Source organism: Taurulus bubalis, assembly GCF_910589615.1.
Source record: "Taurulus bubalis genome assembly, chromosome: 10".
Lineage (NCBI taxonomy): Eukaryota > Metazoa > Chordata > Actinopteri > Perciformes > Cottidae > Taurulus > Taurulus bubalis.
The window spans coordinates 5,926,736-6,159,812 of record NC_136598.1 but is presented as its reverse complement, the minus strand read 5'-3'; the positions used below and the strand labels follow the sequence as shown (position 1 = coordinate 6,159,812).

Here is a 233,077-nt window from a genome sequence, read left to right as displayed (position 1 = left end):
TTACATGAATACAACACTGCTTTCATATTCTCATAGACATGCCATATACAGGAGCGTAGACCATGTGCCAGGCCCATGTCTACGTCACGATGAGCCACCAGGAGTGAGCCTGTGCAGTTTTCCCTATAAAGGCTTTTGATGGCGACTGTCACGACATATCCAGGCCAGTTCATTACAGGCCAGAATGCTTTTACATTATAGTTCGTTCAGGTTTCTGTTTACTCAATAAAGCAACGAGATCCATGGCAGTTGAACATGAAGAGTGAGTAAGACATGATCTCAGACGATACAGAATTCACTGGACAGCAGTGGCAAACGAGAGAGAAAGTAATACAAATATTATACATAAGGCTTTGGTACAGCACCATACAGTATGAGTTAATTGCTTACAAAAAGTTAAGTGAAGTGTAACACCTGATGCAGTGATAGAACAGAATGACAAGTCTGAAAAATGACAGAAAAAAAAGAAACATCAGGTTATCACTTAAAAACAGAGTAAAAAGTAAAAAAATGTTTTTAAATATTTACATATGAACATTGTAGACAACTTAAAGAATACTATGGAGACAAATCATGTAGAAAAAACAACATATGGTACAGAATGTAAACATGTGATGTACAGCACAGAGTTCAGTGGATGAAAATGAAAGGAAATGTAGTAAATCTTCTTCCTTTTTAAGCACTACTTGGTTTGCTTGAGTATGAGCATTAGCTAAAAACAGTCAACGATGTAGTGCTTATTGTAGCCTACGATAATAATACATTCTAGTTTCTCAGTGCTGGTACACATGAAAAAACAGAGAACATAGAAAATACTACATATTTCTATTTTCCGTCCAATAACAACCAGCTCGGATGTCCATGAATGATTGCTAAATAGGCGTTTTTCTTTCTTTTTTTCGTATTTGTCACTACATGCAAGATTAATACAATAAAAAATCAAATCAGTACTAAGTATCATCCTACCAGCACCTACCGATGCATTAAAAGCTGTAATCAGAAAAATTGAAAAAAATAAAATAAAAATGTAACTAACAGTACGTCCAAAGCAGCCCTCTTAAACACTGTACATGTCTCTGTTGAATATGCAAAAAAGAGCCCGGAAGACGACATCCATTCGTTCAAACTCACGGAGAGGATGTATGAGCGTTCACGATACCTTTCTACCAGGAGAATCAGCAATAAATACAAATGTGGTCTGATGACTGCTCATGGCCAGACTGTACAGTACTAGAAGGAATTCTACCGTCAAAACGGTGGTGAGATGACGTGAAACGGTTGCGCCCATGCAATAGTGTGCTTGAAAAATAGTGCTGTTAACCAAAGATGGTAGACCTACAGGAAGTGTGTAGAAAAATTCCCCTCGTGACCTGACGATGCTCTTAGATTCCCTCCCACGTGTCTTGTGGTTGTAATGTGTACTAATCTAAACCAGGTTATGTTTCTCCTTTTAGGCTGGGCTAATATTCCTAATATCATCACAAATATGCTTTAGAGAGGGTACCTTGGAAGCACAGACAGACATTGCAAACACACTATAGAAAACAGGTCATCTCGAGTTCATTTGAAGGTCACAAGTCTCTATTATTTGAGGTTATACTATTTTTCCAGTATTTTCTATCACTGTCATCACACCATGATACTGTTATGATAAGGACCTCTAGTGTCTACCGGAAAGAGTTGCTCATGGAAACAGAAAACAAAAGAAAATCTTTAGACCTCTATTCTACAGCACCACAAAGTTAAACATAGCACCAAGTCGTAATGTTGAAAGCAACTATGCCCTAACACACTTTTATTTATCAAACTAATGTAAACACAACTTCCTCCACAGCACATATTGTATATTGACTATAGCATGTCTGTGACTCTTAGAAAAAGTTTCCTTCAGTGTATTTGCTTTGGACACCTGAAGGCGAACGATCTGAAGTGAATCTACATGTGTGCTCATGAACGGGCGAAATACAGTATTACTTTGTTCCAGGAATATTATTATAGAGGGCAACACACTTCTGCTTCTAAAGCTTTTTCCAATGGGCATTCACGTACTATACATCAGAGAAAATACTACTTAACTTGTGCAGCCAGCGGGCTATGGCAATAATACATTGTACGGTAACATTAAGGTTTCTTTTCTTCTCAGATAAAATAATGTCTGCTAAAGTATGACAAATGAGGCACCTTAAAATGTTTTAGAAACATTATCCACTTAAAACCGTACTGTAAGCAAATACTTTGATATATAATCTAATTTATTTTTGCTCGGGATCCTCACCCGTCTTTTTACACATCCTCATACAAGAACGTCTTCCTGTAAAACATGGTTTGATTTATCTTTACAAATACAATACATACCATGTACAGTACATAACAAATATAGATTATTTTTTTAACTCGTATTTTACATGAAACCAATTTTCTAAAGTAGAATATGCACTTTGACGCTCACTTTCAGGCAATCATCACTCTCTCACTTGTCAAAAGAGATTTCAGTAAGCAGACATTGAGTCGATTCATTCACGTGGATATTTGCCGGAAAAAACTTTTGATTTGTTAGAAGCAGATGGAAATGTATCTGATTTGTCTTTGAGTGATTGAACTAGCATTAGCAGAAAAGGGGAATCGGTTGTCTTAGGGGGCCGTCAGAAGAAAGGGAGCTTGGCTCAGAACCTGTGCGGGCTTCGTTATTACCGCATACAGGAATATCACAAGTTAAACAATTTGGACTTAATGTGCCAACTGGTCATCTCACCAATCGCAGCGGCACTATAAACAACGTAATGGGTCATTCAATGTACTGTGACATCGGGACATTCATTTCCTGTACAGCAAAACATACATTCATTATCGGTTAGTGTCGAAAAATTAACAAACATACAGATAAGTAGCTAGCAAGTAATATACAGTTGTTAAAGATAAACAGTCAGGGTGGCCATTGTTTGGATATGTCCCATTGCTTGTGAACAGCTTTATAAAGCAATCACATTCTCCTCGAACATCTGTTGTTAAACATTAACATCCTTACTACTGGTTTTGTCTTTCCGCATGAAGACTCATGCACAGTACTTCTGTACTTTTCCACTGAAGTTATATTCATTGGATTTATTTGCCTTTTTTAATCTAAACTTCTCTATTTTTTGTTTGTATGGGTATTCTGGTTCTGTCGTATTACTTGGATATACACAGTTGTCGCAAGTAGCCATTTCAAATATAAATGATAAGAAAAACAAGAGTTATGCATCCTCCATTTTCTCTCTTGTGTCCTTGGCAGAGAAAGTAAAAACACATAATATTGGAGTCCCCCAGCCAGAAGAGACAAATATGAGAAGGCGAAGGAAAAGGCAGTTTATGTTCGTAAAAACAAGAGAGAAAAGGCAAAAAAAGGCACCTCGAGACGTGCCACATTTCACAAATGATTCCTTAATAATGAAATACATACAACAGTAGACTTCACAATTCATCACCCTGTTCTTCTAACTCTACAAGCCCAACCTCTGGTGAGCGTGGAAGTCCCAAATTATTGTGGGAGCTCTCATGAAGGATCTTAATCTTGATTCAGTGCTATAATGAGAAGTGTAAACACACTCAGCCATCAAGCACTACAATTAAGACAGTTCTCTAATGGTTGGCATTGGATCGTAGGTGAAAATAAACACAAAATGCCAGCTACTACTGGGAGTAAAAAGCTTCTTAATCAGATAAAGGTAGGCCATATTATCCGTTTGAATGAGTGCGGAGTGATAAAAACCTTTTTGTTCATACGTTTTATATGTAAAAAGGTCAAGTACGTACAATATACCACAAGAATTACAGCAACTCTGCGTTTACTCTGAGGTATATTTTGTGGTAGAACCCTGTGTTTAATTACTGACACTATTTGTATTGTAGGAAAGGTAGACTGATGTCCATGTCCGAGGACGCACCAGGCTTCACAGTACACTGAAAAACCTAAAGATATGGACCCCTCAATGACCAGTGAGTGAAAAATCTTTAACGTGTTGTTACATACTCAACCAACACATTTTTATTACTTCAGGAGGAAGCTTAATTCCCTTGTTTTTACTATTTATATACATTATATATTTTCAGAGCATTTTCAAGTGAAGTTCTTCCGAGACAAGAAGGGGTGGACAACTCAGGAAAGCCATTGTTCTTGTCTTGAAATAAGATTTCCAACCCCCAGAGTATTCAGAAGGATGTTTCCCGCTCCCCAAACGACAATGAACTTTTGGAGATTATGAGAAATGCATTAGCTAGAGACCGCGGTAGAGAAGGGAGGGCTGAGGTGGGGTCAGTCTAGTCGAGTCCAATGGCTTGGTGTGCCCACGGGTCAGCGAAGAGTCCCATAATTTGGGCCCTCTGAGTCAGCACTGGCCAGTATGCCTGTCTGGTCCTCCTCAGACTGCCTGCGGTGCAGTAAGGAGGTCAAATAGATATAGGGGTTCTTCTTGTTTTGCCTTTTCCTCTTCCTGTTGAGATCCTGTCCTTCTTGGGGTGTCTGGGATTGCTGCTGGGTCTGAGAGGGACACGCACCTGAAAGGGAGGCAGAGAGTAGCACAGGAGTAACACACCGCCCACATATATTAAGATTGATCGCTTCTTCAACCGTCAGACGAACCTGTTCTCCTTCCGGAGGTTGTGTTGTTATTGTTGTTGGCAGCCACTCCCTTGGCTTTTGTAATACAGTGGTGTAGCAGTGCTGGTAAGCTCTCAGACCCGGCAGGATCACTAGACGCACCTAAAGGCTCCCTGAGAAGAAAAGAGACAGCACAGCATACGTTGTTCTGCATTAATCCGACCGTTGTGTTCGGTCCCGCCTCAGATGTGAAAAGACAGAATGGCAGTTTGCGTTGCTATTTCCAGTATTGTACTGTATGATGTGATGAGCTCATGTACTTCTACTGAGAGCCCTTTCACTAAGATGATGAATTTCCACTTTCTATCTGCAGTGATGGATGATACAAAAAAGGTTAGACTCAAAGGAAACAGGAAGTGAGAGAAATAAAGAATAGTTGACATAAGGTGGATTTGGTGAAATTATTTGGCTTTTTTAGTTTCTTCTGAAACAGTCATTACATTAAAGACCCAGTCCAGGGTTTATAGTAAACTATACGAAGGGTAAAGTGTTAGACAAAAGTACAATTGTAGGTCCCATGATTGTAATTCAAAATCAGGGGCATTTTGTAGTCTTAGCAAGAGTAAATATTTCAGGTTAACACAATTATGTAAATTCCTGTGCTCCTTTAAGTTTGGGTCTTTAAATAGTGACTGCTTCAGAAATGCTCTTTGCTGTATAAAACTCATAAAATGAAAATAATTTGTGGAACTTCCCGTAACAATAAAGTCTTGGATTATCCTTTAAATGTCTCCCAATACCATTATTTTTAGCAGACAGTAGAGCATTTCTCTAACAGTTAAATAAGTGTTTTACGATGAAGTGTGTGTTTTATAACTGAAGATAAACGTTTTATACCCTGAATAACTATTTTCATTTCATGAGTAATACATGCTAAATAAATGACAAAGAATCAATGTAGAATTAAAGGTTAAGTAGCTTCATTGTCATAGTATGCAGTTTTACCTCATACTGAATACTCGGTTTTGTTGTCCATCTCTTATAGAAAGATGCAATAAAATCAAATTAAATCAACCTCACAAACTCTGAACATTTAAGTTCTTGAGCCTCACTGTTGGCTCAACATCTCTGCCTTTTAAATAACTGAGTATAAACAGCTTAAAAACTTGACTTAATGTTGCATTAAGTCAAGTTGTCGTGCCAAACATGTAGTGTTTCAAAAGGCATAGGAACACAAAGCTTTAGAGACGCTTGTCCATCACTTGTCGCTGTGGAGAGAGAGATTGAGAGCCGTTAGCAGAGAGGGGGAGGCAAATGTGAGAAACAGTCCCGGACAGATAGAGCATATTTCCATCGTCACATGAACTGTGTGCAGATGCCACAGTGTGTTAAATAGAGTACGTTTCCATAGACATGAACACTGTACGGCACACTTTCATAAACATGAACACTGCGTACAGAGGCTTCACCATGCTGACGGGAGGAGATGGCAGGAAGAGGGAATGGCCGTTAAAGAACAAGTCACATGACAGGAAGAGGAAATGGCCATTAAAAAACAGTCACATGACAGAAAAACGAAAGCACTAAGGACAACAAATGTGACGAAGAATTTAGTTTGAGAATCGTTGTTATTTGTTTGGTCGTAGAAAGAAGTTTAGAGAATGCATGCATGGCATTTTGCACATGAAACAAAACTTTAAAGGGGAATACTCCAGTCTATCATTCATGTGCGTCCTCTATTGATTCAAGGCTTTATTGTTTTTATTAGCAGGGAAACATGTCTGTATTCAAAAGACAATCCAAAGACAAAAATGCTTCTCCATGGTCCAAAACGGCTCCTCGTGCTTACTCACAAGCCTAATTACTGCGGCCTACGCCGCAGCAGGCGTACTGTGCCTGGGAAGAGTATTGACAAATGTGTCCTGCAGTCATTATTACCATTAGTTATACTTCACTTGAATCCAGCACAGAGGCACAACCCAAAGCAATTCCCCTTTAAAGGAGAGAGTGATTAGAGCCCTCCCCCTGCTGACCCCTCCCCTCTCAGACATGGGTCCGACCCTTACCTATTGCGGCGTAGGGGACCGGGTCACAACGCTGCCCAGATAGCTGAGATCAATAAAAAACAAATCACGTAAGACCCTTACCCTCTATAAAGCAGCAGCCCTATAAGCTACCTTCCCTTTAAGGCCAGTGATGGTGCAGGAGCAAGTCTCTGCTGCTTCACGGCTTTAGCTACTGTATGATTGTAGCTCGTAGGGGTGTGAGGTGGGTGTGAGGGGGCGCAGGAATGTGTGCAGTAAAGAAATAACTGTGGGGGCATGAAAGTATATGAGTCTCAGTTTAGTTTTTACGTAGGTGTGAAAGCATGAAACTTCCAGCGTAATGTCTGACTGTCAATCTGTGTACGGGGGAACTGATCTATCAGATTATTGCGGGAAATTATCCCTTCTTTCTTCATGAGTTTTTATCCTTATACAGTTGGTACCAATTTCTAATAAGACACACTTTATGAAGGCTTTCTTAATGGTTAATAAATCACTTGCATGTTAAATTATAAGCCATAATTTTCTTTCATCCTCCTCCAGCATGACACTTGACTCAAAGTGTCCTCTGATCCTGTGCAGAGCATTCATAGTAAAATGTATTTATGAACAACATACAGTGCAGAGAAGTAACTAAATTATACTGGGTATTGATGACTTAGCATTTTGAATGCAGGACTTTTGAGTATTTCTACACTGTGGTACTGTTACTTCATCATTTACAACTGCAAACTTGAATTACTGCAAAACCCCTCTATTACTGATTTTTTTTTAAATGTTTTAATTCTGTGCAGATGACCTATCAACTATTTCTGTTTGCTCATTGCAAGGTGAGAAATTATTGGGACTTTATTAATTAATGATTAATCATGATTCAGCAGATCTGTTGGATTCTTACCTTTTATTAATTATGTATTAATTAATAAACATTCAATTAACTATTAATACATATCTTAGTTGCAGCATATACATGCTTAATAAAGAGTAGATTGTCAGAAAGTGGTACCTTTGTTTTGTATAAAATCGAGTGTAATAGCAATTATGTAAATGTTCATCAAATACACAGTTAATAGTTCATTTTGAGCATGAAAACAACTTTTGCTTGGGATGCACACTAAGTTATGTCACATAACTTAAACATTTTGTTTACTTTCATAGTTCTTTCAATAATTGATCTGATTAATTGATTGAAAAAAAAAAATCTGTTTCAATGTTCAAAATAGAGACAGAATTTCACATTTTTTAAAACAGTAAACTTGTGGGTTTCTTTAGCCTGAAGCTTAATGTTCTTGAAGTCATTATTTTAACTTCAATTTGTATTGTGATGAATATTTATTGGATAAAATATGAGCTATAATGTGATAAAGACAATAATACATTGGCTTAAAATCAAATTGAGTTTTCACATGCTGTCAATTTTAGTTAAATGTAATTTGTATGAACTGATACAATGTGTGCTAAATGCAATTACATGCCTTCTGCATATTAAAGTACAATATGCATCAGAATTTTTCCTAAATGGAAACATCAATGTAAAACTGTGGGTAAAATTTTAGGATATTTGGAATAGAGAGCAGACGAGGAGAAGAATCTCCGCTTTAAATAAATATGTGACGATTCTCTACTGGAATGGATCACCTACCCTGAGGCTGATATCTGGAGCTGAGAGGGCTCTGAGGGTAGCATCTCCTCCTCTGTCCTTCTCTGGGATGGCCTCTGCCCGAAAACATCCCTGCACTCCAGAGGGGGAGAGGGAGACTGGGAGGGGTAACTGGCTGCAGTGGAGGCATAGGACATGTGGGCGTGGTAACTGGGGCTGGGTTGCCTGCCGCCCTGGCTCTGAGTGGGAGAGGCGGACAGGGAGGACCGCCGGGAGAAACTGACCGAGGGCTGCAGGGTGATTTCATGCATCTCCAGAGACCGAGAGGTGCGGAGGATGCTGGGGCGCGGAGGGGGCCGCACTAGAATATCTGGGGAACCCGGCTGGGTGCTAAGGGGGCTTTGGGAGAGTGGAGAGAGGCGAGAGGGCTGGAGTACTAGCGGGGGTAGGCTGGGGTCCGCCCGGCGCCCCGCCCTCGGACTGAGCCAGGACTGAGGGCTACTACTGGGGGCTGTGCTTGGGCTCCCTGCACGGGCTGCCGGGTCAGGGTAAGGCAACACTGGTACACCCACACCGTGGGCCGTGTGTCTGAGCTGGCCGAGACTCTGGGCCTGTTGCATAGCTAAACGCCTAACCGGAGGCCCCATGGACCTGTCTCTGCCTGAGGGAGCCATAGGGACCTCCAGCTGCAGGAGTCCGGGGCATGTTGGATCCTTTAGGGAAGAGAGGTGCAGGCGACTGGGGTGGAGAGAGTGAGGAGGGTATGGGGGTGGATCAGGGAGATCCTGGGGAGGATGTAAGGGATGGTGAGGTGGGTATATGAACCGTGGACCCTCTAGACCCAGGAAGGGTAACTCATGAGGCTGCCAGCTTTCAGGAGAGCGAGGAGGGCTGTGTGAGTGAGACAGAGAATGGCCAGAGGCAGTGTACTGATGGTGCTCCATCTCTCCGCTCTCCTCGGGGATGGAGGGGTAACCAAAGGGCCCCTCGGCGGTGCCTGGTGGGGAGGACAGAGCAGAGCTACGCGGGCTGATGTCAGGCATGTAGAATGGTGGTGGAATCCCTGATTCAATGCGGCTGCCTAGATACCCATAGAATGGGCCCTGGGGAAAGCCCCTGTAGCGGGAGGCCGGGGCCTGCCCTGAGGCGTGAAGTGCACTGCCCTCTGCAAAGCTCATACCTTCCATGGCCCTGTGGAGTCGGGGGCTGTAGTTGGGGGGCTGCGTTGACTCCAGGCTGGAGGACGTTGGGGAGAGCTGGGGCCGCAGCGTGGGCATGATTGGCGGCAGGGGCCCGGGGTCAAAATCATTCTCCTCATCAGACTGCCGGAACTCGGGGTACATGTCAGACTCCTCTGCGAAGGGGAAGCCATGGATGCGGCGGGGCGGTGGGCTCTCCATGATGAAGCGGCCGTCGGGGCCGCGGCTTATCAGCTCAATGGGCGTGGTGACCTCTGCCTCATACTTGGACACACTGTACTTCTTGCTGGCTATGGCACGCTTGGTTTTCTTGTAGAAGGAGAGCTCTTTGTCCCGTTCTCTCAGAGGGCTCGGCAGCTTCCTGACATAGAGGCCCGGGCCGTGGGAACCATCTGAAGAAATAGAGCGGGGCCGAGATGGCGGAGAGCTCTCTGGACTTATCTTCCCCGATGACAACCTAATAAAAGAAACGCAGACACAAGGTACTCGCTTAGTTTAACATATACCAGATGAAACCCAAAAGGATCGTGGGTAACTTTAAAAAAAAAAAAAATCTCTGATGCTGTAAACCAAGAGGCATGATTGCTTTTTCATTCTTAAGCTAAACAGATGACACAACACAAAGCCAAAGCACTCCATCAAGGCAGCCATAATAAACTGCATTATGATAATGATGTTTATGGTGGCGGCAGCATTCTGATAGGACAGCAGCTAATGAACCAAGCCGGGATGACAGGATGAGAGGAGAACCAACAACGCAACCATGACAACCGTATCACAGATCTATTGAATCTACTACTTGCGCAGACATGAGACCAATTTCCATATGTTGCACCAAATGGTGATGTGAGGGAAGCAGATGACATCTAACCAGGCCTCATTTGCCCACACCAGGAGCAGCATAGTCAACACTTGCTGGGTCAGTGAATGCATCAGGTAGACATACATTATTACGAGTGCATATACACAGTACTTAACTGTACATGCAGCTGAGCTAATGCATTTTAATTATTGTATGGTGCATGGAAGTCTGTGCATGCAAATAGACCAGTGGTAGGCCTCACTACTACAAATTGTCATTGTCAGTTGATCATTTCTATGCAATGCATTAACCATGCAGCCGAGCCAGTGCAGTGCAGCACTCTCTGTATTTTAGTGCAGGCAGGCACTCACAGGGGGCTGGCGGGCGGGGGCAAGAAACTGCTCCTGGCAGGCTCGTCCCAGCAGGGCTCTACCCCTGGCAAGGGGGTGAGAGGAGGCCTGCGTTGAGAGACAAACGACATGGGCCTGGTTCATACTTGACTATGCCACTTGCAGGAAGGACTACGTGTGAACTCCCTGACCTGCCTGGACCATTTCATAAAGAATAAACAAAGGCATCTGATGCTGACGGTTTACCTAAAGTCTCAGGCAACAATAAACATTTATTCTGGAATGGGATTTACACAGATTATTGTCACAAATGAGCGTTTTTTGAGATTGGAATGCAGTCATACATGTACACAAGATTTACAGACAGACAGACAAATACACACATGTAGCGGATACTGTACATTAAATGTGCAGCTAAACAAAAGATCAGCATTATTACACACTTGGAATCATGCAGAAAGCAGACAGCGTTTGAGGTTAAAGAACACAGATGGATCAAAAATCAATACACACACTGCAGCTTGGGCACTCTGGGTAATGTGCTTAAAATGCTGAGTTGGCTGCTTTGAACTTTCTTTAATCTGCCCACGATCCGCTAGAGGCTGCTACTGTACATGTTCTTCCACACCCTTCAAGTAGCCTGAAAATAGAACTGATGCTGTTTTTAACCATCCACCTGCGCTTTGAACATCTTAACAAATATACCATCTCTTGCCTTATTACGTCTTATCCAAATGCACAGGAGGAAGCATGCTGTGTGTAACAATCAGCTCTACTAACAAGGCTTTACGAATAATCTGTATTTCCAGTTGCTTTACTGTTAAAATGAATGCCTTCTCACAGCATGCACGGGAAGGGCGATCATGTAAAGGGTGCATTAGAAGATGCACAGTAGTAGCCCCCTCTGGCAGACTGCAGACTGCTCTGGCATTGACTTTACTTACGGTGACTCAATGCTTTTCCTGAAGTGTGTCACCGACAAGGGAGGATCTGAGAGGACAAAGACATTTCAATTTAGCATTTCCTCTTGCTTCTGCTTGTAGTATTCAACAGACACGAGGGCGGATTGTGAGACAGCAGGACCCTGGGATGAATAAAAATCACCCCACCCATCGTGCATAGGAGCAAGACTCTTTTCATTGACTTTCTAAAAGGAAACATTCACCCCAGCAGGCCCATATAGTAATCAATCCATGGTCAGACATTTAATACTACAATTATTACATTTGACATGTAACACTGACCTGGTTTACGTTTGATTTTGCGACGGTGTTGCTTATTGACAAAGCAAGCTGCTAGAGTGCTGAACAGGATTGCCGCTGCCAGAAAGCAGATAGTCGCTACAACCCCCGCCACCACGGGCCGTGCCAGCCCCTCATCAGGCAACTCTGCAGGGGGGAAGGGATCTGATGGGGCAAACAAGTGGGTGAAGGGGAGAAGTTACACAACTTCACATATATATGTGTGTATATATACACATACATATATATATATATATATATATATATATATATATATATATATATATATATATATATATATATATATATATATATATATATATATATATATATATATATATCGCTCACAGGGACAAGCATCGCCCTGTGTGTAGTTTGTAATGTTTAAAAAAAAAAAAAAAACTGACCCGTGCTAGACACTCCCACTACGTTGCTGCTCTCACTGATCAGGTCATCCATGACAGCCATCACTCGAAATTCGTACCAGGACTCCTGGAGGAATGACACAACAGACACACTCTTCTTATGGCCGTCACTGAGTTTTGTTCTTAGCTCACAAGATCATGCTCAAAAAGCAAATTGTGACTGCGTTTTGGAAAATGCACCTATTTATTATAATGATATATATGACAATTTTGCTTTGTTATTACTTGCATCCAGATGCAGTTCTTATTTTAATTATTCAAGTAGCACAAACAAACTTTTGTAATTTCCACATATAATGGTTATTAAAATGCACTAAAATACAAAAAGGCACAAGACATATTGTGTACATTGATGTCCATTAAAACACATGTTTAGAAATGGAATATTTATTGAAAGTAATGTTTTTTTATTATTCTTGGCACCATGAAATGGGGAGATTGTTAACAAGTCGATGTAAATGTATCGACAACATGTGTCTGACCTGAACCAGGTCTCTGGCGATGAGCTCGGTCTCAGTGGATGGGATTAGATCATCCAGAACCTCCCACCTCTCCCCGAGGCGGAACTCCATGATATATCGGTCGATGGGCGAGGAGTGGTTGGCTGGAGGCAGCCATGTGAGGAGAACACCGTGCTGCGTGCGGTTGGCTGTGAGGCACCGTGGTGGAGTAAGAAGCACCAGTGGTTCTGGGGTACCCAGAGGAGAGCCTGCTGAGCAGGGAACATGGGTCTCAAAAAAAGTATTGTGATGTACCAGTTTGCAAATATTAGACTACGTATGTCGTGAAAACATATTGTACAAACAAAAAAAGCGTTTTGTCTGCTGCCATTCATCTGCAGTTTTAGCCTCTATCTGAGTGTGTGAACTAGGTCATAACTTTTCAAGCCTCATTTAGCCTGAATGAAGGTAAGCTTTCCAACACAACGAGGAGCAGAATCCGGGTTTACACTGTCAAGAACAAAGACAGTATTGTGATGACGTTACTGTCATCAAGTCTTTGAGGGGAAACAAACTGATGTTCAAACTAATACAGCTTGGAGTTCTTCACATTAAGGGTTGGATTGGTAAATAGAAAAGCCTGACTAAGCAGAGTTCAACTACGTGAGTTTGTAAAACGATGGTGTTTCTTTCTTAATAGTCTGATATGTGCATGTCTTCATTCAACGCCTCCACTTAAAATCCAGCACTGCATCTTCCTCCCATCATGTCTTTTCTCCTATTTTTTTTACTGCCATTGATTTTAAATAGCATTACACCTTTAATTCAGTTTCAGTTCAGGCGGAAGCACACAAAGACTGGTTATTGGCAGCATGCAATTGAGGCATGAGCTGGATTTCAAGACAGGATAGAAAAAAAAGATGTAAATCTCCTTAAAGATTTCATTCAAAACATGATTTTCTGAACAGCAGCTCCATCCACCGACCAACAACTCATCAATACATATTTTTTCACGGCAAACATGTTGACTTGTCAAGTAGGTGGAACGAATAACATTTATAATAACTCACACCGTCATTAGTTACACCTCTGACTTTACTGCTATGCAAATTCAAAATGTTTGCTCTGACAATTATCACTTTCATTACTCTCCGTACTCAGGGCATTAACTACTATTTAAGGAATTGCAGCCCGCCCCAGCTCCTTGCATGTGCACCATTTCTTTGTTTTCTTTTTAAGATCAGCATATTTTATTGGTTTTCCAAGTCATACATTCTTGTTTGTTTAATCATAGCATCATGAATATTGTTTCATGGTTATGATGTTAAATATTTGGGGGTTTCTTCTTTTAAAATCATGACAGGAGAAAACACCTGAGCTTAACAAAGAGGAATACAGTTATTGATTTATGAAGAGTTTAATCACCACCTGTGAATTATGGAGGTGGATGTATTCACAGCAGTGTGTAAACGTATTGCTTTCTTTGTAGATGATAAAGTGAATAACCAATTATATACATTCAAGGTTTAGGTTTGGTCTTGCATTTATAGACTAGATTAAATCAATCTACTTCCTCTGCATGTTTTTTGTTCAGTTGGTGTGAAAAATGATTATGAAAATGGTTATCACGCTTTGCGTAATAATAACATTTGCATTTTTACTACATGGAGCTCTGTGCTTTACTGTCTTACTTTTCACTGATGTTCTAATACTCATCTTTTTAGGAGAATTCTAAACATACCAAAGTAAAATGTAAATTAAATGATCTGTGTTTTATCTATTTTCATTAATGTAAACATCACTAGATGGCTGTGTGGTGACATTCTAAAATAGTATATTTTGAAGTCAAAAAGCAGCAAATAAGGAGGGCGAAACCTTTGAATAAGAACCCACCTGCAGTGTTGACTGTCACAACTTCGCTGAATGGGCCCGTGCCCAGTTTGTTTTGTGCCAGCACACTGAACTGGTACTCTGTCCCGGGTTCCAGCCCTGGCACCACCAGCCAGGTCTGAGCACCAGAAACTGGCATCGAATGCCAGTCATGAGGACCGAAGTCTGTTCTCTTTGACCTGAGAACAGAAATGAGACAGAAAAACATTTATTATAGATGATTTATTCCATAAATAATGTAATGTAGTAACTGTAATTTGTCACAAGACAGTGTTGGTCAGTTGGGGAAATTTTGCAATAAATTAAAGGGCCAAGCACCAAAAAGATTTCTGTGTCAGATCAATTATTTTACTTTTTTTACTTTAATCATGTCTTCATTTGTAGTCATCTTTTAAAATGCTTTACTGCCTATTATATATTTTATTTGGTATTGTCTTTTATTTAATAATAAAACAAATGTTGGTTTATGTGTGTATGTCTTATGTGCATTGCTTTACTGCTTACATTTGTTCTCTCTTATAATGAACTTTGAATTGCACTGATTGTTTAAGAAAATTAAGCAAACAGCAGGGTTAAGACATTTTATTCTTAAAGTTGGCTCAAACTGTCTGCCATAACCATATCCATAAATTAAATGTCTTTAATGCATACCAGTATTTATCTTTCAAGACTGATTATAAAGGTTTTTACTGACTAGTGTGTGTGTGTGAGCATGGACAGACCAACAAAGATAATGTAGATAAACACGTGCACAAAAATGTCTAATATCCATGTGAAATAGGTGAAATAGGTAGAATTGACCAAACAACTTTCAATGCAACCGGTCTTCCCATTGAAATGGAAGATATTGTTCTTTTTAATTTTGAGCAAATAATGAAGTACGATTTTTAAACATTGGTGACTGGCAAGACAACTTTAATGATCCACCGGGGAAATAAGGCCACTTTAGCAAGAAACTCTGAAGCAGATGTAATTCAAGTGAATTTAAGATCATTTTGAACAATTAAAACCTAGTTATTTGGTGCATTTGACCTCATTAGATTACATTTCAGTTCTTATCACTGTTATTGTATTGTGTTACATCAACAATACTTTACTCCTCTTGGCTACAATGTGTTTGAGTCAATTTGACAATGTAATTACAGGGCATTGAAATGCATGTACTGGAGTAAAAAGTTGAATATTTGCCTCAGTATAAAGTAGCAAAAAACAAACACACAGTACTCAAGTAAAGTACCTGGTACTCGAATACTATCAAGTGCATGTACCTCATGTACGTCATGTGAGTGAGATGTTACTTTCCCACTACGCACCATGAATAATGCACATGTACATCGACTGAATACTCTGAGAAACATGCTGTAGAAACAATTCTGACATATTTTATCATCACTAGTCAGACTAGGCTCTTAACCTCCAGGTAGTGTTTCCACATCTGCAGACGGCTGCCATTGATTTGAAGTTAAATAGGAGCACTCACACTGGACCATACCACACAGAGAACGTCTGTTCGTAGCCGCCGTCATATCCTGGTTCCCAGGACACATTAGCAGAGGTTATTGAGGGCAATACATGGATATTGCCAGGAGCGTGTGGGCTGGTGCCTGGGAGACCGAGACAGAGAGAGGGAATTCATTTATAAAGCACAAGTACAATGTACATATCAGATATATAACTGCTGACAATTAGCATGTAATATCACTTGCAGTAATGGAACTATGCATATCATTTTAACATGTGGGGTGTATTGCACTTTATTCACATAACTGGTCTTTTAAAGTGAGAGGAGAATTTTGTTGCCCCAAAAAAATGCTGTGCTGCATCGAGCAACAACTAGCAAAAACTCTTGCTGTAATAAAGTGATGCTGGCTGAGGTGGTGACCAGTCTAAGGTCAAGTTCAAGAGCAGCAGTGTTGTCTGCAGCTCTGCTCATTCCACCCACATAACAGCTGTGCCACGTGGCCTGAAGCCAGTTACTTCTCCCTGCGATGAAAGAAGACCTGAGCGTGGTCTGAGGGGCACAGCTGTCTGCAGCACCTGTCGGCTGAGAGCTGGTGGCACGTAAGTAGGCTGGAGCTGCCACCATAGCATCTGAAACCTATACTGAATATATCCATCTTTCTAGCCTGCAGGGGTCAAAGGTTTCATACTCAACATTTTGGTGTGAGTATTTCTTTAAAAAAAAGTCTGGACTAGCGTCTGAAAGAAAAAAGAAAAAAATATAATAAATATGTCCACAGGGAAAAGCAGTTGTGTGTATATTGAGTGCAAATAATGCAGCACTAACCATCCCCAGCACACACAGAAACTGTTGTGCCTCTCAAGTATATTCTACATGATTCATTCCCACCATGATTACTTATTAAAATCTGAACCCTGCAATTTGCATTATAGGTAATAGAGGAGACGTTCTACAGTGTTCAGTTTGAGGGTTTGCTGCACCAACACTTTTATACACACAGATAATTTTGAGTGAATAACAATGCGATCTTTATGCATCGGGACCTTCACAGCCCGGTTTGAACGTCATAACCCTGCCTGCCTTTGTCGACACTTCAGTCAATTTATCCAAGAGTGAAAAGATGTCCTTGGTCCATTGACTCAACAGACAAAGGCACTCACTCACTACAGTGAGGGTGTTTCAGCAGATACAGACACCACCCTGTGGTTACAGATTCAGGAGTTTTGAATTAACAGTATAAAGCTATTACAGATAAGATGGTGGTTTGAGGGATGAGGGTCTTATCGTGCAAAACACTCAATACACACACAGCAAAGTGTGATCACAATGAACTCAAAACAACTTTGACAGGTCAGTTGGTTGAGGAAATTGAGCAAACTCTGGTGAGCTGAGAGGACTGTGCAGATTGTTTGTACCGATGACTAGGATACGCGTGCTGGCAGTGATGCTTGTGACCACATTGGTGGCTACACACTCCCATTCTCCGTGGTCCTCCTTGCTGAGAGACAGAAACTGTAAGCTGCCACTGGGTAGGATGTTGTGCTTACTCTTGCTTGGCTTCCCCACCTTCAATGGACACGGAAATTACAGCGACATGGTTAAGAAGTGGAAACACACATTTCAGCACATAAAAACAAGTGCAGCAGATGATTTACTAGGCTGTTTGTTATAGTGTGTTTTACTACTGAACCTTTCTCCAGGTGATGGCTGGTATGTCAGGGTCTCCAGAAGCAGCACAGGGGATAACAAGCTCTCTCCCAGCCTCCTGACGGTATTCCCCCCCAGGTCTCACGTTAAAGTAAGGAGGATCCTAGAGGAAACACACAAACACCAGACCCATCACGAGGACTTCTTGGCACGTCAGTGTGTGCTTAAACTTGCAGCAGACATGAGCAAACATGAGCAGTGATGTACCTTTAGCACCAAATTGGCAGGGGAGGACATGCCCATGGTACCCAGGGCGTTGTAAGGCACACAGGTGTAGGTGCCCAGGGAGTCCTCTGTGGCCTCCGCCACCCGGATACTTCCGTCCGGCATCAGGCTCCAACCAGGGTACTACAACACAAGGTCCCATCTGAAATGCTTGATGTCAGGTTGGTTTATTTTTACTGAAGTTGATGCTCATGTAATGAAGGCCTGCCTTCAACAGCAGCGCAGCATAGTATGTGACCTCAGTGACAGTCAGTGGCGGGCCGTCAGGGCCTGCTCAGCCTTCTCTGCTGGCCTAAACAGAATCACAAAGTTATAGCTATTTTATCATTTCAATCTTTTTATTTTTTATAATTAAAAGTTATAGCTATTTTATAATTTAATTGTTTTTCACAAATACACTACATGTATTATAATATTTTTTCCCTATCAGCTTATTTTCTCATTGCACAGCTCCTGTCGTCCTCTGTTCCTCAGCTTCCAGCCTGCAGCTTGGCAGCTGGTTAAGGATCTGGTTAAGGATCTGGTTAAGGATCTGGTTAAGGATCTGGTTAAGACCGCTCCTCCAATCACATTTCACCTCTGTTTCTCTATGGAATAGAGAGCGGCTTAAACTACATGGAGAGGCCTGCTAGCATTATGGACGTGTGTTTCGCCACAGGGCCCAGCGTGACCATTAACGTGCGCTGTGATTGGTCAGTGGTGCAGCGGCAGTAGGTGGCGGTAATGCACCTGGTAAAGACCAGCTGTTAAACAGCTGATCGAGACTATGACTCAGACAGCACTGAATTCGCAGGTAGAAAAATCCACGGCCCGCCACTGGTGACAGTAGATTAGACCGTAGATATATAGAGTGACGAATAGAGAGCTCTGGGCACTTCAAAACAGTTTGAAAATGACACAAACCTGATAATAGTTACAAGTAATGGTATATAATGTAGTTGGTAGCAGATAGACGACTTTATTAACATATTTGTCAACAACTAGAACTCCTCCTGTGGCACCCATGACAATATAGTAATGCAGTTGTAATAATAACACATGTCTTCATAGAAGGAGTAAAACAATACTGTGCATTAACAAACTCCTATATTGTTATATAAACCATTTATTTAATGTTTTTACTGCTATAAATGCTAATTAGGGCGACTTAAAGGTTCATAATCCTACCAACGGAAACTTCTCCTGTGTCCCGAGGGTGTAGGAGAACTACAATAAAACATGAATCTCGAGCCAGTGTTCGGTCTGTCCGATCTGGGCTACTGAAACAACATAGCGGACTTCATGAAGAGGACCCGCTCTGTATTTAGATGTAAAAACAAAAGGAATCGTATTTTCAGGTGATTTATACGCTAACGAAAACACTTACTAATATTATATTCCATTTCAGACAATAGATTCCTCTAAATCCTACACACAGATGGCAACTTAAATGTAAAAGTGCAACAGTTAGTGTACAGCACTAAACGCAGGCCTGAGCACTGACCTTCTCCACTCTGAGGGGATAGCCGTCTTTCTCCCACTTCACTGATGTCACAGGTGGGTTGGCGTCCACCGGGCAGCGAATGATGCCTGGCAGTTTCCGGGGGACGTAGATGACCGGGGGCATGTTGATCACTCGGGCAGGATCTGGAGTAAAGGGAAGATCAGTGTTAGGGATGCTCGACAACATTACTAGATGTAATCCAAAAAAATGACATTTGGTGTATTGCTTGATGGAAAATACCGGGGCCTGGATTTACTAAGCCTCTCAGAGTACGAAAGCACTCAAACAAAAATGTAATATTAAGTCTTTTAATCTAGCTAGTTCTTATTTTGCATGAATTTATAATGATAGCAGGGCTATATTGTTTGAGAGATGTGTCCATATTGTTACAGTGCATTTCCCAAGATGTATACATGAGAGAAAAACTAATTAAAGGTTATCAAAGTGATTTTTCGAGAAACATAAAACATATTAAAAAGTGGTGCTATTTTTTCTGCATTTTCATTTGTACCATGGTTTAATATTTGATCACACTCCCTCTGAAAGTAGTCCTTCTCCTTGATGAAACTCCTACTCTGAGCATATTTAGTCCTAGGTTAACTTTCAAAGTAATTCCTGGGAGTGATTCTGAGCTGTTTGATAAATATAGACCCAGAGTATGTTTTGCATCCAGGAAACTGGTTAAATTATGATCTGCGGTTTTCGAGGCCAGTGATAAATCAGTGCCTGAAGTGCCTGTGAATCCCCGGGCTCTCTCTCGTACTGTAGCTCAGTAATCAATGACCAGCAGCAACTTGGGAGCAAATTAGCACAACACACAAGGGCTTGACGATGATACGTCAGATGGCCAGGAGCGGCGTGTCTCTCCTTCATCGGTCAGAGCTGCTGAACAGGAAGGTCACACTTTAAATTTTTTGAGGAGCTAGATTCAAAAGAGACGAGGAAAAATGGAGTCTGAGGACGAGCCCGTCTCCATCTTTGTGCACAGGAATGAGGCTGGAGTTGGAATAGATACAAACGGTGTCATTAAGATCCACTACGAATATGAAAATGGTCAAAGGGGCTCGGTCGAAACAAACTGTGTGACACTCTGTCACATCTGACCTTGAAATTCAAGAAGGTTACTTTGCGTTACTGTGGTCGAGCAGCGCTGCCAAATAACACAGCAGCCGCTGCTGCTGTTCCCTTCTCCTCCTCACACAGCTCGCCATACCGTATCCCCGCCCCTCCCCCATCCACTTTGTTGCTACGGTAACACTCACACTGAACAGTCAGGTAGGCCGATGCCGAGGGCGAGATACCGAGACTGTTGCTTGGGCTGCAGGTGTATTTCCCAGCATCCTCCGGCTTGACCCGGAAGATGATAAGCGTGCCGTCGATGAGAATGCGCACTCGAAGCTTCAGATCACTGCAAGAAGACACACACACACACACGCACACACACACACACAAACACGTTTTGGCATGCATTGTGTTACACACAGAGAAAGGCACACGTCTCATTGTCTTTGCTGAGTTACCCTGAGGTGCCATAAGAGGGCAGCAGAGAGTCAAACAGCATCCGGCTCTGAGAGGATGAACACAAGAGTACAGAGCAGGAGATTCAAATAAATCTGCTCATGGCCATAATCGCCAAATGAAACATGTACAGTCTTTTTGTGTTGCCCCCTTGACACCATCTGAAATTGAACATCGTAATGATGGAGCACATATTCTGTTTGTTTTTTTTAATGGAGCTGCTTACCTTTTCCACACAGGGAAACAATTTTATCATGCAACATAATTGGAGCTCAAACTGAATGTGTCATGAAATGAAAGTGTACCACTTTTAATAAGACCCCCTTTTATTAAGGGGTTAATTTTTACAGATCAGTTTTAGCGCATTAATCAAACCATTTTTATTACGCCTTTTGATTGTTTGGACCATATGAATGGATCACAATTCATTCATCAGCAACTTATTGACTTATTTATTAATGGTTTACTGCATTAATACCAAATAGATGTGTTACGACTTGGAAACCCAACTTCTGTTCGTATGAATGGCTTAATAATTGATGTGTAAAGTATTAGTTAATAATATATTATATAATATACAGAATATTTACCATTAACAAAGCCATCAGTCACAACATAAAATAAGAGCTACCTCCTGCCTTTAGCTGTTTTTTAGTTATCTAGGAGCTTATAAAAATGAATTATTATTATAAGATATAATTAGACTTAGATGTTATTCTATTATGTTTGTTTCCATTACTTTGGAAATGTTGTTTTCCTCTCGTTCAGCCGTCTCTCTTCTTGTCAACTTCTTAAACTACTACTCCCATAGTTATACCTTATAAACTTTCTTATTTTATCCATCCTGCAAAAAAATAAAAAAAATAAAGATTGACGCCTGAAAGCTGTTTAAAATGAGATGGGACACATCAGTGCACTTCCTCTGTGGAAGTCCTTTAGACACTTGTTTTCACTGCCACTCAAACTCCCATTCACTTGTTCCTCCTTCCCACTTGTTCTGTCTGTCACTCGCTTGCTGTAAAACCCTCTCAGACTCTAAAGACCCGTTCTGGGGAGCCGCGGAGGTCCAGGCTACGCTTCAGAGATCATGATGACATAAGGCCTGAGTCATGTGATATTGTCATCAGAGCGCACTAACTCGCCTGGCACTGTCCAGACAGACCCCCACTGCGGCCCCAGAGGACAGGACACCGGCCCACAGACACACACACACACACACACACACACACTCAAAATACAGCACAGGGACACACAATGTCACTTTCACATCTTCAAAGCTTTGGGATGAATGCAAATTGTGGTGGCGATTTAAATGTCCCGATGAGCACGAGTAAAAGTGGAATAAAGTCTTAACTTCACCCGAATGCTTCATTAGGATGCTTCCCTGCAGTTACAGTACAGAGCAGAACTTGATCATAACTTTACTTCTTGAAGTAGACGTTATCCTCTTCCCAGAACCAGGTGTAGGTCAGGTTGCCAGGATACGCCTCCGCTTGGCAGGTGAAGAGTGCATTCTGGGATATGTTTACTGTGACGTTTTCTGGTGGAGAGACGATGTATGGAGGACCTAGGAGAAGCAGAAACAAGTGTTTTAGTTGTTGTTGTTGTTGTCTATTGGTTTAATCATTGAAACCTGCAATAACAGATTATCTTTTATGGATTATGGTCCATATTTACGCATCCAGCAAACATGGAGTAACATTAGCATTCATTCAGATTCCTGTTTATGGTCACATACTGAATGAAAATCCAATATTCACTCTACTCTATGAACTCCTGAGGGAAATATCTGGCTGTTTAGCTTCTAAATGCTCTTCTATGTTCACCAGCTTGTTGCTAACTGCGTCTGTCTGCCGTTTGAGTGCTGAGCGGTTAGCGTACAGTTAAAGATTTTACCGTAAATAGATCCTCCAAAAAACATTGATGAGAGCTGTGACAGTGAAACAAAACAGTAAGGTTTTGGGACATAAAACTAAAACAATGGCTGAAATATGCTAAAAGAGACATGTCTGATCTATCTGAGTGATCAGATAGTTAAGATCAAACGTGGCACCAGCCTTTTTTAGTGAAACGATCGATATATCTGCTATTGTTCTGCAACTGAAGTATCACCCGGGATTTACCTCGTCACTGAGTGTACTTTCATTTAACTGCAATAATCATGTCAACAAATACTTGATGGAATAACATGCTATTGTATTGACGGTTGAATTTTAAAGATGACGGTAGAATAGACTTTTAGAGGTACTATTAAATCTTTTTAAAAAAATCACATTGAGTCATATGCAGCCCTACTCTGTTTACACTTTGAGATTGTGGACATTTTTTCCAGGAATGGATTGAGAAAGAGTATTATTTACAATATATCCCCAGAGTCTGATGTTAAATACAGTCAGCAAGCAGTTACTGTAACCCTAATAGTAGTCAGTGTTGGAGCTTATGCATGCCTCACATTGTAACCTTTTTATCCCCCGAGGTGCTCCAGGTTTGCTCATAACTCTCAATAAAACAGCAGAAGCCATGAAAGGTAAGCTGTCTTTTATGAGTGGGCCCAGATACAAGCCTCCTGGTTATTTTCCTCACCGTGTGCACAGCGTTAATGCATCAGGTGGGTGCGCTGACAACACTGTGCGGGTGTCTCACAGAACAATTAAAAACAGATCACGGCAGTGAGAATCATGACTCCTCAGATATCTGCTTGTTATTGCTTTGAGTTTTAATCATACCCCGCATTTTATCCCTCATTGCTTTTCAAACCAAATATTCAACTAAACTCAACTTCAGGGCGCACGTTTTATTTTTTGGATGCCATCTATATTTCTATAATGTTCCTCATGGGTTTCATACCCTGAAAAAGGTTTGATAAGGTGAAATATGACACTATTTATATATATTTTTATTTTTATATGCACATGCACAGTGAGTGGTGTAAATATGTTGTGTATAAGAGTCTTAGTTCTCTTTTATAACTTCTATTTTTATTCTATTGTTCAAAAAAAATCTTAGTTGTTGTATCTAATATTCCATATTAGATACTTAAAAAATATATATATATTCTTGAAATATTACTTCTTTTTTGTAACATCCCAACATAATTTCTGAATCATCCAATTTATTTTCAGGAATATTTAGACTTGGATTTAGAAATGTGTTCCCCATTGATCGTAATACTCATACGTCATATAACTTTCTCATAGATTTACAACATTGACTATAATGGTCCAATAAACCAATACGTAGGATGTCAAGACAGTTTATAAATATATCATATCATCTATTAGACAAGGTTTGACAACAAAATAAAGTTATGTTTTAGTTGCAGTGCTCTTATATGGTCTGCTTTATATTGTGAGGTTTTGATATGATGGAGGCCTCCAGTGTGTTGTGCTTGAAAGAACGGGTATCAGCTGCTCCACTGGAGGCCTGTAAACTTAATGTAGTTGCATCACATGCATCACTGGTTACACTATCCACCGGATTACAACACAATGATTTTTTAATGTGTGTTTGCAGTGAGTGTGCACATGCATTTACTATACCGGGAAGAAAGAGGAGAGTAATTCCTCTGCTCTGTTTTCCACCTACAGAAGTCAAGCATTAAAATAGACCTTATGCTAACTCAACCATAAAAGCAAGACGTTCAGCTGCTTCTTAAAGACACACTGTTAACTCCCAGCTGCATCAGGGGACTGCGAGAGAGTACTGGAGGCTGGTATCACCAGGCCCTATCCGATCTGTGTCTAGCAGAGAGCCTAGTTAATGGACCGGAGACAGACAGTGACGCTCTCACGGACAGATCCTGCTGTACACACATGGGGGTGCACAAGAGCACACACACATGGACACACAAGCCCCAGACTGAGTTATTGACTGACTGATACAGACTCAGAAGTTATGCTACATACATCAGTACACGAGAGAGTTGCATGCATGGCTTTCAAATGCTAGCACAGTAAATGCCTTCAAGTATAAATAATAAAACTACTTTAGTGATGCAAATGCAATATATTTGGCCTCTGGTAGAAACGAGGAAACATGTTTTCTCATTTACAATTCTAGCGATCCGGGCAAATACATTAGTCAACAATATGTTACTTATTAATCAAATCGAATGTAGGCCTCGCTAAGTGTGATTCATGCATGGGTACAGTACCTTGAACCAGCAGACGGGTAGTGTGGAGCACCTCTCCCTGGTCACTGTAGGCTCGGCATGTGTACGCCCCTCTGTCATCTCTAGTGATGCCGAGGATGGTTAGACTGCCATCATGTACCTGCGATTACATGGTGGTACAAAACATTAAAATAATGTGATAAACAGCAAGTATCAGGCTGTCAGACACAGGGATGGTGTACATATTCAGACTAGAGGTCCAACAATTGACAACAATTTTCGTCGTCAAAAAAACATTTAAGTTATTTTTTGGGCCAAAATGTTCAAACTTATCGAAACTGCAACACAAAGTACACTGAAAAGTAGTGGAGCAGAAGTTAAGTTGCATAAATGAGATACAAATACCTCAAATTTGTACTTCAGTAAATGTACTTAGTTACATTCCACTACTGAAGACATCCAACACCCACAACTCTTCAAATAAGTTTATGGTGAGAGTCTACATCAAACACTTTAAAGTCATGAATCTTTAATTTACTCCAGGACCGATTCCTGCATGTTGTAACCTTGGAAACGTCCAACTCCATGTTGCTGTGTGTCCCTGTGTGCAGCCACTGATGAGAAGCAATAATTGGTGAAGAAACACATTAACTAAACCTAATAGAAAAAACCTTATAAATTATGCAACAGGTTGCGAGAGGATCTGTCCATTCAAGTCACACACAGCTGTAGTCTATCCATTCATGCAGCTGAGGGGGAATCTGCTACGCCTGCAGAATCTTTCCTATTCATCTGTCTTTCAAATGTTTTATGGCCCAGAGATGCTGCGAGCGGATCAACGCGACAAACATTTAGTTTGTGTCAGTCTGTTGGCAAACCGTATCATCACCATCACAAGATAACACTTTGTTCATCACTGCCGTGTAACACGCAACACGTGTGGCATGCTGGGCGCTACGAGCGTTAACCAAACACTGATGTGTTGGGAAGCATCGGTTTAAGACTTGGAAAGCAGTTTGAACTGATTTTAAAAGTTGGAAGAGATTCAAATTGATTACAATTGTCTATATTTTAATTGCATGCTTTCAGTGACTACTGTCTGGCTGATTTGGCATGTTATACCATCATACCTGTAACTTTGACTGAGCTGCTCTCATTTGAGGCTTAGGTTCTGCCTTAAAATACATGCCTCTCGTTGAGTCATTGTGTGTTTCGTTTAGTTTGACTCAATTCATAAATGTGGGTTTGTAAAGGTAAAATGTAAAAGGTGTGTTCAATAAGAAAGCAAAGAGAAAGTTTGCCTCACGGTAAGGACCCACTGGAAAAGGAACAATTTATCTTGGTCGCAAGCAATGTTCCTTTTAATTTTTTTCAGCACTGAGCAAAAAATGTTTTTTCTGAGCGCACATTTCAGCACTGTGAGCAATTCGCAATCACGCAATCTGCCGAAAATGACCACAAGCCTGCGTTAGCCATAGGGCAAATGCATCAATATGTATACATGGTTGATATTTATTCAATATCCTTTATAATGGCTGGACTTTGGGAACATTTTAATGATGGTGTTTTACCAGTCAGTTTAGTTGAACTTAAAGGATCTTTGTTGAACTTCAATAAGGGGAGGTTATGACTGGTTCACTGGTTATGACTGATAATGATATATATAAAAAAAATAAAAGTCATTTCTCAGCAGGTACAACATTTAAGTGGAACTTCATTGAAAGAAAAATGCTAATGCATTGCTTAACAATAAGTATAGGCCTATTAAATTGACATGGTGTCATTTTTCCTAAAGGTAGCCTAAATAAACAATTTAATAACTTCATATTCTTCATATTTAAATATATCTGAAAGTTTCATCCTACCTGTGTCAGTTTGGACTATTTCATCTAGCCACTCATGTTTGAACGTTAGGCAGACCTTTTTCTGGGGCACCTGCTCTGCCTTTCTTTTCGCCATGGAGGCCTATAGCTGCTGGAGCAGGGCCCGCCAAGAGGAGCCTCAACAGCGCCGGCCCGAGCTCATGTGGCGCTCTGGGCGAGCTTCACTCCTGGCGCCCGGAGGAGGACAGCGGGGGTGGGGGTGCTAACGGAGGCAGAGCGCTAGCAGAGGTACAGAGAGCGCATGTCGAGAAACGGGACGCTGATTGGCCAAGAAGACTCGACGCGTCACATCAAAGATCTTATTATTGTGAAGACGGCTCACTCCTATCTCAGAAAAACTGGCGCAAAAAATATTTTTAACCCCTGAAAAGAAATCGTTTGTGCGGTCTGAAAAATGTGCGCGGTCTGAAAAATCTATTGCGCGGCCACTTCGACTGTCCTGCGCGGCCGCGCACGCGCGCAGCTTAGAGGGAACACTGGTCGCAAGATAAAAACAAGCAGTTTGCTTATTAGCAAACATTTTGTCAATAAGCAACCTGCACCTTTACCGACAATGTATGCAATATGCCATGTAGTACTTTTCTTTTATTTGTTTTGCATCTGATTGTCAGGCTAATTATTGAGGCCAAAGATCCCAAAAAGTACAATAATGATCTCCCTGCTGTTGAAGAAAAATAATTTCCAATTCTGTGGCTGGTGCAGGTGAGTTTTATTTACTGCTCAGTACAGACACAACAAAACTGGAGAATTCTCTCAACTCAGTGGGTCTTCACCATCCCATCTTTTGTGCAAATTTGACCACTGCAGCGTTTGTACAGTACATGTTGATTTGCCCCAAACATTGAATGTACCAAGTGTACGTACGTTAGCTGTAAGCCAGCTTGCAATTCTTTGTTATTCCCTCTCCTCTCTGTATGTTTATGAAGCAGATTGAGCGGCGCAAGTTTTGCCCTCCAGTCACACCTTCTCATCAGGCTGCGAGCCCCGGACAGGTTACATAAAATGGCACTTTCCTATTAACTTTGTGCAGTCACGCCTCCTTTAAAATTCCTCCGCGCCTTCTGTCTAAACCCACAGTTACACTTCTTTTTTTCATCCTGTGATTTTATCTTCGATCAAAATCAAATCATTACACTGCTACAGTACAGACAGCACATGCAGCAGTGCTTGCAGCAGACTTCCACAGACAGGACACTTGAGCTGATGATATGCAACGGCCATCAGTCCCCTCCAATACGCTCTCTGCCCCAGATGTACTCGATTCAAGGTGAAGGGGACAAGATTAAAGAAAAGGTGAGGCATGAGATGAAGGCAGGATCTCAATTTGTGTCACACTTCACCGACACATCCATAGAGACAGCAAGAGGGTTTCTGTGGTTTTCCTGCTTGCTTGTCATTTGAGTGCACTTTGGGGAAGACCCTTATAATCCACCCGAGGTCTCTATCCTCTCCTGCACTTCTGTTTTGTTTAGTGTCTTTGTTTTGGGGCTCTGTTTTTTTGCCTCTGCAAATAAATAAAGCAATAAAGTAAAAGGTGAAAGAGGATGAGGAGATGGAATCCTCCTCCTCCTCTCTGTCTGTTGCATTCCTGCCTTTCTCCATGACGTCTCCATGGATCTGATCATGTGGGTGAGCAAATTTACCCTGACAGGCATAAACACACACGCTTGTAAAGGAGAATTCCCGAGTTTGAGAACATAAACTCTGAGCAGCCAAATGTAGACGACAGCTGATGAGTGCTCTGCTTTGTATATTTTCTTAGTATATAATGGGGAAACTAGTGAAGTGTGGCATTAGGCTCTCACTAGCAATTTTAATTTTAAGGGTAACATTCATATTAGGACTAATGTAATATTGATGCAAGAGAGGGAGATTAATAATGCATCAATCAGGTTGTCTAATCATTTAGTGAGGGGATGGTGTTAAAAAGAGGCGACTGTTTTGGGAGAGCAAAAGGGAAAATGCTCGAGTAAGGAGGAAGAGGCCCTTAACAGACGCTCCTCTCTGCTCCTGGCACTTTCTGTATCACACAGGCAGCCGTGAAGAGGTGGACGCAGCAGACTGCAACATCAGTGTCATATGAGACAGTGAAGGCATGCAGAAAAAAGAAGGAGGCCTCCACCTTTCAAAAACTTTCCGAATACAATTCCAAGCCCTGTGACAAATGCCCTTCAATGCTCTTGTTCCTGTTATACATATTCAACAACATGTTTGTTGCACCTTTGCACCTTTTATTCAAGATGCGATGAATCATCGTCCTCTGACGCTTTTGGAGTTTGTGAGTCATCCGTAATGAAACGCTGTGTTAAGTGTCTTTGATTCTGTGTGACTTACGCCACAACGCACCACCTGCTGTTTTATTGTTGATGGTTTATGCAGCTTGAGACATTTTGCTTCCATCAAACCACATTGAGGCCGTGCCAGAAATATCTTGTCATGACATCAGAGTCTACTTTTGGGAGTTTTATCCACAGGAATAAAAAATAAAAAATCATGCATCACCAACCAACAAAGAGGTTCTCTGGAATGTGAGGTGCAGTCTTAACATTGTTGACATGATTCAAAGTGTAGTTATACAGCAGGGAGAGCCTGACTGACAGCCTTACTGCAATCGTTCACCTTCATCTGTCAAAGGTTCAAAACTCTTGGCTTGTTGTCAACAAAAATTATATAGATATCAGTATAAAACTGCTGTATGTAATTGAGAATGTCTGTGTCTCTTGACCTGCAACATATTATGAACTAAAGCCTCGGTATCGGAAATTTCAAACCCTGAGGCATTTATTGAGGTTTTATCACAAAGCAATGTGATTTTTTTGCAGCACATAAAACAGAACAAGCTGATTTTAGTGAATGAGACATAGTCCATAACATACTTCCAGTACAGATGGACACAGAGACTAACACCATCTGTGCACAAACCCTGCTTCTATATGTGTACTAATAATAATGCCCTTTATTCATCATCATTCTTACCGAATATTTTGCGTCGGTCGCAAGCTCCTCCCCCTCCCTCAGCCAGCTGATTGTTGGTTTTGGATTTCCCTGGGCAGAGCAGCTAAGCAGAGTGCTTCCCCCTTCTTTCGCCTCCACATACTGAGGCGGCGTCGCTGTAAATGAAGGTGGGGCTGTGGAGAAAGTGATAGCAGGAATCATTACAAAAGTAACAACAATACAACAATAATCCTTAACAATCCAGTGTCTTGTCTGGTGTTGTCATCAGAGATAGTTTTTCTGGATGTAGCTTTGCATCGATGTTATCCACACTAGCAGCTCCATGGATGGCACTCACTACACCGTGAGTGCCTGTTCAAAGTGTTATAGCGATAGGATGAATCCTAATGACTTTTGAGATTCATTAACTGACAGCTTCATCAGGTCAACGCTTTAATGTGCGATACTTTAGTTTCTGACCAAATGCCTCCAAACCAGTGACTTTCCCTAACAGCTGTTGTACATACTTCTTTTCTAATAGTGTGTCTATAAAGAACAGGCCTTTTGGGGCACAGGGGATTTTTTTTTACGTTGTAGTACCGTCATTGACCAGCAATATTCAACTCACGTATGACATGCATGACACAGATATTGCTCAGACAGCAGGGAAGGCCACAGTTTTCTGAAACAGCGAGACACCCGAGTGAACAGGCACCAGTGACGACGACATTCATCCCTCCTTGTTGCCATTTATTCATGAAAAGCTCAAGAAACCATTTAGCGGCATCAGTGCATTTCCACCTGATATTTCTTAGCATCGCTAACAGCCACAAGGGAGCTCTTCACCAGCGACCGCAGGCCAATGAAGTGTAGTTTTCTCCGCCAGCTGCTCTCAGTGTTTCAACACAATATTTTCATTAGAAATAGTGGCAGAGTATTTAGTTAAAGAGAAAAAAAAGCATCGCTATACAAGTGGGTCACCGCTTGCCGCTGGGAGTGCTGCCATGCTCCGAACTGCATACGAGCACCTGGCATGGAGCAAACAAATCGTCCAATTAGCACGTTTAGACATCTGCCCGTCCATACTGCCCTCTCACTCTCTAACACTCATTACATTAGATGGTGCAGTAGATTAATGGAGATAAAATGCATGACTGGTTTATGGATTGCTTGCTTGTGGAGTTGACGAGTCGACAACAACATTAAACGGATCATTTATGATGCATCATTACAGTTATCAACAGGCGACCTGGTTCACCACCAGTTTGTGCTTTTACCTGAAGACACTTCTAATTCTCATTGGTAGATTTGACCAATCCTTATTATGCAACTATTGTTCTTTTAGACACATTTATTAAACAACTTTAGCAAACAGTTACTTTCAATTTAAGATTTTATATAAAAACCTTTGATAAGCTTATAAAATACAATGCACGACAATTAAACAAGTGGTTCTCCACCTTTTTTGGCTCATGACCACTTGCTGAGTCGGGGATTCTTGTCACATGTCAGATGTCTTTGAAGTTGTTCGCAAGAAGAGATTTTCTACTCTAAACCCCTAATACTTTAGAGATTGAGTTTATTTCTTCAACGTTCAAGTTTGTTTTATTTGCAGTTAAGGTGGCAGTGTTTATCTTTGTGTAACCCCCCTTTTATTAAAAAAATAAATGTGTGTGTGTGTGTGTGTGTGTGTGTGTGTGTGTGTGTGTGTGTGTGTGTGTGTGTGTGTGTGTGTGTGTGTGTGTGTGTCCACGGCTAATCTCGCATTCTTCTGCAGCAAACTGTATAATATTTTGGGTGGCCAGTTATAGCTGCATGCTCAAGGACCTCTCATTGTTGCGGTGACTCACACATTCTCAAAAACCCTTTTTGAACTACCAGTACAGACTGTGCTGAGTACATCACTGCCACTCTGTCTCTGCTACGCAGGCTGGCGGCTCGGTGAGTTTAATTTTCTGAACTTTTGTTGCATATTTTGTAAATATTTTTTTTTTTCATTTTGAGTAAATTAAACCCTCCTTTTGAAAATCTACCTCTGACTCTTCATGCCTGTAGCTTGTTCCCTCACAGGGCTAAAGCGATAAAAGTATCCAATATTTCACAAATAAAGCATCAAAAATAAGTTTATGGAGCAAAACACATTAATCTCCTCCCATTAATCTTCACCTCATATTTATCTTGATGCTGAGGTTGGAAACTACCAAATTGTATACAAAGTTGTTAAAACTAGTTCTACTTGAGCAACGACAAGAATAAAATACATCAGTGTCATTAATGTAAAATATGATAATATATCAGACGCATGGGCTGAGGAATGAGTACTTTTACAGTTAATATTTTAGGTAAATTTACCTGATAATAAGTAGATTTAAAGGCAGAACATTTCATTGTTATGTTTTATTTTACATTGTGGTTCTGGTACTTTTACTTTAGCATCTGACTACTTCTTCCTCCACGAAGTGCTGGTATTCATTTTAATTCAGATTCAGATTTTTCTCAAGGGATTAAGCATCAGTTGGCAGGAAATAAGTGGCACACATGGCGGTGACAACAGCAGGTATGTTGGTCAACCTGGGAGTTGTTTCACACCATCAGCTACAGCGCGTCACAGAGGAAGTGTCACTGTAGCTCTGAAACCTGGGAGTTGCTCTACACAAAAAAGTATCACATTCTCGCCCTACTTACTGCAACTCTTCATCCTCTAAATACATTAAAAGATACTTAAACCTCCTGCTCTGCTCTTCTTTGTCGACTACACAGCACATCAGGTGGCCTGGGTGCTACAGCTAGGACACAGGGTCCGGACGGTTTTTGAAGGGTTACATTCCCACGTTAACTGTTCACAAACCTTTTCCCCCTTGCTTCGTCTTTCTTTTCATGCCTCGGCTTTTACGAGAATATGGCTACATAGAGTACACATGTTGTATTGACTTCATATCATAAGCCCCAAATGTGTTTCATTGTAAACAGCCAACAGAATCTTGATTATTATATCTTTGTAATTACCTTTCTCTCATTGTGGGATCAGGCTACACAATATCATTGCAGCCAGTATATATACTGGGTTGCTATTGTGAGCAATTCTGGGAAGAATGTGAAGAAAAAAAAGTCCACTTATTATTTAAGTCTGCATCTTTGGGTCCCACGTGACCTGAGGGTGATTGTTCATATGGGCTCCATTTGTAGCCACAATGGGCCCATTAGTGACTGACAAGGGCCGACACACATGAGGGATATATGGAGCTGCTGGGCAAATGAGGTCCAAATGGGTCCGAAATGCCAGCCCATCACTAACACAGTGACACAGTGGCAGGGGCTGTGTTTTCTTACGTTTTAGTGTAGATGGTTCACTTTAAATATTTTTCAAAGGCTGGTGTATTTCCCATTCCTGGAAAGCTTGTTGATGCTTGAAAGAGAAGGGAAGGACAGGCCGAGAGACAAGACTAGAGGGAGGAGAGGAGGAAAAGGAGGGAGTGCAGAGAATGGAGAGTGGCCGTAGTGTCTTTTTCGGGCACAAGGCCTTGCCATCTGACACCTGCCACTGAGTGGGCATGAATTCCCTGTCCGCTTGGCAGGAAGTTAAGGCCAGCAGACAGGAACTCAAAGGAGGAGTGTATGCAAATACCAACAGCCAAAGGAAATGAGTGCCCTTAGTGTCTGTGCGGAGGCCAGACAAAAATGGCACCTGCTTCCCTCACAGACGCCCTTTCAGAGGAAAACAGGAGCATAAAGTCTTCATATGATTTCCCTTATTTGTTTTCTACACTCTGGAACAACTGCTGCTTTTGGTGTTTCCACGAATGTCTGTGTTTGAGTTCGAATAGAAACCAGTGAAACACATCTTCCCCAAGACAGTATATACAGTATGTATGTGTGTCGTGCATCTTTACAGCTAGACACATTACATACGTAAGGTCATGTAAAATGCCATCACTTAATATGCCAAACATAATATAAGATGACGATCAGGGATATTATTAGTTCTGCTACAACCCAGAAAGCTCAGTTTCTGTTGAAAGGCCTGACAGGAGGAGAGAGCAGCAGAAGAGGGAGGGTGCAGTTGAAGTTAAGAGTGAATACTGATGAGGAAAGCTACAGAGATGCAGTATGCCTACACAACAAGACATTGACACACACACACACACACACACACACACACACACACACATTCCCAAACTCCAAACATCACCAGAGTGTGCAGGTAACAGCAGAGTACGACCTATAAACACTACTACAACCAGGAGACAGATATCTCATTCAGCAGCACAGAAACGCACACAATGAGAGGCTCTCTTGTCAACGTTGATATCATGCGCTACACACAGAACACAATTTACAGCGTATGTGCTGTGCGAACGCACAAACGTGCACAAAAGAAAACATTATGTTCTGCATTGATAATAACCATTTATATACATCAGCATTTTTCATTCCAAAGTGATTATGCAGTGCAACGGTCTTTATAAATGTCTCTTTACGCAGTATTTCACATACAGCACCTTGTAATTATTATTCAAATACCAGAATTGCATCCATTGTAAAACACATGCATGATCAAATCGAATATGCATGAGTTTCACACAGCGGCAAAAATATACATGTGAATGAGTTTGACAGTTTGCTCACAAAGTCTCTCTTAGGGAACGCAGAGGATTACAGCTGTTTGAAGTTAGAGACCTGTTCAGCTTTAACTCAAGAAAATCTCCACTTTTGGCTTGATCTATTCTGTTTAGGAAATATTCATATTAGCCAATTGCAGAAAAGCCAACTAGGGAATAATACAAGACGAGACATAGTAAATAATTTGCTGCTTTTACTTCACTGCACCTTTGCTGCATAATGCATTGACTTGGTTCCGGCTCCTGCAGAACATAGGAAGCAGCTTAATATAATATCTGTCTAAAAAGCATTCCTCACGTGAAACAGATACAGCTTAAAAAAATAAAACACAAAGGCGTCTCTGTAGTCTCTGGTGCTTTGCAACAATGTGGAGACACACCTCACATAGGATTCTCTGAGCCACTGGAGCATTCCTGGGAAATGCAAAGGTGCAGATTTTTTTTCCTGCCTGGTCATCAGTTTGATAGCTCTCAGACTATCACAGGCGATCCCTGCCGGAACCGCCTTAAACAGGCAGCAATCAATTCTCTTCTAACCAGCCTCTCATCCCTTTTTACACCAGGGCTTTTGAAAGGAGCTTCAGGAATCATCTTTAACAGTGTCTAATGGTCACTTGTTCAAATGTGACTGGCATGGAAAACCATGAACTGTGACCAGCAGAAAACTGGACCAGTGAGGCAAGAACCAGTGTGACTGAAGGGCAACCTGTAGGTCTGCAAATAATACATAGTTTATTTATTTTTCCTTATTTTATTTTACCAGAAAAATTGAAAAAGGCAAAGTAAAACACCAAAGACGAAGGGGGTGTATTAGGGTTCATGTCACCATAGTAAAGGTCCAGCAAGTAAACAAAAATAAACCTGAATGCACTTTTCAACTTGAATCTTTCTCTTTTGTATCTCTATTTCCAGCACAGGGGAGTATTATATCAAACATTTGTCAATTTCAAAATCTAAAGCAAAGGAGTCAAATAAAAAACTAAATACATTTTCATATGTATATAAAATGCCAGGAAAATACTGAAAATGCCCATCGTAATTGACATGAACCACATCACAGAATATGGGAGTTGCTAATGCTGCCTCGATCAGTTAGCTGTTTGCATTAATGTGTGATCTTGGTGTTATGAAGGGTTCATAATAACAAAAGAAAAAGATTTTGTCAAAGGAGTCTCGTGGTTTGGAAGAGAATATAAGTAATGGCTTCGGCAGATCCTCATCGTAAAAGGCTGCCTGACGAGAAGGTAAAGGGGTGAAAATATGTTTAATATAGCGTACACATACAATTTTCTCAGGAGAGCTTTTTTCCAGGTGGCTAAAATACATTTTGCTGCTGCCCCCATCCACAACAGTACATTGCTTAGCTTCTATGCCCATACGCCTGTCTGCTTCTCCGAGCTGTGGTGTGACAAAGGCAATCTGCTGTGGGTAATAAAAACCCACAGCAGACCAAAAACATGTTCTCAGGTCAGACGTTGTGAGCAGGTGACTCACCATTGACTGTGAGGTGCACCCAGCTGCCGTTGTGGAAGGTGTCGTACTGTTGCTCCAGCATCAGGACCCGGCACTCGTACCAGCCTTGGTCATCGGAGCGCACTGGGTCAATCTGTAGGGAAGCCTTCCCGTGCAGAGAGGCTCTACCTGGAGACAGAAGATGATTTTTTTTTTTTTTACTTAATTTGTCTTTTTCTGCTTTTGAAAGCACCTGCATGCTCTTTTCCAGCGATGGTCGGCTTCTTCATTTAAACTCCCACCTAGTAGCTTTGCTGGTCAACACGGAGATCCATCATAGCAGCTGGAGGTTAAGTGCTTCATGTCAACCTTTTTTTCTTCTTGTAGCATGAAGAAAAACAGATTCATGATGCACTGGCTTTGCATCAAAAGTATAGCTTCCAAGTTATGGTGTAAAATAATGCTATTGTTTGTCTTTTAAAGGGATTAAAAAGACAAATAAAATATAGTATGAGTATTGAGGATTGAATGTTATTAGGATTAGGTGCAACATTTTTTTTTTTTTTGCTTTTCCCGTTTCCATTTTCTTTACAGCGGCTCCATAAACCAAGACTTTAAACTAGTAGTTATTAAAATAAGCACATGCTCAAGCCTATTTGGATGCACAAAGTCCAAGTTGAGTGTGACAAACCAGTGTGTTCTTATTCCTATAAAGGGGGTTCAGTAGAGTGGAGCATTTCCAAGCACAGAGACAGACACCACAAACACGTACTGTACCGTGCTACCTACCTATTGGGAGAAATAGAGCCTACAATCAGCCGGATTTCAAGTCGTTGGACTGCACGAGGAAACACAAAACGGATGTGAAGACCATGCAGACTGTGCATGGCCTTCACATCCGTTACCACCTTCACATCCATACCACCACAACTTAAAGTATTGTTACCAAAATAATTCTGTTTGTAGATTTAAAATTACTTTGACATTTAGGGAAATGGCTTATTTGCCTTTTTGCTAAGAGTTAGAAAAGAAGATCCATACTACTCGCATGTCTACAGTAAGGATATAGCTACAACCGGGAGATGGTTAGCTTAGCATAAAGGTTGGAAACAAGGGGAAACAGAAAGCCTCTCTCTGTCCAAATAAAACGAAATATGACGTAAGCTTAGCAAAACCTGGAGGGGAAGCAGCTGGCCTGGATGAAATATCTAGTTTGTTGGTTTAATCTGTACTAAAACTAACCACTAAAATTTCAAGTTTTTGTTTTCCGGGGGGTTATGTGCAGGATTATTTCTCAATTTTTCTATAACAAGATAGAAATATTAATTAGCGAGCATGCTAGACATTTCCAGCCTGGAAGCAGGGGGAAATCTCCTGGCTGTAGCGTCATATCTAACGTGCAGACAGCAATATTGATCTTTTCATTTATTTCTCGGCAAGAAAGCGAATAAGCATATTCCTCAAAATGTTTGAACTGTAACAGATTAAACTTCACATTATTAAACCATAATTGTGTCTGGGAAAAAACACAGCTACCTTCCAGTATTTGAATTCATGCATGAAACTACCTAGGAGCCATACCTTCAGCGGAATAAAATAAAGTATTTGATGTCACTGTGGGAAAAGACCAGCCTCCCACCTCGAATAAATCATCTATTTCTTATAAAACTTCTCCATCCCCGCCGTTTTTTTTTTTTTTTTTTTTTTCCAAGGCTGAGGATAAATTGGAGTTCTAAAAAGGAGGAAATTACAAGGGATGACAGAAGTTGAGGAAACCAGGCATGGGGAAATCTTCAGCTGCTAAGCTGTCTGTCTTCAAGCCTCCAGCACGCTGCTCACATGGCTGCCTCTGACAGCCAACAGACTAAAACATTCGCTTCTGCTGTCTGACGAGTGTTCGGAGATGGATAATTTTTCCAAACTTTGATGTGTAGATGTTCTGTAAGCACTGTTACATCAAACTGTCAGCCAAATATATTGATGTTGAGGGTGAGCTGAATGGCTCTCCCATCAATAAATGCAATAGATAGATACCCCAACCCAGGGATTGCTGCTGTAGTTGGGGTAGCAAACCAACGTGCTTTTTTTCAGTTTGGAAGCAGAATATCGATGCAGCAAAGAGGGAAGAGAGAAGAGTCTACGGTCTCTAAAAAGGTAACCTGTCTTTAAAAAGTCAAAGTCTATTTTTGCCTGGGCATTGAAGTGCTGAGTGTGGTGGCGTGAAGGGTGGGGATCAACCTCAGGTCCCATTTGTCAAAGAGTGAGAGGGTGCTGCTGTAAACAGAGTTAACAGCACTGTATCCACGTGAGGCACGGCCCCCTGGGCATACACCACTTACACAGCGCAGGGTTCTGTCTGCTGTGAAAACAGATGAGCTTAAACCTTGTTTAGATCACATCACAAGCTTTGTCAGATAGAAAAGCTTTGAAGAGGAAACGCTAAAGATCCAAAGAGACAATGTTGGCAGTTTAAGTCCAAAAAAGCTCAGATTAAAAGGGGGAAGATATACAACTTGGAAAAGTTAATGTAGCACTTTCATGAATACAGTTAATTATGCACACCTGAAAGTAAAAACATTTCAAAATATGGTCTTATTTTTCATCCCTTGTTATTAAAGTGTTTACCACCCTAATATACCTTTTTTACAGAGCTGACATCTCGACAATTCCACAGTCCAAAACCACTCCCTGGTCACTCATTACTGTACATTACATTACAGTACTCTGATGTCACCCATGATAACATCACAAGAAAATGTCTCGTCATCCCAACTTGGGAACATTCACGCATCATTCCAAGATGCTAAATGCATAGCTAGCCTTGTAGTCACAACAAATAAATAGCCTATGTATTTCCTCTTGTTTAGTATCATTAGCAGTTTGTGGCTAAAGTATCTTTTTAATTAGCTAAATTGAGTGAATTACAATTAATATCAGATTTTATTTAGATAGTGATGTAGTGGTTGAGGTTTACTCAATATCTCTGACTTGGAATTAGAACTAATATATATATATATATATATATATATATATATATATATATATATATATATATATATATATAAATGTAGCATTTGCATCATTATCCTGTACAGTAGCATACTGGTGTCCGACATGCTCCTGAGAGGAGGATGCTGCCTACTTATCCACAGTATTACCCATGTGCAGAGTTGTGATTAAGATTTATTCCAAAGCGGGACATTCTGACTCTAAGATTCCACAACCTGCATATCTGAATTATTGATTGTGTCATTGCTTGAGTGGGAACACAAATAGTATATTTTGTAATTTTGTAATTTTTCTGGCTGAATAGATTTCAGTCTGCATGGAGATATCGAGTTAGACAAGGAAATTACACAATTATAATAAGGGATCTAGAATTACATGTCCAAATTAATATACTGTTGGTGTTTTCACAATTACAGTAACAAGAATGGAAAGTAAACAATGGTAGTGCTCAATGATCCAGACCAACTGATTGACCCATAGATGGATTTAATGTCACTACAAAGTATGTGATAATATTTGGATTTGTCCAAACTGTAAGTGCAGCATTCATGGATAATCTACTCTATTTTGGTAGCAGCTGTGCGATGGCATAATATCACATTTAGTCTATTCACCAGTTTGATTCAGTGATAACAATCCATGGGAATAGCCCAAATGAGCTCTGAGACTTCACAGACCCAGAGAGCGTCTCATCGCTATGGTTCAGCGTCATAATCACACTGTCCGAGGGATTGCATGTGCACAACGACAAACTTTAATCCATCCAATGAGACTGTCCATATTCATGTTGCATCTGTTCCCTGGTAATTCCTCAGCAGCGGACTTGACGCCACATGGCAGAGGCCCACTAGAGCATGAGTGAACAACTCTGAGTATGATGCTGTTTTAAAAGCCCTGCTGCCGGTCAGGAGGCTAAAGTAAGCAATGAAACGCTCCAGCGACTGCAGGTTCTACACGAAACAAAAAAATGAGGGTTCCCCTGACAGTGAGTCACTATCATTAGTCTTCTTTGCAGTGATGACCCTGCTTGAAAAGCCTACGGGGAGGAATTACAATGAAGTTTATACTATTCACACCCTTTTAACTGGAAAAACCCCTGAAAAATCTGTTGTGTCTACATTGAGGACACTTACTCTAGGGATGTGCATCCGCCAGCTTTTTGACAAGCCATGCGTTGCCTTTTAATTTATAGCTTATTACCAGGTCAGGCAGGGGTTTTGTACTTGCTAAAGAGGTGGTAACAGGAAGGGATAATTCTGACCCCATTCTGACAGCTCGCCATCTTGTCACAGATGCTGAAGCATCATTAGAGGAACCAATATCCTGCTGCAAGTAGTCTGAGAGAAGGCAAAGTTTATGTTATCCTTATTCTAAAGCTGCTATAATCATTATTTATAAACAATGCATCACATTTAAAAAGGGATTGATCATTGTGACAAATCTACAAAGAATTATCATGCAGTTCCCTTCAGCTCGGCAGAGCTTTGAAGCATCTTTCAGTTCATCGTTATGGTTTTATGGCCATAACTTTACTGTTTTGGTTCAGTCTCAAACGCTTTTGACAATAACAGTCAGCACTTTTCAACGTAAAAACTCACTGTAGAGAAACAATGTTGGTACCTAGCTGGTGATTTAATGGAGCATTTAGCAGCTAAAGAGTCTGTTATTTGCTGGTTGAGACCAAAGAGCTAAAAGGGAGTGAATATTGTAATATTGTTTTGTTGAAACAGAAATGGATCATTTTCATTTTGGATGAAGATTTTCATGCTTTATTATAAACCGCTATTCAATAAACAACTTCCTAACCCACTGTATAGATTCTACACTATATGCTCTGTGCTCCATTGTCATTTGGGTGTGTAGGTAAGAATATATCTACAATGCAGTTGTAAATTGCTGAGACAGTTATTTCTCACTATGCACTCAGAGGCAGCAGATGCCCCATGCACAGCCCAAAACGCCAAGGCCTCAGTGAACTGCACCATGCCTTACACTTAAGTCCAAACAGCTGAAATATCATTCTGAGGGAAAAACAGACTGGATCCCACTGAAATTGCAGGACAATCTTCTAAATGAAATAGGATTGGGAGGTGCATGTAAACAGCCCATTTACTCTGCAATATATTTAACTGGTTGTCAGAAATGTCTCTGCTCTCAGGCAGAAACTTATAATTAGGTCTGCGGCAGTGTAGGGAAATCTACATATATGATGTATAATCAAAGAAATGTTTGCATAATGACTATAGTTTAAAGCTAAAGTGTGTAATGTTTTTGAAGTAATATATACAGTCTGAGACTGGAGTTGTGAGACGACGTCTACGACCGGTTTGCTTCACAAGGAGCCAGTTTACAAGCGGATTTCAAACCAACAAAATCTAAATTATTGTATAGACTCTTTTGCTCACCACATAGAATGTACCTGCAAGCAACCACAGCCCGCTCAACAGTGAATGGTCAATACTACTAAGACAATAAATGGAAACCAGAACACTCCTAACACCAAAATCGTGTCTCATTGCCTACAGATACAAGTTTATAGATATAAGTAGACATATGAAGCTACAGCCAGAACACAGTATACCTAATAAGCATGTTTCCCAAAATGTGAAACTATTCATTTAAATCCATGAAGTTGTTTTTGTCTTTCACATTTGGTCAAATGCTGTCCTTCTATCTTTTATGGTCACTATTTATCAGAGCGTACTGCTAAACTCTTGTTCTCAACTTTGTATCTGCTGCATTGTCAACACGATACAATCCTGTGGATTTACTCTGCTGAGCAACTAGACGGACCTTTATCCTGATCATTCCAAGATGCATCCAAATGCTCATTAATTCAAAGGCTTTAAACTAGATCAGTTCGATAAAACTTCTCACAATGTCTCTGTTGATGTGGCGAAGATAAAGCAAAGAAATCCAGGTCTGAAAGAATACAGACATCTTACCAGTGTACTCTGGATCCACATGAGGAGGGTAGAAGCGGAAGTTGATAAAGAAGGGAATAGGCACACCAAACTTGAACCACTCCACCACATAGGGGGGCTGCTGGCCGTCCAGGGGAGGGGACACGTCACACCCCAGGATCACACTCTCACCGGCGCGCGACGTCACAAACCGGGGCTCCTCTCTCACTCCGTGGGCACCTGAGATGGTAGATGCAGAAGCGGCGTTTACCACAAACAACTTTTCACGTTTATCTCATCGGGGCTAGGGTCTGACATGCAAGACGAAAAAGGTGCAGCCATATTCTTTGAAACAGAATTATTGCAGACAAAGCAGAACAATCTCATTGCATCCAAGATTCATTTACAGCAATAATTGGGTGTCAATTAAAGCTGATCAACTAAAACAACATGCATCCGTGTCCTGCACAGATTTTCCGAATGGTCATCATGCACATGGGTAGATCCTATTGTCATCTGTCACCTGCATCTGTTGGTGAGTGTTCTGTGGCTGTGCCAGACTGTACCATAAATGAGCTGCCAAGGGGTTCCATTGATCATAGCTGGCTGCTGCTCAGATAAGCTTTACTATGAGCACCACCAGGCCTGGCGTTAAGCCACGAAAGTCCAGGCACGCTGCCGAGCGATGACCTATCAGATGACTGAAAGGTCGGCATACCTGCCTCAGCAGAGCGCTCACTCTGGGAATGGATTTTCTCCAGCTGCCACCCCCGCTTTCATTGAACCGGCTGTATCTCCACCGTCAGAGCAAGCATGGCTACCCGCCCTCGCCCAGGGGGAAAATCACTTTCAGGATCAAGAGACATGCTGACGTATCACTCCAGAGAAACACCAGCTGAATAACTTAACGCTCTCATTAGCAGCGTAATTTGCATTAGCAGGGCTAATTTTTACAAGGAGAGCAAATACGTTGAGACTCTGAGGTATTAGGGGCTCAGGCATCACTGGTGTTACTGTGATGTTTCCCTGCTCTGTGGTCTGTCACAGTCAGCGTTGTATGACATGGAAATGTTATGTGATCTGTGCCTTTTCAGCTGTGCATATTTTCATTTAGTTCTTTTGTCTGAAAACATAAAGCTTGGACTCCCCCCCTACAGGCCATATGCATCACTTAGTGATTGCACTATCCTGCATTATCCTGTGATAGCGTTAATCCACTTTATTTGTTTCAGCCAGCACATATTCTGGACTGAAACAGGGCAGATTTAACCAAAATTACACATTTCATTTTTTTTAAAGAGGAGATGTGATCTACTAGTTATTGGCTTATCTCATGGAATCTGTTACTATTGTGCCTCTCTGTTGATAAGGGAAACAACAGCTATGCTACGCTACCCTGAGCTCTAAAGAGCGGCACAAACCAAATGAAACGCATGTGCATGACTCAATGAACCTCAAGTGACCATTTAGATCTCTGTTAGACCAACACGAGGGTACAAAAATCAGCATGAGCCTTAAAACTAACCTAAAACAGATTGAATACTGAATAAAATACAATGTAAATGTCACAAGTAAGACATCCCATTGGGGAGCTGATTGACAACCAAAAGCCACAGAAACTGCGTATCACAAAAAGAGACAAATTTCATGTACTTTCATGTACTAAGTTGGAGCATCTAAATTATGCCGGTAATAAAGCAGCATGTTTCATGAAGATGAAGCTAAGGGGGAGTCGGTGTTTGATGAAGCACAGGGCAGCGTGTCAACATGCATGAAGTTTGCTGAGACTGAACGAGAGGAGAGTTGATTGTTGCAGAGAGCTTCTTTGGGATGACGCTCTGCCCTGCAACCCGAACAACACATGACCTTTTAATGCGCTTCAGAGGAAATCTGTCGCATCCAGTTATGTGCAAAACATAATCAGAAATTTGCTAAACTAATCCTTTCAGGCTTGCCAAAAGCCTGAAATTCACACCTGAGCACGCTCCATTGCAGCCACATTCATAACACCTTTAAAAACGATTCTAATAATCACTTTCAAAACCCCATGCAGGGCTACTGTTCAGGCATATGTTCCGAATTGTCTTGATGAATGCTCTTTAGTGATTTGAATTATAGGTCAGTGAGCCACAGCAATGCTTCATTACAGTCAGAAACAACTGTTTCAGGAGTTTTCAGGAAACAAAGATGTGAGGTCCTGCAATGTGTGGTCAATAACAAATGATATGGAGACTTTGAATGTCTTTTGTCTTTACTTATGGGCCCTGCTCCATGGCTTCCAGAAGAAAACAGAGATCGGCATCCCTTCCATAATGAAAAACACTGGACACATTGTTTGGTTTGAGTAAGTAGAGTCACTTGACATGAAGCACAGGCTCAAACCCATGTGGCACAACTGCGCATGCCGCTGCTGACGTGTCTATTTTTTTCTCAGCAGACTGCAGTTCAGGTTGCAGATTCAGAGGTTTCGAGACACGGCTCTCTGGCTGGCATTATTTTTGGATCCGGGTGGCGGTGCGGAGCACGTCTTGGACAGAGAACAGACTTTAAAGACTTGAGATAATATATTGGAGGTGCTAATAATTCTCCAATTCCTTTATGGGATCCTCATGAGGTGACAATCAGCAGAGGTTTGGTCACCGCTATTGCCTTTTTCATTTCCTTAATGGAGACACGGTGACCCAGTCGAGTTTATGAAGCTTATTCAGGGGAATATATTGATGCTCTCAACAACACATAAACGCGATACAAGCGCCCATGTTTAAGGACTTCCAAATAAACAGCACTGTAGATATGAAGGGATCAATACAGTTAAGAGACGATGGCAATTCATGATTGCTTTGGCTCTGTAAATGTCAACTGAAGCTGAAGCCCTCTGTATAAACACACACACACACACGCACACGCACACACACACACACACACACACACACACACACACACACAGGTAGAAATATGTTGAGTAAGATCTGCATAAATCAGTGAGCTAATAAATCCAGGAGACCAATATGTTTTATGTATCTATACTCGGCGTAGTGGATTTACTGCTATGATCAAATTCCTGAAGGCTAACAATTCAGCAGTCAGATGTGGCAGGAAGTGCACATAGCAACATGCATTCCTCAATTGTTTAATAGGTTAAACAGGCAGTATAACAGTTTGATTAATACGTTATTATTTTCTTGATTAATCATTTGGTCTAATTCTTGTCAATATATATAAATATGTATTGTTTTTATTGTGTTTTGCATATAACTATGCCAACCCTTATGGGCCATACAAGCAAGGAACAGAGTGCATTTCCAAACAACAGAGAAAGTCCAAAAATATTGAAGCAACTTGAGCATGTCTCTCAAAAAAAATCAGACATCAGAATAAATACTAATTGAATAATCCATCTCAACTTCTTTTTCAGGCTTTTGAGACAAGTTAACAAACTTGAGCGCTATATATTTGAGGCATTTCATGAAACCGTAACTCTCTTAAGTCATGGTACAGTGTGAAAGAAAAAAGGACTGAGTTTCCACTCAAATCGCGCAACTCACATCGATTCTCTTCCTGAATATTTCTGAATAGACCAACTTCAATGGCTCTCTAAAATTTGTGTTTTGCTTCGATTCTTTTGCAATAACGTCATAAACCAACCACATTCAACATATTCTGGTCAGGTGTAGGTCAGACTCTGCCAGTAAAATTATATTATTCAAAAATATTCAATTTAATATCATCCATACATAAATGACTTTTTTGTAGAGCTAGGTCATTCACATATATTGCAAAAGGGGCAGGAGAGAAGATATCCAAAAGGTGTATTGTATTTATACAAGTTCTGGATTGCTTTATAAAGATCTACCGTCCACCTCAGCTTTCATAAATGTAAAAGCAAACAACTCTTAATAATCCAGTAAAAAAAGTAAAAGTAAACCTGATACTGTACATATTCTTATTTGTCAATTACAGTTTTAATAATAGATCAATGACGACGTGTTTCTTTCTAAATCCAACAAGATAATGGACCGATTCTTAAAAATTGTGTAAGCCTGTTGATCAATAAAAGAGCAAGCTATAATTTGACCCTAAAACACTGATATTAGAGCAAAGAAAAGCAAATCCTCAATTAAGAGCCTGCATGATAAAGAATATTCTGTGTTTTGGCTTCAAAAATGACTATCAATCGGTAATCAAAGTATATTTTCTGTGGCTCCAGTAATTGATTGATCGACTAATCGCTGCAGATCTAGTGAGAGATTTTCTTTTACAACAGCAATTACAGCATTACAATAGTCAAGTCTGTAGAGCACTTATCCCAGAGGTGTTTTGCTTGATGAGATAAATAACACATATTAGCAAAGCACAAATGTGAACAAAAACATGAAGAGCTGAGATAAGCAGTCGGAGCTAAATGTTTAGTGATCCACACGATGTGATGTAACAAAATCAACTGTTGGAGGTCAATCAACAGCTGTGCGAACCGGCACATAAATCATCGCAGCAAAACAGCAAAGGGGCAAGCGGGGTTAAAGCCAAGCGATTTCATCTGGAGTGGTTTTCAAGTGGCAGTGCCGCCACACTGTAATTTCAGTGATGATCACAAATTTGTACAATAAACTGACAATTTGGGACAATAATCAGAGAGAGCAGATCCTGCAAAATGTTTTGACAATAATGACGTCAAATAACACACAATATTGTGGAAATATGAAAAGTGATGGAGTTCAATGAGACAAAAGCGCTTGAATTCTCTGGTCTACGGTCTTTTTCGTTTCGTTTTTTTTTCACTCTGGCCCACTGTTTCACCCAACTGCAATATTTACCTCGTGCTCTGATTCGATTCAATGTACGCACGAGAAAGACCGTCGCTCACTGCAGTTAGAGATTCTGTAAAGGACACATCAAGCTGCGTGTGTGCGAGTGCCTTCAGTGAGTGGCTGCACGCCGGACGGAGCTGCCGATGTGGAGGATGTAATGGAATATAGACTGGACGGAGGCTGGAGAGACTCTCAAGGACGTGCAGCCACTGGGCTGGATGGGCCACTGACAGGGCGGTAATTGAATGCCAGCCTGCATGTGCTGAAGGTCACATCAGAGAATGGCCTGTGTGTGTGTGTGTGTGTGTGTGTGTGTGTGTGTGTGTGTGTGTGTGTGTGAGTGTGTGTGTGTGTGTGATGGGTGATGGTGGTGCTATAGGGATATGCCTGTTTGCAGTATTGGAAGAACTCTTCAGATCCTTTACTTTACTTGTTTTTGTTTAAGTTTAATTAACATAATCAACACCCCACAGTGAAAATACTTTGAATAATTAAAAGTTCTGCATTAAAAACAGTCAACATTGACTTAAAGCATCCAATGTATTCTTTATTTAGGGAACTAATCCTTGTCAGTGTTTACTTTGACACATTATGAGTGCTGGAGATTTGACATATTTCGTTCGGATCGCACTGGTTCCCCCTTTTTCGATTGGATTTTGGATAATTGCAGAAAATAAGTTCTGTGGCAAAACCAACGTTTATGATACTGACACATTTTGTTCAGCAAGATAATCTTCACAAATCAACACCACTTTATTAATTGTTGTATGGTAAATGCAATCGCCAGAAGTAAAAAGCTAATGGTAGGTATGCTTTAAACACCCCGCATGACTTCATGTCCCCACCACCAAGGGACGTCGGCTTGATGACGTTTCGTAGTCTCATTTAGTCTCTTGTTACCAATTGCCTTTTTTTAATTCACGATAGGGTTTTACTAACTTACAACAAAACAAAACCATAACAAATATTCAGACATCTATGTAAAAAAAAAATTAAAAAACACCATTGACTTCGAGGGAAACGGAAGCACAAAACTGATAACTCATATCAGGGTTTTAGAACAAATTCCTGCAGAACCCCATTAACTTCCAAGCAAAATTAAATGAATGATTCAACTTTTCTTTTCTTTTTGTATTTTACATTACACTCTGGAGACCATAGGGTATTTTCCAGTGCGCATGGTAGTATTCAGAAAACAACCTCAGTATCTCTACTTTTGCTTTTGTACGGGGACAATCCGAGATGGATTTGCTCTATTCATTCTTTAGCTCTCCTTCGTGGCAAAGTTCCCCCTTCAGACAAGCAATGCTCTGTCAGGGATGCAATGGATGTGCTGACACCTGCTCAAACACACAGCGAGGAGAGGCGTGTGAAATGGGCTTGACTTGCCAGACACACAAAGGGCGAACCAACATTGCTGGGCACTGCACTGCCAGAGGTGCACATAATGGAGCATCTTTGGCAGCAGCTGTAAGTCCCAGAAACTCCTCAGTCACTAAAGGAGATATAATGGTTTAGCGAGGATCTTTTAAATGAATGACACATGGAGGCTGTAAACAGCTCGTATTAGTGCTTTTTGTGTCTAAGTACAGCTGGTTATGAGATTGCGTTTATTCAGCATCAATAAATCACGTGTGAAAGTGTGAATGAAAAGATTCAAAGCAACGCAGAGCTCCTATACTCTGTGTAAGCTGCTCAGACCTCCGCAGCCCCACATATCTTCCAATCAACGTATCCACTTCCATATAATTCCCATTTCGCTCCCTCCCTCTCTCTCACGCTCACTTCCTCTTTCTGTGACTCTCATACAAACACTCGAGCTGCAGTTCACAGCCACATGAGTGCGCTCAGTGGAAATTCAACACTTATCGCTGGGAATAAGTGCTTCTTGGGCAGATGCATGTATGTGTTTCCCCAAAATAGAGGAAAGACATGACATATTCAGGAGAGAAGCATTCCTTTCAGATGCATTAAATGTGTTCTTGATTGAAGATGGGATCTGTCGAGCAAGCGTAACGGCATTTTTAAGAAAGATAAAAGTAGTATGAACATTATAAATACTGTAATATATCAGTTTATTATGATTTGGAGATTTATTTTATTTTTTTTGCAACGTGAAGCATCTCTAACTTAACACATTGGTTTAAACAAGTGTATTGTTTGGTCTATTTCATTCTTAGGACATTTTATCTTTACATTATAAGCAATGTTTTGCTACTTTTTAAGCAGTTTGTAACATTTTTGAAAGAAACCCGCTTTCTAAAAATAATGACTAAAGATAAAAATCGAAATAACACAACAACAAAAAAGCTATCCCATTCGGTAATCAATAGACGCTGCTACACAATCCTTATTTAATGAACATAATATCATATAAATCTTGGTTTCACCGTTCCTCCTAGATATAAAACGTCATGTCCTTATAACTAAATGACAACATATGTCATAATTATAACCGTATGCATATCATATTATATAAATTATGATCAGGTAGGAAACTAAAACTAGTTGTTTATGGTTTGGGAAAGATTACGTTTAAAAAATGTATGTTTAAAATAAACTAATGTTGACTGTTTTTAGAAGACTGCAGATTATATATCCAACAAAACTCCACCCTCAGACGTTTTAGACTTGCACCTTTGCAGATAACCATCATGATATCAGACAGGCCAGACTTTGCTGTACAACACCAGACAGTGGTCTACTGAGATCTTCGGGAATGTGAGATGAATCATGGTTCATCTTCCTTACTGGGCATGATTACACTCTGGTATCTGGAGAATTTCTACCAAATTTGAACAGAATTTATAATTATTTCTAAAATATGCTCGTGTATTTAATAATTTTTCTTCCAGTATACAAATGAGTTGGTAACAGCATGAAAGTGTAATTATATGAGATACGTTGCAGACTTGTACCAACCAGACGTTCCATCATTCAGTGGGGGAAATGTGAATTATTGAATTACATTATGGTAAATCATTGACTATTGTATATTTCTCTCAGTTTAAATAATTGGCATTCCCTCTTAAGACATTAAGGTAATGTATTGGTTGACTGCCTGATTAATCACAGGTCTACATATTTAGTTGTTTCAGCTGCATGATAAGACAGATATGCTTAACTGTACAGATCATATAACTGGACCTGCAGTAACATCAACACACTTATCATATTTTACTTATAGTACATGCTCTCAGAGAGATGATTATGTAGCGGCAGTCCATCCCACCAGAACCACATGATCTGAAAAAACTGGCTTTCCCAGAATGCTGCAGGCTTTGTTTGAGACTCCGCTGGGACTGGACTGGCTGAGGGAGGAGGGGAGTGGGAGGGGGCACCACCAGAAAGAGCTGGCACATGCCCAGTACCGAGAGTCTGCCATCCAGAGCTTGAGCACAGGCCCTTTCCTAAGCACATTAAGCTTTACTCTTATGATTGTGAGCGAAATAGTACAGCAGTGGAAAAATATGAAGAAGAGATTTGTTGGGAAATGGTTGGATCAAATCAGGAGGAAATCATTTCAGAAGGGGAAATATGTTAACTACATACACATACTTATGGTTAAAAAAAACAGGATGTTGTTAAAAAAAATACTCTAACCGTTATCTTGGATCTTGACTATAAACATGACAATTTTTATATATATTTCTAGCAAAAATGCTGTATTATATACATTTATATAGTTTTTATCCATTGTACACACTTAAATAATAGAGAAAAAAGCATGTTATGGATTTTGAATGCAGCCCGCGACTCTTCAGAATCAACCAGGACTGAAATCTTAACTTCAAGTAAATGAATGCTTCCTTCAATACTGGCAATGTGTACTATAGCCTTGTTACTATAGCAACACATATAGTAATGTCAGCTGCAGGGTACTCAGCAGTGTATGTCTTTTGCTTGACATAAACAACTTGACATGAATTGGGAAATGTCATTTATTGACATCTATTGTTTTAAAAAAGAAAATATGACTTTAGATGGTTCTAGTTTAGTTTTTCTATTATATTGAGGCAGTTTCAGGAGATTTGTATTAGGGTTTTTAACAAGTATATAAAAGCAGTAACAACATGAAACATCCCTTAATTGCACTGAGACTGGCCAATTAAAACACTGCTGTCAAAACATTTCCTCAACCATCTCATGGAAAGCAGCCTCACACAACGTCCCAGACTGCTCCGACATCCAGACGAAAAGTGAAGACAGCCCATTCTATCTGAACCACAATCTGAAGCTGGCCTCCAGAGGCAGGAGGAGGGCTTTCAGACAGTGCTACTGTGCTACTGGGAGGCCTCGGATATGCCAATGGCAGTTCTGACACCTTCACAAATGCTGTCTGCGTCTATATAATGCTGTCTTTGAACAAGTGCGCCTCCAGAAGAAACCCAGCGACAAGAACAAGTGTGCCAAGCCACAGCTCACGAGGGAGCTCCTGTGAAACATCAAGGAGCGGGCTCACGAGAAGGGTATTACAGATGAATACCATATGGCCAAAAGCCAGTTCAACAAATGCTTAAAACGCACCAAGTCCCAGCACAGGACCTGAGAGGAGAACCAGTCTGCCATCAGTGACTCAGGCTGAAAATAGTTCTTCAAATATACCACTCCCCGACACTTGCCAATGACATTTAATTGCCTCTGCATTGCCATCAGCATCCCTCCTGCATCACTTTGATTGGTTGCCAAGTCATCGTGGACTTTGTTGAACTAACCTCGAGTCTCCCTGTCCATATGCTGCCTCCGCAATGGGAACTTGGTACAAAAGAAAACTTCTTTGACCGTCCCTTTACAGTGACTGACTGCTCATACTGTACCTGAGCTATTCTGTGTAAGTCACTGACTGATGATGCGGTTCACTGCTTGTAAAAAGATACTACCTAATTTATTTAAGAATATTTTCTGGTTTTTATAGTTACGTTTATTTTTCTTTATGTACAAAGGAGTTTGCAAGTATCATTTCATTAAGTTGTGGAGTACATACATTTCCTATTATTCATTTTTCAAAATTTGTAATAGTCAAATGTAGTATTCCCTTTTCAATGTTGAAACTTATTTTCCATTTCTTTTCAAGTTCAATTCATATTTTCATGAAACAGCAAATCCACAGGCTAATGCAACAGCTCACTGCAAAGCCCAAAACTTCCAACACTTGCCAAGAATAAGACAAACACCAAATTCATCAGATTGTTGACACGGTGAAGCTGGAGCTGATTGGGTGCAGGGAACAGGGCTGTTTACCACACGTAAAACAGGCCTCTACTTAAAAACCCCAACACGGTAGCGGTGAAATGATGACATGCAATCAAGAAAGGCCAACTTTAGTTATAGATCCATGAATTTGAAGGCTTATGAGAAACCAAAACAATGCACTGCCATTTATATGTGAGGAAAAGTTGTTTCTACCCTAGACAATGTTTTACTTTTTTAAATAATCTCCCAGGAATTGTGTGCCTGTTGGTATTTGATAGGCCGAGGCAACAACTAGCCACTGGGACTGCCTTTTATTATGAAGGGATGTTGTCTCTCAGACCATTGCCAAACAATGTTTTGCACACGGTAGCAATCACAGCCAAATATAGCGTTTCCTTCATTTGCAAATCTGCATTTTTGCCAAGAATGCACAAGCAGCAAAACAACAGAGAGCCCCATCCGTATGTCTGAATTTCAGCCACGTTTTATTTTTTTCAGTCGTCAGCCTCCCTTACGTCTGACAGAAAAGTCACACTTCAGTGATTGTGTGCTGTGCTCTGAATGCTGCCAAAACGCAAGTGACCTACACTGAACACTGTGCCCGAACGCATCCTGCGTAGACACAGACAGAGCACCGGAGCTGCTGCTGATCACACTATACGTCTCCTTCGTAGACACAGTAGCACACTGTCATCAGCATATCTTACTTTTCATACGACGTACCCACTGCTTGACCCCTGTTTCAGTTCCCTTTATCGGGCAAATTTGTCGATGAGGGACACAGTCAAAACAGATGACACCCTGTCTCTTAAAATCTTGACACTTGCTTTTATGTCAGGATTCTGACTTCACCTTCCACTTTCAACACCATCCTGCCAGCCATGAATAATCCCAGCTAAACTTGACCCATTTACACTTTCAGTTTCCCTTAAAGATGAAAACATTTCATGCATCTGGGACTCTACTTGTCAGACAGCCTCTTTACGAGCACAACTCAGTATATAGCTGTAAGTATGCAACTATGATCTTCACTGATTAAAAGAAAAGAAGAAGACAAAATGCTTGTGAATAATTCAATAAAATGCGCATCACAGTTTACAGTACCGAGCCAAAACCAATTCTGTTTTAGCCAGATACATATCTATTTAATTTACAATGACTAACTAGCAAAAAAGAGAAAAAGTAAGTAAATCCTCACATTTGACAATAGATGTACTCTTCTGATGGATTTCAATCTATTCCAGTGTGCATTCAATTGGCCGACATATTTTCAAAATACCTATGTTTGCAGATTTATGACCACCATGCCTTTGTGGGAAGAACACGACCTGCATTTCACGAGCAGATTCATGAAGATGTCAGCTTATTCAATTACCAATAATTCAAGTAATAGTAATAGGAGTAACAAAAAAATAAGCCTATTCCCTTTCTTGAGAGTTAGATGACATCATTGATACCACACTCGTGACCGTACTGTAAGTTACAGCCAGCAGCTGGCTAGCTTAGCTTCGCAAAAAGAGTAAAAACAGGAAACACAGTTGGTTTTGCTCTGTCTTAAAGTAACATAGACAATATATTTTACCAAAAATTGTTGGTTTTACATTCCGGTTTGTCTGTGCAAACAAAGTGAATGAAAGAGGTTCTGCACAGAGAATTTCAGTCCCGGGACAGAGCTACGCTGTTTCCTGTCTTTATGCTAAGATAACCTTCTGCTTGTTGTAGCTTCCTATTGAACTGAGAGCAGTATCAATCTTCTCACAAAAGAAAACTAATAGGCCTATTTTCCCCCAGAAATATCAAACTATTCCATTAAAAAATGCTCAATGGTGCAAAGCCATTCAATAGTGTATCTCAGTGCTTTAAAACACTTCTTTTCTAGCTTTACTCATTTTCTATCTTTCTCAAACAACCGCCTGCCAAAAGATTACGCTGCAATTAATGTATATAACTTTGCATTTGTGATATTAAAGCTGCATAATTATTGTCAAGCCTTCCATTGATGACAGGTTGGTTTATTGTCTTTATTTTCAGAAAAAGGTGATGAAAAATAAGTCACGTCGATGTTGACATGCAGTTCAGTGGTTCTGTGTAGCACCAGACTGCTCAGTCACTATATATACTATATACATAATATATACACTATATTACTACTGGTGGACTGCGTTGTGAGTTGTGACTCCCTGGTGCAGCCAGCTATACGCCTGCAGTGCAGTGCCCACAGCAGACAACATCTTTGAGTTGATATTATTAAGCCACATCGATGCCTTCATAAAATGGAGAGCCTGTGAGAGGTTCCCTTTTCCTAATTCAAATGTTCTATTAGAGGAAGTGTTCACATTGTGCCAGGCTTGGACCTCGCTGTCATCACAGGAGGAGCCAGACCTGTGAGCAGACCAGTTTTGACTGGGTATGTGGGGTCATTGGGATCAGTTACCAGGCGTCAGCTTGGAACATGTCTCCCTCATCTGGACACAAGTGGAAGAGCAAGGTTAAGTAAGTACATGGGTCAATACAGAGTGCTCAGGAAAAAATATGAACAAAAGGGATATTGTGCAGTTTGTTGCTCCGGGAATGACTAGTTTACGAGCCACTTTGATCAGCACTATGGGCGAGCCTTGCAGCCTGTATGTGCTCAGTGCATTAAACACATCACTGTGACCATGTCCATGTGCAGTGTGAAATTCAGCATGTGAGTCCCATGCATGCAGCAGTGGGCTCTATCAATTCAAGAGTGCATTTTATCTGACACTAATGCATTATTTAGTTACTTTCCCGTCTTGAAGGCTGAGACGGTCACACCCCTCTCTAGAGAGCTCAAATGGGACTGCTTGCTATGATACAATGCACACATCCCCCCCCCCCCCCCCCCCCCCCTTCAGATGCGGGGACGATACTTCCGATTCGCTCGTGGTTTTATCACACAAAATGAGCCTCGTGGATATCACAATACAGACCTAACCCCTCGTAGCCATGCTAATCAACCCATCGTTGTCAATCATTCTGGAGCATATGCATCACTGGCATGTGATCCCACCTCACATATCATGCACATGGGCCAAGCCATTTCCAGACAATTGTTGTTTTTTCCTGCTACGATTTAACCAGGGCTGAACTTTCACTTGACATATGATATGAGATATGCTATGCAGCCATTTGCTGGGATGGATTACCCCCACAGATCATATGACCTCACGTACAAAAAAAAAAATGTTAAAAAAATGTCAAGCGACTGCAAAAAAAAAAGCAGCACCAAGCACACACGGAGGCAGCAGAAATCATAAGTGCGGCACAATATATATTGCACTTCAACTCACCTTGAGCGGCCGTTCCTCTGGTGCTGAATACACTTGCTATCAGAGTGGCCACATACCAAATCATAGTACTATTGCCGACCAGCTATTACCACGCAAAGTGCCCCGTTCAACCAATCTCTCATATTCGACCTTGCACCTCACGGTCTCTTAGCAAAAGCCCCTTTTCATATCCTATTTTCTTTCCTCGTGGCGCTTCCCTTCATCCCTTCCCTCCCCCGTCCTTCCATCCGCATCCTCTCCCGAAGAGACAGAGCACCTGCACCGCCGCGTTTGTAGTAGACGGAGCCGTTTTACGAGCGCATAGTGAAACCAAGTGTGAGATTGCAGCCACAGGTCCGCCTCTTCTGTCATTGGATTGGCTGCTGATTGAGGCTTTGGGGCGTGTATTGGCTCTCCGTACGCCCCGCACCCGAATGACAGGAGAGCGGCCGTGCGCCGATTCAAGGTGAGTTGGAGCGTGCCATAGTAGTGGAACCGCAGTATCATGCGCATTGACAGAGAGACGTGTCCACATCTTTAAATACCTCTCCGAAACTGGCACCACGTGCACCATCACCACCCATCATCCACGCAGCCTTTTTTCTTTTCTTTTTTAAATTGTTTTTTGTTGCACTATTCGCCACATATGTTGGCACCATCGCGTTGTTCATGGCGCAGGTTTAATGCATCTGCAATGAGAAAGAGGGGACGCTGGTGGATGTGTGTGTGTCTGTGTGTGTGTCTGTGTGTGTGTGACTCATCTGTCGCTCACCCATAGCCCTCGGCTGTTGTCATGTCGCTGTCACCGACATGAAACGCTCTGTTTTGTCCCCTCGCTACCGCGCCGTGTGTGGCTTTATGTGATGGGTGTGGCGACAGATACAATACCGTTTGGCTGTTTTTTTCCTCAATGGCCGTGAGCGCGAGGATGCAGCTCCATCACGCTGCCCACTGCGCACACATGGTTAGCACTGATAAGGCTGCCTCCATTTCACTCCCCCCTCCCGTTTTCTACATGCACAGGGAGCATAACGCATGTGCGCCTCTGGCTGCTCGACATCGGCTCAGATCGCACCAAAATAACGCGGACACCGGCTGCTGTGTGTGTTACTGGAAAATAAGCATACACGTCTCTGTCGTATGAGAGGAATTCTTGCAAATCGATGGTCTTTCAGCCAAATTTGTCACAGTTTAGTCTCGGCATCTCGGTCTGTCTGACTCCCCCCTCCCTTCTGTTTTTTTTTGGAGACTGTCATATTGCTGTCTGAAATCAAAGAACATCTAAAAAAAGGTGCCGAAATATCAAAGACATACTCCATTTTGTTTGCAGACCTTGATAGTCCTGCAGTAAAATCCTGCCGAGTAATATTTCCACAACACATTTGCACATTTGTATCACTATGTATAACCAGATTTGACTGGAATTCATCAGCAGTACTTTCCCCTCTGAGATGACAGGTATACACGTTAAATACAGGTGTAATTAAACAGATAATCAGTCTTATTGGGCACCATGAGCTGCCAGATCAGCTCCAGTGCTCCTTGCCATATTATCTCCAAGTCTCTGAACTCTAAGCAGGGCTGAACATTGCTCTTTCCAAAGATACTCTCGCTCATTGGCTGCTCTCAGGGGACATGTCAGGTTGTGATCTGGTGACTGCGAAGGCGGTATTATGTGATTCACATCATTTTTATACTCATCAAACCACTCTGTGACCCCCGTCTTGTATACACTGTGTGGAAGCATTTGCATCTGTAATGTTTCTTTACTCATTTATTCAAGTGTGTTCCCTTTGCTTTGCGTTGCTATTTCTCTTAAACAGGTCAGACTCCCCCAAGGAGGTGCCGGTTCAATCTAATTGTTTGCCAGTTGATTAACAAGCTAGAAAATAAGAAAAACAAACATCAAAAAGAAAAAGCATGACTGTTTTCTGACTTTTTGTTAAACTCTGGATAGTTTCTGCTCAAATGAATACATCTAAGGGACCATCATTACTCTTTGGTTGAACTGCTCGCTGCTCATAGACGTGTTCAACCTGTAAAAAGGGGATGCATGTGTTTCAAGCCAAAAAAGGTTGGGAAAGACGACACTAAAACAGCACAGGCTTCTGTGCACAGAAGAGATTAATGATCAGATTTAGAGATGAGTAGCATCTGAGCGATGCTCTCTGAGCTCCTCCCTCTCAGCTGGGTCCACCGTGCCACATACATACAGCACTGCACATGTTTCAGTGTGAGCAGATGTGTTGGAAGCTGAAGAAAACTAGCCTCCTCTATAGCAAATGATGCGCCTGTAAGAAAACAGCACGACTACTGCTGGAGGGGAAGCTTTACTCAATGGCATGTACAACTGAAGCTGTGAGTCATAAGTTATGGATCCTAATTATCTACAGCTGTGGCAGGGAGTCCTTGTTTAACCGAAGCTGTGTGACTAAACGGGAGAAATCGAGGGTTTCAAATGAACTCCACCGAGAGGGCTGCACGGCGGAATTGTTACCGTCAATGACCAAGCCATTTGGAAGGTGGAGCATCCGTCAGATTCTCACAATTACTGTCAGGGGACGTGTGCAAGAGTGTGCTGTGACTGCTGCATGGCTAAACAAGGTCACATCATCTGCTCAGCCCCCTCCAACCCTCACCTAAAGTTACAGAAGTGCTGACACCACACCTGGACATACTAGGCCTATACCCTGAGAAGTATAATGCCTGTTTCCACAGTGACACACACATGACATAATAGCATTTGCTTCACAAGGCCATGGGAGAGATTGTTTATTTTTTTCTTTCTCTGCATGATATAATTTGATTGCCTGCAAGGCAGAGCAGAGAAAAAATAAGAGCAGCTAAAATACTCTCTTATGCAACAGAACTAGTAGTTTCCCAGCCCTGTTTTAAGGGAGACTGGATGGCTGTGTTACCAAAGGGCAGCAAGGGAATATGAAATGTTTCTACATTTTGAATGCAGCGGAGAACAGAAGCACTGCCCAGAAAAACAACTTTAGGATTATTTTCTGCAAAAGAAAAAAGAAAATGTTCATTTGCCATGCATGATTCATCAGATTCCTCTTTTATTGGGTTTCATGCAGATGTTTATGCATGTTTGCAGCCTAGGATCTGAAACTAAAGAAATAAGAAGTTCGGTGAATTGCTTCACCTTTTATTTATTCTTTACAGTTTAGTCTTCTTTTGAGCAGCAACCAATAAAGAAAACAATATAAGGTATATTTGTTGTAGTTTTCTCACAGATGCTGCAAGATAATATCTGAGTCTCTGTATCTGTCTGTCAGGTGCCCCGGCAAAAATAATGGAATGAAAAATGAATATCTGTCTTCAAGTTGAGCATGTTCAGTTTATTTTTAGGGTCATTGTCCAGTGGGATCTTCTCAGTCTGTCGCTACTGTGAACAAGCATGGCTTTGATGTCCACATTGGTGAATGCCATATTTTACGTCCACTAAAGCAGAATAATAGTTGTTCTTTAAAGAGTACAAATATGGCATTATCCATAATGTTCAAACCAAAGCAAATTCTGCTCCTTTATTCTCATGTATCTGTAAATCCGTAGACATGGAGGTGTGACTAAGCGTAGACCCAACAGCTTCCACAGATGCTTCAGTGACAGAGACATGTGGATGTGTACACTGAGGGCCCCATGCAGCATCAGTCAGTCAGCCTGCAGCGGACTAACCTGCCCAACAGATGTTCTGCTGCATGTCTGTTTATGGTGTTTTATAAGCTCGACATGTCCTTTTACTCTTTCTCTCTCTCTCTCTCTCTCTCTCTCTCTCTCTCTCTCTCTCTCTCTCTCTCTCTCTATCTCGCTCTCTCTCACACACTCTCTCTCTCTTTCTCTCACGCTCTCACACACACTCTCTCTTTCTCTCACACACACACACACAGAATAATTCATGCTTTTGTCCAGTAGTGGTCAGCAGTGTCTTGCACAAGATAACGACCTCACTTTTCATGGGTTTATTTTTATTTATTAAAGTATGCTTACTCAATGTAATTCAGGACTGGAATAATGTAACAACATTCCTTTTCACCTTGAAAATCTTCAAACAAACAAGTCTATTAATCCTTATAAGAATAACCAAGATGTTGTCAGATGTCAGAAAAATTACCTTCAGCATGCATAAACATATCAGCAATACAGTATAATTAATGAAATGCTTCTTTAGTTGTATTCAAGAATGTTTGGACATACTAATACATACGTAATACACTTCTGGATCATATTTGCAAATTATCTGCTGTAGGTATATTTTCTCTGGGTATATTTATTTTGTATGATAATTGTCGTCGATCGTTGACAACTATTGTATAAAATCAATTTACTGTTTCATTTTCTGGTGTACGCATTGTGTCCTTTTTCAAGCAAAAATAGCAAACTTTTGCTTGTTCTAGCTTCTCAAATGAAAATATTTGCTGCTTTTCGTTGTCATTTATGATATTAAACACAAACCATTAAGTTTACCAAGTGGTAAACTGTGTTTCTGTTAATTGTGAAATGTTTTGAGAATCTTTTGACTCTGATTTCCAAAACATATATTGCCTCGATTGTCCACTACTCCAATTTATTCGTGAGCCTCTGATATGAAAAGCAAATAATAAAATAATAAAAGCTAATTTACTGTTTTAGTTTCTTTCTGGCTACATATGATCCATCTGAAATGTCCATGCACAGTGCTGACAGAGACAATGCAGTGTCATGTTAGCATGAACATGTGATTTGAATTCAAATACCAGGACTGAAACAAGTCAACTTCACTATATTCACCGTTTCTTTGTGTCTCCATTTGCCTATGAAGCCGCTGGTTTGAATGACACATACGTTGCGTTGGCAGAAGGGCTTTAGGCCTCAATGTCACTTTCATTCTCCGCAGCGCTCCTCGGATGAGAATCACTTGTCATGTTCAGTGGTCATCAGTGGAGTCTGTGAACGGCCCACCTAAATGCTGGATCTGTGGGGGAAATATGGGAGTATAGTGAAGTGCCGCGCTCTGTTTGTTTAGCGTACTGAACTGCAGCAGTACACCTGGATGCTGTTTCACCTCAGAAAGTGAAATAATCTAATGGCCATGTCACTCTCTGACTATTCACACGCAACATGTGCACTCCAAACCCTAGTGTGGTGGTCGGGTCTGTGGGACCCGTTTTCATTTTTTATCAAAAGAAAAATGATACGATTCATTATTTTTTCAAACTCAGACTCATTGGCCTTGGCTCATTTCCTGTGAAGAACATAAATCAATGACCACACACTGTACACCTGCCCTACACATTTATATTGCATACAGGATGTTCAGGTCAACTGGACCCGGGGCTAATAAGGGTGGAAATTGTAGGTCCTGTGTACCTTCACTCTGTCCTCCTGTCTGGGCCTGCTTATACGTGTGTGTGTGTGTGTGTGTGTGTGTGTGTGTGTGTGTGTGTGTGTGAGAGAGAGAGTTTTGCTTTTATGCCCCTGCCGTTCCCACACAAGGTTGCAACATTGTTGATAAATTCAAGCACCAACACCTGTCTGCTCTCACATTTTATCAATTCTTGCAATTGATTTTGGAAGAGAGAGAAGCTTTTGATGATGATGTTGAGGAAGAGGCATTTATGAAAATTCAGAGTCCGACAGTGACTTTGAAGAAGAGGATGAGATTGCCAGATCCTATGTGGATTAACCACTGTACATGTTTATGGTTATCTACACTTCACACTTAACATATCATACTACATACATTAATTGCATTTTTGCACTCTCCTGTTGTTTGTTGTTGTTGTTATTTTAATTTTATTTACACCTCACACACTTAATATGCAAATACATACTTATTATTATTATTGCATATATCTTATATATCTTTCATCTTTCATCTTAGCTTATTTTCTGTGTAAATGGCTGCTACTCGACACAAAATGTCCCCTTGGGGATTAATAAAGTATATATTCATTCATTCATTCATTCATGATCAGCTAGTTCCAAAATGAAGACCAGCACCAGGACCAACCCGTCAGCAGCCAGCAAGTGAAGATATAGAACAATTGTGAAATTGAATGGTCTTCTTCCATAAAGATCTGGGCTGCCTGTGATGCCACTTCCTCATATGCGTGGTACTTACAGGAGCTCCCAAAGAGGAAGCTGACCGTGGTGGGAACGATACGAACAAACCAGTCTGAGCTCCACCTCAACTGCTGACTCCACAGAACAGGCCTGTCAACTCTTCCATGTTTGTGTATCCGATGTGCCAAAGAAAGGCAAGAATGTGGTACTCATGACTACACTACACAGAGATGGGAGAATCTGTGGCCAGGAGCATCACTCATATCTTGATTATAATTTATTTTCTTTTTTTATTACATTTTATAAAAAATAGTAGCACATTAATTCATAAATGTGATCTAACAAAGGTAAAGGGCAAATTCTAACCATATATGCTGTTTATATTGCTTGTAATTGGGATGAAGTAAACATCGTTTGAGTATTTTAACATAAAATTGTGTGAAAAAAATGCAGCGGGTCCACCAGACCCACGAACACTGGCTGAAAAACAAAAATATGAACACCACACAAGGGTTAAAAGCACTGACACTTAGCTTTCAGTGTCATCGTTAAACATATTAAATCATGTTGTTGTCATTACTGCCAGAAATAGAGCTCCTTGGTCAGGTGCATTTCAAATATAGCTTCTATGTGCACGTCACTTTAATTTTGTCACATAAAAAAAGTGACAGTTTCGTCGCAGGGTCGCAGGGTCGTCACAGCATCTTCCCACCCCCTTTGTTTTAGTCAACTAACTAACTCAATTTACACTTGCATGGAGCCTAAAATAAAAATACATAATAATAATGCACCCAGTTAAATAACATACCAATCAGTTAGTGTTGCTTTAGTGTTGAAATGAAGCAACACATCTTAATTTATAGATGCAAGCTCACTCTTATCACACTGAAATCATTAAGTCCCTGAAAACCTTGTCTTTCCCCTCCTGTGCATCATGCCGTCTTTCAGCTCACTTGTGAAAGCTATTAATACCACGGTGCTAATTGAGCTGTAGATGCAGTGCCTGCTAATTTCTGACTCTTGTTCTGTATGGCATCACAGCGACATTTAGCATCTGAATGTGATGAAATATACTGTGGGTGAAACTCTGCCAACATCATCTCTTTTGCAAGAAAGAACAAGGAGTTTAATTTCTGTGGCTGAGATGAGAATCTGTGTGTGCGCGTGTGCGTGTGTGTGTGTGTGTGTGTGTGTGTGCATGTGCGTGTGCGCGTGTGTGTGTGTGTGTGTGTGCATGTGCGTGTGCGCGCGTGTTTGTGTGTATGTGTGTGTGTGCATGTGCGTGTGCGCGCTTGTGTGTGTGCGTGTGTGTGTGCGTGTGCGCGTGTGTGTGTTCAACAGAACGACAAAGGGAGCATATTTAGTCAGTTATTGTTTTTCGACATGTGATAACTTTCGAAGAGTTAATCTCATTGCAACCAATATCAAAACTTTCTGCAGTGCAACCCAAACTATTTCAGCCAGCCAGCTGATCTGTAAAGGCTATTTCCAAATGATTAATACTTCTGTGAGGTCACACTGTTTCTTTCCTTCTTGAATTAAAACTATCACCAATTACCTGCTAAAATGTGTGCTCACTGATTACATTTACTAACTGATGACATTTACTAATTTCAATTTAGAGACGATACTAAATGGACAGAGTTAAAACAGAGAAAATGAGAGGAGTTATAGTATATTAGTATCAGTCCTAAATGATCCACAAAAAAAAAGACAAACAAACTCACTTTACACTACCCACGGTGTGCTGAAGCCTAATATCTGTCGGGTTGGTGATTGACCAAAGGGAAGCGAAACAGCTCATTAATAATACAATGAAGGTTCAGCTTACATGGGAAACGGGTCGTGAGCAAACGTGATGGACCTCCTACATGTGACAGGTCATTTTGGCCTTCAGGGTGTATTTTAGAGTGAGTGAAGCGTATCTAACCGCACCTGATGATTGGTTGCCTATTTAAATGGTGGTAACCAAGGAGATGATTGGTAGACCGGGCTGTTTGATCACATAAGTCAGCATCAGGTCTCCTCCCCATTAACTGAAAATAGCACCACAGCACACATTGCAAAGTTATCGAAATGTTGTATACATCAGGCAGATGTAAAGTCAAGACATTTACTCAAGTACTACTGAAGTACACATTTGAGGTACTTTTATTCAACTCAAGTATTTCCATTACACTTTACTTCTATTACACTACATTTCAGACGCATATATTGTACATATTACAGCAACTTTGCTTGTTATGTTTCAGATTTTGCCTATAAAATTATGAAACAATGCATTATTTTAGGTTAGATGTTGAGCATCTCATTTTTGAGGCGGGTCCTATAGACACTAATGTAAAATTGTAAAACTAATACAGACAAAAACAGCATTACGTAAGATACACTGCTCATACACAGATACAGTCAGCTTGCTCTTCTACACCCCTAGCTGCTGCAGAAAACAATGACCCGGTTTATGAAAACATTAAATCAACAACAAGAGCAATTGAAGCAGTTTGTCTTCAGTTTGATTGATAGTATGCACGAATGAAGTACAAACAGGTTGATTTAGGATGAGCGGAAAAAAGTAATAGATCTCAGAAAAACATAATATATAAGATAACACTGACAGGTTTCATTTCGCATAATGAGTACTTCTCCTTTGACACTTGAAGTACAAGTCGTTGGTAATACTTTTACTTCAGTAATATTTGGGATGCAGGACTGGTGTGGGGGTATTATTATGTTAGAGGAATACTTCTTTCACCACTGAGTGCTGGTCATGACATGTTACATAAACCAGCTCTCCTGTTCTTTGAGATCGGCCTATTGACACCAGCACTGCTTCACACTGCGCACAAACCCATACAGAGGCAAGTTGCATGCTGGCTGCAAATTACATGTAAATATAGAGTGGAAGAGACAGTTTTAGCAGATACACATTTACTGTGCATAGGAGCCTGCAAGCTTAGCTATTGCTTAAGCTTGATCAATTGATTCAAAAAGAAACATAACAGTGTTTACATTTCAGTTTATTGCAGGGGAAGTCTTTTCTTTGCAATGGATATGCCAAACAAAAGACAATAACCTCTAGAGATAACTTAATTTAAAAATAGCAGTGGTCGAAGAAGTATTCTGATCTTAAGGAAATGCAATACATTTTCTGACTAATGATGACAGAAAGAAATATGTGTACTATAAATCAGGTGAGTAAGATTGTATTAGGTGTGACGTGTATATGAAAGCTAAAGACGAATGTGTGTCAGCTGCAATCTTCAATATTTAAAATAAGACTCTAAAGAGCAAAGAGCAAAAATAGCATGCAGAGGAATCTCCACAGTTTCAGGTTGAAATGCAGACTACAGCTTAAAAAGTCATTTTTTATTTTTTAAGTGATTACAAAGTTAGTGGGCAAAGAACAAATAACAAATACAACTTTACATGATGCACATCAATATTACATATGAGAAGAGAGTTGGTGTCAAAGGGAACCTTCAAAGAGTTCAAAGGGTTTTTGACACAACTTACTTACTTAGAGCATATCAGTTGAATAACCTGACAGTTAGCACCAATATATATAATATAACCATATATAGTACAAACACTTAAGACCTGGAGTGTCATTATCAAGCCCACCCATGTATCATTAATCGAGAATCAGAGATCATGTGTGACGATAGCTCACATCAACATGCACCAATAGGAGCCACATGTATTGCTTTTGTATAATACTTTGCCCTGGACCAAATATTATAGATAATATTTTTTCAAAATTGTTGCATTTTTGGGAATTTGTGTCGACAGTCCCTGAATGGGTTTATAATAATGTATCTACGTTCAATGTAGCACGTTATCGCACGTCTGTAATGCCAGATAGCTTTAACATCTCCCCAAATGTTTGAAATTAGACACACAATAAATAATTATTGTGGGTGCAGTGCAGAACTCTGCAATAATAAAAACAAAAGTCCCCACTGTAAACTGCTTGTTTTGTGGTCTGCCATAATTTAAGAGATGGAAAGCCGCTGGAATATACTGCATGCTGATTGGGAAAGGAGCTACAGGTGAGCAGCATGACGCGGGAGTCAGGTGACTTGGATATGGAAAAGATATCAGGTGGAGAATGGCAATAAAGCTTAATCGAGATGCAAGGGGTTTGAGGAAGTGAGAATGCGGCTGAAAGGAGGCAAAGTAAGGCAGAATGGACAAAAATAAACACAACTGAGTTGTTTCCAATTAAATATGATATAAATGACAGCCAAAGCATTGGTATGTAAAATACAATATGATATTTATTAGTGAACCTAATAATGTTGAATACAACCACAGCTGTTTGTAAAGCCTTTGTCCACATGCTGCACAAATAAAGCCAAACAACTGCTGTTTTTTTTAATACTGCAGCACACTGGCAATCTCTGCATTCTGTCTTAATTTACGGTAAACTAGTGTAGATGTCAACACTTATTAGGAATATAAGGAATATATATCATAAACTTCTTTTACATATTCAACCTGCAGTGTTATAATCTTTTTTGTAAAAGAAAATTTGCAGTTTCATTTCACTGTAGATTTTGCATAATAATGCAGGCTGCTGTGCTTTCATATCCTGCACTTATTGCAACACAGTGCACACCTTAAATAGCTTGGTTGGTGTTAGATCTGTCTGTCAAGCTTACAGGAACAGGGCTCATGGGTTGGAGAGCAGAGAGACAAGTGGAAATTAAATCCTAAACCAACAGTGCTGCATTGTTTATATCTTGAAAGATGTACATTCACAGTGATAAATGATGAACAGAGGCACAAACAACAACATACCACAGGAAATGAAGGTGTCTATAAGCAACACTTACAGTGATGGTGCCATTAATCTGACTCAGAATGAACATCACTATTTCCTCCAAAGATGTTTTCCAGCTTTGATTCACACTGTCTAAGAATGAAATTGCAGTAGAAAACAAGGCCCTTGAGTCTGTTCTCACAGGGGAAAAAACAGTACAATCCAGAATCTTTACATCTGTGAAACAATGGAAATGTAAGGTTTGCTATAAGAAACAAAAGGCAGCCAGAAGGGGTCTTGCAACAGAGGAATGATTGCTTAGCAACATATATTATCCAACACTGCAACAGCGGAGGGTGAGCAGGATGGTCTGATGGTGCAGAAGGATTCAAGCTAGGCAGCAAATTCAATTGTTTTATTGCTTTTTTTATGTTCTAGTGGGTGAATCAGAGGAAAGGGCACACACTTTAGTTTAGTGTACTGTGACATAGTTTTAAATTCAACTTTTACATTTACATAAACACTTCCTATAACATAATAGGTTTTCTGAAGAATCACAAAATCGACTACATATAATATTACTGTTGTTATTAGCAACACATTTATGTAAAAAGATGCAGTGAGTTGGATATGTCTGGCAGCTGCAATGATGTCTGGTGTTACACTGCCACCTGCTGTTTATTGGTTGGAAACTTAGCAGCTGCTGCTTCCACAGTACGCAATGAAAAGAGATGCAGATAAATTACATGAATTGAATATTAGAAGGGTCAGCAGTATATACCTACTTAAAGAGGATTATGCTATTTTCCTGCAAAATGCAGGTATTACAAAATACTCTGCTTATCTTTTACTTCCATTTAGCATTTTGCAGCATTAGTAGGTTTGGAGAAGGATGGAAATGAGCGCTGGTCCAAAGGAGAAGGGTGTTTAGAATCAATGCCTGATGTACCGACTAATCCTCTCTGTGAACCGCCCATCTTCAGCCCTGATGCCTTCGTAGTGATTTATTATTCTGATGTTGCCCTCAATATGTCTTCCAGGCTATACAACCTTTTGCCAATGATAGATACTACATAGTGCAATTACTCAAGTACTGTTCTTAGTAAACCTAAAACATCTTTACAGTTAGTTCCTGTATTTGCTCAGCATTATGGGTGTAGTGCTGACATTATATGTATTAAGGTCCACCATGGGCTGTTTATATAGGCCGCATCTGAGAAGGCCATGACACCCCAGGTCCGGCGCTTGGTCCTGATGATCTAATAAACTATTTGGTCCTTAGGTGAAACAACAATATTACATTTTTCCCATATGGAAAATAAAATGAAGACAACTAGTCCAGTGCTCTTTGTTCCCAATATTTTTATATCTGGTTAGCAATTTTAGATCAGGCCTGTGCAAGATGATTTGTGTGTCATAAATTAACACAGATAACAGCCTTTTCTTTAATTCAGTGTGAGTTCATCATTGCTGATTCTATTGTTTTTTCTTGTCAACTAAATTGACCATGTTTTAAAACGGCCCAATTCAGGTTGACATTAACACAATGCCAAACAGGCCACTTCATGCCAATGCAGTCAGGACATTGGAAACCTTGACCACAAAAGTATTCCAGATGTCAGAGTTGATAAATTAGAGAAAGTCCACAGATCTTTAATTTCAAGATCCAGTATTGGACTGGATCGTTGGCAAAGCCCTATAAAAACACTTTGAAACTATGCATCATTATGAAATTGAAAGTGTTCCATAGCAGAGGCTGCTCTTTAAGTTTGACTTGTTTCCACTTCCATCGGATGCGCTTGAAAGAAGTTAGCTTAGAGGACACAGTCACCGCTTCAGGTGCAAGTTCAGGTTATTAAATGAGTTAAATAGTTATTTGGTGTGACTAACAGGCCTTTTTTAAATACGTACATTTGAAATTTGCTTCTGCATCTGAAATTTAGGCATTCCTTGATCCTATCAAAATGTACCATTTAAATGTAAGAGAGGCATCACGCTACCTGTGCAGGTCCGTGAAGTGCTACAGGGTTCAAACAAAGATGGCCGTACCCTATTTGGGTGTGGCAACAACATACTAGAAACATCATGGGCCGTATTCACAAAGCTTCTTAGTGAAAAGAGTTGCACGTAGTGATGAACACAAAGACGTTTTTTTTTAGAACTATGTGATTTTCTATTGTTTTCCCCTTACAGGTTAGACAAGATCCACAAGATTAAAGTAAAAAAAAAAAAATCTGAGGTGGAAAACCACCTCTTCCACCCAGCGCAGTAACGCTTTAACGTCAGAAATTAAAGAGATTACAACACTAAAATATTTGACAACTGGAGAAATGTAAGTGTTTGCAGGTTTATAGATGTATATGCCAACGCTGCTAATCATCAGCAATCACAGAAACTGTTGAGAGCTGAGCCATTTACCCTGTTGATATGAAAACAATTAGGCACTAAAATTACCAGTATGTTAAATACACATTTGTGAATTGACTACTGCACTGTGTTTTCAATTACTTTTAAAGTAGGCCTAGGGCTTACAATGTATTCAACTGAGATGTTCAGTTGTATTTATAATTGCAGTGTGTGAAAAGAGATTTTGGACTATCTGAGAAGTTACCATTCACGGAACCATTGAATATATTGTAATGGGGCTAAATATAGGAAAAATGTCTCCTGTTTGTCAACCCTTTATGGCAAAATGCTTTTATCCGGCTGGTTTTCCCCAAATTTTTGCGGGCCTATTGGTCGGATATTTCAAATGCCTCGGGGACCCAAGGGCTTAGCAGAAGCCTGGATCAAAATAATTCTTGAATAAAGTAGGTACACATTACCATATGATATCCATCCTACCACATGGCCCACATGTTGTCCAAAATACAATATCTTAAAGACACTTTCAGATTTTTAGACTTAAACATACTATATTAACAATAAAGAGGAAACTAATTCATGACAACACAACAAAAGAAAACAGACTGAACAATTATACTTAAAAGATAACTGTAAAACTGCAAACAAGGGGGAAAAAGCCAACTGCTTCATATTTAATTTTATCATCATTGTTGCCAGTATTGTAAAACAATAATAATTAATTCATCCCCTTAATTATGTCGGCTTTTCAGTCAAGGCCAAGAATAGTCCTCAAACGTTCTTAGAGACATCCTCTTTCCCTGATATTGTATAAGTCACTCTCTCATATGATGCCATTTTGAACAGATTTTCCACAAATTCATTGAAAGGTGTACCAGTGATTAATTCTGTACCCTATTATTGCTGCAAACTAAGCCATAGTCTGATGTTTAGTGAGTGTGTTGGTCTCGAGTGTTAAACCAAGTATACACAATGCTGTGGAGTATATCACCCACAATTCTCTGTTGCTAAGACGGGCGGATCCAAAGGGTGACCCAGGAGACTTCAAGTTTGACATCTGCCCATACAAAAGACTCCAAAGTATTCAAGGAGAGGTCAGCAGATTCTGGAAGAAGTGGCGCCAGTTGGCTGGTCCTAATCTGTTTGTAAGAAACAAGTGGCACACCAAGGAGGAAAATGTTGCAGTAGGAGATTTGGTATGGCTGGCTGACCAAAATGCCCTCAGAGTGGTCAGTGTCACCGCTGATAGGGAAGGCATCGTAAGTGATGTACATGTTAGAACCTTTCCCAGCTACCCCGTTCCGGTCACAAAGCCAAACAAAGGAGAGATCACAAAAACAAACAAGGAAGGAACCAAGAGGCTCTTAACAAAAATTCTGCATAGGGATGTCAGATGCCTTGTCATCCTACTACCCATTGAAGAACAACCAGAGGCTTGAAAGACTGGTATGACCTCCATGGGTTTAAAAAACCAGGAGCTCAAGTGGGAGGTGTTGAGACCAAACGGTGGAACTCTCCAATTTTGCCATTTTTCAAGTTAATTTTAGTTTCTCATCAGATCAGCTCACTTGACTTTGCTTAAAAAAAAATGCAAGTCCCATAATGCGCCACCAGCAGGCCAGTGCAGGCTGTTCATTACTTCAAGTTGCAACACCTGCGAATGGAAGGTCTTATAGTTAATAAGGCATATTAATCAGTTGTACTTTTAAGATCTCACTTTGAAAGATACATACCATACCTTTAGTTTTGTCACAACCAGATAACATATGCACAAGTACCTGTTTCTTCCCCATACCACCAGCAGGTGGGAAGGAAGCTGTGATGATTTATTTGGAGTCCAAAAGCTTTTATTCAGAAGTTCTAGTTGTTTTCCTAAGGACCACCATCAAATAAACAAGCTCCAATTAAACACATCAATGAATGGCGTACCTGGAAGCCACAAGCTACAGTGGCCAAGCAATTTGGCCTGGTGTGATCATCCCGTAGGCTACCCGGCTGCAAACTGCGGCTCCAAATACGCCAGAGATAACATTATTTTATAACATCTACGAGGGAGACGGGTACAGTGCTTCCCTTAGTCTGAAGTAGCACTCCCTTACCAGTGACAACAAGGTAGTCCACCTAGCATTGTTCAGATTCAGCCCCAATTTAAGGGCAGCCTAGCCCAGAAGTAAACAAGTTTCACCTTGTAGGGGGCTAAGCAATGAATTGGAAACAATTGTCATGGTAAGAGTGTTACATTTGTTCTCATGTCTTAAAGAATGTTCAAATTTATAATAAAGAGACAGTCCTATTGTATGTATTTACATGCTATTTGCTTGATTTGATCTAGAAAAATGTACTAATGTATTTGAACAACACATACTGAAATTATCAAGGCATTTTAAACTAGATTGAAGGGCCCCTCACCAAGATGCGATCTCAAGAGCTTTGGGGTCACAGGGCTGCACAAACAGGCACATGGCCCCATATGAATATATTATGTGTTATAATTCCCCCCTGCATTTTAACTACTTTTTACTATTTCAGGTCTTACATTACTTCTGTTTACATGGTTTTATTTTAATATATATATATGTGTGTGTGTGTGTTTAATGAGCATTGTTGCAGGGAGTCTTTTTTGATCCCTTGAAAAACAGTACATATTTGACCCCGCCCCCTGCCTGTCAGGCAGCGTTGAGGGCGGCGCTGTCCTCCACCGCTTGTAGCTATGGAAACTCGTCGATGGCAACATCCACCAGTCCGCTCTGCCCCCCATCCTCATACCTCTCAGAGGTGCTGAGTGTGTGCAACTGGGACCGAGAAACGAGACGCTGCAAGATGGCGATTCCGCGACTCATGGCTTGTTTTGTTCTGTCCGCCAGTTTCGGTAAGTAGTTGTGCCTTTTCAGACAATGCTGTTGTGAAAACGTCGCGGTGCTTTAACGAGGTGCGGCGACCTTAAATCACAGCTGTATCGGAGCTGCACGATGCTAACAGACGTTAGCTTGACAGAAACAGGTTGGGAGATGTCAAGGAAGCTTTATCGTCACGCCATATGTATTTGCACGGTAGTATTTGGGAGGTTTTCGTTATTGTCAATGTTATATTTCTTCCTTAATGGTAATGCCACGTTGCTGTTGTGAGAATTGAACCTGAAAAAAAAAAAAATGACGTAGTTTTAAGAGCGTCGTTCACGTTTAATTTATGTCAACGATACCGCCCGCTATCCGGAGCCGTTCACAGTGCCGCTGTATTTCTTCACTGTGGGTAAACTAACCAAGCCCCGAGATCAGTTTGTGTGTCTATTTGTCTCTGGCGGGTAATTCTGAGGACATTTCTGTCTTAAAAAAAAATAAAAAAGCAAAACCTTACTTTGGGTGAAAGAAAAAGCAACCACATGGTAACGTGACGGGACCTGTCATGTCAGCCATAAGACAAAGGGCACCAGAAAGCACAAGAGCATCTCACATAACATGCATGCACTGTGTGCATTAAGCATGCAGCACATAGACTGTGAATAAACAGCTAAATCACTGACCCATACATTGAGTTCATACGAGTTAAATCTGTCTAACCCACTGAATCCCATCCAAGAGAGTGTGTGAACTGACCTTTAGTGATCACTGATTGATGATGATGATGATGATGAGTGAGGGGTGTTATTAGTGTGTTACAAACGAAGAGCCAGACATGGTGTGTTGGAGATGACACGCCTCATCGTCATCCCTGCCCAACAACAACAGCTTGAGCGTTGGAGCTGATCAATGCAGCTGATGCTGGGTGTTGTATTCCACCCCCCACCCCCCCGGTGTGTGTGTGTGTGTGTGTGTGTGTGTGTGTGTGTGTCTGTGTGTGCACTTGGTGTGAGGTCACTCTGCTGTGGGATGAAAATTGGCAGTGGAGTGAGTTATTTCCAAATAGCAGATTACATTAGTAAGTGTTGAACTTTTGGCCCAGCTTCTCTGCAAGTGTGAATCACATGTCTAAGTGACTGCCGAAGCAACGTTTCATTTATCATGTTCGAGACAGTGGGTTTTGGTTCCGAAACTCAGTGTAAATGTAGCTCAAGGCCCCCGTAGCAGGAGAAATTATTCACATTTTTAGATTGATGTTAATATTCTGAAATTCTTCCCTCCAGTTTTAGTCTGCCTTTGGGTTTAGATCATTAATAGGAATCCGTTGTAATGTTGTTTAATTCATGCTTTGTATAACTTGCACATTTACATTTAAATATTTTAGCTCAAAGTAATACAAAATAAATCTTTTTGCATGAAGATTATCATGTTATTCCTACTTCATCATCTGGTTCCTGCTTTTAATGGAAGCTATATATACAATGTTACACTAAGGCTGCAATTAACAAATGTTTTCTTGATTGATAGATTAATAGTTATGTAGAACGCTTCATAACACGATTCATCGTTCTGTATAATGATTAATTTATCAAGGTAATGTATTCAGATTGCTTGTTTAATTTGTGATCAGTTCACAATCATAAGAGAAAAGCAGCAACCCTTTAAAATTGAGATGCTGGAATCAGAGAATTGTTGGTATTTCTGCGAAAACAATTGATTGTTTATTTAAATACTTGCTGAGTCGACGGAGCTCTGGATCATACATGTGTCTTAAAGTCAGCATTTGTCAGACAATTTTAGTATTTTGAAAAATGTCAATATCTCATTGTTTATTTACTCTGGGATCCTGCTTGTTTCCTCACCAGTGTCATTTTGGTCGGCTACGATGGCTTTCCTACATTTCCTGTAGTGTGACAACATGATTGTTTCATACTGATCCACTGGAGTGAGTTACACTACACATTCACTCCAGTATGCTGTGAGTGGCCCATAGCCCATACACCCCTCCATGTTGCTGCGAACTCTGCCTTCAGCATATTTGCAGCGACTGCACTGGAATGTTTGGGAAAACAGCTTTTTATAGATGCGCTGGTTTGACATTTATTTTGTTTGTTCCAGGGGTGGGAATGGGTATTTGATTTCATATGTAGTGCGTAAGAGGAATTGCGGAATCTGGCCATTTAAGAGCACATTTCTCTCAGAACAGACAATAGACCTACTTTGTCTTTGCATTACAAAAACAAAGGGATTAAGAATTAGCCTGTATTTGCTTTCCAGCATGCTCTGAGATTAATTTTGAAATTCAAAAATATTGTCTCCTTTTCAACCTATATTGTGTCACCAGGGGACCAACCATTGTTGTGTGAATGCTTTTATTCTAAGCTCGTATTAGTAGTTAGCTACACATTGTCATGTTAATTGACTGTGGTTATACTTTCCCACGGCCTACTTTAAAAAAAAAAAGCATGTCAAAAATGTGCCTGTTGGTACACTATATTATATATCTTTTTTTTCTTCATTAAAGTGTGCATGCACCATACTTATACTCTCAGTATGAGCTATTGCTGTGAATAATAAGGACGGAAAACTGTATTTATGAAACAGTTTCTTTTTTTGGTAATGTTTTTTCAAAGAGAGAAGGGGGGAGGATGACATATAACAAAGGTCACCCCCAAGGAGTATTTCTCAGAGGTCCAGAGTGCATCAGCAAAACTTAATTATTAAAGATAATTTCCTGTAAACTTAGAATAACACATTACACACTGCTATGTGGAAATCCATGAAATGACAGGAGGTTTTTTTTTTGGTAACGTGATACTTGTGCAGCATGGTTGTAGCCGATTCTATCAAATGTCTATATTTAAAAGCTGTAGTTTTTACTTTGTCCCCCTTTTTTCGTAAACTTGCAGTTTGACGGAAGCTTCCGCCTCGATTGTAGAGACAACTCTTCACTCTGTCTCATATGCCGAGTGAGCGTTTGTTGGACGAGCTCTCCTTGCGTCTCATGGGATGTCCAGTCACAGCTGGGCTATAAATAGCTTCTTGATGTACAGGGTGGGAAAGTCAGCAACAGAGACGGAAGCTGAGACCTGGAAGTCAGATCTCATCAGTGTCCGCAGCTGCGCTTATTCCTTGGCAGGACCCACATTTCCATCACTTTCAGGCCGAGCGTCGGCTATATGTTAGCGAGCTAAATGTCCTAACGAGGCTGCTTTGAATACACAGACAGTTAGTCAGCGTGCACGGTGCCTCTGGCAAACAGGAGGGGATGTCTTGCAGTATTCAAGGCCCGCTCAGATAATTATTGTTATCTAATTTCAGCCTTCATTTGAAACACCTCCCATGGGAGCCATTAAAGCCTTCATTACTCAGCATGGGTGCCGTTAGACGCATGTGTACCCAGCGATTATTGCATTTGGAAGTGGCACAGGCACAATAGGTTGAGTGTAGGGTACCAGTGGATGCTGGAAACATGCATATTCATCCTCAGCATTTTAAATCAGACACATTGTGGAATTATGTGTACATTTGACATTGTAATTATTACATTTTCTTAATTTGTTGTTGCACACCCCTCGCTCTTTGCTCACTTATTTTCCGCTTAAATTGGCAATCTGCTGGCCCGAGTTTGACAAAACTTGTGCATTATGCCCCTTGCCATTACAGTCTGACATTTGCAAAATAACACTGATTGCTTTAAGGAGTGCACTCAAGCGAGGAACTTAAAATAAGTATATCTCATGTGTTGTTTGTGCCGGGGGGGAACAAGACGGCTGATTAAATATGCTTCGAATTTAAGCACATTCCCACCGTCAAGTTATTTTTGTTTTGTTCAGGGATTTTGATACATTATTTATCCTATAAAACTCAGTGTTAATCAGTGTCACAATTTAGCGAAGAAGTGCTTTCACTTAACTTGAAAAAAATTGAATAAACCCGAGATCTTGTAATGTTTTAGGCTTTCTGCTCTATTTAGTGCCACATCATTGACCAATTCCAGCTATTCTTCAGAGGGACATTGTCACCCAAAAACTAGTGAAATCCAGTGAACCAGCAATGCAGCTGTTCATTTTCTCTTAGTTTTTTTATAGAAATGCATGTCCAATTTGTGTCTGAGAGCATTGTTTCTATTTTGTTTCAGTTTTTCTTTCTACTTTATGAGTGTCAGTGGTCAAACTAATTGATACCCGTGTGTATGTGCAGTATATCAAGTTATGCTAAGATACAAAAACACATAAACCCCAAATGATGTTCATGAATAATTTGAAACCTCTTATTTGTACATTGCTGGATACAACTATCTTGAGATTTGACTTGTTTCAGAAGCGTTCTGTCTTCAGTCTCTGTCTTCATTAATTGAAACAAATGCTCAGCTAGACTGGGGGCAGGGGATTTATTTTGTCGTTAAAAAAAACTCTGTGGTTGCCTTGCCTTGTATGCTTATGATGATTGTCTTGCTGCATTGTCCTAAAACTGAAAGGGACTATGTATAAAAGTGCTCCCACATTGGCTCTCCAGGGTGTGTCAAACAAAAAGCTGAAAGTCAGCACTTTAACTTCAGTCGGGGGTTTCATTTAAAATGCAGTACACAAGAGTAAAGCTGAAACAATAAACACATTTTCATTGCAGCAATTTAACATTTAAAACGTGTTCTCCCATTCAGTGTTTCATCACCACCCTAATTATTATAAAATGAACCATTGTAAAGCACCCAAATCAAATAATGTCTGAATATTTATTCTCAAGAGTCAGCTCTTTCCTAATGCCTCGTGTGCAGCACACACATTCATTAAAGATGCATGTGAAAACACGTTTTGGCCCCAGGTGTTAATCCTCTTAAAAAGAAATGTGAAGTGATTAATAAGAAATGTTGACTCTAAATCAGTTCCCAAAGCTGCCTCAGAGGTTCTATATTTATCATTTTAATCCACTGTTTATTAGGAAACATGCCCAGTTGATAATGTCTGCTAATGAAAATGCTTGTGTTTGGTGTGCCATCAGGGTTACTCAGCATTGAGTGTCTTGCTTCTTTTTTGTCAAAGGTCACATCCCATCATCACTCGGGGTAATCCTCCGAACCACAGACAAGATTGTGTGGGCAAATGAGTTTGAGCGTAAGTTGCTGCAAAATCACTCTATAACCTATTTAGCGAAAGTAGCTTTTCTTTTCCTGATGCATTCTGCTTCCCCCACAGCCATCGAACTGACCTGTTTAATAGAGTCCATCTCCACAAACAACCCAAGGATTGAATGGAAAAAGATTAAGAACGGTATCCCCAGTTATGTGTACTTTCAGCACAGGATAGCAGGTAAACCACTTGCAAACTCTCCCTTTTTTTTAAACCCCATCAACCAGTAGTTTCAAAGCAATGTCTCAGGACTCAAAGCTTAGCCAAATGAATGGTACTTTGAAAGAACTTGGCATTGCATTCCGTTCTTGTGGACTGTGAAGTCATGTTGTGTATGTGAATGAGCAATTGTAAAGTGTTTTTTTTTCTTTCCTCTCTTGAAAGGGGACTTGGAGCACAGAGCTCAGCTCAGAGAGCCGGCCAACATCATGATCTTCAACACCACTCGGTCTGACACTGCAGAGTACCGCTGCGAGGTGGCCGCCATCGACGATCAAAGGGACTTTGATGAGATACTTATCAGTCTTGCAGTAAGAGGTATGTTGAGCTGGTACCACATTGGTCCGGTGTTGAAGACTTACAGCACATCACCATTTGCATTCTTGAGGATGATGAAAAGTATATATTTAGTTTAAATTAAAGGATTATCAATTCATTTTAGTTTATGAACTAGTATATAGTTTGACAGATTTGGATGGACATGGAGGAGAAAATCAACACCAGTCTTACACCTGGGCCTTAAATATGAAACTACAGCCAGCAGTCGATTAGCTTAGCTTAGCATGAAGGCTGGAAGCGGGTGAAAACACACGATGAAGCCCCTAAGTACATTCCTGAATTTGTGTGTGCAGACAGTGACTTAAAGTCTCTCAGGTGAGGACAACCGGTGCCGACTGGATGTTCTCAGAGATCTACTTGAGATGAAGGGAGGCCGAACATTTGCTGTCTTTGCGCCTCAAATTTTGAATAGTTTCCCTCTATTATAATTTCTTAGTTTTCTTTTACTGGTGATTTTACATTTTAGTTCATGTTCTTTCTGTTTTGTAAATTCTTTGTGCTTCTCTTTAACGCTTCTTGATATTTTATGATTTTATTGTGACACAATATATATATATCATATGTAAGGGACAGGGGTCAATTTTCTTATGTTAAAATGTCTTACTATTCCTGTAAGTCATTACTTTTGGCTCTGCTAACCTATAATGATTATTTTCCATATTCAGACATTTTGTGCATCAAGTGATTGATAAAAATGATGTACGTGTATATATAGATAGATAGATAGATAGATAGATAGATAGATAGATAGATAGATAGATATCTTAAAAAAATCTTTAAAATTGATCATGAACAGTTAGAGGTTGCCATAGTTTGATGTGTGTCTATGTGCAGTGAAACCTGTTGTACCGCGGTGCAGCGTGCCAGAGGCGGTCACAGTTGGAACGTCAACCGAGCTGCGATGTCTTGAGAACGAGGGCTTCCCTGCTCCTCAGTACCGCTGGTTCCACAACACTGAGGAGCTTCCTCAGGACCCCAAAATCAGCCCGAAGTTGGTCAACTCTTCATACAGCATCAACGCTGACACTGGTGGCTTGGTAAGAAAGACACAGGGTGTGATATGTATATTATACTTATATTTATTTTCACGGCCTGCAATGAACTAGCACTAAAGAAATGGCCACAAATTGTATTTTCTATTGATGTTACTATATTATTAGAAATCAACTTATCAGAATCGCTCAGTCAAATGCGAAAGAAGTAGTTGACGTTATGTTCTGTGGCATGGGAAAAGTACAGCTTATCTATACTAATGTAAATGGGATTTAATAAATCCATGTGTGTAAAGATAGCCAAAGAGGAAGATAAACCTAAAACCAGCATATGAAAGAAGGATAATGTTACATTCAAAGCCAAGGTGATGTGTCTATGGTGTACATAATGACGACCATGTCACTAAACACATTTCCATATCATAAAATGCCACGACACGTTCTAAGGAAATGTCAAAAGAATTTATCCACAGCCAAGCATCTTTTACCATTTTGTTGACAACACAGCTGTCTGTCGTTGCACTGAAACATCTCTAAAAATGTCTACTCAGAAATTTCGAAGAGTGAGGAAGGAGGACGCAGGGGAGTACTACTGCCAGGCGAAGAATGATGCCGGACATGCACAGTGTCCTTCGCAAGTGATGGAAGTCTGTGAGTGTCTGACCGTCTGAGTCACTGTTTTCTATCCAAGATATAAGAGTTTTATCTCAAGCTGTTTTACTTGTGTTGTGTGATGGGGTATCTGCGTCGTAATGGCATGGCGCTTTCTAGATATCAAAAGGAAATGTCTGATTTGACGTTTACTTGAAAGATGGCTGATCAGCGGAACCATTAATCAAGTGATGATTTCAGCCCCATGTTAAATACATAGAATTAACATACACAAGTACGCAGATCATAATACTTGATATGTCTCAAGCCACCAAACTCTGTGAAGATAATCATCTCTGTGTCCTGTTGCAGATGACGTCGACATCCTCGGGATTTTCCTCAAGTCGTTTGGTGCGGTGGTCGTTTTCCTCTGTGTGGCTGGTTCCATTTGTCATTCCTTGAAACGTGGATGCTTCGACAAAAAAGGCCACAATGAAAATAAGTGAGTACAATCTCTGAGGAACACAAGAGGCAACATTTTGTAGGATTTTGTATTTTATTATGTTTCTTTAATTCATTTATTCCAGCTACAATTGGCCAGCACAGAATGAGGGTGTTGAATATGCCGATGCAGATGAGGTAAGCAGAGCATACACAGTATTTATTGCATGTCTGTGAAGACATTAAACTATTTTAAAGGATCAGTTGTGCATACTTATTTCATAATCCTGGTTTTTCACAGGGCCATTTTCGCCACAAGTCCTCGTTCATCATTTGACAGCAGAGACGGAGGACAAGACGAAACCAAGTCAAAAGCAAAAAACTGTTGAGGTTAAACTGCTACAATGATTCTCCAGATGGTAAAGTTTGAGGTGTAACATGGCACATAATTCTCTAATGCACATCAAAATCAAAACAACAAACTTGCCAAAGTCATTTTGATATCATTTTGTGGCACTGTTTCACGTTTTTTTATAGCGTGATAGCATTTTTTATTTTCTTCTCTGTTAGTATTAATTACCTTTTGAAACATTTTTTTACTCCATATTTTGTTTATTTTGAACTAATTTGCCACAATGTTTTTATTATACAAAAAAAAAAATTAAAAGCTGTGGAATTTGATATTTGGCCCCCGGTGTCATTGCAAAGGATGCCGGAAGCTATTTTTTGGACAAATCTTGTTTTATAATTCTTAAACTTTTTACTGAGTACACTGAAATTGTTTGACAAAACTAATTTACATTATATTTGTTCATAGGGTAAACAAGTTCTTATTTTGTTCCACATGGGGATAAGTTGCAACGTTATTTTGTATATACTGTAGTTATACAGGCAATAAGCAGCAGACTGTAAACGACTGATGAGCTCAGATTCATAAGGCACAATTTATCAGCCTTTCTTATATTCACAGATAATAACAAGTCTATACGAGTAAAGAGTAACTTGTGAGTTTGAACAACATATATCCCACTATGCTGCAAAGTCAATATGTACTATGAAGGTGGTGAAGTATGATTTCTAGAGTGCTGTTTCTGTGTATAAGTGACCTTCTATGCTTTACCAATTATTTTGTGAGTATTGGACATATTGTCCAGTTTTGACTCAGTATTTGATGTACATAAAGACATACATCTTTGATCTTTTCATTTGCAAATATTGCACTCCATACCTTATTGTAAATACTGCAATAAAAGTGTTTGTCGGAAATAAATTTACAGTATTTACTGTTCAGTGTGTATCTGCAGTGTTGAGCCTGTCATTTCAAACATTAGTGTCAATGATTTGTGTAACAACTCAGGAACTGTTGTAAAATGTCCACTGTTTATTTGATATTAATGCTATATGTTCATGTTATTTTGTTACTATTAAATACGTTTGAACTGTAAATGTTGTGGTCATGTGTACTATTGACAGATTGATTTTGAGAAAGCACGAGAAATATATCCAGCATTTCTAAACTTCTTTTGATAGTCTACTGCAAAAATAGTTAGTCAGCTATATGATCTTACAAATGAACATTTTTAAACACATTTATTCACACAGTAGTTGCAACTAAAAGCATTTTATTTGATCTTCCACTGTGGTGAAGGAAGTATTCAGATATTTTTCTCAAGAAAAAAAGTGGAGTATAATGTACACTATATCCCTCTGAGATGTACTGTGAAGTGTGGAAGAAAAGTATAATAGTAAAAGTAGAAGAAAAATGATTGAGGCACTTTATATCTATGCTTCTTTATATTTATATTCCACTATATTCTAGAGCGAACTGGAACTATATTACATTTTGAAATCAGCTTAACTTCAAGCAGCTACAACAAAAGCTGCTTAAAAAACATCAGGAAATATAATCCAATATTATAATATCAGAATGATAGGGTGCCATTCGCCTGTATAAAGAGTACTCCTTCGTTTGATACTTTAAGTACTTGGATGTTAATATTATTTTGCCTGTGTAATAAACTTGAATGTAGGACTGTTACCCGTAATGGAATATATTTTCTTTGTGGTGCTGCTACTTCCACTTGAGTAAATTACTTTCTAAATAAATATAGCCTAATTGCTACTTTTTATTCACCACTGCCATTTTTTGGGTTAGAAGCACAGAAAAAGCATCTACAAGCTCTCACTTCTGGTTTGGTAACGCAGACTGCAGTTTGGAACATGTGTTTTAAACTTCTGGGTTTTATTTTGAAAAGCTCCACCCGGAAGTAGTCAACCCAATGCAGGTGGCGTACATCCTGGTTATTTGACAACATACACCGTCTTTTCTTCCAGAAAACAAACATGTAATTTACATGCACATAGCGAGGGCTGTGACGGTTACGGAGCGTGCTCGTGTGTCCGCGGGGAGACTTGAGGCTGTTTGCAGGCGACACAAGGCCGTCAGAGGAACACCAGGAGCGGATAATTAGCCGATGGACGTGATGGACAAAAGCACGTTAATATTGTGCGTTTTCCTTGTGCCGTCGTTTTGCTATTTTGCTTCGTCGGTATGGACATGTAGTTAGCTAATGTGGAGTTGCCTCTAAAATATCTAAACTCGACTTTTTCCACGTGTGTTCGTGTATTTCTTGCTCCGAAAGGGAACTGAGGTCGCACAACCTGCAGGCCTTACTGTGTGTTTGTGTTTTACTTTGAAACATTAGCAGGTTTTTTTTTTTGTCGTGGGGGTGGGGGGGATTAGTTTGCTAACAAGTCAGTCACGATAAGAGTTGACTACAAGATGAGTTTCTTTAGTTTTGGACAAAGTGCAGACATTGATGTAGTCCTGAATGACGCCGAGACGAGGAAGAAGGCTGAACACAAGACTGAAGATGGAAAGAAAGATAAATACTTTCTTTTCTATGATGGCGAGACTGTCAGTGGGAAGGTGAACGTCACGCTGAAGAACCCTGGGAAGAGGCTGGAGCACCAGGGGATCAAAGTGGAATTTGTTGGCCAAATAGGTAGGTTGAAAAAAACACGTGACGCCCACAATTGAGACATTGTGTTCACCAATAAATGTTTATATATATATATATATATATATATATATATATATATATATATATATATATATATATATATATATATATATATATATATACACAGACCAGACCAGTCTGGCTTCTGTTTATACCCATGGTATGGGTACATGTAAATATAATCAATATTATATTAGGGACTGTATACATGAGTGCTGGGCTGAACATGATATTTCAGAGCAACAGGAGCACATAACCCATGAGTCTTTGTGCACCTTCAGTTCTTCATGGAAACATTATTTGTACCTGTCCAATCGGGTTATATTACTTTGAAATATTGTGCTGTTTGATTTAAGACTGTTCCCATTGTCAGGATGCAAAAATATTAGACTAACCAGCTTCTAAAGATGCAACCATATGTGCTAAACACACGCAGTTGCTTTGTAGGATGGTACAACATATTGGAGAAAACTAACTAACCGAGTCACCATTTCCGACTTGGGAAAAAGGTTAAAACGCTTTTGTTTTTGAGCACTCCTGTTAAACACAAATAGACAAAAAAAAAAAAAAACTTTTTAGGAAAGGGGCATGCTTAAAACTGAGACTTTAATTTAATGTTCATAGATGAGCGGCACCAACTGGGCCGAGGCACTCCCCAATGTTATCAATATTATCCTGGGACCCTCGCCTTGACTGACAAAAAAATAGCAACACCCACCACAACATATCTCATGTTTGATAGAACACTATCAAACAATGCAAAACATTTGTCTATTAACTCAAATTGTAACTAAAATTGAAGGTGATACTCCAATTTAAACTGTCATATGTTAGTAACACAATCTGATTCAAATATAAGTGGAATTAGCAATTACCAGAATCATGACAAACATAACAAATAATGGCCAAAATGCCCAGTTTCAATCGAAGTATATCTCTGTACATCTGTTATCTTATGGCAGAGGTAAATGTTATGCAGAATCTTAAAGTGGACGACTCTTACTTTGCTTTTGCTGAAAACGTCTTTTCCTCTAGAGCTGTATTACGACAGAGGAAACCACCATGAGTTTGTTTCCCTGGTGAAAGATCTTGCGAGGCCGGGTGAAATAACTCAGTCGCAGACCTTCGACTTTGAGTTCACTCATGTTGAAAAACCCTACGAATCATACACAGGCCAGAACGTCAAGCTAAGGTAAGTTTGATCCCTCTTCTTCATAGGCAGTGAAATGAGGGACTTTACGTGCCACTCTTTGACCTTTTAAACTGAGCATTTTGACGCTCAATGTTGCCCACGTTTACCTTGAAGTATGTATTTCATGGCTTCGATGTGATCATTTGGAAACCGGTTGTTTTCATTCTCTGTTTTTATTGCAGATATTTCCTTCGGGCCACGGTGATCAGACGACTAAATGACATCAGTAAAGAGACGGACATCGTGGTCCACACATTGAGCACTTACCCTGAACTCAACTCCTCCATTAAGATGGAGGTTGGAATAGAGGATTGTCTCCACATTGAGTTTGAGTACAACAAATCCAAGTAAGACTTATAGGGCTGCAACAAACCATTATTATCATGTATTTGTCAATAATTTAACTTTTTAATCCATATAAGGTTAGAAAATAGTAAAAAGAAATGTCCATCACAATGTCACAACGCTGATAATGAGGTCTCCGTTGCCTGATCAAAACACAAAAGTAATTGTCTTGATAATTATAATGATATAAAACAGAGAAAAGCAGCAAAAATCACTTGTGAGAAGCTGGAATCAGAGAACTTAAATTGTTATATTTTTTTATCAGTTTTACTTAATAAATTAGTTTAATAATTAATGGACCGAAATTGCTGTCAGTTAATTTTCTCTTGATTAATTAAATAATTGATAAACCAAACTGGACATGGCAACATTATCATTTGATCTACCGAAGTTGTTAAAATGAACCAACAAGTAATGAGCATTATTTGTATGGTACTTTTCAAAACTGAATTTACAAAGTGTCTTTTGAAGGAAGGAAATCCATAAACCTAAGGTTTTATAATGGTCACAAATTCAGTTACAAAAAATGAAGGACCCTATCCAGCCAGGAAATCATAATAAATAATAATACATCATCATCTGTAAGTGCCTTTTGGAAATATTAGCGTTGGTGTATTTGTGGGAGGGATCAAGCACATACAGCATCAGTCATGGAGTTTAAAGCTACAGTTAACAATTATCTACATAATTGATTCATTATTAAATAAACAAATCGCTTGATATCTAAAATAAGGGGAAAATTCCCAAAGCCCCAGCTGTTGTCTTAAAGTGTCTTGTCTAACCAACAGTCTAAAACCCAAAGAATACTCTCATCTACTATCATAGGAGACAACGAAAAAACTGCAAATATAATGTCATGCGCTGTCCAATATCCAAATAAAGCATCCAGATAATGTTACATTAAAAACATACTCGTGCTCGGTTACTAAACCACCTGTTCTTTACAGCCCTCGTTCTCATTTCCGCTCGTGTCGTCTTTCGTCCTCTGACAGGTACCATCTGAAAGATGTTATTGTGGGAAAAATCTATTTCCTGCTGGTGAGGATTAAAATTAAACACATGGAGATTGACATCATCAAACGTGAGACGACGGGCACCGGCCCGAGTGTATACCACGAAAACGACACGATCGCCAAGTACGAGATCATGGACGGGGCTCCGGTCAGAGGTAAACAACACCTGCTCGTGGTTTTAGTCATTTTAATCACAAAACATCTCCCAACTTAGTCAAGATTTACTGAATAAACACCCCAACCTGCCACAATGTACTCCATATTTCAGGAGAGTCCATTCCCATCCGGTTATTTCTGGCTGGTTATGATCTGACTCCCACCATGCGCGACATCAACAAGAAGTTCTCCGTGCGCTACTATCTGAACTTGGTTCTGATCGACGAGGAGGAGAGACGCTACTTCAAACAGCAGGTAGGCTGCTGCAGGACCCTAGAAACTAGGCCATGGATAACAATACTGGCTGGGATGTGTAAAGGGCTCCTGAGTGTTTGCAGGGAAAAGATAAGGAAGAGAAACATTAGGTGCAGTAAAACTGGTGTCTGGGTTTATAATATTATCCGAAGCCTCGGTGGATGTTACGCGAGGAAGTGTGTCTGAATGGCGGCCGCTTCCAGCGCTGCTAGAGGACCAGCAGCCAGTTTGATGCTTTATTAAAGTCTTTGAGCAGCGGCGTGTCGCGCATGTTGTCCTGTGTGTTGCGCAACAGCTGTGAGAGCAGCGGCGCTACGAGAGACAGGAAGTCAAGGCGGTTGATTTAAATGCGGACGGCGCATTTCTAATTTCTAAGTTCATTACATTTCTAAGTTTGTTAAATTATCATAATCATTAGAGGAAATTATGGGGACATGTTTTGCCCCTCTCCTCGTAGTATCAGGGGCAACATTATATTTCCTAGGGGCAGTTTTGCCCTTTGCCCTTCAGTATTTCCGACGCTGCTGGTACTGTCCATGCGGCCTTACTGGTACACTTGATGGATCCAATCCAATGACATGTAGCGATACATCTAAGGTTGCCAAAAGTTGTGATTTTATAAAGGAAAACAATATTTAGTGTGCATTTAGTTTCTATACATTTGCAAGCAACACGTGTTACTTAATCGCTCCAAGTAATCATGTGTTTTGTTGACAAAGTCCTAGTCAGTCACTCTTGTGATGTTACAGTATATAATCATATTGAGCTAAGAATAAGTACAGCAAATCATAAAGTTGCCAAATGAATCAATGAAATTGTTGTAAATGAACAATGGATGACAGTAATCCACTCCTTGCGCAGGAAATCACACTGTGGAGGAAAGGGGACGTGGTGAGGAAGAGCATGTCTCATCAGGCGGCCATCGCCTCCCAGAGGTTCGAGGGCTCGGCCGCTTCGGAGAGCGCTCTGGAACAGGCTGCGAAGGAGGAGAGCGGATAGAGGTCCGCAGCCCGCCAGTCTCCTCTCGCGAGGCACCCGTCAACTGTACAACATCTGGTGACGCGGCTGTTTTTATGTGTAGCCGCTGCAGGTGAAGGGAGACCGACATGCAGTAATACATGCAGTATGTGAACAATGCAACCGTTTGCATGAGGCATTCGAAGTGGCTTCAGGCTGTTGGTCTTATACTTCCTCATAACTGCAATGTTCTTTTCTGTATGGGAATCAAACTAATCATTTGCAATGTCCACTGCGTTAAAACCTTCCATGTGTGACATTCTTGAGTTCTTAAGCCTTCTGTTGGTTACTTTCATTCAGATTTTTCTTTTTTTTTTTAGGATAAATTAATTTCTGATCTGTTAATTAATGCAACTCAACTGTCATGGATTTTCAGAAATGTATCTTCAACATTCCACCTTTTAATGAATGCATTCCTAACATTGTTGTAAGGTCAAGACATCTGAGATAACTTTGCACTGCTTTATCTTGCTGAACACATTTTCTCTTTGTTTGTGTGTATGTGTGTGTACAAAACGATTATTAAAGCGGAAACTTACCATTTTGAGGGTTTAAGTATTATCGCACACAATTTGGGGGTTTTGATCTGTAAATAAGACCAGCTAAAACCTTTTATCCTGTTCCAGCTTGTGTACGTTGATTATACAGCACACGGTGCCACAAGATGACCTTTCATGTTCATATGCTTTGCCTTGGCATTCCAGTGGTGTTTGGAAAGGGTGTTTGTATTAAGGTCTGATAGTATGACGTCCACTGTATCCTCTTTATTAGAGACTTAAAAGTTGTGCCTAAGTGTATCAAGCAAATGAAATCCTCCTGCCTCTTTAACATGATTTTAGTCTTTTAACCAGAGAAAGAGTTACAGTAGAACTATCTTTTGCAAAATGCTAATTAATAATTTCTTGTCCCTGAAAGTCAAATAAATTGATGCCAAATGAAAAAAAAAAGAACTGACTTGGTTGTTTGACAGCAATGAGTGAAAGTGTTTTTGAGGAACATGATGGCCATTAACAAACGTACAGCACATTTAAGAGCAATTTAGCACCGACCGCTTTGAACAGGTAATGGAGTCTGCATCTTCAGATCTTTCAAATACAAATGCATCATCAAGAGCTTCGAAGAGGCGAAGTGATCGGTTCCTACATCGCTCTGCAGCAATTGCAAGCGTATCAAACTATTCATCAATTTGTCTTGACAAAACATCTGTCGCTATTTGACTGCACCGATTCCCCCCCTGCTTCACCATGAAAACATACAAGTGGGTCTTAAAGGGGGTTTCAATGAAAATAAATGAATAACTACAGCCTGTGGGTGTTCAGGTTCAGGAACTGTGTTTTTAGTATATTCACTCCAGCCAAGTTTCAGAACCTTCAAAAATAGAAAAGTAAAAGAGGTCAAAGAACCACGAGATCTGTTGAACTGAGGTTTTCATTTAGTCGAGGAAGAATCGGAATGCCCCAAATGCCCCTCCTATGAGTAAAGCAAACGACAGCGAAGAAGTTTCCAAAAAGCGTAACACATTTCTGGCAGAATTTGCTAAAATGAGGTCTGCAGTAAGTCGACGAAGGATCAGGATGACCTAAATGTGCGATTCCCTGCCTATCTTAAGCTGTGCAACAGGTGATCTGAATAACCCGCCAATCAACTCGGGGGAAGTAAGACGTTCAGCTGAAATGAAAAGGGAAATGACAGCCAGAACCAAAGAATGAGAACTGCTCCAGCTATTCATATTATTAGTCATTAAAGTACTTTTGTCAGCTAAAGACTTCTTGGATTGTTTGAAGATGTGTGTATTTGGAATCTATTTCTAATAAAAACAATAATCAGATTAACCAATAATAATATAGAAATGGTGTGTGTGATGTTACAAGGAATACAGAGCCGATAGTCCAGCGCAAACTAAAACAGACTCTCTCCAATTTTATAGCACCTACAGGAATTTGTCATTTATACATCAGGTGTCAAACAAGCTTGCTCTGTATGGTTCAGAGATGTAGGTAAAAAAAAAATGGATGCGACCCATTATTTAACAAAAGCACATTTTATATCTGTGAGCAAAAGAAAATAAACGCTGCAGTGCTGTGAACAAGGTCGCTGCTTCATGATTTCACCGTCAAAAAAAACATAATCTGGTCCAAATCCTCACAAAGGCTCTTCATCTTCCAAACTCAGGACAAAGTCAAACTCCTCTGCAGAGAAAAAGAAACAGAGCGAGAGTTCAGAATCAGTCCACCGCTACACACTGAAGTCCCAGAGGGAGACGGTTTTCACTTACCAGCGGTCAGGGGTTGCACAGAGAGCCGGGCCCTTGTGAAAAGTGACATTTCCTTCAGAGGCCCTCCTTTGGCGCGATGCTGCAGGTGGTACTTCTTCAGCTCCGACAGAGGAAGAAAACGCTTTGTCATTCTTTGATACTGGACATCGACCTGAGAGGGAGGAGAACCCAACATCAATGCTGCATTGTTATCATCCGGTATGTTACTTCTACTTCCTGAATGAGTTTACCATGCTCCATTTGGGGTTGTCTGCTTTACTGTTTGCATCAAAGTGGACATCTTTCTTGTCAAACTGAGTGTGGTCCACATAAGCTTCCTTCACAATCTAGAAAAGAAAAACAGCGGGAAATGATGCCTGTGGCTTCGTTTAGATCATCGGGAGATCAGAATATCCGCTGGGGAAAGAGAGCGACTCACTGTCATGATCCCCGCTATCCCCGGTTCCTTGCAGTTGCTGTGATAAAAGAAAGCCAACTGCCCGTCTTTCATCTGCCTCATAAAATTGCGAGCCTGCAGGTGAGGGATAATTCAGAGGAACAAAACAAGAAAAAGAGAGAAGGCTGGTGAGAACCATTTTTCTGAGTAGTGCCTTATTTGAGGGAAACATCTCGTCATTACAGGAGCCCGTTTTGTGGCTCTACCTGATAATTGCGGACGCCATCCCAGCAACCAGTCTGATCAGGCAGAGCCTTCAGATCCTCAATCCCAAACTGCAGAATGAGACCATGCGCATCAGAGAGTGCAGACCACTCATATTTATATATATATATAAAAATAAAAACACAGACTGTGATGAGGCTCTGTACCTTGAGGTCGATGCCGTTCTGAAAGCGGCTCTCTGGCTCAGACTTCATCAGCCAGCGTTGGTACTGTGGGGATTCTGAGCTCTCCTTTTCCCCCCCAGCAGGAGCTGCAGCTTTCCTCTTCCCGCCAGCCACTTCCCCGTCGTCGTCTTTGCCTGTTGTTGCAGCAATAAGTTAGAAAATACCAAACCAGACAAGAAGTTTTACTATGTGACTTTATTTGCTCACCTGAACTCGCAGTTCTTTTACTCACGCTGGCCCTCGTCTTTGGAGGCATCTCTCACGGTCGATGAAGACACCTGTTTAAAACATCCAATCCATAACAGGGTTGATGATGTCAAATTATCTACCAGTCATATTATTCATACCAAGATAGCTATCCTTAACATCTTTAAAGTACCATATCCCAATGAAGATGCATGAACACTGATAGAGAATGTGATCCATATCACCAACAAATAAACCATAAAATTACTCAAATGAAATGTTCAACAAATGTCACTAGGGCTGCTTCTCATAATGTGTTTTACTTGCTGCATTAATACATTTGATTGTTTTTTAAGATATCAATTGTATATTCTATTAAATGTCCCAAATCCTGTTTTCAAACGTGTTTTTTTTCTTAAATGACCAACACTCCAAGGCCTAAATATTTTAAGTTTAAAAACCTAGAGTAATAATAATAATAATAATAATAATAATAATAGGACAATATTCACATTGAAGCTGGAAACGGAGGACGATAGCATTAGGCTCGTTCGTTAGAGCTGCGCCTCGCCTGGAATCCAGACGAGAGCAGCGGCCGCAGCAGGAGGCGTTGACAAAAAACTGCAATCAAGTCGGACAGTTGTCAGCTGCCTTCAAAGTAAACACAGGAAGTCACAGAAAAAAGTACTTCCTGTTAGTTCCGAACTTTTGTTTACAGATCACGTTTGGATTTATTATATGTGTTTATAAATATATATATATTTATGTAGAAATGACTGTGTAGCTGCATCCTTTGGTATTTTTATGTCTGCCTGTGAAATACATTACTACTGGTTTAGATATGAGTTATGAAAATACGATTTTGTATTATCAACCACACAAGATGTGTTTTTAAATTAAACATGAGACGAATAGTCAATAATCGAGGGTTAAGTATTACAACTACACATAAAATAAGGATTTTCTACAACACGTGGTGTTTGCTGTCAGATCTAAGAGCCAATCAGCTCTCTGATGTGGCGAGAGCCAGGCGTTTCCCATCATGCACTGGGCCAAGCAGTCGTTTGAGAGCAACTGCGGCGACTGACTCTGAAATCGACAACCGGCTTGGTCTCGTGAGAGTATCGTTGACCACGTGTGCATGACGTCAGAGCAAGTCGGGACCAAGTCGGACACAAATCTAACCGGCATGCATTGCGCGCCGATCGATTCTGCGCAGAACTGGCTCATCTCGAACGAGCCTATTGTCTATTGACTTGTGTGTGTTCAGTAGACACGAGAGAATAAAAGCATTCGTTTGACACACAAGTCCATTACTTTGCTAAACCTCGTTGATAAAACAACAATACGGAAACAATACATTAAACAAACTTTACTTTTAAGTAACACAGATTAAGTTAAACTGCAGCTCTGGTCAGTAGATAACCTCCATAACGCAGATAATAAAGAGTACCTGCAGCAGCGCTCCACAGGTCAGCCACTTAAAAACCCCGCGGAAAAAGCCCACACCACGTGACGTCAACAAAGTTATCGGTGCATTTGATTTGTCTACCGTCTACTCCCGTTTACGTTGATAAACGTAAAACTAAAAAAACGTTGACGTTTCTTCACTTCATGTCAGAGGAGGCGCGTGGAGCGCTCTGCTGCCCCACTGTGGTCGGGATCATCACTACATCTTATTCACTCCTGGTTGCATTTGTCCTTGAATACAGACAGGCCTATAGTCCTGAACAAAGTCATTTGAGTTTTTAGCACTTTCACTTTTTTCTCCCCCCAAAAAGCATTTAAGGAGTCAGTCTTCACTCCCAACATGGACCACGATATCTTCCTTTCTTCTGAACACAGCTGGCACTGAAGCATCACAAGCAAAATACATGAGCACAGCAGTGACCATTGTTTTGTTTTCCACTGATTCTAAAATATATATATATATATATATATATATATATTAATATATATATATATTAATACGTATATATATGTGTGTATATATATATATATATATATATATATATATATATATATATATATATATATATATACATACATACATACATATGTATATACATATATTTTAAAATCAGTGGAAAACAAAACAACATATATATATATATATATATATATATATATATATATATATATATATATTTATTTATGTTATGGAAAACAAATAACTTCTTCGTCATGAGCATTTATACTCCATGTCAGCTGGTGGCGGTAATGCGCCATGATATTATTTGGCAACCGCCATAAAACATCAAAGAAGAAGAAAATCCGCTCGGCCGTTCTCTTTAAACTGCCAGACCGCTGGAGGTAAACATGGCGGCCGTCGGACCTCTGGGAATAATGGCTCGCCTGGGCTCCAGCATCTGCAGGAACCAGCGTTTGATTTGCAACAGAAGCCCACAGAGACGAGGGATAGCGTCTTGTGTCGACCGTAAGTCCCAGAAGACGAATGAACAGTGTGCATTCGCTGTTAGTTTATACGACCGATGTTATGAAAGAAATTCTCAATGGCACCGGGTGACAAGTGAAGTTGTTGGTTAACAGCCCGCTGCTGTACTCACTGTTCACTGCTCTCCAGCACCCACACGGGCTTCTTTGCACTTTGGACAAAACAAGATAAAGTAAACGCTCGCAGCCCATTGGGTTTTTAATATGACATTTACCTGTGACGTTGTCAGCTGTCATTGGTTAGTTTTGCACCGCCCCTCTTTTTTGAGGCTGTATTTTGTGTGAGAGAATTTGAGCAAACTTATAAATTATGTATTGTCTGGAGCCTTACTGCTGCCTTGAGGAAGATCACTAAGCACTCAAAATGTTGGTCATATGAAGACACCTGTCACCTTGTGAGATGCATTTCGAAGCCGCCATGCACACTACACCTGCATCTGATGTGTTCTCTGCTCTTTGTTGACAGCCGCTCATGGACTCACAGAGGAGCAGAAGGAGTTTCAAGAAGTGGCTTTTAACTTTGCAGCCAATGAAATGGCTCCACACATGGCAGAGTGGGACCAAAAGGTGTGTTTTCAAAGGATTGGCTTGATAGGATTGTCTATTACTTTAAAGCACTTCTCCTGCAGGCATAAATAAATGGTATGGCCTGATCCTGATATGGTGTATGAGATCAATTATATGTCCAAGGAGCTTGATTTTTAGCGTAACATCATCAACTGTCGGTATGTTTTTGTTGTTTTCCCTCCAGGAAATCTTTCCAATAGAGACCATGCGAAAGGCGGCCCAGTTGGGGTTTGGCGGGATCTACGTTCAGCCGGATGTTGGAGGAACGGGTCTTTCTCGGCTGGACACATCCGTCATCTTTGAGGCCTTATCCACAGGATGCGTCAGCACCACAGCTTACATCAGCATCCACAAGTACAGACCCCCTAATATTGCATTGAACGTACCTGCAATTACAACAAGATGGAAAGATTAATTATTTGGTTGCTTGGATGGATTTCTATTTGACTTGAGGCTGGTTGTTTATGCCCCGATTAACCAAATTTGCCAGATCAGTTGCCTGTCTCTAATGATAGCTGTGAAATATATTTTCTATGAATTTGCATGCAAATTCTCAGTCTGCTCCATTTCTTTGCAGCATGTGTGCCTGGATGATCGACACCTTTGGCAATACCGAGCAGAGGGAGAAGTTCTGTCCAGATCTCTGTTCAATGGAAAAGTTTGCTTCCTATTGTCTCACTGAACCAGGTCAGTCTTTATGTTGCAAAGATTGAATGAGGAAAGGAAAATATTAGGGATGCAACAACGAATCGATAAAAATCGATTATCAAAAGTGTTGGCAATGAATTTCATTATCGATTCGTTGTGTCGCGCGATTATTACGCCGGGCAATAAGTCGCGGAGAAAAAAAACATACATACATATATATATATATATATATATATATATATATATATATATATATATATATATATATATATATATATATATATATATATATATATATATATATATATACATACGTACGTACGTACGTACGTACGTACGTACGTATGTGTGTGTGTGTATATATATGTGTGTGTGTGTATATATATATATATATATATATATATATATATATATATATATATATATATATATATATATATATATATATATATATATATATATATATATATGTGTGTGTATTTTAAAATCAGTGGAAAACAAAACAATGGTCACTGCTGTGCTCATGTATTTTGCTTGTGATGCTTCAGTGCCAGCTGTGTTCAGAAGAAAGGAAGATATCGTGGTCCATGTTGGGAGTGAAGACTGAGTCCTTAAATGCTTTTTGGGGGGAGAAAAAAGTGAAAGTGCTAAACACTCAAATGACTTTGTTCAGGACTATAGGCCTGTCTGTATTCAAGGACAAATGCAACCAGGAGTGAATAAGATGTAGTGATGATCCCGACCACAGTGGGGCAGCAGAGCGCTCCACGCGCCTCCTCTGACATGAAGTGAAGAAACGTCAACGTTTTTTTAGTTTTACGTTTTATGTTTATCAACGTAAACGGGAGTAGACGGTAGACAAATCAAATGCACTGATAACTTTGTTGACGTCACGTGGTGTGGGCTTTTTCCGCAGAGTTTTTAAGTGGCTGACCTGTGGAGCGCTGCTGCAGGTACTCTTTATTATCTGCGTTATGGAGGTTATCTACTGACCAGAGCTGCAGTTTAACTTAATCTGTGTTACTTAAAAGTAAAGTTTGTTTAATGTATTGTTTTCGTATTGTTGTTTTATCAACGAGGTTTAGCAAAGTAATGGACTTGTGTGTCAAACGAATGCTTTTATTCTCTCGTGTCTACTGAACACACACAAGTCAATAGATAATAGGCTCGTTCGAGATGAGCCAGTTTTGCGCAGAATCGATCGGCGCGCAATGCATGCCGGTTAGATTTGTGTCCGACTTGGTCCCGACTTGCTCTGACGTCATGCACACGTGGTCAACGATACTCTCACGAGACCAAGCCGGTTGTCGATTTCAGAGTCAGTCGCTGCAGTTGCTCTCAAACGACTGCTTGGCCCAGTGCATGATGGGAAACGCCTGGCTCTCGCCACATCAGAGAGCTGATTGGCTCTTAGATCTGACAGCAAACACCACGTGTTGTAGAAAATCCTTATTTTATGTGTAGTTGTAATACTTAACCCTCGATTATTGACTATTCGTCTCATGTTTAATCTAAAAACTTATCTTGTGTGGTTGATAATACAAAATCGTATTTTCATAACACATATCTAAACCAGTAGTAATGTATTTCACAGACAGACATAAAAATACCAAAGGATGCAGCTACACAGTTATTTATTTTTATATATATATATATATATATATATATATATATATATATATATATATATATATATATATATATATATATATATATATATATATATAAATCTAAACGTGATCTGTAAACAAAAGTTCGGAAATAACAGGAAGTACTTTTTTTCTGTGACTTCCTGCGTTTACACAGCTGACAGCTGACCGACTTGATTGCAGTTTTTTGTCAACGCCTCCTGCTGCGGCCGCTGCTCTCGTTTGGATTCCAGGGGAGGCGCAGCTCTAACGAACGAGCCTAAAGATGAGCTGTGCGACTCCGCAAGGCGCTTAAAGTTGAGAATATTTCAGCTTTTAAGCGCGCCGAAAAAACGCTAGAAAAACGCATCGCGCGGCATTTAAAAAGCGCGCATGAAAGGCGCGCCGTACCATAGGGAAACAATGGTTTTGCTAGCGACGCGTTTTTGAGAGTCACGTCTGGTGTGAACGGCCTCTAATGTTATAATACGGGTAGATCAAATCAAGCATTCTGATTGGTTGAGAGTGAGTCACGAGGTGTAGTTTATTTAAGCAATAAGGTAGGAGAGGCAGTACTGTGTCGTGCAATAATGTACTGTTCAAGGGAGTTGTGCGCGGAGGGCCGGCAAACCCTTGAACTGTACATTATTGTACGGCTACCTGCGACTTTATGAATAGTAATAGTAAGCTCCCTTTCAGCACAAAATAGTTGTAGCCACCAAACCTTGTGTATCGCATTTCAGCAACAGAGAAAATAGTCCCGTACGTGTATGGCGGTTGCATAGCAACGTACGGGACGCACATACGGGCACTATAAAACTGACTGCCTTACTGACCAGGTCGGTTGGAAGCAGGTGGAGGATGACACGCAGCCACCGATGTAAAGAAGTGCTCTCGCTGCTTCTGTCCGTCTTTTCTCCGTCATTTTTCTCCTCCATGATGTTTAGAGAACTTGCCTCGCGTCTGGAAATGGCCGACGTAATTATCTCTCACTCGAAATTATCACAATGTTGTGATCAAACCCTTTTCATTCCTCATCTCATTTTAGGGAGGAAGTGACGTGTGTGTTGTCGTTCGTTATGCTAGTGTGGGGGATGCTAAGTGAGCTTGTTAGCTGTTCCGTTTGAGCTAACGTTACTGTTAGCGAAGAGCCCCGTTGCAATACTGTGAACACTCAAGCAATACACCTGCAAGTTAAGGAAACCAACGTATGCGAGTCGTTACTGCGGACGTTACAATATCAAAGTTTACACGAACATGTTTGGTAACTGTCAAGCTTGAAATGACAACTAACGGTCGCGCAATTTAAATCTACCTGTTGTTTTTAAGTGCGCACTGATATGGAACGCTCTAAATGTAAACAGGCTGTACAGTACTTTATGGCTGAATAAACTACACCTCGTGACTCACTCTCAACCAATCAGAATGCTTGATTTGATCTACCCGTATTATATTCAGCCATAAAGTACTGTACAGCCTGTTTACATTTAGAGCGTTCCATATCAGTGCGCACTTAAAAATAACAGGCAGATTTAAATTGCGCGACCGTTAGTTGTCATTTCAAGCTTGACAGTTACCAAACATGTTTGTGTAAACTTTGATATTGTAACGTCAGCAGTAACGACTCGCAGACGTTGGTTTCCTTAACTTGCAGGTGTATTGCTTGAGTGTTCACAGTATTGCAACGGGGCTCTTCGCTAACAGTAACGTTAGCTCAAACGGAACAGCTAACAAGCTCACCTAGCATCCCCCACACTAGCATAACAAACGGTGGCTGCGTGTCATCCTCCACCCTGCTTCCAACCGGCCTGGTCAGTAAATCACAGATTTACTGCAGTCAGTTTTATAGTCCCGTATGTGCTATTTTCTCTGTTGCTGAAATGCGATACACAACGTTTGGTGGCTACAACTATTTTGTGCTGAAAGGGAGCTTACTATTTATAAAGTCGCAGGTACCCGTATTATAAAAGCAATAAGGTACTCGAGGCAGTACTGTGTCTACAATAATGTACAGTTCAAGGGTTTGACAACTCCCTTGAACAGTACATTATTGTACGACACAGTACTGCCTCTCTTACCTTATTGCTTAAATAAAGCAGGGTATGCTAAATGCAGCTTCTGGACGGATCAATTACAGTAAAAAGGGCTCACATTTGGCAGATGTAAAGCATACATGTGTATGTGTTTAGTGTTAGTCCATTTTATTGTTTTAATTAACAGCTCAGGGATGTTCAAGGAGCAACCTGTTTGTGCACTTTCTGAAGATGTTTTGCACTGTCACTTCTGTTTTTGAATAAAGGGTTGGAAATGAACGCTTTTTTGATAAAAAATGTTTTTATCCGATTCATCGCTTAATCGAAAAAATAATCGATTATTAAAATAATCGTTAGTTGCAGCCCTAGAAAATATATTCATAGTTTGCTATGTTGCTCTCTGCATGTGTGCACTGCAACCTAATAAACCTGCGACCTATGATTCTAGGCAGCGGCAGCGATGCTGCTTCCCTCTCGACCACGGCACAACTGAAAGGTGACCATTACATCTTGAACGGTTCAAAGGTAATCGCAGATGTTTAGGCCTATATCACAGTAAATGCTCTCTTTACACAGTGAGTGAAACGTGTCTCGCCTCTCTTCGTGACCTTTTCAGGCCTTCATCAGTGGAGGGGGAGACACGGACGTCTATGTTGTGATGTGCAGAACGGGAGCTAAAGGAGCCAAAGGCATCTCCTGTTTGCTGGTAGAGAAAGGAACCCCCGGTCTCAATTTTGGCAAAAAAGAAAAGAAGGTAGAGTTCATTGTTGTTGATAGTTGGTAGTGTTCGCAGGTAACACTAGATGGCAGAAGTAAGTCACGGTTACGCTGATGTTTCCCCTTCTGCTCTCCAGGTTGGGTGGAACTCCCAGCCGACCAGGGCGGTGATATTGGAGGATTGTGCCGTTCCAGTGACCAACCGGCTTGGTGCGGAAGGGCAAGGATTCAACATGGCCATGAAAGGCCTGAATGGAGGCAGAATTAATATTGGTGAGGAGGAAAGCACTATTCATGTGTACTGTACAATGTTAGTGACACCCAGTTATGTAATGTACTCCCATAGCTTGAGGAAATGATTGGAATCGCACTGATTTATGGAAATTATTATATCAAAATCAGGATTTTTGTTTACACGGTGGGAGTCTCGAGGTGCTTAAATGTGAAGAATGTTTGTCGGACGCTGACATTAAAGAGAAACCATGGAAGAAATGACACATTCTTCCTCTTTCTTTAAATAAAACAATGTCATTAAAAAGTAGTAAAACGCATCTTTGCTCAATTCGATATACTCAACCTTGTTGCAAAAAGCCGTTTCACCCTCAGCAGCTTTTATCCCAACACTCTTCCAACAGCGTCCTGTTCTCTTGGGGCAGCTCACGCCTGTGTCCAGCTCGCGAGGGATCACCTGTTAGTGCGCAAACAGTTTGGAGAGACGCTCTCCAACAACCAGGTCAGAAGATCGTACAAGGATCCTCGATTCAAAGTATTTAGACATTGTTGCTGCCAGTCATCTTGACTCCATCCTTCCCTCTCTCCCTGTGTGTGTGTGTGTGTGTGTGTGTGTGTGTAGTATCTTCAGTTCCAGCTGGCAGAAATGGCCACCAAGTTGGTGGCGTCTCGCCTTTTGGTGCGTCAAGCTGCAACCGCGCTGCAGGAGAACCGGCCTGATGCCGTTTCTCTTTGCTCCATGGCCAAACTCTTTGCCACGGACGAGTGCTTTACCGTGAGTAATACTGAGCAGTAATGCCGTGTTCACACCGGACAGCTTCAGTTTACTCGCGAAGGGGGCGTGGCTTATCACCGTCGCTTGTCTCTGTGAGAGACAAGCAACGGAGCTTTTATTTCCGCTATCAGCCATGGAATAAATAACCACTAGTTCTGCTTTATACTTGTTGTGGAAGTCCCAAACACGTCGGAACATGAAACGCCCTCGTGTTTGGGTTCATAACATCATCCGTAGCCGCACACAGCTCAGTGAATTTCACCGACTCCTCCAGGAACTGCGTCTGGCTTCTCTCCGTAAAACGATACCGATTCCTTCATCCACCATGGAAATAACCACTAGTTCTGCTTTATACTTGTTGTGTAAATTCCACATACATCGGAACATCAAACTCCATGGTGTCTGGGTTCATAATATTATTCGTAGTCTCACAACAGCGCCTCAATGACGGCCGCTACCAGCACTGATTCTGGCGGAGCAGCAGCAGTTTCATTCAGAAACGGGGAGACGGAGGTGATGACGGGCGGAGCTTCTCAACGCTGATTCTCAACGCTGATTGGCTGACGCAACTTTGCGTCACGCGATTTCTCTGCCGGAGTTGGGATAATTCAACTCACGCGAATTCGCGCCACGTCCTTCGCTTTGTTCGCCCCGCGTCAAATGTTCTGTTCATGTCTATCGTGCCGCCTCGTGAAAAAAACGCTTTTTCGCGAGGCGGCGCGTCTGTGCATTGACTTTGCAAGTAATCTGGTCGCGCGTCAAATTTGCGCCGCGTCCGGTGTGATCACGGCATAAGAGCTTTTGGTCGTCCTAATTAGGGCCCAAGCACTGGCGTAGTCAGAGCGGAGGACCTATTGTTATTCAATTGTTTATTATTGTTATTTGTCCTCTTTGCGTGGGGAAAAGAGGTGCATGGGATAATGCTACATATTTCAAAATGTCCACACCCATCCGACTCGGTGAAAATTGCAATCTGATTTGGGTGTCGGAGAAAAGTCGGAAATAGCTCGACAGCGCCCCCTTTAGTTGTGAAAGCCCGTGCTTTTTGCCAACGATAACCGATTGACTTGACATTTTGCACACATGTCCGGGTAAGACTGCTCTACAAAAAAGGTATTGGCTCCTATTTAGCTCTGCCTACTTCGATTTTCTGCCATTTTGAATTTTGTAAAAAACACATTCTTGCCCACCACTAAACGCTGGGTCCATTTCTTACGAAACTTTATGTGGATCATCATTGCTTCAATGTGATCAAACGATACTTTCAACTTTGTTGATCTCATTGCGTTTAGAGGTTATTAACCTCTTAGGGGTGTGGCTCAATATGTCAATACACATAACTTCCAAATGACTTGTTTCATTCGTTCTCTCTTGCTGCCTTTCCTTACTCAACAGATCTGCAACCAGGCTCTCCAGATGCACGGTGGTTACGGTTACCTCAAAGACTACGGCGTGCAGCAGTTTGTCCGAGACATCCGAGTGCATCAGATCCTAGAGGGTGAGGCTTTCTAACCGGCTCCTCTTACCTCCGTCTCGTGCATCAGATTGAATAGGATTCCCTTATATTCTATGCAGCTGTCGTGGTTGGTTTTCTAACGATTACAGTTTGTCTGACTCTTTTTTTTCTTTTCTCATTTTGTTTCCCCTAAAGGCACTAATGAGGTGATGAGGATGATCATTTCCCGAAATCTGCTGACCGAGCCATGATAAGTCTTTACCCTGTTTCTTCTAGTGACTTCAGTACTGACCATATTGTAATGGTTTTTATCTCTGGTTGGTTACAGCGTGACCGGTTTCCTGAAATGCCCTCCGTATCGTAGGATTGGGGTAAACCAGTCAGTAAAACGTAGGTTTTTCTAGAATAATGGTTTCATTTTTAGCGACACTGGAAGCATGTAAATTCACAAAACCTCCACCAGCAGTGGCGATGATGTAAGTAAGAATAGTTAGAAACGAAAGGAAAGTTTGGTTTAGATTTTTCATCTAAACCTTTTTGATGTGAGGCTGCTTGTGTGGATTCAAACATTGCTTAAAAGGGTTTAACACCACCGTCAGTGTTAATAAAAGGTAATGGTTTGCCCTTCTGTATATTACATATCTATATCACATGCTGTCTCAGCAGCTCTTTGCCTGAAGTGGCCTTTTAGAGATTATGTATGATCTTGGTTACTGTTACATGATGTGTGTACTGCCATAGATGTATGGCTTGTGTATTGTGGGTTATATATTTGAAATTTAACACTCCAAATTAAATATCATAAAATGAATTGTTCTCTCTTTTTTGAAGGGCCTGAATCACACTTATCTGGGAGTGATGTACATTTTATACAAATTGTTTGCATGAGTAATAAGTGATGAGTCCGTCTTGCTAAACTCAAACACTTTATTGAAAAATGTTTACAGTAATTATATCATCACCAAGCACCTTTGAACAAAATAGTAAGAAACCATTAACTTCAACACTATTTCGGTTACATTCCAACTACCATAACAGGCAATATACTCATAAATGTTCTCTCGGCAGACATCAACGTCATGGAACCATACTGACATTGTTGCAGCAGGTTAAATAAAACCTGTACATGAACAGAAGTGGGTCAAAGAAAGCGATGAAATAAAAGTTGAAATACCTGAACCGTGATTTTGAACTAGTGCAGTTTGCCTGAGAGAAGAGACTGAAGAGTGATCCATACAAATGGAATTATAAAAGTGTATATATATTTAGTTTAGTTGTTATACAAATGTATGTTTGTAAAACTATTTATGGTTTTACAGTATCCAGACACACTGTATTCAGTTTGAACAACTCAAGTCAGAGTTTTATTTATATGGCCTCAAAATCATAAAGTTATTGGATATCATTTTGAAAATCTCTTTTAAAGAGTGGGAATAAAAATATATTTCTTCCAAAAAGAAACCGAAACGATTGAACCGAAGGGACCTGCGAGACGTCTTCTTCTCTCACAACCTTTCAGGCGTTGGTGGAGAAGGTGCGTTCCATTTCAAGGCATACGTTCCCTCCCTCCGTGACCACTGTCCTTCCCCTGGCCTACACCAGCGAGCCCGCTTGGCTCTGAGCAGGCACCATGACGGCTACAGCCCCCATGCGCGTCAGAGTGGAGGAGCTGATTTGTGGGGACACCGTGAGTGCAGGTGGCACCTGAGGCTGAGCCTCGGTCCTGTTCGGGATGGCGACCACGGGGCTCCTCTGAAGCTGCGGAGGGCCCCCGTTTGTGCTGGGGGGTCGTTTGTGTTTGCGTGACGGGGTGCCTCCCGCGTTGTAACCGGGAAGTCCCTGTAGCGTGCTGGCTTCTCCAGGTCGCAGCTGGTAGGCGTTAATCACTGAGCCGGTGTCCGAAGCTGATGTGGGGGTGTATGGGTAGTGGAAGTTTGGCTGGAGGGGGTCTCGGGGTCGCGGACTGGTGGCGATGGAGGACAGCGTGCCATTCTTGGATATGATGTCCGAGCCGGTGTTACTTTTTGCCCACGACACTCGCTTTGGCGCCTGAGCGTCCTCCCTGTGATGCAGAGAGCAAAGCAGAGGAAGCGGAATCTCATTAATGAAAAGGAGTCAAATAAAAAATGACAAAGAGGAAATAGGTCAAGACACATTCAGCTGCCATTGATGTCTGACACAAAAGTACTTGTACATTCCAGATTTTTTTAATTACCTTATACAGTATTTATTACAAAATATACAACGTGAAGCAAAAAAAATTGCACAATAAATATACTTTCAAATAAAAGTCCTGTATGTAAATGTATGTCAGCAAAAGGAACTATCAAAAGTCCTCATTAGAAAAAAAGGCATAGACTGTCACTTTTAAATTAAAAAGGGAACAATGCAAGAAGAAAACATGAGTGCTCGCCCTACTTACTATTGAATGTATTAGATGCTTCTGGCTGGTGGTGCCCTCAATAAATAAAGATCTTAAATATGATTGCAATGAGTACAGTCACTCCCCTCCCACCTTTTTTCTTCACACACAGAGACATACACTATTAGGTACACTTGTACAATCTGATGCAATAGCCCCTTTCTGCCTCAAAGTACTTTTACGATCAGGTTTCGTTGACACCGTCATGAATGTGTTAATTAAATGATGTTTTAGCATTGAAGTCATAGCTTGTGGTGGTGTTGTACTGGACTGCATCAGGTCCGGAGGTGTTTCTAATATGTTGCCCTCTTCTTGTATGTAAATATAGAGGACAGTATAAACAACCTCAGTACAACAACACCTTTATCCATGAACTGAATTTCATAAAAGGTTGCTGTAGTATTAAATTGCATGAGATTGTTCGAGATTGTAACTAATAAAGTGCCCACCCTACAGTGTATAGTTAAACTCTCACTTGATCTCATTGGCCATCTCCTCCTCAGTGTCCCTTCTCCTTCTCAGTATGAATATGAGGAAGAGGCCCATGGCCACCAGTCCCACTATCGACCCCAGTGTAGCTGCTGCAATCATGCCTGCATTGGAAGCTGGGAAACGCATCACAGATCAGGATTAACGCCTCATGGGAGTCACGGCCGTGTGGTGAATACACAGGCGTGTAGCGGAGTATAAATACGGTGTGCTTACAGGTGATAACCTCCAGGTTAATGGAGCAGCTGTCGGAGCCGGCGGTGTTGCTGGCTCGGCATATGTACTTCCCCGACATGCTTTTAGTGAGGTTGCTCAGCCTCAGGGTGCCGTGTCGCTCATCTGCGAAACAACCGCACAGTTACACACAAATCAGTCATCTGTGGAAGAGGGCTCGGTAAAACTAGAAGATTACACAAGTCCACTACACCACGCTATTTCACACTAGGGAACTATTTTGCAAAAGTAACAACTTTACAGCAGGAGTGTACTGTGAATATTATATACTTATGAAAACCTCCACTTATGAAAACCATAATTTAACATAAATGCATTGGCAAATCAAATAACTTTAAGTTTTTTTTTCTTTTTTTTTCTGAGAGTTCAACTAGTTTTTTGCTATGTTGGATTAATATATTTACTTATATATATCTGCATGTTGGCGTGTTCGTTAAAAAAAGCTTTCTAATTGCGACCACCGCTCTGCTTGGTGCATTTGATTTGCTCTCCTGTCTTCGGGCCTGCAGACCTTTTGGAGAGTAATCAGCGCCATGGGACACACCTGGGCCTGTTGGGCCTCATGCACGTGAGCCTTCACTGCTTCCTCCCGGGGCAGATCTCCTCTCGCCACACAGCTGCGCGTGGGAGCTGTTGGTTCCTTTCTATTGTTGCAGCACATTTCCACTCAAACACTCCCTGCACACTGACTTTACCGATTCCTCCCATCTATTGGTTTGACATGTTTTGATCATTTTGTGGTTAATAAATGTATATATTTGTTAGTATACTTGTGTGTCTCACGTTTTTTTGTCCCAGTCTGAGAGCCGGGCTTCCTAATTCATTCCAAAAAGTATGATATGTTCCTATTCATTTACTGATATAAATATGTATTGTGTATAACATTCATCTGTATCATTACACTATCAATGTGTGCAACATATCATGATTATGTTGAATCATTAGTTACCGCTCATAATGCAGGATTGAATCCACTATTGGCCCATGTCCAGTACCTACAGTATATAGTTTGGGACGGGTGCAATTGCGCAGCAGATGGCTCTGCAGACGATTCTGCTACATAACGCGGTTTGTCAGCAGTTTTAGTTTTAATATCTTCTCACTCCAAGGTTATGGCCCAGCAGTAATGTGTGTGTGTGTGTGTGTGTGTGTGTGTGCATCCGTCTCAACTGGGTATTTCCATTCAACACAATATGTTCTTCTTAGCACATGGCTTTAAAATGCTGTGTTGAAACATAGGCTGCAGGAAATAAACAAGCTTCATGAGGGACTTATCACCACAAATCCTCCGAAATCCAATTTTAGATGTTTTTTTTTGCTTTCGTGGGGAATGTGACGAAATGAAGGTGGGTGTGCGGCTGTGTGTTGTTTGGATGGGTCGGTGTCTCATAAGTGTTCATGCACGTCTGGCACACACTGAGTCAATCATTCAAATCATCCCAGACGAGAAGTCAAAGTTCACGTCGCGCCAGCAAGCAACATTTTAATGTAAGAGACCAGAACATCCTTAACAATCACTGTGTCCAAACAGCTTCCTTCCTCCCAAAGTTGTCTGTACCATCTGCTCTGCACCACCAGGAGCAAAGTAAATGTAGGCAGGTGCACACACACACAAAGCACTGCCACCAGTAGGAGTACAGTGATTCTGTCTCTACAATGGAAAAGTCTGACATCTTCTGTGATAACTTGCTGCTGATGAGCATTGCCTGTCTGTGTCGGTTTGGTGAATGTTAGTAAATAAGCTAAAAACATCCAGACACACTGAAATGATTAAATGTGGAAGTAGCTGGAATTCATGAACAGATCATCACTTTATTGTTAACCTTTTGACCACAGTATTAAAATCATGCCTCAGAAATCAAAACAAAAGTAGGTGCCAAATAAAACAGAGGCAGATGAGAGTGATATGCACTTATCCCTCTGTGATTAGTTAATCCCCTGGCTTGAAAACTATCTGTGAAGAACCAAACCCAATTGTGACAGATAAGCAGCTGGACCGAAATCAGCTGACTCCGAGCTTGGAGCGGGTTCAAGCCTGAGCAGCGATCAGGTCCCAGTGACTGATCTGACATTACAGAAGGTGCAACCTCATATCGTGACATATTGCGCGTCCGCCGACGCTGCAAGGTCACCGAGCAGCGTCTGTTTAAGCCCCGACACACGACACGTGATTAACGTATATGAAGCTCATGGTGTAATTTGCTGCCTCCCATGACATCCAACGTCCGAGCTGCAGTAGATTAGTTTTCACAATTAATGTAAACGACCACATACTAAAACAGAAAGGTCGCAGAAAACGAACGCAGTACCAATTTCAATTTATCGATATTTGAATTCTAATATAACTAGTTAACTCTCAGCAAGAAATTAGCCTATTACTTTGAATTATTTCTAATCATTTCAGCCCGACAATGGACTTTTATTATCATATTAAGCCTGACTGAATGGGACGACAACTAAATCTAACACAACACACATACCACAAATATTTAAAGAACAAATTCAGCCCTTCTTTTACTAAATAGAAATATATTCAAGTCTCATGTTATGGTCATTATGGATATATTAAGGATTTTTCTAATATGAAACAGCTGTTCAAGATTACAGTGAGGGTAAACTACTGCTATTCCTTGAGAGTTTTAACATCCACATTCTTTACTCAATGGACGTGCAAAGAGATTGTAAATGTTTAAGATTTTAGGAATGATTACCTGGTTTGTCACTCTATGCTCATCTTTTTTTTCTTTTTTGATGTTAATCATAATCTTTTCTGAAATTGTATCCTATAAGCATTCATAGAAATTGGGTTGCCTCCAGCTTAATGGCTGTGATTTGAGGAGTTACATGTTGACACCTCGGGATGCTACATGCAGGAGGTGGGATGGGAGTTAAGGGAAATAAGTGGAAAATGTGTGAGTGAAAACCCTTACCCATGAACCCAAGGACAAGCATAGGATGGGGACAGGTTCTCCATTCTTTTTGCAGAAGGAAAGATGGCAAAGAGAGAGTGAGTGAGCATTAATGAGAGGTAGGGAAGGAGTGGCGCACACGGATGGGGAGGGGGTGGAGTCAAGTCCCAAATCCAACTTATGCCTCTTAGAGGGGTTGATCAAGTAATGACATGGGGCTTGTTAGATTAGGCACCAAGGTCAACAGGAAATGAGGAGTGCCGAGAGAGGATCAGCAGAGAGGGAAAACAGAGAGAGAGAGAGAGAGATTGCTGAAAGAGATAAGAGTCATGGAGAGTCATAGAGAGAGCATACATCAGCACGAGCGGATAAAAAGATGGGTTTTAATTCATGTGTCGATGGCATGTAAGAGGGTGAAGATGCACATGTGATGTAGGCGTGAGTGTGCTGCTGCATTACAAAAACCCTGGGTCAATCAGAGCGAGTAGTTTTCATGTTTTGAGTCTGAGGACTTTTCTGCCATAAAGAGATAAGGGCCAAAGATCAAAGCAGTTAAGTCAATACTCAATCAATCAGGCTCAGTCCTGTTGTTCATAAACAGATGGTGCTCTCTTTGCAGCGTCATCTGGAAACAAACATCTCCCAAATAAGCCAAATAACTACGGAGGCATACAGGAGCACAGCATGCACACTGTGAGAGGAGCATGTTGGTTTGAGTTGTCTCAATCTGTAAAGAGGATTCTGTTGTGCATGACCAAGGATCTTCCCCTGAGGTACATCTGGAGCGTCTATCAGGAAAGCTCACTGCTGCGTCTGGGACTAATGATCAAGAATGTGTCCAGACAACAAGGATTTAGCATCGTCTGCATGTACAGCGTTAGGCACAGCAGAAAGGTGCATGCCATTTGGACCTGCACATAAACAGGCTCACAGATGAATCTCTCTACCATTTCTGCTTCTGTTTGACACATATCTATGTTAACAAGGACATGAGGCTGGCTGGCAATAACCTGACTAAAGACAAATGTTGCTCTCACCGCCCTTTCTCTCCAAAACGACCCAATTTAATGGGGAAAATGTGACTAACAAGCATTCCGGAACATAACAGAATGAGCCAGTGTAAGATTTGCCGCAGTTGTGTGCAAGCGTTCTTCAATTCCCCTCCCCAAAAAACAAATGAAAATTGCAATTCTTCAAAATCTTTGTACGCATTTATATGAATCCAGAATATAACACATTAGCAATACATTGGTTAGAGTGCTTTTATACAGAGGAAGTAAAAAGAGCCTTAAGTAGTTCCTGTGGTCTGAGGGAATCTGCATTTAGTCTGATAGTCGAAACTCAGGAGAAAAGACTGGAAATCGCTCCCTACACCACAGCTTGCTGCTCGTTAAGCTTAATTGCTGTGATGCTGTGGTAATGAGGGGATTTAAATGAGCAGTTTCTGTAGGAACTATTTCTATGAGAGAAAAAAGTAAGAGAAATTGTTGAATTACATTTTTTTATGCTGCAAGCATCACAACCCTCTATCACATCTGGGTGACTGCAGGGATATTAAAACCTGTGCAAATAAAACTTTTGTATTTTTATTTTTGGATGAACTGACCATTGAAGTATAAGAGTAAAGATCCTGCTTATGTGCTGAGAAAATACTCACTTTGCATTGGAGCGAAGAAGACCTCAGTCATGGGTGCAGCTTTGGTCCATTTGTAGTGAGGGATGGGTTTTCCATGACTGGATTTACAGCTCAGAGTCACATTGCCCTTCACCACTGGGTTTCCTGTCATGGAGCACACTGGGGGAGAAGGAGGGACTGTAGAGAGACAGACAGACAGACAGACAGACAGACATACGGATGGATGGACGGACATAGTGGATCAATAAGCTTATAATTAACTTGTACGTAAGGCTTTAATCCACTGCAAACAAAGTGGAGATTTTTTTCACGGCTGCAGTCATATTGCATAAAAATGAGAAAATGTTTTGATCCCACATTGTTTCCATCTGCTGCTGGATGATGACATAATGACTTCAGAGCCAAGTGAATCCCTAAACAGCAGATGAATATTATTTGGACATTGCTTACTTTCATAAATGCATGATATTTAACAGGCTGGTCCGATCTGAAATCCTTCAAAGTATTTACTTTGCCTGAATTTCCCAATCCAGAGAACTGGGTGAGCTGTGTCACAGAGCGCTCTGATTAAATCTGACCTTTGAAGTTCCTCTGACGATGTGGTCTATTACCTTTGACATTTAAGTGCATTTGTCCGAAAATGCCAGAACTGCCAGGGATGATGACGGAGCATAAGTACTGCCCAGAGTCCGACTCCTGGGTGTTGTTGATGTAGATGGAGAGGTTGGCTGAGGGCATGGCCGCACTGAAGCCGACTCTTTTGGTGAACTCGTTCTGGCCGCGCCCGACTTCGCCTGTGCTAAAGTTTATCACCTGAACGGAAAAAAACAGATCCAATGGTAACACTGAGCATAGCATGATTGCCCTGTTAATTATTAATACTCATAATTAGAGTAACAGTCTAGAGTCTGAGACTTTTTATTAAATAAAACATTCTTAAAAAGGTACTAGAAAGACTTTTCTCTCATTTGAGTGAATTATATATTTATATACTGTATCTTTTGTTGGCTGTGGCCATATTAAGATGTGCAGATTAACCATACAACATAAATCAACGTCCTTCATGAAGATAATCCTGACATATACAGATGGTGGATGTTGAATTTTAGTCAGATTTTCAGTTTGAGATAAGCTTGCAGGCGTCAGACACTGAAATTGTTTAGATTATATTAATCATGCAAAGACCCCCCCATGAATTTGATAGCGGCAGTGATGCAGGCAATAATTCTAATCTCTACAGATCCTTTTACATATCACTAGATGGGTTTATCAGCATATATACTGGATATGTCACGCAGTACAAAAAAGCTCTTTTCCTATCACGTAAAATTAAAAGGTGTCAGAGGCCTAGTAGTACCTGGTCTTGTTCATTAATAAGAGTGAAACACATTTAATTAATATAGTACAATATAGTAATATAGTACATAAAAGACAACTTAAATGGGTTTAATATTCTTTGCAAGACTGCAACCAACAATTCTTTATTTTCTCAATAAATCTATCCTGAAAAATTGCAGGTGAAAAATCTTACTAATAGTTCAAACTCAAAGATATTTTAAACAATCAAACAATTGTCAATAGTTGTCTTTTCATTGTTTCAACTGTCATATTTCTTCCACATATTCAAGACTTCCACTACAGTAGTAGGATGGATCAGCAAACATACTGTTCTTTATATTAATCCCTTACAGAGGCTCTCCTTTCTTTCCTCCACAGAGGTCAGAGCAGGGTCAGCTACACAGCAGATCATTGCAGACTGGTGTTTTGACCTTCTCACCTGCTTGGATTCTTTTCCTGTGAAGAGCCAAACGACAGAGTTTTTGGAAATGTCTGAGTCGGGGCTGTACCAGGCATGTAACACCACCATCTGGCCCTTGACCACCTCCATCTCTCCTCTGGGGATCTCCACCTCCTTGGTGTCACCTGGAACAACAACACAGGAAACGGTTCATCGTTAAGGTCATCCTATGGCACTATTTCAATTGCATGCATAGCCAATGTTGTTTTCTCAACATATAATGTCAGAAAATAGTGAAAAATGTCCGTTTCCTTTTCTTAAAGCCAAATGTGACGTCTTCAAACATCTTGTTTTGTCCCACCAACAGTCAAAAACCCAAAGATGATCAGTTTTCAAGGATATAAAACAAAGAAAAGCAGCTAATCCTCACGTGTGTTATGAGTATTTGTTTTTAACAGAATTAATGACATGGAAGTTGTGGCTGTAGATGTCTTTGTTGGAATGGGTCCATTTCTTTGAAACTGATCAGAAGAAACATTCAAAAAAGAAAATTAAAAAATTAAAAACAATAACCCAAATTAAATGCCAAAGTGTGACATCAGCTGATCTGATCAGTTATAATCACCAACAACCTCCGGACCAGTCGATCCCGAACATGCCCTTTGACAACTTGACATGTTGTTCTTTTTGCTTCTGTACATTCAGCGACCCGAACCAAGGAGGGCAAACTTATCAGATCATTTGGAAAGCAGGCAAAAGCAGTCTTAAAACATGTGCTTCAGTTGTAAATGTAAATAAAGCTGCATTTGAATTAGATGATCATCTTATAAAGTACTGCTTTATATCCATGCCTTTTACAGATAAAAAGAGGACGTAGAAGTTCCGTAACCTTATCATTCTGTATATCTGAAGAAGTGAAATACATGGTTTTCAGTGCAGGTCTCTCCACATATAATACTGACCTTATACACACGTTTACCATTGGGGGTTTCAGTATTGTATTGTAAAATAAAACTATACTGGTCTGCATGTAACGTTCCGCTTGCAAAATGACTTCAGTCTCAATTATTTTCCACACAAAGCTCAACACACAAAGCAAGTACAGTGCATTTGAGGAAAACATCTTCAGCTAATCTTAAGAATAAAAAGTAAAGCAATGGCAGTTTAGGTGCATAGATTATGAGAAATAAACAACCGTAATCATGTGGGGTTTCAGGACTCATGTTGGTATTTTCCAAGAAACTACAAAGCAACCGACAACAAAATTCTTAATATAATTTTCATATAGAAAACATGAGAAAAAAAGGAATGAATGAATGGAAGAAGACAAGATATTAAAAGAAAACAAAAGGAGGATGTCCAACTCACAGGGTGTCCAATCACCCGAACCGGACAGTTGAAGCTGGATCAACTGATCCCCGCAGTTGGTGTCCACTTGTGTCTCCAGTTTGATTGGTGAAAAAAAAAAGTCAGGCAAGGAAAATAGTATTCTTGCCACTAAATCCTTCCACGGCAGAAAACACAGTGAGAAGTGTCCCTCATGTGCGCGAATGGATGGAGAGGGGAGATATTTAGATAAAAGGAGAAAACACCGAGAAAGAGACGGAGCGTTATGATCCATAGACAGCTAGGCAGCTGAAATCTCCACATCTGTTCAGCCAGGCACGCCTACCTTCTTTTCCACCCTGACAGCATGTAGAGGCAGGAGAATTAAGCGATTGGATGTGGGGCTGGGCTGGAGGGCGTGGGGGTGTACATGTGAAGAGTAGAAAAGTGTGTGTGATTTTAGGGTAGAAAGCACAAGAGAAAGAATAACTTGTTTTTTGACTTATAGGTTTGCTGCAGTGACTCTGTGCTTTCTTATTCCTCCCGGGACAATGTGACCCCGCTGCTATGGCGAGCCGGTCCCGTAATTTCAGAATCTCTGAATCTGGTAAATCCCGCTGACTAATCCCTAAACAATCCCAGGCTAAATCCTCTCACCTCACGTGAGCAAAAGAGTTCAGCGGGACATGGATATGATCTGACACATGGTCACTTCAGCCACCAACGCGGCTGTCACTGCCATCACCATCATCATGGCAACAGCATTTACATTCAATAAATGAAGATTAGCAGACCACTTTGCTTTACATTTAATCACTCATGTTATGCAACGCCATCCAGGCTTGTTTGTGGAGTCTGCGTGGTACGAGTTCTAAATGAGACATCCAACATGTGAGCCAGAGATGCACTGAGGGACGTTTGATGACCCCAATTAAAAAAGGAAAATGACTCTTCCTTCCTACAATACGAGTTCACAGAGAGTGTTATTATGTCTGTACAAATGTGTGAATTAAGAAACAAATGTAAAGATATAGTGGAGTAATGTCTGAAGTCTCTCTCCCTATGTGAGTGTGTGTTAATGTGAGCTAAAAACTGTTAGCTCTGTCAGCACTGTTGCTGTTGTTTGCACCGTTAAATTCTCGTCGCCAGCTCACCCGCCGCCATGTTGAGGGCCGTTGAGAGGCAATAGATATGAATATAAATACAAATGCTAACATTTGCTAATTAGCACTGAATACAAATTAGGGTTATCATATAGTATATCATAAGATATTATCAAATGTACAGGTATCTGGTCATAAACCAAACTATTAGACAATTTTAAATTTAAACCTAAAAAAAAAAAAAAAAGTCAGAGGATCAACAAAAATTACAATTCATCCTGAATGGGATGTGAATATTAGTTTCATTAGATAGATTAGATATTCCAGTCCGGACCAAAGTGGTGGACTGTCACTGACATTCATAAAGTGGGACATCTACCCACGGAAAAATCCATGGCAAGGCTTTTATCATCAACAGATGATAAGATGTCCAACCCTGTGAGACATTAATGCAAAAAAATGCCGGTTAATCATAAAACATGTCTTCATATCCAGCATTTCCTCATGTCACTGTCGAGCAGTAAAGACATCTATGGGACATGCATGCATGAGATTAATATCTTTATCATCACCATTGTTCCTGCAGCCTTATATCAGCCTGTTTTTCATGCATAATACATAGTGGCCCCATCTCTTTTCTCAGATTTGAAACATAGTTTTTGCCTCACAAATCCTGTTAGTGCTCCGATTTCATCTCCAGAAGCTATTGTGATTGCTGTGAACCGGCATGTGTCCGCTGTAACGATTATATAACACCGCAGAGAAAAAGGCCATGTTTGGGACGAGACTGCGATTATTGCATGCCGATTAATATACATTGTGTGCCGGAGACACAATCAGAACGGATCAGCTTTTTCTGTAGGTTGATGAGACTTTTTTATGTGAATGATATTCCTTGATGAAGTCAGCTAATGCCCTGTAGTCTCCTCACTCCAGACTATTCGTGTGCTTCTTTGAGCGGGTTTATCCTCAGAACTGTGTCATTCATTTGTTTATTAAATGAAGGAAAATCTTCACTAATCCGTGGCTGTCTCCATCTGGGATGTGTGTGTGTGTGTGTGTGTGTGTGTGTGTGTGTGTGTGTGTGTGTGTGTGTGTGTGTGTTTGGCTGCAGACACAGACAGATAGAGGCAGTTCAAGATGTGGATATGGTTATGAAGTCAATTTAAAACCTTCAGAACAAGAAAAATAAATAAATAAGAAAATCAAGAAAAGTTGCCAATAAATGGGATGCGGATATGATATGTAGCCTCAGTAAACTGTCCTAATTACATTTAGCCAAAGGCGATCATTCAGCCTAGCCACGCTTTATATGTGCTAATTGGATTCTTCTCTTTAAAATAAACAGTGTGTTTCTTCTTTTGTTTAGTTTTTCTCTCCTGCAGGCATCCTGGCTATGAGATATTGGCTTAGTCTCAGCTGCAACAGCAATTAAAACAGCAGGGCTGCCGGACGCACACAAACCTGCAAAGACTAATCAAAGAAGAGTCAACCCTGTGATGCACGTCTAGAGCTGGGGCACAATTAGGAGATCAAATGTGAGTTTGTTGTGGTGCTGAGTCGCCCATAGGGGGCAGCACATTCATATGAGAAAGCAGATCATAGATAAAAGCACAGTGGAAATCTTCTTATCACCAATAATCTCTGAGTGTATGACTCAACCTGTGCTCAACACAGGTTGACCGCGTCAATGAGATTTTGAAAACCAGGCTGGGCAGGTGTATCCAAATATAAACTGGTGTCTAGTTTATTGCTGAAATGCATGTGATTTGAATGCCTAACAAGGCAATCTAATTCTGCCGTGTTGTGATCAAATGAAGGATAAAAAGTCAGTCCCTCTCTCAATGCCCTCGGGGAGCCTGTGTGAAGATAAACTGATCCTCTTTAACCAGCCCCACTCTATCTCTCCGAGTAATCTCTGCTTCCACCCATGTCTCTCTCGCTCTCTCATGCGAGTCCCTTACTGGAGCTTAAGCTTTAGCTGAGGCTCAGATCTACCCTCCATTTACACCTCTGTCCCTCCACTTTTCCCCATCGATACAACAGGGTGGGCCTGCCATTTAAAGAATGTCCTGATAATCTAAAGCGACAACCGGGTCTAAAGGTCAAAGGTCTCAACAGTGGCTGGATGCGCTTTTCAGTGTCCAAGTGATGCTGTAAAAGTCTCAACCTTAAAGTTGCAGAAAATGTTTCATGTTATGATACCGTTTAATACCTCTACCTACCTCATATTTATTATCATATGTAATTTTCCATCACCTGACATCCCTTAAAATAAATCAAATTCCTAAAATTCAAGGTCAGCACAGCGGGGAGCCTTCTCCCTATAGGGTGAAGGTATGTTCAGTGCACAAGCCCAGTGCATGTGAATAGTCATGTGATATCTTTAGATGTGCTAGTATGGACGGAAATCAAATACTGAAACGCCTGTGTGGACGGAGATCGTTTTGGTTTTAATACCCCCGTTTTAAACAGAAACGTATTCGTGCGGATGTAGCCTCACAGCCCTTCGCTGGATGCCGGGGTGGAGGTGTGTGCAATGGCGGTGTTGTATTGACTGCTTGAACTAACCCGAAGGCTTCTCCTCATTTTAACAACTGGTCAATTGCTGGATGGAAAGTATAAAACTGAATAACTGAATCACTGAAATAACAGACTGAAAAATGTCCATAGTCTCATATATTATGATATCAACCAATCCTGTTCTTGCTCGTCTGAGCTCTAGAGCATGTTTTGTCTCTGCCGAGCTGGGATCTGTATCAGAGCAGCGACAGCAAAGTCTTGAAATGACCCCATAAATGCCTAACTGTGAAAAAACACAATAATAAATTATTTAAGCGTCACATTTCTTGTCCTCATTATAATCGTTCATTAGTCTTGATGGTATCTGGGCGACCTTCAGTTTTACTTTTATTAAGGAATTTAACAAGTGAAGAACAAGTGTTCCAGATTCGTTGATTTCGAATGAGGACAGACATGAACAAAGATTAAGACTCAACCAGAAAAAAAAAAAAAATTGGGGTTATTGCCTGACTTTTTGACAGACAGGGCGGGGAGGAATGTAGGACAACAAAATAGCCTTGTTGGTGTAAAACCGCCCATTGGACTGACCCTACAGGCTTCAAACAGATGGTGCTTCAATAATAAATATTTGGGGAAGGCTCCTTTAAATTGGATTACATTAGTGTAATCTCTGCAGCTATTTTAAACCATTTTGAGTGTGCTATCTCATCGCAGTAGCTTTAATCCCCCTTAACTTTTGATTGTGTTTAAATTGATTCTCCTCGCACACATGGCTCCAAACTCCCACAACCTCCCTCTGGTTCTCGCTGCGAACTCAACAGCTTTCCCTCTCTCTCTCTCTCTCACACACACACACACACACACACACACACACACACACACACACACACACACACACACACACACACACACAAACACATACGTGAGAGCACACCTAATTTGTATTTGTTGTTTACAGTGTCACAGGAGATGTAGCAACCCACTCATGAGAGGAAAGTGTCAGTTTAAATCAGTGGTGGAACTAGTTTGCTTTACTGAACTTAGTGGAAAGACTTCTCAGCTTCACTGATTGTATGGCCAAGATTCAGTTTGAGACAGTTTGTAAAGAAGAAGAAAAGTTACTGAGCATGAACATAAATGCTTCTGGTCTGTTAGTGATTCACATACAGTTGTGAGAGACCTGAGGATGAATAAAGGGAAACCTCTTATTTTGAAGGGCTTATAAAATCTCCTGTAGGCTAGCCCACTTAAGATGGCCTCCGAGTTGCAGCAAAAGGTTGTAATAATATAAAAAGGATATTATACCGACCATAGCCACTTAAAAAAGACAGCCTTGTTACACTTGTCCTTCCATCGGTAAGAGACTGGTGCAGACTCATGGGGAAGAGCAAATATAAACAAACAAATCCATTATTAGAAACACAATGCAAGGAAAAAAAAAAAAAAAAGGGATTAGTAATTTTCTCACTGCTTCGGACCCATTGTTGTTGCCTCAGCCTGCACAAACGTGCAAGGATGAGGCTCGGACCAAATATAAAGGATTGAGGCAAACGTTTCTCATAGCTGAAACTATTTATAACCTTCATTTCTTAAACACTAAATCATCAGAAATACGATTATTTCCACCATAACCTCCATAAATCATCTTTTTTGACAAACAAAGCAGGGACCACACATTTATTCACAGCGTAACTGTTTGAATGTGTCTAGTGTACTTTAGGGGTGGGGGAAAAAATTGATTCTGGATAGTATCACGATAGTTTGCGTGGCGATATTAGGCTCGTTCGTTAGAGCTGCGCCTCGCCTGCAATCCAGACGAGAGCAGCGGCCGCAGCAGGAGGCGTTGACAAAAAACTGCAATCAAGTCGGACAGTTGTCAGCTGCCTTCAAAGTAAACACAGGAAGTCACGGAAAAAAGTACTTCCTGTTAGTTCCGAACTTTTGTTTACTTGTAGTTTACAGATCACGTTTGGATTTATTTTATGTGTTTATAAATATATATTTATGTAGAAATGAGTGTGTAGCTGCATCCTTTGGCATTTTTATGTCTGCCTGTGAAATACATTACTACTGGTTTAGATATGTGTTATGAAAATAAGATTTTGTATTATCAACCACACAAGATGTGTTTTTAGATTAAACATGAGACGAATAGTCAATAATCGAGGGTTAAGTATTACAACTACACATAAAATAAGGATTTTCTACAACACGCAGTCGTTTCCCATCATACACTGGGCCACGCAGAGTTGGAAAGCAACTGCGGTGGCTGACTCTGAAATTGACGGCGACTTGATCTCGTGAGAGTATCGTTGACCACGATTGAAGTGAGATGAACAGACTGAAAATGGTATCTTCTTAGATACAATATGTTGACAAAGTTTTCCTTTGGGGACAATTTGCGGTGAAAAAAAGGGAATAAAATCGCAATACTCAATATATCGCAGAATTGTGATAGTATCGTGATAGTATCGAATCGGGACCCAAGTATCGTGATAAAATCGAATCTTGGGACCTCTGGTGATTCCCACCCCTAGTCAGTGTTGGGGTAGTTACTCAGAAAAAGTAACTAGTTACAAGTTACTAGTTACTTCTGAAAATTGTAACTAGATTACTTTACTAGTTACTGCATTTGAAAAGTAACTTCACTACTAGTTACTTTACTTTCCATTTTTTTAAGCAAATGTCCAAATTAACCGCAAAGATACCTGGAAAAACATCATGGCCCTTTCATCACTATTTCAACTACTATTCAATTTTCAATAAAGGGCATCTCTTAGCCTTTCCACATAAAACAAAATGGCATATAAAACTCAGCCATTAACTTGAACGAACATTAACCCTGTTCACACTGTCTGACCAAAGAAATATGCCTCACTTTAAAATCCACAAACAACAGGATACAAGAGGCTGTGCATGGTGGGGACATTCAGGTCAAACAGCATAACACATTAAAAACAGGCTTTGGGAAACATGAGACCCCACTAAACCAAATGGGGGCCGACTCCTAATGCCGTGTTCACACCAAAACAGTTGCGAATTTTCGCAACGCCACTTCGCCTATATCGCGCCGCAGGTGAAAAATTCGCTCTATGTGGTTAATCTGTTAACAGCCTGTTCCTCCTTGGGGTCAGAACAATACTGCCCAGGCTGAAAAGCCTTTCCACAGTGTTGTAACTTGTTTTATTACATGATTTACTCTTATTGTGAAGAGCATGTAAACAGGAAGTGCTTTTACTTTGAAGGCATAAAGTACAATGATACGTGCTTGTTGACGCTAACTAATGTTGATGTTACGTGTGGAAAATATATACATGTCTGGTGCAAGAGCGCGTTCTCAATGCTTTAACAGTTGTAATACTGCAGTGCACCAGTAAAGTGGTTCCGTTCATACAGACGTGTCTTGGTCCTCATTAGAAGCTCCACGTCATTACAGACAGGTGCACTTGATGGTATTGTAGTGTTGTATTGCTTTGCAATATCCTTAATCCTAGGGAACCTGGAGAGAACCTCCCAGTTGGATCCGGGCACTCCGTCTCCGTCTCATCCATTCCCTGCTTCCCTCCTTCTATCAGCAGCTACGTCACTCAAATCACTCAGATCGAGTTCTGTGATAGGTTGTTCATGCAGGAAGTGTCGTGTGACTCGCGCGCCACTAAAAGAGAACTTTTCGGACTGGTAAAAATGGCTTGAGTAACGCAGGAAAGCGCGTTACTGTAATCCGTTACTTTGTGACTCGTTACCCCCAACACTGCCCCTAGTGTACTTTAGCTCAAGGAGTCATCTACAGTTCATCGACCCTTTTTACACTCTTGCCGTTTGTTCTCATGTGTTTTCTTGCATGATTATTCAGGTAAAAGTGACAGAGGCATGCGTGCTTGTGTTAATGCTAAATACCGAACATGTCATCTTACAGCTCTGACATCCAACACATGTAACCACAATGCCCTTGGAGCTAAAAGGAAAAATAGGAACCAGAGGAACATGTCAGCAAGGGAAGAAGGGAGAACACACACACACACACACACACACACACACACACACACACACACACAAAGGAGATATTGGTGTTTATGTTGTGCAACTTCTATGAATTAGATCTGATGATCTGTACACGTATTAATTGAACGCTGTGAGAGAAAAAAATGTCTGACAGTGAAGCAGCTGAACAACAAGTAGTTGATGTCTTCTTGCTCGGGTTGTGTCGGTCAGTCTGACTCAGACTACTGAATGCCAGTGGCCTTTTTTTATCCCAGCTGTCCATCACAAGTCCCACAGTGCCCTTCTTAACCCCCTCCCCTCCTTCTCCAGCCAGCTCTCGGGTCTTTGTGGCAGGGAATGAAAGGCAAACTGAGAGCTTAAATGGGTCTGCAATGTTGCACCACAACAGAGGCCATAACCACCCCTCACACCGTCTCGGGTCTTTGAAGAAGATATTTATAAACCATTAGTGTGGCAGCGGGGCGAGGGTTGGCTGTTATATCTCCCAGATCTGTCACTTGTTACCATACATGTGGCGAGCTGTGGTGACTGACGGAGCGAGGGCCAATAGGGCCGCTGCTGCACGTCCAGGGTCAAACTCGGCCGGCTGGACTGCCATCTCATTGCCTTTGGGACACAGGGAGTCTCAATGCAGCGAGGCTGTAATTAACAAGTCGAGTGATCTGATTTCAGATTTTCACTGAGCTCTCGTCAGAGAGGAAATACAGCATGAGGTTTATAATCTGTATACAATAAACATCAAACACTCAAGTGCTTCCCAAGTTCATCATAGGAGAGGTGTAGGATACGAGTGGTTTTGCATCATCATGCGACATCTGGAGCGTGAAATAGTTCCCTCTCTTATGTGGTTTTAAGTGTCTGTTTATAAAGGAGTAGTTTGCCCTTTTTTTCTTGCCAAGTTAGATAAAATCAAAACCACTATCATATTTGCCCAATAAATATAAGGATACAGTCAGTTGTGTTAGCTTAGCATAAAGATTGGAAACAACTTCTTCAAAATCATCGCCTGACTAATACTGAAAATGTAAGACTCATGCCAATAACAATATTTAGAAGTTTAAAAAGTCTGAATAGTACTATTTATTATGGACGATGATTTTTTTGTTATTCTTGCCAAACATGAACATGCCAAAGACCCTCTTGCTGTGAGGTGACAGTGCTGGCCGCTACACCCCACATCGTGCCACCCTCAGCTGGACATTTTACAGTTAAAACTAGAATTACCGTCTTGTGGTTGCATGCTTCCGCCAACTAGCCATGTTGCTGTTTACATAAATGTCTGTCCAAAATGTCTCCACACAAATGTCTCCACACTTTATCCTATTGGAAATGTTCATAATTAGCATATTCATTGTTGTTGTGGCCAAAAACATGTTTTGTGAGGTCACAGTGACTTTTGACTAGTAAATTCAAATCAGTACAGCCTGAAGTCCAAAAATTCCAACAGGTGTTCCTGAAATATTTAATAATATACGGGAATAGACCGGGCTTCAGGCAACGAATGGTGACAACGATGGTTATCCGACAGTCATGGGAGTAGTATCAAATCGTCTCATCTAACTCAGAAGCGCCAAACCTTTGATTTAAGGCCATCAACAGGGACAGAGATGGCCTAAATTAAACGTTAACCAGACACTCTAAACTCTAAAGTCTCCTGTGTACAAATCATCAGTTCCCACAGCCAGAGATACTCCCAAAGCCCAGGTATAGATTTTATAAAGTGAAATCTATATAACTTGCTTTGAGGTTACTAATCAATATGATTCAGCAGGGTTCTTTTCATGGATTGAGTCATCCGTTTTAAACCTGATTTTGAGAGCTTTTTCTTTGAACAGTATGCTGAAAACCATTATGAAAAAAGTTGTGGGCGGAAAAAAAGAAACAATGAGCTGAAATACTAAAGCTGAAGCGATGTTGGACGATATATAATTTGTGGACTTACAAGACCTCTGCTTATATTTTACCATCACCAAACCTGCTTTATTTAAGCAATAAGGTACTCAAGACAGTACTGTATCGTCAATAATGTACAGTTCAAGGGTGTTGTTAGGCCTGACGCGTAGCAGAGGGCCGGCAAACCCTTGAACAGTACATTATTATCGACACAGTACTGCCTCGAGTACCTTATTGCTTTTATAATACGGTTACCTGTGACATTATAAATAGTAGGCTGCCTTTCAGCACAAAATAGTTGTAGCCACCAAACATTGTGTATCGCATTTCAGTGATAGAGAAAATAGTCCCGTATGTGTGACTGTTGCTATGCAACATACAAACAGCATTGGGAACATCACGTTTGTTAGCCTAGCTAGATCTCGCACCATCTCATTCATTCACATTGCTCATTTTATAAAAGTTGCCAATAAAAAAACAACAATGACAATGGGACACACTTTCAATAAAATAATATTTAATTTAAACATTAGGCCTAAACATTCTAAATCAATCATAAATGCTTTGTAGGCACTGGGTATATGTTATATACTCTGTTTAAACTTAATAAACTAAAGTTACGAGTGACATGGGACTTAATAGACTAACATTAGGCTGTTAACGTTTGCTTATGTTGATTTGGATATCTCCATTAATTGTGCATCCGTGGAAGACGTTTCTCATGTCCCCTTCCTCTCTGATGATATCGCTTCCGACCACTCTTGCTCTCTTTGCCGGTGGCTCGGTGTTGGAAGTGCCTTCTCCAGCAAGGATATTACTCCAACGCTGTCTTTCATTGAGATGTGGTGCCCAGTAGCTTTGAAGGGAGCTTTCGGATTTATGTCCACTCACTCTCTGGCTTCCAACCCAGCATTAGAGAGAGTTTGCACCAAGGTGCTGTGCGGGCAGTGATTGGTGTAGATTTGTATGCCCGCCGCCTTGCATATCCTGGGCAACATTGTTGTGAGATAATTTACGCCCATTGGCTCCATTCTGTACCTGCGACAGAGAAAAAAAATTATCATTATTCTTAATGCGTGTTAGGGTTGGCTAAAGCGCATAAAGATTAGCCTACTAAAGCCAAGACCTACCAAATGTCATCTGAAGCAGCCCCGTTCTTCTTTGGGTGCAGGTAAAATGCAGGTGCTTTGGGGGGTAGGAGTGACAGATACTTTTCCAAGGAAGTGACAGGACAGCGAGGGTTTCCTGGAAGAGAATACATGTAGCCACGCCGACCCTGTCCTTCTTGCACTCCTGTGGATCTTCATGATTCTTTGTCTCCTCTTTGAATGTCATGCTGGCATACTTCTGTCCATTCTCATCAGTGAAAACAGCGAACGAAGTTTGGTAACTGTCAAGCTTGAAATGACAACTAATGGTCGCGCAAAATCTACCCGTTATTTTGAGTGCGCACTGATACGGAACGCTCAGGTAAATGTAAACAGGCAAACAGTACATTATGGCTCAACAAAGTACAGCCCGTGTCTCAACCAATCAGAATGCTTGATTTCATCTACCCGTATTATAATCCAAATTATTTCTAAATTCAAGACAGTTTTCATTGTTCTTTTGGAGTCCAATACTCCAAATCAGGTCTTGGTCACAATTAAACTACAGTGAAGTACATGTTGACCGCACTTACATCTTCACCTTAAGCACAACAAAGATGAGGTTACTAATAATTAACATTACCTGGTGCAGAAGCCACTACATATGAGAAATCAATATAAAAAAAAAAAATCCTAGTTATAGACTTCACTGCACATGTAATAGAGCAGAGGAGGGAAACCTTCTTAATCTGTGACGCCTTTAGAAAAACAATAGCCTTGCAAAATTAGAAATGCCGTGATAAATTGCTCTAAATTAGTTCTTTGTGATGAAATCCGGAGAGTCAGGGCTCAGATGGTCAGTGGAGCCCTGCTGGCTCTCATCTCCACTGGACATCACATCCAACATCCCTGATACACACAGATGAACCCACACGTCCAGCTACAGTATCGCTGAAGGTGAAAGCTGCAGCTTTGAGCCGATAGAGATGAAATAACTTAGCCCATCATGTCTCCCACCTGAGCCCAGTTCCCTTGCTGCTGCTCTGCTCTCCGCCTTCCTCCGAGGACACATTAAAGGGGTCAGTACAGCCCAAGACCTTTTGGACGGAGAGATCCACGACTTTTAAAGCTTATGAGACCCCAATTATGTTAAAGGATCTATTGCTCTGGAAAGGTATCGCTGTGTTAATCATTTTGTCTTTTGTGGACTGAATTTGGCCTGAGCTCGAATGATTGTTTGGGTTTAACTTAAGAGATATCTGCTGTGAGACTTGCCACCCATACAATGGAGGTGTAATGGAGCTAAAAGATGTCTAAACAAAATCTAAACCGAAATCTGGACACAATGTCCCAGTTACATTGGATCTTTACAAGGTTACTTTTACCTTTTTTCCTCATTTCACTCAAATGGCACATGGTACAGCTACCTCAGTGCAACCAACTGCACACACACACACACACATACACACACACACACACACACACACACACACACTGTACAGTAGGTAAAATCGTAGCTGCATGAATACGCAATAAAAGAAGTAAAATAGAAAGGCTAGCAGATATCTGTTTCTCTCTGCAATGTTTCGTTTGGCAGCTGAAGACATCATGATATGCCATAAGAGCAACAACTATTATGCAGTTATGGTACAACATAATGTGTGAATGTGAGTATTACAAGTAAATGTATCCATAACAGTGAATTTATAAAACATAACAAAAGTTAAATGGTTTGTTGAAACCTCACAAAAACGTGCAAGTATTTAAATGTTTACAACCCAAGTATAAAATGAGTTGTTTAGTCCATCAGACTTGCAGATCCAAGCAGCAGTTGCTACGGTACAGTGCTGCAGTTTCCACGTTAGCAGCCAGCTACAGTCATGTGTGACATTTTACCGCTGAGCCAAGTAGGTTGTAGATCGTCTGTTTGGCACGCTCGCAAATCACAGGCATGATTAATGTGGCGCAGTGATATTGTACAAGTCATTTCGCTCTTGCTCTTCCTTCCCTGCTGTGCATTACCGTGCTAATGTGACACTTTATTGATCCCTGTAGGGAAATGTTCTCTTCACAGCAAGGTCTAAGTGCAGGGTCAGTAAAGGAGAGCCGCCCCGCAAGCTGGTAAAGAGTCCGTGTTGTGTTGAAGGATGTCGACATGGGGGCTTAAACTGGTGGCTTGTGGTTGGAGGACGGTCACCAAACTCAATATGCTGCCAAACACATCCTGATGTCTGTTGTTTCCACTTCAGCATGTTCCCCAATAAAGAGCAAATAAACTCATATGGGACATGTCATTTATACAATCACAAATCCTTCACACTTTCTATTTCCAACAAATGAAATGAAATGAGGCCATACACATGAACGCGCAGGGAAAGAGAAAAGGAGACGGTACACAACAGGAGAGATAAGTCTACTCGCATTCAACACAATTAAGAGCCGCCGTAATTTAACCGAGGTGAGAGGGCTGTAATCAACTTGGATTATATCAAAGTGTAAAAGGGATTTGATGGCTCCCAAACCCTGACATGATGGATTTAGCGAGGGAGGCTTTTAAGGCCTCTCGAGGGTCTGCTTGTGAATACATTATAAACTGTGCTTTTGTAAAAGTGCTCCCTTCAGTGTTTAGATAGTTGCTCCCCTGAGACTGACTGTGTGCTGTCTCTGTGGACTGGACAAAGACAGATGAAAGAGATGTATTTTGTGTAATCCTCTTGGGCCACTTTACTTTTCTCCACAATAACATACAAAAATGGTGTCTTAATGACTTGTGTAGGCCCAGAAAACTAGATTACTGCGAGTCAAACTGGAGCGTTTCATTCATTTATCTAAAGAGTATTTCATTTTATTGAAGCATGGCACGCTGCCTCAATAAATCAAATGTGTCATTAACACCGAGGATGGAAAACTATTGAGTACAGAGTAGGGCTGCACAATTCATCGGCATTTATTGAAATCTCAAGATGGCTTATTGCAATTTTAAAATCGCAGGAGGCACAATAATTGTTCAGGTGAAATTTTATCTTCTTGCAAATATGTCCTGGCCGACACGTTATTCTACAGACTATTTGAATAAATGTATCGAATGTTGACCCCAGTTTCCAAGGTGACTGGAGAAATAACTTTAAAATCCACTTGTCAAGTTTGCACTTGCTCTTCTCTGGTGTCTTTTGTATGAAGCTTTTCATTTAGTTTGTTTAATCTTCACTGATCACATAAATCAACATCTCGAGGCTACCCCGGGTTATGAAAAAAACCTTACATGTAAACAAAACTCCTTCATCCGACAAGCTTTTGATTTCATAACTGATTCCCACCGTCTAAACCCTGGAAGGGTAATTATCACAGTGTTTGTTTTTTTTGCTGCCGTGTACGGCGGATGCTCCACAATACGTATTCGAATGACTTCCTCTAAATCTCTGCTTGCAAAGATCTGTGTGGACAGTTGGCAATAAGGGGTTAAGCCTTTAATTCTGCCACAGTTCAAAAGAGCATTGATTAGTGTGGGTGGATGAGGCCACGGATGGTGGCGACGCTTGTGTTTGTTGTGGAGGCGTTGTTTATGGATGGAGAGGTAAGCAGAGGGTTTGTGTGCAGACAAAATAAAAAACTTAATTTTGTGCAAGATTCTTTGGTAAATGAATTTGAGAGCTGTAAGTATAAATGTTCTCTGGAGTGTTCAGGTGCACAATGATTTTAGAGGCACATTTTTGCTGTGACTGAATGGCGCCGGTTGCCCTTTAACTTGGGCAGCCTCACAGCCACTCTCTGCTCAGAGACTGCTTTCCCCGGTCGTGTCCATCTGCAGCAGCCTCACAGATAAACGATCAGCGTTTCTTAGGTCAGGTCGCTAAGCCGCCTCTCTACGCTCTAATCTTATTATCAGCCCAAGCTGGCTTAAGCAGGGAGGGAGACAGGATAGACAAAAGTCACACACAAGAAGACATCATAATGTGACCACTGTCCTTTGACTCAGGAGACAATCGCATTATGCTGTAGTAGAGAGACAGACCTGGTAGTAATGGGCATGGTGACTGTGTGTCTGGTCATGACGGTTGTAATCTCTTCAATAATGCAATAAATCACTAATGTATCAAATCTAAATATTTCCCTGCATTATACTGTTTAACTCTCCATTTCCCAAGTTAAAGAACGTTCCTGTTTCAGATATTTATTTATTTTTCTTTGAATTTCAGTTGAGTTTGGCTTATGTCTTATTTATTTATTTTTACACAAAAGCAGAAAGAGCATGAATGGTAAGAGAGTTTTGGATTGTGCTCCAGCATATTATGCATTAGCAAAACACAGCATGTTGGTTAAAAATAACTCAAAGAGAGACTTTTATCAACTCCAAAATATTAGGTTGCAATTGATCTGGAACTCCAACAACCAAGACTCTCAGTCTTGTGCCGTGGAGCACAAACCTGGTGAAAACGGCCCATCTACCCTTTGTTTTAAAGCCATTTCAAAGAAAACAGTCTTCTAGGAAGAGAAGCCGGTCCTTGAGGGCACAAACCATTGTCCCTGCCTTCAGCTAAACCAATTAAGTCTAAGTGTTGGTACACAGCTGCTGTCCCATTGCCCCACCCAGCGCTCTCAAAAGAAGTATAAATACACCAGTAAGTGATATATATATATATATATATATATATATATATATATATATATATATATATATATATATATATATATATATGTTAAATACAGAAAGCTTCACACCTTACTATACTTTAACCCTACTTCACCGTCTCTTATGTTGAATGACCTATCCAGATATTCCTTTTCAGATAGGACTAGCTCATGTTGTAACTGCATCAGATGTGTCTCTACTACTACTTCTTGTGTACTTGTGGATAAGATGTCACAATTGGCTGTGATTATGATCTTGTCCCTTACAGCTGATTGCTCTCTGTAAGTGGAATGGTTATTCAGAGACAGAAACTGGTGGGCTGACAAAGTTTAAACAGCAGTTGACAGATTTTTCACAGCCATAGAAGTGCAGCAACTTGTGAATTGATCTATCAATCATTTAATTTCACAGTGTAGCTTTTCAAAAACTGTATACGTTTATTTTTTTTCATTTTACTTGACTCTTTGATCTATGATTTCAAAGTAAAAAAAAAAAATTGCACAAAAAACAGAATTATAGTATTGCTGGGAAAGCTGTATGTCCTTTAATCATGTAGCTCTATAATGTCTGTGACTGCAGCAATTACACTAATTTTCTCATTTCAAATCAGTGAGGACACAGGAGTGCACTGATTAGAAGATCTGAATGCACGGCGGTTGTTGCCAGGATTTTACTGAAAACTCCAGCAGGATCTCTGTCCAGACTTTGTCCCTCTTTTAGGTAATTAGTAGGTTTCTGCGTGGAGAACACATAAATAATGAAATACTGTCTTAAATGCGACAAAACCAGGAGATGTTTTAGTCTGAATCATTGATTAATCACAAACTGACTTGCTACAATATGAAAATTGAGCACTGGTAATTTTAAGGGCATAAGGAGCTATTTTTTGCCGTGACACATCTGTGATAAAGTTATTTGCAGCAACTTTATTCTTTCAAGCTCTTAAAAGCAGACGTTTACATCTGCTTTGTTATGGGTTAATATTGTGACTCTAAAGCTCATTTTGAAAAAGAGGGTGTGAATTCTTTTTCACTTTTATCTCTCGTCTGCAGGCATTTCTTTAATTAGCTGAAAGGATGGCAACAATCCTGGCTGTATTTACAAAAGAACCATATTTAGGACTTTATCTATCATTATGTGTTTCACACTGTACCATCAGAAAGATTTATAGGAAATGCAATGAAATAAAATGAAATGCAATTAACAGCTAAGACAAGATCAAAAAAGAAAACAACAACACAAAGACAAAGAGAACGTGGGAACGTTAAACCTAATAACTGTGACAAAACATCACTTTTACTTAAGGGTTGCTAAACAATTTAAGTCTATCAGACATCCCCCCCAAAAAATAACTATTTCAAAAGGTGATATCAGTCTTTAACTTGCTTGTTTCTTCCAATTATTAAATCCAAAGTGGAAGATATTCGAGATGTAAAACATTTGACATTTGAGAAGCTGGAAATATTTATATATATTCCATGATTATTGACTCAAATGATTAACAATGTATTAATCAATTCTTTGATCAAATGACAACATGTATGTAAAAGGAGTCGCTTATCGTGATAAACCCGCAGAGACTGCAGCGCATTTTAGAGTCTTTCAGTTCATTGTGTTGGCTTCGCCGACCCCTAACGTTGCTGTTTTTTTCTCTATTTAAAAAATGAATAAAAAGGTCCAGGTAAACCTACTGTGCACTACCTGCTTAGCAACAAACAGAAGACGGACACAGATAGCAACTTGCTGGTGAACATAATGTTGCATTGAGCAGCCAAAGAGCCTGATATTCCTCTCAGGAGTCAAGAGACCAAAAACAGAGCTAAAAGAAAAACAGAGCTAAAAGTTGAGTAAATAGAAGTAATTGGAATTAGTTCATTTATTAATTTACAGCATTGTTTGTTGTTTCCGTACGACTTATATACACATTTTGGAAAGCTTTGGGGGGTGTTCTTCTGATATTGTGATCTCAAACACACTTAAGATACTTCATGTTTGCAGGTATATCAAGGTCAGTTCCTTCCCAAAAGAATCTCCTTTATTTGGTGGACGTGTATCCCAGATGGCTGAAGCGGCTCAGCTAAGATCTATTGCATGTTCAGAATCTAAACTCGGTAAACATAATAATCAGTACACCGCCTGGTCCATTTCTCTTGAAAACATCAGTCGCTCTGCTACGAAGAGAAGTCAGTGCTGGCGACCTTCTCATCCACAACTATCAGTCGACAACCCTCACATGCTCCGTACTGGAAACTATCCAGCTGGAGTAACATTTGGCAAGGTTGTATTTATCATATGTGTCTCTAACTCCGGTGGGTGATTGTTTTCCTCAATACTTTGAAACTAGACATGTTGTGGGGCTTTTCAATAGCTTGACTGGAGAGTAATGACAGACACAAGACAATATATTCGGTCGGTGCAGTTTTCAGGGCTGTCGTTTCGCCTTCTCACGGGTTTCAGAAAGAATTCTGTATTTTCTCAGCAGACTTGATACCAGCTAAAGTTTATGACTTTCCGCCTTCCCACCTGAAATGAAGCACATTTGAAGTCTGAGCTCCGCCAGTAAAAGGTGCCATGGTTACTGGGCTTATCAGGTGTGAGCAGGTTTCTTAGAAGCAGCTGTGTTCGCCAGATCAATTTAGAAGACCAACCAACCTCTGGGCTGGAAATAAAAATGAGAACATTTTACTCCTGCAAAAAACTATAGGTAACTTAATGCATGACTGCCTGCTGCCACGTTGCTGACAGAGATACAGGAGAGTGCTTCACAAAGCAGTTCATGTTTTTGGTTAATTTCATTTCAGGATTGCTAAATATGACATTATTTTCAAAAGCTATTTTCAGCACGTGTGACTATTTCCGGGTGGTTCATAAAACTGATGATTCAAACAGCTTTGCCACCCATTTACTGTGTGAGCAAAGTGTCATTTGAGTGTTAATACACTCAAATGATTTAGTCAGATGTGTGTGCATACTTGGTGTGAAAGAAAGTAATGCAGTTCAAATGGAGCTGTGTTTGTGAAAACATCATGATGTGTTTGTTCTGTACAATCAATGTCTGTTGTATGCTAATGGTTACTAAACCAATTCTTAGTCATTTTTTTCCATATCTCAAACATTTCTCTTAAACAATTCTTGCTGCAGGAAGTAGGACGGCTGCTGCACATGTATTTTGGGAAAAGCATTTAATGGAAGGACACCCCAGGCAAAGAAAGTGTTCGTGACGACATGAATAATAGTTGCAGGATAAATAACCGACTATATTTCACTGAACCTCCACGTAATCTAGTCATATGTATTGCTTTAATGCTAAACCTTTTTTTTCATGAAATGCCTCTCTGTGTGTTTTTGATCATCTGTACTTTGTGAAAATGTTGCCGTGTAATATAATTGTGAAGAAAAAACAACTAGTAGGATTCTCACCTGGACAGGACTACAGTCGTTTCCGGAAGGCTAACATGAGGAATGAAGCCGAGGAGAAACTCCTTTTATCAAACCCTCCCTGGTCCCACTAATGACATCTGGAACGGCTTAGAAACAGGAGCCACCTGTTTCACCTCAAGTGATGGTAAGGTCCTTACTCTGCCCAGCCATCCCCAAAAGCCAATTATATAACAGTTTGACAGATCACTAAGATTATAAAATACAGTCCGGCCTCGTATTCTGCTAGGTAGGTTATTTCTATTTTGAGCATTAATATCCCCAAAGGTATTAATTCTAATGAAAATTGTTTCACCATTGGGGCCACATAGAGGGAAAATATGAGCCACAAAGTAAACTGATGACAGCGGCAACAGGCTGGCAAATGAAGAGATGGGATTTACAGAAACCACAAGTTATCTAACTTGGTTCTATAAGGTTCTACCTGCTCTAGCAATCAGTGCTCAGAATGAGCAAAGGAGAACCAATCGAGGTCTCCCTCTTCACCGTAAAAAATCTGAAAAAAAATCTTGAAATGTTGCTTTAAAATGTTTGGAAAACATGAATGACAGGGATGCAAATGCCAACGAAGTTGAAAGTTTTGGCAGCGCACCAGTTGTTATCAGCTGTAGCATGCCAGTCGGCTTAGCCTGATAAGTCAAGCTCAGTGGATAACGACTTGTGTCAAACTGTATGCCATCCTACTGATACACTTCAAACACTTAATTTGCAACGGCATCATCCAATTGTGTAAATTAGCAGGAAAAAAACAAGCAGACTGTCCCTCTCTCCACGGCGTTCAGGCAGCTTCCCACTGCAGATTTTGACCGAGCCAAAGTAATTAATGCTATAGAGCAGGGATTCCCAAAGTGGGGTGCGCGAGCTGCCTCTAGAGGGTGCGCGAGAGGAAAAATTTAATGGTGGTCTAATGGTGTAATAATTAATATTAAACATAATTTTTAAAAAAAATTAAGTAGGATTTTTTAATTATAAAAATTCCCTTTGTAAGATTTACATTTAATTACAATTAAAAACGTACAATTTAATAAATAGATGCACTTCCGGTCCGGCCGCCAGACTGTCTTTTCCGTACACACTAGCTAGCCTAGCTTGTGCGCCTAACCTCATTTCATTCATTCAGCAACATCCATGAAAATATGTTAAACTGGCTGAAATCGGGGAAGCTGTCAGGTGGGACATCTGAAGCTATCAGTAATAAAAGAGGAGAGGGACAGAGAGAGAGGGAGGAACCGGAGGCGAGAGAAACGGAGAGGTGCGTTGGGGAGAGACCGGGAGAAGAAATCGACCGGGAGTCGGAGAAAGAGGAGACGGACCGGGAGCACAGAGACCCATCGCGGAGTCAAGGTGAAAAAAGAGGAAACGAGAGTGAGCATCAGACTGGGAAAAAAAAGAGGAAATATGATGACAATTATCTGGGTCTGGGCTTCACTTGGATTGGTAATGCAGATTGCCCGAAGCCACAGTGCGTGTTGTGCAGTGAGGTTCTGGCTAACCGCTGTCTGAAGCCTCTTATTTGCGCCGCCACCTGAACACTAAGCATGCCAGTGCAAGTCAGAAGCCCCTTACACTTTTTAGATCAAAATTGGAAGAGTTACAAAACAGCCCAGACAATTGCAGTCTCATTCATGTGTTGGGTCTACACCAGGGATTCCCAAAGTGTGGTGCGCGCACCCCTGGAGCCTCCTTTTTTATGTATATCTGTTTCTGAGCTTATGCATGTGCCACTCTTTGATCTTTACGTGGCTTACTGTGTTTAAGTAAATAAATGTGAAATGCAATCTGCCTCTGCGCCTGTGCGTGTGTCCTCGCCATCCTTATTGCTCTTTAAAAGTGACGCCTTGTGTAACTGAAATGTATACAGCGGACTAAATCTTGTAACAAACGCCACGCGCGAGCAAACAGTTCTCGCATTGGTCCGATTTTATGCGGCTATAAATAGGCTCTGTTGCGTTTTTTTTTAAGGTGTTGGGGGTTGGGGGGGCGTGAACCCGGTCGGGATGTAGAAGGGGGTGCGTGGCCTAAAAGGTTTGGGAACCGCTGCTATAGAGGTATATTTCCGTCTAAACCAAAACAGTGAAACCAACCAACCCAATGGGATATGATTTTGAGATTATATACAGTATATATAAAGTGCCTTTAGGATACCTGTTATTTTGGCAAAGGAAGGAAGGATGGATGGATGGACACTTCTCCTTCCAAGGACACAAGATATTAAGGAAAACTGTTTCGTAAAAGTAAATAAAAAGGGCAAGCTTTCTTTGAAGAGTGCATTACATGAGAGGGAGTAACATTACAGAGGCACAGCATAAGTTTTAATGTGTGAGGAGGAATAACAGCAGCCTGTGCAAGTTGCCTCGGCACCACAGGATTGACCAGAGGGACCTTCTTTAGCCTCAACTGACCACGCCTGAAGCCTGTAGAGCCAGGTTACACCTCAAACCAGATGAGAGCATTAATCTGTCTACAAAAATCCTCCCCTCCATCTGGCGAGACGGTCGAGCAACAAGAGAAAGGACCAAAGATGCCTCTCACTCCTCAATAAATACTAATCTCTTCTCTCTGCGCTCCAATTCTGTCCTTTTACATGTAAAAGAAAAAACCCTTCATCTACCAGCTATCACCTACCATTTAAAAACTAACCAATCACAAATATAGTATGGCAGAAAACCCATCCAGCCCTATGACACCACAGAAACAAAATATCCCCTTTTGCTTCATTATAATAGCCAAACAGGACCCTAATCCTCTAGCGTCTAAGAGCAAAACTCATCTGCTGCCACCAGGCATCCCATTTCCTACCTGCACTACAAAGTCAAAAGAATGAAAAGGATTTTTTTTTCTTTACAGACCAGCAGTTTGCACACATTTTACCCCTGAAAATCTATCTTCCTTTTTGGATAAAAGCAAACATTTTAAAAATGCTGATGAAAGTTTTTTTTACAGTCATATTGCAATAAAAAGAGACTGCCCGAGTGTAACCTCTTGAAATTACAATTGAATCTGCATTTCAGTGAGAAGAACCGAGTAATTGTGATGAGTCGTCTGAAAATTAATTCCAGCACGTTGGCACTGCTTTCACCAGCATTAATAGGAATTATTTGTCTCGAATCTCAAGACAAATGTCTCTTGGCAAATAAAATGCGGCTGGAGACGATAGTTAGCGGCCTTGCGTTGTGTGTTTGTATGCCTGCTCTCTGACGTTCACACGCACAGGTTTCTACCCAGAGCAATGGTCTCATTTAAAGAGGGAATGTACCTCATTAGTGTGTGCCATTTTCCCAGGGTGCACTCTGTCTAGATCATCAAGACCCTCACCCACGCCTGGGGTGTAAATGACACACTCCTCCGATGCATCATTTGTGGGCTAAGATCAACGGGGAGATCAACCTGTGGCCAGCAAACACAGACACGCTTCCTTTAGATGCGTTTTCCTTTTCAGAACACTTGTGATTCATACGCCGTGAGACTAAAGAGCAAAATGACGATCCAACTGGCTTAGTGGGAAGATTTAAACCGTGTCCTGATAGTCTCCCCGGTGGAGAAGCCTGACTGGTCACCGGTGGCCACATCATTAGCCACATGAAGATGGAGCGTGGTTGGAGAGGTGAGCAGAGGAGAAGCACACCTGTCAGGCTGCAGCACCAGCAGCTTGTTTATTTAAGTTGAATTACACTGCAGCCTGCAGGTAGGTTTTAAGACGGATTTAATCAACTAAATTAACAGAATATACAGCGACCGATTTTCAACAAACCTTCCGTCTGTCACAAAGTGTGCTTGATATTCACACAAACCGAAAGTGAAGTATGTTTTGGTTGCGGCTCTAGGTTTAGCGTTACTGTGACTAAATATTTTATCAAATATGCCGACATCAATCTCACAGCTGATTTTGCAGCACCATTCTGCAAGGAGAAGCACTCTGCAATGCTGAAAATAAAGCATTAATCTCTGAATGCTAATGTACATTTCATTCCCTGTGCTGTCTTTTACATTTCTGCTTGTATTTGGAAAAAAGGAAAAACCGTAAGAGCTGATTGCTCACCAGCTGACCGCCTCACTGGAGGAAAACCCACCATAGCATGACCATACATGAAACATTAACTCACCATGAAATCAACAGTGAAAAGATCATTTCAGTACTGAGCAGGTGCTCCATGGGTTTCCCTTGGTAACTGTTGCTGCTGGATGTACGCACGTCTAATCAACTTGAGTGTCTTTCATACACAGTATTTAAAGATACCCTTAAGTATGCTGGTTTTTAAACAATATATGTTCACATCCCGACCCATTTTCGATGTATTTGACAAGACAGCCTTTCACCACCTGGCCGTCTTTTCTTCTTTTCTTCGTACATTTCCAAACTCCTGCAGATAGAATATTACTGCTCCTTCAGACAACAAGTGTGTGTTTTCTGTGGACTTCTGCCTGTTTTCCTTTCCTCCCAATTGGCGACTCTTAATTGCCCCGTGGGTGTGAACGGTTATCTGTATATGTGTCAGCCATGTGATTGGCTGGTGACTTGTACAGGCTGTATTCCACCTCTCGCCCAATGTCATTGTGCGTTTTGAATCAAGATCAAATTGAGGTATGCTCTACTGACGTAAGCCTTCCTCTGAGTGGTTGCCTGCCTAATATAGGCCAATGCATCCTCGCTAATTAAATCAATTGTTTCACCGATAAACTCATTAGGTTTATATTGATACTATAATAACTGGGTAATTAGCAGAACTGATTCTTCTGCTCTGTGAAAGAACTTTTTTTTTTTTACAAATGATGCTTTTTCTCCTAGATATTCACATTTTCCTCATAGTCATTTGAATTAGTGCTTTAAAAGGTTCCCTACTAAAAAAAGAGTATTATTGGACTGTTCTAGTGTGCTGTGTGTATAGCAAATGACTAATGCAGCACAGCTCCAAACGTCAAAGAAAGCCATTCAGCAAGAAAAATGCTGATGAGTTGGTGCGTCTGATGTAGGCGAAACATGGACGGTTCATTTAATGTGCATCAGCTAAAGTGTACAAAATGATTTCACCTTCATAACAGCAAAGAAAACACAACCTGCTGATACAAACATAATACGCACATACATTCTTTCTTTTTTACTCCAATCGTGATGGGAAATGCAGGACAATGGGAAATCTTGTCACTCTGCCTGTAAATATCAGCGTTAACATGGCTGCACGTCCATCAAAGTTAACTCTGCACATTCAGATTGTTTTGATCACCTGCCTCAAAGTCACGTTAGCTCAATGAGCCGGCACGCAAAGCTCCGATCAACACCTGTCAACCTCCACTACTGTAACTGTCACTGGGTATGAAGTTGAAAATGCAGCAGCAGCTGTTGTGTGTAGAAACACTTCTTTTTTTTGTCAGTGTGGCTGGCAAGCGTGGGCCAATTAATTTGACCTGGATTTACATGAGAGAATCCTTTATAGGCTGCACTCGCTCTTTCTTCCTCTCTGCGCTCTGCAGGGGTCTCTCAGTGTGTTTGTGACTTACACACACACACACACACACACACACACACCGGATCAATTAGGCTCCCACACACTGAGTAAGTCTAACAAATGTAACCGCTCCGGAAACTGGTGGCAATTTACCAGTTTGAGTCAGAGAAGATAAATAAAGTGACTCAGAAGACGTACAGCGCCGGGATGTTTTCTCCGCAGCAGATTGTTTGCGTGACGAGGAAATACGATGACCAAAGTGTTTGTAGTGACACATAAAACAGCACCTTTTCCACTGCCAGGTGTGAAAATGAACACTGGTGTCATTCAGTGGCACCTTCGGGGGGTCCACGGCTATTCTGATACAATCGCTGGCCCCCAGTTGTGACTCATATATGCACTATATGTCTCTGTGTGGTATTTTTATACTAGTAGGCTTTTCCCAAAATGTTTTGTTCCTACAATCAATGTGCTTCTTCAACTTAAAGCTGTAGATTTGTCTTTTTAAGGGAAAAGTACCACGAGTCTATTTTGAAGAGCAATGACTCACCAACACGTGCATAGGGCCATTTACTCCCTCTCTCTCCCATCATTTCCCGTCACATCTTTTTACATTTCATTTCATCTTTACTGAATGGACTTTTTTATCCACATTCGTTAATCCCTTATTAATATTAAAATGAGCAAGATTCCATACCCGGTTAACATAAGAACAACAAAACAAAGCAAACTCCATTTGATGAGGAAAATTCTGGAAGATTCAACCAAGTCAGGGGTCCTTGTGAAAATACTTCTTTTTATCATGCAGTGAAATTAAAGTTACTTTACTTTACGAAAGCTCCCTCCAAAACGACTATTTATCCTGAAGTACAAACTGTTAGGTTCTTTGACTTTGACTTCCAGATCTCAAGATGTCTGAGACTCTTCATTGCCAGACTCTGGTTCCTGCCGAGGCCGGCCAAAGGGAAGCTTTGCACTAATAGTTCATTCTCATGCAGCTCTCAGCCGGGAACGATGTTTGTTCCAACGCTGGAGGATGGCCAAAAAAATTTCTTGTTTAGTTAATCATGCTCTAATCAGAATTACCCTAAGCTCTGTGAGTTATTCTGTAAAAAGGGATATAGCTGGCTCACAAACATCAGCTTACACAAGAGCCTCTACGGTCTCATTACAAACCAGCCGTCACTGAACACAATCAGCTGAGGACATGGCAGCATTTTACCAACCCGGCCAAAGAGAAAGGCCGTTTTTCAAGAGGAGGGGTGAGGTTGGCGTCAACTAATTCCACATTCAGACTGCTCGGAGCCAAATCACCTTGTCACTGTCCTCAGGCCGGTTTGAGCTATCTGATCGGCAGCGGTAATGTGTGTGTGTGGTACAATTAGATTGTGATTTATAACTGTCAGTTATGAAATGTTAAGCATCCTTCTCAGGAATTAGAATCCTGCAGGCAGCCAAGTATTTAAACGATTTATTTTAGCGTTCAGCAGCCAATTAGCTACGGGTCCCGTCATGTAAAGCCAGTGAGCTGCTCCGTTTCATCAATTCCAGCTGGGTCTACATTGCTCATGTGAAGTCGGTCGTGTGTTACAGTTTTATGCTGCAGTTTCTTCATTGGCTAATTAAGACGTTTCTGACAGGCAGGATTGTGTTTTTTTTTTTTATGGAGGGGTAACCAACAGGCTTAGCTGTTGTCAAAAATGTGAAAAGAAATTCATCATGCAAAAATGTTTTAATCCATTTGATCATCAGAATAGGAATCAGCTGAAGCCGCAAAAGAATGAGTTTATTCATTTGTTCCATTCCATCAAGCAGTTGCACCAAATCAAAGGACGGCTGATGTAACGCCACACCACAGTGGTTTCTCTGCAGAAGCCCATAAGAACAACGCAGATTTTAAGCCATGTGTCCTCTGCATTGTTAAAGCACTCAAACGTGAGTTGAAGATGGACACAATGTCTCTTTCTGATACTCCTGAGTTTGAACCAAACAAATCCTGATATGAAAGACACAAGCTGAAAAAATCTCTAATTTCCAGACTAGTGGAAAACCAGCCTCTGGTAAAAAAAAATGATGGAGCAGCACAGTTGACGGAAGCAGGATTGGCCAATTCAGAAGAGCCAAAAAAGCCATTTAGAAATTGAGAGTATTTAACACATCTCGTCTATTGTCCGTGTTTGTTTGTGATTATGTAAAGTAATAGCGTCCAGCTGGCTCTTAGTTTGGGCTCCAAATGAAATGCTTACAGTCCAAGCAGACATTCAAATAGTGTTGACTAAACGCTTACAAAACATTGGATTTGTCTATTTTGTTTTACATTTGGTGCAAGTCTGTGGCATTATTAATGAGTAATTCAATATGTTATCATTTTATCAATGACTTCAATGCCAATCATATGCATGCAAGCCATACCAGTTTGAACTTTGACTTTGAACCTCAGAGACCTATAAGTGACCCAAAATGTGACTGCTGGGATGTCTCGTCCAGAATTATTCTTTCAGGTAGACTTATGTCATTTCCAACCTCACAAGGGGCAATAACCAGAAGAAGAAGAAGAAAAAAAAATCCAACAACACTTCCTTGAAATATATGTCAGGGCATTCAACCATGCAACAACATTATGCCCTCTTAAGAAGAAGAGTACTCTGCTGTGTGCTTAAAAGGAGACCTCTGGTAAATCCACAAGCAGTAGCAGCCAGGGCAATACAAAGTTACATATTTCATGAATTGTCAGTGTGCTTGTTCCTGCATTTATATTCAAAATTTAAAGAAAGAAAGGATGAAGAAGAAGAAGAAGAAGAAGAGGAGGAGAAGGAGCTTTTCAGATCGACACGTTTGGCATCTGAGCAGACTAATAGCTCCTACTGTCAATAATATGAATCTGAGCAATGCATTTGAATACATTTACACTTATGGTGTTAATGCACACTGTAAGTGCATGAAGGAGGCCACTCATTGTAGCGTATTGTACATTAATGACTTCATTAACTCTTCAAAGTCACACATCTTGCTCTTGAATGGACTAACCCTGCTTTTTAGGGCTCACAACTGGTTCAAACGTGGAAGTTTGACGACAGGAAAAGCTTTACTTGACTTTCCCCGTATACATATGGTTTGAAACCCACTTTCCACGACACCTGCAGCGGCAGCGCGCGACCTAACGCCCGGGGAGTTAATTATCTTACCTTGAAAAATCCATATTAACATCAGCGTGGCTCGAAGTCTTGTCTTCATCTCCATGGCGCAACATCCACCGGCCGCTCCAGCACACGGGAGCTCCTTTAAAGTTGACAGCTAAACACCGTCCTTCGCTCCTCAACCGCGGCTTAATTGTCTTCTGGTGGCAATTAACTGTCCGCAGTTAAACCGACGCGGCAGCGAGTGCAGATAACGCGTCCCCTCCTCTCCGCAGCCCGCCTACAGACAGCGGCTGACATCGCAGAGCGCGCGGGCAGCTCCGCTCGCCTTCACTTTGCAAACCTCGGGGAGCATTCAGGTTTTCTTTTCGCTTTCCCTTTTTTTTTCTATGTTTAGTCCGACCTGTTTCACTTCTGCAGCTTGAGTGCGTCTCTCTCTCTCTCTCTCTCTCTCTCTCTCTCTCTGTCTCTCTCTCTCTCGGTGAGCTGCTCGGTGACGCCCCCTGGCAACAAAACCTCGACTGCACAAATACATGTCCTTTAATAGGCTGTTAAACAGTTAACGAGATTAATAGACAAGAGTCCTACCAATGACAGCATGATATTGACGGTGGGAGTGGTTGTGCCAAAAAGTTCTGTAATACAATTGTTGAGTTTTTGGACCCCTTTTTTTCTTTCTACACTATTTTATCACAATTATTTTGTAAGACATGTTCTCTAAATATTTTGGAAGTTTGTATAGTTTCTGTGATCTTTGTTTATATACAGTAAATTATGTGTGTCACGTAAAATTACAGTACTACAGTACTGTAGTAGTAGTTATACTGCATTTATTTGAACAAACGTCAACAATTGACTAAATAAAATATTGTAAAGGAAATACTTTTGATGACATGGTGACAATCTTAAAAAGTTCCAGATTTAAAGTTGAACTAATACTTAACCTGAGCTGAAGTTCATGGCTGAGTTTTTTTTAATTTTTGTCTTTGTTTGTTGCTGTCCTGTTTGCTCTCACTTTTTGTAAACGAGCTGTGAGCTAAACACTCTTACATGTAGGTGATGTAAAGAGAGGATATTGTATAACTTGTGTTATAGTTATTGTTCTGCAGCTGACTGTACTTTGGTATTACTGAAAGACAATACAAAAGGTGGAAAGTGGCAACAAATCACCACAAAAGGAATGATGTGGGTCTTTAACTGTTCTACTGCATCCTCACCAGCTTGTCTCTAACTTTGTTTGTCCATTGTTTGGTGCTGAGCAGTTAGTTTACAGTGAATCTTTAGAGGGTTTTTTTTTCCGAAACTCTGCTGCTTCTGGACTGCTGATGAGGGTAGTGAGACTGAACCAAAACCATGAAATGAAAGACGCTCTGTCGAGCTGAGAGGAACTGAAGAGTCTGGTGGTGCTGATTACAGTCTTAAATTGATAGGGGATTTGCCGGTTTGGGGGCCTTGCAGAGGCTCTTTTTTAATGCCTTGGACCCACTCTGCTAGAAACAGTGAAACACAGTAAAACAGTGAGAAAAGGAGTGGTCTGTTTCCTCTGTGACTTTGAAGTCAGCATCAAGGTGTACTTATTCATCTGTGTTGATGGTGGCTTTGATGTGACTATTTTACAGGCAAATAGTGCATCATATTTCATCTGCAAACATTAAAATAATGTACAACTCAACCAGAACAACTCTCAAGTACACTTAAGTCTATATCAATGTAGTGTCAACTCAATTATCATGCATTATGTGATATATTACAAAGTCTAATTTGGAGCAGGATCAGGAGTCACAGGTAGAAGTCTCACGGGAACAAACTGTGCAGCCACTTAAACAAGAGAACAGGAGATGCTGTGGGATTTTACATTATCATGTCAGTCTCAGGTCCCGGCTCGGCTCAAAATAAATGGGTTGTCGGGTGAAATATTAATGTAGGTGGTCGATGTGTTGTATTTTTAATGCCGTATAATGGATTTTTTACATGATATTAAACCTTCACATGTTTTCTGAGAACACTGCCTGTACACCTTTACATGCACTGAAGTTCACAATTAAATACCATGACGTATTGTTAGTTATTTTCTTTTATTCAATCTGATTTAATAGAGTTTCTGTCTGACTGACTGTTATAATCCTGATTTATTCATGTCGCTCTCATATTGTTGAACCTTTATCTATCGTTATCAGATTTTAGACCTGGTAATCTTTTCCCAAATAAGCATACTAGTTCAATATTATCTATGGATACTAGGGCAGGAAAATAGGGGAAATGGGGTGTCAGTGTTGATATTGCATGTTTTGTAATAGTATTATTTTATTAGGATGTATTTACAAATCCCTGAGGGAAAACTCTTACATTGCAGGACTGTGGTATGATACCTCAGTGGTATGCAGAGTCAAAATGATGCAAAACAAACACTCTGAATGCTTCTTCCTACTTTCTATAACCTTCAAGTGCAACAGACTTTCTATTTTGGAGCAGTTTTGTGTGTAATGAAACTAAAACTGTAGCTGGAGATCCCTTGTGTATATCAAAGTATGACTTTTACATCTATATTTGTGTGTGAAAAATGTGTAAATCTTGTACATTAGAAATTGGATGTCACTGTGAGGTGTGAATAATTGATTGCTTAAGTGTGAAAGAGGCAGCGATTTGAAGCTGCACAGCTTGCATGTTGAAGCCTCTCCGACCCTGTTCCGCATTCAATAAGCTACATTTCCACCAGGTCAGGTATATTTTATGAAATGAATTGTGTGCATATGATTTACTATTGCACAAAAGCGATAAGAAATGTCTCTGTCTTCAGTATCTCTGTGATTTGTGTCACTTTCAGCAGCTATTTATATGAGGGAAAACACTCCCTGCAGTCTTCCTGAATACATTCATTGTTAAAGTTCACGGATGGTGTTATCTTGCTGCCAGCTGCAGGAAGATGAGGTTAGCCTTGAACGTCTACCTCTAGAATATCATGACTGGACTTTCTACTCATTGCACTTTGCTCCACTGTATTTTACACTGAATGAAGACATCAACATGATGGATTACTGTTATTGATACAAAGGGCAAATAATTCTGATTTTTTAAATTCTTTTGTGCCATCTAGTGGTCGACACCTGAAGCACTGGTTCTCGACCTGTTTTTTTTTTTTTAAGGGTTGGTGTGCTGCAGGTAATACAAAAAACACTGTGAACAGGTCAGCAGTCCCTCACAGGGCTAATTCAGAATGACAGACACTCATTCACACTCTTGCTTGTGTACCTGTTGGCAGTTTTAGTCCTCTCTCTTGACCTGCGTGGCTTTGGACAGAGGGAGGAAACACCCAGAGGAAATCCATGTGAGAGCACGAGAACTTGCAATGTCCTCTTGGAAAAGGCCACAGCAGAGAATCAAACATGTGATGGTATTGTTAATCAACAGCAACTATGTTTCCAGAAGGTATTGCTTTTTAAAATGAGAAAGGGATAGAAAGAGAAAAAGAAAAAATGAAGTGTGTTATTAAATGCTGAGGGTGTTGGATCTTCTATTTTCATGGAAAAGTCATGTTATCAGGCATTCAAGCTTTATCTCTGTTGCTTTTTAAAGGATAAAGCTGCTATAAGCCAATGTCTCTCACTCACTATGTCTGTGCCACCCAGCCCCAAGAGTGTTTGAGCCGACAGTAAATCATCGGTTTTGTGGAACGACTTCTGTTTGAAATGGCACGTTTTCATAGTGTGTGTGACCTCAAAAACCTCAATAATCAGGTCCATATTCACGCATGGAAGGATGGAATTGCTGAAAAGAACTGGACAGTCCGTGTGTAATGGTGCCTTATCTCCATGAAAAGCTTCATTATTTGGCAGTATTTGCTCTATTGTTGCTACTTGTCTCTGTTTTGCTGTTGGTTTCAACACCATGTTCGTGTTGAAACCTTTTGTATAAATCATGAAAATACTGACGAGGTCAAAATTCCAGCATAAACTTTATTGTACAGTAATCGCAATAATGTTGAGCTACACGTTTATGCTGATGTTTTGAGTTCTTCTTGCACGTTGGAGTAGGGGAACTTGTTCATGTTGAGAGTCAGCTACGCCTGTGGCTCTGTGAAGTGGTGCTGAAAGACATATATATCGCAATACTAGCGTACTTTGGTTAAGCAGGTTAATATGGTTTAGCATGTCCCCCATCTTAGCTAAGCATGTTAGCATGCTAATATTTGTGCATTAACCTGGAACATAAAGCTTAGTTGAGGCTGATGGGAATGTCATTGGTTTGTCATGGCTGAAAATACCAAATATACCAGGCTGCATTTTGGGAAAAAATTATAAAATGAGGAACAGCAGGTCTACAGGGTTTTCATCTGATGTAACAGTGCAGCTACAGTTTAAGCGAAGTGCTGTCTTGGCTTTAAACATTGAACTTTCTGCACAGTGAGCAGCTTCAGTAAAGTGCCGAAACATGTTTGGTTTGTGATACTCATATACAGAGAGTGAAAATGTGTCTTTTACGCTACTTGATATGAAATTCAAGGAGACAATTAGGCGTTTCAGAGTCAAATTAATGTTTTAGAACATGTTATGCTCTACATTAAACACATTAAACCTCAAAAACGAGACATCAGAGCAAATATGGTGACGGAAGTGTTCTCTGAGAGCATGCAAAATCTAATTTACAGTAAATGTTCATGTCTTTGACTTATTCTGTCCTGTTGTGTTATATTCTGTGCATATCATGCCTTCATTTGGATTCCTTTACCAAATTTGGCAACACATCTTGTACACATTTTTGTGAAACAGCGTTTAACTAGTTTAAGTTTGCGGATAGAGAAGCTGGTTTTCATTGCTAAGTGTTTTCTGACAAACTCCCCTCACCATGCTGCCACTTCGTTTAAAAAGCATGAATGAAGGTCATAATAATGTTTTTTGGAAGGATGTGAGCAATTATGAAGGCTGACATTTGGATGAGTGACATCAAAAATCCACCTACACCAAATCTGAGCAAACATAGTTACTTCAGCTACCTCTTCAATAAACCCTGTCTCTTGGTGAATACGGCAGCCGGGCCTGAAGCTATCATTTAATCCTGCATGGGACATCTTTGACACCTACGCACGTAAAACCACCAGCGGCACGTAAGCAAAATAAAACAAAAAGTAAATGAGAGATTTCAAAATGCCAAAGAAATAAAAGCATCAATCATTTCTGCACCCAATAAAGTACCTGCATATCATTTTAAAATGAAATGTTCTCTCCCGAAATATCAAAGTGTATGGGTGACAAGAGTCCTCACAGTGAAATCGGAGCTATTAGTTTGCTGTGGACATTGACTGCTTCCTTCCTGCGTTTCCATTAAAAATGTAGGACTCACACTGACACGCTCATATTGTGCAGCAGGGCGACTCGCAGCAGGGCGCTGTGACAGACGGGCCGGTAAATAATCTCAGAGGCTATACTTGTGTGTGTGAGGTTGGATGTGCGCCACGTCTTTGCCGATATGAGCCCTCTGCGTGATGGGCCTTCTGCCATTTATCACTCTTTACCTTCATTACAAGGAAGATGAGATTTGGAATATGCAGCATAAGGAATATGAAGATGACCTTGGCTCATTTGTTTTGTTCTTTTTTTCTCAATTCTCCTTGTGCAGCACAAAAGCACTTATGACACAGTCATGAACTGCTCTCCATGAGTTTGAATCGGTATTTTCAACAATTATTTTGAGTCAGAAGTAAACATCAACACTTGCAGGCTGCTGTGTAATGTGACTCAGCAAGATCATCAGCTGCAACTCTGCACCATCCTTGTCCTGTTTCTCCTCAGAGTCATTCTGATTTAATTCTTAATTGCCAATTTGCTTCACGCCAGCATTGCATCTGTTTTATGCTCTCTACGTTGATGCTGCGCATGACAACTGTTTTAGTAGCTCAGCACGAGAAAGAGCCTGAAACCGAACAACTGTTATGTGAGGAGTTTTATTTTTCATCCATCGGAGACTCGCCATCCTGAAACCGAATCAAGGTCTCTCTGAGAGCAAAATGTTTTCTTCTGTAACTGGGTCAGGATTTACAGACAACAAAACAAGCATGAGAAGATGTTAAAGATGTGACAAATCACAGCTGAGCCTCGCCAATATCATTGTACAGATCAGGCGAGACTCTTTCTTCTTCTTCTTTTTAATAACAGCCTGGAGAGGGTGCTCTGACTGTCACGGATTCCATTCAGAAGAAGGTGACGACAAGCTGAGAGAGATAATGACAAATTAAAATATGATACATATGGACAAAAACATGTTTTGCTGTTTATGTTGATATCATTCTGCACGATATGATACAGTGATGTAACACAGATGCTGCTCCAGCGCCGCCTGAGCTGCTGTGCAGTTTTGAGGATGATTATTTCATGTCGCTCTCTTTTAAGAAAGATAACGATTTAAGGTTACAATTCCAGATTTTTTTGTCACCTCTGTCTCTCATTTCCGATACTTCACTTCCTGCCCTTGTGTGTTTCCTGCCTGTGTGTTGATTGTCGCCTGATTGTTTACACCTGTCCCTCGTTAGCACCCTCCTTTCATTGTGTATTTAGTCGGTGCCCTCCGGTTTGGCTTCCCTGTTTTCGTGTGCTTATCAGCTGTAAGGTACTTATTCATGTTCTTTTTCAGTAGCTTTTGAACTTGTCTTTGTTTTGGACATGTGTGTCAGTTGAATACCTTTTTATTAAACCTCTCTGTGTATCAAGTCATGTTATTGAGTCCTTTGTGGGCTGGTATCAGGGTGTTTCTGAGATGCATGAAAGAGGAAATACTGACCAAATTGTGTCTCTTGAATTTATATTTATTCTGTAGAGCTGCCACTAACTATTGATAAAAGTAAAAAAATAAGTCAGTTGTGGTGAATTAAACGGTTAACTACGCACAATACAAACATTTATGCTTATTTCAGTGACAGTCTGATCAATTAAGACTAATCATAGCAGCGTTACTGTTTTAGTATTGATACTGAAATGCAAGTATGATTTTGGCAAAGATAATTAATGTTTTCAAACAATACCCTCATGGTATTCATTCTAAACCAGCCAGTGAGTCCGGCAGGGTTGGATTGATTTGTCCATAGACGGGGAAGGCTGCCCAGTGATTTTGTTTTGGTTGTTACAGTTTTTTTTTTTACCATTTACGTTGTCCTCTAATATATTATCCGCTTAGTCCAGTTTACCTGCTTCTGTTACTTCTGATGAAGCTTTGCGTTTGGGAAAAATCCTCTTTTGAATCTGTGTGATGATTGCACCGAGGGAAATACTAAAATCCGAAACTTCATGATTTTATGGCTGCAAAAATCAAGTCATTTGAATACGACAATTGAGGCTTTCGGGAAATTTGTGATGGGTACGTTCTCTAGTTTCGGAAACGTTATGGCCCAAGCCTATTGATTAAATTGGTAATTCAAATAATTGTTTTCATTTTCTGCATTGTTTTAATGCACTTGGATTTGTCTAAATGGTGTTTGTAGTTGTTCCTGAACTTCTCTTCTCATTTTTATGGAGCAGACATTTGACATCTGGTGTGAGCACGGTGGCCAACCGACAGGCTAAAACTTGATTTCAAATCTGTGTCAGCGCTGCCACTTCCGCTGACTCGTGAGACTCTGATATATCCCAGGAAAGATGTGCAGTTATGACATCAGACCAGCAGAGGACTCTCCTGAGCCTCGACTGTGATCAGCCGCTGCTCTGAAAACTGACTTGATTCTAAAAAGGACCTTTTTTTTCATGCTCTGTCATTCGTTCTTTTCAATACTCCTTTCATAGGCATTGCTGGAGAAGGTCATAGCAGATGAAACCAGCGCATGTTGCATGTAAGTACAAAACATGAGGACTGTTACAATGCAAAACACGTCCGATATTTTACTTACATGAACATTAGGCAGAGGCCAGGCTTGTAACGTAATACTGCAGGATAGATAAATGGGCTCTCGAGAACAAGTGGCAATTACATAAGAGATCTATTTGTACTGAGCAATCAGTGGCTGAAGATGTGGAAACCGAGAAGCTTTTTTTTCTCCTCTTGATTTCTGCATCGTTGAAAGTGGAGCTTGTCTCATCCAATCTCAAGTTTTCACAGTCCCACAAAACAAGTAATATTTTAATTCCCATGAAATTAATTTTGATTCTGGTTAATTCTGAAACCACACACAGACCTATCAACAGCAAACACAGCGGTCTGAAAATGCAAACATTATCATGTGTCATAGTACGTTAACAGATCATCCTGACGTGACAGAAATCTGAGAGGGTTGATGATTAATTAGGTCATTTAAAGTTGTGAATATGCATGCATACATAAGTAAATTGTGATTGTTTGATATTCCTGCTTTTCCTTGCTGCATCACGACAAGACAATCATTTAAAATGATTTGACAATAATAAATTTAAGTATGGAACCCATTTCTGGCCAAAAAAGAAAAGTTCGTCAAGGTAATACAAAAGTTATGAAATAAGAAATCAAAATGTGGCTTCCTATGTCAAAGTGAAAGGATAAGAAGTCGGATTTGGACTGACTAAGTCTGGAGAAAGTCTGAAATATAGTATAAGATGTGACAATTTTACTCACAAAGTAAAATCTATGAGCTAAAATGTTCACATAAGAGGTTCAAATTATGAGCTAGTAAGTCATAATTTAGAGGTAGAAAGTCTATTATGAGATAAGATACAATGTTACCTTAAGTTTTGATTTTGATCTATACTCAAAACATATTGGGCACAATAAACCAGCAGAGGCAGCACTTCTGAAACAACTGTCCTTCATGGAAAGTGTCTTCGGAGAATGAATCTACATTTGGAAAGTCAAAAGAGTTGAGGGGAACTGAAATATGTATCACACAGCGTGCTGTACTGTAAGCAGCCTCCTACAGGCTCATTACATTGGTTTATCAGATGCAGCCGTAGTCAGGGCTCCAGGGCTCTTCCAGCTCTGCGCAGATCAGTACAAGCAACTCTTAGACAATGTGACAGCGTCATTTAAGAGCCTGAATAAAGAGGGGCAGTGTGTGCTCCCTCTGCTGGCAAGTGTCCCGAAAAACATTTAAAAAAAGCTAAGCCTTTAAGCCAAATGTTGCAGCGATAGTAGCTGCTTACCTTCGCACTCTTGTGCATTGGATGTAAATGACTTGCTGCTGTTGGCGCTGCGCTGCTTTGACACTCGGCCTATAAATAAACTCCCCGGCCCTCCTAGCTATCTGAAGGTCCTTTGCACTCGCACACGCGCGCACACACACACACATGCACACACACCACAGGGAAACAAAAGCCACGCTCATGGGACTAATGAAATTGCTGACAAGGTATGTTCGCAGGTCAACAGCTAAGACCCTCGGCCATGTAAAGAGAGGTAGCAGGAGCTCAATTAGAAGCTGACGTATCACAGCTCTGCGAGTCTCTTTTTGAAACGTTTGGGAGTTGTTTTTTTTACAACTGGTGCTGTGAGAGTGAGGCAATATGGAGTTTGTCATAATGAGATGGAGCCAGACGGTGATCAGAGACACATAAGGTCAGAGCCAGGGGGAGAGAGGCCAACAGCTGAATCTCACATTCTTCACCGCAGTCAGACAGACTGCCACATCCCACCATCTGTACCACCTCCCTGTACTGTCAACACACACACACAAACACACACACACAGTGTGTTTTAATTTAAGGTACTGGTGGTGAGATATTAAAACATTGGATAACGCCAGGCCAGCTGTTTCCCTTTGTTTCCAGACTACATGCTAAGCTAGCTGTCCCCAGACACCAGCTTCACATTCAATGGGGAGGTATTCAATTTTGTTTACATCTAATTCGACTCGAGTTTACTTCTAACTAAGAAAGCGAAAACATCTGTTTGGAGCTCTTTTCCAGCAGTTTTCAAGCAGGCATGTTTTATAGACAAATGCTGTAAACTCTTTCAATTGTGAAGATGTTATTGATCATTTATTGAAACCTAGTTCACTTGTGATTCATGGACAAAAGTTGGTCAAATCTTAAGTTTACGTTTACACAGTCTCACGCTACTTTTAAAAGAGGGAAGAAATTGACGAAACAAAGGAGTGAAGATGCTATTTTGAAATGTATGGAGAACTGGAGCTCTGAAAAACAATTGTGAAGCACGACTCCTCCGATATCAAAACAGACAAGAAGAGGCACATTAAGTGATATCAGAGTGTCTACTGAGGTCTTCTCTGAGGTATATAGTTGAAGTTGAAAAACAGACCATTCCCATCTGACACCTCCGAGACTCCACTTTGGAGATGCCTCTATTTTATGCCTGTTAAGCCTTTGTGGCCCTTAATAAGCTACACACTTCCCCCAAAGCCATTGTGGGGCCCCTCTTTGTGTCACGCCTTGCAACAGACATCTGGAACCCTCTTCTGTTGCCCAATTTCCAGTCCCATTCAAGACGGACAAAGGGGAGCGGGCGTCAGACCGTCCAAAAGTCACTCTCCATCATGTTGGGTTCTCACAGCTTGACATGGAGACAATGAGGTGGAGGGAGAAGAAGCGCCGGTACAGAGGTAGCGGTCTGGTCTGTGCTGGAGGAGGGGGAAAGAGTGAAACAGAGATCATACCCCCAAGGGAGCGGCGTTTGTCCACGGGAGGAGGACGGAGGCCGAGCACCAGAGGCCAGCTTTTGAGGGGAGGAGTGGGCGTGAATCAACAGCTGCTTGATCAGTCAGAGAGTGGATGCTAAACAGCAGGACTGCAACGGTCTGGAGCGGTGAGGATGCAGATCGTCATCAGCAGCAGAGATGATGGTGACAATGGTGATGAGACCGAGAAAGCGATGATGGTTGTGCTGAGCTGTTGATGTGACTGTGCGGCGTGAATATTTATACAAAATCGTCAACACTTTAGTGTCAAGTTTATTTTAAATCTCACACATTTGCCTTTACTGAGAAGGAAAAAAAGCAGATGATCTCACAGCAAGCATGTAGAATATTTCTTAGTGCTTATCTTATACGATGAATGTTCACATAACAACATAATAATTATGCTTGAGGCTAACTGGAAGGAAGAATACAGATCACACTGGCATACAGCTGTGTGAGGAAAAGGGAAACATTTTGGGATGTATGAGCAGTGTTGAAGGAGTTACTTATGTTGTGCTGTAAAAACACAAAACATATACAGGAACAATATCTTGTCGCAGTAGCCACCAAGAAGGCAATCATTCGAAAATACCATTTCTGATGGCTGTATAGTGTTGAAGAGAGACATGTACGGAAAGCGGAGGAAAAAAAGGGCTGTATTTGAAGGAAAAGAACACAACACAACAAAATAATATATGAATAGTGAGATATAAAGAAGAGATATGTTTTATCAGACTGTTAACCTCACTTACGCTAGTGATGGTCTTCCTTTTGATTCAACATTATGCAAACAAACATTTAGGGAGGAAAAGAAGAAGAAGAAATTACAGATATAAACTGAAGAGTGTAGCTTCACAAATAATTTAACCATGTATGCAAGCTATAGCTGCCATTAGTGTGAGTGCTCCGGAAAGAAAGCAAGTGCAGTCCATTTACCATGATTCAGCGTTCACAGTCTTACCCAGGAATACACTTTGTTGATGTTGTTTGCAATTGGGAGTTTTGCACAAAAATAAATATTTAGACTTCTAAAACCTAAAACTTTAATTACTTCAACTTTAACCTTTTCTTTATTTGAAAAAGCAACTTAAACCGAACGTTTATCTTCTAAATCCGTGGTTTCTCAACCTTCTTGCCTCCCAACTTGTGACCCATTGTCACACTGTACAGTTTTGAGGCTAAAAAACATTCAGTATTCAAACCATTAAGTAAAAAAATTGTAGTAAAATCAAGATAAAAATAATATCAAGCTAACCTCTTTGTTAATGGCTGAGCTGGAAGCTAACAGGTGCTTACAGCGCTAACAGTGCTCACAGATCATTACCGTCACCATCAGCTAACGGTGCTGTAAGCTAACAGCTCAGCTGTGGCCATGTTAAGTGCTGTGTGGAGGCTATATGCTATGACTGTTGCATTTAATACCGTACAGTCCCAGTGAAGTGTAAGTTAGGGCATCTTAAGCTTCTGCACAGTGAGAATTCCCCGATGACATGTGAACGGCGTTAAGTCAAATCACCGCTAAAACGTGGACGGCTAAAACCGGATGTCATATTATTGGTTGAAATTGGTTTGGAGGACCAATTTACATGAGCACACATATTTATGCAATTTTACAGGAAGAAAAGATCTGTGGATTTTGATATAAAAATACAAAGAAATAGAAATCATTTAGAAATGTCTGTAATATGTTTTCAATATGACCAGGGATGTGATTTAAAATGTTTAAAATATCTCTATTTCCAAAATATTTAATTTCATCTTCACTTTAAGGACTTTTAGCTTGAATGTTTGTACAAATACAATTTCCCAAACCCTAAACCATGAAATCTCTCCTATTCCCAATACCTCTAGAACCCAGGGCTCACTTGACCGCCTATAACTTCAATAATAAACCTGACCCAGTTATAATTTTCCTTTCATTCCACTGTGAGGACTTTTTCCTCATTTAGCTCGAGATTGGCCACACGCATACTCACACGCACACACGCGCGCTCACGCAGCGCAGATGTCGTCGCTGTCTCTTTAAAACACGCACTCCTGGAGGCTGGCGTGGATTTGTTGCGGAGAGAAGGCAGTGCGGACGGAGCTCAGCTCGGCATGTGCACGGCTTCATTTTCGCTCAAACTGACGCCGCAACCTGCAACTGCCCGGCTCCGAGCGAGCAGACAGACGGAGAGAGGGGAATTATTTTATTTATGACCGGGCTAAATATAGTTAACGCTCTCCTTTTTTGTTTTCAGCAGCAGCAGGGCATCTTGGAAAGAAGTCGGTGTGTATCTCTGTGTGTGTGTGTGTGACCATGCGGGGATGAAGAAGTGCCGCTGCTGAGTTTTGTTATTTGGTTTCTCCGGGGCGGTGCTGCTGCTGCTGCTGCTGCTGCTGCTGCTGCTGTCATGGCTCTCTGGGAGTGACATGAAAGTTTTTTGGGTAAAATGATTTTACCGCCTTGAATATTCCAGTTGAGAATCAGACCCCTTAGACGGTGCAATCTTCCCTGGTTTTGGTATTTTAAGAACAATCTGGGTGATTACATTTTGTTTTGACTGGAGCTTTGATTTAATTGATAGTGGACTGTCAAGAGGCTGCAGACTCGGGACAGTGTGGAGATGAACTTTGGAAATCTACTTCTTGTGACTGTCTCATTCATCACCATCGCATCAGGTAAGATAGTATGTCTAAAGGTGTGCGCGCGTGTGTGTGCGTGCGTGCGTGTGTGTGTGTGTGTGCGTGCGCGTGCGCCTCCTTCTGTATTTTACTAGTCCTGCTTCTGTCCCTCCAAGTTGCTAAATGTTGTGTTTAGCTGAATTTCCCAAAATGTTTGTTGAATTGTAAAATGGAAATGTCACACGTGCATTCATTTGTAATATTTAAATGCCAAGAAGATGCACATTTTCCCTTGGTGGCCCCCTGAGCACCGAGGTGGTCACCCATTAGGCAGCACTAGAGGTCGAAGGAGGCTCATCTGTTGCCAAAGTGAAACCATTTAACTGTCACTTTTAGTTCAGCTGTGAGCACATACACTCTTGTCATAGTCGGACAAGCCTCCACCTCCCCCCAAAATTGGTTTTGAGGATGCACACATATGATTATAAAATGCTTTTAAAAGCTCATTTTGATTACCTTAGAGAAAGAGATTATATTTGTTAACCATTGCTCTGATAACAGATTACATTTCTGAGCCTTCATCTAAACTCCAAATAAAAGCAGGGCTCAAACAATTTATGAGAGTGCAGATGCTTTATTTTGTCAATCTCAGAGTAGTTGATGCAACTCTTGACAATGTGTTGTGTATTAAATGCAACTGGCCTGGACCCGGTCCTGGCAGCTGCCATGGCCCTGCTTTCTCCTCCCACTGCCCCTGGGATGCCCCTCCTCTCTACCTCCTTCTGCTTAATGGGTCGTGGCTATCTGGATCATGGACCATGCCTACTACTCATTTTATGAATAATTTCTGTCACAATCATTGAATGTGCTGTCACTCCGTTACGTTATTCATTCTGGCCACATAACATCTATTGCTTCTGTCCATCCGGAGAGAGGGATCCTCCTCTGTTGCTCTCCCTCAGGTTTCTTCCCCTTTTTTCCCTGTGAAAGGGTTTTTACTATCTTTATTGGGGGAGTTTTTCCTGATCCGATGTGAGGTCCCGGGACAGAGATGTCATGTGTACAGATTGTAAAGCCCTCCGAGGCAAACTTGTATTTATGATGTTGGGCTATATAAAATAAACTAAATTGAATTGAATGGCAGACATCTTCACTGCTATATAACATTAGATCCCCACTATTCATTTATTAACATACCAACAAAGGCAGTAATGAAGACAATCGTCTTTTCAAATGTTCTACAAGGATAGAAATGCACTCAGCGCATTTGCTCAGCCTCACATGTGTTGAAATACAAGAAAACACCACATGGCACCTTTCAATTTATTTGTTGGATTTTAATCTGCAATAACATATTTTTGTAAATCCAATATTCACTCTCTTTTAGCTTATTTTGGTCTCCACCAACTCCTGAGGGGAAGTATCTCTCCCTTTTAGCTGCTAAATGCTCCACTATGTTCACCTGCTATCGTCACTAACTCTGCCTGCCTGCTGTTTGGTGCTGAGCAGGTAGTGAGTAAACTGTGTGTTTCTAAACGACCTTAAATATATCTGCAGCGTTTCAGTACCGCAATTTGTTGTCATTTATCGGCTAACACATACCAATCTGTCTGAAATAAGATAATAACAGGTGGTGTGTCAGTGGAGCTCTATTCTGCATCTTCCTCTTCAGTGATACTATAAGTCCTCTTGCGCTCGCTCTGCTTTACTATTATAAACCGGGTGCCACCTCTCAACATTAAAAGCACTTTTCAACACCCACACCATCTGCCTACATCCATTAATGTGGAGTGGGTATTTTCTCTCATTCCCACCTCTATTATACTGCACATACCCATAGGGTAATGGATATTCATATAATGCTTGAGAGAAGAGGATTTAAACAGGCTTCATGACCTCTATTTTGGAATAAATACCACACTGATAGATTGCTCAACCCCCCCCCGTTTGGTTTGTGCCGGTTCAGCCAATAACTTCTTCTCTGTTGGTCTGAAGATGTGAGGTGGGGGTTCACTTTGTGTTCTCTCAGTCCTGTGTGTGTTTCAGAGCTAACACGACAACAGTCTTCTTCACAAATTGCACTCGATTCAACACAGCAGCTCTTTCTCTCTCACACAGAACAAACCTCAATTAAGTCGGCATCAGTGTCGACCGTAAAGCGTCTCATTGAAATGTCAGTTATCTTGAGCTGTATTCAGACTCGCCGTGGAACTAATCAATGCTAAACAACCCGTAGCTGTTGATTTGTATCCACTCTGTCCTCCTGCTCATTATTTGGTGACAAATATGGCTGAAGGCTGACTAAAGCCTCTCACAGTCCCTCTTGTTGAAACAACCGTGAACGATGAAATCACTATGTACCTCATGCTTGAGTCATTTTGCCGGATGTTGATGATGCCCCACTTCTGGTACAGTCGCTGATGACATCATTTCGAGATTAAATTACGGCCGAGGAGGACAGTTGCCAAACAAAGGCTCAAAAAGCTCAGACTGTTGCCAGAAGAAAATCTAACCTGACTTCTCCGCTTTGAAATTCAGCTTGCTGCGGCACGTTATTGCCCTCCCGCAGAGATTACTTGACAATGTCACAAGAACTCCTTGAGTGTTTTTGGGCCTTTTTAAGTATGCAAATTAATTGAAATTGAAAAAGATCTCAGCAGACAGCCACCAGCCCCACAGATAAGCTGCCAGCCTTCTGCTCTGTCTCACTTTAACTTGTAAAGATAGGCCGCCTATAGGCCGTTGTGTTTTGCACCAGATATCAAGCAGTGAGCCCAGACAGGTCCAGCTTCTTGTCTGCGCTTCGCTCTGAGCCTGGCTGTCTCTTAATGGCACCGAGATCTGAAGCACAAGAGAGACGTGCCCTCTTCGGCTTTGTTGTTTTCACACATTAGCGTGACAGCAGTACATTTCTGCCCCTGGGGAGGATCCAAGGTTGATATTTTGAAATACTAACTAATGAAAGCGCTCCTCGTTATGCAACAGCAACGCTAAGAGCCAAGAAAGGCCAAATATAGCTTGAATCAACAGGGTTTTCAAGACATGATCTTCATCACCCCCTCCCCCAGCACTTAGCCTGCTAACTGTGTGTTAGATGAGGCAGAAATGTATAGACGCCGTGAGCAAACGAATGGGCGTGTGTCTGAGTTTGCAATTAGGACAATTTTAATAGCTTGTCAATCTGAGCTGTGTTCTTCACTAATGGGCATCATTTGACGGTTGCTTATTCTGATTTGCTTTGCGACTAAGTGGGGGAAAAATCTCACAGATCACAAGCAACCATGGCCATTACTACATCTAATCCCCCTGACACACATGTTTAGATCACAATGAGTTAGGTTATATAAAGTTCATGTAGAAAACAGCACCATACACACAGTATATAGGCTATAGGCTCGCCAATCAGTGAACGCCAGCAACGCTTCCTGGGTTACATGCAAATTTAAATTAGCTGTATCAGTATTTTTATTCTAGCTATATGTTAAGTAACATTATAATATGTATGTATGTATTGAGCCATAATGTACTGTACGCCTGTTCACATTTACCAGAGCGTTCCATATCAGTGTGCGCTCAAAATAACAGGTAGATTTTGCGCGACCATTAGTTGTAATTTCAAACTTTTTTTTTTGGTGTAAATCAATGCCGGCTGTTTGCGAACTAAGGTGATGATTTGGCAGTGCTGTTGTTTTCACAACTTGTTTCAAACCTTCCATCAAGTGGCCAAAAAAACAAAAACAAAAAACAATTATGCAGATTCAAACTCTTCAAATATAAAAACAAATGAGATACAGAGCTTCTCCAGTTGTGAACAAACACAGTACATTTACCAGTATTATAGGGAGTAGCTTTATATCACACAATATGGCCCTCAAATCAGTCCCATTTAAGAGGAGTTTAAAAAAACTAATAATCACAAGATTCCAAAGTAATTCATGTCCACAAATAAAATTCACAAGAAATACACATTTCAGTTGTTCTTTATATCAACAAGAGTCATATGTCCTTAAATGTAAACAAAGCCCTTCTCTACATCACGGCTTAAACCAGCAGGCTGCTGAGGGTGGCGAGGATTGGAGGGTCATGGGTAGTATATGACAAGCGTAATAAAGTTGAACAACAAAATGCATAGAACTATTGAATCTGAATTCACTGTATTTCTGCCTCTCGTCCTGACGGTCATATGCCCACAGAAAAGCCTTGAGACTGTTGAGGAGAGCAATGACCTTGCTTTACACCCTGGGCACCCTCATTCACAAAACCTTTTATTTTTCGACAGCTGAAGGTTCTTGACTGCTTTTCACTCTTATGGATTCTCTTGACTCTCTTTGGCCGCTCCCGCTGAGCGTCTGTGAGGTTAAAGAAGTTAAGATGTGTTTAAAAGGCTTTTATTGATCCGTCCTCTCTGACAGGGCTTTGGCACAAAGATGCTGTGTGTTTCGAAACTACCGGGGCTTTAACAGTGATTTGTGTTTCCGCAACATTCAATGGAAGTTTTTTTCTTCTTCTCCATTTCATTTTTTTAATCAATACCTGTTGAATTGGAAATTTTACCTCCGGTTTGGTCAAAACTAAATCTGGATTGTTAACAGCAAAAACACACAGGAGATCATCCTGTGTGTTTTATTACACCGAGCTATACTTGTTCATTGTAAAGTGCTGCTTTTATGTTTTATTTGCGGCTGAGCAACAACAAAAAATAAGTCAGACATAACTCCCTTATTCTGATGTCTCCAAAATAATACTTTCATAAAGTTGAATGTAAAATGTACATTCAATTGTAATTTGCTGCAACATATCGCTCACAGCTATGAATTTTAGGATTGGGAATTTCTTTTTTCTGTGTTTATGTAATTTGCTCTGCATTTCTATAGGATCAGTAGGCAATGTCCTTCTACTTCTACTTGTTCATCTCTTGTAAACATGAAAGTCCTTTCACACCAGAATACCCCAGAATAATATTTTTCACACAAATCAAATTGCACTTTAAATTACCATCGGCGCAGGTACATCTCTGATGACGCACTGCCAGCTCTAATGGGCCATGTTCATGATCTGACTTAAAACATACCTTCAGAGGTCCCCATTATGGCCCGTGATGTTTATCTCTCTGTGTCACAAACGGGAAAAGCAGAGTTTCTTTTTGCTAAAAGGTGCTTTCAACCGATGCACCGCAATCTTCCTGTCAGAAAGCAAGAGTTACTGTGAAAATATTCTTTTTAACAAAGAAAATGTGCGGCTGACGCGTTCAAGGTGACACAGACTTTTCACTGATTGCACACTTGTCACTTTGGCCGTCTGAAGCGGTTTGCTATTCTTTTTCTTTCTTTTTTCTTTTGACAATACCGTATATGATATATGAGACATGGCACCGCAGTGATAGTGTTGGATTGTAGCTTTAGCTCTTGTAAGTACCCATTAATCATTATTAATAATCCCCCAATTCTGATATGTCAGTGTAAAAATATGTTTCTGATTCTCATACTGGGCTGGAGTGCAAAGTTTGGGGTGCGTTAAAATGTTGACATTTTTTGAAGGCGTCTCATTCAAATACACACTCATGTACAATGAATATACACGTTTTTGTCATGGTGACATTCCTGCCATTCAAAGCAACTGAAAGCAAGCAGAACTTCACAATATGTGCTGACACGCCGAGCACAAGGACAGCTGGATCTCATTAAGCTAGAGATGGAACAGCCTCGACTACAGCCACTGTGCGTATAATAAAAGGAGGAAAATTACCCATTGTTAATAGTTAATGATGTTGTTAATGGCAGATTTGTGGTTTTATTGGGTGGTAGGAACAATGAGGTACTTATCAGAGGAATCAATGAGAATAATAGCCAAAAAACAATAAAGATTACAGTCGAAATGCATTAGAAGTTGAACCTAAATCAGTTGTCTCAAGAGAGCCATGTGAGTGTTTTATAGGATTATCCAGTGATAAGTAAAGACAGAACTTCCTTATACAAATATACAAATGGCTGCATAATTCATAGAATGAATGCAGGGAATATAATTGAGATCAACACACACATACAAACACACCAATTAGAATAATCACATATATTATTAAAAACATGAGCTCGTGAAACTTTAAAATCCCTCAGAGGAATGAGTGTTCATTCCTCTTACATTATTACATTGAAGCTGCACTGACCTGTTTCATGGGCACAATGGATGTTCCATGTGAAGGGGACTGTGTAGGACTCTGCACTCCCCCCTGATTCATTTGCCTTCACCCTAATTACTGATTACATCCCAGAACGCCAGGGACAGCAAAACAAACTATGGCCATTTCATTCAATAATTGTCATTTTTCCATAATTCTGTGTGCAACTGAGATCTGATCTTTAAGCTCCTAAAGGCATGAGTCTGAGAACAGCAGGTTGGTGACCACCGGTGAAAAGTTTGAGGTGTGCCTTCTGTCCCCCGCAGCGCTTCATCTAACAGCTCACTGTGGCTGCTCCTTTTTCATCCATTACTCCCCGAAATATTTCAGACTGATCTGCTGTCATATGTCAAATTAACAAAAATTGCCCTGGTCTTGTTTCGCAGATGTGTTTTTTATTGAGCGATAGCGGTCAGTATCAAGCTCACTGACAAACACATTGCATTTCCTGTGATGACTTGTAAAGCTGCAGAAGTAGGAAATGCTATTTTTGCATCAGCATTTCTTTTTTCCAAATGAATGATAATCCTGCTCCATAACTGCTGGACGTATATAAAAACAACTGTATTATAATAATTTCTAAGCTGACAACCACTTAAAGGGGGCATTCTACTGATTTAAGACATTATTATCAGTTTGCTCCCTGTGAGTCGTGCTAGTCAGCCTAATAGTTGTATAATGTCTTGTGTGGCTTTGGAGGAGCTTTGCCAAGTCTGAAGACTTAACTGTCATGATGTCTTAGTGATGTCACCTTGGCTTACAAGGTTATTTATTGTCATTGTACAAAAGAGTTGCACAATAAAATGCAGATTTTAGTCTCATTTTGCTGCAACAGATCTACAACAGAAAGCCTGTGCTAAAAATAGTATGTGGAATTTGAAAGACAAGAGTGTTTAACGGGCAGCAGGGATGGTGTAACGAAAGACGGCATGAAGTTGCATTAGGGAAGTGTAGAATCCAGTGTTTGTTGTTCCATTGCCTCAGTTGTAGTACCAGATATTGTGGACTTAAAGGCATGGATTTAGATCCAAACTTCACGGATCTGCAGCATTAAACCGCTGTAAGTAATCTCTTAAGAAGTCCACTCTCACAGTATTTGTTTTAGTGATAAAATCCAGTTATGGAAGACGAGGAAGTGTTCAGAATGATGTAACGGTGTCACATGAGCTGGGATTTGACACTGCCAGTGAATCCTTTTAAAACCACGGTTCACCAGCAGGACATCACTGTGGAGACGCTTCTTCAAAGTCAAAGCAAATTGTCTGTGGACAAACAGTCAGATGTGTCAATATGTACTTTTCATAGATACCATACAGATGTGAGAGAATATAATCTAAAGGAAAGTACTTTATAATATTGTAAAGGATTAACATGACAGGCCGAGCATGAAATGATTTACACTTATTCTCTTTTCGGGAACAAAGTGTGTGTTTTTGTCAGGACTGGAGGTGCTATGGCACATTTTAATGGCTCGATTAGTATTCATCCACATCCGGCATTAATGTTTTGAGCTGTCCTGGTTTGTGACCCTGGGGTCTTTAGCTAAGAGCGCTCAGATCGCTCTTTAGATGTTTACTTCAGGTTTGTGCCATGATGGCAACTCCTGGCCCCGCGTGGATCAAATCAGTTCACGAAAAGACATAAATCTGCTTACAGCTGAAAAGTGAGGGTTTATCCTGATGCCTTAGATTTAAGTATAATGTAACTGAGGCATGTGCAACAACATGTATGTCATTGGGTTACTCCCGACTGCTCCTCTCCAATGATAATGAGGGATTTCATGCAGTCTAGATTATGTGCTGAAAATAAAGCCTCCGACGGAGCTGCACAATAATCAGTGGCACAGTGACCATTTCTTTTTGTTTTTTTCAGAGCGAGGGAGAGACCATCTGTTCTTAAAAGCAGCAGAATTTTGAATTATTAATTTCTCCGACTGTAACACACCGTTAAAGACTGTTTGGTCTTCGTCTAAAAAGCTCACCTAAGGATTTGAAGCAGTGTGCCTTTCTCTCACAGCTAAGGGAAGATAGTAATGGATGCCCAGAGAGAAGAATATGGGAGTTATCTATATCTCTGACTCATTCTCTCGACGTCTTTCTCCCCTTAACCGCTCGTCTTATCGTCACCACCTCTGCAACAATCCTGATTGACACAGAGATTGTCCATTACCATATCACATGGCTGATTGAATCCTCTGTACAGGCAGTGTCTTGTGTGAAAACGCTCTATATACCGCTAAATATGCATATAGAAATTTACGACAATATGGAAATACTGTGTTTTGCTATTTGCAGAATATAGCAAGAACAAAGTAATATAAAATGTGGTGATCTGAAAGGCACATGTTACACGTTTTCTTTCTTGGAAAATGTGATGTCTTCCCCTGAATTCCGAGTTGACCTTCAAAGAGAGTTTACCCGTGATTTGATGCTTCGCTACACACAGACAGTGTCTTTGTCCAGCAACCTCTCAGGGATGATGCTTTTCCCTTTTTTGAAATGGCTATTCTGTCACAAAGAGATGACGTTTATCAACGTTTTCATGAATGGTAGTTGGTCAGATGTATAGATAACATCTGCCCTCATCTCCACTCCACAGGGTCCAGGGCACGGTTTGAAGACAGCGCACCTCGGATTGTGGAGGACCCCTCGGATTTGATCGTCTCCAAGGGGGAGCCTGCCACCCTCAACTGCAAGGCAGAGGGCAGACCCGCTCCCGGTATAGAGTGGTATAAGGATGGCGAGCGAGTGGAGACGGACAAAGATGACCCCCGGTCTCACCGCATGCTCCTGCCCAGTGGCTCACTGTTCTTCCTTCGCATCGTACACGGACGCCGGAGCAAACCAGACGAGGGCGTCTACACCTGTGTGGCCCGCAACTACCTGGGAGAGGCCATTAGTCGCAATGCCTCACTGGATGTTGCCAGTAAGGCTCTACATTATTGATCATAGTCCTTAGCGTGTGCTTGGGTTGGATGTGTGTGCGTGTACAGTATACAGATGCTTCACAGTTGTGGCCCAGATCTTTTTGCAGCCGTCTGGCAGCTTTATGGGGGTCCACTGGAGAGTTGGCCATGCTTAAGAATAATTATATGAAACAACCAGACTGCGGGTAGCAACTCCTAAAAAGATGGTGGTGTGGGTGTTGGTAGAGATACATTTAGGAGTAAGTAATAGTCTGGTGTGACATAGAATTATGTATTTTGTCTTTAGCCCTTAGGTGTCTACTAACTTGGTCAAATATTGAAATATGTGACTACATAATTAACATGGGTATGATCACAATACTACGTAGGGATGCACTGATCCAACTCCCGGTAGCGATAGCAATACCTGGGCTTTGGGTGTCTGCCGACACCTAGAACCGATCCGATACCTCTGATCAATTAATAAGCTGTATGCCTCACTGTGTGGAGGTGACTGGGATCATTCTTTTATGAGACCACATCAGGCATGACTTTAACATTGCTTTCCTAACTTTGGAAAAGAAATGCATAGATATACATGTACTGAATTGTTATTTATTGAAATAGTTGTGTCTAATATCAGTTCAGTCACAGATCCAGCTATTTGAGTCAGTATCGGACCGATATCCGATAATAATACCGGTACTGGTATCTGTGCGCCTCTAACATTATGACATGTTCAGTTTAGTTATTGAGATTTTGGCTAATTATAATGGTTAAATAATTGCTTATAAGAAGTCTTCTCTGGTGATAGATGTGTATTCTCACATTTTATTTTGCAGGATATGTTTGGGTGCCGACACTGACTAGTAAAAATCAAGGGTTTCTGCTACCAATATCAATCATTTGTCAATCATTCAGATTATTTGGTATGCAGATTTTAAATCTAGACTATCTATTTTGAAATACGTAGACTATCAATAGTCTAGGCATTGGATAAATCAGGAATCAGTATCGGGAGAGATGAAGTTGGATCGGTTCGCCTCTAATTTAGCTCCGTCTCTGTTGCAATGATTTGGGAAATACAGACACTGGCAACATCAATTGGATGCTTTAGGAGCACGAGCCTCCTAAAACATTAAATTAAATTCAAGAGGAAAAACACGTGTCTTTGTGCCATTCGTTATGCTATGCAGCTCACGACTGCTTTCTTGTTTACTGTCGGTCAGGCGAAACGAGGCTTGTGCTTCTGGTCTTGATCAGCGTCTGTCTTACTCGAGTCGGAGTCCCAAAATCTTTACAGTGGAGGTGGTGAATAACACATTATTATGGACAAACGTAGGAGATTTGCATCTACCTGCTGGGCCTTCATGTCCACATCCAAGTAATGCTGCACGTATGCGTCCGTTCATATCTCCAACTTTCATGGAAAAACTCTTTGCCAAGTTGTCAATAAATTGCCAGAAATAGCAAAAAATCCAAAGGGACATCTTCCAATGTAGTATAGATAGATAGATAGATAGATGGATGTATACTTTATTCATCCCCAAGGGAAAATGTGTTTGTCACAGTAGCAAGCAAAGTTACATAGAAGACAAAAGACAATATCAGGAATGAAAAATAGCACCTCATCATATCTGAGTAACTGGAACCAGTGAAATTGTGTCATTTTTGCTTGATTGTGTCTTCAGACAACAAACTGATTATCACCGGTGAATCACCTGCAAGTTCTCTCCATGTGCATCAACAAGATCATGTGTGTGAGCATGCATGTATGGCTGTGTTTCTTTGAATGTTGTCTGCTGCCGCTGCTGAGTGCAGCAGGGGAGTGTGAGCTTTCTCCTATTGTGGGGAAAGTGCACTGAAATAAAATGCTCCCACTCGGAGCCGTGTCTATTATTTTCCTTCCTCGGTCGAGGACACGTGCCATTGTCTTTCTTCTCTCCTAATTGTTCCAGTGTGGCTCGGCCCCAGACTGAACTGCAGCTTCTCTTTGGCATGAGGAAATGGATTACTCACTAGGTTGATTAGGGGAAGACGCATAACAGATTAGCAAGGTCGAACTGTCCTCGTTAAAAAACACAAAACAGCAATTTGAGCATGGTCTTATCTTCCCAAGGCTTCCTTACCGGCGAGGGTGTGCAAGTGCTCATGGCGAGCTGACCTTGTATGTAGCGCACAGCCAAAAATAGGGATTCATATATACTGTATATTGGGAACCAACTAATGCAAATGTCCAAGCTGGGAGAAGATATGATGCGTGTACTGTCATTCTGCCTCTTTTGCATCGCTGATAATGAAATTTAGTGTTGTGTGCAGAAGAAGATTACTGTACAGTCATATTGGGAGAGGGATGATTCACCTGCAGGCACTGAGTGACTAACAGTATTAATAAGTGCCTGTTTTTGCTTCTAATCTCGTTGCCTGCGGCTGGAGAGGGCATATGCCAAGACGGCATGGTGGTGGTCTCAGACTCCCCCCTCCCCACTGCGTGAGGTTGTGCTGACTGTGGGGTAAATAGTGACCCAATTAGCTCTGGCAGGGAGGTTGGGTGGGGGGGCCGGGGGGGGGGTTGAACAGTGTTAATGAGAGGCCAGTTTTTAAGCTGGTGGTCTTGCAGAAATGTGTGTTGGTGGGTGTCTGCGAGGCAGCAGTCTGAGGGACAACAGGTGGGAGGAGGAGGAAGAGCTTGAAACTCCCACTGAGCAGTAATTAATACTGATGCATGTGTTCGACTGGTAGTCCTGTTAGGAGTGCTGACACTTACCTGGTTTTAACCACATTAGTTCCACATTAATTGCCAGTGAATGGTGCATAATGAATTGTGCTGCATGGCGACAACTTTTCTCCGCAGTGCACGTCCAGATTTCTCCTTGACTCGCTCCAGCCGTGTATGTCTGAGCCACAGGATGACAACATTTAACTCAGCTGCCGTCTGCGAGACTTGGTCAAGATGCGCAGAGAAGGGTGTTATGGGTAATCGCAGATTGCAAATGGTATGCGGATGAGCCTTCCAAATCTCAACAACTACTGCATGCCGATCAAGCTGATTGGTTGATCCACATCATGGCGATAACTGTTCTGTATTGATTCTTGCAGGGTTTGGGCGTACATTTCTGCAAAGTGCCAGTTGTTTTGTTTTCGCTGTGGTGAAATGAATTCCCTGATTTCTTCGACGTGTTCTTAACCGTGTGTTTTGCTAAACGTGATACTGGTTGCTGCTGCACACAAGCGGGACACCCTCGATCTATACACATAGAAAGAAACACACACTTGAGCGTGTCCAAACGACATCCGTGTATGTTTGCAAAACAGAAGCATGCTCAATCTGAGTTCCAGCTTTATTGGTATGCGACAGAGCTTTTTGAATAATGTGGACACAAACTGTCACACCTTAATTGGATTAATGTGATCATATTGACTCATGCTGTAGACAGTGAAGAAGCAATGAACAATCTAAAAAGCAATGAGGCTTATCAGCACTTCCACAGGAGTAACAAATATTAAGGTTGGGCGTGTTTTGGTGAAGGAGGTGGAACACAACTGACTGTCAACAAGCCAACTAAGCTCTTTTGGATTTGTCCCCTTGTGGTAGCTGTTGGAAACTGTTCCATTGCTGAGAGGAACAATCCTGTTTCAACATACTGTGCTTAATGCTACAAATTCAGTTTAGCTTCATTATCCAGGTGTACTTATTCAACTGTCTTGACATTCAGCCACATGTGACGAAAAACATCTGGTCACTTACAGTATGTTGAGATGGGCATATTGACAGCTGTTAGCTTGATTGTTAGTTCAGCCGCAAACAGTGAAATTTGTCTCTGAAATGCAAAACATTTTCACTTTAAAGCTTTTTTTGTCCGCTTGTTCAGGCTGTGATCATACGTCTGTATGTATCTATTGACAGACGTATGATCACGTTAAGGTGTGACGGGTCGTGTTCCCACATCATTGATTTCTCTAATAAGCAGGGAAGACACCTGTAAGCATACGGGTAACTATCGGAGATGCTACTTCAGTCAAGGGAATAACCCGAAGGAATCTTGGGCTGGGAATATGTGGGGATGTGTATTTGTAAATAGAAGAAAATATAGCTGGGACAAACGCTGACTTCACAGCTGAATCATGGAGGTTTGTGTAAAAACATAAAAAGGATTAAAGAACTTGGATATATTCCCCGTTCTATACTGTCAGTCCCTATTTGCTTCACGGCTGAAGTAAAAGAAAACTATGCTCAAATGCATTTTGCGCACCCCGAGGTCCACACGTTATATTTTTTGTATTGCTTCTGTTGCACCCTTCCAGAGTACCTTCTAGTAAGGAGCACGCTTTTGCTCCTAAATGCCAGCAGCAGTCCTTATTCTGTCTTTTTTTCTTCCATTTTTATTGTAAGCTGCCAGTGATCGGCTGACTTGCCTGGCTCTTGAAAAAGCCAGAATAATAATGAGCCAGTGGGAGTGGACTGAAATCCATTCCTATATTTCAAAATCATGAATGTAAATGTCTTCCAGTCTCAGCGAAGAGACGGTCACATGGTGCGGCAGGATTAGAATAAAGTAGGACAAATAAAAAAATAAAACTTGTTTAAAAGGCTTTAGAGCCAGATGTTCCTCTTACTCCTGATGAGGGATTATGAAGGAATCAAAGTTCTGGTTGCAGATTGTTTCTTGGCTTCTTCTGCTCTACTTGAATTTTTCACTGGATATCGGATGTGATCCCCGATGAATACTGTTTATATGTGTAATTTAGAATTCATCCGTACTTGGATGCAAGACAACCGTCAGCTGATGTTGGACTGAAACTGGTCAAATCACCTCCTGATATGGTTTATATGAGCGCTGCCAAATGTCGCTGTCGATGCAAAATGGGTTGCCTGCGTGCAATGTTTGTTTGTAATTGAAATATCATCACATTTTTGGTGTATGAATTCATGCCATGAGTTTTTCATAAAGACTGTGAGTCTGTGAGTCTCTTCTCATCCTCCATCAGCACAATCGGACAATGGATGGATTAAAGCAATCTCTCTTCTCTGTAGGCAAAGCATCCATTAACTGTGACAGGGCAGTATCAATGGGATTAGACCACCTCCCTAACGGGTTTACTACTCTCTGAAATAAAAGAACAATAGGAGCCATGCAGCAGGTCCTTTTTAACCTCTCTGTCCACCCTCCTACCTGTCGGCTGTGAAAACAGAGGCTGGTAGCCGTTCACACATCTGTCTGGCCCACGCGCTCTGCTCTGCCTGCGTCCCACACTCACTGTCACCTCGTGTTTTGCACAAAAGCCTTTTCTTTTCTGTTCGTCACACTCACCACTCATGTTTCTTTCCTGGTGGGTATGTAGATGCTCTTTGAACTGTTAAGTAATTTGCCCTTTGGCTGCTTGATTTTTGATGAAGTCACATGCAATTAACAAATGTACAACATGCATTTATCAGCCCTGCATGTCATACAAAAAGTGTGAATTCCATGCATGACATTTTCTTGTGATTAATCTGTCTTCCTCCCTCTGTTCATTTTTCCCAAAACACCAACAGATGGCCTTTCTGCGGTCCTAGAGCTCCTCTCCGCTAAACACTACAGATAGATAGATAAATGTCACCTATAAATCAAGTGATGGATATTCTCGTGGAGATTAAATCGCCTAATCTGTATATCCCTGAAATATTAGAGTTCTGAAAATGAATGGGCACTCTCTAATAGCTCTCACAGAAATACTGATGAATACCGCTGAAAGCCATTTAGCCCTGCTTTGCCATTATTTAAGCTCACAGGAAGTGCCTTGGGGGAAAATGAAGATTTGTCTCAGTAGAGGCAGGGTCAACCCTCAGCTGCCCTGCAGTACCCAGTGTGGAGGGACTGAAGCGAGAGCGCAGGGCCGGGTTTAGGAGATTATTTGGCAACCTATCGTATTATGTCTGAGAAGTTAAGTTCGGGACAGTAGCCCCTCAGGAGGGGGAGGGAGGATTCGTCTTTGTGTTTCTGAGGAGAGTGGTCTGTTCTGTGGACCGATCATCATCGCATATAAACATCCGTGAGAAACTCAGTTTGGCGTGGCCTGCTTTTTAAGTCTGAGCAAGGACGGATCACATTAACTTGAACATGGCTTCAAAGACAATTTTCTCGCGCTGCACTGTGTTTGGGGGTAGTGATGTCAGGAATATATTCTGCTCTCTGGCATGCGTTTCAAACCCTCAAATGTCCCACTTTCTGCAAGTCTGTGCCCGGAGACGCTGGGTTTCAAATGCTAAAGGTGTGTTCGTGCATGTGTGTGTTTGTGTCTGCGTGTGTGCAGTTCAGGGATTAACTCTCTGCCCATAACTTTTTCACTTCAGTCACCATGGCAGTAAAACAAAGGTCTCTAACCAGACAGAGGTCTAAATATAATGCAATGCTTTCAATTAGCCCCTCAGCTCTGCAAAGCATTTGAAACAGGCAGCCAAGTGAACAGGGTCGGGTTATGTGGTGCACAGGCCTTTCGGAGGAGAGCAAGTGTCTTGCTGGTTCTGTTCCACCCATGCTTTTGCTATAGCTCCCGCAAAGGCTCCTTTCTTTTCCTGGTTTGCGATGGTCTTAAAGCTACTTCTCTGTTGCTGATGTCCACACCCTATATCTACAAGCAACCCTTTCAGTGAGGGTCCTCCTCAGTGTCTGACTATGAATAATAATAAGTAATGAAAAGATTAATAAAGGAGGTAAGAAGTCCTGAGTGAGTCTTTGTTTTATAAAGACGTCTCACTTTTCCTTATCCTAAATGTCATGGCATTAAGAATCCCACTCGGCGAAGAAAGTAACCTTCCACATCCATTTTAATAAAGTGCAGTTCACTGTAAGAAGATATGTGTGATTGATTAATTCAAAACAACGAGTATGTTGAAGAAAAGGGTGTATAATGTACAGATTCACCGATGTCTACTTCGCACCTGAGAGAAAACTGTCAGCCGCTTCACTTAAATTAGTAAAATCATAGTGGATTACCCAAAACGGCAGTCGAACTAGAGATAAATAATATGTTGCCTTTACAGCTGTGATTAACTCATTGCAGAAGATTTTATTCAAGCCCAGTGGATCTGAATATTGATGCTGTATTAAAGGCCAGAGCAGCCATGTTGACACGCACCAGACGTCAGACATACTGATCGATAACTAATATGGCTTGGATTTAATTATGTATTTAGGGTAATTGGCTTAGAATTAAATAAATTCCAAGTTTAGTTGATTTAAAGTGGATTACAGTAATGTCAGTAAATCCTAATGAGCAAAGACTACAGATTACACCAATTGATTGTTTCCTGTTGCTACATAAAGTGTTTTGTTCTTGCTCAACGAATGTATAGTTTACAATTATTTACTTCTCAGAATTTGCATTGTTTAAAAAGAAATTTAGGAACAAAATAATCATAATCTAACAGAAATAAACAGAACATCTCGCGGCCATGGATTTTGCTGGCTAAAATAAAAATGCAGCAGTTTTTCTAAACTGTATAGCTGGTGTAAGAGAATGCTAATACAGATTTAAAAAATGTTTGCTGAAAATATATTAAATATGCACTTGCATACGAAAAGACGGCGTGTCCTTAGACAGTCAACATCCTCACCATTTGATGATCATCGAAACGGAAACAAAGAAACAGAATTGTCTATTTTAGGGAAGAGATAGCCGCTAGAAGCTAATGTTTGGCTGTTAACGAGCTGCACCATGGTCGCGAGGAACACAACAAGGCTTCAAAAGCGGACTAGTCGTCTAGTTACGTAGTTTTATTTCGCCACTTGTTAAAATCTCATCAACTTGGGTTAACATCAGACCTTATTGCAGGCATTCAACCAAAAACTCCATTGACTTTTAGTCGAGAGAACCAGAAGTGCAAAAATGCTAAACTCATTTCTGGGTGTTAGGAATAATTCCTGCACTATTTATTATATCACATTTAAAAATGGTTCAAAATGTGATTGATTGGAGCGAGCACTTTGAAGTTGGTATGATTGTGAGGTTTGCATACAGAGGGAAGGGGGATTCTGTGATCTTGACTTTTGCAAAAGGCAAACATGTAAGAATTGTATACATATATCCCAATGTTTCTTTTTATTTTGTACATGCTAACGTTACTTGTGTGATTTAGGTTTCTGTGCTTTTAACCCCACGGTTCATTTCCTGCTACCTGTAACGCCGCTGTATCTTGACAATGGTGTTGTGTTGGTTGGCATCATTGCTACTAGCTGCAGTTTCTCACTAAGTTGTCATGTTAGCTAGCCAGCAGCTAAGGCTGGCATGTGGTCAAATGTGCTGCGTCCAAATAGACCTTTTTAAACTGTATTTTTTTACATTTCCAAAAGAGTTCACCCGTGATTAATCTATCATGACATCGTAGCGACGTGTCTTCTACCCCCAGCTACTTGCACATCTGTCCATAGAAAAATGTTAACTAGAAAATTAATAGCCAAATTTGTGTGATAGTGTTTGCATTTTTATAAGACAAAAGGATTTGTCGATGAAGAATAATCGATGAGTTTGGCAAACATAACGCCAGTTTGGCTGCAGTGTAAACTTCCTCAAACCAAAAACAGTGCAGAGCCACTATTATTACTTTAAACTTGGATATTATAGTTTGCAGCTTAACTCGCAGTATAATAATCCATGCTTAAAAAAGCCTGTAGGCTGTAGATGCAGGGTGTGGCCCACCAAAACGAGAGCCTGTCAGCATTCAAGAGTTTCCATTGTACAGCAGGTCTCGTGAGAAGGCTCCAGTTCACAGTTCACACTGAGGCTTTTTATCTATCCATCACAGTCAAAGATTAGAAGATATCAAAAACCGGCGTGTCAAAGTCCTCTCATCCTGTCGTCATTCGCAGGGTTGCGAGAGTGCAAACGTCAGGGGTGACATGAGGATAGATTTTCAGTTCAGAGCTGATTTTATTCAAGTCTGAGTGTTTCAGATTTGTAAGAGAGCATTTAGATTTAGAGACACAATCCCTTCATTAATACAGAGGCCATTCTTTTCTCCCTCACACATGAGCTAAATTATGGATGTGCTGTTATTTGTTTACTCTATGTTGGACTGAGAGATGTTCATTATTCATCTGCTTTGACAGGAGAGATGGCAGCAGAGTAGGACACAGGCCTGGGAAAACATTAAAACAGAGCGCAGTCTAACAAGGACGTTGCCAGGATTTGAGCAGTCATGCACATGCAAACACAGTAATTGACTTTCTCTCGATAAGCTTGTTTTCAGCCAATCCTCTGAAAGAAGATGGCTCACTCAAGAAAACAAGTTGAAATGATTTCCAAGACGAATGTGTTTCTTTCTTTTGAGGATGTCGGTCATGTGTCTGTGCTGCTGCTCACCGATCTCTGGGTCTGATTTGCTGGCTTTGTTTTGAGCACATCAGAGAGACAGGGCTTCTGAAGCTAATTAGGTTTCTTTGTGTTTTCTTCTCAGTCCTGAGAGATGATTTCCGGCAGGCCCCGAGCGACGTGGTGGTGGCTGCTGGTGAGCCAGCGGTGTTGGAGTGTTTGCCTCCACGTGGCCACCCTGAGCCCACCGTTTCCTGGAAGCGCAACAATGCCCGAGTCAGCACCAAGGATGACCGCATCTCAGTGAGTTCAACATGAACACTGAACAAGGACTGAGCAAGTCCAGCTTCCAATCCCAGCCATTTAACCTCCTAACCTGTCCGTGTAAAGCCAAGCATCAGCCATGTTCAATTCAAAAGATGCTCACTAGAGCAAATGTCTATGAATCCCTGACTGAATTCCCAATTTACTCCTACATTTAAACTACAGTGCCCATCTGCTTTAAGAAACAATTTTGCCTTTTTAAAAATACGTTAGATTTACTTTTTAATAGTAACAAATAGTCTTGCGGCTGAGCGCCATAGATATGGAAGGTAAGACAGAAAGTATTGAGACACAGACATTGTTGTCTTTTTTCTTTTGTTGTCTTTGTTTGACAATAATAGAAATAAACACACATCACAATCTTTATCTCTTAGGCGGAAAATCAGGAGTGTACAAGACCAAAGAATAGTTCAAATTGTTGTTGTTTTTTCTTGGAGTTTTGCTGTAACTTCTGTTCTCTCCTCATGTGTAAAATCAACAGCCGGCCATCTATGGTCGCTTTTGAAAGGCTTTTTTTTTCTTTCTTAAATTTGTACGAAATCCAAAGCTGAAGTTTGTGAAAGACGATGTTTACATCAGTAATAGAGGAATGGCGGATCAAGTATTCAACCTTTTGATTAAGTAAACTAATAATACTGCACTGGAAAATACTCCATACTCCAGTTATTTATTACTTGATCGTAATAAATAACTACTTATAACCTTAGAATCAAATGTAAAAGGAAATGGTTCCCAGTGTTACACATATTATTGGGTTATCATTAGTGATGCATTAAAGTGTAAGTAGCATTTTCCTCATAAGTTTGTATGTAAAATACAAATCTTCAAAGTAACCATAGTTTTTAAATAAATGTAGTAGAGCCAGAAGCACAATATTTCACTCTGAATTGTATTGGAGTAGAAGTATTACCTAAACATGGAATAGGTATACATTTGAGGTACTTGTACTTTACTTGCATATTTCTAATTCCAATGCTACACTTAGAAGACTAATCTCTTGAACGGTCACTGCGTTTTTTTCAGATGCGTGGGGGTAAACTGATGATCTCTCACACCAGGAAGAGCGATGCTGGCATGTATGTTTGTGTGGGCACTAATATGGTTGGAGAGAGGGACAGCGATCCTGCAGAGTTGGTGGTATATGGTGAGTAAAAGGCAGCAGCATTGGGTCCTTTACGCAACATAAGATGGACATGCCTGATGTCTTTTCTTCTCCTGCAGAGCGCCCTGTGTTGGTACGGAGGCCGGTGAACCAGGTGGTCATGGAGGAAGACGCCGTTGACTTCCTATGTGAAGTCCATGGAGATCCCCCTCCCACTGTGCGATGGCGGCGAGAGGAAGGAGAGCTTCCCCGCGGGAGGTGAGAGAGACGGACATAACCACAGACTAATAGAGAGTCAGACGGGGAATGCACATACACCGTCTTATGAGGCTGAATAAGAAATGCAGCTTTACAAGAGGAAAGTGCGTTTGATTATTAACATGTGACCCAGAAATATGTGGAGTAATTGTTAATCGGTCCAAAGACGATTAGAAAGTTTGCATAATTCTCCTGTGACCAGTATCATCCTGTTTCCGTCTAAACTCAATATAATGTAGATTTAGCTTTGGCTATTTGATAATTAAAATGTTTTCAATTTGCAATATTAGACTACTCTAAAACCTACTCCTATAAAACACTTACATAGAGCTAATTACTTATAGGCCTACAGTACAGCCAACAATATGTTGAGCTGAGGTTATGAATTATACATGTAGGTGTTCTATACTTTGTTTATTTATTTGATAATTAATGCATTTTCTCCCTGCAGTGCTTTTCAACAGTTGTTGAATATATTGTCCCATTATGGAGCTGACATTGATATCAAACCTAATGCCTAAAATGAAATGACAATTGAATGTAAAGAAGGTAAAACCAAGTAGATATTTCTAAGAACGGTGCAATATTTTGGGAAATGGGCTTATTTGCTTTATTTTCTGAGAAGATTGATACCACTCTCATATTTGTTGGGTTAATATGGAGCTACAATCGCCAGTCGGTTAGCTTAGCTTAGCATGAAGACTGGAAACAAGGGGAAATGATTAGCCTGGCACTGTTCAAAGATAACACTCTATATATTGTTTGTTAAACTATAAAAAACTTCAAGTGTTAATTTGCGAGCTTAAAGAGGTAGTAGGCTGATTGTGTTACCTTTGGACAGAGCAAGGCTAAAAAAAACAATTTGTGGTTTTATATGTTAGTTGTTGTCTACTTCCATGATAAACTAAGCTGAGCTAACCATCTCCTGGCTTCAGCGTCACTCTGCACACATGTGAGCTTATTTGTCCACTTTGAAAACAGAACATGATGATTGCAAAACATGAAATGGTTGTTTTTTTATGCTTGCAAAAAGCAATATTATATTCGGTCTTTCATCTTTTTGATGTTATCTTTTATCTTGTATTTATTTGATCTTTTCCAACGATGGCTTATGAGTCGATTCAATTAAGTGAATTATACTAGTTTAATTCATTGCATCCCTTGCATAGACAAAGACAGATGACTTAGCTTTCTGTGTTGTATGAAATAATAATAAAATAATTTTCTGCAAAACTGCAGAAAATATGAAGTTCTGCTTAACTTCATATTTTATCTACTGAGATAAAATGCTGTTTTCCAAAATCAAATGGAAAAATCCTAAAATAAAAAGATAAGACTGTGTTTCTAATTGATTTTCAGCTGTTTCAAAAAACTTCCAGGAATTGGTGACAATATCTAAGGCAGATCCGGCACATTGTTCCAGTCGTTTCAAGATAATGTCACTTGATTGGAAAAAAAATCCTTGCAACAGGTTGATTGACAAGGAAAGAAATGACATTATATTCTACAACTGGCAGATTTTCTTCGCTTTTTGTAGATTATACGGCCAAATTAGTTTTGCTATTCTCCTCCGTTGGATCTTTCATTATCTCTCATTTTCTCATTCCCAGGTTTGAAATCCGCAACGGCAACAGCCTCCATTTGTTCCGTGTGAAAGAGCAAGATGAAGGGACGTATACCTGCACATCTGAGAACAGTGTGGGCAAGACGGAGGCCTCTGCCATGTTGCAGGTCCACGGTAAGAAACACGTCATGCATATTGTATATGCGCGCACACACACATACTCAGGCATGCATAAAAAAAGCTCATGTTCATGCATACAGTCACATGGCAACAGAATTATGCCAATGCCGGCTCCCATTTCATGTCCAATGCTCTGTGTTTTTGTATCAGTGAATCTTTGCGAGTCCTGTCCAGCGGTGCTGCCAGGAGCTTATGCTAAACCGTATGGATTACGCCATTTGACAGATGTTTGGTAGATGTGTGCTTTAACTCACTGCCAGAGAGCAGTACCAGTATTAATAAGACATGACTCCCTCCCTCTCTCTTCCTGTCTCTTTATCTCGCTCCTCTCGCCTCCTCGCTGTCTCTGTGCCCTTTTCCTTTCTCTGTGTGTGTCTTGGTTTAAATAGTCTCAGACGACTTTATCCACTAATGCTTTTATCAGTGTAAATGAAATCCAAACCGAGCAGATTTTCATTCATTCTGCTGCTGCTTCTCTTTTCTTTTCTTTTTGTGGCTCTTTTCCTTGCTATCACCGGTTTTGTTTGGTAGCTCAGCGTTTCATATATCTCATTAATTTTCCATCTCTCTCCATCCTGTTTCAAACCCTATCGTCATTCCAGTCGGCCCCTTTCGTAAGTTCATTTTCCATCTTATTTTTCTATTAAAAAAAAAAAAAAGACGTTTGTTTTTTTGCTCAGTTATTTCTGAAATAGTGCTCTGGTGTGTATGGTATTTTTAATGGTTTTAAAACAACAACCAATGCCTAATGGTGTAAATAAGTTCCTCCATTAGGCACTGGGTTGTTGACAACATGCCTGTTGCTGCCGTCATGCAAACAAGCAGTAAGCCTCAGACACAGTGACTTAATGTACAGCAGATTAAGGACTCCTATCAAACGCACGCATCTGCTTTGTGGAGATGAGTGTCAGGATAGTGTGACAACATGTAAAACCCTCCCTCGCTTGCAGCTGCAGTCTGTCACAATGCAGCTGCAAGGTTTTTAATTACAGCATTGTCTTGGTCTCCTTTTTAAGTAAAGATGCGATTTGACCTCAGTTTACATTACTGACCGTTTAAGAATTAAGCTATTGTTGCATTATTATAATCCTTTTGGGTGGATTACATGTCCTTTTTCATCCTGATGATAATAATTATAATTACAGGGGAACTCCAGCCATTTAGAATTGATCTTCCATAACATTTGGGGACTCATAAGATATAGGGTTTTGTCAGGCTTGAAAATAATCCCTCTAGAGCTGCAGAAGAAATTATACTATTATTACCAGTCAACTTTCAAATATGTATATATGTGTATGTATATGTATTTTTATATTTATGAGAATGATTTAGAACAGATAATTATATTATAGATAGTGTCCAGTGGAGATTAGTGAACTCAGACATTCAAATGCAGGTGATCAGATAAAATCACAAAACAGCAGAGAAGCAATAAATCAGAGAGGATGCTTTTAATAATTCCCATTTAAGGCACCATTCTTTGTTCTTATCTCCCCAAATGGAAAATATCTTCTTTCCCAAACAGTCTAGATGTAGCTTCTTCATATAAAGCTATTTCACACCAGCTGCGAGACTTCTAACTTCCATCTAAACTACAGCGTAATAAAATGTATCACATAATCAAAATTACAATATCATATATCAAGAAAATTTGATTCCACTCAAGAATCATATAAAAGACCTAAACGGATGAGACCAATCTAATACTATAAGTCATTCAACCATAATTAACACATTGGATTTATTTGAGCATTACAGCATCTCAAGAAAAGAAAAATCACACAACATTGCAACACAACACGGGTATCTCAGATGCCTTGTGTACTGAGCCAACTATGTGCATGGCGTTATGTGTGTGTTGGTGTGTGTGCGTGTATTTGTGTGAATATGAGCTGCAAAGAGATTTGGAGAGAGGATGAATCGCGGCTGGAGAAGCTTCTCATGCGACGGGCAGCATGAGCCCATTATTTAGACGGGAGGTAGAAGGTGGTCGGTGTAAATCTACAGAGGGTGAGATGAGGTGGCAATGCATTGATCTGACCCGAGCTGGAAATTGGGAGCTCTGCCCAGACCTTTCCCAAAATAACTGTGTAAATGTCATGTGAACGCAGGCGCCGAGCGCCTTGATGATTTGTTATTTTTCAGAGGACACCAAGGTGATGTGTCTCATTAAAGATGAGAGGCTGGTGGAGAGTGTAGTGATGGATCAAAAAGCTCAGAAGGTTAAAGAGGCAACTCTTAAAATCTTTGCATGTTCGGAGCTGATGAGTTCTTCATCGATACAGATCAGGCTTCAACGTAGCAGTGGAAAGTAAAGAGTACGTTTTCTCAAACCTGAACAACAACCAATGCCTTTACTTCGACTACAAATGAAGGTTATGGTTACTTTTAAGATTTAGAATTTACATTGAAAGTACATTATGCGTTGTTACAGATTAAACCAGGGGTTTCTAGCCTGTCACTTCTGAATCCTTGCCACATTTCAGATGTCTGAGTTGTCAGCACTTCCACCAAAGAAGGATTCCCCCTCTAAATGTTTCTGGAAAGTGAACTGTTCGAGGCCCAAAGACTTAAAATTATCAGTATTTCACAAAAACAAACCAAAGATCAGCAAAAAGTCAAAAAATGTATTACATTTTTTTCTTTTATTTCTACCTCATTAATAATAATAATTAAGACCCCCCAGATGTTTATTGTGTTGTACACCTCTTTGCCTCCTCCAGTACCGCCTCAGATTGCCACGAAGCCCCGAGACCAGATTGCCACCCAAGGGAGGAGCATCGCCTTCCAATGCGGCACCACAGGAAACCCTCCACCCGCCATCTTCTGGCAGAAAGAGGGCAGCCAGGTAGGAGGCTGGTGCAGGGAACAAGAGATCCTCTACTGCTGAATACTGCAGCACCATCCTGTACAGTTAATTCCTGTGTACGAATCACTGGATGAGCACGTATGAATACATTTGTTCTCCAACAAGCCTTAGGTTGTTAATTAAGTGTGGCTTGGGAAGATTTTTTTTTACTCTTCCTGTATTCATTCTTTAAATATCCACAAGCTGTCTTTGTTTTAAAGGTCGAGAAAGACTCACCACAACATGAACAGGTTTTGTCTGATTTAGTCTTACCTTTTCTGACCCTTTTTTTTTTTTTGTTAGCTCACACTTTTTACAAAGAGAAATGGGCAAGAAGCAAACAAGAGTGTAGCACATTTGCATTTGGCTCAGAGACATGAGTAGAGAAAAAGTGTTGAAAAGCATTGTATTGCGTTGGCGAGGAATGTTTCTCCTGCTTGCGACCGCTGTGTAAGAGTGTAGAGATGAGCGTGAAGAGGTGGGCAGAAGAATAGAAATGAAGGAGGGAGAGGTGGCAGGAAGTACACCAGGTGTGGAAACCGCTTCTTCAGGGCAAACCTGCAGACAAACACTGTCCTCCTTCCACATTGTACCCAACTATAAATACCCTGTTGCTTAACAGCAGCTGGCATCAGTGACTTGGAGGAGCAGCATCAGATGTTTACACAAGGTTGTCAGAGAGCCAACAGGAAGTTCAGCCACATATTTTGTGAATAAGCTTCCGACTGCATGATGGTTGAGGCATGGCGTGGCTGTTTTTGGAGCTTTTTGCTGCATTTGGGGGATTATCTGTAGCCTTATAACCTAGGTCCCTCCACCAAAGTCTAAGCCTCTTAAAGGAATGAAATATATGGCTGACTGGATTGATGGATCCCTTCCCCGTTGTTCATTCATCTCACTTACAGAAAAACAGAATGGGAGAGATCAAAAATGTCTGTAAGTGGCCATTATGCCCCCCAAAAACATACAACCACCTCTTCCTTTTTGGTTTGAGCCATGCTAGTGTCGGTCCACTATTTTGGTTCGGACTGAAATATCGATCTACTATTGGATGGATTTTTGTAAAGATGGTTTTCCTCCATCGCCACCATGAGGTTGACATTTGTGGGGAAATATCTCAACAACTGCTGAATGGAGTGCCATGAAATTTGTTACAAACATTCATTTGAGTTCACTTAAGTTAACAATTAAGTTAACATTTGAATTGCCATTAGCCTCAGCTGTACTGCTGCGCTGTATGTTATAATGCTAACACGCTAAGCTAAGAAGGTGAACTTGGTTAACGTTGAACCAGCGAGACTTTAGCATTGCTAGCAGATTGTTTGGATATGTTTAGAAGTTGATGAGAAATGCTCTGGACGGGATAAACATCTAAAAATGTGAAGAACTGTACACACAATTACAGATTTTTTTAAATTTTCTTTTTATGGATAAATTCCTCTACATTTAAAAACAATTCCGTCCACGCAACCTTCATTGTCTCTGGTGCCTTTAAACCAGTGGATCAAATTGGGCACAGCATTGTCATTACATTAAATCCATTGTCCATGAAGTGGTGCAGTGAAATAGGCATTCGACAGAGCAGTGCTAACAAAACGAAAGCAAAACTGGAATCAGCCATCTTTGTTTTTGTTTTGAGCATGCGTGAATTAAGGAGATGACTTCGACTTTTCCAATTGCTGCGTTTTGCATGTCCACATAGATACAAAGTACTCTGTGTTTTAAAAGAATATCTGTTTTAGTGACCTAAAACTCAGTTTGGGAGTGGATGAGAGGCCAAAGCGTAGAGGAAAATATCCGTTTTAAATACTTATTTCCTGTTCTGCTGTCTGTCCGTGTGTTTTAGATGTTGCTGTTCCCCGGCCAGCCACCATCGCAGTCTGGTCGTTACTCTGTCTCCATGAGCGGTGAACTGACCATCGCTGATGTCCACCCCGAGGACTCTGGTTTCTACATCTGCCAGGCCATCAGTGTGGCAGGAAGTGTGTTGACCAAAGCTCTGCTGGAGGTGGAGGGAGGTGAGACCTCAGTCGGGCTTAAACCAGGGGGAGGTATATTCCTTATTCTGTACTATCAGCTAATGAGGAGAAAACATATTAATTACTGAGTAAGCGCATAACAATAAGGCTCATAAAGACCAAGAAAGAACACAGTTCTCGACCTCATGCTGGATGAGCAATGCATTTCAGACTTCACGTTCATCCTCAGACTGCTTGTAGGCACCAGATTTAAGCTTCTTTTTGCTATTTATGCACCCTATTATTTCCTGCCTACGAAGCATCTAATGCATTTTCCTCCTTTGCACTCTTAACGGCTGGCAACTTTATAATCATATTTTCTATGGGCCTTTACTATGCCTTCCAAGTATGTTTTCTCCACCTTTTTAGCTAACCAGAAGAGAGACATCATGTTCTGCCTCCTCTCCCTTCTAACTGGTAGGTCCTTCAGGTCGTGTCCCGCCGATTATTCGCCAAGGTCCGGCCAATCAGACGGTATCTCGGGGTGCGACGGTGCAGCTGCACTGTCGCGTAAACGGAGGGCCCTCAGTCAAGATTTCATGGGAGAAGAATGGAGAGAGTCTTCTGGGAAATAAACCTCGACTGATCTTGATGGAAAACGGCACTTTGCAAATCACAGACATAAAGGTGTGTGTGTGTGTGTGTGTGTGTGTGTGTGTGTGTGTGTGTGTGTGTGGTAAGTGCAAGTGGGTGTCATTTATTGGAAAGGGCGTGAAAAGGATGACTTTAGCTGTTAAACTGGAGGAAAGACTGAATGCATGGAGACTACAAAAAAACAGCACAGAACACTATAAATCTTCCTCTTTGGCCTTCTTTCACTTTCTCTGCAGCCCATTTAGTAAAATGTTTTTTTTTCCTTTCCCATTACATATTCCGTTTTCGTTTGTAAAATGAAGGTGAGACTGAGTTTCAAAGACCAATCTCTCTAAGGTAAAGCATATCTCTCCAGCGCAATTATGTGCTCATGCGCTGTGTAATTGTAATGTTAATGAAGGTGCTTGTTTGTAAATGCTAATGTGTTCTGCTTTGATGGAAGAACGGTCAGCAGCCCCTTTGTGCTATAACCCCACCCGAAGGTCAGCGAGTGCACGCAGGACGGAGCTAAAGCAGCATCGTTTCCGTTAATTGACTGGCGATAGATGATTAATCGTCTGACCGGCTTTTAATTGCATCTCCTGCCCCGCCTATGCGTATTCACTGCCTCTCCCATCCTCTTTCTCTGGCTATGGTGCTCAGCAAACTTGAAACATTAAGGTTTGGTCCAATGCACCGCCGAGGCTGGGGAAATCTGCCATGCCAATGTGCTCAATGGAACAGAAGAGATGCATTAGTGTGGCATCAAGGGGATGACGGGGGGGGGGGGAAGGAGGAAGGAGAGAGGGAATGGAGATGACGAGTGAGGGACTAAAAATATTTACCCTGCTGATGCCCCTACCCGCCATCAATATTTTAGCAACCGTTGAAGTCATCTAAAGAAGTTCACCTGCCCACACACGGTGCTGTCTGTCAGCCAGAGGTCAACACTGCGGCGGATGATCTCATATGGTCTGATGATGGTTCCAGCAGACTGGCTCTGAGCCAGGACGGGCTGGGGTGAACACCGGGAGCGTCAGTGAAGCATATAAGCATATACCGGTCTTAATGTAAACAGGAGGGCAAGTACAATAGGGTCTCAGGGTTTATAGCAATGGAGCTTTTATATCTGCTGAGACTCAGATGAAGAATACCGAGAACATTTAGGTTTGCATGGATTACATTTGATAAGAATAATGGCAAGCCACCAAAGAGGTATTCAGAGCCTTTATGTAAAGCTGAATTATGACCCGACTGCAGTTCCCCTCGGCTCTACTGAGTTAGTCGGTGTCTATCGGCTCATTGTTAAGGTTTCATCAGCTTTTTGGTTTTGTTCACTCTTCTGCTCTCATCAACATCAGGCAGCCGTTTGCAGTGAAAAAGCACCAAACAGCAGACAGACAAATTGAGCATCTCGCCTACTAGCAGCTTAACATAGTGGAGCAGCTAAAGAGACAGATATTTCCCTCAAAATCAGAGCTAAAAGCCAGAAGAACGACTCAAAATGAATGTTAATGTTGTTGGATTTGTTATTAAGCAACTTTGTTTGCAAACAAGTTTGCCAAATCAACGTCATGAGGTGATAATGCATCAGTGTTGTTTCCACTTTGTTTCCGCTGCCCCCGAAAACATTTCATTTTATAGGTCCCTTATTTCCAAATAACTTATCAAAAATACTTTCTCCATAATAACATCATTATTTGCTGAAAACCTATTTGATTGGATGTTATAAAGACATTATTGGGAATTTACACTGATAACATAAAGCTTTACCTACTTAACTTGCATGATTTGGTATAATTACAAGAATGATGTGTTTTGATTCATTGACCTGTAAGCATCATGTTTATGCTGTAGCTACAGTCTACTACTTACACATGAATCTGTAAAGTAACTAGTACCTTATACCTGTCGGATAAATGTAGTGGTGTAAAACATGTATGATTTCCCTCTGAAATGTGGGGGAGTAGATTAACAAATTAGCATAATATGGAAGTACTTCAAATTGTATGCAGAAAGCATAATACTTGAGTAAATGCATCTGTCTTCTACTGCCAGACAGATTGAGAATATATTTATTTTGCTGAAGAAAATCTTAAACCAAACATTCTTTCTGTCATCGAAATGGATCCAAACTATTCTTTTGAAAAATTAAAAAACTGCTTGCAGCATTTGTTCTCTTTCCTTTCCTTCCCGACGTCTGTCTGAAATGTTAACGGCTGTTCAACAGGACGCAGACTCGGGGATGTACACGTGCGAGGTATCCAGCGCCACAGGGGAGTCGAGCTGGAGTGGGATGTTGACTGTCAGAGGTACTCACACCAAAACTCTCCACACTCTGTCTCTCTGTTACACTTCACACTCTGTCACTCTCACACGACACCTCCGCGCTCAAGAAGCTACACCCGCTGTTCATAAGAGCATCGTCTGGAGCCACAACCGGACACAAACACTCAAGTTTCAGCGAAGATGTTGCTCAGAGTCAATCTATTGTTGTGGTTTAGCCGTGCTCTTTTCCTGTTTGTGTAACAGAAGATGGAGCTTCCTCTGTATCCAGAGCTTCTGAGTTCATCCAGCTTCCGGGGCCTCCGCAGAAGCCGGTAGTGACGGAGGTGACCAAAAACACCGTCACCCTCACCTGGCAGTCCAACCCTCATGAAGGAGGGGCCGCTGTTACCTCCTACATTATCGAGGCCTTCAGGTGACACACTGATGAACACCGTCATGTTTTTTTTCTTCATACAAAACAATTCCACCTACCAGCAGCTCTAAAACTCACTAATTAACACGTTGTATCTTGTTTGATTATTCCGTAATGTCAAACTGTTTCCGGGGAGTAATATGCAAGTATCTGTAACCTACCTATTTCAACTCTATGCATGGTCTTCTCTGTTTCTGTTTTCATACGTTAGCATTCTGACTTTCAACATAATGAGGTATTCTTCATTTAGAGTCATTAGAGTTTGAACATGACTCATCTCTGCCGGAGGGAGAGACAGTTCTGTTAAGTGACACTCACTGCATCAGTATTTAGCCGTGGCAATCCCGAGGAGAACCATAGCAGCTCTAACAAGCAACCGGAGGCTTTAGCGAGACAGACAGTGAGTGAAAGAAGAGACAATTACTGCAGTGGTCAGCTCAACAGCTCTGTCCTGTCCTGGGGCAAAGGAAGGAGGGGATGCCAGCCCAGTTGGGCAGTACACTCATTACACAAGCAGGAGAGAGAGTACAGGCCGAGAGGACAGGCCCACACACACACACACACACACACACACAAGTCGAGTTAGAAAGAAAGCTCAGTGTGGCAGACTTGCCCGCAGAGCTGATGATGAAGATCCACTCTCTGCTGCACGCTCCACCAACACCAAATTGTTTGTTTTCAGGCTTCAGCAGGAATAAATAAAGATGTGCAAACCAGTATTTTTCTGTTATAGTTATGTTACACAGTAAATAACAGTACTAGCATTTCGGTTTCCAATTTAAAAGAATACATCTTGAAGGGGGATTAATATTTAAGCAGCCACTGTTTCCAAACCCATTTACAGATGCAAAATGAAAAAAGCGGGATGACTATTTAAATGGAGAAACTGTTTCTCTGGAGAACATTTGGTGGGAAAGGTGGCAGAGGAAGAAACACTGATGATGGGAAAATGCTGCGGCCTGCTTGTTGTAATTACCTCGCCATTTTCTCCTCCACGGAGTTGAGAGAAATGTTAAATTGTGCTCATGCTGTTTGATAGTCACCCATCTCTGCACAGCGGTGGGCCGAAAGACCCATTCAGAAGCTGTCGTTATAACCTGCTGCATTAAAAAGAGGGAATAAATATCGGCATTGTATCTGTCTGCACGCTGAGACCAACCATATTTTTAGATGAACAGAATCTCATCAATCCAAGAAATCAGATGATTTTTAATTTATTCATTCAATTATGGCCGTTAAGACCATCAACATTGTGTGAGATTGCTTTGCATGCCTGACACGGTCCTTGACATTTTTTGAGTGTTAGATGAGAAAATCCTGACCAACCTTCTCATCTAAGTCTATGCAAGAAAACAAAAAAGTAAATAAGCATATTTCCCAAAATGTCAAACTATTGCGTTAATCAACTGAATAGTCAAAAAAATCAACAAATCAAGTCGTTATTCAAAACAAAATATGACTATTTCTACCTTCTCAAATCTGAGAGTTGGCTAACTTCTGTGTTTGATTAATTTTAACTGACATGAAAATTGTCACCAGGAATCTGTGACCAGCTTTTTTTTTTTACAATTTTCTGACAGTTTATCAATTCATATAATTTTGAACTAATATACAAATAAAGAGTTGCAGCCATGTATTGACAACTGATTGAAGTCAGTCAATACATTACGATGCCACCCTTTGTTTACTCATAATCACAAGATTTCAACTTTTTCTTTATTATATCTTAATAAAAGTAGCCAGTTGTAGTAGTAGTGTATATGTGATCTACCGGATATGTGGATGTTCAAACAGAGGGCAGCACATTTGACAATTGAAACTGTGTATTCTAACATCCTCCTGATTATGATCTTGACCTTAAACTGTGATAATATCATCTTATTTCTCCCTAAATCTTTAATTAATAAATAAATAATGTTCAAATTCAGTCTTTTAATCGGACAACAGTGGTATGTATAGTTAAACCATCATCACAAGAAAGAGATTTTAAGAAAGGTTTTCATTTCCTTTCCTTCAGCCAATCAGTGGGCAGCACCTGGCAAACGGTGGCGGACCACGTGAAGCAGGAGCGGCACACCGTCGTGGGACTCTTCCCCAACACGGTTTATCTCTTCATCGTCAGAGCGATCAACTCGTATGGCCTCAGCGACCCCAGCCCGATCTCTGAGCCTGTCAGGACGCAGGGTGAGTTATATAAGCAAAAACTCATCCTTTTCAGATCACACTCTTGTGTAATAAGAGTCCTATTGTACAATCTTGATTTCAGTTTATATTTCTAAAGAAATAAATCGAAGATACTGAGGCAGTAAGATAATGAGCGACATGGTTTAGAAAAACTTGCTTTTCATGTGCAATCTCAAAACTAGTTGCTTGCTCAGTGGGAAGCTCTTCTGCCTGGAGCAATGTTGAATTTCATCTAAAAGCTTTGCCTTTTTTGCTGAATGATTGCTATTCAGCAGTTTTCTTTTTGGCCTGGGCTGACTGCATTTCTTTGTTGTTTCAGATGGGAGTCCGGCAGTACAGGGCGTGGACCACAGACAGGTGCAGAGAGAGTTGGGAGAGGTGTCTGTCTACCTGCAGAAGCCTCTGGTTCTCTCTCCTACCAGCGCCAGGATTTCTTGGACTGTGAGTTGATGAAAAAGTTGAATTTTCAAAGTCGGCTAATCTCCAAACATTAACTTCAAAACCTCCCTCAAACGTTACGTGACAAAAACAGATTAACTTGAAGTACAAACACAGCTGGTTCTGTTTCTTCATGATATAAGTGTGAAACTCTGTTCTCAGGTCGCCCTTCAGTCTCGCTACGTTCAGGGCTATCGAATATTTTACCGGACTATCGGCAGCTCCTGGTTGGTCCAGGATATGGAGGCCACATCTGACCACAGCATCATCTTAGTAGATCTGTACAGCAGTACAGAGTACGAGGTCAAGATACGCCCTTACTTCAATGAGTTACAGGGACATGACAGCCTCATGGTTCTGCTGCGCATGCCTGAGGAGGGTAAGAAATGCTTATCAATAACTTTGTCAATAGCTTAGGACTGTAATTATCAAGTAAAGCTGAGGAATTATTAGAGAAATGGTTAATATTACTGTCCTTAAAAGTAACACATGTTTTTATGGTCCATACTTTACTAATATGTTCTCATTACTTTCCAAAAGGTTTCCTTAAACTAGCTAGGAGAGTTGGCCAGTTATACAGAGACAACGTCCAAATAGTGCACTTTAGTTCACTAATTGGAATTCAGGTCAGCTGAACAATGAATATGCGTAAATGTGACATTGAGAATAAAGTTTCCAATGATGAATGAATGATAGATGAATTATTAATTGGATTTAAATGGAGTCTTTCTTTCCAGGACATTTATTTTTGAGATTTTTTTTTTTATCAAATTAGAGTTCTTTCAAGGAAACCTCTTGGATATAATTAGAAAATTATCATGAAATTATGGACCTGTGGAATCGAGCGCTACCATAAAACTGATTTAAAAAAAACAAATGTATAAATGTAACTTTCCTTATTATCTCATTCTGCAGTTTTAAGTGCACCACCACAGGCTGTTTCAGTGGTTCAGCTCACCAACAGCTCCAGTATCAGTGTGTCCTGGGAGCCTCCGCCTCATAATACTCAGAGCGGCATCATTCGAGAATACAAGGCGAGTCTACGACCTTCTTCCCTAGGTTGTTTTTGTTATTTTAGAGAGTTTTTCCTTATCTGAATTGAAGGCCAAAGGACAGAGTTTTGTATGATGTCTGGATTGTAAAAGCATGAGGCACATGTGTGATATCGGGCCGGTTTTAATGAATGTCATTTTTATCATTCATAGCGTCGTCTATTGCAGTTTCTGAATGAAGCTTTCAACATCTGTCGTCATATTCTATGAAGTCATCACCCAAAATATTGGACTAAATCCTTGAACAAAATCTTTATTTTTAATGAGGTGATTAACTAAATTGAATAAGTTAGTCTCAACTTTCTATATGACTTGTCACTTGTTGTGGTTGTGGGAGAACCCACGCATCACTACTACGCCACCACTGGAATCTAATTATATCTAATTCCTAAAAAAAATGTGTGTGTGTGTGTGTGCATAATAGTATATTATTATTAAAATATATATATATGTACACAAATAGAATAATATTAGTGTTTGATCTTTATCAGCAAATATGCAGAAATACCCAGCCTAAACAGAATGAGAAAGACATGCAAAAAATGAAAGCTGTGCAGCCTTTAAATGTTGATTTAGAATTTAAATGTCAATGTTAAGCTTCCAAATATTCAGTCCAGCCCTAATTTGAATACAATTGACTTGACTGCAGCTATCAGCGTATGACTACATCTGTTTATCTGTCTTATTGTCAGTTTATTTATTTCTGCTTTAAAGTCCGTCATTCAAAGTCAGAAAAAATAAAGTGTAACTAAATGTTCTTTTAATCCATGATATTTTTACACACTCACTGCTTAGTGTTGTCCACATTTGCTGTTTTGATACTTATTGTGAAAAAAATACTGTTTTTAATTAACAATTAGTAATTAGTCATGCCTCTCTTATCTGCTGCCAGTGCAGAGACTCAAAGAGACTCAAAGTGGTCATCAGATTGAACACTGACTGTCCCTGTCATCGGTTTGCTCCGTGAAAAAACATGGAGTTCTGATTATCTGTCTCTTAGTATGAGCACAACACTGATTACTAATCATCTGGCAGCTCGCTATTCCAACAAAACAAAAATGAACTTGCTGTTCTATTGTTTTGATTTATTCTTCCCATCTGCGCCGCCGTGTAGAAAGTTGGTGAGAAAACCACACGAGTCTGATCATGAAGTACGAGATCCTTTTGTGTGTGAAAGGCCCATCAGCTGAAGGCAGGGATCACACTTAATCCCCTTTAACATTCAATTTGCTGAAATCGCACGCAATGTTTTGTACAAGCCTCCCTGTGGCTTAAATGTTAAAAATCTAATGTTGAATTGGCAGAACAGTGTAACAGGATACATTCTCATCACAAAGACTTGATTGATTAAAAAGTTGATTCCTTGTACATTATGCAGATTATATGAATAGAAAGGTACCGACAGTAAGAACATTTGCATTACTGAGAAAAATAATTTATTAGTATCAGTATTTATTATTTGGTAAGTTCTAGATATAGATGTTAGCTACAAAACAAACAAATCATTTTATAAATGCATGATCCATTGTTGTTAATTAGTTTAGCCAACAGTGTAAAGTAGTTTAATCAGCTCCATCTTGATCAGCTGCAACATCAAAACCCTGGTAAGAGTTGTTTTATTTTGAAACATTAAATGCATTGTGCTGTTGATTTGGTATAATATGTTTAAAGCGAGAATAAACACAAGAACAGAAGACATTTCTCGTCTCTAAATAAAAAATAATAATTTAAAAAACAACTCATACGTTACATAGACTGACTTGGATGCAAGAAAGATTTTGGTGAAATAAAACAGGACTTTCACTAACAAAGGAGTATTGTAACATAATGTTACTTTTACAGAATCACATTTAAACTGTCTTATATCTACAATGTTTTTGTTAGATATTAAACACAAATGATCTTTCATTGGAAAGTAACACGTTCGACACATAAAATCAATACCTAAAGGTACGCGCACTTGCAACATCAGGATTTAAAATCTGGCTTTTAACTGTCATTGCATTGACATCCTTTCTCTTGTTCTCATCCCTGCTGTATCTCTTCTGTCATTCTCCGCTGCGTGCAACCAGATAAAGCTTCAATGCCAAAAGAAGAAAAAGCACGATAGTATCATAGTGTCTTATTCCAACAACGGGTCCCATTTAGTCACAGGGGTTGTCTTTATGTGTTGTCATGTTTTTAAGATGCAAACATTAACCCTCCATGTCTGGTGTGGATCAGATCTGGTGTCTGGGCAGCAGCACGGAGCAGCACAACCAGATAAACCGAACGGTGGATGGAGCCGTTCTGTCCATCTTGCTGACAGGCCTGCTGCCTGACGTCCGCTACTCCGTGGCGGTGGCTGCTGTCACCAGTCTGGGTGTGGGCGCTCAAAGCCCACCTGTCAGCCTGCTTCTCAGTGAGTCACTCAAACTGTTACAGCCCTTACAGATTGATATATGGCAAGATGTACTCTCAGCGGGCTCAGTTTAACACAAATGAAATCTGTTAGTGGAACGTGTGAGAATGACTTCACAACAGGGGCATCATCAACACTGATGTTCTGAGTGTAGAAAGTAAGGAATTCACAGTAAAGCAAAGCTGTGTTTAAGGTGTTGTCAGCTATTTTCATCTTTTTCTTCTCCTCTTTAATTCTGCTGCAGTTTTGTCGAGGAATAATGTAACATGCTTGTTCAAGAGTAAGATGCGATAAATGAGACCACTTTCATGTCTTTGCTGTCCAATTAACTTATCGCATCCTGTTTGATTAACCCATGCAAAAACCAAATCGAAAAAACGTTGTGAATTTCCGAGGGCTATGTGCCACACGCATAGTGCCACATCACTTGTTGTTGTGGGTTTTCAGGTCACACAAACTTGTCTTTTGTTGCCTTTGGGCAGAGTAAAGCTAGCTGTTTCCCCCTGTTTCCAGTCGTCATGCCAAGCTAAACAGCAGCTACATATTAAACGAACGAACATATCAATCCTCTCCTCTCGACAAGAAAGGGAGAAACGGGTCGTTGTTAAACAACCTCCTGCAGCATGGATAAAGAGCTCCACAATGTCTTCTTGACTACTTTCCCTTCAGCTCCCTCTCTGGGCAAGACGCCTGTGAAGAAAGGCGGTAACCTCAGCATATCAGAGCAGATCACAAGCGTCGTCCGGCAGCCGGCCTTCATCGCAGGTCTCGGTGTGGCTGCGTGGTTGGTGCTGATGGGCTTCAGCGGTTGGCTTTACTGTCGACACCGCAGGAGGAAGCAGCTGGGACACTACACCACATCCTTCGCATACACACCAGCAGGTGTGTGGGGAAAAGCTTTGGCTTATACTTTCTTAACTAAGTTTTAGCAGTATGACAGGTGTTGGATGCTCAATGAATTAACTGGAAAATGTCAGTAAGTTGCATTTCTGGAATTTGACATTTGTAGAGTTTTTCAGCAGCTTTACATTTTTAATGTCAGGAAGATTTTCTTCTTTAAGAAAGAACTGTAGTAAAAAGCAGGAAAGCTACAATGACTCTCTTCACCTTGTTCGTTATAAAAAGGAAGAAAAGGCCTCAGTTGTACAGCAAACCGTCAGCTTTTAGGTGACAAGTTCTTAATAGACCGCTGGGAGGATATCTCCAGCGGTGATGAATGTTTTCAATTTTAGTTTGGACGCACTTGCACTGCAAATTCAGTTAATTAAAATGTATTCATCCCCTTTGGGCAGTTTTCCTGGCAGGAATAAAGTAAAACACTTGAAGACACACTGAAGCATATGTACACAATAACTACTATATGCACTTTAGTTTAGAGTGGAAACGCATCAGTTGTTTTCTGACTTGAGAGATATGTCAATTTTTCATAAATATTCAATGGACTTAGCTTAAAGGAAAAACATATGGAATTTAATTATAAATATTTTACAGTGACTATTATTGCCACAAAGATTGTATTGTTTCACATTCTAGTATAGAATATATAATCTTGTTCATTGAGATGCCACTGACATATTTAATAAACAGCTTCATTGATTCATCAAATAACATTTGCATTTTTATGTATTGCAGGCATACTGTATGTATTTTATTTATCCTGTAAATCTTTTGTGTCTTTGGACAAAACTATTTCCTGCTGTAAAACAGGATGAATAACTGAGTGCTTGCTCTTTTTTCAGTTGGCTTTGCTCACAGTGAAGGATCTGGAATCATCAATGGAGGGTAAACCAAAGATAATGATTTGATTCAGATGATGTTTGTGTATTTGATGGACAACGTGTAGATATAATCTCACCTCTATTTCCAGGCCTGGCTTGTTAGGATCCAACATGGGCAACTACCCCTGGCTGGCTGACTCTTGGCCCAATCCAAACCTCACCAAAGAATCGGTCAACTGCTGCTCTGGCAAACTGGACTCGGACAGATATTATAACAGTAAGGACTCTCTGACTGATTGTTTGATGAAATAACTCTCAGAATACAGAATATATAATTGTTTTTGTTGATGAACCTTCGCTGTTCAGCAGTCGGCATCATGAACTACCCGAACCAGTCCGAGAAACGCAGCACGGCGTCCAACGACAGTCCCATCTACAGCACCATCAACACGGCCGCTGATGACGACCTGCTGGCGTACTACGACACCTACTCCAGTACGTCCTACAACCAGGGACCCGACCCGTACAGCAGCAACCCAGTGCTGTCCAACAGTGGCCTTGTGGGTCTGGAGCTAGACCTGGACCAGTGGACCATCCAGTCTGGTCAGTCTGGGTCTGAATATGCCAAGCTCCAGTATACTAAGAAAAGCAACGGTGAGGGTTATAATCTATTCTTTATTTCATACGGTGAATCATAATGATTACATCTGACCTGATCTGATACATTTTGAGTGTGCAATTATATTTCTTATATAATGGCAGCTTTACAAATGCAAACCAAATTTTTTGGTTTATATGCCAAATTAGTTTAATCTTGGAGTGGCCGTGTAATGTTGCATGAAGCTTGAGTATCGTTGCCATGGTTACATGCCGCGAAGTACACTTTGCACAATGATTTCAAACTGTGTTTTTACTGTTGACTGAAGCTGTGTTTGAAGCAGGTTGATACACGGTTTGTATGCCCGCTAAGCATTACAATGTTCATTGTGTAAATTAAAATGTCCATACTCAAAGAATAGGCAGGTTAAAGTAAAGACTTGCACCAGTATTGTTAAATGTAGGCTTGATGTAATGGATATATACAGCATGTATGCCTCCATGCTTGCATTTTTGTTCCAAATTATGAACACGCATATGATATACACCAGAAACCAGAACGGAAAAAGGCATTTTTGCACCATAAATCACGCGAATTGCGAGAAAGGTGTAAATATGAATAATGAAGACTTGATTAACAGATGTTGCACAACTTGCTCCTGCTTCGTTTTGTGTGAAAGCAGCAGGAGCTTCACACTGCCACTTATTGTACCCTGCCTCTGATATAGAAAAGCATCATGTAGTGCAGTGGCTCTCAAGCTTTTTTCCTGTGGAATTTTCTTTCAGCCAAGTTTCATACAAGCATGACATTTGGTGGAGTTGTTCTCCAGAGGTATTTGGTTGAATCTGCTCGATTGGACATTCAAAAATCGAAGATGGTGGCTATTTTTCAAGATGGCTGCCAATTGGGTCTCCAAAAAATTGTTTTCTTCATAAAACTGTTGGTATTTCCCCAATTTGAATGATCTTGGTGTTTATTCATATGTTTCTAAAAAATTGCAAGATTCTTATTAAAAAAGGCTTTTATCTGCCCCACTACTCTTGAATATACAAAAAAAGGTTGATGATGAAACACGTCCTTCAGGCACTCATAAGCAGAGCGAGTAGAAGCAATGGATTTTCAAAACCTGTATGTACTTGAGCAGATTTTTCACAAAAAACACGGTGATTATACCTTGTACACTATATGACACATTGTGTTTTGTGTTTCTAGACAAAGTGGTAAAGCAGAGGTCCACTGGGTCCTCGTCCAGGTCGGCTCCTCTCACCTGGGTGGATGTTTTGTCGCTGCCTCTTCCTGTCATTAAAGACAGAGGTCACACAAAGACAGACAAAGAGGAAGAGCAACACAGGTGAGACTTATTTAGACTTATTTTCAGTTGTACATCAAGGCCCTTTTATCCTCCTCTGAGAACACATTTGCTTTTTATACTGTCTTAATACTCAGTTTATTTATAGCATCAAGGCCTCTGACTTCACCCAAATGACAGAGAGAGTTAAAGCAGATGGATATCAAACCTGCCCTGTAACTCTGCCAAGGCTGTCAAACAAATCTTGAGTGAAGTTTGGAGTCTGGGGAGTTTTCAAATTAACAACAGTTGTGTCTGCAGGCAGCGAGTAGATTGAGCTGCGGGGTTTCGGAGGGGAGTGTCTCCTCTAACTAGTTCTGACAGAATAGATTGTGGACATAACAGGGTGGGATCGGACGGCTGTTCTGACTGTGCCGTGTCTTTTGTAATGACATTAGCCACCATCTGACAGTCTGGATTAGTACTTTCCATTTTCAATGACACGTCCATCATTAAATTAGCCCTGCCGGCACTAAAGTGACAACACACATCATGAAGGGTGGTTCTCTCCAACTCTCCCCTTTTTCATAGATTATTTTTACCAATTCATCCTTTACATATTTTCTCATATTTAGTAATTTTAGCCATGTCAGTGTTATGCCTCTATGCCAGTGTTGGTCCATCGATTTGGTCTAGACTTAGATATCAAATAGATTGCCATACTATTTAGTACAGACATTCAAATCCCCCTAAAACCAATTCAAAGGGTGGTCTCTGAAAGGAGAACTTTGATGATTGATTTGACTTTTTACCATTGCAAATGAGCAGGGTAGTTTGCTGTTTGTGCAAATGAACAATTGTTCAGCTTCTCTGCGTGTTGCCGGCGCACAAAGCTCCCCGCTCACCCGCCGGAGGGTCCACCAGACGACGTGAAACGCATCATTTCCTGTCATCCAGTGGACAACTGCCGACGAGTGAGCAGAGAAGCTCCAGGCGCATCCACATTGCAACCCCAGTTAAAAGTTCCCTTTTTGAAATTGTCATTTAGGGCCAATATCGGGTACTACATTTGAATGAGGTTTGGTTTATGACCAAAAATCTGAAATACAAATTCAGCTTTACCTTTGTGTATAGTGCTAATAAACATGTTAGCTTAATGTGCTAAATTGACTCACATTGATGTTAGCGATCAAAGCACAGAGTCGCTAGCATGGCTGTGGACTTGTTTTACTTACATTTATTGTATAGAAGTAGGTTTCTCAAGAGGGACACACTCATGCTGTTGCTCACTGTCCATCCTCTAGCTCTGGGGAGGAAGATGACAACTGGTGTCCTCCCCTGCCGGCCAGAACCTACCTGATGGACGCTTCCAGGGAGGAGCTCTCCAGCCCGCCCTCCAAACCAGACAAGCTGTCCTACGCAGCAACGCTGATGTCGACCCCTCAGCGAGATGCGCACAAGCCCAGCGACAGTCCACGGCTGCAGCACTTTGACCTGTTAGCCCGCCACCACTCAGGCTCCCAGGTTTCCCAGTCCAACCCAGATCTGTTTACCAACACGAAGGCCCAGGTTACCAGTGCGATCTACCGCACCAACCACTGGGCAGAAGATTTGAAGGGCGAAAGCCTCGGTAAACGTCCGTTCATATTCAGTTTATTAGTGCAACGTAGAAGATCTGGCCACATGCTCCAAAAAACTGGGTTCAGCATTTTACCTCCCCTTCTGGGTGCATACAATCTACATTTACACTCAACAAAAAAGGAAAAGCCAAATACAAGACAGGAAGAGAATAGCTGGTTTAGATGCTCACTTCAGTAGATATCTCTTCAACACAATACTTAAACATCTTTGATATCAACACTGTCAATTCTTCAACTGGTAATGTCAGGTTTTTTTTTGAATGTATTAAACAAAAATTCAGGCCATATTTTACACATTGCACCTTTTTTAAAGCCTTCCATCTTCAGGAAGTGAATTCCCAAGAGGCAGCGCACAACCACACAGTGTCATGTATAATATGGTTGATGATGTTATCCAGCAGTTTCCTGAAGATGACATCAGTGTGCTTTCTTGTCAGGAAAATCTTCTGCTCCGGTTGCCGAGTCCAGCCCTGCAGCCCAGCCACACAGATCCAGGAGTAAGAAGAAAACACTCAAGGATGGACAACTCAGACGAGAGCTTCACAGCCAAGCAGGTGTGACACTCTTTGTATCTCATTGAACTTCTGTGTTAGTTTGGGGGGGAGAAAGAGGAATAATACTATTTAAGTTACTCATTCTTGAGCATAAACAACACTAGCAGCATGGCTCTATTTAAGAATTGAGCTTGCATTGATTGCGGTCTAATCATTTTATGCAGGTCGTGGTATTGCTAATGTCCAGAAACATCCATTACTTGTTGCCTGGCAGTTGTTAATAGCCAGAAGAACTAGCTCAAAAACTGGCACAAAACCCTGCATAAAACGGCCAATTTATGTTTTTACTCTGCGTCTTGTGTACTGATTATTTAAACAAGATGTAATATGTTAATCAGTGCGCTTTAGATGTGCTATTAGGGGAACTTTGTCACTTGTGGACAGAGCCAGGCGAACGGTTTCCAGGCTTTATGCTCAGCTAAGTTAACCGCAGGCTGCAGCTTCATATTTAACACACAGGATTTAAAGTGGTATCAATGTTCTCATTTAACCCTCAGCCAGAAAGCAAATAAACTTGTTTTAGTGGCAAACCATTCCTTTAAAGCAGTATTTCTGCCTATAGCTTATAATCACTATTGTAATCGTATGCAGAACTTCCCCCTCCACCAGCCCCTCCCACTACAGATGACTCCTTGCAGCTCTTGGCTGATGTTTTGAGCCGCAGCCGAACAGACCGTGAAAGAAAAGAGGGAAGTGACTCTGCAACTCTTCAGAAGAGGGGAGAACATTTCTCACCCCAAATGAGAGGAACCACAAAGTTGTTATCACAGGGTAAGAACAATATGTGATACTCACCTCTGTAGGATCATTCTGTTTCTGTTAACAATAGATGATAAAAGAACAATGTACGTCCCAGCAGCACATGCCATTTGCTTCAACAGCAGGAACCCAAACAGATGTGTATTAATCTTATTGTGATGCTTCATACAAATCCCTTTGAGCTTAGAAAGAGCCAACTGCCACCCACGAATGCACACTTATTATGCCATAGTAGTCGCTCTGCTTTTAGTAGCAGGGGGTCTGTTTTCAGTCTGCTCCATCACTTAGGGTTTAACCTATATAAATACAGCTGTAACTTGGAGTGATTTGTTTGTCGTCCACAGATGAGAATGTAATCCCGTACGGACAGCCCAGCTTTTTGCCCCAGGTCCAGATGTCAGGCTACGGGTCTCTGGGGGGAGGAGTCCTTTCACGACCCTCCACCGCTGGCCGGAGGAGAGACGAGGTATGTTTAGACTTACGGTAGCTGAACTAACATTGTGTCTGTAGAGTGTGGGCCACAGTCTGATCAACAGTAAACCGAGGGCACTTTGAGCTGCTTGAGACAGTACATGGTATACGTTTCGCCTGGATCTTTTAGTTATCTCACATAGGGAGTCACAAGTTTGGGTGTTGCTCAAGTTTTCTTCTGTGCAAGTATGTATACATGGCCATAAGTGTGTTTTTAAAAAAAAAAAAATTAAAAAAAGTGTATACATATAGATATTTAATCTTAAATTCAATTACATTTTATTAGTTACGCCCAATATCAGAAATCACAAATTTGCCTCAGAGTCCTTCTGAACAACATGCATATTTGCTGTAATAGATATGCTTTGTTAGATAAAGAGTAGTGATAAAGAGATAAAGTAGTCCACTCAAAGTCTGTCCTTTTGAGAATGCAACTCACTTCCTGTTTGCTTGAAAAGATGGCTGCAAATCCTTCGTTGTTTTCTCAATGACATATTTCATGGCTTCAAGCTTCAGTGGATGTTTAAGTCTACGGCGGCGCATTATGGCAGTTGTAGGTAAAAAACTACTTAGAAAAAGGAAATGCGGAGCTGGGGGAAGGGGGATCATATTAAGCTTTCTGGTAAATGTATGACTTTAAATCAAAAAAGTGATTTTCTCCGACTATTACCCCCCCCATCCCCCGACTCCGTAATTATTATAATTTTTACCGACAACGGCTTACTGCAAAGTTACATGCTTTGTTTTTATCAATACACCAACTTTTCCACTTAAGCTAAGAAGATCTTTTTTTTTTTTTTTAAGTTTTGGCAGTTATCATGAGATGCAAATTGAAAATGTGCATGAAAACAGGTGGTTAGAAAGTAACTGATTATTTGTCCTTATTGAGAAGATTATTTCCCAACATTAAAATGTCCCTGTCAAAATGTATCTTACTCACAATTTAAGAAGGTATCCCTAAAATATTGATTTTGGTATTGCATGCAAGAATTCAGTACTGGTCAGGCGCTATACTGTTTATGAATCTCCATGTTTCTGCCTGTACCCTGTATGTAAATGTCACTCTCAGACTCTGTTTGTTTCCAGAACCTCATGTAGATGGACACCGATGACTTGACTTCCTCTTTTCCCCCCCGGTTTCCTGTCTTTGCAAACCATCAATCTGTTGCCATGGTATCCTATGAAAATCTGAAGACTGAAGGGAAAGCGTCAAGGCTTGCCATCTGCCTTTTCACAAACTATTTTTTGTTTTATCTTAATGATGTTATTTAATCTTCACCCTTTCTCCATGTATATAGTCATCTTTACAATTTTAATAAAAATGTGATCAAATGATGTATTACCAGAAATGAATCTGGGGTTTAAAAAAAGACTGTATTTTTAGGCATCGGGAAGTTCATGTAACAATTACATTATTGTACAGCAGATTAATGAATGTATATTCTGTTTACTCCTGACCATGATGATGTGTGTGTTTGAGGAAAAACTGGAGAAGACACACACGTGTGTGTGTGTGTGTGTGTGTGTGTGTGTGTGTGTGTGTGTGTGTGTGTGTGTGTGTGTGTGTGTGTGTGTGTGTGTGTGTGTGTGTGTCTCAGAGCATGATGTAGTGTTTGTGTGTTTCTCTTTTTATCTCTCATTGCTGTGTGACTGTGTACTGTGGTATCCCTGTAGATCACCAGTGTGTTAGCTCTGTCAAGATTAATTATTATTTTTAAACTGATCAATAAAACATTTATTACAAAAGATTATTCTGTGCATGTCTGAATTAAACAGAACATTATGGAGGGCGGAAGCATTTCTTTTGGCACGCGTACACCATAGCTCTCAGCCTGGCAACCTCGGTCGACCCTTTGGTTTGAAGTCCAGATTTAAAATCTATTAAATAGTTTGCCATGAAATTTGGCAGAGCCACTCGCGTCCCCTAAACTGATGATCTTTGTTTTCGTCTTCTTTTCTTTTCTTCTTTTCAAACATAATTTTTGTTCCAATTGATTTATAACTTGCGGAGCTTTGGAGCTGCCAAATAATCGTAATATGATTTGTGTGCACATTAGGAATTTGGCAAAAAAACACAAAAGATGGTGACGGCCAAAATGTCAAACTCTAACCAGTGGGTGACATCACAGTGACGATGTCCACTTCTTCTATACACTCTATGGTTAGCATGCTGATGGTAACATTTAACATAAAGCACAGCCTTAGATCTGCGCGTGTGACTCTTCGTCTTGTTGACGTAGCCAGTTAACAGAAATATTGTTTGAATTGTGTTTGGAAAATGCTTACACACACTTTAAATTAGGCCTGCCTACAAACCTTTTTAACTGAAGTGAACAATATCTTTCTTTATGACATGAAACCAGGTGTATGTGTGTTGGATAATTCAGATGACTTCCAGGAGTATGAAGAGAAGACTGAGAGAAGGGGGATTGAGGAGTGAGCTCACATTTTTCCATCAGAGCCGTCTCTGAGGGGTTTGTTATCTCGTGTTCCAGTAAAATGGCTCTTCTGATACGAGCGACTGCGGATGATTTGATGCCGTCTTCAGATTGCAGAATTTTAGGAATGTTTTGTTTGTGAATATGACTTAGGTGAAGGTTGCCTCCTTTCATTGACTGTGAACATTCTTGAAATGTGAAAGTATGATGGGATATAAAAAGGCTTTCTTCGTGCCTGCACCTTCACAGCTTGTTTGTGCGGATCTCATTGGTTTAAGTACTACAGTGTTTTGGCAGGGAGGCAGTTGGATGGTGTGGAGAGTGAGTTGGACTCCACTGCCTCTGGCAATACTCACTGGGTCCCACCAGGCTAGGAGAAGGATAATGGTAATCCGATGCAATTTAGAAGGGTTCTACAATGTTATGCTTTTAGGCCCGTAGCATGGATTAAGGTCTGTGGTTTATACACACACACACACACACACACACACACACGGCCACAGTCTGTGACCGAGGCCACTTCACAAATGTACTCAACTGGAACAACAGGAAGATTTTTATTTCCTTAAATCAATGTATTCTAACTGCAATGTATTACTTGCTTACTTTAAAGATCCCCTCCAGACACTTTTTAAGACAGAAGATATAAAAGTACTCTGCTTGAAATAATACAATTTAAAGTTTCCACATGAAACTGTATGTTTTTGTACCACGATTGGTCCCCAAACAGGTTTTGATTTCAAACCCTCTTCAGCAGATGACTTTGAAAACGGCGATCTAGTGGAAAGGGAAGTCACGATATAAGCATTGTTTCCCACATGATATTGTGAGATATGGTGGGTGGATCTCAGACCCCCTGGGGTGCCCGTGGGTCAAAATAAAAAGGGAAAAGTAATCCATAAAACATTAGTGGTACAAATTCAAACCTGACCAATATTGAATTAGAGAAACCATGCCTAAGCATCGACACTTCCAGGATCACATTACTCTATTAGCTGAAGCCCCAGTGCCAGTCGGGGATTATCCTGCTAAAGTGCATCCCTACCTGCTCTACAGGTGTTCATCTGTATCGGATCCGGTAGGATCAATAAACTAAGCAGGAGCTGCTGCTGTCATTATCATTATAGAAAGGAGATTATTTGTAAATCCCCCTTGACAACAACACAATTCAAAAGGCTTTACATAAGACATGGAAATGCATCCAACATACACGGCAGTATAACAACACAGGAAACATAAAAAGTGAAATCTCAGCTAAAGTATGTCCCAAATACAATTTAATAAAAACTAAATGTTTTAAATCTCCATTTAAAAGGACAGATAAGTGTGTAAAGCATTGTGGATTTGGGATGACTGATGATAGAAATGGATTTGGGGTAAAATATGAAGATGATATGGCTGAGCAGGGAATAAAACATAATCATGACTGAAGTCAAAATCTCACAGTGAATTCATATTGTGATTCTTCCTTTCCATCATGGCACACTGGGAACAAACCCATTCATGTGAGACAAACTCCAACTAATGGTTCAGTCGTTACTGCACAACTGAATAAAAGGCCCCATCTAGTGGTCAGAAAAGAGACACACATGGTGACTGTGACGCCCAGTGACCCCATTACATGAGATCTGTATTTGATCTGTTATCAGTAAACCCTCCAGAATGTAGCACCTTTTGTGGAATTTAAGCAACGGACCAAGCTTTTAGCCTGACTCCTTATCAGAAGCATGTAGTTGTGTGAGTAACCATTGAGTAAACACCAGGTGTAACATTTAGACTTGTAGCAGGAACAGACAGGTCTTACTAATGACACTTAACTTGCCATGAGCAGATATGAATCTTTTCTGAACGGTGGTCAAAAAGCTTCCAAGGAATGGAAATGGATGTTTGTAAATTTACTGCACAAAAAGCTAAAAAAGGGATTAAAACAAGATGTATTTCTAATGTAGGAGTTCAACCATGGAAGAACTATCGTCAACTCATTTGTGCTTTTCAAAAGGTTTATCTATTATCATTTAGGATAGGAATATATACGCATTATGCTTCAACCTATGCCTTTTCAGTCTTTCTTGTTTGTATATTAGATTGTGGCTTTAAATGATTGACTGAATAAAACTCATACTACTACTAAGTTGTTTACATGGTGTTGAGAGCATTGTGCAGAAGGCCTATTTTAGTTGTATGTCTATCTGTATATTGTCCTGGGAATTCAAAGTAAATTGAGTTTACTGAGAACTGTGTCAACATTCCCATCACATATTTGAGCTAAATCAGTGTGAACGCCTGCTATTTATTAGCTGATGATAGTTTTACATTGTTTTAAAACAAAGCTTGAAACAGCAAATAGGGCAGACTTTTTGGGGGCAACTCTTGCTGCTCTCAGATGGAAATCATTTTTTTTACTTTTTATTTGAAACACACTTTTTATAGTTGGGGCTTTTGATGAGTCTGATCATGTTCCTGATTAAAAGCTCCTCTACCATTCCTCCTGACTCTTTCCAGAGCATCACCTCTTCATATACATGTGTTTTGAGACCAACGGTCATTTAGTGCAAAGTGCCACCTGCTGGCAGCATGTACTTTACTGAGTAATTTGGAAATAAATGTAATTCTGGATTGATGCGTGCCATAAACCGCTGGTTGCCGCTGATATCATGGTGTTCTCAATGCCCTACAGCCATACGGCATCTCTGCCATGGCTAAAGGAGCAGGTCCACGCTCCCATTGCCAAGAGATGCGAGAGTGGGAAGACAACAATGCGCATGCCCAAAAGTGGCACAAATTCAAATCCAGATGAAGCTGATTACCTGCAATTTGATTAGCTGCTTGCCTGATACTTTTGGCCCCATGTGCTCGTAGTTGGCAATCTCGATCTCCGCACTCAGACTCACAGACTTTGCAAAATCCCTGAAGGTTTAGTTCTATCCCTCTGTCAAATCGCAGAGTGTTTAAGGGCTCTCACGCGGATATTTTGAGCCCTTTATGAACCCTTTCTGTAAGTCAGCATTGGATGCAGACTTTGCCCGAGGGAATTACCCACAATTCACTGCAATGTGATGTTAAACACTTAAACGTAAACACTACACACGTGAAAAAAGAAAGGTGAACAAAGAGGACGGCACATGGGTGTTCAGTCTGGCAAATTCCATGCACTCAGGAACATTAAGGATTAAAGATGGAGCATACAAATACATGAAATCAGATGATGATTATTTATTTATTCATCAAATATTTAATTTTGTCTTTGAAGCTGTTTTGAGAAAAACAAGTAAATAGATTATTTGAAATGACCTCTCATCTTGTGAGGAAAGACCCTTGGAAGATGTTTAAATCAGGGAGTAAAAAGTATGATAATAAATAATAAAAGTAAAATAAATACTAGGGTTCAGGGTTCAGGGTTTAAGGCCTTAGGCAGGATACTAGGATGGATTGGGATGATTTTGATCTTTTTGTGTGTTACTCGGCCGTTAGCTTCAGGAACAGCCTTTTGAGATCTCGAGCTTCTTACTGTGAGCGGTAACAACAAGAGAGCAGCGGGTCAACGTGGTATAATTGGGCAAACATGGCTACCCAAACTGACAGCGCATTCAAAAGGGAAAATGAAGCGGTACAAAAGCAAATTGAGGTAGTTCTGTACCCAGATGAGATTGCCGCCTGTGTGAAACGGTAATGTCAGTAGTTTCCCCACCATTCTTTCCACTTTAAACGCCTCTGAGTTTGCTACAACATCAAAAAGAGCTGTAATTTCTCACCCACAGGTCTCTTTCAACTCCCACTCTCTCTGCAAGGCACTGCAACGCTTTTATTGGAGCTTCTTCACCTGAACTGCACAAACCATATCTATTAGCCGCCCACCATCCAGCTCATCATACTCACCTTGTCCTGTGAATGTTCGCTGCTGGTTGTGTTCAAGTTCACTACAACGTGTTTGGTTTTATAAATGTTTGAGCAGTTTTTTTCATCTGTCATAAGAAAGTTGAGACTACATGTATCATTCATGAATTAACCTTCAATGTACTGTATCTTTCCATTGTTTATATGAGGGATGGAAAGACATTAAAAGCAAACTGCAGTGATGGCAGCTGCTGTAGTAGCTTAATCATGTATACCACATGCCTGAAAATGATTGATTTAATGTAAATGAACACATGTCTGTACACAAACTGGTAGAGAGAATTGCTTTAAGGCAGAAATGGTCTGATTTATAAAATGTTTTGACTGAAAATATGTTTTGGGTAAATCCTTCTGTCTATTATGCTCATAGTAAAGCAATGTCAATTGAACAAAAATCAAAATGGGATCAGTTTTCACATTTTAGCGCTGAAAATAATCTCTGTTAAATGCACTTTTCCAGCCATGGCCATGGGGAAGACTATTGCAGGTCATGGGTTTACTGTGTGTGGTTGTGCTGCATTTTGAATTAAAAGCCCCGTGTCATCAGTATTACTGAGTTGTGTGCAGTGCTTTGACAATTTTGTATTTTCAGCAGATTCCCTAAAACACAAAACTCATCCTCTGTGATTGGTTGTGGCTCAGCATGCCCCATTGTTCCATCACCCGTTTGTTCGCTTGGTTTTCTACACACAAACAAAACTTTCCTGCCTGCCCTGCGCAATATTGGGCTCCTCTGTGCTTTGACAACCCCGAAATATTGGAATCTCTGACTTTTTCTGAGGGAAGAAAGGTAAAGGTAGGTCATTAATATCAAAACATTGTGTGTAATGGTGTATATCTGTATATGTGAGCAGAATTTTGAATGTTAAAATGGTTAAAAGTTATTTATCTTCATTCTTACGATTGCTAGTTAACCTCCCCGAACTCTCAATTTCCCTCACATTATCACTTTAGCTTGGGGATTGAGGAAACTCAGTTTTTATGAACTATTGAAACCCAAGATGGCCTTCATTTATAGCTGCAGAATTGAATTTGAAAAACTATTCTTGATATGTTGTTAATCATTCTGTACGCTTTTACCCATAATTCCACATCACATGTAAGATATCTTTGGAAACCCAAGAGTCTTGCAATAAATTAAAAATGTATTTCTGTGGTTTTGAAAAAGGTTTTTTAAAGGTCTTGCAGGTTAATGACTGTCAGAGTGAGCTGGCTGCTGGTTCACCGTGTACATTCCCTCTGTGGCATTGCCTAGTGAGCACTGTTCAATAATCAGATATGTCAAGCTCCAGTACAACAGTTGTGACATGTATTTAGATATTGTTTTATTCATATTCAGTGCTGCCCTGTGCTCTGTAACAGAAGTGCCTGCTTTAATTGGTATAGCAGAGGACAGATGTTTGCTAGTCCGTGACCTGCTCTGTTTTCTCTTGATGTGTCAGTCAGTGTTTTTTGGCAGGATGTACAGCTTCATGGGAGGAGGTTTGTTCTGCGCTGGAGTCGGGAACATACTCCTCATTGTCTCCACGGCAACTGACTACTGGATGCAGTACCGCCACTCCAGCAATTACATGCACCAGGGCCTGTGGCGGTACTGTGTGCCCGGCAAATGCATGACACACACAGACAGCATCGGTAAGACTCCCTGTCTTCCACTGCATGTGCACTGGCAGATCCTCATTTTTATTCATTAGTTGGCCGACAATCAGTCCGTGAACTTCATACTAACCCTGATCAATAATGTATTACATACAGTGCTCAGGTTATTTTGGGGTTGGTGACTAAGGAATAGTTTAATTTGCACCAGTCATATATCACAAACTTTAGGTAAAATGACTAATTTGTCATCATACATTTAATTCATCAAATTAGGCGCAAATCCATTCCCAAACACTAGATGGCAATCTATTCCTGTCAATGAAGAAATTCATAAATAACACTGAAAATGACACACCAGCACGACAAACTTTACAGGTTGTGTGTGTATCAAATTTAAGAGACATTCATCATTGTTCATTTAGTCCTGGACATAGGGTTTATGTCTGGTTTTGTCTCATCTCACCCACAGCGTACTGGGATGCCACTCGGGCCTTCATGATTCTTTCCCTGCTGGCTTGTTTCATTGGAATTGTGATCGGCGTTATGGCCTTCATCCACTACTCCTCATTTGACGGGTTTGACAAGACATTTGCAGCTGGCATCCTCTTCTTCATCTCCTGTAAGATTCTCCACTAAAGCTTCTTGCACGCCCCTCAGATGTAGCATAAACCACCAGTTAAACCCATTGAGTGTATCTCTTGTGTAGGCTTCTTTGTGTTGCTGGCCATGGCCGTCTACACAGGAGTGACAGTGAACTACTATGGTAAACGCTATGGCAGCTGGCGGTTCTCCTGGTCCTATATAATGGGCTGGGTGTCAGTGGTGCTCACATTCTTCTCAGGTACGCAACAATGAATGAAAACACTGGTGTGCTTCATTCTTATGTTCAAATCATTCAATCATCTGATTCTCTAGGTATCTTCTTCATGTGCGCCTACCGGATGCACGAATGCCCAAGAAACTCCAACTCACGTTGACCTGCCAAAGACTTCACACAGCAGTCCATGATATGGCTGAGAAGCACAAACACTCCTATGAACTTTCCAACTACTTCCTGTTAAGCTGAATACGCAAAATAAAAATGAGGAGCAAGAATGTTGTCCGTGTTTTCTCTCTACATACGACAGTCACAGAGGCATCAGTATCAAATTGAGAAAGTTTCATTACCAGGTAATGTTCTTCACGGTATCTTTACAGTACATTTACAAAATTGAAGTGTTATGTAGTAGAGCAGAATTTGTATAATACATAGTGTAACAAATACAATTGAATAAAATGCTATGGTAGTCTTTATAAAAAAGGAGCCAGTTCAAAGTTTAAAAAACTTTTTTTATTCAGTCTCACTTTGCAAAGTACTCAGAACAAACTTGAAAGAAAAACACCGTGGTAATACAAACATCACTGGATACAACACAGCCTACCAGAAAAGCCACAGTGGACGTGTTGCCATAAGCCTGATGTTCAGACAATCCCAGAGATAACGGTTCAGAAGGAAACACTCTAGATCACACAGAGATATTATGTCTGTGATCAACCCTCACCAACCTCAAAAAAGGAAAGCGAACAAGCTCATGCACTTTGGTCAGCTTCTAGTTTAGTCGACCTCCTCAATGGTAGGGCCGGAGGACCCGCCGCCACCAGGAGCGCCACCAGCTCCGCTGAAACCGCCTGGCATCCCACCTGGCATGCCACCGGGCATTCCCCCAGGCATTCCTCCTGCATTTTGGTACAGCTTGGTCATGATGGGGTTACACACCTTCTCCAACTCCTTCTGCTGATGCTCAAACTCCTCTTTTTCTGCAGACTGAGAAAGGGGGGAAAGGGCATGTTAAGCATCACTCGGATGCCAGCCTGACATATTTTGACTAATGTCGACCAGTCTACAACCACAACACATCTTGTAATTCTCACCTGATTCCCATCCAGCCAGCTGATGATCTCTTTACACTTCTCCACAATCTTCTGTTTGTCCTCGTCGCTGATCTTGTCCTTCAGCTTCTCGTCTTCCACAGTGGATTTCATGTTGAAGGCGTAAGACTCGAGACCATTCTTGGCAGACACCTTCTCCCTCTGCACATCATCCTCAGCCTTGTACTTATCTGCTTCCTGGACCATACGCTCAATGTCCTCCTTGCTCAAGCGACCTGATGGATTTGTATTTATTAGTTATGACAAAGCTGAAATTTGTGCGTCAAATTTAACAATTAAGAGTGTTAAAGTTCTTCTCCAGGTTACCTTTGTCATTGGTGATTGTGATCTTGTTCTCCTTCCCAGTGCTCTTGTCAGCTGCAGACACATTCATGATGCCGTTGGCATCAATATCAAAGGTCACCTCAATCTGAGGAACTCCTCGGGGTGCAGGGGGGAGTCCAATCAGCTCAAATTTCCCCAAAAGGTTGTTGTCTTTGGTCATGGCCCTCTCGCCTTCAAACACCTGTGGAGGAAAACTCATTAATTAAGAAATGCAAGAGATTATCTATAATAATTATGTTACTTTTAGCTGAATATGGTAGTCATACCTGAATGAGCACACCAGGCTGGTTGTCCGAATAGGTGGTAAAAGTCTGAGTCTGCTTTGTGGGAATAGTGGTGTTTCTCTTTATGAGAACAGTCATGACTCCTCCGGCAGTCTCAATGCCCAGAGACAAGGGGGTCACATCCAGCAGCAGCAGATCCTGCACATTCTCTGATTTGTCACCCGACAAGATGGCTGCCTGCACAGCTGTAAAAAAATAAAAAATAAATTGCTTTCAATCTCTTTATATGGGTTTTTGGTTAGTATAAAGCTTTGCTGCGATATATCGACATGAAAGGGTTACCTGCACCGTAGGCCACTGCTTCGTCAGGGTTAATGCTCTTATTGAGGTCCTTCCCGTTGAAAAAGTCCTGCAGCAGCTTCTGGATCTTGGGAATACGAGTTGAACCTCCCACCAGGACAATGTCGTGGATTTGAGCCTTGTCCATCTTGGCGTCACGGAGAGACTTCTCCACGGGGTCTAGGGTTCCTCGGAACAGGTCTGCGTTCAGCTCCTCAAATCGGGCCCTGGTAATTGAGGTGTAGAAATCGACGCCCTCGTAGAGAGAATCAATTTCGATGCTTGCCTGTGTACTGGAAGACAACGTGCGCTTGGCCCTCTCGCACGCTGTGCGCAGACGACGCACCGCCCTCTTATTGTCGCTGATGTCTTTTTTGTGCTTGCGTTTGAATTCAGAGATGAAGTGGTTGACCATCCGGTTATCAAAATCTTCTCCACCCAAGTGAGTGTCACCGGCTGTGGACTTGACCTCAAAGATGCCATCTTCAATAGTCAAGATGGAGACATCAAATGTGCCACCTCCCAGGTCAAAGATGAGGACATTTCTCTCAGCTCCCACCTGTAGTTGGAAATCATTATAACATCATTTGACGTTGTAGCATTGATACATTCAAAGTCTACTTCGGTAGTTATACCACATGTTGGACACCATGAAAATGCCAAAAACCCTGATACTGTCAATACCCTTAATAAAATCTGTAAACTGCCCTTTGGAAGATTATTTTCTCATAGGAGGCAGAATAAGTTTACCTTTTTGTCCAGGCCATAAGCAATAGCAGCAGCAGTTGGCTCGTTGATGATACGAAGGACATTGAGTCCAGAAATGGTCCCTGCATCTTTGGTGGCCTGGCGCTGAGAGTCATTGAAGTAGGCAGGCACCGTCACTACTGCATTTGTTACAGTCTGCAAGAAGAACAGCAGTTAGACATTATCAACAAGTAGTTTTTTTTTATTTAATCATATAAAAGTTACTACAAGGCACTTTAAGTGTTGATTTTGGCAGCTCTTCCTGACAAAAACGTTTCTGAGCGTCAGATTATCTTTAGAAACACACGCACCTTTCCGAGGTAGGCCTCTGCAATCTCCTTCATCTTAATTAGCACCATGGAAGAGATCTCCTCTGGGTAGAAGGACTTAGTCTCTCCCTTGTAGTCCACTTGTACTTTAGGGCGTGTTGCATCATCAATGACTGTAAATGGCCAGTATTTCATGTCTGACTGGACAACCGCGTCATCAAACCGACGTCCAATGAGACGCTTTGCATCTAAAAGACAATAAAAATAGTATGCAATAAATAAGCAGAACAGCCAAGTTAACTCATTATACTTGTTTTAACAAAGAACATTTCGTACCAAATACAGTGTTGTTGGGGTTCAGGGCCACCTGGTTCTTGGCTGCATCTCCAATCAGCCTCTCAGTGTCAGTGAAGGCAACATAACTGGGTGTGGTCCTGTTTCCCTGGTCATTGGCAATGATCTCAACTTTGCCATGCTGGAACACTCCTACACAGGAGTAGGTAGTGCCCAAGTCAATGCCGACTGCTGGTCCCTTAGACATGGTTCCTGAAAGTATGAAAATTGATCGGCTGTTATTATATTGGCAAAAAAAAACGACACATATACATAGACAAATTATGTAACCGTGGGTTGCCACCATGAGGCACATTTGTACTATGGTGTAATGAGGCTATTATCAGAGTCTGAGCAGCTGAAACAGAAGTGGAAACACTCAGTGAAGGTCCGCAGCACCTGTTTTTTAAGCCCTCTCACATTTGGCAGCTTAGCCAGGGCTGCGTTTATTATGGCAACAATACACAACAGGGAGGAGCAGGCCTTTTGATGAAAGTCCACTGGAGCCTGACAACCACACCAAACTGCTATTTTACTAACACCTTTACAAGTCAACTGAAAAGGAATTCACTCACTATTTTTTGTTTCTGCTGTCATTTGTCTTATTTGATTGGAAACTTAATATCTTTAGGTTTGAGAAAAGTGTAGTGAGTGTATGTCAACCTGCACGGTCAGTCGTTGATAATATAGAGAGATATATAGAGAGATATACACACACTTTGTTACTGGGACAATTGTCAAGATGACTCAGTTAGCAATAACTTCTTGGTATATGCCTGATGTTTTATGTTGCCACATCAGCAGACCATGAACATAATGTAAGCCTAATGTTAGGCCACTGCAACAAGCATCGACAGTCATACTAGAACACACTGTAGGGCAGTGCACATGACGGAGAAAATGAAATCAGAGCTAAAACTATTTGGATAGATACAATTATTAAGCTGACCATCACCATCAGTTACTGTACTATACTTTAATCCATTTTATAAAAATGTTTAAAAAAGATTTACTGGCTTTCCCAATTTATCATATCTGTTTTATTGTAAATGTACGTTTTATTAAGGCACGGTGGTTATTATAATAAAAAGTAGTTTCCCGGCCGCTGGGCCTAGCGCCGGTTTACTGGCATCGAGAGGCTAAGCCACCCACTGCAGGCCCAGTCCGGGCGTGTCCTTCCACACTGCCTAGAACTTTCTGGATTTTTCCTTCCGTTCCAACTTGCCCACGTTCGTCAAGGCGTTACGTAACCTCTGCCGCAGATGACGTAGGAAACTTCAACGGCTATATTAGCAACATAGAACGCGCGTTTCCGGCCTGGTATTATACTCGTTGGTCGCCATTTTTTCTGTCGCCCTCGTGTTCAATGTCGGCGAGCCTCGACGTACACTGTGCATTACAAAGTTATTAGCTTATTAAAAGCATCAGTTATCGTGAGAAGTTTGTGTATATAACGCAATATCAGCAATTTAGCATGCGTGTTTCCGGCCTCGTTTCATACCGTTGTTCGCCATTTTCTGTAGCCCTCGTGTTGAATTAAAATGAGCCTCGTCAGCACAGTAGCATTACAAAGTCATTCGTTTATTAAAGCGTCAGCTCTTGTGAGACGTTGGCGTGTATATAACGCATATATTGTAACTTAGCCCGCGTGTTTCCGGCCTAGTTTCATACCCGTTGTTCGCCATTTTTCTGTACCCCTAGTGTTCAATGAAGGTGATACTCAACGTGCACTGTGACATTACGCAAAGTTATCTTATTAAAGCAGAGATTATTAGCTTATTATTATCGTGATAAGTTTATCTTATACCCCAGCAACGCCGAAAGGGTGCCGACACCACGTGGTCAGCTAACGATAGCTTAAAGGTTTGGCCCTGTAATTAACGTGACGCTGATTTGAGCATCTCTTAACCCCCATTGACAAATAATATAAAGTCTATGAACAATACAAGTTACCGCAATACATTATTCACCTTGCGAATACGTACCTCCGTTAAATTCAGAACCGGTCGTGTATTCGGCTGAGCGTTGAAGTAGCTGCTGCAAGCTGGATTCCCCCCTGAGTGACTCGGTGTGCCGGGTCGCCGCTCAGTGTATATGGGTGAGGCCGCACCTCCTTCACTACTCCTCCCCTTTAGAACTCTCCAGAACGTGGGAGGAGCGATTGCTGGCCAATCATCATCATCCACAGCCTCTGTAAATGGTCCAATGAAAATACTGTTTGCTGGGTTCCTCAGCAGTTGCTATGCGGGATAAATTACAGTCACGTGTTGACAATCACGATCAGACACTGGTCGATTGCGGTCGTGCAGGAAATCTTCTGATCCTTTATTTAGGCCCAATCCCAGACCCAATCCCCCCCCTAAACCCTCAAACCCTGAACCCTGAGGGATTTACTGATGTCAGCTGGTAAATGGTTGAATGTGAGAGGCTGTGACGGCTTGAACTGGTGTAAATATGAATGGGAGAAAATGTTTGATGAATAAATCTGTGTACATACCGATTATCCTCCTGAGACCCAGCCTATTCAACTGTGCACTCTGTGGTGGACACTTTGGTTTTGCATCTCTCCTTTTACTCATTTGAGTTACCCTATCAATTCCTGCTGTGCAAAAAAGAGGACATCCTGAGCTTTCCATTGACATCACATGGGTAAGAGTGGGATCATGACAACTTCCTCTTTCTTTCGACACAAGATGGCATCTCTATCAGCCAGCACATTTTATGGAAATTAAAGTCAAATATTGTCTTTTTTACTATGATATTCTTATATTTTAGGAATTATATATTTAGTTCTGAAAGCATTTCAGTTATTTGTTTATTTAAGTAATAGTCCTTTTATGAATGTCTATTATAGTGGACACCAGGACAAAATGTATGTATTTAATGACTCAAGATTGTTGTCGGAGACAGAACTCAAACATAACGGATGCTGATAGTTGAGGGAGAATCAGATTCGGAGCTTTCCAATGATGATAGAGATGAGTTTGAGCCTGGTGAAGAAGAAGAAGAAGAAGAAGAAGAAGAAGAAGAAGAAGAAGCGTAGGAGTAGACAGATGTATTCATCAAACATTTCGTTTTGTTATTGAAACTGTTTAGACAGAAACAAGTAAATAGATTACTTTACTTTTCATCTCGTGAGGAAAGAGCCTGGAAGACGTTCAAATCAGGGAATAACAAGTATAAAATAAATACCCACAATTGTACACTATATTTTTTGATGTAGTCACGGTCACATGGTGTGTTGCAGCAAAGTGCTGTCCCATTCATATTTACACCAGTTCAAGCCTTCACAGCCTCAACCAATTACCAGATGACATCAGTAAGTCCCTGAGGGTTCAGGGTTTGAGGGTTTAGGGGGGACATTCATTGTAATATTAGGAATGCCCAGTGGTGGAAGAAGTACTCAGTAGTGATGGCGAGATGACCTTCCTGAAGCGTTGGAGCTTTCCATCCAATTGGTTCACTCATGGGCCGAAGTATCATGGGGATTCATTTGCTCTACTTCGCCACCAAGTGGACAATACCTGTAAAGCAGGCAGAGTGGTTATAACGACGCCATTGCTTTGGTGTGTGAAGCTTTGAGTTGAATAAATGAATGAATGTTGTTTATGATGACAATACATACATGATTAACTTATTCATATGGTGCATGTCTCTATGATACAGTGGCGGGGTCAAAAGGGAAAAGCGGAAACTCGCGAATCGCACGGCAAACCCGCGAATCAATTTCCTGAATCAGTCACGTGGTATGGTCGTTTCGCGAGCCTTCGAGCCTCACCACATACGTCATCAACACGAGCCTCAACACGTGCTCCACGAAAATCTTCTTGGATTACTCAACACGCGCGACATTCTAAACCCCCTTGCCAATTTTTTTTTTTTGTCAAAAGCGACTAGCGACAAATCTAGCGACTTTTGTTGGTGTTATTGGAGATATTTGAATAAATAAATACATTTGTTTTTTGACTCACACAGTCACTTACTCACCTCAGTCATCCATTGTGTAGTTTGTGTGCCTCTGTGACACTGTCTCAGTCTAAACTGTACACTCAGAAATACAGAAAGGAATGGGAATCAAACCCTGATTTCAAAGGCTGGTTGAAGCAGTATATTGGAGACGATCCACGGGCATACTGCCTGTATTGTAAGGCAGATTTTTATGCCAAACTTTGTGATGTGAAAAAACACATTAAAACAAAAAAACATATTAAAAAGGCAAAGCCTTACAGTTCCACCCAGAGCAAGCTGCCATTAATCATTGACTCTGCAAAAAAGGCTGAAGCCAGTGAAGAAGTCGCAGGCTCTCATTTTAACAGGTAAAGTACAACGACTTATTGTATAATTTATGCAGTTTCTATTAATATTTTTGGATTCTAATATCACAGATTGAACTGCTAGTCATGGCTATAACACACAGTTATACATTGGAGTACATTGTACTTGTAGTATGAAGGGATTTTGCCAGCCAAGGTGACAAGACATGTTGTAACTTTGCCTTCTTCTGGTTAAATAGCTCCCGAGCACACAATCTGTAGTGTTTTTCAACCTCTGGCTGATTAAAGCGCACTGCTCCATGTCACTGAAATGGCTCATCATCTTGAAGTTGTAGTTTGCCATTTTCTGCTGCCACATGTATGATTATTAGGTTGAAAGGTTCACAAGCCAAGCTGCTGTTTGGAGAAGCAGCCTCACGCATGCCTGCTCAGTTTGAATGTTGACTGAGCCGAGATGAAGCGTGTGAGAATGGTATTGGGAGTAACAGGACCTGGCCTCCCTGTGTTACCTCCTGTGTGTTGTTACTAATGGTCTCTCTGTCTCAGGGTAAAGATGCCGACACCAGCAGAGTCCATCCTCCACAGCGGCTATTTCCATCCAACACTCCGATACTGGCAGACCTGCGTCGCCGACCTTAGGCCTGACAGTCTCATCTATCCGATCTTCATCACGTAAATGAAATCCATCACGTTTTTCTGACAAATATTTCCAAATGACATAAAAAAGGCATAAAAACAAATGTACAGGAGGTTTTGGTGGATGAGGTCAGGGGTCAACAACCATGGATTGTGTGTTCACCACAAGGAATTGGACACAACACTATTTTTTTAATGTGAAACTTAAATGGACTAGATGTCAACGTTGGTTCTTTGTCACTCGCGCCTACAGAGACAGTGCAGATGCCGTGGAGCCTATTGGCAGCCTGCCGGGACAGGCCAGGTAAGAGCAACGAAGATCGTTTTCATTGCGATTTCAGACATTTCCTGAAAGGCCCCTTTGTGTTTTAGTGCAACGTCCCTATGTTTCCCCGTCCATAGATACGGGGTGAACAAGGTGGAGGGAATGTTGCGGCCGCTTGTGGGGAACGGCTTGAAATGTGTGCTGATTGTTGGTGTGCCTGCAAGAATAGAAAAGGTATGTAAAAATAAAAGGTGGGGGGGAAATACTGCAATGTGTTTTTGTGCCTTGTTTGCAGTTCAACAGTTGTGTAAAAGTAGTTAAATTAAACAGTAATAGGAATGTCTTCCTGCAGTCTTGTGTTTGCCAATATTATTGCCAAAATCAATCTTTTTCAATTTTTTGCTTATTTTTTCAGTGTATTTGATGACAACCTACCCTCTGTTTTTTGTTTTTTACTTAAAGGGCAGCATGAAAAGTTGAGACAGTTGATGACATGATGGATGGAAGAGTCGGAGCCATAAAACATGTCCTGTTATCTAATGGTATGGGGAACAAGGTAATGGACCTAAAATCCCCGCAGTTTGAAGAAAGAAACACGTAGAACCTTTCAAATCCAGCATACCTCAATGGAAGTGGTCATGGTCCTACAAAAGCTCAAGAGAAGACGTAAATCCTTAAAAACAGCCCTGAATAAAAAAAAATGTGCATTTGACTATTTCCTGTCATGGATTAATCCACATTTAGTTGGTTCTGTTTTGCTGCAGGAGCGAGACGTGAGGGAAGGAGCTGACATGCTGATGGTGAAACCGGGTCTGCCGTATCTGGACATCGTGAGAGAAGTCAAAGACAAGGTCTGTAACCAAACCGGTTGTGGGGTCAGCGAAGAACAATGTCGGTGTTCAGCATCTAGGGGAAAACGCAGAGGACATTCCCATCATTTTAGAATTATTGTGTCTTTTTGGAGGAAGTTTGCACGGTGGTTTTCCCTTGCTCTAACTCTCCTCAGTTCCCAAATCACCCCCTGGCGGTGTTCAACGTGTCGGGGGAGTTCGCCATGATGTGGCATGGAGCGCAGGCCGGAGCGTTCGACCTGCGGGCCGCTGTGATGGAAGCCATGACCGCCTTCCGCAGAGCAGGTGAGAGGAACAAAGCCTCTCCTTGAAGGCATTCATGGTGCCACACAGCGTTTAGCATGGAAAAATGACGCAAGTAGTTGCAGTATGGGGAGAACGGAAGAAGGAGAATGGATGATTAGTGTATCCCTGCTCACACACACAGTATTTGTTCATTGTTTTCTTACTTAGGGTCAGGGTACACGGTATTTAAAAAGTGCATTACATTTTATTTTTCATGTTACTGTAAATAGTTGTCAACATAAAACTATTGTTTTTTTTTTCTCCATGCTTTGTGATGCAGGTGCTGACATCATCATCACCTATTACACACCTCAGCTGCTCAGCTGGCTGAAGGAGTGAAGGATGGCGAACCCAGAGACGGGCCGACTCCTTTTTAAATAAGAACAAACCCGCGTGCTGGCAAAGAAAACATGCAACCTGTTTTAATTGTTGACCTTTTCCTATTCCGCTTTGTGATAATCCACATATCAATACGTTTATCTATTCAGCAGTTTAGTTGTGTTTCTGTTTGAAGGGCTACTATGGAGCCTCACATGAGAATGTAGAAGTTGACAATCTTGTCAGTGTTTCTCATCAGGGAAATGTCTCCTGTGTGTCATTGGGATCAGCAATGCATGAACGCAGTCATCTCTCCTAACTAATGGGAGAGATTTTTTGCACTTCCTGTCTGTTATGCAGCATCACAAACGGCAGTTCTAGTGGCCTGAAAGTCATTTCGTCCGAGTTCTTGATCTTCCTCTTGTTCTTTAAGTGTGAGAGGAAATGTAGAAGCTTTGCTGCTGTGCATGTCTAGGACTGATTAGATTACACAAAGTAAAATGGAAACAGTATTTCCAATTTCATTCTGCTCTTTTTTTGTCCACCTAAATATGTATCGATATATAAATCGTATTGAATCTGTAAGAGTGGATATTTTGTAATGCACAGTAAATATGGGTGGGAAATATTCTATGATTTAAAGTGTGTTGTTTTGGACACACTTGTTTTATAGTAAGAGTATTAATGTGTACTACAAATTAAAATTCATTGCTATTTAGACACACGGTAATGTTATAACGTTGTTTATTTAAATACACTTGTCCATATACTTAATTCAAATGTACTTGAAATATGACTCAGTTCTTCCAGGTATGGTATCTACATATTTTGAGAATATATGATGAACACGTATGGATGCGCGCGCGCACGTCAGTGAATGCCATGGAAACCGGATCAAATAAGGGCCGCGGCCGTTTTTATTCTTCCCTTTGCACTTTGGACTGAAAACCTCCTGTGGACCCAAACATGTAAAGAAAACTCTTTGACTTTTGAACTGCTTGAGACAATTTTCTGGAAACAAAACTTGTTGGTTAACAGAACTACTAGATCAGTACTGTCGTGAGACCCTGAAAAAGGAAATCGAGAAAGAGTCCCTACTGAAGGGACACGCGCTTCAAAACCAAAAGCATCACTCATGTTGCAGCTGGTAATATAGGGCTGTTTTTGAATTACTCAGTATGCCGCTGGGTAGCTTAATATATCCTATTACATTATCATTTATGGTATGATTTATATATTTGTATTACCTGCAAATAACTAGTAACTAAATCCGTCAAATTAAATTCAGAGGAGTAAGGTTTGACTTCCTAAATGGGAGAGTTGAATTATAAAGTAGCAGAAAATGGAAATACTCAAGTATACAATTGTAGTTCAGGACAGTAGCCGATGTGCTTAGTCACATTCCACCACTGCTAAACAAAAGTACTAGTGTTGCTGAGCACCAGAGGCCCTTTAGAAAATCTCTCATTTTGCGGCCCTCAGCAGCATTGTGTCGGTGTCGGCTCCCAGTGCAGCACTGGGGCAAAGCTCTGCTCTTTGCCGGAGGAGTAGACGTTGCTTCCGGGTGCTGAGCTCTCCTTCTGCCATCAGAGGTTACGACTGCTGGTCTAAGGCCACGCCTGTCCACTAGCAAAAGAACAATGAGGCTACAATTGTCCAGGCTCTCTAAGATTGGACATTAGAAGATTGCAATAGCATTGCCTGATCTTTGTAAATCATGTGGCTCGGTCAAACCGGGACCCCAAAGTCTGAGGCCAGGGTTCTCAGACGGAAAATGATGGATTGCTCCAGCAGGGTAACGCAATAATGTCACATGACTCAAATCTCCAAATCACCTTTCTTCCCCATTCTTCTTTCTGATTTGATGCTTGGTTTTAACTTCAGTAGATCTAATAAAACACGTATAAAGTGTCTGTGTTGTGTGTGTGTGTGTGTGTGTGTGAATATAATCAGTATATATAATAGTAATCCCATGCTACTGCATATACGCATAGCCTCCTGATAGTGTTCATTCTGCTGTATTATGACCTCTAAAACTTTAAGTACTAAGACTTTTGAATGCATGTAAAATAATATTTCTTCCACCACCCAAGAAGAGTTCAGGTACTGTATAACTCTTTGTAGTCAATGCCAGCACAAGGAGATCGGACAAACTTAACCGCACCTATAGGTGTCGGGTTAAAAACCCAGTAAGTCTCTCTCTCTCTGTTTTGCAACACCAAATATTTATTTGGGAACCGATACTGAGAATAAAGATTCCCTCCCAAAAAACCTGCATGTGGGTCACCGATCATCAAGTTGTATCCCTAGCCCAGGTATTGATTTCCCATTTACAGGGCAGTTCCTGCAAGTGTGTCCTGACGTGACTTATAAAGAAGGGCTCCTCCTATGTTCCTGTTATTACTTGTTTTGATGCTGCTCAATGTTGCATGTGTTTGACAGTGTGACTCAGAGTACAGCATTCACTTACAGTCAATAGCTGTTGTTGAAAGGAAATCTATTGTATGGTTAGACTAAATAATTTAAATAAAAACGTCAGATTTTATGAAAACATCATCTGTTCAACGTGGCCTTGTGTTGTGTAATTTGGGCTGTTAATAAACAGTAGTTTTCACTGCAATGTTCCCCGAGTGGATGTATATTGAATTGCCTTTACTGTCACAAGCCACAGAGACAAGACACTTGTTACCAAACCTGACCACCATTTTTGTTTTAATGTAAACATCCATAGCCTTTGTTCCCATTGAGAGCATAGAATTCACAAGTCTGTGAGTCACATTTACAAACACATGGAAGTGTTTTTTTACAGAATGCTGGCATTGTTGCAAAGTGTAAGGGATGCATGTTGATAAAGTAAAGCTCAGTAATTATCCAAACATTACACTGCTAGTCAAATGGGACGTATACTGTGCTGATAATAAAGACTTATTGGAGTTTAACAATGATGGTATAGACACTAAGATCCTTTTTTTCTTTACGATTGTATTGGAAAAACTGCAAGTATACACAAAACTTAGTTGGGTGATAATACCCTTTCACTTACAATTATGTGAATCATTGTCAATCCCAAAATATTGCGTATAGATCTTTACAAATAACCATTTTGAGTTCAAACAATCCATGTAACAGTTGTCTTTTCCTCAATTTACCTTTGACATATTTTATATTTGGCACTTTTCAACTTGTTATAGTGAAATACATTAAAAACCCAAAGATACTGAACTTTTGAGGCCAATAGCAATATCCGTATTGATATTTGAGAGTTAGAAAATGTGTTTTTTAACAAAGCCATAACATGAGAATGTATTGTTGATACAAATTTCTTACAAGAATAGCCATTTGGAAACAAAAATGGGGAAACAGCACAAGGTTACAAAATGTGCCCTCAAAAGCTCACTATTTATTCCTGCAGTAACGGCTGAACTGACTGTCTAATTAACATTTGTTTATTTACACATCGAGCTGTTGCGGTTATCGAGCAACCTTATCATTCCTTTAGAGCAGTGGTTCAACTGGTCTGGCTCCGGGACCCACCATCACCCCTGAATGACAAGCCGTGACCCAAATCGAGGAACATTCTCAACTTCTCAAATTAATTTAATGAAAAGATGGTGCAGTTTGAACCTGAGATAGTAGAGAATATGTATGCCAACACAAAAACAAGTTTAATGATGAACCAAAACGACCATTTGGTGGCGATGCTAGAGAGGGAACTATTCCCTTAAACACTCAATTAGCTGCATTTCAATTAAAAACCATTGCCAGTGCATCTTAAGGACACGAGGTATTACAACATACATAACTATTCAGAATCTTCAGCCATTTTTAAACAGACTCAACAGCTTTCATGCACAAACAAAAAAGTCCAACAACTAAGAAGTAGTTTAAAAAAGACTCAAATGACCTAACTTTAACTGAGAATACACACTCACTGAATCTATGACAAACACTTTACTGTGGAACAAGTCCATCACTGTCTTGAGGAATAGCTTTTCCATGAATTCAAAATAAATTAAACAAAAAGTACAATTCAAAAGGATTCATATGTACAAAATTAACTTTTCTTGTGATTACCTCATCAGTAAATACAGAAAAAACATTGTGCTTTACAGAAAATTAAGCAGCACTCCTCACGACCCCTGAGTTGTTTCCTGTCATGCAGGCAGCGCCATCAGTTGTGAATTTTATATTCAGTCTGCTGTTTAGTGTAATTATTATTTAAAACCCAGAGTCTCCCCCATATTAGGATGGTTTGACCCTACCTGGCACACGCTGCTGAAAACATGGAGGAACAAGTGAAAAACAAGTTGCAAAATAACGACTCCGCTGCATAAGTCCCTTCTCTTACCTTTTTTCTTTGCTTTTTGTTTTGTTTTTTCAGGCAAAGGTCTGCGACCCACTGAAAACGGGTCCCAACAGTTGAGAATCACTGATTTAGAATATTGTTTCTGGCCACCTGATGCATGTAAGTCCAATATTCACTCTATTTTAGCTATGTTTTTGGTCTCAACTCATGAGGGAGAAATCTGTCTCTTTAGCTGCCGAGTGCTCCACTATGTTCACCAGCTAGTTGCCAACTGTATCTGTCTGCTGTTTGGCGCTGAGACAGTAGTGTAGAGTAGGTGTACAGAGGATACACTTTTTCTAAATGACCTCAAACATATCTTTTTCATTTCTGTATTACAATTTATTGTTGCATATTGACCAACATATAAGTGTTATCTGATACATCTCGGATAAGCTGGGCTTTACCATCCATGCGTCACAGTAAAGCAAACAATACACGCTCTTGGTTTACTTTATTACCAGGCAACACAGGGATACTGTACAGCGCCATCCTATCGTGTGTATATTTGTTCTAATTCAGGTACGACTTGAGGATAAGTTTATCCTCAAACAGTCAAAGTCATTGTTTTTCACATTCAACCTGAGTCATTAGTCATATTTTGGAATCTTTAAAAAACAACATTTGTGTGAACAAAGTTTTAAAAAAGCTTCAGCAAACTCAACTTTATCTTCTTTCTTTAAAGATGAAACGTTTGTGTTTTTTTTGATTATGGCTCCTGACCTTAATCTGCAACAGGCCTGTACCAAGTTACTATGATTATTCCCCAAAGGTGGCCACATTTACTGCCTCGGGTCCAAGTTTTGTAATGTGCCCTCAGTAACACTAATGGCGTGGCTTGCAGACAAATGCTTATTTAGACCACAAAGGGGATATTAAAACTGGCATTTGACATTGGATACATCTAAAGTAATGTAACAAACACTTTTTTCAGGCTGTATCGTCATGGTGTATTGTGGCGCTGTTCTTCAGGGACCTGAGCTACACAGTAGCCCCTTTCATGTCGTGATGCTTCACAAAAGACTTTGGATTTCTCTCAGATAGGTGTGTCTTTTATCCGCAGACTGTACAAAACAGCACCAACATTTTCTATTTACAGTTTATAGCCTGAGGCCAGAACAAAAACTTAGAAGAACAATAATGAGACTTTTATCACATCATAAGATCTCTAAAGTGAACACTTGTGACCAGATCACTGGTCCTGCTCTTTCATACTGCAAAGAGTAATACAACACTGTTTGCGTGTATACATTATGGTTTCCTGTGCAACGCTCACCCTGCCCATACACAAGACAGCAATCAAGTGTTTTCCATTGCACAGCATCAATACCATCCATTAACCTTGTATCGCTCTGCATATTAAGCTATATATTTTGCCTGAACAAATGTGAGATGGTTGCTAATGCATTCCTGGAAGTTTAAAGCTGACTGCTGAAAATGTGGCAACAAGAGGAGAAAAAGTCGAATCAGTCTGTCCCCCTGCTGAGAAACATCCCTGTTCCAGTACATAACACATAATGAAAGCAAACTATGGATTGGACCATTTTGTATTTTGTACATCCAAGAAACACATTATTAGTTTTAAATGCTATGATTTAACAGGTAACTCAGTCATATATCAAGGAAAAGCATGCGGTGTCTGTCTTTAAATAACATACTGACCTCATTGAGGACTGGCACAAGCTAAAATAAATTATCTCTGCTGAGGTCAGTATTGTCACATAAATAATGCAACCCAGCTGGCATTGACATTGCTCATTTCAAATGAACAAATAGCACCACAAACAGGCTTGTATCACTGGAAGCATTGGTTTCATATTTTTTTGTGACACATCATAACTATTAGTCAGTTAAAAAGGTCAACACTTTAATCCAGAAAGTGTGGTTAGAGTTATAGACTGAACTTGTTTAAGGGCCTAAACACTATGTTACAAAGATGGTAAATGTTGATAAAGAAATCCTCATTGCAGATAACTGTTTCCACCAAAAGACAAATTACTTAAAAAAAACCTTGGTCTACCATTTCATAAGACCAATTCTATGTTGCATATGTATATAGAATAACAAACAGTGTTTCTTATTATTAACACCCATAACTCAACACCAGTTAATTGCGGCTGAGAGCTGGCCTTGGCTTAAAAAAAGCTTTAAAAATAAATACAGGTTGCAAAGTGAACTGGAGTTGATATCTTAAACTGAAAAAAGAGCTTATTTAAGATGCATTGTTATTCAAATACAATTACCATGTAAAATATTCAAGAAGAAATGTAAATTATGTAAAAAAAAACAACAACTCATGTTACACCATTGTGTGAGACTCACACGCCCCTGTGGGGGAGACAGCATAAAGGGAGAGACTCGTCAGGCACCTGAACCAAGACTTACAGGTGAGTCCCTGCAATATCTTCATCTCCTCTTTTTCTTTGTTGTTTGTTGTGTAGGTTATATTTATTCATAATGAGCATAATTAAAAAGGCTATACTTTATTACTTTATTTAAATATTTAAAATTATGTTTAGATATATTCCTTTTACAACATCAACAATATTGTTAAAAGGCAGTTTTCAGTTACGATAATTTTGTCTCTAGATTCATGTGGTCCTTTAAATCAAACTTAATATATGAGATATAATGCAAGGGTCTTTATGTGTTCAATAATGGCAGATTATTTCAAATTGTCTGGATGTGAAAAATGCAGGATTTGTTAATGAGTAAGTACAGCTAGTGTTTTTTATTTTCTGCATAATCCAACATTTGTGTCTTGAAAAGATTTTTTCGAAGATACAAATTAATTCAAGGATATTCGCCATTTCATGTTTCAATTTTCAGATTTGTTCCCCCATGAAACTATATATAAAGCATGATGTAGCCCAGGCTACAGCATGCTTTTCTTTAATCTTTCAAGTGACTGCTGCTGAATGTTGCATTTGGGGTTTTTGTTACTCTATGACCTGAGTAGGCTTTTCTCTCATGTACAGGAAGGCTGATTGCTATATTTATTTTTGACGTAAAAAATTTGGAACAGTTTTCTTTCAAAGCACTTTCCTTTGAACGAAGATGGTGAATGCCTTGGGTCTCATTGTCGTTCTATTTTCTCACAGGTCCACTCACAGAACAATGAGACTGCTAATCCTTGTATGCCAGCTTTGCCTCATTCTGAGGATCGAGGCCCAGATACCAGATGCTTGCATTCTTAGTCCAACAAACAGACCTCCAGGTTTGTGCCATTTTCCTTCGTATGCTCTGTAATTACGGTTATTTTCACTCTTCCATTTATATCCTCCTTTTTTTTTTTATCCCTCCCAGAAAATTCTGACATACTTGTGACCTGTGGCTCTGAGTATATGGACCTGAGCATCTACCTTTGCCCAATGTATCAAGCTTTTTACAATGAGTCTCAGATGGTCCTCAATAATCAGATAGACACACTAGAGTGTTATGGGACTGCTGATTGGAACGTGGAACCACCAGTTTTAAAATTCAGATTTCCCCTGAATGACAGTTCTGTCTCAACCTGCAAAAATAACCTTAAGGTACTCTTCACAATAGCTTTAGCAACTTTTTGTTAAAAAGTGTACATCAATTAAGGTACTTTATCCAAAAGATGTAATGCTAGATCTCATGCTATGACAGTTACGAGTATTTTAGTGGCATGCAGTAAATGTCTGCTTTTGGTACATTTTCATAGAATTGAATCAGAACATTTATTTAAAGGGATTTCAGTCAAATATGTTGTTTTTTCAATAGATAAGCACCGAGATTGGGACTGGAGCGTTTTCTGACTTCTCAAATATCCAGTTCTTCAACATCTCTGGCAGTGTTACCTCTATAGACCCCTCTGTGGCTATGATCACCTATCGCTCGCAGCTCCAGTACAAGTTCTCCTGCTTCTACCCGATGATGTATATCATGAACAACACTCAACTGGGCGTGTGAGTATGTCATGAATAACACTGCTGGGAAAAATGTCAGAATTTAGCTACATTTTAAATTAATCCAAGTTTATTTTCATTTAATACAGATCAGGTGTGAATCTTGCAATACAAGACAGCAATGGCAGTTTCATCAGCACACTGAATATGCAGCTCTACCAAGTAAGACCTGCTCCACAGTAGCTTTTAAGAATTGGAGAATATTTTTTTCATTTTTGAGTCTTTTTTTTAAACATTTTATAACTTAATTTGATTCATACTTTTCTGTGAACAGGATGAGTTATACCTACAGAAACTTGTTATCCCACCAACAGGACTAAACCTGAAGACCAAGATTTATGTTGCAGTTAAGGCTGCCAATCTAACTGACAGGTATTTAAGTCTTACCAGTTTAAAATGAACCACAAGTCACATAAATAAGACATGCCACTTAAAATCCAGCCGTCTGTTCTCGCAGGTTCAACGTGTTGCTGGACAGATGTTACGCAACAACAAGTCCTTATCCCGTATACAACACCTTTTATGACCTCTTTGTAGGGTGAGCCTCATATATATATATAACCACAGTAAATGATACCTTCCACTCTTCAACTCAACTCTAAGCTAGCTCTTTGTGCTTCCACACGTGCAGTAACATTACCTTTCTCCTTTTCACCCAAGATGTCAACGTGACGCTCAAACTAAGGTGGAGCTCAATGGGGTGGCCCAGGTGTCACACTTCTCCTTTGAGGCCTTCAGATTTGTGGAGCACCAAAATGAGACAGTTTCCACTTTCTTCCTGCACTGCGTCACCAGGCTCTGTGACGTGGCCTCGTGTCCCCAATTACTGCCGGTGAGTAGAAGCACAAGTTCCTGAAAGAGTCCTGATTTTGAAGATGTCACAAATAGATGCTTACTATAATTAATTCATACTTCACAGTTTTTATCTATTTCTTCATTAATTTTTAACAGAACTGTGGAAACACAGGGAGAACGATAAAGGCAGCAGCAGATGCGTCGACCAACGCTACAGTCACCTCGTCTGTCATTGTCGTGGGGAAACAAACCCGTGGTATGTCTTGTGGGCAAAATTCAACAAACAAAGATTACCCTTCCTATAACAATAAAAATGTACATTGTGAATAAATATACAAAAGGCTAAGTATATTAACATAACATGGACACATTCTTATTTGCTTGGTTAATTCAAGTGTTCTTGTTTTAACATGATGAATAACTTTATACATGATTTGTCTTTTTACTAGATAAACTATATATTTAGAAAAAAATAATATCTAAAGTAAACAAATCGTCCAAATTAAGCAACAAAATACATTGTTTGGCCCCGAGTGAAACGACACACTGTTGAAGCGTTTTCTGATTTTTGGCCCTTTTGGCTTACCTTCCATGGCAGCTGGGTGCTTTCAATGTCACAAGATTACACAAGACTCAAGCCATCTTGTCAGACTTCAAATTATGTGTTTGTGTCCAACAAGCCAGTGAGCGGACCATAACATAAAGACTGGAAAGGAAAAATGGTAATTTGTGTATACATTTAAAGAGAGAAGATATGGCTAACATGTTCATTTTTAAGGCGCGCTGTTTCCATTTTTTATCTTTAGCAATGGCTGGTGGTAGCTTCATATTTTGCATACACAAATGAAAGTGGCATCCATTTCACCTTTGATTCTCAGCAAGAGTGCAAATAAACGTATTCCTCAAAATATGAACAATTTAATCAGTTAATTTGATCAATACTTACAAAAGGGAATCCTGTCTTTTATTGACTATATCTTTGGTTACATTTTACAGCAGAAGCTCAAACCTCCTCTGCTTCTTACGGTAAGAATCTTGGTTGGTCACTACTTGCTCATTCAGTACTAGCAACATCAATTAATATACCCATGAAGGATAATAATGTGCGATATCATCATGCCTTTCTTCTTCTCTGTTCACACAGGCTTGTCCTCTCAGAGAAACTACAGCGGCCCTGTGGTGGCTGTTATTGCCTGCATCGTCATCTTAGCTAACATACTCTAACTGAGAGCGCACTCTCTTCACCTATCTCCCAAACGGACAGTTCAGTACATTATCATATTGTAGCTGCAAAGGCAGTGAAGTCATAACAAACATAAATATCAAACTGTCTTAATACTATTTTCCATTTCATAAACAGCATTATAACAAGGTGGTTGAGCAGTATTGTATGCTTTCAATCTTATAATCATTACAAATCATGTAGTTTATTAATGTTTATATAAGGGGACAAAATGTGTCCTGTAAATGTTTATTATAATTACATTTTAGTTTTAATCATGTTGTCAGATTCATATTGTTATATTTAATAAATGGTGTTATTATTATTATTAGAGGTGAAGTACTTTCAAAATGTTTTCAATAAGAACAAAGAAAGGACTTTTATTCTTTGATAATACATTCAATACAAAAAGAAACCATTAAACTAAACATGAACAAATTGTGACTGTGTCTTACTGTATGGCTGGATTATACAGATCGAAACAACAGTTTTTGCTGAACCCTTTTTTCCAGTTTTAATGACTTTGAATTATGTTAAAATATATATAATTGGTATAGATGGCTAATACCTTTCATATACTGCACTGTTCTATACAGACACGATTGTGTTTGCAATGCGGGGCTCAACTTAAAGCTCTGTGTTATATATCTCATTTACTTTTTGTAATAACGTGGAAGTGACAGCGAGGTTAAAGGGTTTATGTAAATACATAAACTTAACGGTAAGTTACATTTTTTTCTGAGCCGATCGAACTCTTCCCACAAGGCTTTACTGTATTTCAGCAATTTAAATGAAGTTAATCAACGTTGTGGTTCTGGAGATCCTTTAGAGCAGTGGTTCAACTGGTCTGGCTCCGGGACCCACCATCACCCCTGAATGACAAGCCGCGACCCAGATCGAGAAACATTCTCAACTTCTCAAATTAATTTAATGAAAAGATGGTGCAGTTTGAACCTGAGATAGTAGAGAATATGTATGCCAACACAAAAACAAGTTTAATGATGAACCAAAACGACCAGCTGGTGGCGATGCTAGACAGGGAACTATTCCCTTTTACACTCAATTAGCTGCATTTTAATTAAAAACCATTGCCAGTGCATCTTAAGGACACGAGGTATTACAACATACATAACTATTCAGAATCTTACGCCATTTTTAAACAGACTCAACAGCTTTCATACACTAACAAAAAAGTCCAACAACTAATAAGTAGTTTAAAAAAGACTCAAATTACCTAACTTTAACTGAGAATACACACTCACGGAATCTATGACAAACACTCTACTATGGAAAAAGGCACTGTCTTGAGGAGCAGCTTTTTCACAAATTCAAAATAAATTAAACAAAAAGTACAATTCAAAAGGATTCATATGTACAAAATTAACTTTTCTTGTGATTACCTCATCAGTAAATACTGAAAAACGTTGTGCTTTACAGAAAATTGAGCAGCACTCAATTCTCCTCACGACCCCTGAGTTGTTTCCTGTCATGCAGGCAGCGCCAGCAGTTGTGAATGTTATATTCAGTACGCTGTTTCATTTAATTATCCTAAAAACCCAAAGTCTCCCCCATATTAAGATGGTGCAAAACAAGTTCAACCCAGAGGGCAAAAAACGACACTCCGCTGCATAAAAAAGTCCCTTCAAAATAAAACCACCAGTGGATCGCGACCCACCAGTTGAGAATCACTGCTTTAGGTAACATCACTTGACTTATTCTTTTCTTTTCTTGTCCGATAATGGGCGCCGCTGGGCTTGGGGGGCAAAAGGTTAAGATCCACCTGTCTGTCCTCGCAGGTTCAACGTGCTGCTAGATAGATGCTACACATCAACACATCCATATCCCGTGGTCAACACCCATGATGACCTCTTTGTAGACTAGAGTGAGTCTTTTACTTTGACACTCAACTCCGAGCTAACTCTTTGTATTTTATCTACATGTGTAGTCACGTTACCTTTCTTCTTTTTACCAAAGGTGTGACCGTAACACACAAATGAAGGTGGAGCTCAAGGGAGGGGTCTTAGAGGGCACACTTCTCATTTGAGGCCTTCAGTTTCCACTTTCTACTTGCACATCACAAGACTCCGTGAGGTGTCCTTGTGTAGCGGATTTATGGCTGTAAGTCACCTCACAACAATCCCTTCTTTATCTTAAAGAGGGGGCTCATTCTGATTGCAATCATCACAGATCACAAACATACTTCAGGTAATTAATAGTTTTCTTTTTTTGTTTTCAACAGAACTGTGGATCTTTCCTCCGCCTGTGGAAGAGAGAGGCCCGGTAGATGTCAAACAGCACTACAGTCACTACTATCCTCATGGGCAAACTGATCACTGGCCTGACTGTCGGGCTAAGACCCACAGATATTCCCTCAACCAATCAGGCTGAAAAAAATGACCAATTGCATGGCTCCTCATAGATGTCTGCTTGGAAGTTGAGCTCTTACAATATTATTTGATGTCACAATTGTTCTCCTTTTCACACAGTGAACAATATTACCTTAAAATAGGCTCATTTGCTTTGTTAATTTAATCTTTTGTGTGTCTGTACGAGTATAAGTGTGAAATGTAAAGACTAGTTGTCTTGTATTGACACATTACACAGTCAACAGGTCTAATTCAAATATGCAACATTTAAAACATGCAGTGTCATAACCTGAAAAGTCCTTCCTTCCTGAAACAGGTACATCATTCCTGGGCTGCAACAGCAGTCCTCTGGTGGTCGTCGACTGCAATGTCATTTTAACTATTTGTTTCTCTTCATCACTCTCTTTACCATCTATAATGTTAACTAGGTTATTTTTAACCTAGTTATTGTAAACAAGTCACGGGGAAACTGAACAAGACTATCATGACATAACATTTCTTTTTACAATCAACACTTGAAATGATAAATACGGATAGATAACAAAAGATGAATAGCTTTGAATAACATTGTGCACCAAGGGTTTATGTTTAGTTTTCCACTGCGGATTGTACCCTTTCAGCACCGTTGCCGGATGAAAGGCTGAAAATTGTCCTATTTTGAGGAAAATGACCACAACCACAAGAGCAAAAAGTTATTAATGTGTTTGTTTTTTTAAACATGTGTTTAAACAACGTTTTAACAAGGCCTACATATCTACCCACATTTTTATTTATTTTTTTAACAAGCAGGCATAGTTAGATCCGGTGAAGGGACTGTGTGTCCATAAATCCATCAGTCTGACAATTTTTATTATAGCAAATTAGAGTCATACGTTTTTTACACCAAGCATGGTTAGCTGGAAAGAGTTTACGTGAGAAGAGGTTCCATAAACACAGATGTAGGATCCATATTTCACGATCCGGATATTAATTGAAATGGGAGAGCGCAGACCAAAACCAACTGCTAACAAAAGCGTCACAAAATGCTCGAATTATTATACATCATGGCACTTTTGGTATTGTTGATTTAACATCGCACAGAGGGCAACACGATTGACCAAGTGCGGTAATCATTACCGCACTTGGTCCATTTTGCGGCGTAGTGTATCTGGCCTCTGGCGTAGTCCTGCGTGCTGCCATTTAAAAAACATGCACCACAATGCCATCCAGTGAAAATACAGCACGACACAATGGTACTTTGAGCTAACTGCTAACATTAGCATGCTAACATGCTCACATTGACAGTTCCAAAGTGCTGATGTTTACCATTAGCATGTTAGCATGCTAGCATTTGGCACAGTTTAAATGTTGGAAATGTGTTTTGTACGTATTCCGTTCAAAGGGCAGCCTGTTGAAGCAACTTTTGTCGCCTTGATTTTTTCTGTAAAATAAAAATAGTAATATGTTCGGCTGGGATTAATAAAGTACTCTGTTTATCTCGACAGACAATCCGTAGGATGAGCTCTATGCTACCCCTGACTTTTATCATTTATGTCGAATGATGAATGTTCTTTTAGAACAATTTAGAACAATACTGTCAAATTAAGTTGACAAGATATAGCTGTTTAAGTTAATATTTACATTCACTTTTTGTTATTGCTGTTTGCTATTACATTTGGGTTAATATTAGCCTTACACAACAACCTTGATAATTTGGCTTATGAGATAAACGCGTCTTTTGCAAATTGGGAGCAACTATCAAAATGGTGGAGATATACTACATGGAGGATATTGAAGGGTTTTAATAATTTAGTTTGTCACATTTGGACTTGCACATCTATGTAAAATAAATTGTTTATGTGTTAATTACAATGCATGAAATATGATAATTAATAAGGAATATTATTATGAAGGATTTGTAATTGTATGCATATTAAGGTCATTTTTATTACTGTATAATGATGTACATGTGTACATTGCAATGCTTAAGATGGATTATTGTTTATCAGGTCACAGCGTCACTAGCTAGCTAGTTGAGGGTCACATGGTCTCTGTACTGGAGAGTGCAGAGGTCATTTACACACAGACAGTGGTTGAGGGTTTTACAAAGGAGCATTTGGTCTTAAGGAACAAAGAGAATGGACCACCTGTGAACTTTAATTAAACCGTTAATTATAACTCTTTGATTTTCTGTATTTCTTCTCTGCCATGAGCACCCGTGGTTCTAAGAATACTTTTCAATATACATCTAAATCCTGGTACAGCTGTGGGTAGTAACCCTTTATTCACATCATTGTGTGTATATTAAAATAAAGCCTATCAACAGATGTTCTGCAAGTCTTGCCTGTTATTTTGTACATTGTTATTTGTTATTGTGTTTTTATTTGGGGTTTATTGTACTTTGATTGATATATGGTTTCTTGATTACATTTTCCTGTGTGCCTCATGGCTTCATTTTGTCTGTGGTACTGTCTGTGGTTGTCCACTAGACAAAAGCAAGCACAGAGAGAGGCAGCCATTTTAAATCCTTAGAAAGCTTTTCCGAACTGAATTAAGATGTTTAAAACTGTTAATTGACACTGTTTTTATACTGTCTTTGCACAACTTTTTGTTATTTGAAACCAGTTTTTGCAGAGTTCAGCACTCTTAATGGGAGTACGTCCTCCACCCATTCATTTGGGGTGGCCATCATGCGCTCCCACAGGGCCGCCTCATAAGGAGTTGAGTCCATCCAGTGCACCAGTGCTCCGTAACTTCGTCCTACGGGGAAACATCGAGACACAATAATTAAAACACAAGCACCCTCTGTTGGCTTCATTTAAATTGGTGTTTGAGACCCAGAGAGGTAGAATTACCCAATATGTTTACGAATAATATTGAATACTGAAAAATAAATAGTCCAAAAGAATATAGTTTCTGTAGTGCCCCCGCTGCCTATTTAACCTTATGCCGTGTTCACACCAAAAGAGTTGCGAATTTTCGCAACGCTTTTTCGCTCGACTTTACTCGCTCGACTTTAAGTGATTAATTCACTTTTCCGCTTTTTCGCAAACATTCGCTGGGGAAAGGGGGCGTGGCTTATCTCTGTGGCTTTACTCTGTGAAAACGTTTACCATTTCCACCATTCACCATTGAAATAACCTCTAGTTTTGCTTTATATTTGTTGAGGAAGTCCCACACACGTCGGAACATCAACCGCCCCCGTGTCTGGGTTCATCATATTATCCGTCCTCCAGGACGAGTGACTGAAAGAAGCCGCTTCTAGCGCTCCTTCAGCGGATCCGCAGCAGTTTGATTCAGTGACGGCAGGAATCGGCTTTCGCAAGTCAGTGTCGGGTGAATTCTTCGCCAGAGTTGAAATATTTAAACTCCGGCGAAAAAGCGGAAAAGTGAATGTTTCGCAACCATTCGCGCCTGCGCATTGAGTTAACATGTAACCTACTCGCGTGAATATTTCGCAGCTCTTTTGGTGTCAACACGGCATAAGGGACCAATCACACCAGACTCTCAAAAACGCAGAATCAGCGTTGAGAATCAGCGTTGAGAAGCTTCGCCCGTCATCACGGCCGTCTTGCTGTTGCTGAATCAAACTGCTGCTGGTCCGCCTTAAGTAACGCTGGTAGCGGCCATCATTCAGACTTTAGTGGGACAACGGATAATATTATGAACCCAGACACGATGGAGTTTGATGTTCGGATGTATGTGGAATTTACACAACAAGTATAAAGCAGAATTAGTGGTTATTTCCATGGTGGATGACGGAAACGGTAACTGTTTTACGGAGATAAGCCAGGCGCAGTTCCTGGAGGAGTCGGTGAAATTCACCGAACTGTGTGCGGCTACGGATGGTGTTATGAACCCAAACACAAGGGCATTTGATGTTCCGACGTTTGTGGGACTTCCTCAACAAGTATAACGCAGAACTAGTGGTTATTTCAATGGTGAATGGCGGAAATGGTAAATGTTTAAGCCACGGAGATAAGCCGCGCCCCCTTTCCGCAGCGAATGGTTGCGAAAAAGCGAATTAACCACATAAAGTCGAGCGAGTAAACTCAGGCGAAAAAGCGTTGAGAAAATTCGCAATGCTTTTGGTGTGAACGCGGCATTACGCCACCCAGTGGTGGGAGGTCCAACATGACGAAACCCCACAAAATGGCTCTTACAGTTTCATCTATATAGTTTTTTTCATACAGCAATTACACCACATTTGCTCCAGAAAGTGAATTTTTCGAGTTGATGTATCCATAACAAAGCGATGCTCCAGCTGATAACCACTTCTTTTACACAAGTTTGATTGGTTCAGTTTGTGTATTTTGACCAGTACCTTTTCCAACTCCAATCCTCAGGCCCCCCAGCAGGTTGCTTGCCAGCCTGTCTTGGTCCCAGACAGTGAGCTCCACGCAGGCTTCTGATAGATCGGCCTGTCTGATGCCATCGTACACCATCGTATGGTTAAACGCTGGGTCTAGTGTCCTCCGCAGCACACGCGTCTTCTGGCGACTCTTCCTGCTCGTGTCTGGCAGCACAAAGCTTGGGATAAGTGGGAAGAAGAAACATTTTCACTGCTACAGCAGAAAACTGACGAAGGAGTCATTTTGGGAGAGCCTACCTAATCTCTTTCTGGCTGAGAGTTAAATGAGAATATAAATACTGATCTTATGTCTGTCCGTTCAATATGAAGTTAACGTCACAGGTAGAAAAGGGTTAGCTGAGCTTATTTCAATAAAATGCACCTCTAAAGCTCATGATTCTACATTTTGTTTAAAACTTTACACAAAGTTCAGTGGAGACACATATCACTGCACCCTCTCACAGCCTGGATACAGTTTTTGTTATATAACAAAACGATACATATTATGTTAATTAGTGAGCTTTAGGTGCTGGTAGGTGATTTCTTTACCTTTGGACAGAGCCGTTTCCCCCTGTTTCCAGTCTTTGTGCTAAGCTAAGCTAACCTGCTGCTGGCTTTAGCTTCATGTTTAACGGACAAACTTGAGTGGTATCAATCTTCTCATCTAACTCTTGGCAAGAAATTAAAGTATTAAAGAGTATTTCCAAGAATGGCAAACAATATCTTTAACTTAATATGAATTTATTATGCATACCACTTAACATATGGGTCGATAGTGGCCCTGATTGGAGGCAAGTTCTTGCATTCTTTCACCCAAATGTGAACTTCTCCCGTGTTTGAACCCTCCTTAATTAATCCTTTGACAAAGAAATAAGAAAATAGATACAAAATATTTAAAGAACCTTTTACATACAAAGGGGGGATTGCGTTTTACTAAAATGTACATCAATAAACAAAGCCTGTTTTTATATAACAGAAAAAAGCGTGCACAGACCTTCACTGTGGAGGATCTCTGGCAGGAAACGTATGGCTAGTCTCATCTCTCCTTGACCATGTGATGGCGCCAGAGTGGGTGCGGTCTGAAACGTTTGACAGAGTATAAATTATACATAAACAGTAGGTCCTAAATGGGGCACAGGTTATACAACTGCATGTGATATCACAAGCTCAAATAGACTCTGGGGAGGCGGACAACATTCTGAGATAATCCGCTGTTATTTGATGAGAAAACAACTGCTGCGGATAAAGCAAGCCTGTGAGCGTTTTTTTCCTTTTCTTTTTACCCTTGCTTTCAGGGATAAGTAGTTCATCTGGGTGTGGTTAAAGTCCCAGTTGGAGAGGTCCACGTCTGCCTCGCCCAGGAAACTGTTCTTGCTAAAGGTGTCGTGATGCCAAACAGAGAGAATGAGTGTCTGGGTCCTGAGGTACTCCATGCGAACACGATACTGTAAGGACAGGGAACAGCAAGCTGCTTTTGTTTGTTGATTATCATGCAAGCCAAGTATTTGGCATCACAGTGTGGGAAAGTGCATTTGTTTGTTTAGTGCGATGGCATTATGGATTCTTACTCGGAGGATCTCATTGAAAGTTGGATTTCGTGTCTTCTTTTTCACAGATGTTTTCCTCTTTCCCAAATGAGCTTTGTCAGGAACCAGGTAGCTTTTGACGTACCTTCAAAAGTAAAAAGATACACCCTTAGTATATAATACCATGTGGATGTACACCTAGTCACAGTTACTGGAAAAAAATGCACATTCTGAATTACATGCAAGAAAATTGTGCACATTTTCAGTTATACTATAGAAGTATATTGTTTACACATCATAGAAAAAGACATTGACAAAGACAAAGTTTACCCTTCTTATGCAGTGGGTCCAGTTCTTAAAGCATAGAGAAAACGCCGAAGATTTAAAACGTTTAATATTTATATATTACCAGAATTAGAGTGTTTGTTTTTACCAATTTAAATATAATATCCTGGTTTCAGCCATCATCCCAGTATCCAGTATCCATATGTGGTACCAGGTGTGCTCCCATAGAGAACAGATATGTTCGCATTATCCAGGTTTTTGATCACATTCATATATATAGGTAGGTATTTTGTTAGCTTGAGTTATGTACAGTGAAATAAAAAATAAAGATAAAAAAGGTAATGATGATCTAAATGCTGAAATAAAAGTGAAATTCATCAGACACAGATTTCAATGGCTTGTTAGTCTAGTGGAAACCCGGTTAAGTGGAGTTCAGGCTTGGCATTGAATCTACTAGTTGAAACAACAACAATAACATGTGGCAGAGATCTTTCATCATTCATCATTTTATACATTTTTACTTGTTGGAATTCAAATTCAGCCACTATAAGCCACATAAAATAAGTATTTTTCTTCTGTTTGCCATTCTGCTGGTACAGGTGGCAGAGACAAAAACAGTGTTTGCATTTGACTCTACAACTTAAACTTAACAGTTATTAATTTGACTAAATAAACAGTACATACAGTATAAATATGCCGATAGAATATTTCAAGTACAGTACTCACGGATCAGAACGGCCCCTCTTTGGGTCGACTGCCGCCAGGTCTTGGCACTTAGTCACAAAGATGTGAAACTCTCTAAGCTTCTGGACGTAGTTGATGGAGAACTGGATATTTCCCTGAACCTCCACATTCCCAAAATCCCCGCTGTACATGGTCATCACACTTCCACTCAACTAGGAGCACACACAAACAAGTAGACAAACATTTTACATCTTCAATCATAACTGTCATCATTTATTTAATACTTTATTGGATGATTTGTGGTTTTGGCTTTCTGATAATCAAATCTATCTCCTGCAGATAAAAGTCAAAGACAAAGCTAATTGGTGCTGCTTTAAAGGGGAACTCGATGTTCCGCCTCTTAGGGAGGACCTACTACATATGAAATAAGTTGCGTGAAATTTGATTGCCTCAAAGCAGGTCACTCATGGCAGCGAGGTCTCTGTAGACTGCTCCTCTTTTCTGCTTGAGGTTAGCAGCTCGAGGCAGGAGTGCGTCTACGTTCTCTCAGATCAGTACCTCTGCCGATGCCATACCATTGTTCCAACGGCTCTTTATTTCAAAGCCGCAATAGTAATAAAAAAAAGTGCCATTGAACCAAAAGGCTAACCACCACCCGTTATTCTGAAGGTCCATTGCTCCAAAAATAACCGAAGCACATGGCTAAGTCATAATAATTTCTTCTCTACTAAGACATGGTCTGCCCTTGGTCTGCCTCTGATTGGCTCTTACCCTCACCTAACCAATCTCACTCATCTCACCTAAACCTAACCATTGTTTTAAAAAGCAAAACATGTGATACCACTCCTAACAAAAGACAAATAATAAGGTTAATGTCAATCTCTGACCAACACAATTTAATTTAGCAAGCCAACGATCAGTGCAGTGTAAGAGAG

The 233,077-nt window shown here is 40.6% G+C and overlaps 11 protein-coding genes across 11 annotated transcripts; 7 read left to right on the top strand and 4 right to left on the bottom strand.

Moving 5' to 3' along the window:
- Positions 1-4,330: 4,330 nt before the first annotated feature.
- On the bottom strand, positions 4,331-55,253 carry igsf9ba (immunoglobulin superfamily, member 9Ba; the record flags this gene model as incomplete). The annotated part of the gene is made up of 21 exons (XM_079225405.1): positions 4,331-4,533; positions 4,619-4,749; positions 8,264-9,877; positions 10,594-10,680; positions 11,517-11,562; positions 11,817-11,978; positions 12,221-12,305; positions 12,721-12,947; positions 14,572-14,747; positions 16,049-16,172; positions 17,446-17,596; positions 17,721-17,840; positions 17,945-18,085; positions 19,446-19,588; positions 20,708-20,853; positions 22,389-22,530; positions 25,117-25,234; positions 29,934-30,085; positions 36,005-36,151; positions 41,917-42,114; positions 55,190-55,253. 21 exons carry the CDS (start codon positions 55,251-55,253, stop codon positions 4,331-4,333), a joined length of 4,377 nt encoding a protein of 1,458 aa, XP_079081531.1.
- Positions 55,254-71,072: 15,819 nt separating this feature from the next.
- jam3a (junctional adhesion molecule 3a) lies at positions 71,073-79,390 on the top strand (the record flags this gene model as incomplete). The annotated part of the gene is made up of 9 exons (XM_079224501.1): positions 71,073-71,217; positions 76,228-76,299; positions 76,381-76,494; positions 76,699-76,851; positions 77,707-77,909; positions 78,416-78,515; positions 78,828-78,957; positions 79,043-79,094; positions 79,198-79,390. The coding sequence occupies 9 exons, from the start codon at positions 71,073-71,075 to the stop codon at positions 79,231-79,233; spliced, it is 1,005 nt and encodes a 334-aa protein (XP_079080627.1). The 3' UTR covers positions 79,234-79,390.
- A 1,832-nt stretch (positions 79,391-81,222) lies between these two features.
- On the top strand, positions 81,223-86,826 carry vps26b (VPS26, retromer complex component B). Its single transcript, XM_079225137.1, has 6 exons — positions 81,223-81,901; positions 82,955-83,111; positions 83,294-83,458; positions 84,449-84,624; positions 84,738-84,880; positions 85,742-86,826. The coding sequence occupies exons 1-6, from the start codon at positions 81,679-81,681 to the stop codon at positions 85,877-85,879; spliced, it is 1,002 nt and encodes a 333-aa protein (XP_079081263.1). The 5' UTR covers positions 81,223-81,678; the 3' UTR covers positions 85,880-86,826.
- Positions 86,827-87,951: 1,125 nt separating this feature from the next.
- Positions 87,952-89,253, bottom strand: thyn1 (thymocyte nuclear protein 1; the record flags this gene model as incomplete). Its single annotated transcript, XM_079224444.1, has 7 exons — positions 87,952-88,086; positions 88,173-88,323; positions 88,403-88,498; positions 88,591-88,683; positions 88,815-88,883; positions 88,980-89,131; positions 89,205-89,253. The coding sequence occupies 7 exons, from the start codon at positions 89,251-89,253 to the stop codon at positions 88,040-88,042; spliced, it is 657 nt and encodes a 218-aa protein (XP_079080570.1). The 3' UTR covers positions 87,952-88,039.
- Positions 89,254-91,502: 2,249 nt separating this feature from the next.
- acad8 (acyl-CoA dehydrogenase family, member 8) lies at positions 91,503-100,482 on the top strand (the record flags this gene model as incomplete). The annotated part of the gene is made up of 11 exons (XM_079225154.1): positions 91,503-91,620; positions 92,104-92,204; positions 92,389-92,558; positions 92,782-92,895; positions 96,966-97,038; positions 97,130-97,267; positions 97,368-97,503; positions 97,866-97,963; positions 98,084-98,236; positions 99,632-99,734; positions 99,888-100,482. The coding sequence occupies 11 exons, from the start codon at positions 91,503-91,505 to the stop codon at positions 99,941-99,943; spliced, it is 1,260 nt and encodes a 419-aa protein (XP_079081280.1). The 3' UTR covers positions 99,944-100,482.
- Positions 100,483-101,285: 803 nt separating this feature from the next.
- esamb (endothelial cell adhesion molecule b) lies at positions 101,286-137,807 on the bottom strand (the record flags this gene model as incomplete). Its single annotated transcript, XM_079225157.1, has 8 exons — positions 101,286-101,754; positions 102,590-102,719; positions 102,820-102,942; positions 105,768-105,812; positions 107,404-107,559; positions 107,994-108,195; positions 109,160-109,305; positions 137,753-137,807. The coding sequence occupies 8 exons, from the start codon at positions 137,805-137,807 to the stop codon at positions 101,286-101,288; spliced, it is 1,326 nt and encodes a 441-aa protein (XP_079081283.1).
- A 13,085-nt stretch (positions 137,808-150,892) lies between these two features.
- On the top strand, positions 150,893-199,167 carry LOC306742103 (roundabout homolog 2; the record flags this gene model as incomplete). Its single annotated transcript, XM_079224443.1, has 26 exons — positions 150,893-150,947; positions 159,664-159,990; positions 169,407-169,564; positions 170,609-170,729; positions 170,807-170,945; positions 172,556-172,683; positions 175,413-175,537; positions 177,384-177,555; positions 177,977-178,182; positions 180,359-180,440; positions 180,661-180,829; positions 182,847-183,013; positions 183,333-183,454; positions 183,614-183,830; positions 184,367-184,485; positions 186,727-186,904; positions 187,574-187,786; positions 188,644-188,686; positions 188,772-188,899; positions 188,989-189,276; positions 190,433-190,571; positions 191,813-192,138; positions 192,586-192,702; positions 193,294-193,473; positions 193,806-193,927; positions 199,048-199,167. The coding sequence occupies 26 exons, from the start codon at positions 150,893-150,895 to the stop codon at positions 199,165-199,167; spliced, it is 4,161 nt and encodes a 1,386-aa protein (XP_079080569.1).
- A 2,557-nt stretch (positions 199,168-201,724) lies between these two features.
- lim2.3 (lens intrinsic membrane protein 2.3) lies at positions 201,725-202,840 on the top strand (the record flags this gene model as incomplete). Its single annotated transcript, XM_079225498.1, has 4 exons — positions 201,725-201,899; positions 202,333-202,482; positions 202,570-202,704; positions 202,779-202,840. The coding sequence occupies 4 exons, from the start codon at positions 201,725-201,727 to the stop codon at positions 202,838-202,840; spliced, it is 522 nt and encodes a 173-aa protein (XP_079081624.1).
- A 331-nt stretch (positions 202,841-203,171) lies between these two features.
- hspa8b (heat shock protein family A (Hsp70) member 8b) lies at positions 203,172-208,113 on the bottom strand. The gene is made up of 9 exons (XM_079224737.1): positions 208,014-208,113; positions 206,032-206,241; positions 205,738-205,943; positions 205,430-205,582; positions 204,683-205,238; positions 204,383-204,585; positions 204,099-204,297; positions 203,775-204,007; positions 203,172-203,667 (listed from the first exon to the last, which is right to left on the bottom strand). The coding sequence occupies exons 2-9, from the start codon at positions 206,234-206,236 to the stop codon at positions 203,458-203,460; spliced, it is 1,965 nt and encodes a 654-aa protein (XP_079080863.1). The 5' UTR covers positions 206,237-206,241; positions 208,014-208,113; the 3' UTR covers positions 203,172-203,457.
- Positions 208,114-210,855: 2,742 nt separating this feature from the next.
- LOC306742102 (delta-aminolevulinic acid dehydratase-like) lies at positions 210,856-212,797 on the top strand (the record flags this gene model as incomplete). Its single annotated transcript, XM_079224442.1, has 7 exons — positions 210,856-210,974; positions 211,192-211,242; positions 211,341-211,437; positions 211,685-211,759; positions 211,968-212,054; positions 212,210-212,339; positions 212,620-212,797. 7 exons carry the CDS (start codon positions 210,856-210,858, stop codon positions 212,676-212,678), a joined length of 618 nt encoding a protein of 205 aa, XP_079080568.1. The 3' UTR covers positions 212,679-212,797.
- Positions 212,798-220,119: 7,322 nt separating this feature from the next.
- LOC306742100 (zona pellucida-like domain-containing protein 1) lies at positions 220,120-222,953 on the top strand (the record flags this gene model as incomplete). The annotated part of the gene is made up of 10 exons (XM_079224440.1): positions 220,120-220,219; positions 220,309-220,535; positions 220,750-220,934; positions 221,024-221,096; positions 221,209-221,306; positions 221,392-221,472; positions 221,595-221,766; positions 221,886-221,985; positions 222,726-222,755; positions 222,874-222,953. 10 exons carry the CDS (start codon positions 220,120-220,122, stop codon positions 222,951-222,953), a joined length of 1,146 nt encoding a protein of 381 aa, XP_079080566.1.
- Positions 222,954-233,077: the final 10,124 nt, after the last annotated feature.

Bases quoted from the DNA above. Each gene is read 5' to 3' on its own strand.
- vps26b (XM_079225137.1), top strand. From the start codon at position 81,679: ATGAGTTTCTTTAGTTTTGGACAAAGTGCAGACATTGATGTAGTCCTG. The intron at 81,902-82,954 runs GTAGGTTGAAAA...CTTTTCCTCTAG, and splicing joins GGAATTTGTTGGCCAAATAG to AGCTGTATTACGACAGAGGA. The intron at 84,625-84,737 runs GTAAACAACACC...TCCATATTTCAG, and splicing joins GGACGGGGCTCCGGTCAGAG to GAGAGTCCATTCCCATCCGG.
- hspa8b (XM_079224737.1), bottom strand. From the start codon at position 206,236: ATGTCTAAGGGACCAGCAGTCGGCATTGACTTGGGCACTACCTACTCC. The intron at 205,583-205,737 runs GTGCGTGTGTTT...TTCTTCTTGCAG, and splicing joins CAGAGGCCTACCTCGGAAAG to ACTGTAACAAATGCAGTAGT. The intron at 203,668-203,774 runs GTGAGAATTACA...CCCCTTTCTCAG, and splicing joins GCTGGCTGGATGGGAATCAG to TCTGCAGAAAAAGAGGAGTT.